Source organism: Giraffa tippelskirchi, chromosome 2, assembly GCF_054371585.1.
Source record: "Giraffa tippelskirchi isolate mGirTip1 chromosome 2, T2T-mGirTip1v1.2.pri, whole genome shotgun sequence".
Classification (NCBI taxonomy): domain Eukaryota; kingdom Metazoa; phylum Chordata; class Mammalia; order Artiodactyla; family Giraffidae; genus Giraffa; species Giraffa tippelskirchi.
The window spans coordinates 78,760,216-79,044,283 of record NC_137276.1 but is presented as its reverse complement, the minus strand read 5'-3'; the positions used below and the strand labels follow the sequence as shown (position 1 = coordinate 79,044,283).

The following is a 284,068-nucleotide window of genomic DNA, read 5'->3' as shown; positions in this document are numbered from 1 at the left end:
TGACTCTTTGCGACCCCATGGACTGTAGCCCACCAGGCTCCTCTGTCCATGAGATTTCCCAGGCAAGAATACTGGAGTGAGTTGCCATTTCCTTCTCCAGGGGAACTAGTACTATAGAAAAAGATAAAATAATTTTTTTTTGATTAACAGAAATTCAGATTGAGATGTAGTAATTGAAGCAGAAGATGTAAATACCCTCCACACCATCATCATTCTTTCAGCTCAAATGACCTAACATAGTACTGGCAGAGTATTTTCTGATTCCAAAGTTGTAATCACAATTTCAAGTGCCAAGATAAAGTCCACTGCAACAACAAAAATAATAGCTTCACTTATGATTGCAGAGATTATCAGTGTTTTAATAGCCTCATTTTTTTTTCAGCATAGCCATGGGTGCAAGAAATTACAATGTAGAAAATACATATTTCCCCTTGCTTCTACACTGCTTTTGATGGAGGTGATACAAATACAAATTTTGGTGGATGTTTACATAAAGGTGAAGACATGTTTACATAAAGGTGAAGACCCAAGACGGATGGGTCATGGTGGAGAGGTCTGACAGATTGTGGCCCACTGGAGAAGGGCATGGCAAACCACTTCAGTATTCTTGCCTTGAGAACCCCATGAACAGTATGAAAAGGCAAAAGGATAGGACACTGAAAGATGAACTCCCCAGGTCAGTAGGTGCCCAATATGCTAATGGAGATCAGCGGAGAAATAACTCCAGAAAGAATGATGGGATGGAGCCAAAGCAAGAACGATACCCAACTGTGGATGTGACTGGTGATAGACGCAGAGTCCGATGCTGTAAAGAGCAATATTGCATAGGAACCTGGAATGTTAGGTCTATGAATCAAGGCAAACTGGAAGTGGTCAAACAGGAGATGGCAAGAGTGAACGTTGACATTCTAGGAATCAGCGAACTAAGATGGACTGGAATGGGTGAATTTAACTCAGATGACCATTATATCTACTACTGTGGGCAAGAATCCCTTAGAAGAAATGGAGTAGCCATCATGGTCAACAAAAGAGTCCGAAATGCAGTACTTGGATGCAATCTCAAAAATGACAGAATGATCTCTGTTCGCTTCCAAGGCAAACCATTCAATATCACGGTAATCCAAGTCTATGCCCCGACCAGTAACGCCGAAGAAGCTGAAGTTGAACGATTCTATGAAGACCTACAAGACCTTCTAGAACTAACACCCAAAAAAGATGTCCTTTTCATTATAGGGGACTGGAATGCAAAAGTAGGAAGTCAAGAAACACCTGGCGTAACAGGCAGGTTTGGCCTTGGAGTACAGAATGAAGCAGGGCAAAGGCTAATAGAGTTTTGCCACGAGAACGCACTGGTAATAGCAAACACCCTATTCCAACAACACAAGAGAAGACTCTACACGTGGACATCACCAGATGGTCAACACCGAAATCAGATTGATTATATACTTTGCAGCCAAAGATGGAGAAGCTCTATACAGTCAGCAAAAACAAGACCGGGAGCAGACTGTGGCTCAGATCATGAACTGCTTATTGCCAAATTCAGACTTAAATTGAAGAAAGTAGGGAAAACCACTAGACCATTCAGGTATGACCTACATCAAATCCCTTATGAGTATACAGTGGAAGTGACAAATAGATTTAAGGGACTAGACCTGATAGACAGAATGCCTGATGAACTATGGACAGAGGTTCGTGACATTGTACAGGAGACAGGGATCAAGAAAATCCCCATGGAAAAGAAATGCAAAAAAGCAAAATGGCTGTCTGAGGAGGCCTTACAGATAGCTGGGAAGAGAGAGAAGTGAAAAGCAAAGGAGAAAAGGAAAGATATTCTCATCTGAATGCAGAGTTCCAAAGAATAGCAAGGAGAGATAAGAAAGCCTTCCTCAGTGATCAGTGCAAACAAATGGAGGAAAACAACAGATTGGGAAAGACTAGAGACCTCTTCAAGAAAATTAGAGGTACCAAAGGAACATTTCATGCAAAGATAGGCTCGATAAAGGACAGAAATGGTATGGACCTAACAGAAGCAGAAGATATTAAGAAGAGGTGGCAAGAATACACAGAAGAACTGTACAAAAAAGATCTTCACGACACAGATAATCACGATAGTGTGATCACTCACCTAGAGCCAGACATCCTGGAATGTGAAGTCAAGTGGGCCTTAGAAAGCATCACTACGAACAAAGCTAGTGGAGGTGATGGAATTCCAGTTGAGCTATTTCAAATCCTCAAAGGTGATGCTGTGAAAGTGCTGCACTCGATATGCCAGCAAATTTGGAAAACTCAGCAGTGGCCACAGGACTGGAAGAGGTCAGTCTTCGTTCCAATCCCAAAGAAAGGCAATGCCAAAGAATGCTCAAACTACCGCACAATTGCACTCATCTCACATGCTAGCAAAGTAATGCTCAAAATTCTACAAGCCAGGCTTCAGCAATACGTGAACCGTGAACTTCCAGATGTTCAAGCTGGTTTTAGAAAAGGCAGAGGAACCAGAGATCAAATTGCCAATATCCGCTGGATCATCGAAAAAGCAAGAGAGTTCCAGAAAAACATCTATTTCTGCTTTATTGACGATGCCAAAGCCTTTGACTGTGTGGATCACAATAAACTGTGGAAAATTCTGAGAGAGATGGGGATACCAGACCATCTGACCTGTCTCTTGAGAAACCTGTATGCAGGTCAGGAAGCAACAGTTCAAACTGGACATGGAACAACAGACTGGTTCCAAATAGGAAAAGGAGTACGTCAAGGCTGTATATTGTCACCCTGCTTATTTAACTTATATGCAGAGTACATCATGAGAAACGCTGGGCTGGAAGAAACACAAGCTGGAATCAAGATTGCCGGGAGAAATATCAATAACCTCAGATATGCGGATGACACCACCCTTATGGCAGAAAGTGAAGAAGAACTAAAGAGCCTCTTGATGAAGGTGAAGGAGGAGAGTGAAAAAGTTGGCTTAAAGCTCAACGTTCAGAAAACTAAGATCATGGCATCTGGTCCCATCACTCCATGGGAAATAGATGGGGAAACAGTGGAAACAGTGTCAGACTTTACTTTTTTGGGCTCCAGAATCACTGCTGATGGTGACTGCAGCCATGAAATTAAAAGACGCTTACTCCTTGGAAGGAAGGTTATGGCCAACCTAGATAGCATGTTTAAAAGCAGAGACATTACTTTGCCAACAAAAGTCCGTCTAGTCAAGACTATGGTTTTTCCAGTGGTCATGTATGGATGTGAGAGTTGGACGGTGAAGAAAGCTGAGCGCCGCAGAATTGATGCTTTTGAACTGTGGTGTTGGAGAAGACTCTTGAGAGTTTCTTGGACTGCAAGGAGATCCAATCAATCCATCCTAAAAGAGATCAATCCTGGGTGTTCATTGGAAGGTCTGATGTTGAAGCTGAAGCTCCAATACTTTGGCCACCTCATGTGAAGGGTTGTCTCATTGGAAAAGACCCTAATGCTGGGTAGGATTGGGGGCGGGAGGAGAAGGGGATGACAGAGGATGAGATGGTTGGATGGCATCACCGACTCGATGAACATGGGTTTGGGTAGACTCCGGGAGTTGGTGATGGACAGAGAGGCCTGGCGTGCTGCAATTCATGGGGTCGCAGAGAGTCGGACACGACTGAGCGACTGAACTGAACTGAACTGAAGACATGTTTATTCCAAGGATAAACAAAGCATGAAAGACTATGTGGAAGGTGTTGACTGTCCGGCCACATTCTTCATAATACTTGCTCTTCAAATAGAGATATTTTTTCTATTGATGTTGAAGTAATTGACATGAAGTTGTTCTCTTACTTCAGCATTTACAGTATTAACATTTGAATTGAGTGATTAAAGGACTTTTGTGATTTTTGTTGGCAGTCAGTATTCTTCATTTCTCTTGCATTCAGAAACTCACTGACACTCTTTAACAAATACAGCTGGAAGAGTTCTCAGTTTTAATATGTAAAGCACCAAAATATTTTAATTCTCCAGAAAAGGCCCCAAATTCTTATTTAACCTTTTAAATATTCCATTAAATGAAGCTAATTTGCTTATTTCTTGGTCGTAGTTTTCAGTATCTCTAACAATAGAATTATGGAAATTGAGAGAAGAGCAATTTCTCCTCTTTCAATAATGATTTTAAAATGATTATGTGGATAATCATTATTGTACTTGGTATGACTGTATTTTGAAATGAGTTTCATCTCTTAAACAATTTGATTTTTTTACATGGATGTTACTGCTTTTCTAGCATAAGGACAAGTGAAAGTATCATTTATAGTGTTAAAAGGGGAAAGGAAAAAACTGACAAAAAGTTTTTTGTTAGTGGACATGTTAAAAAATTATTAATCAAAGAGATCCAACATGATCCTGAAGAGTGGAAAAGGCAAGTTGTGCCATGAATGATGGTCTTATGTGTTTAACAAATCAAATTTGAAGAGCAGTTCCCAGAGTTGTTAACTTTATGCCATTATAACTTTATGCCATATATAACTTTATGTTCATAAAGCTAAATGTGTTTTCTCATTAACGAATGTCCAAAGGATGAAATAAGTGAGATACAACTATGAAATAAGTAACATATAATGAAAATGGAACCATGTAAATGGACAGTCTCTGGAATAAATTATGTAACTCAGTTCTTCAAGGACTCATTAAGGAGAGCCAATATATCAGAGAAATTTAATTGATGAGAGATACATAATTTAGATACTTAAAATTTATTTCAGATGAACAACAAATAAAGAGTGTCTCATGACTTGTACTTTATTTGCTAAATCTGGCAGTTCTACCCAATGTACCCAAAATTGCAGAGCCTTTGTTTTAAACTGAAGTATAGTTGATTTACAGTGTTACTTTTAAGTGTATCGCATATTGATCCAGTTACATATGTAACTATATATATACATGAGCTTCCCTGGTGGCTCAGTCGTTAATTAATTTGCCTGCAATGTGGGAGACCTGGGTTTGATCCCTGGGTTGGGGGAAGATCCCCTGGAGGAGGGCATAGCAACCCACTCCAGTATTCTTGCCTGGAGAATCCCCGTGCACAGAGGAGCCTGGCAGCCTGCAGTCCATAGGGTCGCAAAGAGTTGGACACAACTGAGTGACTAAGCACTCCCACATATATATATATTTTTCCGATTTTTTCCATTTTAGGTTATTACAAGATACTAAATATAATTCCCTGTGCTATACAGTAGGTCATTGTTTATTTTATATGTAGTTTATTTATTTTATATATTTTATATATATGTATTTTATATATATAGTAATCCCAAATTCCTAATTTATCCCTTCCCCCCTTTCCTCTTGAGTAACCACAAGTTTGTTTCTATCGCAGACCCTATCCTAATTAAGATGGGAGAAATATCAACAACCTCAGATATGCAGAAAGTGAAGAGGAACTACAGAGCCTTTTGATGAGGGTGAAAGAGGAAAGTGACAACCTGGTTTGAAGATCAGTATTCAAAAAACGAAGATCATGGCATCCAATCCCATCACTTCATGGCAAATAGAATGAGAAAAAGTGGAAGCAGTGACAGATTTTATTTTCTTGGGCTCCAAAATCCCTGGGGACAGTGACTGCAGTTAAAAGACACTTGTTCCTTGGAAGGAAAGCCATGACAAACCTAGACAGAGTATTAAAAAGCAGAGACAACACTACCAACAAAGGCCCATACAGTCAAAAACGGGTTTTTCCAGTAGTCATGTACAGATGTGAGAGTTGGACCATAAAGAAGGCTAAACTAGGAAGAACTGATGCTTTCCAATTGTGATGCTGGAGAAGACTCTTGAGATTCCTTTGGACTGCAAGGAGATCAAAGCAGTCAATCCTAAAGGAAATCAAGCTGAATATTCATTGGAAAGACTGTTGCTGAAGCTGAAGCTCCAATACTTTGGCCACCTGATTGGAAGAGCCTGCTCATTGGAAAAGACCCTGGTGCTGGGAAAGGTTGAAGGCAAAACGGAGAAGGGGGCGGAAGAGTATCACCGACTCAACGAGACATGCATTTGAGCAAACTATAAGAGATAGTGAAGGACAGGGAAGCCTGGAGTGTTCCAGTTCATGGAGTCGCAAAGAGTCAGACACGAGTTTACCGACTGAAAGATAACAGGCTTTCAAGAAATGTACTGTGCCTTTTCTGGTACAGGACGCGGCGGTCGCTATGGCCTTCTGCGCATGTGCGCTCCCTCCTCCCCTTCCTCTTCCTGTTAGCAGGCAGGTTCCGGTCTGCAGCTGTAGTCTCGCGAGGAGATGATTCCGGAGCTTTGGGCGTTTGGATCCGACCGCTGAGGAGCAGGACGCTTCGGTGGAGACCTGGAGTTGAGACAGGCGATTGGGGGGCAGGCGAAGGAGGGAACGGCTTTGTCTCCAGACTCGGTGTGACTCTGGCTCCGTTTTTATGCTCCTGGTGAGGACCTGCACGTCCCAGCGCTTGTTACCAGGTGAAGCTTGTTTTTCTCATTTCCAAGATGCAGAAACTGGCTTTCGGGCTCCCAGTAGATGCGCACTTTGCTTCTCAGCGGAGAAACTTGGTTTTTTTTTTCCACTCAGGCCCTCGCTGAGGGCCTCGGTTAACCTCCTGTGGTAAGCTTTGCCTGTGCCCTCAGTAGCCCTAGTTGGCTTTTACAGGAGGTCCCGCTTAAATTCCAGGAGCTTTAGATCTTGGACAAATATTCTGACCCTCTTAGGTCCACCTTTCTTGCAACAAAACAGCTTTTTGTGGAGTAGAAAGGGTGATTCCGGGAGCAGGAGTCGCTAGTGGGACAGTCACTTCGCTTGGGACCTCAGAGGAGCAGACCCTGGTCCTCCTGCTGGACCGGGTGGTAGTGATGGTGGAAACCTTGGGCCAACTCTCTGGACAAAAGGAACAGAAGGTACTACTTCCTGGGAGGTTGTGAAGGCATCCTGTGGAAGGAAGAGCTGACCAGCCACAGGGGAGGGAATTTACCTTCTTGCTCCCTTCACTCTTTGCTCCACTTGCTGTTTTCTGAGCTGCTCCTGCACTCAGCACAACTAGAGACATACCTGATGTCCCTCTGTCCTGAGCTTGCCGAATGAGACATGGTGCTGCAAGACAGGTCGTTAAGACTTGGACTTAAGACAGGTCTATTTATGTTTTACTTAAAGCATGGAGTTGGATTGGGGTGGGCAGGAAGTGGGTAAAAAAGTGGTTAGTTTACAATCCTACATTTTATTATAGCAGAATCAAGGACAGCCATGGAGTCTCTTGATGGTCCAGGGAGGTCTTTTCTGCCTTAAGAACACAGAAGTCAAAACCAGTTTATTGTTTTTAATTAAAAAATACTGTTGAGACCGGAAACCAAGTTAATAGTAAACTATTTTTTTTCCCCTTCCAAAAATACCCATCCTTTTTTTCAGAGCATTGCTGAGATTTTCTGTTTTGTAATGAACATTATAAATTTTTGTGCTGAATATTTTTGCTCAGCATCAGTTTTAATGTTCTATTCTTTGGCTTTTCCTAATTGGCTTAATTAGTTTAATGTGTTGTTCACATATTCTCTATGTTAGAGCATACACTGTTAACAAATGAGCAGGAAACAAATGCTTTTACATTTGAAAACTAGCTTGTCCAAGTATTACATAATCATACCAGAGTCATGCATGGACATGGAGTGCTCCCTCCCTTACTGTTATCCTTTCTGCCCCTTCTCAAGGCATCTCCCATTCTAAGATGTTATGCCAGCTACTAGGGTGGAGCTTTTTAGCCAGGTGATATCACTCATGACCTTTCCTTCTTTCTCAGGTGTACTCTTTCAGCTCTCTACATTCCTCCAGAAGCAACAGAAAATGATCACATCACAGGTGAATTGTTTAATTTATGCACAGTTTTGCTAACAGTGATTATTTGAAGTTTATACCATGTCTATACATTCATTTGAAATAGTAGAGATAAATGTTAACATCAGGGAAAATATAGAGCACAAGTCAGCAAATTACAGCCCATGGGCCAAATGAGACATGCTGCCTAGTTTTTTATTGCCCACACACTAAGAATTTTTAGATGATTGAGAAACAAATCAAGAGTAATAATCTGTGATGTGAAAACTGTGTGAAATTCAAATCTCAGTGTCTGTAAAACTTTTACTGAGACACAGCTATGCTCTTTCATTTATGGCTGTTGACTGCTTTCAGATTACAAGGGCAGAGTTGAGTGATTGTGACAGAGACAGCTCACAGACCTGAAATACTTACTATGAACATTTACTGAAAATGTTTGCTGACCTTTGATACAGAAGAGCAGATCAGTAGTAGGACAAAGATGCCATGTAGGTAAATGCAGATCCTATGATCTTATTGAGCTGTGAAACTGAGCCATAAAAAAAAATTTTTGATAGACTTCATTATGTGATGTTGTGAACCTTCTTGTGGCTGTCTTGCAGTTGCATAAAGAAATGATTGAAATAAAGGGAATGATTCTTGTCTATCCCACAGGAAAAGTTAAGGGATGTCAAAAGAAAATGCATGATAAATAATTCAAGTGAATTAGAGCCAGCATTAGGACTCATGATTTTTCAAAGAAGAGACAATCTGGATATAGACCAGGTGACCTAGGTTGTTTAGTAGGAGGAGGCAGGCTTTGTGACAGTCCTGAGGGCTGGGCAAAATCTCAATCTTTGTAGAGTCTGGCAGGGGATTCCTCTTTTTTAATTTTGGTAAAATACACATAGCATAAAATTCACATTTCAATTGTAAAATGTAGAATTTAGTGACATTTTGTATATTAATGATGTTGTGCAACCATAACCACCACCTACTTCAACAATATTTCATCATACCAAAAGGAGACCCCATACTGTTGTTTAGTCTCCAAGTCCTGTCTGACTCTGCAACCCCATGTACTGCAGCCCACCAGGCTCCTCTGTCCATGGGATTTTTCCAAGCAAGAATACTGGAGTGTGTTGCTATTTCCTACTCCAGGGGATTTTCCCAACCCAGAGATCGAACCTGAGTCTTCTTCATTGGCAGGTGGATTCTTTACCACTGAGCTACCAGCAAATCCTAATAAGCAGTACCATCACTCAATAAACAGCTACTCCCCATTCCCTCCACCCCCTAGCTACTGTTAATCTATTTTCTTCTAAAGGATTTGCCTATTCTGGATAACTCATATAAATGGAATCATGTAGCCTTCTGTGTGTGACTTTTTTCACTTAGTGTGTTTTCAGGACCCTTCCATGTTGCAGTTTGTATAGTTAGTTCATCGCTTTTATGACCAAACAAATATTCCATTGTCTATAGTACCTTTTGTTTTTCTATCATTTGATGGGCATTTGGGGGTGACTCCATGTTTGGTTATTGAGAACAGTGCTGTGAGCATTCATGTACAAGTTTTTGTTTGATGACCTAATTTCAGTTCTTTCCTAGGAGTGAAATTGATGGATCATGTGATAATTCTATGTTTAACTTATTTTGAAACTGGCAAACTGTGTTCCACAGCAAGGTCCCTTGCCAAGTCCATATGAATTTTATGTTAGCTTGTCTGTTTCCACACAAAAAGGCTGTTGCGATTTTGGTAAGGATTGCATTGAATCTATAGACCGCTTTGGGAAATATTGCCACTTTAAGAATATTAAGTCATAGTATCTATGAATGTGAGATGTTTTTTCAATAAGTTAGATTTTCTATTTTGTAGTTTTCAGAGTACAGATCTTACATGTTTGCTTATAGATGATATTGTAAATGGAAGTCTTTTCTTAATTCCCTTTTTGATTGCTTATTTATGGTATGTAGAAATACAACTGATTTTTTGAGTGTTGAGCTTATACCCTGTTTTGCTGAATTTGTTCACAAGTTCTAATAGTTGCTTTGTAGATTCTTTAGAATTGTCTGTATATGCAGTCATATCATCTGCAAATAGCATAGTTTCACTTCTTCCATCCAGTTTGAATACCTTTTATTTATCTATTTTTTGCCTAATTGCTCTGGCTAGAATTTCTAGTGCAGAGTTGAATATAAGTAGCCAAAGCAGGCATCCTTGTTTTTCTTTTGTTTTACCATCTTAATGTTCGTAAGTGTATAGTTCAGTAGTGTTATGTTTGTTCATGTTATGGTATAATCAAACCTCCAAAATATTTTCATCTTACAAAACAGAAACTCTGCACCCATGAAACAAAAACTCCCCATTCTTCTCTGCTCCCTGACCAGTGAAAGCCTCTATTCTACTTTCTGTTTCTATGAGTTTGATTACTCTTTGATACTTCATGGGAGTGAAATCATACAGGACTTGTCTTTTTGTGACTGGCTTCTTTTACTTAGCATAGTGTTCTCAGGGTTTATCCATGTTGTATGTGTCAGAATTTCCTTCATAATATTCCATTGTGTGTATATATATCACATCTTTGTTTATTCATTCATCTGTTGATGGACATTTCCTTCTGCCTTTTGGCTGCTGTGCATAATGCCTTTATGAACATGGATGTACAAACATGTCTTGAGATTCTACTTTCAGTTCTTTTGAATAAACATCAAGAAGTGGTATTGCTGGGTCACATGGTAATTCAAATTTTTTTTTTTTAAGAACACCATACTGTTGCTCACAGCAGCTGCACCCTTTTATATTCCCACAAACAGTGCACAAGGGTTCTAATTTCTACATACTCTCACCACCGCTTATTATTTTCAGGTTTTTTAAATAGCAGCCCTCATAATTGGTGTAGGTAATATTTGATAGTGGTTTTGATTAGCATTTCCAGAATAACTGGTGATTTTGAGCATATTTTCATAAGCTAGCTGGCTAGTTGTATATTTTCTTTGGAGAAGCATCTGTTCAAGTCCACTATCTATTTAAAAATTTTGTTGCTGTTATTGAGTTGTAGGCATTCTCCTCAAACAGCCCCCAAACAAATCAAAACACAGTTCTTTGAAAATAAGGTACATATAGGCATATCTTATTGTCCTTTGCAGATTTTTTTAAATAAATTGAAATTTTGTGGCAATTCTACATTAAGAAAGTCTATTGTGATATTTTTGTAAGACCATTTGCTTACTTCTTAATAACACTCAACAACATTTCAAACTTTCTCATTATTATTGGGTTGGCCAAAAAGTTCATTCAGGTTTTTCCATTACCTCTTATGGAAAAACCCGAATGAACTTAGGGGTTAACCCAATACTATATTTGTTAAGGTGATCTGTGATCAGTGACCTCTGATGTTATGACTGCAAAAAGATCATGACTTGCTGAAGGCTCCAATAATGGTTCAGTTCAGTTCAGTCGCTCAGTTGTGTCCAACTTTTTGCAACCCCATGGACTGCAGCACACCAGCCTTCCCTGTCCATCAACAACTCTCAGAGTTTGCTCAAACTAATGTCCATTGAGTCGGTGATGCCATCCAACCATCTCACCCTCTGTTGTCCCCTTCTCCTCCTGCCTTCAATCTTTCCCAGCATCAGAGTCTTCTCCAGTGAATCAGTTCTTCGCATCAGGTGGCCAAAGTATTGGAGCTTCAGCATCAGTCCTTCCAATGAATATTCAGGACTGATTTTTCTTAGGATTGACTGGTTGGATCTCCTTGCAGTTCAAAGGACTCTAAAGAGTCTTCTCCAACACCACAGTTCAAAAGCATCAATTCTTTGGCTCTCCGCTTTCTTTATAGTCCCAACTCACATCCATACATGACTATAGGAAAAACCATAGCTTTGACTAGATGGATCTTTGTTGACAAAGTAATGTCTCTGCTTTTAATATGCTGTCTATGTTGGTCATAACTTTTCTCCCAAGGAGCAAGCGTCTTAATTTCATGGCTGCAGTCAGGATCTGCAGTGATTTTGGAGCTCAAAAAAATAAAGTCTCTCACTGTTTCCATTGTTTCCCCATCTATTTGCCATGAAGTGATGGGACTGGAAAAGGTGAGTTTTCATTCCAATCCCAAAGAAAGGTAATGCCAAAGAAATGTTCAAACTACCGCACAATGCACTGATCTCACACACTAGCAAAGTAATGCTTCAAGTTCTCCAAGCCAAGCTTCAACAGTATGTGAACTGTGAACTTCCAGATGTTCAAGCTGGATTTAGAAAAGGCAGAGGAGCCAGAGATCACATTGCCAACATCCATTGGATCATCAAAAAAGCAAGAGAGTTCCAGAAAAACATCTATTTCTGCTTTATTGACTATGCCAAAGCCTTTGACTGTGTGGATCACAACAAACTGTGGAAAATTCTTCCAGAGACGGAAATACCAGACCACCTTACCTGCCTCCTGAGAAATCTGTATGCAGGTCAAGAAGCAATAGTTAGAACCGGACATGGAACAACAGACGGGTTCCAAATCGGGAAAGGAGTACATCGAGGCTGTATATTGTCACCCTGCTTCTTTAACTTATATGCAGAGTACATCATGCGAAATGCCAGGCTGGATGAAGCACAAGCTGGAATCAAGATTTCCAGGAGAAATATCAGTAACCTCAGATATGCAGATGACACTACCCTCATGGCAGAAAGTGAAGAACTAAAGAACCTCTTGGTGAAAGTGAAATAGGAGAGTGAAAAAGTTGGCTTAAATTAGGGATGTTGAGCATCTTTTTATGTGGTTTTTGGCCTTCTGTATGTCTTTAGAGAAATATCTATTTAGATATTTTACCAATTTTTTCGTTCTTTTTTTGTTTGTTTCTATACATAGAGCTGCATGAGCTGTTTGTATATTTTGAGTATTAATCCTTTGTCAGTTGCATCATTTTCAAATACTTTCTCCCATTCTGTGTTTTTGTTTTTGTTTTTTCATTTTGCTGATGGTTTCCTTTGCTGTGCAGAAACTTTTAAGTTTAATTAGGTCACATATTTATTTTTGTTTTTATTTCCATTATGTTAGGATGATTTAAAAAAATACTGCTGCAATTTATGTGAGAGAGTGTTCTTCCTATGTTTTCCTCTGAGAGTTTTGTAGTATCCATCTGGTCTTACATTTAGGTCTTTAAAATCCATTTTGAGTTTATTTTTGTGTATAGGCTAAAGAATATTCTAAGTTAATTGTTTTACATGTAGCTGTCCAGTTTTCCCAGTACTACTTATTGAAGAGACTTCTTTCTCCATTGTACAGTCTTGCTCCTTTGTTGCAGATTAATGTCTTTTGTCACTTACATGTGATTTACAATTTCAGTTTCCAAAGGTCCTTTCCAGAATATGACCTTCCACCTCCACCAACCCAAAGGGCTGTAATGCTCAAATTTTCAGAAGACAGTCTTTCCTGGAAAGTTTAAAACAAAATGTATTATATACTAATTCTAGTTTTGTCATACGGAGAAGGAAATGGCAACACACTCCAGTACTCTTGCCTGGAAAATCCCATGGACGGAGGAGCCTGGTGGGCTGCAGTCCATGGGGTCGAGAAGAGTCGGACACGACTGAGCGACTTCACTCACTAGTACATTATTAGTACATTACTAGTACAAAGAGCAGAGAAGGCGATGGCACCCCACTCCAGTACTCTTGCCTGGAAAATCCCATGGACAGAGGAGCCTGGTAGGCTACAGTCCATGGGGTTGCTAAGAGTCAGACACGACTGAGCGACTTCACTTTCACTTTTCTCTTTCATGCACTGGAGAAGGAAATGGCAACCCACTCCAATATTCTTGCCTGGAGAATCCCAGGGACGGCAGAGCCTGGTGGGCTGCCGTCTATGGGGTCGCACAGAGTCGGACACGACTGAAGCGACTTAGCAGCAGTTTTGTCATACACTGGCAACCTCTATAACATCTGGAAAGACTAAATGTAAAATAGGACTTGTTTGTCCATTACATACACTAAATACACAGTAAAAGTGAAAAAAATGCACAAAGACAATGGTTAATCTTGCCTCAGTATAAACACACTGGCACAGAGCTCTTTTCACTTCCATCTCCTTCCCCTCAGTGCACAAACACAATGCATACTGTTCAGAGAGGTAGTTTGGCCAGTCCCTCTGAAATTAACACTATTTCATATGAATTTTAACAAAAAGATATTTACAAAATGCCTCTTTACTACCTCTACTTTTAACATATATCAGGCACTTCAGAGCATCTAGAATGACTAGATATTTCCCAAAAAGTACTTGTTGTCAACTATACACACACACACACACACACACACACACACACACACACACACACACACACACACACACACACACACACACACACACACACACACACACACACACACAGTTGCTGTTCAGTAGCTAAGTCATGTCCAACTCTTTGCGACCCCATGTACTGCAGCATGCCAGATTCCTCTGTCCTACACTATCTCCCAGAATTTGTTCAAATGCATGTCCATTGAGTCAGTGATGCTACCTAACTATCTCATCCTCTGCCATCCTCTTCTCCTTTTGCCTTCAATCTTTCCCAGCATTAGGGTCTTTTCCAGTGAGTCAGTCTTCACATCAGGTGGCCAAAGTATTGGAGCTTCAGCATCAGTCTTTCCAATGAATATTCAGGGTTGATTTCCTTTAGGATTGACTGGTTTGACCTCCTTGCTGTACATGGGACTCTCAAGAGTCTTCTCCAGCACCACAGTTCGAAAGCATCAATTCTTTGGTGCTCAGCCTTTTTTATGATCCAATTCTCACATCCATACACATGACTACTGAAAAAACCATAGCTTTGACTTATGGACCTTTGTCAGCAAAGTGATGTCTCTGCTTTTTAATATGCTCTCTAGGTTTCTCGTAGCTTTCCTTCCAAGGTGTAGGTGTCTTTTAATTTAAGGGCTGTAGTCACACTCCCCGGTGATTTTGGAGCCCAAGAAAATAAAATCTATCATTGCTTCCACTTTTTCCCCTTCTTTTTGCCATGAAGTGATGGGACCTGATACCATCATCTTAGCTTTTTGAATGTTGAGTTTCAAGCCAGCTTTTTCACTCTCAGGAGACTCTTTATATATAGTGTTGACTCTGATTGAGGGCACGAGAAGGGGGCAGTAGAGGATGAGATGGTTGGATGGCATCATTGACTCAGTGGACATCAGTTTGAGCAAACTCCAGGAGATAGTGAAGGACAGGGAAGCCTGGCGTGCTGCAGTCCGTGGGATCAAAAGAGTTGGACATGACTGAGCAACTGAACAACAACAATAGTACTGAAGAATAAAATGCACACACAAAACAATCATTATAGTATGGAAATGTCTTCTAAGTATGACCAGTAGGATATAGAAAACCTTTTTTTCATCTTTACAGTTTTCCATGTCCTCTAATCCACTGAACAAACGTGGACCTTTTGGTTCCTTTCTGTTGTTTTCTCCACTTCTATTTCATTTATTTCTGCTCTGATCTTGATGATTTCATTCCTTCTACTAATGTTGTGTTTTGTTTTTTTCTACTTTCCCTAGTTGCTTTAGGTATAAAGTTAGAATGTTTGAGTTTTTTTGTTTATTTGCTTCCTGAAGTAAGATTGTATTAACTTTACTCTTAGGATTGCTTTTGTTCCAGCCCATAGGTTATGGATTGTCGTGTTTTCATTGTCATTTGTTTCTAGGTATTCTTTGATTCCTCTTTGATTTCTTCAGTGATCTGTTGATTTAGTAACATTGTTCAGCCACCATGTGTTTGTATTTTTTATATATTTTTCCTGTAATTGATTTCTAATCTTATAGTGTTGTGGTCAAAAAGATGTTAGATCTGATTTCAGCTTTCCTGAATTTAATGAGGCTTGATTAGTGGCCCAGTTCAGTTCAGTCGCTCAGTCATGTCCGACTCTTTGCGACCCCAGATTAGTGGCCCGAGAAGTGATTTATCTTGGAGAATGTTCTGCGTTCACTTGAGAAGAAAGTATATTCTGCTGCTTTTGGATGGAATGTCCTACAAATACCAATTCTGTCTGGTCTAGTATTTCATTTAAGACTTGTGGTTCTGTATTGATTTTCTCTCTGGATGATGTGTTCATTGATGAAAATGGGATATTAAAGTCCCCCACAATTACTGTGTTACTGTCAATATCTCCTTTTATGGCTGATAGATTCTGCCTTAAATATTGAGGTGCTTCTTTGTTGAGTGCATATATACTTACAATTGTTTTAGCTTCTTCTTGGATTGATCCCTTGATTGTTATGTAGTGTCTTGTCTCTTGGTAAAAGTCTTTGTTTTATAGTCTAATTTTGTCTGATAGGAGTATTGCTACACTGGCTTTCTTTTTATTTCCATTTGTTGGAACATCTTTTTCCATCCAGCATCTTTCTGTATGTGTCCCTAGATCTGAAGTGGGTCTCTTGTAGACAGCAGGTATATGGGTCTTAGTTTTGTATCCATTAAGCAAATCTGTATCTTGCTTTGGGCATTTAGTCCATTGACATTTAAGCTATTTGTTGATATGTATGTGCCTGTTGCCATTTTCTGAATATTTTTGGATTTGTTTTTGTAGGTCTTTTTTTCTTTCCTTTCTCTTTGTTCTCTTGTGGTTTGATAACTATCTTTTGTGTTGTGTTAGGGTTCCTTTTTCTTTTTGTGTGTGCATCTGTTGTTTCTTGGTTTGCAGTTCCCATGTGTGTGTGTTTTTTTTAATGTGGTTTCAATATAGTAGTCTATACAAGATTGTTTTAAGTTGCTGGTCTTTCAATTTCAATTTGCAGTCCTCATTTCCTGGATTAGTATTCTCCTTATCTAACAGTTGCTAGCTTTGATATCATATTTGTGTGTGGATGATTTCCTACTTTTACTGTGTTTGCCTTTACTGGTAAGCTTTCCCACTTGTGATTTTCTTGTTTCTAGTTGTGACCTCTTTATTCTACCCTTAGAGAAGTTCCTTTAGCATTTGTTGTAAAGCTGATTTGGTGGTGCTGAATTCTCTGAGCTTTTGTTCATCTGTAAAGCTTTTGATTTCTCTGTCAAATCTGAATGGCAGAGCCTTGTTGAGTATTCTTGGCTATAGATTTTTACCTTTCATTGTTTTAAATAGATCGTGTCACTCCCTTCTGGCCTCTACAGAAGCTCTACAGCTTCTGCGGAAAAATCAGTTTATAACCTTGTGGGGAGTCCTTTGTATATTATTTGTTGCTTTCCCCTTTTTGCTTTTATGTTTTTTTTCTTTTTTTTTTTTTTTATAAATTTATTTATTTTAGTTGGGGGCTAATTACTTTACAATATTGTAATAGTTTTTGCCATACATTGACATGAATCAGCCATGGGTTTACATGTGTTCCCCTTCCTGGACCCCCCACCCACCTCCCTCCCCATCCCATCCTTCTGGATCATCCCATTGCCCCGGCCCTGAGCCCTTGTCACATGCATCGAACATGGAATGGTGTTCTGTTTCACATATGATAATATACATGTTTCAATGCTATTCTCCCAGAACGTCCCACCCTCACCTTCTCCCTCAGAGTCCATAAAATTGTTCCATGCATCTGTGTCTCTTATTCTGTCTCGCATATAGGGTTATCGTTACCATCTTTCAAATTCCATATATATGCATTAGTATACTGTATTGTTGTTTTTCTTTCTGGCTTACTTCACTCTGTATAATGGGCTCCAGTTTCATCCATCTCAGTAGAACCGATTCAAATGTATTTTTTTTAATGGCTGAGTAATATTCCATTGTGTATATGTACCACAGCTTCCTTATCCATTCGTCTGCTGATGGACATCTAGGTTGCTTCCATGTCCTGGCTATTGTAAACAGTATCATTTCACACCAGTCAGAATGGCTGCTATCCAAAAGTCTACAAGCAATAAATGCTGGAGAGGGTGTGGAGAAAAGGGAACCCTCTTACACTGTTGGTGGGAATGCAAACTAGTACAGCCACTATGGAGAACAGTGTGGAGATTCCTTAAAAAACTGGGAATAGAACTGCCATATGACCCAGCAATCCCACTGCTGGGCATATACACCGAGGAAACCAGAATTGAAAGAGACGCGTGTACCCCAATGTTCATCGCAGCACTGTTTACAATAGCCAGGACATGGAAGCAACCTAGATGTCCATCAGCAGACGAATGGATAAGGTTTTTTTCTTTGTATTTAATTTTCGTTAGCTTGATTAACATGTGTCTCAACGTTTTGTTAACGTGTGTTCCTCCTTTTGTTTATCCTGTATGGGACTCTGCTTCCTCCAGTTGGGTGACTGTTTCCTTTTCCATGTTAGGGGAAGAAGTTTTTAGCTATAATCTCTTCAAGTATTTTCTCAGGCCATTTCTTTTTTTTCCTGGGACCCCTGTAATTCAATTGTTGCCTTTAATGTTGTCCCAGAGGTCTCTGGGACTGTCCTTATTTCATTCCTTTTTCTTTATCCTGTTCTGTGGAAGTATTTCTACCACTGTCTTCCAGCTTATTTATTCATTCTTCTGCCTCAGTTATCCTGTTTATTCTTTCTAGTATATTTTTCATTGCAGTTATTATGTTATTCATCTCTGTTCTTTAAATCTTCTAGCTCTTTGTTAAACATATCTTGTATCTTCTTGGTCTGTGCCTCCATTCTTTTTCTGAGATTTTAGATCATCTTTACTATCATTACTGTGAATTATTTTTCAGGTAGATTGCCTTTCTCCTCCTCTTTTAGTTTCTCTTATAGGTCTTTAGGTTGTTCTTTCTTCTGCAGCATATTTCTCTGTCATCTCATTTTCTCTAAGTTTATATGTTTGTGGTCTCCTTTCCTCAGGTTTTAGGATTACTGTTTCTCTTGCTTCTGGTGTCTGGCCCCTGGTGAATGAGGTTGGTCTAGGGACTTGTGCAGGCTTCCTTGTCAGAGGGACTGGTGTGTGCTTTCTGTGGGGTGGAGCTGGGTGTGGTTCCTCTAGTGCACAAGGCTGTGTCAAAGGGTTTGTTTGTGAGGTGGCTGTGAGCACACTATGACTTTAGGCAGTCTGTCTGCTGGTGGGTGCGGCTCTGCTCCTATCTTGTTGGTTTGTTTAGCCTGAGACTTTACAGCACTGGAGCCTGCAGGCTGTTGGTTAGGATCAGATCTTGGTGCCAAAATGGGGACCTAGATGAGTACTCATACCACAGTTCCCTGGGGCCTCCACTACTACTGTTCTTTCCCCCATGGTGAGCTACAGCCAATCCCCACCTTCCCAGGAAACCCTCCAAAACCACTAGGTAGGTCTAGCCCAGGTTCCTGTGGAATTACTGCTTTGAGTTGGGTCACACTGCACAAGACCTTAAGTGCACCTTCCCAGAGTATAGTCTGTTGTTTCCCCCAGCCCTGTGGAGCTCCTGCAAGCCCACTTGCAGCCCCACTGGCCTTCGAGGCTACATGCTCTGGAGATCTTCCTCCCAATGTCAAACCCTCATACAGTCTTGGAAGGCTGTTTTTAACATGGGAATGTCTCCGTGTAGCTTGTGTGGGTTTTAACATTTTTTGGTTCAAGGGCTGTTTTTAGTTTGAATGTGTGCCACCTTGCTCTTCAGCTTACGCTTATCACCTTAAGAGCTGTGACTGATGTTTTGGTGACCACAGCCTCACCTGGATATTGAGTGGAGCCTCCCCTTTGCTCTGTGGTTGTCACTGCCCTCCCTAGCTGTTGGGAGTAGATCTGTTTTTCAGCTGTGTTTCTGATCTGCATTGGTACTGGAGTACTCCCACTGGGAGAGAAGCCACTGAGTATTCCTCTTGTGGAGCTATTCATCTGTGAGCATGCTCTGTTACGTCACCTTTTACCCACTGTCCATGCTCACAGATTATACTGTTGCTGGCACTGCTCACAGCCTCACCTTAACTGTAGGTGTTCTAGCAATTGGCCCTGGCTTCTCTCAGGCCAGTTGTTTTCATCAGGTCACCAGCCTGGATTCACTGAGGTCAGGTCCCAGGTTTGCAGTAATCATGCATCTGGACCCACTGGGACTGCTTATGGGGACAGCTCAGCCCGGCCCATCCCCCACATGTTAGTGCCCCCAGAGCCCACAGCTGCTATAGCTAGACCCATCTCATTTGCAAGAGCTGTTGTATATGTTTAGATGTTCTGTAGGTGCCATGTCTACAAAGTTGGTTCGGGGGAGTAAATCGTTTGTTCATGCATCCAGGCTGGAGGAGAGATTTCAGCTCTTCTTCCTTAGCTGCACAGCCCCTGGGTTTCAGGTGTGGTTTTATCTTCCCCTCTGCATGTGGGGTACCTATAGGCGTCTGCTCCCAGGGCTATCCCAGAGCACCTGAAGCCCTTGCAGGTGGGAAGGGATCAAGGGTGTGTGGGCCCGCCCAGGCAGGAGGGGGCAGAGGTAATGACTAACTGTGGCACACTTGCCCACCAAGTGGGAGGGGCCAGAGGTGGCAACCAGGGCCACACCAGCCCACTCCAGCAGGTACCCCCCTAGTGCCCACAGTGGAAGCAACCAGCATGTGGGGACAGAGGCTACAGTGGTGACTCCTCTCTCTGCATGTCCTTGAACAATGCTGCTTTACTTCTGTGGCAGCCCAGGCTTCTTCCATGAGCATTCCCAGTTATGGAGCGCCTCACGCCCATTCTCAGGCTGCCTCCTTGCAGGCAATACCAGTCCTGTTTCTGGGTCTGCTCTCCAAACACCCTGCTCAGCATCCAGCTGCCATCACACTGGCAGACACATGTCTCCGCCTGGGGCATGCAAAGCTGTGGCACAGACCACCTGTATAGATCTCACTCTGTCCTGCCTGCCACAGAAGAGTGCTATACTTTCCTCCAAACCCCTGAAGCCCCCTTTTTTATTCCAACTGATTCCCCTACCCCCGGTGAGGGAGCTTCCTTGGGTGTGGGAACCTCCTCTCCTGCCTAGGGGCATAGGTCCCCTCCATTTCCACTTTTCATTTTCTTTCTTTGGTCCTACCTGGTTATCTGAGGATTAATCTTGTCCTTACAGGTGTCTGAGGATCTCTGTTAGTGTTCAGCAGGTGCTCTGGGAGAATTGTTCCACTTGTAGATATATTCCTGATGTATTTGTGGGGAGAGATGAACTCCATGTCCTGCTCTGCCATCTTGACTTCTACTTCTCTTTTAGCTTTTTGAGTAAAGTCTTTGTCTAGGAAGTTCAATGTCTGGTCTTCCTCAGGAACATTTCTGTGAGTTTACATTTTTCCTTTGATTGGGCCATACTTTTTTGTTCCTTTGTATGCTTTGTGATTTTGTCATTGAAACATAATGTTGTAATTTTAGAAATTACTTTCTTGCTCTTCTCCAGATTTTTCTGTTTTTGATTGTTGAAGGCTATAGTTACCCATATGACTTTCAGACTGCTTTTGTTTTTGCAAGGTATTTGTCATCATCTGTTGTCACTGAATTCTCTGTTTTTAGCTTGTGTTCAGTTAGTGTTTTGATAGACTGTTCCTCGAAGGCTGGGATGAAAAAAAAAAAAAACTTCCCAAGCAACCACCTTTCCCAGTCTTTGCAAATTGACACAGTGCTGGAGTTATTCTTTAGGACTTAGCACGTCCATGTTCAGCTGCCCTAGCCTTTGTATCCTGCTTCCACTGCATGTAGAGATCAACTAGAGGTACAAGCTTAGATCTTCTGAGGTTTTCCCTAGGAATGCATCCTAACCTGGGTATGACTTTTTAAATTCCCTAGTGTACACAAGTATTTTTGGTTATCTTTATCTCCCAAAAAAGAAACTATCCCCAACATTCTTCCCCAGGCTTTAGGTAACCTATTGTATGTCTCTAGTAGCCTTTTGCCCAGGTAGCTATGGGTTTTTCTTTGGTCTTAAAATGTTTTTGAACAATGCCTACTGGTTTTCTGCCTGGACTGAATTCTTTCTGATTTGCAATATTAATTTCAGACATATAACATAATTTGGTATTTGTATATATTTCAAAATTCTAAACAAGATGTGATTTTTTTTTTAGCAGGTTTTACTCTCTCCCCCTCTCATATCCCATGTTTTATAGAGATCATTTTAATGGTTTCTTTACATGTTGAATATTAACATTTTTTCTATTCTTAAAAAATGGAATGCTAATAAGTTAGACTTGCTTGAAGTATTCAGGTTATTTTGTTGTTGCAATATCAAAAGTAATTTGTGAGAACAGTTCTTGACCTGTAGAAGAACTGTAATTGAAGAATGACCATGTGTGAGGCCCTGCAGGTACTATCCCTTTATTAGCTCATATAATTCCAGTGCTTTTTTATATCATTTTAGAGGTGATGAATGGTAGTCAACAAAAGGTTATATGTGGAAGGTAGATGGAGTGATTTATTCAAAGGAACACTGAAAATGGTTGAGACTTTTTACCTGGGTTTGAGCCCACTGCAATAAAGGACAGTGTTCTTGTTTTGTCTTTTATTGCAGATTTTATCATCTCATTTTAGGTTGCCTAAATTTCAGCACTTCTCTTTATATAAATACTTTGTTTATTGGTGGAACAATGCCACTTCTCTTGTTTTGGGGCAGCTCAGCCTGAGTCCTCAGCCTGCGGCATTGTCCATGGTCATTATGGAGGGATGCTTTGGGTACATGTACTTCTCACAAAGTTGACAGTCTTATGCCACCTGTTCAGTAAACAGAACCACTTCCCTTCCATTTATAACCCTGATAACTGTCTTCTCTGGCTTTACTGGAAACTAGTTAATGCTGATCTCTTACATTCTCACTTATTTCTTGTCATGTATTTCTCATTCTTGGATTCTGCTGTTTTGATAGAGTATATTCTGGAATAATTTTGTAAAACAGGCTCAGGGATGTATGGTTTAAATTTTATCATATACTTGTTTTTCTTTGTTGTATGAATGGCTTTTTGGCTGGATATATAATTCTGGGCAGGAAAAAAAAAAGTAATTGTCTTCAGAAAATTGTAAGCATCTCTCTTCCTTTCCTTTGTTACTGATTTTTGCTGAGGATGAATCAGGTATCAGTTTGATTCTCATTTCTTTGCAGTCAGTCATTACTTGTTTACTTTCATAGAAGTTTAAGGATTTTTAACTGGATTTCAGAAATTTCATCAGGTGGAGCTACATACACATTTTAATTTTTTTCCAGAAGCCCTCCTTTGTATTCAGTGTCTTTTAAGTCTGAAGATTCGTCTGTCTCTTTGGGCGTATGTGCTGTTATTTCTTTTTTTCTTTCCTCTATCCTATGTGGTCTGTCCTAAGATTTCTTTTAGAGTGGTATTTATCTCTGGATTCATTCACATTTTATAAACTCTTCATTATTTTTCTGATTTTTATTTTGAGAGACAATTTTGTATTCTTTGTCAAGTTCATTTTCTAGTAGCCTTTTGAGAGCATTTATCTTACGGTTCCACAATTTAAGCAAATATGAACATTTTCAAGTACTCTCTTTTCTCTCTGATGGATTCTTATAGACAGCTGTTCTCATTTTATGTGGAAGCAATATTCTTTTGAGTATCTTCGAGTATCCTTTTTTTGGCCATGCCACACAGCTTGTGGGACAGTAGTTCTCTAACCAGGGATTGAACTCAGCCACGGCAGTGAAAGCACTGAGTCCTAACCACTGGATCACCAGAGAAGTCCCTCTTTGAGGATTCTGTTTAGAATATTTCACTGCTTACCCTTATTTTTGTACTTCCCCCTCCCTTACTCTTCAATCATTCTGTTCATTCTGATGGCTTACTTTTAATGCTTTGGTTCTCCCTACTTGTTTGATAAGTCTTCATTTTCTTTTCATACTTCTCTATGAAGATCTAGTTTGATTAGCATTGGTAACTATGGCAAAGTGAATGGTTAGTTAAGGATGTAGATGTGGATGTTTCTTACCACAAGGTTCTGTGGGTAATGACTAGGGATAGACACAGAGGACTTTCCTTCAGGCCAGGCAGGCAAGCAGGAGGTCCCCCTTCAGTTCCTGAAATGGAGGGTGATGTGTCCTGAAATTAGAGCACTAAGGTCTGTTGGTTTGTTCTTTTTAATGACTCTGATTCTGTCTGGTTATATCTGTTCATATATTTGTTTGGATTCGTGATATAAGTGAAATCATACGTTATTTGTCTTTCTCTGTATTATTTATCTCACTTGGCACAGCACCCACTTGGTACATCCATGTCCTTCTCTCTCTCACTTGTTTCACTTAGCATGGTACTCTCTAGGTACATCCATGATACCATTCTAATGACAGAAAGGGAAGAGGAACTAAAGAGCCTCTCAATGAGGGTGGTCTGTAGAGGAGAGTTAAAAAGCTGGCTTGAAACTCAACATTCAAAAAACTAAGATCATGGCATCCAGTCCCATCACTTCATGGCAAATAGAAGAGGAAAAAGTGGAAGCAGTAACAGATTTTATTTTCTTGGGCTCCAAAATCACTGTGGACAGTGACTATAGCCACGGAATTAAAAAACCATGTACTTCTTGGAAGGAAAGCTATGAGAAACCTAGACAGCATATTAAAAAGCAGAGATATCACTTTTCTGACAAAGATCCATATAGTCAAAGCTATGGTTTTTCCAGTGGTCATATATGGATGTGAGATGTGGACCATAAAGAAGGCTGAGGGATGAAGAATTGATGCTTTTGAACTGTGGTGTTGGAGAAGACTCTTGAGAGTCCCTTGGACTGCAAGGAGATCCAACCAGTCCATCCTAAAGGAGATCAACTCTGAATATTCATTGGAAGGACTGTTGCTGAAGCTCCAATACTTTGGCCACCTGATGCAAACCCCCAACTCACTGAAAAAGACCCTGATGCTGGGCAAGATTGAAGGCAAGGTGGGGGTGGGAGCACAGGGTGATATGGTTGAATGGCATCACTGACTCAATGGACATGAATTTGAGCAAACTCCAGGACAGGGGACCCTGGCGTGCTGCAGTCCACAGGGTCAGAAAGAGTCAGACATGACTTAGCAACTGAACCACAACATTATGGTGGACTGAAGTTTGAAGAGTTGTATTTCTTAGTTAACTTGACTTTGGGCAGAATTGTCCATATTGTCCATATACACTCATCCCTTGGTATCTGCTGGGGGTTGGTTCTAGATACCTCCCAAAGATATAAAAATCTGCAGATGCACAAGTTCCATACATAAAATGGTGTAATATTTGCATATAACCTACTACATCATGCCATGTACTTATAAATTTTTCCCAGTTTTACATGCCATGTACTTATAAATTTTTCCCAGTTTTACTGAGACGTGATAGACATATAGCACGTATGTTTAAGGTATACAATATAATGATTTGACTTACATCATGAAATGATTACCACATTAGGCTAAGTGAATCTCCATCATCTCATGGGTATAACACTAAAGGAATAAAAAAAAAAGTTTTTTTCCTTTTGATGAGAACTCAGGATTGTCTGCTCTCAATTTTCATTTAATAACATATAGCAGTGTAAATTATCTTTATCAGCTGTACTTAATCCGTAGTGCTTATTTTATAACTGAAAGTTTTTACATTTTATCTACCTTCATCTAATTCCTCCCTCCCCAACTGCTGCCTCTTGGTAGCCAGAAACTGTTTTATGTTTCTACTGGCCATCTGTATGTTTTCTTTAGAAAAATGTCTGTTCAAGTCCCTGCCCATTTTTAACTGCTGTTTTTTTTTTGTTTTTTTTTTTATGTCAAGCTGTATGAGTTCTTTATACATGTTGGATATTAACCCCTTATTGGATATATTATTTACAAATGTCTTTTCCCATTCATTAGGCCGCTTTTTCATTTTGTTGATAGTTGTCTTCAATGTACAAATGCTTTTTAGTCTGACCTAGTCCATATCTGGTAGTTTTTGCTTTTGTTTCCCTTGTTTGAGTATAATGTCCAAAACATTGCTAAGACTAATGTTAAAGAGAAGGTACTGCCTATAGGTCTTGAGGGGGCAGGGGTTATTAGCTTTATTTTTTGGGGGGGGGGGGACATGGCTTGCAGAATCTTAGCTCCCTGACTGGGGTTTGAACCCGGGCCCCCTGCCATGGAAGCACACAGTCATAACCACTGGAATGCCAAGGAAATCCCCTGCCTATGTTTTCTAGAAGTTTCATGGTTTCAGGTTTTACATTTAAGTCTTTAATCCATTTTGAGTTTTACTTTTTATGGTGTGAGCATGTAGTCCAGTTTTCCCAGCATGATTTATTGAAGCTGTCATTCCCCCATTATATATTCTTGCCTCCTTTGTGACAGGTCCTCTCATATACTTTAAATTGTTTCTAGATTACTTACAATACCAAATACGATGTAAGTACTATTTAAATAGTATGTAGTTGTAAGTAGTTGCTGGTGTGTGACAAATTCAGTTTTGCCTTTTGGAACTTTCTAGTTTTTTTCCCCCAAATATTTTCAGTTCGTGGTTGGTTTAATCTGTGGATGTGGACCCTGTTCATATGGAGGGCCAACTATATAGAGAGCTTTTTTTTTAAGTGTCCCAACTTCATAGAATGGCTGCTCTTCAACTTTGCTCTTCATTAACTGCTGGATCTCCACAGAATAAGGGAGACACTAAAATGCCCTAGCAGTCAGCTGTCAGTTATTTTGCCATTAGTCTTACCACCTACACTGACCCCTAGCCCTGGATGGAGGGCTTAGAGCTTGATGGTCACTGGCTGTGGTTGGAAGCTCCCACGTCTGTGCTTATATAACTTGTAGGTACCATGCTTGTAGTTTCTCTCTGTCTTACTATCTGCTCATATCATCTAGAAGTTGAGTAAAATTGCCTTCCAGTATATTCTGTTATTTGCACATTTATCTTTATTGTTTCTTCCACTTATATTGCTGGAGGCATCAGAGGCTTCAGAAGTAGATGTGTTTTAAGTCTGCCATCTTTAATTGGAAGTGTCAGTTATTTGTGAAACTGTGTTACTTGTGAAACTGTTACTTATTATTTCCTACTATTCTCCTGTCATTTGGTTCTGTTCTTACATTTCAAAAAATTTCCTCTTGGCTTTCATAGCCTATTTTTCTTTTTTCTAGCCCTATTTTTTTTTTTTCTATCAGCCACTCAAATATTGGTATTCCTTCATATTCTGTGCTGGCATTTCTTTCTTTCCTTATTTCCTCTGTGACCATCTGATTCACTCTGGTGACCCCAGTGACATGGAGTTGCCATTTTCACCCAAGTTTTTTTTTCATACTAGAGCTCTTTCCTCTTTTCCAGAATCATCTGTCCAACCTTCCAGTTGATATTCTACTTCCACGTTCTGTTTGTTTGGTGTACTGTATGTCTAGCATCTGTTTCATTTCACTGTGCGTCTACCCTGCTCTTCCTTTTGTTTCCCCAGACTTGAGGAGGCTTCCAGAACCTCTAACAAAGATCATGCAGACCCTCTGAGAGTAACTCTTTCTCTCTCCCTTTGTTCACCAAATTGTCTGTTTAGCCTCTCTGCTGCTGCTGCCCCCTTACTATAGGTGATCCAGCTCCAACAGTGCTCTCCAGCACAGTCTCCACACCACTTTGGGATCATTGCTTCCTCAGCAACAGTTAGTTTAAGTGGGACTGAATTGTGTGTTTCCATTTCACCATTCCTGCTATTCACAGCAATGACCTGGGGTGAGTAGAGGTTGGGGGGAGAGGGAGGCTGTGCCCCAAGGGAGTGTGCAAGATAACTGTGTGTTGTCACATACTGTCTATCCTTTAGGACACAGGAAGAAAATATTAGCTTATTTCGATTTTTATCTGGAAAATAAGAACAGAATTAAGTTCTTGTATGTGAATTGATAATATTTAATTTATAGAGAAATAAAATAGTGGTTGCTCAAGAATTTTATGGATTAGGTTGAGTGATGAAATATCTGGAGATCACCAACAGAATTTAAGCCAAATATATTCCCTGGTTTCCTTCCCCTAAACCTTCTCCCCCTGCCTCTGCAGCCTTCATCTCATCACAGCTTCAGACTTGCTCTCCTGTCCTGTTGTGCAGTCCATTGGCTTGCTACACATTTTCTTTTTTAGCAGTTTTGCCATGTATTTGCAAAGAAACTATTATTTCTATTTAAGCACTGGCAGTTTTATCTGCTCAGTGAAATCCAGAGTTGCTGACACTCTCACATGAACTTGCATAGCATCCCTTTATGATCTGTCTGCATTGCATGTATTTGTGATATGAATCCTTTAAGTTATGGTAGGTATGTCTTGATATGTTTGCTTATGAGAGTAAGTTCTTTGAGACTAGGAAGACTAAATTATTCAACTTGGAATTCTCAAAAACTAGGACAGTTTCAGTCACCTAAAGGCATGCGGGTATTTTTCCATGAAGTAATAAACCAATTTGCCAATGGTATCTCTCCCATGGTTTCTTTTGTTTAATCACAAAGTGTAATACTATATACACTTTAACACCAAAGTGTAAGCTACATAGTGAAGATCCTTTGTTAACATTTTTACAGGAAAATGGTAAGAATTAGTCTTTAAACTCTTTTTCTTCCCCCACATCAATCACCTGATTCTCACCCCTGGAGACTGAGCCGAAGTGTGGTTTTCTAGGGATCGTTGTCATTCAGGGATGTGACTGTGGGCTTCACTCAGGAGGAGTGGCAGCACCTGGACCCAGCTCAGAGGATGCTGTACAGGGACGTGATGCTGGAGAACTACAGCCACCTCATCTCAGTGGGTAGGTAACACTTGTCTCCCATGTAGACTACCAGTGTACCTGTCCTTTCCTACTTATAGAAACTTGTGGGATTTCTGTAGACTAAAATAATACTTAGGTTTGGGATTTAGAGACCAAAGACAGTTTATCCCTTTTGAGTACCAGAAACAATATGCTGTCCTCTGCCTATGCAGAGTCGTGTCCAACTCTTTGTGACCCCATGGACTATAGCCCTCCAGGCTCCTCTGTCCATGGAATTCTCCAGATAGGAACACTGGAATGGGTTGCCATTCCCTTCTCCAGGGGATCATCCCAATCCAGGGATCAAACCCCAGTCTCCCACATTGCAGGCTGATTCTTTATTTTCTGAGCCACCAGGGAAGCCACCTCTGCCCCATAGTAGGATTAAATGAGCTTTCTTTAATTGTATATTCTTTGAAATACACTGTCCTGCTCCTTCAAAGGCCCTGACACTTATTTGTTTCAAGTCATATAATCCTCATTCACAGGGTACTGTATCCCTAAGCCAGAAGTTATCCTCAAATTGGAGCAAGGAGAGGAGCCATGGATATTAGAGGAAGAGTGCTCAAGTCAGAGTGTCCCAGGTGAGTGAGTCAGTGGGAGTATAAGCCACATGGTGTTTAGAAGAAAATAATCTCTGAACTAACGCTTTGTGATCTTAAGACCACTGAAAGGGTCTTCAGGAATCGTGTTTTTGTGGCTGTGGACCTTTGGAATGCACATTAACATGGCTCAAATATCCAGTGTCATTGAATCATATGTATCTTCCCAGTGTCAAAATGGTGGTATCTCTTTTAAGGTATAAATTATATAATGAGTTAAATGCAGATGTTTAAGCATTCAAGTAAATAAAATATTCTATACAGAGATGCCCGTATATCAATCATGATGAACATATGGAACAATTTTTTAAGCACCCCAGGAGGCCACCTGGTGTTGTCCTCCCAGTAAGTAACACTGCCCCCTTCTATTAGCATAGATCATGTTTGCCTGTTTTTAACTTCAGATAACTATAGTCATACAGTATGTACTGTATGTAAATGTATGTGCACTATGTATATATTATATAATGTGTCTGCCTTCTTTGGATCAGCACTGTTTGTCATACACGTCGTGTATCAGTAATTTATTGCTTTGCAGTGTTCCATTGTGACTATTCCAGAACTCATCCCTCCATTCTATTACTGAAACGTAATTGGGGTAATATATTTGAAACACTTGTTTTTAAACATTTATTCTGAATTTTGCAGTATTTGAAAAGTAGTATTATTTATACTTTTTAATTAGTTGATTACAGTATTAGTTTCAGGTGAACAACATAGTGATTCAATATTTTTGCAAATTATACTCCATTATAAGTTATTGCAAGACAATGCATAAATTTCTCTGTGCTATCCAGTATATCCTTGTTGCTTATCTGTTTTATACATAACAGTTTATTAAATCAGACCCCTAATTTGTCCCTCCACCCTTCAGTCTCCCCTTAAGTAACTGTAAGTTTGTTTTCTGTTTTGCATATACACTCATTTTTGTAAGATGAGTCAAAAGAGCATTATTTCATGATGATTTTTATAATATTTCTTAAATACCAAAGTGGTTCAGTTTGGACCACTGAAGCCTTTTGGGTCTGAAGTTATTGTTGTGGAGGTTTTCAGAGTGTTAAATTGTATATATTTATTTTTGTCAATATCATAAATACAGTACATATAGATTCTACAAACTACTAACTATGTGGTCTGACATACCTACTCTCTTGGTGCAATTGAGAGAGAAGCCAGGAGTCCTACACAGACACACAAAGTTGGTATTGCAGGTGAAGAACACTAACAATGAATCTGAGCATGGTTCTGTAGAAGGGAGAGGTAGCTCTCCCTCTCCTCTTTTAAGAGAAGAGAGAGAAGATTTGGAGTCTTTCTCTTAACTTTTTGGTATACAGATTTCTTCAGGGGAAAGGAAAAAAAACACTGTCTCCAGCCTTATACCAAAGATTGCATCAGGGTCCCAGGTTTCAGCACCCCCACTGAAATGTAGATCTCTCAAGCATTCTATCCGTATGTAATAAATTACTCTCCAAAATTTAGGTTCTAACTGTGCAGCAAAGTAAAATTATATTTTGTAGAATCCTACAGTGCCACTCATTTTACTTCTCCATAGGTGACTTCTGGCCAGTTTTTCTATATAATGTGCCATTCCTCGTTTTGTTTTAGCCTTTAACAGTGAAGGTTTTACCTGGCCTAGCTGTACCCAGGTGAAGCAGGATACATTAGTATTTTGCCCACACTGTGCCTTGAACTGCAATAAAGAAGTCAGTGGCACATTTTGCTGTCTGTACAACTCTGGCCAGTCATGAAGCTGGTTTAAATGGCTTCTAGGCTGAGGCAGGCTCATGAATCTCTTCAGCTAAATTCAAGAACAAATTTTACACCTCTAATGGAGTAACCACACTATAGGAAACCTGCTTACAGACTGCATATCTGAAGTTTCTTTCACTATCAGGGGCTTGCACAAATACTTGAATATTTCTGATAACTATCCCTGTTATCAGAGGGCTCACACTCAAAGGAAATATTAATGCCAAACTTTCACACACATAAGCATAATCCCAGATTATGCTTGTCTTTTTCTTTCTTTTTTTTTTTTCACAGGATGTCTGGTAGATTCCAAGTGACCAACCAAAAGTAGGTGCAATAGGATAGAGACCCACTGTCAGCTTCTAATGGGTCAGGCAACAGATTTTAACAGGAACTCATTAGCAAACTCAGCATTACTTTCCCAAAAGGCATCTCCCAAAGTAGCTCCATCTGAAGACCACCTTGGTCATGTGGTCTCCTTTGTATACTACCTTCCCTGAGAATCTAAGCCTCTTAATGCCCCCACAGGCAAAAACTATCCATCACGGGAACTTGTTCCATCTCTGGTAGTGTAAGATTCTAGGCATGAGTTCCATCTCTGGTAGTGTAAGATTCTAGGCATGAACACTAAATTTTCACCCACAAAAACTTCTTTCCCGGATTGGGATGACTTTCTCTAGAGTTTAGGCCAAATTGATTTCTACCATATAGTCTCATGTAGTATCCACAAAACAACACAAAGCTGTTTTTAAAAATTACCCTTTTGAGTGATGTCACCATCATAATAGTTGAGATATTTGTTTCGTTATTTGCCTTCAACCTACAAGCAGTTATACATCTGTGAACCACCAAATCCCTCTGCCCAACACACCAGAAAGTTCCACACCTCTATACATCTAAAGGTGGGTGTGCTGGAACACACAGAGAAGGCAGAAGTAGGGGGACAGTGAGGAGTGGATGACAGTACATGAAAAAGCAATTTATGGGGGATAAACAGCTGGGCTTACCTAGAGAAAAATATATTCATTCTACATTTGTAAAATGATGGCTAAAAAACTGTTTCAGTGATACTTAAACCCTTCAGAATAAAAATTATTTTCCAAAAACATCTCACACAACTCAACAAAATATTGGCAGAAGAGCTAAATAGATATCTCTCCAAAAAATATATCCAGATGGAGAACAGGCACATGAAAAGATGCTCAACATTGCTAATTATTAGAGAAATACAAATCAAAACTATAATGAGGTATTACCTCACACCAGTAAGAATGGCTACCATCAAAAAGTCTACAAACAATAAATGCTGGAGAGGGTTTGGAGAAAAGGGAACCCTCCTACCTACACTATTGGTGTGACTATAAATTGATACAGTCTCTATGGGGAACAGTATGGAGGTTCCTTAAAAAATAGAACTACCCTATGATCCAGCAATCCCACTCCTGGGTATGTATTCAGAGAAAACTAATTCAAAAAGAAACAGGTACCCCAGTGTTCACTGCAGCAATATTTATAATAGTCAAGACATGGAAGTAACCTGAATGTCCACTGACAAAGAAATGGATAAAGATGTGATACATATATACAATGAAAAATATTTCATATTTTTCAGCCATAAAAAAGAAGGAAAAATACCATTTTTAGGAATATGGATTGACCTAGGGATTATCATACTAAGTAAGTCAGGAAGACAAATACCATATGATATCACTTTTGTGCAGAATCTAAAATACGACACAAATGAGCTTATCTATGAAACAAACACAGAGAACATACTTGTGACTGCCAAAGAGAGAGAGGGATGGGGAAGGGATGCAATGGAAGTTTTGAATTAGCAGATAGAAACTATTATATGTAGAATAAATACCAAGGCCCTAATTCAGTATGGTGTAATAAACTACAATGGAAATGAATATGAAAATATGTATTAAAAGCAGCAAGGGAAAAACAACAAATAACACACAAGGGGATCCCCATAAGGATAACAGCTGATCTTTCAATAGAAACCCTTCAGGCTAGAAGGGAATGGCAGGACATACTTAAGAGTAATGAAAGAGAATAATCTACAACACAGATTACTGTACCCAGCAAGGATCTCATTCAGATATGAAGGAGAATTCAAAAGCTTTACAGACAAGCAAGAGCTGAGGGAATTCAGCACCACCAAACCAGTTCTCCAACAAATGCTAAAGGATCTTCTCTAAACAGGAAACACAGAAAGGATGTTTCAACACGAACTCAAAACAACAAAGTAAATGGCAACGGGATCATACTTATCAATAATTACCTTAAATGTAAATGGGTTGAATGCCCCAACCAAAAGACAAAGGCTGGCTGAATGGATACAAAAACAAGACCCCTATATATGCTGTCTACAAGAGACCCACCTCAAAACTAGGGACACACACAGGCTGAAAGTGAAGGGATGGAAAAACATATTTCATGCAAACGGAGACCAAAAGAAAGCAGGAGTCGCAATACTCATTTCAGATAAAATAGACTTTAAAATAAAGGCTGTGAAAAGGGACAAAGAAGGACACTACATAAAGATCAAAGGATCAATCCAAGAAGAAGTAACAATCATAAATACATATGCACCCAACATAGGAGCACCACAATATATAAGGCAAATACTAACAAGTATGAAAGGGGAAATTAACAATAACACAATAATAGTGGGAGACTTTAATACTCCACTCACACATATGGATAGATCAACTAAACAGAAAATTAACAAGGAAACACAAACTTTAAATGATACAATAGCCAAATTAGATTTAATTGATATTTACAGGACTTTCCACCCCAAAACAATCAATTTCACCTTTTTCTCAAGTGCACATGGGACTTTCTCCAGGATAGATCACATCCTGGGCCATAAATCTAGCCTTGGTAAATTCCAAAAAATTGAAATCCTCCCAGCCATCTTCTCTGACCACAATGCAGAAAGATTAGACCTCAATTACAGGAAAAAAACTATTAAAAATTCCAACATATGGAGGCTAAACAACACGCTTCTGAATAACCAACATGCTTCTGAATAACCAACAAATCACGGAAGAAATCAAAAAAGAAATCAAATTATGCATAGAAACGAATGAAAATGAAAACACGACAACCCAAAACCTATTGGACACTGTAAAAGCAATGCTAAGGGGAAGGTTCATAGCAATACAGGCGTACCTCAAGAAACAAGAAAAAAATCAAATAAATCAACTAACTCTACACCTAAAGCAACTAGAGAAGGAAGAAATGAAGAACCCCAGGGTCAGTAGAAGGAAAGAAATCTTAAAAATTAGGGCAGAAATAAATGCAAAAGAAACAAAAGAGACCATAGCAAAAATCAACAAAACTAAAAGCTGGTTTTTCAAGAAGATAAACAAAATTGACAAGCCATTAGCCAGACTCATCAAGAAACAAAGGAAGAAGAATCAGATCAACAAAATCAGAAATGAAAATGGAGAGATCACAACAGACTCCACAGAAATACAAAGGACCATAAGAGACTACTACCAACAGCTATATGCCAATAAAATGGACAGCTTGGAAGAAATGGACAAATTCTTAGAAAAGTATAACTTTCCAAAACTGAACCAGGAAGAAATAGAAGATCTTAACAGACCCATCACAAGCATGGAAATCGAAACTGTAATCAGAAATCTTCCAGCAAACAAAAGCCCAGGACCAGACGGCTTCACAGCGGAATTCTACCAAAAATTTAGAGAAGAGCTAACACCTATCCTACTCAAACTCTTCCAGAAAATTGCAGAAGATGGTAAACTTCCAAACTCATTCTATGAGGCCACCATCACCCTAATTCCAAAACCAGACAAAGATGTCACAAAAAAGGAAAACTACAGGCCAATATCACTGATGAACATAGATGCAAAAATCCTTAATAAAATTCTAGCAAACAGAATCCAACATCATATTAAAAAGATCATACATCATGACCAAGTGGGCTTTATCCCAGGAATGCAAGGTTTTTTTAACATCCGCAAATCAATCAATGTAATACACCACATTAACAAATTGAAAGATAAAAACCATATGGTTATCTCAATAGATGCAGAAAAAGCCTTTGACAAAATTCAGCATCCATTTATGATAAAAACCCTCCAGAAAGCAGGAATAGAAGGAACATACCTCAACATAATAAAAGCTATATATGACAAACCCACAGCAAATATTATCCTCAATGGTGAAAAATTGAAAACATTTCCCCTCAAGTCAGGAACAAGGCAAGGATGCCCACTTTCACCACTACTATTCAACATAGTTTTGGAAGTTTTGGCCACAGCAATCAGAGCAGAAAAAGAAATAATAGGAATCCAGATAGGAAAAGAAGAAGTAAAACTCTCACTGTTTGCAGATGAGTAAAACTCTCACTGTTTCCTCTGCAGATGAGTAAAACTCTCACTGTTTACTCTACATAGAAAACCCTAAAGACTCTACTAGAAAATTACTAGAGCTAATCAATGAATATAGTAAAGTTGCAGGATATAAAATTAACACACAGAAATCCCTTGCATTCCTATACTCCAATAATGAGAAAACAGAAAGAGAAATTAAGGAAACAATACCATTCACCATTGCAACAAAAAGAATAAAATACTTAGGAATATATCTACCTAAAGAAACAAAAGACCTATATATAGAAAACTATAAAACACTGATGAAAGAAATCAAAGAGGACACAAACAGATGGAGAAATATACCGTGTTCATGGATTGAAAGAATTAATATAGTGAAAATGAGTATACTACCCAAAGCAATCTATAGATTCAATGCAATCCCTATCAAGCTACCAATGTTATTTTTCACAGAACTAGAACAAATCATCTCACAATTTGTATGGAAATATAAGAAACCTCGAATAGCCAAAGCAATCTTGAGGAAGAAGAATGGAACTGGAGGAATCAACCTGCCTGACTTCAGGCTCTACTACAAAACCACAGTCATCAAGACAGTATGGTACTGGCACAAAGATAGAAATATAGATCAATGGAACAAAATAGAAAGCCCAGAGATAAACCCACGCACCTGTGGACACCTTATCTTCGACAAAGGAGGCAAGAATATACAATGGAGAAAAGACAATCTCTTTAACAAGTGGTGCTGGGAAAACTGGTCAACCACTTGCAAAAGAATGAAACTAGAACACTTTCTAACACCATACACAAAAATAAACTCAAAATGGATTAAAGATCTAAACGTAAGACCAGAAACTATAAAACTCCTAAAGGAAAACATAGGCAAAACACTCTCCGACATAAATCACAGCAGGATCCTCCATGACCCACCTCCCAGAATATTGGAAATAAAAGCAAAAATAAACAAATGGGACCTAATTAAAATTAAAAGCTTTTGCACAACAAAGGAAACTATAAGCAAGGTGAAAAGACAGCCTTCAGAATGGGAGAAAATAATAGCAAACGAAGCAACAGACAAACAATCTCAAAAATATACAAGCAACTTCTGCAGCTGAATTCCAGAAAAATAAACGACCCAATCAAAAAATGGGCCAAAGAACTAAACAGACATTTCTACAAAGAAGACATACAGATGGCTAACAAACACATGAAAAGATGCTCAACATCACTCATTATTAGAGAAATGCAAATCAAAACCACAATGAGGTATCATTTCACACCAGTCAGAATGGCTGCTATCCAAAAGTCTACAAGCAATAAATGCTGGAGAGGGTGTGGAGAAAAGGGAACCCTCTTACACTGTTGGTGGGAATGCAAACTAGTACAGCCACTATGGAGAACAGTGTGGAGATTCCTTAAAAAACTGGGAATAGAACTGCCATATGACCCAGCAATCCCACTGCTGGGCATACACACTGAGGAAACCAGAATTGAAAGAGACGCGTGTACCCCAATGTTCATCGCAGCACTGTTTACAATAGCCAGGACATGGAAGCAACCTAGATGTCCATCAGCAGACGAATGGATAAGGAAGCTGTGGTACATATACACAATGGAATATTACTCAGCCATTAAAAAAATACATTTGAATCGGTTCTACTGAGATGGATGAAACTGGAGCCCATTATACAGAGTGAAGTAAGCCAGAAAGAAAAACACCAATACAGTATACTAATGCATATATATGGAATTTGAAAGATGGTAACGATAACCCTATATGCGAGACAGAATAAGAGACACAGATGCATAGAACAGTCTTATGGACTCTGAGGGAGAAGGTGAGGGTGGGACGTTCTGGGAGAATAGCATTGAAACATGTATATTATCATATGTGAAACATAACACCATTCCATGTTCGATGCATGAGACTAATGCTCAGGGCCGGGGCAATGGGATGACCCAGAGGGATGGGATGGGGAGGGAGGTGGGTGGGGGGTCCAGGAAGGGGAACACATGTAAACCCATGGCTGATTCATGTCAATGTATGGCAAAAACTATTACAATATTGTAAAGTAATTAGCCCCCAACTAAAATAAATAAATTTATAAAAAAGAAAAAGAAAATATGTGTAACTGAGACACTTTCCTGTATAACAGAAACTAACACAGCACTGTAAATTGGCTATATTACAATAAAGTAAAATTTTAAATATATATTGTCACTAAGGACATTAAACTCAAGGATATAGAGGATTATTGGAGAAGGAAATGGCAATCCACTCCAGTAATCTTGCCTGGAGAATTCCATGGACAGAGGAACCTGGCAGGCTACAGTCCATGGGGTTGCAGAGTCAGGCATGACTGAGCAACTATCACTCACTCATAGAGGATTATAGATAGAAGAGGAGTAAAAACAGGTACACATAACCAAAAAAATCATAAGGTTAAAGGTAAATGAAATTTTTAGGACCAGGTTTAGAATTTTATGGTTTTCATGGTATACAGAGATGTTGAAACATGTATGTGAAAGCAGGACTGAGATTTATTTGGGGGGGAAGCCAGAAGGGATTGAAATAGGGTTTGATGGTCAGGAGAGGTCCCCTGATGAGTAACTCTGATGTATTACAATGAAGAGAACATAAAGATTCCCTGGCGGAGGAAATGGCAACCTGCTCCAATATTCTTGCAGAAAATTCCATGGACAGAGGAGCCTGGTAGGCTACAGTCCATGGGGTCGCAAAGAGCTGGACATGACTGAGCGTGCACATGAGCACGCACACACACACAATATAACTAGAATAGAGCTGTGAGTCTGATCCTGTGGCAAGAATGGCTCACTGACATGCTCTTTTGTTGCATATTTTTATTCATCATGAATCAGAGCTAGAGACAGAATTGGAGCTTGGGTTTTAGTACTGTTCCTTTATGAATTAGGGCTTTTAGAATATGGGTTTGTTGCTCCTGGGTAGAATTGAAAAAGAGATGAGATTGGATTCATACACTGTTGTCATACTCTATGCATGAAGAGATTAGGACCTAAACTGATCAACTCCCCAAAATCTAATACTATTTCCTCTAAATATCCTTGTGAACTAATCTTTCTTTTCCTTCTATTTCAGAATTAATTAACAGCAGCATAAACTATTCAAGAAAGAAGTTTGAGTTTAACAAAGGTAGAAAATGGTTCCATGATGACAAGCATGAAAGAATTCATTATGGAGAGAAGTCTTATGACTATAATAAAAATGAGAATGACCTCTGTCTTAATGAAGACTCTGTTCAGCATCAAAAAATTCAAATTTTGGAGCAATCTTTTGAGTACAATGAATGTAGGAAAGCTTTCCATGCGAATTCACTCTTTGTTAAACGTAAGAAACCTTACACAGGACAGAACACCTGTGAATACACTGAATACAGAAAAACCTGTGATATGTTACCTCTCATTGCTCAAAGAACACATCCAAAAGAGAATCACTACGAATTTAATGAATGTGGAGAAAATTTCTTTGAGGACTCCATTCTCTTTGTTAACGCTTTGAGCCACAAGTCAGACCTGACTCCAATTCAAAGGACCCATTCAATTGACAATATAATTGAATATAATGAATGTGGAACATTTTTCAATGAAAACTTGGTCTTGGGTGCACAACAGAGCATGCACACAGGAGAAAAACCCTATGAATGTCATGAATGTGGAAAAACATTTAACCAGAAGTCAGCCCATACAAGACATCAGAGAACCCACACAGGGGAGAAATCCTATGAATGTCATGAATGTGGGAAAAGTTTCTACAAGAATTCAGACCTCATTAAACATCAGAGAATTCATACAGGGGAGAAACCTTATGAATGTCAAGAATGTGGGAAATCCTTCAGTGAAAAGTCAACCCTCACCCAACACCATAGAACACACACAGGGGAGAAACCATATGAATGTCATGAATGTGGGAAGGCCTTCTCATTTAAGTCAGTCCTTACAGTACATCAGAAGACACACACAGGGGAGAAGCCCAATGAATGTTACGAATGTGCAAAGGCCTTCCTGAGAAAATCAGACCTCATTAAACATCAAAGAACTCACACAGGAGAAAAACCTTATGAATGTACTGAATGTGGGAAATCTTTCTCTGAGAAGTCAACTCTCACTAAACATTTGAGAACTCATACAGGTGAGAAGCCTTATGAATGTACTGAATGTGGAAAATTTTTCTGCTATTACTCAGGTTTCACAGAACATCAGAGGAGACACACAGGAGAGAAACCTTTTAGATGTAATGAATGTGGGAAAAATTTCCGTCAGAAGTCAGCCCTAATTGTTCATCAGAGAACTCATGTAAGACAGAAACCCTATGAATGTAATCAATGTGGAAAATCATTCTGTGTGAAGTCAAAACTCATTGCACATCACAGAACACACACAGGGGAGAAACCCTATGAATGTAATGTTTGCAGAAAATCATTCTATGTGAAGTCAAAACTTACTGTACATCAGAGAACACATTTGGGGAGAAACCCTATAGGTATAATAAATGAGGGAAATCACTCTGGGTGAAGTCAACAGTTTATAGAACAAAGAACATCAAGTGGGGAAAAAAATCTATTAAGATTTTGAAACACCTTTGGTCTAAAGTCAGTTCTTAAAATACAGCAGAGAACTACAGAGGGGAGAAAATAATATAAAGATATTCAGGACATAGAAAAATCAGAAGATTTTCTACTGGAATTAAGCTCAGAATAGAGAAGAGCTATTGGTGAATGAATACCGGGAACCTTCTGCCCAAAACCACACCTCACTAAATATCAGAGAAATCAAGGTAAACCCTCTATCAGTATCTGTAGAAAAGACTTCATCCACAGGCCAGAGAAAATGCACAAACTATAGGCAATTATAGCAAAGCATTTACTTTGAGGTGATAATTTTATTGGAGTTATGTGAAATGTTTGAAGTAGCATCTCAGTGGACATCAGACAGTAATTACCAGAAAAATATTTCTGTTTTAAATGGGCAGAAGCTCTAGGTTAAACCTAATCATAATCAGTGAAATGTTAAAGAATGTCTGCATTTAGACACAGCATTTATACACTGTGGCCCAATGCTCTGTGTGCTGTTCCTTCCAAGTTAAGGTATTAGTTGTGAACTGGAATCAGTGGTTGTAAGGAATTCAAATGTCTTCTGGTCCTCCTACAGGCCTCCCCATAGGTCTGCCATGGGGGATGAGAAAGGTGTTCTGTCCACCTGCATCAAGTGTGCTGAGTGCCGGTGAAAAAGACAGAATGGCTGATGTGTTGGTAACATTGGGCAGATAAGTAAATGTGTGGAGGACGTTGAAAGTCAAATTTCTCACTGTTGGAAAAGGTATCTGTTAAAATGGAAACAGGAGAAGCTAGAAAATGTCTTGGAGGGTTGGACTGGACTGTAACTCATTTTAAATACACAGAAATAGTTACATTAGTGGTCATGTGTGTGTGTGTGTGTTTGTTTTATGGATCTGTCAGCTGAGAGGGCCTGAACATAATGACACCTCAGTAGGACTGAGCACACCAAGTACCAAGTTATTAATCACTAAATACTACCCTACCATCAAAAATGGACCACATCTCGAGTAATGCCTTATTCTAAGTCAGTCATGGGGAGAAATACAGGATGGTCTTATCTATTAAACAATAAGAAAATGTTCAAAGAATTATGCAGACATGTAAAAAGGACAAAAGAATCACCTTGGACAGGTTTCCTTGGCCAAATCTGAGACAGTTTGAACATTAAAACAAGTAACAGTAACATTCATTCATACTGATATAAGTAAATAAATACATAGAGGAAGGGGAAAAAAAGCTTTTCTTTATACAATGCTAACTAATAAATGTAGGAAGAATGGCAATAGATAAAAACACCACTGGCAGCCACCATACAGGTGGTTCATTCAGTAAGTCTACTTACGTACATAGTCTACTACTTTGTATGTAGAAGCTTAATGAAGGACAGAATACTGGCATAATCTCTTAAGTATTTCCCCACAAAATACTAATCAGGTATACAAACTGGCAGAAAGGATGCAAAAATAGACCTGTATATATGCCACCTACAAGAGACCCTCGATAGACTTAGGGACACATACAGACTGAAAATCAGAGGATGGAAAAAAATATTCCATTCAAACGCAAATCAAAAAGAAAGCTGGCATAGCAATACTCATTATCAGATAAAACAGACTTTAAAGAATGTTACAAGAGATAAGTAAGTACACTACACAATGATCAAGGGAGCAATCCATGAAAAATGTAACAATTAGGAACATCTCAATACATAAAGTAAATGCTAACAGCCATAAAAGGGCAAATTGGCAGGAACACAATAATAGTGGGAGACTTTAACACCCCACTTACACCAATGGACAGATCATCCAGACAAGAAATAAACAGTTTTAAATGACACAACAGACCAGATAGATTTAATTTATATTTACAGGACACTCCACTTGAAAGTGGCAGAGTACACTTTCTTCTCAAGTGCACATGAAACATTCTCCAGAATAAAATCACATCTTCGGTCCCAAATCAAGCCCCAGAAAATTTAAGAAAATTGAAATTTTATCAAGCAACTTTTCCAACCACAATGCTATGAGATTAGAAATCAAGTTACAGGAAAACTGTAAAAAACACAAACATGGAGGCTGAACACTGCACTGCTAAATAACCAAGAGATTACTTAGGAAATCAAAGAGGAAATAAAAAATACACAGAAATAAATTATAATAAAACCTCGATGATACAAAACCTAAGTGATGGAGTAAAAAAAAGTTCTAAGAAGTTTATAATAATTCCATCTCACTTCAAGAAACAAAAATCTCAATCTAACTTCGTACCTAGAGCAACTAGAGAAAGAAGAACAAAACGGAAAGTCAGTAGAAGGGAAGAAATCAAAGTCCAGAGCAGAAATGAAATAGAAATGAAGAAAACAATAGCAAAGATCAATAAAAGTTGATTCTTTGAGAAGATAAATAAAACTGATAAACCTTTAGCCATACTGATAAGAAAAAAAAGGGAGGAGAGGATTCAAATCAAGAAAATTAAGAAATGAAAAAGGATAAATTACTACTGACACTGCCGAAATGCAAAGGATCATAAGAGACTGTTACAAGCAACTATATGCCAATAAAATCAACAATCTGGAAGAAATGGACAAATTCTTGGAAAGGTATAACCTTTTATGACTGAACCAGGTTAGGATTTTCCCAGATTGAGAAACAGACCAATCACAAGTAATGAAATTGAAAATATAGTTAAAAAGTCTTCCAACACAACGAAAGTCAAGTAAGAGATGGTTTCACAGGCAAATTCTACCAAACATTTAGAGAAGAGTTAACACTAATTCTCAAAGTCTTTCCAAAAATTGCAGAGGGAGGCACACGACCAAGTTCATTCTACAAGGCTGACGTCACTCTGATACGAAAACTAGGCAAAGATATCACACAAAAAAGAAAATGACATCAATGTCACTGATGAACATAGATACAAAAATATCACTGATGAACATGGATAAAAAAATACTCAGCAAAATACTAGCAAACAGAATCCAATAACACATTCAAAGGATCATACACCATGATCAAGTGGGATTTATTTCAGGAATGCAAGGATTTTTCACAACACAAATCAATGTGCTACACTATATTAAAAAATTAAATAGATGAAGTAAAAGCTTTTGACAAAATTTAACAGCATTTATGATTTTAAAAAAAGCTCTCCAGAAAGTGGGCAAAGAGGGAAGCTACCTCAGCATAGTAAAGGCCATAAGACCAAACCAACCTACAGCAAACATCATTCTCAATGGTGAGATACTGAAAATATTTCCTCTAATATCAGGAAGACGATAAGGATGTAAGGATGTCCACTCTCATCACTCTTATTCAACATCGTTTTAGAAGTCCTAGCCAAAGCAATCAAGTGAAATAAATGGAATCCAAATTGGGAAAGAAGCTCACTTTTTCCAAATGGCATACTATATGTAGAAAATATTCAACATGCTACCAGAAGATTACCAGAGCTAATCAATGAGTTTGGTAAAGTTGCAGGGTACAAAATTAATGCAAAGAAATCTCCTGCTTTCCTATACAATGAGAATGAAAGATCAGAAAGCAAAATTATGGAAATAATCCAATTTATCATCCCCAGAAAAGAATAAAATATGTAGGAATACAGCTAAGTAATCAAAAGGTGGCTCAGATGGTAAAGCATCTGCCTGCAATGCAGATGACCTGGGTTCAATTGCTAGGTCAGGAAGATCCCCTGGAGAAGGAAATGGCAACCCACTCCAGTACTCTGCCTACAGAGTCAGATGCAACTGAGCGACTTCACTCACTCACTCACAAGGAAACAAAAGACCTGGACTCAGAAAACCATAAAGAAATGTGATGAAAGAAATCAAAGATGACACAAATAGATGAAGAGATGAAGAGATTATACCATATTCTTGGATTGGAAGAATCAGTATTGTCAAAATGACTATACTACCCAAAGCAATCTAAAGATTCAACGCAATCCCTATCAAATTACCACTTGAAGTTTTCACAGAACTAGAACAACAAATTTTAAAATTTGTACAGAAATGCAAAAGACCTCAAATAGCCAAAGCAACCTTAAGAAAACTGGAGCTGGAGAAATGAGGCTCTCTCACTTCAGACTATACTACAGAGCGATAGTAATCAAGACCATATTGGGATTATCACAGAACAAATATAAATGAAACAGGATTGAAAGCCCAGAGATAAACCTATGCACTTTTGGTCACCGAATTAAGGATAGAGGAGGTAGGAACATTCAATGGAGAAAAGACAATTTCTTAAATGCTAAAAAAAACTAGATAGATATATGTAAAAGAATGAACTCCGTAACACCACATACAAAAGTAAACTCAAAATGGATTAAAGGCCTAAATGTAATGTTAGGTGTTATAAAACTCTTAGAGGAAAACATAGGTAAAACAGTTTCTGACATAAACCACATCAAGATCTTTTTTGACCAACTTCCTAGCGTAATGAAAGTAAAAACAAAACACAAGTGTGACCAAATTAAACTTTATGGAAATTATAAACAAGAAAAAAAAGATAACCCTCAGAGTGGGAGAAAATATTTGCAAATGAAGGAACTGACAAGGGATTCATCTCCAAAATATATGAACAGCTCATGCAGCTCAGTATAAAACAAATAACCTAGTCAAAACATGGGTGGAGGACCTAAATAGACTTTTCTCCAAAGAAGACACGGGCTTCCACAAAAGTGGTGCAATGGTAAGGAATCTGCCTCCCAATGCAAGAGATACGGGTTCAGTCCCTGGGTCATGAAGCTCCCCTGGAGGAAGAAATGGCAACCCACTTCAGTATGCTTGTCTGGAAAATTCCATGGATAGAGAAGCCTGTGGGCTGTAATCCATGGGGTTGCACAGTTGGACACGACTGAACACACACATGTACCAAAGAAGTCATACAGATGGCCAAGAGGCACATGAAATGATGCTCAACATCAGTAATTATTAGAGAAAGGCAAATCAAAACTGCAGTGAAGTATCACCTCATATGGGTCAGAATGACTATTATCATAAAGTCTACAAATAGGTCTGGAGGAAACAGAACCCTCTTGCAGTTTTGGTAGGAATGTAAACTGATACCGCCACTATGGAGAACAGTATGGAGGTTTTTTAAAAAAGTAAAAGTAGAACTATCATTTGACCCAGCAGTCCCACTACAGGGCATAAACCCTTAGAAAACCATAATTCAGAAAGACACAGTGTTCACTGCAGTACTATGTACAATACTCAGAACACAGCAATAACCTAAGTGTCCATCAACAGATGAAAGAGTATGTGGTACAATGGAATATTACTCAGCCATAAAAAGAAACAGGATTGAGTCATCTGGAGAGATGTGGCTGGACCTAGAGTCTGTCATAGATAGTGATGTTAAGTCAGAAAAAAACTAATGTCACATATTAAGGTATGTAGATGGAATCCAGAAAAATTGTACAGATGAACCTAGTTCTAGGGCAAAAATAAAGACATAGACATGGAGAATGATGTATGGACACAGGCAGGTAATTGGATAGTGGGATGAATTGGAAAATTAGGTCTGACATAAATACATTTATGTAGAAAAATACATAGCTAGTGAGACCTGCACATTATAGCACAGGGAGCTCAGCTCATTGCTCTGTGATGACCAGGATGGGGGAGGTCCAAGAGTAAGGGTATATATGTATACATATAGCTGATTCACTTCGTTGTACATCAGAAAATAACACAACATTGTAAAACAAGTATACTTCAATTTTCTTAAGGTAAAAACAGAATAGTTGGAGAAATTTAAAAATTAAGAGTGTAGACGAGATGGACAGTAGTGTTTATTTTCACACTTGGGTCTGTAGGTAAGTGTTTTGTTTGGGGGACATACACATTCAGGTGTATAGGGGAAATGAAGTTTCATGTGCAGGTTATTTTCAAATGCGTTAGAAAGGAAAAAGTAATCTGTGTATAGAGAGAGAGTTCAAGCAAGCATAAGGGGTAGATGGTGGAAATGCAATTCAGAGTTGGGAACTGTGAGTTTTTTGTACTATGCTTGTGACTTTTTTGTAAGTTTAAAATCATTTTCAAGCAAATATGTGAAAGTTTTAAGTTAACTGACCTAGAGCCTACCACATTACAGAAAAAGACATGAAGCCATATTAGTGTCTCAGATACAGAAAAATATGATAAAACTTTACACACATTCGTGATTTCAAAATAGAAGTAGGTAAAGACAAAAAAAAAAAAAAAAGAAGTAGGAGACTTCACTAGAAACAAAAAGCTAAAATACAACAGACATCATACTAAACAGATAAATACTGGAATGTTTCTTCTTTATATTAATCATCAGATATGAATGCTTGTTACCACCACTTCTATTTAACACTGGACTGAAAGCTTTAGCTAGGTCATTAAGGCCAAATAAAAATAAAGCATAAAAAACTGCAATTATTTGCAGGTGATACCATTGTATACATTAAAAACGTCTATGGGAAAAGTATTAGAAGTGAATTAGCAAACTGGCTATATAAAAATCATTTTTATGTATAGATAACAAATAGAAAATTTAAATAATACCAGGAGAAATGTATCCTTCCTGGATAGGGTGACACACACCAGATTTATTCTACCTGACAAAATTGGGTAAAGAAAAATAAAGGAAATAATTATTTTCAAGTCACTAGACATACAGCAGCCCTAAAACAGTTTCAGAAATAATTAAAAAACAGCGTATCACAAAATTGAGACATTTAAAGACAAAATGAAAGAGTGTTAAAGATGGAGGAGCAGAATGACATGAACTCACCCCTTCTTACAGAAACACCAACATCAAAAGTAACTGCTGAACAACACTGACAAAAAAAAAAAAAAAACCCCCACTGGAACCAAAAAAAAAAAAAAGATACCCTACATCCAAAGACAAAGAAGAAGCCACAACAAGATAGTAGGAAGGGTGCAATCACGATAAAATCAAATCCCATACATGCCAGATGGGTGACCCACAAACTAGAAAACATACCACAGGAGTAAAACTTCTGAGCCTCACGTCTGGCTCCCCAGCCTGGGTTTCTCGCATTGGGAGGAATAGTCCCCAGAGAATCTAGTTTTGACAGCTAGCAGGGTTTGATCACAGAAATTACACAGTACTGGGGGAACAAACTGCACTCCCAGAGGACACACACACGGTCTTTATACACAGCAGGACTTGGGAAATGCAGTGACCTCATAAGGGACTGTGCCAGACTTAACCGCTAGTATTGGAGGGTCTCCTGCTGAGGCAGGGCGTGGCTGTGGCTCATTGCAGGGACAAGGACACTGGTAGCAGCAGTTCTGGTGAATACTCATTGGTGAAACTGGAGGTTTCTATTTTTCACCAAGAAAACAACCTGCAGGTTCCAGTGCTAGGATCCCTTAGGTGAAACTACCAACAAGGTGGGAACACATCCCCACCTATCAGCAGACAGGCTGCTTAAAGCCTTCCTGAATAAAGAGCTATCCAACTGACACTGCCCTTTCCACCAGAGAGACAAGACCTAGCTTCATCCATCAGTAGGCAGTTACCAATACCTTCCCCCTAGAGAGCCTACATAAGTCTCTTGGCCTCATCCATCAGGGAGGAGAGAGCAAAAGCCAGAAAAACTACAATCCTGCAGCCTGTGGAATGGAAACCACAGTGTCAGAAAATCAGACAGCAGAAGAAATATGTCCCAGATGAAGGAACAAGATAAAGCTTCAGAAAAACAACTAAGTGAAGTGGAGATCGACAACCTACCTGAAAAAGAATTCAGAGTAACAATAGTAAAGATGATCCAAGATCTCGGAAAAAGAATGGAGGTACAGAGACAGCAGATACAAGAAATGTTTATCAAAGATGTAGAAGAACTAAGGAAAAAAGATGAATAATAGAAGAACTGAAATGAAAAATACACTAGAAATAATCAATATAAAAACAGGCAGAACAGATCAGTGATCTGGAAAACAGAACACTAGAAATCACTGCCATGGAACAGAATAAAGACAAAGGAATTAAAAGGAATGAGGACAGGTCTTAGAGATCTCTGGAACATTAAATGTACAAACATTCACATTGTAGGGGTCCAGAGAAAGAGAAAGAATCTGAGGAAATACTCAAATAATAACTGAAAACTTCCTCAGCATGGGAAAAAAAGAAAAAACAGTCACCCAAGTCCAGGAAGCAGGGTCTCAGGCAGGATGAACCCAAGGAGAAATATGCCAAGACACACAGTAATCGAACTGACAAAAATTAAAGATAAAAAATATTAAAAGCAACAAGGAACATACAGAGCAACTCCCATACAGTCATCAGCTGGTTTCTCAGCAAAAACTGTGCAAGCCAGAAGGGAGTGGCACAATGTATTTAAAGTTATGAAAGGGAACTATCTACGAACAAGAATATACACCAGGGCTTTCTTTCAGATTCAGCAAAGAAATCAAAAGCTTTACTGGCAAGGAAAAGCTAAGAGAATTCAGTACCACCAGACCAGCTTTGCAGCAAATGCTAAAGGAACTTCTCCAGGTGGGGAAGGAAAAAACTCCACAACTAGAAATAAGAAAATTATGAATGGAGAAGCTCACCAGTAAAGGGAAACACAGTAAAGGTAGGAAATCATTTACACACAAATATGATATAAAAATGTATAACTGTGAAAAGACCAGAGCACAAATGCAAGATATTGGAAATGAATCTGAAATTAAAAGATCAGCAACTTAAAACAATCTTGTTTATAGACAGTCTGATATATCAAAACCTCATTATAACTGCAAATCAAAAATCCACAACAGATACATTAAAAAAGGAATCTAAGCACAACACTAAAGTTAGTCATCAAATCACAAGAAATAACAAAAGAAAAAGGGGGAGAAAGACACCTGCAAAAACAAATCCAAAACAGCAAAAATAAAAGATTTACTTAGTGTTGATTTGAAAACTGACTTCTCCCTAAACTGAATGGCTAATGCAGTACAACACTAATCACCAATCAACAGCAGGTTTGTTGTTGGAAATTAACAAGTCTGAATCTAAAATGTATGTGCAGATACAGTGACCAAAGGCAATAGCTGAAGTAGCAAAATAAAGCTACAGGACTTAGACTTCAAGGTAAACCTTACATGGTGACTGCAGGTGAGGAATCAGAAAGCTTCTTGGCAGGAAAGCTATAACAAACCTAGACAGTGTGTTGAAAAGCAGAGACAGGGGGGCGGTCCTAAGATGGCGGAGGAATAGGACAGGGAGACCACTTTCTCCCCCCACAAAGTCATCGAAAGATCATTTGAACACTGAGCAAATACCACAAAACAACTGGCAGAAGGCTGTTCTGAACGCTGGCAGAGGACACCAGGCACCCAGAAAGGCAGCCCATTGTCTTTGAAAGGAGGTAGGACAAAATATAAAAGATAAAAGAGAGACAAAAGAGTTAGGGACAGTGACCTGTCCTGGGGAGGGAGTCTTAAAAGAGAAGTTTCCAAACACCAGGAGACCCTCTCAATGGCGGGTCTGTGGGGAGTTTTGGAATCTCAGAGGGCAACATAACCGGGAGGAAGAAATAAATAAAACCCACAGATTACAGGTCTAACTACAACTCCCAGAGGAGAAATAGCCCAGATGCTCGTATCCGCCACTAGCAAGCACGGGCTGCACTACTTAGGGTAAGGACCAGGCCTGAATGCCCTGAGGGCAATCTGAGGGAGCTAACGTGAGATAGCAACCCAAACTATGGGATAGCCAAAGAGAGGAAAAAAAATAGGAAAAAGAGGGAGCACTTTCCCACGAAAAGCTCTAAACTAAGGCACTGCCGGGCCGCACACAGAACAAAGGACTGAGCAAATACCAGAGGAGAGCTAGCCGGCTGCAGACCAGCCCATCCCCTGATGGAGTCAGGAAGGCAGGCGGGTGCCAGCCAGAGCTGGAAGGAAAGGGGCATCCTCTACCAAACTGCAAGCAGGTTCTCAGTTGCTAACCAAGTCTTCCTGGGATCCTGGACGGTTGACATATGTCAGGAGGGTTGCACCCAGATATCAGCTCCCCAGAAGAGACACACAGAACATCTAAGATGCAGCTGCACACCCAGGAAACCGAGCGGCTGGGACCGGGGAGGTGATAAGATGCACCACACCTGGGGAGTGTGTGCTCGCCAAGCACCTGGTCGCCTGAGCTGCTCAGACCTGGGAAGGGCACAAAACGTAGGCGCAACCGAGTCTGCACCTTAGTGGAATACGCGAGAACCTGCACCTGAGTGGCCTAGATCTGGGAAGTGCATGCAACCCAGGGCCCGCCCCAGAAAGTTCCCCGGCAGAGCCACCTGGAGCCTAAGCAGTGTAGACGGGGAAAGCACACACGCCATGAGCAAGGGCAAACCCCGTGTGACCCAGACACTGCGAGCACTTCCCACACCTGCCAGTGATTCTTGTTTGCAGTGTTCCTCCCCCCCTGCAGCACAACTGAACAAGTGAGCCTAAATAAGTGACCACCTTCGCCCCCTTGTGTCAGGGCAGAAGTTAGATATTGAAGAGACTTTCAAACAGAGGAAGCCAAAATAAACCAAGAAGAGGGAACAGCTCTGGAAGTGACAGGTGCAACAGATTAAAACCCTATAGTTAGCACCAGCTACATTGGAAGGGGTCTATAGACTTTGAGAAGAAGTACAAGGTGGAACAAAGAACTATCTGAAACTGAACTGACCCCACACTGCCCTCAACAGCTCCAGAGAAATTCCTAGATATATTTCACTATTATCATTTTTAAATTTCTTTTTAACTTTATTTAAGTTCTTCAATAATCCTCTAATTTTCATTTTGAAAACCTACTATTACCTTGAAAAAAAAAAAGACCCTATTTTTAAAGCAAATTTCGTCTTTTTTATATAACTTTTACGATTTTGTTTTTTAATATTGTATTTTTGAGAGTCTAACCTCTACTCTACATTTTTAATCTTTGCTTTTTGGTAATTGTTATCAATTTTGTACCTTTAAGAAGCCAATCTTCAGTACCCATTTTTACTTAGAAGTGTGATTACTGGCTTGATTGCTCTCTCCATTTTTGACTCTCCTTTCTCTACCCCAGGTCACCTCTATCTCCTCCCTCCCCCTTCTCTTCTCTACTTAACTCTGTGAATCTCTTTGGGTGTTCCAGGCTGTGGAGAAAACTTAAGGAACTGATTGTGATCAGCTAGACTGGTCTCTCTCCTTTTGACTCCCCCTCCTCTCCTCCTGATCACCTCTATCTCCTTCCCCTCTTTTCTCTTCTCTATGGAAATCTGTGAACCTCTCTGAGTGTTCCAGACTGTGGAGAGCAAATAGGGAATTGATTATTGGCTAGACTGCGCTCACCCTCTTTGATTCCCCCTCTTCTCTTTCTGGTCACCTATATCTCTCCTCCCTCTTCTTTTCGTCATGTAACTCTGTGAACCTCTCTGGGTGTCCCTCACTGTGGAGAATCTTTTCACTATTAACCTAAATGTTTTGTCATCGGTGCTGTATGGATGGAGAAGTCTTGAGGCTACTACAAGAATAAGACTGAAAGCCAGAGGCAGGAGGCCTAAATCCAAAACTTGAGATCACCAGAAATCTCCTGATTCCAGGGACCATTAATTGACAAAAGCTCGTCCAAAAGCCTCCATACCTACACTGAAACCAGCTCCACTGAAGAGCCAACAAGTTTCAGAGCAAGACTACCAAGCTAATTCTCCAACAAAGCAGAAACATAACCCCAAGCACAAAAATACAGGCAGCCAAAAGTCACACCAAACCCATAGACACCTCAAAACTCACTACTGGACACTTCATTGCACTCCAGAGAGAAGAGATCCAGCTCCACCCACCAGAACACCGATGCAAGCTTCCCTAACCAGGAAACCTTGACAAGCCACTGGTCCAACCCCACCCACAGGGAGGAACCTCCACAATAAAGAGGAACCACAGACTTCCAGCACACAGAAAGGCAACCCCAAACACAGCAACCTAAACAAGATGAAATGGCAGAGAAATATTCAGCAGGTAAAGGAACATGATAAAAGCCCACCAAACCAAACAAAAGAGGAGGAGACAGGGAGTCTAACTGAAAAAAGAATTCAGAATAATGATAGTAAAAATGATCCAAAATTTTGAAAACAAAATGGAGTTACAGATAAATAGTGTGGAGACAAGGATTGAGAAGATGCAAGAAAAGTTTAACAAGGAGCTAGAAGAAGTAAAAAAGAACCAACCCATAATGAATAATGCAACAGCTAAGATCAAAAGCACTCTAGAGGGAACCAATAGTAGAATAACTGAGGCAGAAGATAGGATAAGTGAGGTGGAAGATAGAATGGTGGAAATAAATGAAGCAGAGAGGAAAAAAGAAAAAAGGATTAAAAGAAATGAGGACAACCTCAGAGACCTCTGGGATAATGTCAAACGCCCCAATATTTGAATCACAGGAGTCCCAGAAGAAGAAGACAAAAAAGAAAGGCCATGAGAAAATACTTGAGGAGATAATAGTTGAAAACTTCCGTAAAATGGGGAAGGAAATAGCCACCCAAGTCCAAGAAACCCAGAGAGTGCCAAACAGGATAAACCCAAGGCGAAACACCCCAAGACACATATTAATCAAATTAATGAAGATCAAACACAAAGAACAAATATTAAAAGCAGCAAGGGAAAAACAACCCACCAGGGGATCCCCATAAGGATACCAGCTGATCTTTCAATAGAAACTCTTCAAGCCAGAAGGGAATGGCAGGACATACTTAAAGTGTTGAAAGAGAAAAAACTACAACCCAGATTACTGTACCCAGCAAGGATCTCATTCAAATATGAAGGAGAAATCAAAAACTTTACAGACAAGCAAAAGCTCAGAGAATTCAGCACCACCAAACCAGCTCTTCAACAAATGCTAAAGGATCTTCTCTAGACAGGAAACACAGAAAAGGTTTATAAACCCAAACCCAAAACAACAAAGTAAATGGTAACGGGATCATACTTATCAATAATTACATTGAATATAAATGGGTTAAATGCCCCAACCAAAAGACAAAGACTGGCTGAATGGATACAAAAACAAGACCCCTATATAATGCTGTCTACAAGAGACACACCTCAAACCTAGGGACACAAACAGACTGAAAGTGACGGATTGGAAAAAGATATTTCACGCAAATGGAGACCAAAAGAAAGCAGGAGTAGCAATACTCATATCAGATAAAATAGACTTTGAAATAAAGGCCATGAAAAGAGACAAAGGATACTACATAATTATCAAAGGATCAATCCAAGAAGAATATATAACAATTATAAATATATATGCACCCAATATAGGAGCACTGCAATAAGGAAGGCAAATGCTAACAAATATGAAAGGAGAAATTAACAGTAACACAATAATAGTGGGAGACTTTAATACCCTACTCACACCTAGGGATAGATCAACTAAACAGAAAATTAGCAAAGAAACAAACTTTAATGATGCAATGGGCCAGTTAGACCTAATTGATATCTATAGGACATTTCCCCCTAAAACAATGAATATCACCTTTTTCTCAAGTGCACATAGAACCTTCTCCAGGATAGATCACATTCTGGGCCATAAATCTAGCCTTGGTAAATTGAAAAAAACTGAAATCATCTCAAACATCTTTGACGCAGGAGCGGCGAGCGGCAGAGAGGAGATACTCCACGTCCAAGGTAAGAGAAACCCAAGTAAGACGGTAGGGGCTGAGAGAGGGCACGGCGACTGAGCAGTGAGCAGCAGCTGCAGCGCAGGGGCAGCTAGTGGCGCTTGGGCGGCACAGGAGCGGTGAGCAGCAGAGAGGAGATATCCTACATCCAAGGTCAGGGGTGGCAGCTAGGAGGAGCTACCCCACGTGCAAGGTAAGAGAAACCCAAGTAAGATGGTAGGTGCTGAGAGAGGGCACGGTTACTGAGGGGTGAGCAGCGGCTACAGCTCAGGAGCAGCTAGTGGTGGTTGGGGGACACAGGATTGGCGAGCGGAGGAGAGGAGATATCCCACGTCCAAGGCCAGGGGTGGCGGCCAAGAGGAGCTATCCCACGTGTAAGGTAAGAGAAACCCAAGTAAGACGGTACGTGCTGAGAGAGGGCATGGTGGCGGCTGCAGCGCAGGAGCAGCGAGCAGTAGAGAGAAGTTCTCCCACGTCCAAGGTCCGGGGCAGCAGCCAGGAGGTACCCCACGTGCAAGGTAAGAGAAACCCAAGAAAGATGGTAGGTGCTGAGAGAGGGCACGGCGACTAAGTAGCGAGTGGCGGCTGCAGCGCAGGAGCAGCTAGTGGTAGTTGGGTGGCACAAGAGTGCCGAGCAAAAAAAAAAAAAAAAAAAAGAGTGCCGAGCAGCAGAGAGGAGATATCCCACGTCCAAGGTCAGGGGCAGCAGCTGAGAGGAGCTACCCCACGTGCAAGGTAAGAGAAACCCAAGTAAGACGGTAGGTGCTGAGAGAGGGCACGTTGGCAGCTGCAGCACAGGAGCAGCGAGCAGCGGCCACGCGGTGCAGGAGCAGTGAGCGGCAGCTGCGCGGCACAGAAGCGGTGAGCGGCAGAGAGGAGATACGCCACATCCAAGGTAAGAGAAACCCAAGTAAGATGGTAGGTGCTGAGACAGGGCACGGCGACTGAGCGGCAAGTGGCAGCTGCAGCGCAGGAGCGGCTAGTGGTAGTTGGGTGGCACAGGAGCGCCGAGCAGCAGAGAGGATATATTCCACATTCAAGGTCAAAGGCAGCGGCCGAGAGGAGCTACCCCACGTGCAAGGTAAGAGAAACCCACGTAAGACGGTTGATGCTGAGAGAGGGCATGGCGGCAGCTGCGGTGCAGGAGCGGCGAGCGGCAGCCATGTGGCGCAGGAGCGGCGAGCAGGAGAGAAGAGTTATCCCACGTCCAAGGCCAGGGGCAGCAGCCGGGAGGAGCTACCCCACGTGCAAGGTAAGAGAAACCCAAGTAAGACGGTAGGTGCTCAGCGAGGGCACGGCAGCAGCTGCAGCACAGGAGCAGTGAGCAGCGGCCTCATGGTGCAGGAGCAGTGAGCGGCAGTTGCGTGGCACAGGAGCAGCGAGCAGTCGAGAGAAGATACTCCACATCCAAGGTAAGAGAAACCCAAGTAAGCCAGTAGGTGCTGAGAGAGGGCACGGCGACTGAGAGGCAAGTGGAGGATGCAGCACAGGAGCAGCTAGTGGTGGTTGGGGGGCACAGGAGGAGCGAGCAGCAGAGAGGAGTTATCCCATGTCGAAGGTCAGGGGCGGCAGCTGGGAGGAGCTACCCCACGTGCAAGGTAAGAGAAACCCAAGATGGTAGGTGCTGAGAGAGGGCATGGCGACTGAGCAGCGAGGGGCAGCCGCAGCACAGAAGCAGCTAGTGGCATTTGGGTGGCACAAGAGTGCCGAGCAGCAGAGAGGAGATATCCCATGTCCAAGGTCAGGGGCAGCGGCTGAGAGGAGCTACCCCACGTGCAAGGTAACAGAAACCCAAGTAAGACGGGAGGTGCTCAGAGAGGGCATGGCGGCAACTGCAGCGCAGGAGCAGTGAGCAGCGGCCATGCAGCGCAGGAGCAGCGAGCGGTGGCTGCGCGGCGCAGGAGCGGCGAGTGGCAGAGAGGAGATACTCCACATCCAAGGTAAGAGAAACCCAAGTAAGACGATAGGTGCCAAGAGAGGGCACGGCGGCACCTGCAGTGCAGGAGCGGCGAGCGGCAGCTGCGGTGCAGGAGTGGCTAGCAGCAGTTGGGTGGTGCAGGAGCGGCGAGCAGCAGAGAGGAGATAACCACGTCCAAGGTCAGGAGCCGTGGCTGTGAGGACATACCCCACGTCTGAGGTAAGGAGCAGCGAATTCACTTTCCTGGAGCAGTCATGAAGAGATACCCCACGTCCAAGGTGAGAAAAACCCAAGTAAGATGGTAGGCACTCAGAGACGGCATCAGAGGGCAGACAGACTGAAACGACAATCACAGACAACTAGCCAATCTGATCACATGGACCACAGCCTCGTCTAACTCAGTGAAACTAGGCCATACAGTGTAGGACCACCCAAGATAGACCGGTCATGGTGGAGAGGTCTAACAGAATGTGGTCCACTGGAGAAGGGAATGGCAAACCACTTCAGTATTCTTGCCTTGAGAACCCCATGAACAGTATGAAAAGGCAAAAAGATACAACACTAAAAGATGAAATCCCCAGGTCGGTAGGTGCCCAATATGATACTGGAGATCAGTGGAGAAATAACTTAAGAAAGAATGAAGGAATGGAGCCAAAGCAAAAACAATACCTGGTTGTGGATGTGACTGGTGATAGAAGCAAGGTCCGATGCTGTAAAGAGCAATATTGCATAGGAACCTGGAATGTTAGGACCATGAATCAAGGCAAATTGGAAGTGGTCAAACAGGAGATGGCAAGAGCGAACGTCGACATTCTAGGAATCAGTGAACTAAAATGGAAGGGAATGGGTGAATTTAACTCACATGGCCATTTTATCTACTATTCTGGGCAGGAATCCCTTAGAAGAAATGGAGTAGCCATCATAGTCAACAAAAGAGTCCAAAATGCAGTACTTGGATGCAATCTCAAAAATGACAGAATGATCTCTGTTCGCTTCCAAGGCAAACCATTCAATATCACGGTAATCCAAGTCTATGCCCCAACCAGTAACGCTGAAGAAGCTGAAGTTGAACAGTTCTATGAAGACCTACAAGACCTTTTAAAAGAACTAACACCCAAAAAAGATGTCCTTTTCATTATAGGGGACTGGAATGCAAAAGTAGGAAGTGAGGAAACACCTGGAGTAACAGGCAAATTTGGCCTTGGAGTACAGAACGAAGCAGGGCAAAGGGTAATAGAGTTTTGCCAAGAGAACACTCTTGTCATAGCAAACACCGTCTTCCAACAACATAGGAGAAGACTCCACATATGGACATCACCAGATGGTCAACACCGAAATCAGCTTGATTATATCCTTTGCAGCCAAAGATGGAGAAGATCTATACAGTCAGCAAAAACAAGACCGGGAGCTGACTGTGGCTCAAATCATGAACTGCTTATTGCCAAATTCAGACTGAAATTGAAGAAAGTGGGGAAAACCACTAGACCATTCAGGTATATCCTAAATCCAATCCCTTATGACTATACAGTGGAAGTGAGAAATAGATTTAAGAAGCTAGATCTGATAGACAGAGTGCCTGATGAACTATGGATGGAGGTTCATGACATTGTACAGGAGACAGGGAGCAAGACCATCGCCAAGAAAAAGAAATGCAAAAGAGCAAAATGGCTGTCTGAGGAGGCCTTACAAATAGCTGTGAAAAGAAGAGAAGTGAAAGGCAAAGGAGAAAAGGAAAGATACACCCATTTGAACGCAAAGTTCCAAAGAATAGCAAGGAGAGATAAGAAAGCCTTTCTCAGTGATCAGTGCAAAGAGATAGAGGAAAATAATAGAATGAGAAAGACTAGAGATCTCTTCAAGAAAATTAGAGATACCAAGGGAACATTTCATGCAAAGATGGGCTCAATGAACGACAGAAATGGTATGGACCTAACATAGCAGAGAAGAAGGAAGTGGCAACCCCACTCCAGTATTCTTGCCTGGAGAATCCCATGGACAGAGGAACCTGGCAGGCTACCGTCCATGAGCTCACAAGAGTTGGACACGACTTAGTGACTAAACCTAACATAACAGAAGAAGCAGAAGCAGCAGCAGCAGAAGATATTAAGAGGAGGTGGCAACAATACACAGAAGAACTATACAAAAAAGATCTTTATGACCCAGATAATGGTGTGATGATGGTGTGATCACTCACCTAGAGCCAGACATCCTGGAATGTGAAGTCAAGTGGGCCTTAGGAAGCATCACTACGAACAAAGCTAGTGGAGGTGATCGAATTCCAGTTGAGCTATTTCAAATCCTGAAAGGTGACGCTATGAAAGTGCTGCACTCAATATGCCAGCAAATATGGAAAACTCAGCAGTGGCCACTGGACTGGAAAAGGTCAGTTTTCATTCCAATCCCAAAGAAAGACAATGCCACAGAATGCTCAAACTACGGCACAACTGCACTCATCTCACACGCTAGCAAAGTAATGCTCAAAATTCTCCAAGCCAGGCTTCAACAGTTAAGTGAACTGTGAACTCCCAGATGTTCAAGCTGGATTTAGAAAAGGCAGAGGAACTAGAGATCAAATTGCCAATGTCCCATGGATCATCGAAAAAGCAAGAGAGTTCCAGAAAAACATCTATTTCTGCTTTATTGACCATGCCAAAGCCTTTGACTGTGTGGATCACAATAAACTGTGGAAAATTCTGAAAGAGATGGGCATACCAGACCACCTGACCTGCCTCTTGAGAAACCTGTATGCAGGTCAGGAAGCAACAGTTAGACATGGACATGGAACAACAGACTGGTTCCAAATAGGAAAAGGAGTACGTCGAAGCTGTATATTGTCACCCTGCTTATTTAACTTATATGCAGAGTACATCATGAGAAACGCTGGGCTGGATGAAGCACAAACTGGAATCAAGATTGCTGGGAGAAATATCAATAACCTCATACACGCAGATGTCACCACCCTTATGGCAGAAAGTGAAGAACTAAATAGCCTCTTGATGAAAGTAAAGAGGAGAGTGAAAAAGTTGGCTTAAAGCTCAACATTCAGAAAACTAACATCATGGCCTCCGATCCCATCACTTCATGGCAAACAGCTGGGGAAACAGTGGCTGACTTTATTTTTTATTAATTTATTTTAGTTGGGGGCTAACTACTTTACAATATTGTAGTGTTTTTTGCCATACATTGACATGAATCAGCCATGGGTTTACATGTGTTCCCCATCCTGAACCTCCCTCCCCATCCCATCCCTCTGGGTCATTCCATTGCCCCAGCCCAGAGCACTTGTCTCATTCATCGAACCTGGAATGGCATTCTGTTTCACATATGCTAATATACATGTTTCAATGCTATTCTCTCAGAATGTCCCACCCTCACTTTCTCCCTCAGAGTGCATAAGACTGTTCTATGCATCTGTGTCTCTAATTCTGTCTCGCATATAGGGTTATCGTTACCATCTTTCAAATTCCATATATATGCATTAGTATACTGTATTGGTGTTTTTCTTTCTGGCTTACTTAACTCTGTACAATGGGCTCCAGTTTCATCCATCTCAGTAGAAATGATTCAAATGTATTCTTTTTAATGGCTGAGTAATATTCCATTGTGTATATGTACCACAGCTTCCTTATCCATTCGTCTGATGATGGACATCTAGGTTGCTTCCATGTCCTGGCTATTATCAACAGTTCTGGGATGAACATTGGCGTACACCTGTCTCTTTCAATTCTGGTTTCCTCGGTGTGTATGCCCAGCAGTGGTATTGCTGGGTCATATGGCAGTTCTATTCCCAGTGGGCTTTAAAATCACTGCAGATGGTGACTGCCTCCATGAAATTAAAAGACGCTTACTCCTTGGAAGGAGAGTTATGACCAACCTAGACAGCATATTAAAAATCAGAGACATTACTTTGCCAACAAATGTCTGTCTAGTCAAGGCTATAGTTTTTCCAGTAGTCATGTATGGATGTGAGAGTTGGACTGTTAAGAAAGCTGAGTGCCGCAGAATTGATGCTTTTGAACTGTGGTGTTGGAGGAGACTCTTGAGAGTCTCTTGGACTGCAAGGAGAACCAACAAGTCCATCCTAAAGGAGATCAGTCCTGGGTGTTCACTGGAAGGACTGATGTTGAAGCTGAAACTCCAAAACTTCGGCCACCTGATGCGAATAGCTGACTCACTGGAAAAGACCCTGATGCTGAGAAAGATTGAGGGCAAGAGGACAAGGGGATGACAGAGGATGAGATGGTTGGAAGGGATCACCAACTCAGTGGACATGAATTTGGGTAAACTCCGGGAGTTGGTGATGGACAGGGAGGCCTGGCATTCTGCAGTTCTTGGGGTTGCAAAGAGTCGGACATGACTGAGTGATTGACCTGAACCTACCCTGCACAAAAATCACTTTCATACAGACTGTATATCTAAATATGAAAGGCAAACAAGAACACTGTTAGAAGAAAATACAGGTGAAAACCATGACCTTAGGTAAGACAGCTTACACAAAAACAATGTAGACAACTTTGCATTGGAATTAAATGTTGTTTTTGTTTTTTTTTTTTTTCCAAAAAAAAAGTTAAAAGCCAGTGGCAGATTGGGAGAAGACAACTGCAGTGTATGTTTCTAACCAAAGACTCTTACACAAAATATATAAAGAGCTCCTATGAATCAAAAAAGAGTAGGAGAAGGGGGTAGAAGGGGGTGACAGAGGATGAGATGATTGGATGACATTATCGACTCAATGAACATGAGTTAGAGCAAACTCTGGGAGATGGAGAAAGACTGGGAAGCCTAGTGTGCTACAGTCCATGGAGTCACAAAGAGTTAGACATGACTTAGTGACTGAACAACAACAAACGTGATAAGTTGCTCACCTTCAGTAGACATCAAGGAAAGGTACTTTGTAACAAAAATTTAGTGCACCCACACACTAGAATGGCTAAAATTATTTTTAAAAAATTGATGAAGATACGAAGCAACTGGGACTCAGAGAAGTTTGTTGGAAATCTAAACAGTACCCTTTGGGAAATAGGTTTTTTCTATTAAAGCCAAGCAAGCATGTATATTTGTTGATTTTCTTGTTTTTTATTTTGTTATTTTTGGCTGCAGTGATCAGCATATGAGATCTTAGTTCCCTTACCAGGGATCAAACCTGTACCCCCTGTAATGGAATTGCAGAGTCCTAACCACTGGACACCAGAGGAGTCCCCTAAATTCTGGATGTGTAATTGCACTTCTAGGCATAGATCTTCAACAGATAAACACAAATACTTTTCCAGAGAATATTCACAGCAGTAGTAATATCAACAGCCCAGATGCAGAAACAGCACAAATATCCACCGACTCTAGAAAGGGTATATAACTTGTGCTCTATCCACTCAGTGATACACTCTGCAGCAGTTGCAATGTTGAACCACAATTACATGCATACAAAAGAAACAGAACAAAAGAGGACATTTTCACTCAAAAAGGCAAATTTAATTTGTGGTGTTGGTGGCTAGGATGGTAGTTGCCTAGAAGGTGGTAGGTTGCAGGTTTCCCTGCAACTTGAAGGGGCTCATCTGGTGCTAAGTGTTCTAGTTTTTGATGTGTGTATCAATTATAGGTGTAGTCACTTTGCAAAAACTTGTGAATATTTATATATACTCATAGTTTAGTGTAAATGTTCCTTAATATAAAGCAGAAAGTCTGAAATGTTGGCTCTCTGCAATCCCTCCAGTAGTTTCCCAGTTCTTAAAGTGTAAAAAACACACAACACAAATAAGATGATTCATTACTATAACAGCAGTAAGCATGTATGTGAAGAATCCCTGTGTAATGTGCTAGTATATGCATACTACATAGTTTGTTCCCTCAGCTATGTGACAAAGATTTTTCATATTAACTACTAACAAATTTCTCTTAATAAACATTTTAAGGGAAATAATATTTCACAATTGTCAAGTTTACCATACCTAGTATATACAGTTTCCTGGCATATATAAGTGGATATGGCTACTCTCTCCTATTAACTCTTTAGTAAAGAATTTAGACATTGTGTTTACTAAGTTTTCATATGCCTTGGGGTCTATCAGTGAGTATAATGAAAATACTAATTAAACAAAATAATCATTATCAAGTTAAAAGAAAACAGATTTGAACTATTTCAGTACAATATTGCTTTTGATTATATGAAGAAACTACCCTGTTAAGATGTTCAGATGAGACATCTACATGTGAGTTGTGTAATCCAAGCTAAGCAGGAAATATTTACATTTGTATTATTATGTTCTGTATATATTCCCAATAAAGGGTGGAGCTGTAGAATTAGGTATCAAATTGCTTGAGTTTATACGCTGTCTGGCTTTGTTTCTTAATAGATTTGTGACAAATTAACTGTACTAAAGACCCTCGTCCATAAAATGGGGACATCAGTAGTGCCTGTATCACAGGGGTGCTCAGAATAATTTGTAAACTATGAGCTACATAATATAAGCTATGCATGCCTTAGGTATTATTTCTTTCTTTAAAAATATGTTTCTTTATTTTAATTGGAGGCTAATTACTTTACAATATTGTAGTGGTTTTGCCATACATTGACATGAATCCACCACGGGTGTGCATGAGACAGGGTGCTTGGGGCAGGTATTATTTCTTGAATTAGCTTTCAAATAATTGATTTTTACAGACTGTTCATGCTTTACACTCATTTGTTTCCTTGGTAGCATAGCCTTGATTTGTATTTTTTACCTTAGCCTTGGAATGCTCAGAGTAAACCTTGATCAGATTAAATCTGTCGTGGAAAATGTTCTCCTCAGGGATTTGTTTGGGATTGGCACATGTGCTAATTCTATCAGAGCTGTATGCATAAGTGTTCTGAAAACTTCTGGGAAAAGTTTCTTTTTTGTGCAGCTGAATTTTGTTCATGTCTGTACTTGACAGTTATGTCCACATCTCTGAAAAGTAGGTGATGGACTGAGGGTGGTAAAGCAGAGAGTGAACAGATTTGGATTCATGAGGATGTCACTGAGCTCTTTAACTATTCTCCAGAGGTTGTACTCAGCAGTGCTTCCTTGCCCAAGAGGGCCACAGAACAGGCCCCAACAGTGGCAAGATGCTTATTTGGGGAGCTTATGATGAAGCACTGTGTCCCAAGATCCTTGGCCAGACATGATCAGTGTCCTGGTCCTGCAGATGTGCAGTGCTGCTGTCTGTGCTCTCTGTTGAAATGTTGTTGGATTAGTCAGTTTTCCAAGTGCTCAAGTCAGGCTTCTTGGTAGGGCTGGAGCTATGTATTAGCTCCTCTGCCTGGGTGGAGTAGGGGAAACAGCTCCAAGCCCTGCAAAGCAGGTGAACACATGCACATGTGTGTGTGTCTGTCTGTGTGTCTATGTGTGTGTGGTCTTAATTCAATCCAGTGCTGTGGTCCTGCCTGGGTAGTGAAGCTACTCCATAGCTCTACCCATTGCTGAATACAACCTCCAATGCTACCAAAGAGGAAACCTAGCCAGAATTCCTGGGAATCTCAGTAGCTCATCCTGCAGTCCTGATTACAGTGGCACTTGAGTAGAGAGCTTGGCCAGCAGCTCTGTATCTGCAGAACCAAGACAGTGGCCCCATCTGTCCAGAGAGCTTAGCACAGTTCCGTCTCACTTGATCCCCAAATGAAGAGCCTTGTCAGCTTTGGGGCCTGATCTGCACCCCCCAACTGGGCAGGGAGGCTAGTTTATAGCCACACCCAAAGTGAATACAGCTTCTAGCCTGGCTTGACCAGGAAACCTACTCACAGCCCTAGGGAATCTGTGTAGCTGATCCTGCAACTAACTCTGATTACAGCAGCACTGGAGAGGAGAGCCTGTTCAGTGGCCCTATTCACTTGCAGAGCTAGGACAGTGCTGTCAGGTCAGGGAACAGAACTTGGTGCATAGTTCTGCCTAATTTGATCCTCAAACAAGAGACTTGCCATGCTTGGGGCCTTTACAGGGGCCTACCATGATAGGAAACTAATTTGTAGCCTCTTACATTGCTGAATAGAGCCTTCAGCCCATCCAATTAGGGAACCAACCCAGAGCACAACAGAAGCTGCATAGCCCAGCCAACACCCCTGCTTACAGTGGCACCTGAACAGACAGCAAAGCCCTTGGGTTTCCTTGTTTGCAGGACAAAATTAGCCAGGGAATTTGATGTACAGTCTTGCCTTATTTCAGTCCCCAAACAATGAGCTGTGCAGACCCTGGGACTATTCTTCATCCAACTAGGAAACAGAACCTCATTCATAGCTCCATCTAACTGCTGAGTATAGCACCTAGTCCTAACTGTCCAGGAAGCCTGACCAGAGAACCCAGGCAATAGCACAGTCCATCCTACAGCCTAATTTGAGCAGGAAACCAAGTCAGCAATTTCTACTCAAATATTTTCAGTCAGAGGTAGTCCCTCCTGACCTGAGTTTGGACAGTGGCCTTCCCCAAAATAGACCAAGAACAAGCCCCAAATGCCCAAAGTTGACATGTCCAGAAACCCAAACTGAGTTGACTGGTGAAGAACTGACTTTACCAAAGTTAACCTGTGAAGTCTGGAACAGGAGACCGATTGCTCAAATGCAGACACCAACATATGTAATCAAAGATTGTGAAAAATTAACTAAACATGGCACCACAAAAGGAAACTAATAAAGCTCCGATAACACTCTGAAGAAATGAGATCCATGAACAGTCAAAGTAATCCTCTTAAATAAGATTAATAAACCATAAGAACACACCGATAACTGAAGGACACTAGGAAAACAATGCATGAACAAAATGAGAAGTTCAACAAAGACATACTCCCCCCTCCAAAAAAACTGAGAGCTGAAAAATACAGCTGCACTGAAGAATTTTGTAGTGTCCCAACAGCAGACTAAACCACGCAGCAAAAAGGATCAGAGACCTAGAAGACAAGAGTTTTGAAATTATCCAGAGAAACAAAAAGAATAGAATGAAAAGGGTGAAGACTACAGGACTTGTGGGGCACCATCAAATGCAACAATAACCACATTATAGGAATTCTAGTAGCAAGAAAGGACAAATAGCATATTTTTATCAAGAATGGCTGACAGCTTCCCAAATATGGGGAGAGAAATGGATATCCATGGATATCCAGGTCCATGAGGCCCAAAGGATCCCACGTATGTTAAATCTGAAGAGGGCTATATTGAGACACATTATAATTAAAGTGTCAACAATCAAAGACAAAGAATTTTCAAAGCAGGAAGAGAATGGAGACAAGTTACATGCTGGGGACCTTCCTCCATAAGACTATGATGGATTTATCAATAGAAACTTTTCAGGCCAGGAGAAAAAAGAATGACAAGTTCAAAATTTTTAAAGGGAAATATAAAAATCCTTGTCATCAAGAATTCTATATACAGCCAAACTGTCCTTCAGAAATGAAAGCAAGATAAAGAATTTCCTGAACAAACAACAGCTGAGAGAGTTCATTACCATTAGATCTGGCATAAGAAATGCTAAAGAAGCTCTTTCAGTGGAAGAAAGAGTACACTAATTACTTAATCATAAAAACGTAAGAAACTAGGACAAACTCAACTGGTAATGGTAAGTATATAGCCAACATTATATTCTGCAATATGGTAATGATGGTACACAATTCCCTAACAACTCTAATTTAAAACTTTTAAAAACTTAGTAAAAATATTCATAACTAAAACAATGTTACTAGATACACAATATGAAAAATATATAGGCTGTAACATCAATAATGTGGAATTTTATACCAAGGTCACAGGCCTTGCACCAAGGCCACAGTTGAAGAGTCCCACACCAAAGTCATCTTGGAACTAACTGAGCCCCATAGCAATTGTAGCTTTGAGTCTCTATGACCTAACCTAAACCAGTCAGCTCCTTGACCCTGTATTAAGTAAAAATGTCTACCTAATATGACTATCGGAGAAGGCAATGGCACCCCACTCCAATAGTCTTGTCTGGGAAATCCCATGGATGGAGGAGCCTGGTAGCTTAAGTAAAAATGCCTACCTAATATGACTATCGGAGAAGGCAATGGCACCCCACTCCAATAGTCTTGTCTGGGAAATCCCATGGATGGAGGAGCCTGGTAGGCTACAGTCCATGGGGTCGCTAAGAGTCAGACACAACTGAGCGACTTCACTTTCACTTTTCCCTTTCATGCACTGGAGAAGGAAATGGCAACCCACTCCAGTATTCTTGCCTGGAGAATCCCAGGGACAGCGGAGCCTGGTGGGCTGCCATCTATGGGGTTGCACAGAGTCAGACACGACTGAAGCGACTTAGCATTAGCAATATGACTACAGCACCCTAGTCAATCACCTAGCACCATCCCTTTCAACAGGAATTCTCTTTCTCTTGAGGTTATAAAAATTGGCTACTAATCCACAAAAAGCATTAGCTCTCCCTTGAGTTGACCCACTGTATTTACAGCTCCCCTCACTATCTCTGCTCTTTGTTCTTAATAAAAGGAGTGAGTACTCCTTTTGGAAATACTGTCTGGAAATTCTCTTCCAACCCATGCATAAACCACTACCGATAACTTAAAAATGTGAGGGGGAGAAGAGGTAAAAGTGTAAAGTTTAGGAATACTACTGAAGTTTTGTTATCAGTTTAAAACAGGGTGTTGATATTTTTTGTAAGCTTCATGGCAGCCACAACAGAAAAACCCATAGTATTCACATACAAAAAAAATCAATAATGAAGTCAAAGCACACTGATTCCAAAACACATCAAACACAAACACAATAGGATAAGAAGCAAGAAACAATGCATCTACAAAACAACTGAAAAGCAATTAAAAAATGGCAATAGTAAGTTCCTACCTGTCAATAACTGCTTTAAACATAACTCCAATCAAAAGACAATGATGGCTAAGTGGATAAAACACTAAGATTCAATTATATGCTGCCTACAAGAGATTCACCTTAGCCTCACATACACAGACTGAAGACATATACAGACTGAAAGTGAGAGAATGGAAAAAAGTATCTACTGCAAATGGTAACCAAACATACTAGAGGTAACTATACTTGTATCAGACAAAATCAACTTTATAAACTAACACTGGTAAAAAAGAGAAAAGTTACGTATTTTCGAGAAGATTGAAATCATACAAGGGATCTCCTCACACCACAATTACATGAAACTAAAAAACCTACAGGAAGATAACTAGAAAAAGCATGAATACACTGAAGTTAACAGCACACTCTTGAATAACCAATGTCTCAAAAAAATTCAACAGGAAAAGAAAAAGAATCTTCAGACAAAAATGGAAAGATATCATATCAAAATTTATGTGATGCAGCAAAAGCAATTCTAAAAGGGACCCTCAGGGCAGTAAATGCCTACATTAAGTAACTGAAACCATGCCCCACAGGGCTTAGAAAAAAAAAAATCTTAAAACCATGCCCCATAGAAAAAACAGAAACTGAGTTTGTATTACAACTTGCTAAAAATCCCTCTGCTTGTAGCCTGCCTTCACTGAGAAAACTTGCCCTAATCATTTTATTGCAAACAGTATACCCCTCAAGCTTCATGTGGCCTAAACAATAAAATGTTTGACCAAGTTGTTTCCCAGGAAATTGGAGTCAGACGTGTCTAGTTTAAGCTGAGCTCAGTTTGGTAAACAATCCACCTGCAATGCAGGAGACCCTGGTTCGATTCCTGGGTCGGGAAGATCCCCTGGAGAAGGGAAAAGCTACCCACTCCAGTATTCTGGGCTGGAGAGTTCCAAGGACTGTATAGTGCATGGGGTCGCAAAGAGTTGGACACGACTGAGAGACTTTCACTTCACTTCAATTAAGACTGGTTGGGACCACTAATCCTAAAGCTAGGCCTGCACAAGTGTTCAATAAATGACCTTTTGACGTCAGAGTGCCCCAAACTACACCGTCATATCATGTAAACACCTCAATTTTTGAATATACACTCCATGAAGAAATATATAACTCAGATACACCTGCACAGAACACAGATTACCTCACCTCTTCCTTACCTCCGATCACATTTCCCCATACCTAAGTCTGCCCTGCATCTTTATCCTGTAAACGTGCCAAGGACCTTTCCATGAGGGAAGCAGATTTGAGACTTGTTCTCCCATCTCTTCCCTTCTCTTTGCTACAAACCTCAGTATCTCAGCATTTGGCTTGCTGAAAATCTGCTTTGGTAATAAGAAATATTCCTCACTTTATGCCTCAATGAAATTGAAAGTGAACAAAATGAGCCCAAAGAAGGAAAGAAATAATGAAGATTAGAACACAAATAAATGAAAGAGAATAAGGAAACAATGGGGTCGCTAAGAGTCAGACACGACTGAGCGACTTCGCTCTCACTTTTCTGTTTCATGCACTGGAGAAGGAAATGGCAACCCACTCCAGTATTCTTGCCTGGAGAATCCCAGGGACGGCGGAGCCTGGTGGGCTGTTGTCTGTGGGGTCGCACAGAGTCAGACACGACTGAAGCGACTTAGCAGCAGCAGGACAAAATTAATAAAAAGAGTTGGGAGGGCAGAGCCAAGATGTCAGAGAGGGAAGACATGGAGTCTGTGTCTACCCACAACTAGGATACTTACCAAGTGCTGGTGGGAGGGACACTGGAGTGGCTGGGCAGGATGTGGGTGGGGAGCAAAGTGGGGAGAAGAAGTGGAGGCTGGACTGGACCAGTGCACCTGAGGGGAGGCTTGGGAAGGGGAGGGAGTGGTTCACCTTCCCACAGAAGCACGTTTGCCTATAGGGGATCAGCAGGGAAAATGGGGAACTCTTGGGGATCAGAAGATAGAGGGAACCCACTTGGCGTTCCCCTGCCCACTCGGCCCCAGGGAGCCTCCTGACGCTCAGGGTCTGGTCCTCCACCTTCCAGGGCCCACTCCCCTGTGTAGGTCCCACACAAGTGAGACAAAGGAGGGGGGCAAAAGTCAGGCCAACTTGAGGAGGGTCCCTCGGGGGTTGAAGGATTGGGGAAGCCTATCTGGTGTTTCCTGGCCCACTAGGCCCCAGGAAGCCTCCTGGGACATGGAGCCTGATCCTCCACACCTTCAAGGTGGAGGTGCTCCACTGGTCCCTCTGGGCTGGTTGAGCCTGGGCCCTACCACCCACCCCCACCCAGGGCCTTTTCTGGCAGGATGGGTCCTCAACTTGGACCCTGTCCCCACCTAAACTATACCTATGCCTAAACACGACAACTAAACAAGAACAAGAAACTCACTTCAGACCTAGGGACACATACAGACATAAAGTGAGGGGATGCTACTCCCGCTTTCTTTTGATATCTATTTGCATGGATATAGACAATATAGACTTTAAAATAAAAAACTATTACAAGGGATTAAGGAATCGATCCAAGGAGAAGACATAACAATTATAAATATTTATGCACCCAACATAGGAGCATCTCAATACATAATGCAAATGCTAACAACCACACAGGGAAAGATTGACAGTAACACAATAATAGTGGTGGACTTTAACACCCACTTATACCAATGGACCTGGAGAAGGAAATGGCAACCCACTCTAGTATTCTTACCTGGAGAATCCCATGGACAGAGAAGCCTGGCGGGCTACAGTCTATGAGGTCGCAAAGAGTTGGACATGACTGAGTGACTAGCACTACACCAAAGGACAGATCAGGCAGACAGAAAAGCAGGGGCAAAAAAGCTTTGAATGACACAAAAGACCAGATAGGTTAAACTGTATTTATAGGACTTTCCACTTCAAAGCAGAATACACTTTCTTAAGTGCACATGAAACATTCTCCAGGACAGACCACATGTTGGGTCACAACTCAAGCCTCAGAAAATTTAAGAAAATTGGAATTGTTTCAAGCATCTTTTCCAATCACAGTGCTATGAGCTTAGAAATCAATTACTGGGAAAAAAAACTGTAAAAAGCACAACACGAGGAGGCTAAACACGTGGTGCTAAATAACCAAGTGATCACTGAAGAAATTAAAGAGGAAATAAAATACAGAGAGACAAATTACAATGAAAATACGACGACTCAAGATCTGTGGGATGCAGCAAAAGCAGTTCTAAGATGGAAGTTTATAGCAATTCAATCTCACCCCAGAGGGAAAGATTGAGGGAAGGAGGAGATGGGGGCAACAGAGGATGAGATGGTTGGATGATATCACTGACTCAATGAGTTTGAGCAAACTCCAGGAGATAGTGGACAGGAATCCTGGTGTACTGCAGTCCACAGAGTTGCAAAGAGTTGGACACAACTTGGCAACTGAACAACAACAATGAAAAATCTCACCCAAAGAAACAAGAAAAATCTCAATCTAACTGTACACCTAAAGCAACTAGATAAAGAAGAAAACTCAAGTCAGTAGAAGGAGAGAAATTGTAAAGATCAGAGCAGAAATAATTGAAATAGAAACAAAGAAAACAACAGAAAAGATCAATGAAAGTAAGAGTTGGTTCTTTGAGAAAATAAATAAAATTGATAAAAATTTTTTCAGACTCCTAAAGAATATAAGGGAAAGGACTCAATAAGATTAGAAATGAAAAAGGAGAAATCACAACTGACACCTTAGAAATACAAAGGATCATAAGAGACTACTACAATAATTTGATGATAAAACAGACAACCTGGAAGAAATGGACAAATTCTCAGAAAGATACAACTTTCCAAGACTGAACCAGAAAGAATCATAAAATATAAACAGATGAACACTTTCAGCCTGTATGTGTCCCTAGGTCTGAAGTGAGTTTCTTGTTCATTACCACAAGTAATGAAATTGTAACTCCAATTAAAAATCTTCCAACAAACAAAATTCCAGGACCAGATGGCTTCACAGGCGAATTATACCAAACATTTACAGAAAAGCTTAACACCTATCCTTCTCAAACTCTTTCAAAAAACTGCAAAGGGAGGGACACTCCCAAATTCATTCTATGAGGTCATCATAACCCTGATACCAAAGCCAGGCAAAGTTTTCACAAAAAAAGAATGGTGCAGACCAATATCACTGATGAACATAGACACAAAAACACTCAACAAAATACTGGCAAACAATCCAACAACACAATAAAAACAATCATACACCATAATCAAGTGGGATTTATCTGAGGGATGCAGAGATTCTTCAATATGCACAAATCAATGTGATACGCCATGTTAACTGAATATTAAAAACTATGTGAATATATCAATAGATGCAGAAAAAGCTTTTAGTATACAAAAAAAAACCTCTCTAGAAAGTGGGCACAGAGGGAATGGACCTCAACATAATAAATGCCATATACCACAGACTCACAGTGAACATCATTCTCAATGGTGAAAAACTGAAAGCAGTTCATCTAAGATCAGGAACAAAACAAGGATGTTACAAAATTAATACACAGAAATCTGTTACATTTCTATACACTAACAATGAAAAGATCAGGAAGAGAAATTAAGGAAACAATCCCATTTATCATCACATCAAAAAATAAAAAACCCTAGGAATAAATCTACCTAAGGAGGCAAAATACCTGTACTAAGGAAACCACAAGATGCTGATGAATCAAAGATAACCCAAACAGATGGAGAGATATATCATATTCATGGGCTGGAAGAATCAATATTGTCAAAATGGCTATGTCACCCAAGGTAATCTACATTTCCAATGCAATCCCTATCAAATTACTAATGGCATTTTCCACAGAATTAGAACAAAAAATTTTACAATTTCTATGGAACACAAAAGATCCTGAATGGCCAAAGCAATCTCAAGACAGAAAATGGAGCCAGAGGAATCAGGCTCCATGACTTCAGACTATACTTACATAGTTACAGTAATCAAACCAGTAGCGTACTGGCACAAAAGCAGAAATACAGATCAATGGAACAGGGTAGAAAGCCCAGAGATAAACCCAAGCACCTGTGGTCATCTAATCTGTGACACAGGAGACAAGAATATACAGTGAAGAAAAGACAGCCAATTCAATAAACGGTGCTGGGAAAGCCGGATAAGCTACATGTAAAGAGTGAAATTAGAATACTCCCAAACACTCTTAAACACAAAATATATTCAAAATGGGTTACAGACCTAAATGTAAGGCCAGATACTATAAATTCTTAAGGAAAAACACAGGTAGAATATTCTCTGACATAAATCTCACCAGGACTTTTTTGATCCACCTCCTAGAGTAATGAAAATAAAAACAAAAATAAACAAATGGGACCTACTTAAACTTAAACTTTTTGCACAGCAAACGAAACCCAAAACAAAATAAAAGACAACACTCAGAATGAGGGAAAATGCTGTGCCTGTGCTAAGTCGCTTCAGTCATGTCCAACTCTTTGCGACCCAATGGGAGAGAAATTAAGGAAACAATTCCATTCACCATTGCAACAAAAAGAATAAAATACTTAGGAATATATCTACCTAAAGAAACAAAAGACCTATATATAGAAAACTATAAAACACTGGTGAAACAAATCAAAGAGGACACAAACAGATGGAGAAATATACTGTGTTCATGGATCGGTAGAATTAATATAGTGAAAATGAGTATACTACCCAAAGCAATCTATAGATTCAGTGCAATCCCTATCAAGCTTCCAATGGTATTTTTCAGAGAACTAGAACAAATAATTTCACAATTTGTATGGAAATACAAGAAGTCTCGAATAGCCAAAGCAATCTTGAGAAAGAAGAATGGAACTGGAGGAATCAACCTGCCTGACTTCAGGCTCTACTACAAAGCCACAGTCATCAAGACAGTATGGCACTGGCACAAGGACAGAACTATAGATCAATGGAACAAAACAGAAAGCCCAGAGATAAATCCACACACCTATGGACACCTTATCTTTGACAAAGGAGGCAAGAATATACAACGGAGAAAAGACAATCTCTTTAACAAGTGGTGCTGGGAAAACTGGTCAACCACTTGTAAAAGAATGAAACTAGAACACTTTCTAACATTTTCTAACACCATACACAAAAATAAACTCAAAATGGATTAGAGATCTAAATGTAAGACCAGAAACTATAAAACTCCTAGAGGAAAACATAGGCAAAACACTCTCTGACATAAACCACAGCAGGATCCTCTATGACCCACCTCCCAGAATATTGGAAATAAAAGCAAAAATAAACAAATGGGACCTAATTAAAATTAAAAGCTTTTGCACAACAAAGGAAACTATAAGCAAGGTGAAAAGACAGCCTTCAGAATGAGAGACAATAATAGCAAATGAAGCAATGGACAAAGAATTAATCTCAAAAATATACAAGCAATTCCTGCAGCTCAATTCCAGAAAAATAAATGACCCAATCAAAAAGTGGGCCAAAGAACCACACATACATTTCTCCAAAGAAGACATACAGATGGCTAACAAACACATGAAAAGATGCTCAATATCACTCATTATCAGTTCAGTTCAGTTCAGTCGCTCAGTCGTGTCCGACTCTCTGCGACCCCATGAATTGCAGCACGCCAGGCCTCTCTGTCCATCACCAACTCCCGGAGTCTACCCAAACCCATGTTCATCGAGTCGGTGATGCCATCCAACCATCACTCATTATCAGAGAAATGCAGATCAAAACCACAATGAGGTACCATTTCACTCCCGTCAGAATGGCTGCTATCCAAAAGTCTACAAGCAATAAATGCTGGAGAGGGTGTGGAGAAAAGGGAACCCTCTTACACTGTTGGTGGGAATGCAAACTAGTACAGCTACTATGGAGAACAGTGTGGAGATTCCTCAAAAAACTGGAAATAGAACTGCCATATGACCCAGCAATCCCACTGCTAGGCATACACACTGAGGAAACCAGAATGGAAAGAGACACGTGTACCCCAATGTTCATCGCAGCACTGCTTATAATAGCCAGGACATGGAAGCAGCCTAGATGCCCATCAGCAGACAAATGGATAAGGAAGCTGTGGTACATACACACAATGGACTATTACTCAGCCATTAAAAAGAATACATTCAAATCAGTTCTAATGAGGTGGATGAAACTGGAGCCTATTATACAGAGTGAAGTAAGCCAGAAAGAAAAACACCAATACCGTATACTAACACATATATATGGAATTTAGTAAATCGGTAAAGATAACCCTGTATGCAAGACAGCAAAAGAGATACAGATATATAGAACAGTATTATGGACTCCATGGGAGAGGGTGAGGGCGGGATGATATGGGAGAATGCCACTGAAGCATGTAAATTATCATATGTGAAACCAATCGCCAGTCCAGGTTCGATGCATGATACAGAGTGCTCTGGGCTGGTGCACCGGGATGACCCAGAGGGATGGGATGGGGACGGAGGTGGGAAGGGGGTTCTGGAAGGGGAACACCTGTACACCCATGGTGGATTCATGTCAATGTATGGCAAAATAAATACAATATTGTAAAGTTAAAAAAAAGAAAGAACTCAAACATACCTGGCTCAGACCTGGCACACCAAGCCTGACTTCTCTGGCCACAACCTGAGCACCTGGAGCCACTGAGGCAGAGGGGGATAGTGAGGAGGACTCAGGGTGGGTGATGGGGGCAAATGGGGAGAGCAAGGGCCTGGGCCACACAGAGCACAGCCTCCCAAGGCTGGAACTGGGCCAGGAGCAATGAGGAGGCTCAGATCACTCTTCCCCTGGACTGTAGTCTGGGAGGACTGCCTGGTGGTGGATTGCATCTTGGACTGAAACTTCAATTACTGGCAGTGAGAAGTTTCCTGAGACATGTGGAAAGCAGTCCTATTGATGATATTTTCTCTTCTTGGAGCTACAGCACCAACTCCAGAACAAGCTCTGAAACATCTCGAGACCTAGAGTCTCTACTGCCCACTATAGCACCAGAGTAAGCTCAAGCCACAGCTCCCACTCAGGTTCAAGAGCCAGAACATGCAACACTGCCAGTTCCTCCACTAAAACTAGAGAACGGCTATGCCCTAGCTCTCATTTAAGCTACAGCTTATCAAGCTTACCAATTTCCAAGATCTATTGCAGTGATCTACAACAGAACAAGCCAGGAAACTAGTGAAAACCCAGAATGGCCTATCTGCCCCCAATGGAAATATTAATGATTCAAAGATCTAAGATCTATATTATATCCATAGATACTTATAATATGTACTTTATATAACTATTCAAAGAATACTTTCATCTTTGAATAAGAGAACAGAATTTCAGAAAATACACAATCTGCATCAATGAAAATAATCATTTTTTCTTTAGTCTTTTTCTTGGTATCCAAGGTCAAGACCCGTGACGGTGGAGACAATGTGTGCTTTCCCACAGTCAGAATGAGTTTGCTAGCACACCCTCTCTCTCTTGATTTCTCTTACCATCAAACCAACCAGCTGCTGTATCAGACTTTGTCTCTATCTCTACTCCTTCTTTCTACCTGTCTCTGTTTTTCTCTCTTTCAGCTTCAGTCTCAATTTCTCTCTCTTATTCTTACTTGTTCTGTTTTGGTTTTTTGCCTCACTTATGCCTGAATAATGTTTCTCTGTCTCTCTTCAGTGACCTCAGGCAGTACTGTTTCATAACACACAATATATTGGGGCAAGTGCCTCTGTCAAAAATTCACTAAACCCAGATAACAATAATTAAAACCCCATGCTGCCTGGGAAATATTCATTTACAGTTAGTTACATCTTAGTGGATGCAGGCCACAGTCCCTTCTAGGTCAGGACACTCTTATGTACCCAATCCCCATCTTTGAAATGTGTGCCACTGACTTCAACAGTGAAACAATATCCTTGCTTCCTCACTACCGAAGACCAAAGAACAACGTATGTTCGTTTTTCCAGTCATTTCTGAATGTTGTGTGTGGATAATTTGATAAACCAAGAAAAAATTTCTGGGGGAAATTTTTGTCTTTCTGGGGAAATTTTTGTCTTTATGGGGAATGACAGTCAATCTTTGTTGATATGTTGTAACATCCCAGGCCTTGTGCTCAAATGCTCTTTTCTTTAATTACTCCTTTCTTACCTGACCAGAGAGGAAGTCTTCAGCACAGGCAGTTCTTTGAAGGCAAGCAATAAAGGGCCAAACTCCATGGCACAACCAAGCCTCGTGTTTCATCATTTCATGGACTTTTCTTTCTCACCATCCTCTGGAATGGGCCTATAGCCACTCAGCTCACTCTGGCCATGTTTTCCCAAGGGATGAACAACCATTGCCAAGACTGGAGTCACTGTTGTCTCAAGCACCTGAAGAGAAGCACCTCTCTCTAGCACGCCCGCAGAACTGAAGTCCCTGTAGCAGACTGCATATTGGGCATTCAACCTATGAGAAAACGTTCATCTTAGACTCTTTTTCTAGTATGTCACTTTCACATGTTGGTTGTTTTTACTTAATTCTTTACATTGCATGACACCATCAGGCTAACACTTATAAGCAAATTTCCAGACCTAAAAGATTGACTCCAGATTTCTTAGTTCCAGACTGCTTCTGGATGTGGACAGAGAATGAATAAAAACATTCAAGTTTACCTGAATTCTGCTTTCTAGAATGCCAAGTTCTCAGGCCAATTGTTCTCGGGTAGTTTTACCAGGGTAGGGGTTCTTTTGAAGCACTGCTTACAGAATACACTTTTGATATGGCTTCCACACAAGCTTCCTTCTTCACAGTCCTCCTGGGAGTCAGCCTGCTGAACAGAAAAGGGGAAAAGTCTTGGGGGTGTGGATTCCATATAGATGCAAAACAATGGTGCCAGCCTAGCTGCTGTCTTTATGTCATGTGGAAAACTTGTAAGTCCAGAGACTACATTCCATTTTTAACTGAATGGGACACTGGGAGCTTGACATATGCCTATCAGAAAAAATAAGAGTCAACACTGTTGGGATCTACCAACCATTAACAAACAATCCACAGAATTACATGCAGATGAAATGCAAAGCCATAGAGAAACAGGATATCATTAAATTGATGGAAGAATTTTTCATATATTGATTCATGTTAGTTGCTCAATCACGTCCAAGTCTCTGCAGACCCCGTGGACCGTAGACCACCAGGCTCCTCTCTCCACGGGATTCTCCAGGCAAGAACACTGGAGTGAGCTTCCATTTCCTTCTCCAACTGACACATGGGAAAGTTATTATACTTGGTGCTAATCAGAAAAACCTCTCTTATGGCCTGTCATATGTACCTTGCACATCTGCTTGAACTATTAAAAAAACACAGACTGCCTTTATTAGATTATTTTCAATACCCACTTTCAAGATAAGGACAAACGTCCCCCTTCTGATGATGCCCAGGCTGGTACTCCTTGGAGGATGAGTTTCCCTTTAAAGATAGCGAGGTCATGCTGACTAACTGTGCGCATGCTAATCTTTCTCATTTCAAACTTTGAAGTGACATACTCATCATATTCATACTCATCATATTTGATGTTTGTTCTTTGTTATGAAAAAGTATAGAACTGTGTTTCAGGCATTCCAACTGCAACCAGATGGCCATGATGGTTGTAGTTCCAGACATGTTCCTGCATCACTGAGATCCTGAATTTCCCGAACTGTATCAAACTCCAAGACACCACCAGCCCTTTAAAAAAAAGAAGAAGAAAACTGTTAGCAGCTCCAGCTGCAAACTTACGGTCTCAAGGTCTTCCCCTGTTGAGTAGGAAGGGTTTCAGACTTCAACCAATACTTACTTACAGTACTTACACCACCCTTACTTCTTGCCAGCTCCAATAGTAACTCTTTAGAAATAACTCATGGAACTAACTGCAGATTTTGCCTTTATAAGCGTCCTCCATTTTTTAATCCAGGGGAAGACAATTCTAGTGAATCTGGAACCTATGTCTTCTGGGGTCTAGTTTTCAGTTTGGCAAAAATAAACTCTCTTTTATTCTTACTGTGAATTGTTTCTTAATTATTTCCATCAACACAACAGAAATTAACCACTTAAAACTGAAAAAAACAACAAAAAGGAACCAAACCAATTCAAAATTCCAAACTTGGTCTACTGGAAAACATATATTTTTATCAACTAAATTAAAAATATTTGAAAATTTATGTGTCATTCTGTACATCTACAGTGCCAACTTTAATTAAGACTTTTGGTAGAGAACCATTTGATGGGCAATGGGGCTACCAACTTCATTTTCCATCTCAAGAAAATGCCCAAGCCACTCTCAATCTTTTTACCCAATTTATTCCAGAAATACAGCCCAATTAAACCTGTCACTGCAATCTTAGTGGTCACTTACACTTTGCATCAAGTCATTTGGATGATCCAACAACAAAGCCCAGATGCTGATGCAAACTTATCACTTGAAAAGCTGATAAATCCATGTTGGGGGAACCACCTGGATCACACAGAAACTGCTGGCCAATTGTTCAGTTTCTGGAAGCACAAGATGCTCCACTCCTGTCTATTTCAACCACTTCCTACCATAAACCCTCATTCAAAATTTGTGACCTTGAAGGAATCCTGTGAGGCAAGTGGAAATTAAATGAAAAACAAGTTCAGAGGCCTTAAGTACCAGAAGGACCAGATACTTCTGAAGTTGCCATCATGCTTCCACCTAAATTTTGTTTCAGGACTCTCTAATTTTCACATACTCAGTTTGATTTCAGTTGCAATCTGTGATTCTGGGTTCCTCGGGATTAGGTTCAGGTATGTTCTTTCCAAAATGAACACCCTAACTTCCCTATGTACACTATACACCTCCCTTGGCATCTTCAGAAACCCACTGCATTCCATTTCTAAATCATTTCATTTGAGGGTGTGATCATGATACTTTGAATACTATGCGTGAATGAGTAAAGCAGGGTCTACCTAAGGATCATGCTCTTGGATCTCAACTACTCAGGAGCTTCCTGCGTGTAACGCAAAACTCACCTCGTTACTCACATGCCACAGAGACTGAAGAAAGGGGCAAATCACACTAGATAGGTGGAGCAGCCTGGTGGGCTGCAGTCCATGGGGTCGCTAAGAGTCAGACATGACTGAGAGACTTCACTTTCACTTTTCCCTTTCATGCACTGGAGAAGGAAATGGCAACCCACTTCAGTGTTCTTGCCTAGAGAATCCCAGGGACAGGGGAGCCCGGTGGGCTGCCGTCTATGGGGTCGCACAGAGTCGGACACGACTGAAGCGACTTAGCAGCAGCAGCAGGTAGGTGGCATGTTCAACAAGCAAAGGAATTTACTTCTGAGGCTCATCTCGGGCAAGCCACAAGATGATTTCCCACCTGTATGCCAGAATCTTTAAAAACATTAAATAGAAGCCTTAACAGTTCAGTCAGCTATACTGTCCAAGGGTGCCGACAACACCTTGCTATCTCAAAGGTGTGTCCTTGTTAAGCTTACCTCTTGGCAAAATCGAGCAGAATGCACATTTCAAGCACAAGGCTGGGGGTGGGTGGGTGAGGTGATTCAATTACCTAGGTTCATCTTCCAGGTCGACCTGGATCATATTCTCTCCATGAATTCCGACAACACATGCCCAACACAGCACTGAATGTGTGGCTAAGAATAGCGCATCCCATAGAAATACAACATAATCTATAAAACAATGTTCTCTGACAATATCCCCCAAAAGGGAAATAAGATATAATTGTTTAATAGCTGAAGGAAAGAAAAATTCACCATCTGTAGCTGGTTACTCCTCTCTGGTCTGGGAGTATCAGAAAACCACAAGTGCAGAAAAGAAGGGCATGACTCAACAACTTGTGAGAAGAAAGACAATTCAAATAAGGTGGGAAGTACAAAGATACCCCCACAGCATCCAAGACAGACCTCGTTATACCTAATATGAAAACAAAATACAGACCTGAAGTGTAAACTAATATTTTTTAAACTGTGTGTTTAAATAAAAAAAGGGATGCAGCAACTCAGATGATTGATGACACAGCTGTGTTTGAAAGGAATGACTTGGATGAAAAATACTACCATGCCAACATTTCAATTCAGTTTGAACTCCTGGCGATTCAAAAATTAAAACACATACATATGACCAACTTTAGTATATTCTTTTGCCACTCAGGATTATGAAACTCAGAAATATGGACTAAGATGAAGACAATTAAGACTATTTAGAATTTGGAATGCAAATAATTGCACTGGCTCTTAATTAATTAGGTTAAAATAATGCTGATTTGAGTGTGCTTGTTTTGATGTACATCTGGAAGAATGTGGCTCCTACATAAGCAAAACACCATTATTTCAACTAAACATATGTTTTGTGGAAGCACATGACTCTTTCCAAACAGCAGTTTGCTCTCCACCCTCAAATGCATCTAGGACTTATTTACTTACAGCACAAGGAGTTACTTGAGTAGAACGCTTCAAGCATGAGCACAATAACCTTCTTGGCAGAAGGAGGGCCTCAACGATAGCATTTGTGAAAGCATAAAACCCCCAACCTGGTCCAGGATCTATGTCTTAATCATGGCTCCAGAGGCCAAATGGCCATTCTGGCTGCTATATTTTTGTGTGTGTTTGATTTTCTGCCCACTCTAAAGATGGTCATCAGGTGGTACCTGTGGATGGCTGCCAACAGGACCACAAACTGTCTTCAAGTCTTAGGAGAATGTCTTGAAGACATCCGGATTCTAGTCCTTTGTCCTCAGGTGCCAGAGATGGGGAGGCGATGAGACCATCTTGTGGATTAGGACAGTCTTGCTTCAAGAAGGTGGATGTTTTTGCTGATAAACTTTCCTGAAACTTCTGATTAGATTGCTTCTCTTGCCAAAGCATTGGCTGCCAGACCTCCACCACCTCCCAACTGGACAACTCAAGTGGTAGGTTGCTTGTCAGAGCAGAGGCTTTTATATTTTGGCTTCACCATGCAGCTCATGGGATCTTAGTTCCCCAACCAGGGATCAAACCCAGGCTCCCTGCAGTGGAAGCATGGAGTCCCAACCACAGGACCACCAGGGAAGTCCCAGAGCAGAGGCTTCGATATGCACAGCATCCAGGGTATCCCAAGAGCATGCAGATGTACTTCTGCACAGGCCATCAGATGACTATGTGGGCTCCACTGCCCATCCTTGGGCTCCTCTGTGGTGGGTGTCATTGGACCCCAAAGGGGTTAAACGATAACCCTTTGCTCTATCTACAGCCTGCAGAAGTCCTGCCAACAAAGGACCTGAGTGTTTCTAGCCACCCTTGATGTAGTCTTCCTCCCGCTATATTGAAATACACAATCCTTTCCAAAAGGAGTCCCATTCCAAATCTCAAGCCCCATTTGTCAAGAGGCTACCACATTCAGACTCTTTTCCAGAGGCACTATCCCACCATGTGTGGCCACTCTAACAATCTTCCTGTCAAATGAAAATAGAGGTAGATGTATATGTATATACAGATAAGGAGAACTGGAAAGATGGGACAGAGTAGTATGAATGAACCAAACCACAACAAAGAAGTCACAGTGAATTCAAAGAGACACTTGTTGAATCAATGGAATGTCACATACAACTTGAAAATCCCATGTATCCTTTTCAAAGGAAGGGAGCAGGTTCTGTGGAAGACCACGAAGAGTCAGAATGCAGACTTTTTTTTTTTAAATCCATAATGAAAAATTCTAGGTACATATACAGGCCCATACATACAAACATGCTAAAATGATAGAAAGTGAGGTTCCTAGACTTTCCAGAGTAATGGGTTGGGGATGTTACTGTACCTTCTCCTGCCATTTTTTTTTTTACATTGCAAATGCTCCAAGGGAAAATAATATGCGAAGTCTCCAGTATATTAAGGACTGAAGCTCTGAAGCACTCATTACTTCTTAGAGATTTAAGTTGCTTCCAGTTGCCAGATCTGACATTCACAGCCATGAAAAGAGCTCATCAAGCCACATCACATTCCCTCCTCTTCTATACAACAACCACACTTCAGGTGTGCCTTACCATCTTGCCAGGAAAGTAACATATGTGAACAAGTCCTTCTTATATCTAATCTTCTTGTTCTGGTTCCAGTTCAGGGATGGTGCAGACAGATGAGTTGGGCCACATTTGTCATTACAATGTGAGATTTCACTAAAACTTCAGGAAGGGTGCCTCTCCTAGTGTCCAAGCTTCCTCAGAGTCCAGGTGGAGCTGGGAAACCCTCAAAGAGGCAACAGGACAGAGGGTTTTCAAGCCCTTCAGCCTTTCAAGTCAAGGATGGGTCTTCTTGCCTATGTGTGTTTCCCAAACACTAAGTGTTGCTTGTTCCTTTTTTCTATCAAGATGGTCCTGGATCCCAAGAAGGAAGACCTGAAAGGGGATCAGGAGAAAGTTTCTTTCTTCCTCCTAATCGGAGACCGTGCTCAGCCTGGCAGCATGTCAATAAGAGACTGAAATTTTTCTTTGCTGAGGGCTGCTTCTGGAGATTCTGGTGGCTTCTGTTCCCATGAATCCACATTCAGGAAGGGTTGTACCTTTTCTTGAATGTCTTTGGCTGACAAAGAGTGCATCTAAGAGGCTTGATAAGCTTCTGAGTGCTGAGTGCTGGTGTTGGTCCACCAAAGGGGACGTCTCTTCACTTGAGAGTGCCTGCTACTGCCAGGCATGAGGCTCAGCATGTGCAGGCTGCAGAATCTTTCCTTCCTGGGATGCCCATCTGGAGATTACAACTTGGGTCCCCAGCTCCGTGGCTTGGGATAAGAATGGCCAAGCCAAATCCTGCAAGTGTGGCTGAGGACTGTCAAGGTCAGGCTGAGGGGAGTCTTGGAGGGGGAGTGCTCTCAAGCCAGCCTGCAAGTTGCTCTCCTGGTATGTTCCTTGGGATGGAGGCCAGAGAGCTGTGTGAGTAGGTGGAGACCCACTCCCAGATTTGTTCCTGCTGAGGAGTGACTTGGAACTGTTCCCAGAGGTTTAGAGTTCTTTCTTCCCTGCAGAGCTTGGGTAGGCTGTACCACCATGGACTTCAATGACCAGCCCACAGAGGGCACACAAGGAACAAAGAACATGGGGAAGAAAAAAGGAGCTGCTGTGGCAAAAGACTGGACGCTCTAAAGCAAACTGGAAGGAGGCAAATGATGAGAGCTACTGTGGGCAGAGGACAGGTGGCTTTGTTCCCACCAACAGTCAGATCTAGCCTGGCATTGGGGGCCTTCTGCCAAGAACTCTGGGCTTCTCAGGTGGCTCAGTGGTAAAGAATCCACCTGTCCGTGCAGGAGACACAGGAGACTTGAGTTTGATCGCTGGGATGAAGAGATACCCTGGAGCGGGAAATGGCAACCCACTCCAGTATTCCCACCTGAAAAATCCCATGGACTGAGGAGCTGGGCGGGCTGTAGTCCATGGGGTCACAAGAGTTGGACACAGCTGAGCACGCATGCATGTGCCAGGACCTTCACAGGCCCACCTCTGCTCTGCTCCAGGTGCCTAGCTCTTTAGTTCCAAAACCACATCTAGGGAAGAAGGGAGGCAAGCACATCAGAAGTAAGACATTCCAAATCAATTGGACCCGATCTGTCAGGCAGAGGGCATTTTTGGTTAGGCCTAATCAGGGGAATTTGATCTAGATCTGCAAACTGGTCCTTGGAAATGACGGGCACATCAGGTCAAAACCAGACACCTGGCTTCCAGCAGATCCCTCACTGACTGGCCAGAATGTCAGGCCCTTCACACACTTCCCAGCACCTCTATTGCCCTCTCTTCTTCTGAAAATGGATGCCTTCAGATCAGCCCCCAGTCCTCTAGGGAATAGCCACCATTACTTTCTTATGGACTAGGCTCGAGGCCCTCAGCATTGCTCCAAATGTTCCTGCGTTTCTCAGTGCCTAGGGTCCAAATGAAAAATCACCATTCCTTGATCCCATGCTTTTTCTGGATTAGGCACAAGTTAAAATACATGGTTCCAGTCCCCATGTCCACTGAGTATGTCCACCAGCCCATTTCGTATGGACAGAGGTCCAGGACACAGCAGGCACCAAGTCCAGATGAAAATCACCTGGGTCTAGATTCAGCCCCCAACTTTCTAGACTAAATCAATAAAGAGGCTCTGCTGATTGGGTTGAGGTTCCTCCCAATCCATGGTGAACAGATGTAAGCCACTTGAAGCACAGATATAGGTCCTGATTCAAATGTGAGTCTTCCAGAGACTGTCTCCATATGCCCATGGACCTGCTTCCCAACTCTGATTCTCAAAAACACTATGTCAATAATGTACAGAGTACAACAGTTCACATCTAGGGGCAATAGTCCCTCCCTCCAACTGAGGATGATAGGAAAGACTCCAAATCATTAACGTATCCCTTGAAGAACTACTATACAAAAGAGATCTTAAAACCCAGATAACCATGATGGTGTGATCACTCACTTAGAGCCAGATATCCTGGAATGTGAAGTCAAGTAAGCCTTGTTCACTATGAACAAAGCTAGTGGAGGTGATGGAATTCCAATTGAGCTGTTCGAAATCCTAAAAGATGATGCTGGGAAAGTGCTGCACTCGTTCAGTTCAGTCATTCAGTCGTGTCCGACTCATTGCAACCCCATGAACCACAGCACACCAGGCCTCCCTGTCCATCATCAGCTCCCTCAGTCCACCCAAACCCATGTCCATTGAGTCGATGATGCCATCGAACCATCTCATCCTCTGTCATCCCCTTCTCCTCCTGCCCTCAATCTTTCCTAGCATCAGGGTCTTTTCAAATGAGTCAGCTCTTTGCATCAGGTGGCCAAAGTATTGGAGTTTCAGCTTCAGCATCAATCCTTCCAATGAACACCCAGGACTAATCTCCTTTACAATGGACTGGTTGGATCTCCTTGCAGTCCAAGGGACTCTCAAGAGTCTTCTCCAACACCACGGTTCAAGAGCACAAATTCTTTGGTGCTCAGGTTTCTTAAGGGTCCAACTCTCACATCCATACATGACTAATGGAAAAACCATTGCTTTGACAAAACGGAACTTTGTTGGCAAGGTAGTCTCTGCTTTTTAATATGCTATCTAGGTTGGTCATAGCTTTTCTTCCATAGAGTAAGCGTCTTTTAATCTCTTGGCTATAGTCACCTTCTGCAGTGATTCTGGAGCCAAAAAAAATAAAGTCTGTCACTGTTTCCATTGTTTCCCCAACTATTTGCCATGAAGTGATGAGACCATATGGTATGATTTTTGTTTTCTGAATGCTGAGTTTTAACCTAACTTTTTCACTCTCCTCTTTCACTTAAGTCAAGCAGCTCTTTAGTTCTTCTTCACTTTCTGCCATAAGGGTGTGTCATCTGCGTATCTAAGGATATTGGTACTTCTCCCAGCAATCTTGATTCCACCTTGTGCTTCATCCAGCCTGGCACTTCCCATGATATACTCTGCATATAAGTTAAATAAGCAGGGTGACAATATACAGCCTTGACACACTCCTTTCCCGATTTGGAACCAGTCTGCTGTTCCATGTCCAATTCTAACTGTTGCTTCTTGACCTGCATTCAGATTTCTCAGGAGGCAGGGAAGGTGGTCTGGTATTCCCATCTTTTGAAGAATTTTCCACAGTTTGTTGTGATCCACACAGTCAAAGGCTTTGGCTAGTCAATAAAGTAGAAGTAGATGTTTTTCTGGGACTCTCTTGCTTTTTCAATGATCCAATCGATGCTGGCAATTTGATCTCTGGTTCCTCTGCCTGCCTTTTCTAAATCCAGCTTGAATGTCTGGAAGTTCATGGTTCACGTACTGTTGAAGCCTTGCGGGCAGAATTGTGATTATATATGATAGCGTGTGAGATGAGTGCAATTGTGCAGTAGTCTGAACATTCTCTGGCATTGCCTTCCTTTGGGATTGGAATGAAAACTGACCTTTTCCAGTCCTGTGGCCACTGCTGAGTTTTCCAAATTTGCTGGCATATTGAGTGCAGTACTTTCACAGCATTATCTTTTAGGATTTGAAATAGCTCAACTGGAATTCCATCTTCTCCACTAGCTTTGTTCGTATTGATGCTTCCTAAGGCCCACTTGACTTCGCATTCCAGGATATCTGGCTCTAGGTGAGTGACCACACCACTGTGGTTATCTGGGTCATGAAGATGTTTTTTGTATAGTTCTTCTGCGTATTCTTGCCACCTCTCCTTAATATCTTCTGCTTCTGTTAGGTCCATACCATTTCTGTCCTTTACTGTGCCCATCTTTGCATGAAATGTTCCCTTGGTATCTCTAGTTTCCTTGAAGAGATCTCTAGTCTTTCCTGTCCTGTTATTTTCCTCTGTTGTTTTTTTTTTGCATTGATCACCGAGCAAGGCTTTCTTATCTCTCCCTGCTATTCTTTGAAACTCTGCATTCAAATGGGTATATCTTTCCTTTTCTCCTTTGCCTTTAGCTTCTCTTCTTTTCTCAGCTATTTGTAAGGCCTCCTCAGACAACCATTTTGCCTTTTTGTATTTCTTTTTCTCGGGGATGGTCTTGAGCACTGCCTCCTATACAATGTCATGACCTCTGTCCATAGTTTTCAGGCACTCAGTCTATCAGATATAATCCTTTGAATTTGTCACTTCCACTGTGTAATCCAGTAGTAATTCTGCAATTCTCACAGAAAAAGATGAGCAAACATTCTTGTTTGTTACTTCCACTGTCACTTCCACATGTATGAGTTAGGTCATACCTGAATGGTCTAGTAGTTTTCCCTATTTTCCTAAATTTTAGTCTGAATTTTGCAATAAGGAGTTCCTGATATGAGCCACAGGCAGTTCCTGGTCTTGTTTTTGCTGACTATATAGAGCTTCTCCACCTAAAGCTCCAAAGAATATATTCAATCTGATTTCCATATCGACCATTTGATGATGTCCATGTGTAGAGTCGTGTCTTGTGTTGTTGGAAGAGAGGGTTTTAGATGACTGGTGCATTCTCTTGGCAAAACTCTGTTGGCCTTTGCCCTGCTTTATTTTGTAATCCAAGGCTAAACTTGCTTGTTACTCCAGGTATCTCTTGACTTCCTACTTTAGCATTCCAGTTCCCTATAATGAAAAGGATATCTTTTTTGGTGTTATTTCTAGAAGGTCTTGTAGGTCTTCATAGAACCATTCAACATCAGCTTCTTCAGCATTACTGGTTGGGGCATAGACTTGGATTACTGTGATATTGAATGGTTTGCCTTGGAAACGAACAGAGATCATTTTGTCATTTTTGAAATTGCACCCAAGTATTGCATTTTGGACTCTCTTGTTGACTATGAGGGCTACTCCATTTCTTCTAAGGGATTCTTGCCCACAGTAGTAGATATAATGATCATCTGAGTTAAATTCGCCCATTCCAGTCCATTTTAGTTCACTGATTCCTAAAATGTTGATGTTCACTCTTGTCATCTCCTGTGGTATCTCTGGCAGCTCTATAGTGGGGTTAATGGTGACCTCCTCCAAGAGGGCTTATGCTATACCCAGGTCTGCTGCACCCAGATCCCTGCCCCTGCGGCAGGCCACTGCTGACGCGTACCTCCACAGGAGACACTCAAACACTCAAAGGCAGGTCTGGCTCAGTCTCATTGGGGTCCATCTCCTGGTGTGCACAAGGTTTTGTTTGAGCCCTCCGAGCATCCCTGGTGGGTATGGGGCTTGATTCTAAATGTGATTTTGCCCCTCCTACCATCTTACTGGGGCTTCTGCTTTGCCCGTGGACATGGGGTATCTTTTTTAGGTGGGATCCAACATTCTCCTGTTGATGGTTGTTCAGCAGCAAGTAGTAATTTTGGAGTTCTCACAGGAGAAGATAAGCACACATCCTTCTACTCTGCCATCTTCTAAAAGTCTGAGCCAAAATGGGTTAAAGACCTAAATTTAAGACTGATACTTAAAACTCCTAAGGAACATAGGCAGAACACTCTGACATAAGTAACAGCAACATTTTTTGGATCCATTTCCTAGAGGAATGGCAATAAAAACAAAATAAACAAATGGAACCTAATCACACTTGAAAGTTTTTGCACAACAAAGGAAACCATAAACCAAAGAATCTACAGAATGGGAGAAAATATTTTTAAATGATTTGACCAATAAGGGATTAATTTCCATAATACAGAAAGCTCATACAGCTCAACAATCAAAAAACAAACAACCCAATCGAAAAACGGGCAAAGACCTCCATAGACTTTTCTCCAAAGATGACATCCAATGGCCAACAGGAACATGAAAAGATGCTCCACAGGCATAATTATTAAAGAAACGCAAATCAATACCACAATGAACATCTCAAAAACAACAGAATGATCACGGTTCATTTTCCAGGGAAACTATTCAACATCACAGTAATCCAAGTCTATGCCCCAAGCACTAATCCCGAAGAAGCTGAAGGAGAACCCTTCATAGGGTGGTTCTGTGTGACTGGTTCTATGAAGACCTGTAACACCTTCTACACCTAACACCAAAAAAGACGTCCTTTTCATCATAGGGGATTGGAATGAAAAAGTAGGAAGTCAAGAGATACCTGGAATAACAGGACAAGTTTGGCCCTGGAGTACAAAATGAAACAGCGCAAAAGCTAACAGAGTTTAATCAAGAGAACACACTGGTCATAGCAAACATCTTTTCTCAACAACCCAAGAGACAACTCTACACATGGATATTACCAGATGGTCAATACTGAAATCAGATTGATTATGTTCTTTGCACCAAAAGATAGAGAAGCTTTATACAGTTACCAAAAACAAAAAAAAACAAAAAAAAAAAACCTGGAGCTGACTGTGGCCAAATGACGAACTCCTTCTTGCAAAATTCAGACTTAAATTGAAGAAAGTAGGGAAAACCACTAGGCCATTCAGGTATGACCTAAATAAAATTTATAATTATACAGTGGAAATGATGACTAGATTCAAGGGATTAGATCTTATAGACAGAATGCCTGAAGAACTATGGATGGAGGTTCATAACACTGTACAGGAGGCAGTGACCAAAACCATCCCAAAGAAAAAGAAATGCAAGAAGGCAAAGTGGTTGTCTGAGTAGGCTTTACAAATAGCTGGAGAAAGAAGAGAGGTGAAAGACAAGAGGGAAAGGGAAAGATAAACCCAACTGAATGCAGAGTTTCAGAGAATAGCAAGGAGAGATAATAAAGCCTTCTTAAGTGAACAATGCAAAGAAATAGAGGAAAACAATAGACTCAACAGAAGCATAAGAGATTAAGAGAAAGTGGCAAGAATACACAGAAGAACTACACAAAAAAGGTCTTAATGACCCAAATAACCACAATGATGTGATCACTCACTTGGACCTGGACATCCTGAAGTGTGAAGTCAAGTGGGCCTTAGGAAGCATTACTATGAACAAAGCTAGAGGAGGTGACAGAATCCCAGTTGAGCTATTTAAAATCCTAAAAGATGATGCTGTTAAAGTGCTACACTCACTATGCCAGGAAATTTGGAAAACTCAACAGTGGATACAGAACTTGAAAAGGTCAGTTTTCATTCCAATCCCAAAGAAAGGCAATGCCAAGGAATGCTCAAGCTTCCATACAACTGTGCTCATTTCACATGCTAATAAGGCTATGCTCAAAATCCTTCAAGCCAGGCTTCAGCAGTATGTGAACCAAGAACTTCCAGATGTACAAGCTGGGCTTTGAAAATGAAGACAAACCAGGGATCAAACTGCTAACATTCACTAGATCATGGAAAAAGCAAGGGAGTTCAGAAAAGCATCTACTTCTGCTCCATGGACTACTCAAAAGCCTTTGAGTGCGTGGGTCACAACAAACTGCGGAAAATTCTTAAAAGAGTTGAGGTACCAGACCACCTCACCTGTCTCCTAAGAGATGTATATGAGGGTCAAGAGATGACCCAGTCAGAACCAGATGGGGAACAACTAACTGGTTCAAAACTGGGAAAGGAGTACTACAAGGCTGTATTGTTATGCTGCTTACTTATTATATGCAGACTACATAATATGAAATAACAGGCTGGATGAATCGCAAGCTGGAATCAAGACTGCCAGAGAAATATCAACAACTTCAGATACACAGATGATACCACTCTAAGGGCAGAAAGTGAAGAAGAACTAAAGAGCCTCTTGATAAGGGTGATAGAGGAGTGAAAAAGCTGGCTTGAAACTCAGCATTCAAAAAGCAAAGATCATGGCATCCAGTCCCATCACTTTATGTCCAATAGAAGGGGAAAAGTGGAAGCAGTGACAGATTTTATTTTCTTGGGCCCCAAAATCACTGCAGATGGTGACTGCAATCATGAAATTAAAAAAAAAAAAATGCTTGCTCCCTGGAAAGAAAGCCATGACAAACCTAGACAGCATATTAAAAAGCAGAGACATCATTTTGCCAACAAAGATCTGTATAGACAAAGCTACAGCTTTTCCAGTAGTCATGTACGGATATGAGTACATGAGTGCCAAAGAACTGACACTCTTGAATTGTGGTGCTCACGAAGACTCTTGACAGCCCCCTGAACTGCATGAACATCAAACCAGTCAATCCTAAAGGAAATCAACCCTGAATGTTCATTGGAAGGAGTGTTGCTGAAGCTCCAAAACTTTGACCACCTGATTCAAAGAGCTGACTCACTGAAAAAGACCCTGATGCTGGGAAGACTGAAGGCAAAAGAAGGGGGTGGCAGAGGATGAGATAGTTAGGTAGCATCACTGACTCAATGAACATGAATTTGAGCAAACTCTGAGAGAGAGTGGAGGACAGAGGAGCCTGACGTGCTACCATCCACGGGGTCACAAAGAGTCGGACATGACTTAGCAACTGAACAACCAGTACTATGAAGTATCACTTCACACTGGTCAGAATGGCCATCATCAAAAAGTCTACAGATAATAACTGCTGGATAGAGTATGGAGAAAATGGAATCCTTCTATACTGTTGGTAGGAATGTAAATTGAGGTAGCCACTACAGAGAAGAGTCTAGATGTTCCTTAAAAAAGTGGAGTTAGTTACCATATGATCCAGCAATCCCACTACTGGGCATATATCTGGAAAAGATGGAAACTCTTAACTTGAAAAGATACATGCACCCTAATGTTCACAGAAGCTGTATTCACAACAACCAAGACATGGAAGCAACCTAAATGTTCATCATCAACAGATGACTAAAGATGTGATTGTTATTTAGTCACTGCTGCTGCTGCTGCTAAGTCGCTTCAGTCGTGTCCGACTCTGTGTGACCCCATAGACGGCAGCCTACCAGGCTCCCCAGTCCCTGGGATTCTCCAGGCAAGAACACTGGAGTGGGTTGCCATTTCCTTCTCCAATGCGTGAAAGTGAAATCACTAAGTCATGTCTAATTCTTTTGCAATCCCATGCTCTGTAGCCCGGCAGGCTCCCCTGTCCATGGGATTTCTCAGGCAAGAATACTGAAGTTGGTTGCCATTTCCTTCTCTAGGGGTCAAACCCACATCTTCTGCATTGGCAGGTGCATTCTTTACCACAGAGCCACCAGGGAAACCCTACAATGGAATACTACTCAGCTGTAAAAAGAATGAAATATCGCCATCTGCACCAACATGGATACACCCAGAGATTATCATATTAAGTGAAGTAAGTCACACAGAAAGACCAGGATTTACTACTTATATTTGGAATCTAAAAAATAATACAAGTGAAAGTAGCTCAGTCGTGTCCAATTCCTTATGATCCCATAGACTATATAGTCCATGGAATTTTCCATGCCAGAATGCTTGAGTGGGTAGCCATTCCCCTCTCTAGGGGATCTTCCCAACCTAGGGATTGAACCCAGGTCTCCCACATTACAGGCAGATTCTTTACCAGCTGAGCCACCAGGAAAGCCCAAGAATACTGGAATGTGTAGTCTATCCCTTCTCCAGCACACCTTCAAGACCCAGGAATCAAAACCAGGTCTCCTGCATTGCAGGCAGGTTCTTTACCAGCTGAGCTACCAGGGAAGTCTAACTTACTGACAAAATAGAAACAGACTTGCAGACATAGAAAACATATGGTTAAAAGGAGAAATGGGGGAGGTGGGGAAGAAGGGGTAAATTAGGAGTATGGGATTAAAGACACACACTATTACATATAAAATATTTAGATAAACAACACAATTTACTGTATAGCACAGAAAACTATATTCAGTATCTTGTACTTTTGCTTTCAGGACTTGCTGATGAGTTGCTCTTGCATATCCAGCCTTTTAAAGTCTCTGATCCATGAAACTGCACCCATCCATAAACATGTCTATATCTGGATATCCTAAAGGTTGATCGATCCAGTCAAATCTACAAGAACAGACTTCTTCAATTATTTGTATGACACGGAACACCTAATGGCAAGCTGCAGCCCAGCTTAATGGGTCAATGTCATTTCCTTTAGGAGCCTCACATAGATGTCTGGCCATGAGTCTAAAGTTAGGAAGCGAAATAAGACAAAACCCAGTCATGCCTTACGGTCCTCTCAGTTGCCTTCTGGTGATGGGTACAGTAACCCAAACTAATAACTCCCTTCAATCGAGCAATAAGTTTCTTTGTCCTTTTGCTAACTCAAGCCCTAGATACTTCACAGTAGGTTGAGAAATTTACTTTTTTCTTGGAGATTTTATATCCCTGGTCTGCCAGAAAGCTTAAAGAGAGGAGTGTAATTTTTACTTTTGTAGTTTTATGAGCAATTAGTGTATCATAGTAAGACTTTCTCATTTATTTGGAAATTCCTTAAGTCCTTGGCTAAGGATTCCCCAAAGATGGCGGGGACATTCTTAAATTCTTGTGGAAGTACCATCCAATAATATTTCTGTTTCTATACTAGTACCTGGGTAATCCCATTAAAGGCAAACAATTCCTGGGACTTGGAACTTAGGAATATGTAGCAAAAAACATCTTAAGTCCAGAACTGTAACTAGCAAAATTCTCTAGATAAAGTTGTAAGCAGAGTGTAAGTACACACCACTGGTTGTACTACAATTTGGTTGCTGCTGCTGCTGCTGCTAAGTCACTTCAGTCGTGTCCAACTCTGTGCGACCCCAAAGATGGCAGCCCACCAGGCTCTGCCGTCCCTGAGATTCTCCAAGCAAGAATACTGGAGTGGGTTGCCATTTCCTTCTCCAGTGCATGAAAGGGAAAAGTGAAAGCAAAGTCGCTCAGTCGTGTCCGACTCTTAGCGACCCCATGGACTGCAGCCCACCAGGCTCCTCCGTCCATGGGATTTTCCAGGCAAGAGTACTGGAGTGGGGTGCCATTGCCTTCTCCTACTGCCTCTCAAATCCTGTACAGAACAATAACCTCTGGTCTCCAGTATTTGTACCACCAAGACTGGAGTGTTACATGGGAATTGGCAATGTCTGACTAGTTGGAATTTGAGAAAAGTGGTTATCAGTGGCTTTATACCTTTCTTAACATGCCTCTTTATAAAGAAGCATTTAGCTCCTCTAAACTGGGAGCCTTGGCACATGAACAGAGTTTTACTATCAGGTCAGCTGTCTTGTTTCTTCCTGGCCTTCATCAGTACAAATATTCACTCTTACCTTTACCAGAATTTCTTCAGGTACTTTTGTTGAGGCTGACCTACCAACTGTAATAGTGCAACTTGGCAGGAATAGGCTTGATCTGGGAATATTTTAATATCTACTTTTTCTAGTAAAATTCATTTAATTTTGTTAGTAGATCCTGCCCCAGCAAGAGAACAGGACATTCAGGCACGTACAAAAAGCTGTACCTTAAAATCTTTCCCAGTTATATAGGTCAGGGATAAATGGGGAGTTCACACATATAAATCCCCTCGGTTGACCTTGGTCATCCAGACCTGCAGGAACCTGTCTCAGAGGATATTGCCCTGACTGAAGCAGAGTACCCCCGGGCTGAACTGAGTAACCTGGCAGGTACATGGAGAAGAGACCAATCCCTTTTGACTACCTAGTAAGGAAGGGGCTAAGGTTAGACCCATGGCTCTAGAAGCATTGTTGGAGGAAGTCTTCACAAGGTTGGCAGAGATTCCCCCTTCAAACAGTGAGGAAACTGCAGGAGACACCAGAGTAAAGTAAAGTAAAGTGAAGTCACTCAGTCGTGTCCAACTCTTTGCAACCCCATGGACTGTAGCCCACCACGCTCCTCCGTCCAAGAGATTTTTCAGGCAAGAGTACTGGAGTGGGTTTCCATTTCCTTCTCCAGAGGATCTTCCTGACCCAGGGATTAAACCTGGGTCTCCTGCATTGTAGGCAGATGCTTTACCGTCTGAACCAACACCAGAGGAGGAGCCAAATATAGTGGAGAGCATTAGACTCTGACTGAGTAAGACAGGTTTTGTCTGAGGATCTCTCCTTGTCGCTGCTGAACAGTGTACAAAATAACTAGAGAAGTCAAGTCGAGATCAAATGTTGTGAGCCCACTCCTTGTACCTAACTACTCTTTACTGAGGAAAGTTGATAACCACAGTGCAAGGCAGAGCTGATGGGAGGACAGCTAAGAGTTTGCCATCTAGGAGACCCTCCTCTGAGGAAAAACAAGTCCTTGGTGAAGTCAGTGCTCTGCAGTTGGCTGTACAGACCCCCTCCATAGCTGTGCTCTCAACAATTTATTTCTCAGCCAACAAGAACACGGATGAGCCTAGAACAAGTGCCTTTAGCAAAGGCCAGCCACCTATTTCAAGCCTTCATGGTTTGGGCCCAAAATCAACTAGCAGTCTTACAAGAAACTTAAGGGCTATGTGATGCAGCAATGTTGGCTGCACCTGGAAAATCCTTCAGTTCATGAAACATGAAGAAAGGCACCATGGTTTGCCAATCAGTGGTTCAGAACACACTTTGCTTTATAGAAAACACCAGGACACACTAGAAGCTTGCCCCCTCTCAACTATTTTTGACCTTGTTGCTGGTTCTGAGGGGTTAACTGGCTTCTCTGAGAATGGGAAGAGAGACAGGGAGAAAGATGGGAAGAGAAATGGGGGGAGAAAACATACAAGCAAGTAACTTCTAAGTCAAAGGCTTAATTAGGATCCCAGGTTTAAAACTCAAGAGCTGAGAACAGTCTATGGACTGCAAAACTCTAGAAAATATCCCACCTTCCCACCCAAAAAAAAAAGTATATGGAACTCAAACAACCTCAAGAGGCATGAGAGAGCAAGAGCCTGAGGATTTAGGAAACCAATTCTGTCTCCTACTTTGGCTTCTGGAAAGGAGCAAGCAAACGTACAGCAACTCTATACAACCTAACTGTAAGAATTCCCTGGAGAAGCCACTTCAGAAGATGGACATTTCAACGATGAGCATTTCGGATGTGAAGGGTTACTTAGGGAACACTGAGAAGCTTTCTATTAGAGATGATTGTCAAGCACTGTACCCTGAAAGTCTCGCATGCTACCTAGTTACCAAGGAATCTGTCCAAACAGTTCCAAGGCTGTAGCAAATTTTGTCAGAGGTTCCTATTAATTTCCCCCACCCCATGTGCTAAAGGCAAGCTTGCCTATTATAGAGAAACCTATGAAGTTCAGGCTCTGTGTCCCTCATGACCCTGAAAAACATACTGGGTGAGGAGGGTGATGGAAGAGGTGACTGTATCACCTTGAAGAAATCCAAGTGAGAAGGCTGTCTTAGACACATCTGAGCTGAATTTGAGGAGGAATTCAAGAGTATACAAGGTGACATACTGAAGCCCTCACTTCCTTTTTGAGCATGTACTGGTATAATCTTCCTGGTAGATGACCAAAACATTTTACCTCCCCAGCAGGATCATAGACCAGATGTGCTATGATCTAGATGTCTGGGCCACTTCCACAAAGAACTATTCATGAGGCTTCCATATGGCCCATGGCCTTTAGGGTCATCATTTTGTTTTTCCTCCTGATAAATTTATGTTACACACACACACACACACACACACACACACACACACACACACACACTTAAAAGCATTTCAATACTAACTCCCTGCAAGTTGGACTCATACAAAAGAATATTAAAATTCTCAGCGAAGAAAAACCAAAATGTATAAAATTCCTTTAATCCAGGCACTGGGTATGCTCTTCTGGGGTAGACACTTTTCCTGCTTTACACTCCATCATTTCTCCTCTCACCTCTCCCACCACCCTCTTCACCCAGTCCAGTATGTTTTTCGGGGTGGTGAGTGACACAGAGCCTGGGCTTCACAGGCTTCTCTGTAATGGGCAATTTTCCAGCTTCACACTCCTTCATTTCTCCTAGAGAAAATATCTCTAGATATTTTCCAGAGATTTATAATCCACAGACCATTCTCAGCTCTTGGGTTTTAAACCTGGAATACTGATTAAGCCTTTTACTTAGGAGTTACTTGCTCAGGAGTTACCTCTCACCCCAACAAGATAACCAGGGCTGCTTCCATGAAGAATGTACACCTGTATCAATACTGCCAGGAAATTATACTTGGCACAGGTGAAAAACCCTTACACTTCCTTTAGGTAATGTTCCTAGTCAGGGGGTAATGTGATCTCCTGAGGCAGAGAACTTTCATTAATATCAGGTTTAATAAAATTTTGATGCAGTCACCTAAGAACCAACCCCTATGAGCCAATTCTAACAAAACAGTCAGACATAGAAAAAACATGGACAAAAAAATCCAGAACAATAGGACTTCAACCCAGGGTTCAGGAGTCTAACCCAATCTTTTGAGAATCTCACTGGTTGTAACCTTTAATCTTGTCTCCACAGAGTGAGACTCCAACCCTAGTCTCAGAACTATAACCTGACAAAAATCTTCCCCGTGTAATACTCTAACCCACAGTCCTAGCGAGGTTATTAGACAATCTAGGCACAAAGCATTCTAAGTACATCACTCACTCCAAAGGCCTCTGGTCCAGAAGCCGTGTTCTTTCTAAAAAGTGAAAGCAGCACTCAGGACCTGAAGAGGCATGCTGGGAAGCAGAAACCCCACAGCTGACACTCTAGACAAACGTGGTTTAGGCGGCCACTCAGGGCAGTGGCAAGAGTGCATGCACACTCTACCAGGAACTGCAGTGCCTCAAGCAAGTGGTCACAAGACCTAGAAAACTTTGTGTTCCCCAAATTGTTACCTAGCAAGGGCTCCCTACTAGACACACATAGAAGGCAACACTATGGCACTGGCTTTTGAGAAAAAAGAGAGCTTTAAGGCAAGGTTAACTGGCAAGGCTGTCAAATTTGTCTCCCCAATTCCAGGTCAGAGCAAAAGGGAAAGAGTGAGGGGAATTTCAAAGTTGGAAATCCTCTGGCTAGTTTGAGTCAGTCCATATAAGCTACTCATGCTGCTGGAAGCCAGATTTTCCTTTTGAAGGGCTTCACACTTAAAGGAGCTCAGGTGGCCACACTTCTATTCTTTGAGTTCCTGGCTCTAGGGTAATACTAGAGATATGGGATTCCCATTTTACATACGTACAGTGCTGTTTCTACAAAATGACAGCAAGGTTTGAATAATCAACAATCTATTTAAGGAGACAAAATCAGTTTAAGCCAGTACTGTTTCAATTTAATCAAAAATCTAAAGAGAAAAAACCAGTTTAAATCTAACCAAGTTTTTACTTGCTGTTTCATAACAATTGAAAACCCAGAATTGGCTGATGCCCCCCTGTGGAATTATTTAAGGTTTCAAAGGTACTCTATTATACAAAGAAATCCTTGTTGCTTATCTGTTTTATGTATAGTAGTTTGTATGTTAATCCCATACTCCCAATTCATTCCTCTTTCCATCTTCCCTTCAGTAAGCATATGTTTTCAATGTCTGTGAACAATAAATTTATATTATTTTTGGATTACACATAAAAGTGAAAATCAAATATCAAATAGTATTTGTCATTCTCTGACTTACTTCACAAAGTATAATATTCTCTAGGTCCATGCATGCTGGGGCAAATGACAATATTTCAATCTTGTTAACAGCTGAATAATATTCCACTATTTATATACATATATCTATATTTTATATATACATATATATGTATATGTGTGTGTGTGTGTAGACCCACATCTCAAGCCAGTCATCTGTTTACGGGCACTTGGGTTGTTTCATGTCTTGGCTATTGTAAAGTGTGCTGCAATGAACTCTGGAGAGCATGTATCTTTTCAAATTAGAGATTTCATTTTTCCAGATAAATACCCTGGAGAGGGATTGCTGGGTCATAAAGTAACTCTTAATTTTTTAAGGAACCTCCATATGGTTTTCCATAATGGATTCACCAATTTACATTCCCACAGACTTTTTGGTGATGACCCACTTCGACCACTGTGAGGTGATACTTCATAGTGGTGTTGATTTTCAATTAATAACTAGTCATGTGGAGCATCTTTTCATGTGCCTGTTGGACATCTGGATGTCTTCTTTGGAAAAATGTCTATTTAGGACTTCTTCACAGTTTTCCATTTGGTTGTTTGCTTTTTCCAAATTAAGTTGTATGAGCTGTTTTCATATTTTGGATATTAACCTCTTGTCAGTCGCATGGTTCGCAAATACTTTCTCCTATTCTATAACTTCAAACTATATTACCAACCTAGAGTAACCAAAACAGCATAGTACTCGCATCAAAGGACACAGGACAGAAAGCCCAGAACATCAGTACGTGTATGGTCAATTAATTTATGACAAACCAGCCAAGAATATACAATGGGGAAAGGACAGTATGTTCAGTAGCTGGGGTTTGGAAAACTAGGAAGCAACACGCAAAAGAAGCAATGTGGACCACAATCTTACGCCACCTGTAAATTCAATCTTACGAAGATGAACTCAAACCCCCGCCCCCACCAGGCTTGGAGGGCGGCACAATGGCGGCGCCTGAGCCTTGGCCCGTCACCCACCTGACACGGACGGCCTCCTCCTGGGTGGGTAGCTTGCGGCTTCCCCCTCCAAAGGCTGTTGAGGAGTGTGGGGCACAGGGAAGGCCGGGCAGTGTGCGGGACATCCGGGCGAGCGACGACGGGGAAACTGCAGCCACGTCAGGCTGATTACAAGCGGCTGAGAGCTAAGGCATCGACTGGCCTATAAGTACTTACTTCCGGCGGCTGCGCCGCGTGTGCGGACGCCGTGCACGTACGCAGTGCGCATGGAGGGGAGGTGCGTGAGGGCTCGGTGCTCCGAGAGGAGCCGAAAGTTTCCGTCCAGCCTATGGGAGCGTGGGCGCTGCGCACGGAGCCCGGCCTCTGTTTCCCAGTCTGCACCGACCTCCAGGATCCCTACCGGCTTGCCCCGAGGTGCACGCACCTTGCCAGTGGCATCCCATAGGGCATCCTATTCTCCACCCACCGATTTAGGGTATTTCCCAATGTCTGGAGGCGTTTCAGGTGACCTAGCTGCAGCTTGGGAGTCACTGGCATCCTGGGGAAACGGCCAGGGATGCTGCTGGACCTCCCACAATGCACAGGACTGCCCCACGTCACTGCAAATGCTCCAGACCCAAGTATCTGTAGTATTAGTGGAGGTGGTGGTCGAGCACTAGCGGTCTGGCTCGGACATCACCTGGGAACTGCTTTGCAGTGCAGAGCCTGGTCCTCACTCCAAAGCTGCCCAATCAGAATCTGCATTTTCACCCCAGTGCTGGAAAATTAGAGATGCACGCCACGCTATGGATTTGAGCAGTTAACAATCCTTAAGTGTGTGCTAAACAGTCCCGTTGTCTATGGTGGTAGGCGTGAACTTCACCAAACAAGACAAATTCAAGTAGAATTCAAAGAAAACACTCAGTTAATAACTCAAGAGAAAACTGCCCTGAGCACTACCTAAAACAGACATATGGCTCATGACACCAGGAGCTGTTGTGAAACGTGTGACCTACTGACCCTCAGAGAGGTAGTTACTTGCCCAAGGTTGCACAGCTAGTAAGGAACAAAGCTGAGAAATTATTCCAGCTTGATCTGATTCTATATATGTGATGTTGTTCTCATCTTACAAAGTGTGACCTTGCCCTCAATGATATTATGGCTTACTGGTTTAGTAATGAGACTGATTTTTTAAAGGACCACAAAAGTCTCTTCTTTTTATGGACCTAGAGATATAAACTAATACATTCCTAAGGGGAAAAATAAATTCCCTGAGAGGTCCATAATTAATGACTCCATTTCAAAAATCCTATGGTAATCATAAGTATAGTTCGCAGACAGTCAAATGAGTTCCTTACTCTCTTAAAAAAATGAACTCAAAACACTTTAAAGATTTGAATGGAACACCTGAAACCATAAAACTCCTAGAAGAAAAAAATAATATATATAGGCAGTAAACTCTTAGAAACCAGTTTTGGTGATGGTTTTTTGGAACTGACTTCAAAAGCAAAGGAAAGTAAAAACAAACAAGAGGGGAATACATCAACTAAAAAGGTTTTGCACAGCAAAGGAAACCATCAACAAAATGAAAAGGCAACCTGCTCAGAGGGAGAAAATATTTGCAAATCCTATATATGAAGAGAGATTAATATCCAAAATATATAAAGAACTCATACAGTGCAAAAACAAAACAAAAAACTCCAAACAATCTGATTTTAAAATAGGTAGAAGATCTGAGCAGACATTTTCACAAAGAACACATAAAGATGGTCAATAGACCCATGAAAAGATGCTCAACATCACTAAGCATCAGGGAAATACAAATAAAAATCACAATAGGATATCACCTCACACCTGTTAAAATGACTTAAGTAAATAAATAACAAATTTGGTGAGAATGTGGATAAAAAGTTTCTTTTGTCCACCTTTGGTGGAAATGAAAATTGGTACAGTGACTACTGAAAACAGTATGGAGTTTCCTCAAAAAAGTAAAAATAGAACTACCATATGACTCAGAAATTCCCCTTCAGGGTATCTGAAGAAAAATTAGAACACAAACTGGAAAAGATACATGCACCTCCATGTTCATTATTTGCAATAGCCAAGATACAAAAACAACCTAAGTGCCCATTGATGGATGAACAGATAAATAAGTTATATATATAAACATACATATACATACATTATTTACCCTTAAAAAGGAATGAAATCTTGCATTATGCTAAGTGAAATAAGTCATACAGAGAAGACAAATACTGTTATGATTTTACATATATGTGGAATCTTAAAAACAAGCTAAAAAAACTCTGACACCCAACATTTATGTATACAGAGAACAGACTGGTGGTTGCAAAGAAAGGAGCTTGAGGCTTGCTGGTGGTGGTTTAGTTACTAAGTCGTGTCTGACTCTTACAACCCCACAGACTGTAGCCTGCCAGTCTCCTCTGTCCATGGGATTCTCCAGGCAAGAATACTGAAGTGTGTTGCCATTTCCTTCTCCATCAGGATTGGTGGAATGGGTTAAAGTAAAAAAAAAAAAAAATTACCAGTTATAAAGTAAGTCATGGGGATATAATGTACAGAATGGCAACGATAGCAATACTGTACTGCATATTTGAAAGTTGCTAAGAGAATAGATCTTAAAAGTTCTTATTACAGAATAAAACATGTAACTATGTATGGAGACAGATTTTAGCTTTAGACTTATTGTGGTGATCATTTCCCAATACATATAAATATACCTTCTTCATGTTGAATACATGAAACATAATATTATGTCAATTATGATTCAAAAATAAGGTAACTACTATATCCCAGGGGAAAATTGCCAGAACTAGTTATGACTTTCTGAAAATGGTTAAAATTTTTTTACAGATTTCAATTACCTTTTCTCCATACCCCCAATTTTTTGATTGTACCATATTTACATTCCCAGAAAATAAAGCCACTATATACTGTAATTGTCGGGAGCCGCGATAGGCATTACTGACAAAATGGAGGCACGGCCCCGACCCCCTCTCCTCATCCCGCAGGCACGGTCCTGGGATGAAGGAGTTAGGTCTTGTGATTCTGACTTGTCCTTTGCTTCCTCCGGTTGAGTTGACTGGAAAGAATGTTATAATCCATAAAGTTAACTATTGACATTTGTTCAAGGATCTTTACAAAGAATGTTCCAGGATGAGCACATAGGCTGCAGCTTGAGACCATGGGAAACATTGTTATCTGAAACCTGCCTGTAAGGGGAATGTTTATGGCAAAAGAAGTTTGCTGAGTTAGGGGTTAGGAATAATTAAGAATAGTTAGAAGCTAACAGTTTAAGGTATGTTGTAGTGTTGGCATATTTTACTATAGCTTATAGAAACTAGGAATTTTAGAGATACTAATAGCTAAAAGCCTTTTTAGGAGATGATGAGCTTAAGTTACTAGGGGATAACAGGATTTAAAGAGATAAGAAATAAACTGAGGAATGTAATATACAGCCCGGAGACAAACTTGAGTTACAATGTTATCACAAGGACACTTAAGAGGGAACTCTGAAGAACAACAATGATTTATGGAGACAGTAAATATGGGTGAGGGGAAACTGAAGATGTCATACCTCTGACTTAATGCTTTTGTAAAAGTATAAAAGAAAACCTGATGCTTAAAAATGCATGCAGCCCAGTGCTTTGAGCGAGAGACAGCATCATTTTCTCCACCGACGCTGTCCATCCTGAGGGAACCCCTGGACCAGCTGGAGCAGGACTCCGGCATGTAATCTCTTTTTAACCCTCATTTAATCTTACTTATACAAGTAACTATATATTTACCTGTATAATTAAGATGTGGGCTTCCCACATGGCGCTAGCATAAAAAACCTGCCTTCCAATACAGAAGATATAAGACACCTGGGTTCGATCTCTGAGTTGGAAAGATCCCCTGGAGGAGGGCACTGGCAACCCACTCCACTATTCTTGCATGGAGAATCCCCATGGACAGAGGGGCCTGGTGGGCTACAGTCCATAGAGTTGCAAAGAGACAAGAATGAAGCGACTTAGCAAACGTGCAACTATATACTAACCACCCACACTAATCCTTACTATAATATCTCCTTAGTTATTTTGGTTTCCGAAGCTGGCTCTTTAGTACATTCCTCAAGGAGGGCTTCTGGAAGTCTACTGAAACACTGTAATTAGACAGGATCAGTATTAGTGATTTTCTCTTTTGCTCAGTATGACTCAGCATGCAACTGTTAATGATTCTATACTTTAAAGTTTGATGTTTTGTTCGTCAAAGACTTGCTAGCATTAAATTTGCTTTTTGAAAAATTACTGCATTAAATCGCATTTATCTTGATTTTTTTTTTGATGGCCCTTGAAATTTTGTGCCTGTGATCAGTGCCTTTCATGCCTCACCTGGCTCTAATCCTGAGTTGGAGCTCTCCTTTTTCTTTACTGTTCCCAACCTATTTAATTTTCATTTCACTCCCAACAGTTGATGTCCTCTATGGGGTCCTGTCACATGGAGTTCTGGGGGCTCAGTGTGAGAATTCCAAGACTTACATGCCTTACCTTAGACCTCTGCCTCACTCCCTGTGTAATGAACCAAGTCCTTACCAGTCTCAAGCTCTGGGTCAGTATCCTGCACCATACAAGCTCGAAGCTCTGCCCTGGGGCCTCCTTTGGCTCCTGCGACGCACATCCCGGGGTTCTGCCGGGAAAGAAGCTGTGGCAGGCTCATCTGCTCCTCTACTGAGCATGAGAAAGGCCCTCCTAACTCTATGGTTACATTGTTGCTGCCTTCTGCTGTCCGCACATTCATGGTGATGTTGAGGAAGTCTCAGGACCATTGTGTTCCCACTTGTATTTTGTACTGACAAATACCTTGTCAGCTAATCTAGTAAAAATTCTCCATAGGTTTGATTTTAATATTGTATTGCTGTGTTTATATAGCGATTCTGAAAGACACGAGACCATGCTTCCACCACCACTGCCATCTTCAGAACTCCCTACTTTATTGTTAAAGCATTCTTAAAAAAAAAACAGTGGAGAGCCAGAACGATTTTGTCACATACAGACAGCATTAAGAAAACAAAAGCTACATAAAAGAAAACAGACACTACCATCTGCTCAAGGCATACACATATTCTCATTGCTAACAAGGCAGATCACAACTGCTAGAGACATGACAGCTCCTGGTCCAGGAAGGATGTAGAGCAGACAGTGCAATATCCTTGCGCTACAAACACTCAGACCTCTGATGGCCTGGCCTAGCTCAAAAGAAGGGAGGGGAAAGGCTGCAGGAGAGGAGAGAGGAAAGACAACCAGATATGACTTTGGGTCTAATGTTCCCACTCTCAGAGTGGGGATCCTGCTATTGTTTCATGAGGTCGGGTGAGGGACTGAGTTTCACTGCCTTGTGACAGTAGAGGTGGCAAAAGATCAGGGATGGACACACACACACCTAAATCTAGGTCTGTTGATGGATTCTGTCCTTAACAGAAGGCTGACTGGAAAATATTCTACTCACTAAGGAAGCTTTCTTGTCTGGGCTCTGGGTGAGAGAGACAAACACCACCCTAAGAGCAGACAATTGTAAGCCTGTGCTACAGACTGAATTTAAGTATGTTTCTACCAAATTTATATATTGAAATCTTAGCCCTAAGATGATGTTGTTGGGAGGTGGGGTCTATGGGAGGTCATTAGGTCATCCCATGAATGGGGCAAATATCTTATTAAAGAGGCCTGAAAAATCCCCTTTCCTTCTGAGGACACAGAGGATGGACATTGATGAATGCAAAGCAGACCCTCGTGTGTGCATGCTAAGTCACTTCAATCATGTCTGACTCTTGGTGACCCTACGGACCGTAAGCCCATCAGGATCCTCTGTCCATGGGATCCTCCAGGCAAAAATACTGGAGTGGGTTGCCATGCCCTCCTCCAGGAGATGTTCCCGACCCAGGGATCAAACCCACATTTCTTATGTCTCCTGCATTGGCAGGCAGGTTCTTTAACACTAGAGCCACCTGGGATCCTCATCAGACCCTAAATCTGCATGAAACTCGATCTGGGACTTCCAAGTCTCTGAACAGGTCATAAATAAATTTATGTTATTCATATGCTACCCAATCTATGGTATTTTATTAGAGTAGCCCAAATGGAATTATAACCTGTGTTTGAAACGGTCAGAGTCTGATGATGTATAAGTAAATATCAATCAAACAGTAAAAGGTGTTTGGGTACAGAGTGGATAATAACTGATAAGTAAACTCTTTGTGTCAGGAGAAATGTGAAGGAAATTACCCTTAAGAAGAATTCAATGTGTTCATCTACATAGGGCCTGAAAATGTGTTTGAGAAATTCTTTTCTGATTAAAAACCAAAAGAAATACTTAACAAAATGGCAATAGAAAAAAATGTTACATACACACATATATATACCACAAATCAGACAGAGATCCACTATCACAAAAGCATGCTCTGATTGCACCATGAACAAGAGTCAGCAGATGCTATACACGAGGATTAAAATCTCAAGGACTACTGGGCTTCCCTGGTAGCTCAGATGGTAAAGCGTCTGCCTACAATGCGGGAGACCCGGGTTCGATCCCTGGGTCAGGAAGATCCCCTGGAGAACGCAATGGCAACCCACTCCAATACTCTTGCCTGGAAAATCCCATGGACCAAGGAGCCTGGTAGGCTACAGTCCATGGGGTCACAAACAGTCGGACATGACTGAGCGACTTCACTTCACTTCACTTCTTTCTGGAAATAGAACAATCTGATAAAACCATAAAATAATTTCCTCTAGATGGGCTAAAAGATCAAATGCAAACACTAAGTGAATAAGATATTGTGGAAAAAAATAACAGGAAAATGAGCAAAACAAGATTTAAAAATTTTCTTGAACTAAAACAACACTGCCATGGCAATTAGAACTCCATTGGATGGATTAGGTAGCAGGTTAACCAGGGTTGAAGACAGATTTGGTGAAACAGAATGCTGCAGACAAATAAGGTGATGGAACATAAAGAGAGCAGGTACAGTGAGATATGTGAGGTATATATAGACTCTAATGTACATGAGGTTTTAGGATGAGAAATAGAAGGAGTGGTAAAGAATCAGATTTGAAGTTTCTAGTTTTGTATTTTTATTTTTAACATTTTATTGGCCCCACCACAGGGCATGCAAACTCTTAGTTCCCTGACCAGGGACTGAAGCCTTGCTCCTGCAATGGAAGCACAGAGTCCTAATGACTGGACCACAAGGGAATTCCCTGAAGTTTTTAGAATTAGTGGAAGATATAGTTCTGCAGGCTCCAGTCCTGAGCTGGAAAAATAAAAGCAAACTCAAACCTCACCTTACAGTAATAGACTATTAAAGACACTTGGAGAGTTTATTACAGAGCAGGGAAGGCAGACCAAGAAGTCAGCAGTCACAGTTCAGGGGGAAACACAAAGGAAGGATGGCTTTAGATGCCAAAGGAAACATCACAGAAATGGTCTATATATTTTTCACTCTAAATTATCACTCAAAAATAAAAGCAAAATAAGAAGATGTTCGGATAAAAAGACTACAAGAGTTTGATGCCCTAACACTTTCACTGAGAAGAAGGAAGGATGTATTTAAGGAAGAAGTGAGTGAATCGCAGAAGAAAGGACTGGAGTGTGAGACACAGGGAGGCAGGAAATGGGTGGATGCAGGTTTGAGTCAGACGGTCATTAACTGTGTGAAGCAACACTCATGGATCAGTAGTAACAATAATCATGACTAATTAGAAGCATAAACTTCTGTGGTTCAGTGATGTCCTGGTCATCACCTGCTACTCTACCATGATTCAAGAAGCATGAGCTGAGGTTGGAAGAATATCTTTATATAATAATCTTTATATATTGATATATATTTTTATATATAGATAATGTTATATAATAATCCTTTATATCTATCAATATAATTGGTTCAAATGTTTAAAAATTCATAATTATTATAAAAAGATATATATCTCATTGTATAATAATCATTTATATCTATGTAATAAGAATTATACACCATGAACAATTGGGATTTTTCCTGGAATGCAACAATGTTTCAACCTAGGAAGATACATTGGTTTAATGCACCACACTGATGGAATGCAGGGGAAAAAACCATGATCATCTCAATCAATGCAGGAAAAGCAACTGAAAAAATTCAACACCCTCTCATGATTAAAAAAAAAAAAAAAACAACCCACTCTCTACAAACTAGGTTTGAAGGAAATTACCAAAACAGAATTCAAGCCATATATGTAAATGCCACAGCCAACATCGCACTCAGTGGTGAAAGACTTCTGATAACTTTTCCTCTGAGATCAGGAAGCATGAAAGAATGCTGGGTTCTACCATTTCTATGCAACATGGCACTGGTAGTTTCAGCCATAGCCATTACTAAAGACAGATAAATTTAAAAATTTATGAAAAAGTCACTGACATCCAGTGATTTGAAATGAATAAGTAGAATTATCTCTGTTCCCAAACTACATGATCTCATGTGCAAAAATCCTAAGGATGTCCCCAAAATAAGTGCAAACTAATACATTCAGCAGTGTCAGGACACGAAGTCGACATTAAAAATTCTGTGCAGGTCTGTACACTAACATGATGAATCTGTAAAGAAATTAAGAAAACAGTTTTATTTAAAACTGTGTCAGAAAGAATAAGACAACCCACTCCAGTATTCCTGCCTGAAGAATCTCAGGGACAGAGGAGCCTGGTAGGCTGCCGTCTATGGGGTCACACAGAGTCGGACATGACTGAAGCGACTTAGCAGCAGCAGCAGCAGAAAGAATAAACTACTTAGTAATTAACCAAGAAGGTGAAGACTTGTACAAGGACAACTGTCAAACTTTGCAAAGAGATTAAATGACACAAATCCCATTTTCATGGATTGGAAGACTTACCACCACTAAGATCTACATACGATTGACTGATGTCAATTTACACTTCCAATGCAATCTGCATAAAAACCCCATCCTAAAATTCACTTTACACTAAATAGACCCCCAAAGAGCCAACAATTTTGAGGAAGAAAAACAATGTGGGAGGATGCACATTTCCTGATTTCAAATCATACTGCAAAACTGTAAGAATCATAACAGCGTGGAACTGGCAAAAGGATAGAATTAGAGATCAATGGTATTGAATTCAGAGCCCAGAAACAAAACCTCACGTGTATTGTCAAATGATTTTTGATAAGGGTGGCAGAATCAGTCAAGGGGGAAAGACAATCTTGTCCACACAGGGTGCTGGAAGAACCCTTTGATATGAACGTGCAGAAAAAGGCTGGGATCTGTTTATAAAAGCTAACTGAAAAATCAGAGACATAAAGGTAAGAACTGAAATCCTGAAACGTCTAGAAGCAAACGTGGGATGAATTTCACAGACATATATACATCCATACAGACACAGATTTCACAGTTTCCTTGCTTGAGTTTAAAAACGCCTCCTTCCTTTATTTTTAACCTCTTTCAGTTTTTAACCCCTTTAAGTTATACTAATTGAGCCAAGGCTGTAGTCTCATGTGTTATAGGCTGTGTTTACAAGTAAGAGTTAAAATGGCAAGCTTTCTCTTAGGACTACTTTTTCTCTCAGGGTCAGAATTTTTTTTTAAATTAGTTTATTTATCTATTTTTTAACTTTACAATATTGTATTTGTTTTGCCATACATTGGCATGAATCCACCATGGGTGTACATGTTTTCCTCTTCCAGAACCCTCCTCTCACCTCCCTCCTCATCCCATCCCTCTGGGTCATCCCTGTGCACCAGCCCCGAGCACCCTGTATCATGCACTGAACCTGAACTGGCGATTCATTTCACATATGATAATATACATGCTTCAATGCCATTCTGCCATATCATCCCACCCTCGCCCTGTCCCACAGAGTCCATAATACTGTTCTATATATCTGTGTCTCTTTTGCTATCTTGCATACAGGGTTATCTTTACCGATTTACTAAATTCCATATGTATGTGTTAGTATACGGTATTGGTGTTTTTCTTTCTGGCTTACTTCACTCTGTATAATAGGCTCCAGTTTCATCCACCTCATTAGAACTGATTCGAATGTATTCTTTTTAATGGCTGAGTAATATTCCATTGTGCATATGTACAACAGCTTCCTTATCCATTCATCTGCTGATGGGCATCTAGGCTGCTTCCATGTCCTGGCTATTATAAGCAGTGCTGCGATGAACATTGGGGTACACGTGTCTCTTTCCATTCTGGTTTCCTCAGTGTGTATGCCTAGCAGTGGGATTGCTGGGTCATATGGCAGTTCTATTTCCAGTTTTTTGAGGAATCTCCACACTGTTCTCCATAGTAGCTGTACTAGTTTGCATTCCCACCAACAGTGTAAGAGGGTTCCCTTTTCTCCACACCCTCTCCAGTGTTTATTGCTTGTAGACTTTTGGATAGCACCCATTCTGACAGGTGTGAAATGGTGCCTCATTGTGGTTTTGATTTGCATTTCTCTGATAATGAGTGATGTTGAGCATCTTTTCATGTGTTAGCCATCTGTATGTCTTCTTTGGAGAAGTGTCTGTTTAGTTCTTTGGCGCACTTTTTGATTGGGTCATTTATTTTTCTGGAATTGAGCTGCAGGAGTTGCTTGTATATTTTTGAGATTAATTATTTGTCTGTTGCTTTGTTTGCTATTATTTTCTCCCATTCTGAAAGCTGTCTTTTCACCTTGCTTACAGTTTCCTTTGTTGTGCAAAAGCTTTTAACTTTAATTAGATCCCATTTGTTTATTTTTGCTTTTATTTCCAATATTTTGGGAGGTGGGTCATAGAGGATCCTGCTGTGGTTTATGTCGGAGAGTGTTTTGCCTATGTTTTCCTCTAGGAGTTTTATAGTTTCTGGTCTTACATTTAGATCTCTAATCCATTTTGAGTTTATTTTTGTGTATGATGTTAAAAAGTGTTCTAGTTTCATTCTTTTACAAGTGGTTGATCAGTTTTCCCAGCACCACTTGTTAAAGACATTATCTTTTCTCCATTGTATATTCTTGCCTCCTTTGTCAAAGATAAGATGTCCATAGGTGCGTGGATTTATCTCTGGGCTTTCTATTTTGTTCTGCTGATCTGTATTTCTGTCCTTGTGCCAGTACCATACTGTCTTGTTGACTGTGGCTTTGTAGTAGAGCCTGAAGTCAGGCAGGTTGATTCCTCCAGTTCCATTCTTCTTTCTCAAGATTGCTTTGGCTATTCGAGGCTTTTTGTATTTCCATACAAATTGTGAAATTATTTGTTCTAGTTCTCTGAAAAATACCATTGGTAGCTTGATAGGGATTGCACTGAATCTATAGATTGCCTTGCGTAGTATACTCATTTTCACTATATTGATTCTTCCAATCCATGAACACAGTATATTTCTCCATCTATATTTGTCCTCTTTGATTTTCACCAGTGTTTTATAGTTTTCTATATATAGGTCTTTTGTTTCTTTAGGTAGATATATTCCTAAGTATTTTATTCTTTTCATTGCAACGGTGAATGGAATTGTTTCCTTAATTTCTCTTTCTGTTTCCTCATTGTTAGTGTATAGGAATGCAAGGGATTTCTGTGTGTTAATTTTATATCCTGCAACCTTACTTGAAACTATGTTTTCTCAAGCCGGCTTTCTCTACAGTTTTAGCATGTCAAAAGAGTGCCATCCTGGCTCTTTAAGAGTTAAGATAAGTGCTCATAAGCTCTGCCTTTGTTCTAGTTCTACAGGAAGTCAGCCTGAGTTTCAGTGCATAGCTGTCTGACAAGGGAGCTGTTTGACTTTGGAGGCATGGTTTCTCATTATTAATTTGGTACCTAAAACAGATATGATCTGATAAACCTTCTGAGGCAAAGTGATGGATCAGTTTGATTCTGAAAATGAATCTAGCTCCCTAAGGAGTTACTCTTGGGTCTTTCCACTCTGTTGTCTCAGTTTCCCTGTGTGGCAGGAAAACTGCTGTGGGTGCTCAGAACACCTGGAGATCAGCCCTATCCTGTCCCTGGGTGAGCAGAATTTGCTTAATTGTTACAGTTAAAACCCCTGTAGGATCCATAAGTGTCAAGAGATTAACCATCAGATACTTCCACTATGCTCACAGTTCTGTGCAAACAGCCAGTTGCCTGAAGAAGCAAACCTTTCTTTCCTTCAGAGCTAAGCAGGCTCAGTGTCTTCTTTCACTAGCAAACATTGTGTTCAGACATATATACACAATCTTTCCAATTTAAGCCAAATTTCACTTTACTTCAAGCAGTTCACTCCAAATTCACTCTCTAGGTGCCTGCCTAATAATTTCCCCCTGAATCTCTGGCTACGAAATGTACCAGCACCCTCTTAAGGCCCTAAGTTAAAGAGAAAAACAGCCTGAGTAAAATTCAGAATATCATTTAAAGGAATGCTGTCCAGCTACCAGGAGAATTCAACGAAGCACCTAGGAATACTGAAAAGCACATGGGGTTTGCAGGACACAAACTACTACCAACCTCCTGTCAGCCAGGCAGTTCAGTAGCTCAGTCCTCTCCAACATTTTGTGATCCCATGGACTGCAGGATGCCAGGTTTCCCTGTCCATCACCAACACCCAGAGCTTCCTCATACTCATGTCCATTGAGTTGGTGATACCATCCAACCATTTCATCCTCTATCGTCCCATCTCCACCTTTCACTCTTTCCAGCATCAGGGTCTTTTCCAATGAGTCAGTTCTTCGCATCAGGTGGCCAAAGTATTGGGACTTCAGCTTCAGAATCAGTCCTTCTAATGAGTATTCAGGACTGATTGCCTTTAGAATTGACTGCTGTGATCTCCTTGCAGCCCAAGGACTCTCAAGAGTCTTCTCCAACACCATACATCAAAAGCATCAATTCTTCAGCACTCAGCTTTCTTTACACTTCAAGTCTCCAAACATGACTACTGGAAAAAACATAGCTTGTACTGCACATATTTGCTGTCAAAGTAATGTCTCTGCTCTTCCATATGCTGTCTAGGTTGGTCATAACTTTTCTTCCAAGTAGCAAAAGCATCTTTTAATTTCATGGCTGCTGTCACCACCTGCAGTCATTTTGGAGCCCAAAAAGATAAAGTCTGTCACTGTTTCCACTGTTTCCCCATCTATTTGCCATGAAGTTTTGGGACCAGATGCCATGATACTACTTTTTTGAATGTTGAGTTTTAAGCCAACTTTTTCAATCTCCTCTTTCACTTTGATCAAGAGGCTTTTTGGTGCTTCTTCCATTTCTGACATAAGGGTGGCATCATCTACATATCTGAGGTGATTGATGTTTCTCCCAGCAATCTTGATTCCAGCTTGTGCTTCATCCAGTCCAGCATTTCTCATGATGTCCTCTACATATAAGTTAAAGAACGAGAGTGACAATATACAACCTTGATGTACTCCTTTCCCAATTTGAAACCAGTCTCTTGCTCCATCTCCAATTCAAACTAGGGCTTCTCAACCTGCATACAGATTTCTCAAGAGGCAGGTCAGGTGGGCTGATATACCCATCTCTTGAAGAATTTTCCACAGTTTGTTGTGATCCACACAGGCAAAGGCTTTGGCATAGTCAGTAAAGGAGATGTTTTTCTGGAACTCTCTTGCTTTTTTTGAGGATCAAACAGATGTTGGCAATCTGATTTCTGGTTCCTCTGGCTTTTCTAAATCCAGCTTGAACATCTGGAAGCACACCATTCACGTACTGTTGAAGCTTGGGTTGGAGAATTTGGAACATTACTTTCCTAGTGTGTGAGATGAGAGCAATTGTGCAGTAGTTTTAGGAGGCTTTGGCATTGCCTTTCTTTGAGAATGGAACAAAAACTGACCTTTTCCAGTACTGTGGCCACTGCTAAGTTTTCCAAGTTTGCTGGCATATTGAGTACAGCACTTTCACAGCCTCGTCTTTTAGGATTTGAGATAGCTCCACTGGAATTCGATCACCTCTGCTAGCTTTGTTCGTAGTGATGTTTCCTAAGGCCCACTTGACTTCGCATTCCAAGATGTCTGGCTCTACGTGAGTGATCACACCATTGCTCTAGGTGACTGATCACATCATCTGCCATCAGGGCGGTGTTATCTGCATATCTGAGCTTACTGATCTTTCTCCAGGCAATCTTGATTCCAGCTTGTGCTTCCTCCAGCCCAGCATTTCGCATGATGTACTGTGCCTAGAAGTTAAATAAGCAGGGTGATGATATACAGCCTTGATGTTCTCCTTTCCTAGATTTGACCCAGTTTGTTGTTCCGTGTCTGGTTCTAACTGTTGCTTCTTGACCTGTATACAGTATTTGCAGGTGGAAGGTAAGGTTTTCTGCTACTCCCATCTCTTGAAGAATTTTCCACAATTTCTTATGATCCACAGAGTCCAAGGCTTTGTTTTGTGTAGTCAATGAAGCAGACGTAGATGTTTCTCTGGAATTACCTGCTTTTCTCCGATCCAACGGAAGTTGGCAATTTGATCTCTTGTTCCTCTGCCTGTTCAAAATCCAGCTTGTTCATCTAGAATTTCTTGCTTCATTTACTGTTGACCTAGCTTGAAGACTTTTGAGTGTTAACTTGCTAGCCTGTGAAATGAGCACGGTTATGCGGTCATTTGAAGATATTTTGCACTGCCTTTTGTGGGACTGAAATGAAAACTGAACTTTTCCAGCCCTGTGTCTACTGCTGAGTTTTCCAAATTTGCTGGCATATCGGACACGACTGAGCGACTTCACTTTCTCTTATCACTTTCATGCATTGGAGAAGGAAATGGCAACCCACTCCAGTGTTCTTGCCTGGAGAATCCCAGGGACGGGGGAGCCTGGTGGGCTGCCGTCTATGGGGTCGCACAGAGTCGGACACGACTGAAGCGACTTAGCAGCAGCAGCAGCAGCTGGCTTATTGAGTACAGCACTTTAACAGCATCATCTTAAATATGTCAGTGGAGGGATCTCTCCCCTCCACAAGCTTTAGCTGTAGTAATGCTTCCTAAGACCCACTTGACTTCATACTCAAGGATGTCTGGCTCTAGGTGAGTGACCACCCCATCGTAGTTGTCCAGGTCATTAATACCTTTTTCTTTGTATGATTCTGCTGTGTGTTCTTGCCTCTTCTTAATATCTTCTCCTTCTGTGAGGTCCAAACCACATCTGTCCTGTATTGTGCCTATCTTTGCATGAAATGTTCCCTTAGTATCTCTAATATCTTGAAGAGATCTCAGGTCTTTCCCACGCTATTGTTTTCCTTGATTTCTTTGCATTTTTCACGTAAAGTTTCTTATCTCTCTCTGCAATTTTTTGGAACTCTGATTTAAGATGGGTATATCTTTCCTGTTCTCATTTGTGTTTTGTTTCTCTTCATTTCTGAGGTATTTGTAAGGCCTTCTCAGAAAAATCAGAACTTACACCCATTTTTCAATGAGATTACTTTTGTGTGCTGCTTTGCTTTTGAATTGTGTGCGTTTTTTTTTTTTAATATATTTTGGATATGAACCCTTATTAGACATGAGAATTGCCAATATTTTCTCCATTTCATACTTCACTTCTCACTTTATTGATGGTTGCCCATGCAGAGGCTTTTGGTCTCACTTGTTCATTTTTCCTTTCACTTCTTTTGCTTCTGGAAATACATCCACTTCATTGCCAAGGCTGATGTACAGGAACACGGTACCACTTTCATTTTAGGAGCTTTGTGGCTTCAGTTCTTCTATTCAAGGTTTTAACCCATTAGAAATTAGAAAGCCTTAGATCTTAGAAATCTCTTACCATCCCTCCCTATTTGGGGGCAGTGTTCCTCTGGCCTCTAGGGAGTGAGCACAGGTACACACACACACACACACACACACACACACACACACACACACACTCACAGACCCCCAAGCACAGCGATTATGAAAAGGACTATGGGGTGGGATCACAAGCGGGACAGATATGAGGAAGGTACTAAGAACAATATACAGGGGTTGGAGGCACTGCCTGCCTGAGACACGGACTGCCACATGTTCCAGGTCTTTCCCCACCTATGTCTGAGGACATCCCTAAAAGTCCATGCGGGCATCATCCCTGTATGCAGGTGGGGACACGGACAGGCCTTGAGAGACACAAGGACTCATCCAGGATGGAGAAGAGGTAGGAATCGGGAGGCGAGTCTGGACCCAGGTCTGTCTACCCAGAGCTGCACACAGACCCTGCCCAGGAGCTGTGTGGAGGGCTGTGTGGTGCAACTGTGTGAGACCCGGGGCTGCGTGGATGAGGGGTGAGCGGTCAGTATCCCGAGGGCTATAAGTACAGGTGTCAACTGTCAGTTCAAGGAAGGGACCCCCGGGTGGTGAAGTCACTTTCTTGTCGGCAGACCCTAACAGAACTCGGAACCCTGTAACCAGGCAGCCACGTTCTAGCAACAGCGCCACAGCCAGTTGGGGCTCACTTGGCTGGAGAGACTTCATCCAGAAGGATGTTCTCCCGCTGTGTCTCGACTGACCAGGGCTTCTGCTTCAGGAAACCCTGGAAGGAGAGGTTTTTCAGATGTTTCAGGCGATTCAGCGCTCAACCTGGATACCTCTGGTCCTTTAGCAGGAGGTCCCCAAAGGTAACACCAGGCAACCTAGAGCTGGCCACCCCAGGCCTGGCCGCCACCGGGAGCCCTCCCTGGGCAGCGCCAGCTGCCCTCATCTCCAGGTGTGGGGAAGTGGGACTTGAGGGGAGGTTCTCACTCTGGGCAGGAACAGGTTGGTGGGCACGTGGTGACCTGGTGGTCCCATCACGTTCACACCTGAGGACAGGCTGGCAGTGGGGAAACAGGATCCCTGAGGTGCTCTTCTCTGTGCCAGTGTGGATCCAAGGCCCTCAGGCGGTCGGGTGTCTGCTTCCTCGGTGGAGGTCTGTGCAGAGACTGGTGGGCATGTGTCTGGAGGGGAGATGCCTGAGGGTCCGAGAAGCACCACAGACAGCTGGCTGGTGGCCTGAGACTTTCTGCCTGGCTGGTGGGCACTGTGGTCACAGGGCTCCTCCCGGGACTGCGGACAGGCACCAGTCCACGGAGCCCCCTGCTCCATCTCCCCGCACGAGGGGCAGGAGCCCCACAGCAGCAACAGAGCCCAGGGCGGGCACAGGGTGAGTGCCAGCCGGGAGGAGACCCTCCACCCAGGAAGTTCCGGGTCCCAGAGCCACCCTGGCGCTCCCCTGGGTCCCTCCTAGAGGCGTGCTCCCAAAGGAACCTGGGAGTGTCAGGTGTGCGAAGCACCCTCACGGCCCAGGCCCTGACGTGTCCAGATGCAAAATCACTGTTCACATCCATGTGGGAATCTCAGAAGGAGATTGTGATAGGATTTCACTCCATGTTCCTCAGGGAGACGTCCCGCATGTTTCTACAGTGAATCCTATATTAACTCCATCCCCAGGTATCCATGTGGGCCTGAGAATCCTGATGCCTCTCACCCAGGATCAGTCCCTGTCACCCCAGTTCTCACCTCCAGAATGGGATGTTTTGGTCACCACCACAGGGATGACGCAGTTAACACATGGGGAGCTGTCCGATACAAACTGCCCCGAGACGCTAACACATGTAACCATGGCCCTTTGCCAGTTAACTCGTGATGCCAGGACGTTTATTCTGTGGATGTTTATTCTCCTGCCCCTCCTCCTGCCATGAGTCCCGGAGGCTTGGGGCCTCAGTCTGAGCTCCAGCCCCTGCCTTCCTGGAGTCTTTGGTGCCGCCTCTGACTCGTGTCTCTGCTGTGTTCCACCCCAGGGGGAAAATGTGTCCCCAGGGGACAGGAATGAGCCCTGCAGGGTGTGGAGCGTGCAGAGACGCAGACTGGAGACGTTGGTGGGCAACCTGGTGCCTGCCTTCCTGGGCGGTGACCCCTCCTACCTCCCCACATTCCTGGGCACCTACAGGGCTTTTGGCAGCCCCCAGCAGCTGCTGGACCTTCTCTTCATGAGGTGAGCACTTCCCCTCCCCAATTGGGGACTCAGGGGGACCCGGCCCCCTTCCAGCTGTGAGTCGTGGGAATGGCTCTCCACCTCTCTGAGCCCCAGTGGCCCCCTCTGCACACAGAGGGTAAAGGGAGGAGCAGCCCCCAGGGTGACTGTGGGGACTACGTGGGTGCGTCCTGGAAAGGGCTTTCTGGGCGCCTGGACCCCTGGTAAGGGTGGGGTTGTGCTGAGTCATTGCGTTCCTCCTCCCCTCGAGGAAGCCTCCGTCTCGGTGGTCTCTGAGCCTTTGACTTTGTCCCAAAGCGTTTTCCCAATTGCAAGGTGAGGTGTGAGAGGTGCCCTGTCCTGGGGGAGTGAGAGCAGGGGTCCCTGGGAGTGATGAGTGGCGCCCCAGGCACTCGGATGGGGCTGGTTGGGCTCATTCGTTCTTGAAATATAGAGGAAGGCGCACGGGGTGCAGGCACTTTTCTGGGCACAAGCGTCATGTAATGCATGGAGCAGACAGCAGTCCTGCCCCCCAGGGCATCAGTTCTCCCGGTGAGGAGGGGAAGCCTGTCACCCTAGCCATCACATGCGGGGCGTGTCTCGAGTACTGTCCATGTGACGCCTCCCTGGCCTCCTGTAGGTACGGATGCATCCTCCCTTACTGCGATGAGGATGGTGGACCCCTGCACCAGCTGAAAATGTGAGTGGATTTTGATTCAAGAGGGACTGATTCCCTTCCCCAGAGAACTGCCTGGAGTCTTGGGGTTGCTGGTTGGGCAGGGCTGCCAGAATCCTGGATCCCACATAGCTTCTGGTTCCCACTGGGGGCCGAGGTCTGGGGGGCTTCTCCTGCAAAAGAGGAAAGGAGGCAAAGAGAGCTGTGGAGGGGTCTGGCGTGCTGTGAGCAGCATCTGGGAGGTCAGAGGTCAGAGTCCGCCCCATGAGAGTCTACAACGGTGCCCTGTCCATCCCAGTCCTACCTCTAACCCCGATCCTGGGACCCAGAACACAGTGTGGAGAGCATCCTGCTGACCGTGTGCTGGAACCTCAGCGGGTGCTCAGGGGACCCATGACACTCAGGGGACAGCTGAGCCCTCGCTGGTGAAGAATGAGTGTCAGTGGCGGCAGGAGATGCAGGCGCGTCCCTAGCGGACGAGGCAGCCTGTAGATGGAGGAGGTAAATCTGAGGTGTTAGGAGGCCCGCAGGAAGCCTGGGCAGATGACAAGAGTCTGTGTGTACCCTCCTGGGCCAGATCCTCCTGGGACCCCTACGTGTTCCCGAGATGCAGTGACCAGAGTAGACGCCCTGCCTGCCCTCGCAGTGGTGACAGCGGCGGGGTTGGGGGGGGTTGGGCAGGGAGGGGGACAGTGCGCTGAGCCAGGCTGCCCTCAGGAAGCGGACAGATGGTCACACCGTGGATTAAGGGCTGGCACTTGAGCAGGCTCGGTGGCGGGCCCGCCCCTGTGTCCAGGCCTCCTCTGCCTGGTCTGCCGGGTGAGATGGGCCATGGAGGAGAACTGACCTCTGCATGGGCAGGGGCAGAAGGCGCAGAAGCCCAGGTCCCCGCAGGGCAGCCCTGGAGTGCAGTGTGGCGGGAAGGCCAGGTCTCTGACTCTGCTGCCCACGTGACTCCCCGCAGGGCCATGTCCTCCATCCTGAGCACCTGGCTGCACCTTTACCCTGAGGATTTCCAGCAACCCCCAGAATTTCCCTGCCTCAAGATGCTCATTGCGTACATAGAGCTCAACATGCCTGCCTCGGACCTGGAGCAGCGAGCCCGCCATCTCCTGGCGCAGCTGGAGACCCTGGAGCCCACTGAGGCAGAGGGGCATGGTGAGGAGGACTCGGGGTGGGTGTGAGGAGGATGGGGGCGAATAAGGAAGGGAGGGGGCTGGGCCACACAGAGCAGAGCTTTCTGAGGCTGGAACCAGGCCAGGAGCATTGAGGAGGCTCCTCAGATCACTATTCCCCTGGACTGCAGCCTGGGAGGACTTCCTGGGGGTAGGTGGCATCTTGGATTGAGATTTCAGGGCTAAGTAGCCAGTAGGTTCCTGTCTTTGGGATCCATGGAAAAGCAGTCTTACTGACAGTGCTTTCTCTTCTGGGAGATACAGCACCTGCTGGAGAAGCAGCTCTGGAAACATCACCAGACCTAGAGCCAACAGCACCCCTACTAATGGCCACAGCTCCACAGTCAGAGCAAGCTCAAGCCCAGCTCCCACTCAAGGTCAAGGTCTGCATCATGTAACCATGCCAGCTCCTAACCCAGAGCCGCAGCATACTCATGCCGTGGCTTTCACTTAAGCGAGGAAGCGAGGAAAAGGCCCTCCAGGCTCCACTTCTAGATGCAGAGAACGTGCAAGAAACAGCTCTCTTCCTCCTTCAGAGCCTGAATCACCCGCAGGGGAGGAGCTGGCTCCAGCACCTCAGCTGCTAGAAGAGCTGGGTCTGTTGGGGTCTCTAGAACCACAGGTGGATAACACCGGAGCCACAGCTGACTGCAAAGCACGAAGGAGCTCCAGAGCCAAGGCAGTGCCCTGGCCGACGATGGCTTAAGCCTGGGGACTGAGGCTGCAGAAGCAGCACAGGCACAGGATTTGTGGGTGATTGAAGATCGGAAGGAGGAAGAGGGCTGTTTCTTGCACGTTCTCTGCATCTAGAAGTGGAGCCTGGAGGTGCTTTTCCTCACTTCCTCGCTTCATTGAGAGCCACAGCATGAGTATGCTGCGGCTCTGGGTTTGCAGCTGGCATGGTTACATGAGGTAGAGCTTGACCTTGAGTAGGAGCTGGGCTTTCAGTCTGGTGCTCTACCTGTGGAGCTGTGGCAGTTACTAGGGGTGCTGCTGGCTCTAGGTTTGGTGATGTTTCCAGAGCTGCTTCTCCAGCGGGGGCTGTATCTCCCAGAAGAGAAAGCACTGTCAGTAAGACTGCTTGTCCATGCATCCCAAAGACAGGAACCTACTCGCTGCTTAGCCCTGAAATCTCAATCCAAGATGCCCCCTAACCCCAGGAAGTCTTCCCAGGCTGCAGTCCAGGGGAATAGTCATCTGAGGAGCTTCCTCAATGCTCCTGGCCTAGTTCCAGCCTCAGAAGGCTCTGCTCTGTGTGGCCCAGCCCCCTCCCTTCCTTATTCGGCCCCGTCCTCCTCACCCAGCCCGAGTCCTCCTCACCATGCCCCTCTGCCTCAGTGGGCTCCAGGGTCTCCAGCTGTGCCAGGAGATGGCGGGCTCGCTGCTCCAGGTCCGAGGCAGGCATGTTGAGCTCTATGTAAGCCAGGAGCATCTTGAGGCAGGGAAATTCTGGGGGCTGCTGGAAATCCTCAGGGTAAAGGTGCAGCCAGGTGCTCAGGATGGAGGACATGGCCCTGGGGGGGGAGTCACGGGGGTAGCAGTCAGAGACCTGGCCTTCCCGGCACACTGCACTCCAGGGCTGCCCTGTGGGGACCTGGGCCTCTGCGCCTTCTGCCTCTGCCCATCCAGAGGTCAGTTCTCCTCCACGGCTCATCTCACCTGGCAGAACAGGCAGAGGAGGCCTGGACACAGGGGCGGGGCCGCCAACCAGCCTGCTCAAGTGCCAGCCCTTGATCCACGGTGTCACCATCTGTCCGCTTCTTCAGGGCAGCCTGGCTCAGCGTACTGTCCCTTGCCCTGCCCCTCCCCCTGCTGTCACCACTGCGAGGGCAGGCAGGGCATCTACTCTGGTCGCTGCATCTCGGGAACACGTAGGGGTCCCAGGAGGATCTGGCCCAGGAGGGTACACACAGACTCTGTCATCTACCCAGGCTTCCTGCGGGCCTCATAGCACCTCAGATTTACCTCCTACATCTACAGGCTGCCTCGTCCGCTAGGGACGCGCCTGCGTCTCCTGCCACCACTGACACTCATCCTTCACCAGCGAGGACTCAGCTGTCCCGAGTGTCATGGGTCCCCTGAGCACCCGCTGAGGTTCCAGCACACGGTCAGCAGGATGCTCTCCACACTTTGTGTTCTGGGTCCCAGGATCGGGGGTAGAGGCAGGACTGGGATGGACAGGCGAGGGTTGGAAACTCTCATGGGGCAGACTCTGAACTCTGACCTCCCAGAGGCTGCTTACAGCACGCCAGACACCTCCACAGCTCTCTTGGCCTCCTTTCCTGTTTTGCACGAGAAGCCCCCTAGACCTTGGCCCCCAGGGGGTACCAGAAGCTATGTGGGATCCAGGATTCTGCCAGCCCTGCCCATTCAGAAACCCCAAGACTCCGGGCAGTTCTCTGGGGAAGGGAGTCAGTCCCTCTTGAATCAAAATCCACTCACATTTTCAGCTGCTGCAGGGGTCCACCATCCGCATCGCAGTACGGGAGGATGCATCCGTACCTACAGGAGGCCAGGGAGGCGTCACATGGTCAGTACTGGAGACACGCCCCACACGTGATGGCTAGTGTGACAGGCTTCCCCCCCTCACCGAGAGAACTGATGCCCTGGGGGGCAGGACTGCTGTCTGCTCCACGCATTACATGATGGTTTTCCCAGAAAAGTGCCTGCATCTCATGCGCCTGCCTTTATATTTCAAGAGCGAATGAGCCCAACCGGCCCCATCCAAGTGCCTGGGGCGCCACTCATCACTCCCAGGGAGCCCTGTTCTCAATGCCCCAGGGCAGGGCACCTCTCACACCTCACCTTGCAATTGGGAAAACGCTTTGGGACAAAGTCAAAGGCTCAGAGACCACCGAGACACAGGCTTCCTCGAAGGGAGGAGGAACGAGATGACTCAGCACAACCACAGCCTTAACAGGGCTCCAGGCGCCCAGAAAGCCCTTTCCAGGACGCACCCACGTAGTCCCCACAGACACCCTGGGGGCGGCTCCTCCCTTTACCCTCTGGGTGCAGAGGGGGCCACTGGGGCTCAGAGAGGTGGAGAGCCATTCCCACCACTCACTGCTGGAAGGGGACCGGGTCCCCCCGAGTCCCCAGTGGGGGAGGGGAAGTGCTCACCTCATGAAGAGAAGGTCCAGCACCTGCTGAGGGCTGCCAAAAGCCCTGTAGGTACCCAGGAATCTAGGGAGGTAGGAGGGGTCACCGCCCAGGAAGGCAGGCACCAGGTTGCCCACCAACGTCTCCAGTCTGCGTCTCTGCACGCTCCACACCCTGCAGCTCTCATTCCTGTCCCCTGGGGACACATTTTCCCCCTGGGGTGGAACAAGGAAGAGACAAGAGTCAGAGGCCGCACCAAGGACTACAGGAAGGCAGGGGCTGGAGCTCAGACTGAGGCCCCAAGCCTCGGGAATCATGGCAAGGGGAGGGCCAGGAGTGCCCTCCACAGAATAAACGTCTTGGCATCACGAGTGAACTGGCAAAGGGCCACGGTTACGTGTGTTAGCGTCTCGGGGCAGTTTGTACTGGACAGCTCCCCGTGTGTTAACTGCGTCCCCTGTGGCGGTGACCAACACATCCCATTTTGGGGGTGAGAACTGGGGTGACAGGGGCTGATCCTGGGGTGAGAGGCATCAGGGTTCTCAGGCCCACATGGATACGTGGGGATGGAGTTAATACAGGATACACTGTAGAAACATGTGGAAAGGCTCCTTGGGGAACATCAAGTGAAATCCTTTCACAATCTCCTTCCGAGATTCCCACATGGACGTAAAGAGTGATTTTGCATCTGGACACCTCAGGGCCTAGGCCGCAAGGGCGTGTCGCACACCTGACACTCCCAGGTTCCTTTGGGAGCAGGCCTCTAGGAGGGACCCAGGGGAGCGCCAGGGTGGCTCTGGGACCCGGAACTTCCTGGCTGGAGGGTCTCCTCCAGGCTGGCACTCACCCTCTGCCCGCCCTGGGCTCTGTTGCTGCTCTGGGCCTCCTGTTCCTCGTGCGGGGAGATGGAGCAGGGGGCTCCGTAGACCGGCGCCTGTCCGCAGTCTCGGGAGGAGCCCTGTGAACACAGTGCCCGCCAGCCAGGCAGAAAGTCTCAGGCCACCGGCCAGCTGTCTCTGGTGCTTCTTGGACCCCCAGACCTCTCCCCTCCAGACACATGCCCACCACTCTCTGCACAGACCTCCACCGAGGAAGAAGACACCCGACCGCCTGAGGGCCTTGGATCCACACTGGCACAGAGAAGAGCACCTCAGGGATCCTCTTTCCCCACTGCCAGCCTGTCCTCAGGTGGGATGGTGATCGGACCACCAGGTCACAATGTGCCCACCAACCTGTTCCTGCCCAGAGGGAGAACCTCCTCTCAAGTCCCACTTCCCCACACCTGGAGATGAGGGCAGCTGGCGCTGCCCAGGGAGGGCTCCCGGTGGCGGCCAGGCCTGGTGGGGCCACCTCTAGGTTGCCTGCTGTTACCTTTGGGGACCTCCTGCTAAAGGACCAGAGGCATCCAGGTTGAGCACTGAACCGCCTGAAACATCTGAGAAACCTCTCCCTCCAGGGTTTCCTGAAGCAGAAGCCCTGGTCAGTCGAGACACAGCGGGAGAACATCCTTCTGGATGAAGTCTCTCCAGCCAAGTGAGCCCCAACTGGCTGTGGCGCTGTTGCTAGAACGTGGCTGCCTGGTCACAGGGTTCCGAGTTCTGTTAGGGTCTGCCGACAAGGAAGTGACTTCACCACCCGGGGGTCTCTTCCTTGAACTGACAGTTGACACCTGTACATATAGCCCTCGGGATACTGACCGCTCACCCCTCATCCACGCAGCCCCGGTTCTCACACAGTTGCAGCACACAGCCCTCCACACAGCTCCTGGGCAGGGTCTATGTGCAGCTCTGGGTAGACAGACCTGGGTCCAGGCTCGCCTCCTCATTCCTACCTCTTCTCCATCCTGGATGAGTCCTTGTGTCTCTCAAGGCCTGTCCGTGTCCTCACGTGCACACGAGGATTATGCCCACGTGGATATCTAGGGATGTCCTGAGACAGAGGTGGGAAAAACCCTGGAACATGTGGGAGCTGTGTCCCATGCAGGCAGTGCCTCCGGTCTCTTTTCTTGTCCTCCAATTACCTCTCCCACGTTTGTTCCTCTTCTGTTCTCATCCCACTCCCGCTGCTGCTGCTATGTCGCTTCAGTCGTATCCGACTCTGTGTGACCCCACACACGGCAGCCCACCAAGCTCCCAGATCCCTGGAATTCTTCAGGCAAGAACACTGGAGTGGGTTGCCATTTCCTTCTCCAATGAATGAAAGTGAAAAGTGAAAGTGAAGTCGCACCGTCATGTCTGACTCTTTGCGACCCCATGGACTATAGCCTACCAGGCTCCTCCATCCATGGGATTTTCCAGGCAAGAGTACTGGAGTGGGTTGCCATTGCCTTCTCCGGATCTCATCCCACAGTGCTTATTAAATGTCAATGTGAGTGAGCGTGTGTGTGTGGAACCCAGGGCTCACTCTGGTAGGCCAGAAGAAAACTGCCGTGTAAGGCGGGATAAGCAACAGCTTCCTAAGGTCTGAGAGTTTCTCATTTCCACAGCAAACCTGATGAGAAGGGTTTCACCTTTGGCCAAGGAGGTCAAGACCCTGTGACACAAGGCCTTAAAGGTGGCAGGGGCTGCAGCTGGGATGACAGACTCACATAGTCTGGCCCCACTGTCCACACCCATTACCACACAGCAGGTCGTGATGACACAGCTGCCTTCACGGGGCTCACAGCCCAGCAGGCTCAGCATCTCAGACTGGACACACAGAGGCCCAGGGACGAACTGGTGCTCGCAGCCTGTCATCTGCAACACAGACTTGACCGTCTCATCTGTTGTGGCTTTATGTTCCTGTCCTTAAATAACTCGGTCAGTTTTGAGATTGCACCCAAGTACAGCATTTCAGACCCTTTGGTTGACTATGAGGACTACTCCATTTCTTCCAAGGGATTCTTGCCCACAGTAGCAGATGTAATGTTCATTTGAATTAAATTCACCCATTCCAGTCCATTTGAGTTCACTGATTCCTAAAATGTCGACGTCCACTCTTGCCATCTCCTGTTTGGCCACTTCCAATTTACCTTCATTTATGGACCTCACATTCCAGGTTCTCATGCAATATTGTTCTTCATCACATCGGGATTTACTTGCCTCACCAGCCACATCCAGAACAGGGCGTCGTTTTCGCTTTGGCTCCATCTCTTCATTCTCTCTGGAGTTATTTCTCCATTCTTCTCCAGTGGCATACTGAGCACTTACCTACCTTGGAGTTCATCTTTCCGTATCATATCTTTTTGCCTTTCATACTGTTCATGGGATTCTCAAGGCAAGAACACTCAAGCGGTTTGCCATTCCCTTCTCTACCAACAAACAAGCCAAAAATATAAAAGGTAGGTAAGGACAGGCTCTGCAATCAATGATGCTGGCAAAACTGGACACTTATGTGCAAAGCCATCAAACTGGACCACTCTCTTCCAATATACAGAGAACTCAACGCAAAATGCATTCAGCCTTGAGTAGAAGACCTGAAACCACAGAACTAGAAAAAAAATCAGGTAGAAAGCTCTTGACCAGCCATCTCAGAAATGATTTTTGGATCTGATCCTAAAAACAAAAGAAAGCAAAAAGTAACAAGTGGAATTACAGCAGAGGTCAACAAAATAAAACAGAGAAATGAAATGAAATGAAATGAAATGGGAGAAAATATTTGCAATTCATATATTTTCTAAGGGGTTAATATCTAAAATATATCAAGAATTCATACCACTGAATGGCAAACAAAAAACTAACTTCATTTAAAAACGGCCCAAACTCTCAATAGCCATTTTGTCCAAAGAAGACATACAGATGGCAAAGAGGCACAGGAAAGATGCTCTACATTTGTAATCATCAAAGAAATGCAAATCCACACCAACAGAAGTTACCCCCTTACATCTCCCAAAATAGCCATCATCAAGAAGAACACAAATCAGTGTTGGCGAGGATGTGAAGAAAAAGAAACACTTGACACTGTTGGTGGGAATGTAAATTGGTGTAGCCAGTATGGAAAACAGTATGAAGGCTCTTCAAAAAATAAGACTACCTCATGATCCAGCAACCTCACTCCTGGACATATATTGGGAGAAAGCTGTACATTGAGAAGATAATGCACTACTAGTTACAATGCCTAAGATGTGGAAGCAACCTAAACGTCCACTGCCAAATGGACAAAGAAGATGTGGTACATAGACACAGTAGGATACTACTTCGCCATGAGAAGAATGAATAATGCCATTTGCAGCAGCTTGGATGCACTTGGAGATGATCACAGAAGTAAAGTCAGTCGACAGAGAAAGACAATTATCATATGATATTGCTAATATGTAGAATCTAAAAAAGCGATACAGATGAACTGATTCACAAAATAGAAACGGACACACAAATTTTAAAAACAAACTTACGATGACCAAATGGGACAGGTGGAGGGAGGGAGAAATTAGGAGGTTGAGATTAACACAGAGACGCTAGTATACACAAAATAATCAACAAAGACTTACTGTATAGCACAAGGAACTCTCCACAGTATTTTGTACTAATCTATAAGGGAAAAGAATCTGAAAAAGAGTGGATATATGTATATATATAACTCAATCACTTTGTTGTATACCAGAAACAAATACAAGATTGTAAATCAACTATTCTCCAGTATAAAATAAAAATTAAATTAAAAAAGAACTTATACAACTCAATAGCAAACAAAACAAATCTCATTTTTAAAAGGGCAGAACATCTAAATAGACATTTTTCCAAAGAAGATATACAAATGGTCAACAGGCACAGGAAAAGATGCTCAACATTATAAATCTCTAGAGAAACGCAAATCCAAACTGTAATGCAGTTATCACTGACCACACGCTATCATCATAAAGGTGAGAAATAACATGCTGGGGAGTATGCAGAGGAAAAGGAACCTTCACGCGCTGTTGGTGGGAATGTAAAATGGTACAGCCAGTAGGCAAAACATTATGGAGGTTCTTCAAAAAACAAAAACTAAAATTACCTCAAGATCCAGCACTTTCACTCCTAGGTATACATATCTGAAGAAAATAAATACACTAATTCAAAAAGATACATGAACTCCAATGTTTATACCACATTATTTACAATAGCCAAGATGTAGAAGCAATCTACATGTTCAGCAGCATATGAGTTGATTAAAATCAATTACATACACATACACAATGGAATACTACTTAGCTATAGAAAAGAGGGAAAAGTTGCCATTTGTAAAACATGGATACATCTGGAGACTATTATGCTTAGTGAAATAAATCAGAAAAATACAAATACTGTATGTTATCATTTATTTCTGGATGCTAGAAACCAAAACAGTAAAATCCCAAGTTATCTAGTGGTTAGGACTCCATACAGCCACTGCAGGGGGCCTGGGTTGGATCCCTGCTTGGGGAACTAGAATCCTGCAAGCTACGTGGCAGGGCCTAAAGAAATAAATAAATATAAATAAAAATGGAAACACTAAGTAATAAAACAGAAACATACTTACAGATATGAGGGACAAACAAGTAGTTGCTAGAGGTGAGAAGGAACTACAGGGACAAGACGGGTTAAAGGATGAAGAGACACAAACTTCTATGTATAAAATAAATAAGCTCTGTGTTGTCAGGAGTTTTCACATGTACGTTTTAAACTTAAGGCACAGTTCTAAAAATGAGGATTTTTGATTGATGCTAAGGCAAGGGTAAAAGTACCTTTATAAAATAATAGCAACGTTTTCCAACGGTTCAAAGGAAACAGTTCCTCAGGCCATCCCTAAATGAATCTGTGACCCACTGTTAAAACAATTTTACGAAAGTGGTCGGTTTTGAAGTTTCTGTCTACTCTAGATTGAAATTTGGTAATTTTTGTTGTTCAGACATTATTCATGGAGCCTAACATGTCAAGTATATAGGTATGAAATCTTTACATAATTCTGTTTTATACAGTTTTTCTCGTTTTATCCATAATACACTAATTTTTTTATTGGCTTCACAGGGTTCATTTATTTCCCTATAGAAAAATAATACTTTTCTTCGCTAAAACCCAGCATTTAGTTCTAACTATGAAGCACAGTATGTACTTTCCAATTGGTTAGTTTAGGTGTTCCATGTTTAATTCATCCTTCATTTCCAATGTGTAAACTTTTTGCTTCTATTCCTAGGTTGAATGATTGCTCTGTGGAACTTCAATCTTGCTAAATAAATAAAAAATTCAAGTTTTTATTGGGAAAACAAAGTGAAGCACAGCCGCCATAAAGAAAAAAGGAAACCAATCAGGTGACAGTGACAGATGTGAGAATAGATTTTCAACATATGAAGACAGATAAAAATCAATGACATATATAAAAGTACCTCAAATAGCAGTGGGTCCTCATTTAGCCCCTGCACCGCGCTTTCCCCATACTCATGGTGATGTTGGGGGAATCTCGTGTTCTTTTCCACCCAGTCGTACTTTGTGATAACAGGGGGGGATACCTTGTTGTCTAATCTTGTTGTGAATATTGCTCACGCATTTTTATTTTAACATCTTATTGTTCTGTCTGTCTTACTGTGGGGATTCTGAAACACAAGACCTATGCTTGTCTTCTATGCAAGATTCTATGCTTCCAAGACCACTGCCACCTTCCCTGGATTCTTTTTTTAAAAGCATATGGTAAAGAAAAACAATGGTGGGGCATAATTATTTTTTACGTGGTGTGCGTGCTAGGTTGCTTCAGTCATGTCCAACTCTGGAGGACGCTATGGATTGTAGCCTGCCAGGCTCCTCTGTCCATCGGGTTCTCCAGGTAAGAATACTGGAGTGGGTTGCTGTGCCCTCCTCCAGGGAATCTTCCCAACCCAGGGACTGAACCTGCGTCTCCTACCCCTACCTGCATTGGCAGGAGGGTTCTTTACCACTCGTGCCACTGGGGAAGTCCATTTTTTATGTATAGAAAGCATTTGTTTCTTAACTACATAAAAAAAGAAAAAAACACAAAAGACTCTTGTCTGCTTAGGGTCTAGGTACCTTCTCATTGTTGACAAGGGAGATGGCAGCCACTAGGAATGTGATAGCTCCTGGTCCAGGCAAGATGCTGACCACAAAGTCCAAACACCCTTGTGCTAAAACACCCAACGGCCTGGCCCAGTTCAGAAGAGAGAACGGGAAAGGCTCCAGGAGTGAAAACCAAGTGCAAGCTTGGGATCCAGGGTTTCAGCTGCCAGGGTGGGGTCCTGCAATTGGCCCATGGAGCCAGGTGAGGGACTGAGTTTCACTGCCTTTTGGTGGCAGAGGGAGCCAAGATTAGGGATGGAGACATAAAAACATAAAGCCAGGTGTATTGGTGGACTGTGCCCCTGATAGACAGTTGACTAAAAATATTCTACTCGCTGAGGAAGCTTCATTGTCTGGGATCGGAATGATGAAGAGACTCCTATGAGTGGAAAAAAATACTGGGCCTGCACTGTGGATTGAATATTTCTGTCCACCAAATTCATATGCTGACATCTTAACCTCTAAGGTGATGGTATTAGGAGGTGGGGCCTGTGGTTGTGATTAAGTCAGAAGGCAGAGCCCTCATGGATGAAGAGTGCGCTTGTAAAACAGGCCTGCGAGAGCCCCTCACCCCTCTGACAGGTGAGAGTGCACTGAAAACAATCCTCCTACAAACCAGAAAGTGGTTCCTCACTACTCATGGAATCTGCATTCACCTTGATCTTGGACTTCTCAGCATCTACAACTGTTAAGAAGTCAATTACTGCTGTTCATATGCTACTCAATATACGGCATTTCTTACAGCAGCTCAGATGCAATAAAACAGCCTCTGATTCAGGCAGCCAGTGTCTGATTATAATTGCTACGGATATACCTAAGCAAACGAAGAGGGTGAAGGCAAGGAGTGGGGGACGTTTTATTTTAACTGGAGTGATAAGTGATGTCTTTGTGTTGGGAGGAACATGAAGGAAATGATACTTAAGAAGAATTCTAAATGTTCATCTCCATAGGCCCTGGAATGCATTTGAGAAAATTCGAAATCCTTTCCTGATTAAAAACCAAAAGAACACTTCACAAAAATGGCAACAGGTACAAATGTTTAGGTCCATAAAATGAGCAAAAACAACAACAACAAAACATATTTGTATACATATCAAACCCTACAAACCAGCAAGGATCCACTATCAGCAAAACATGCCCTGATGGCACCATGAACGACGGTCCGCAGAGACTACAATGGGAGGATTAGACCTCAACTGCTTCATGAAATAGAATAATCTGACAATCTCGTAAAAGAAATTCCTGTACATCTGTTAAAGTCCTACAAGACACTATTGCAACCATCAATGAATAAGACACTATGAAACACACCCATAATGGAGAACAGTATGGAGGTTCCTCAAACCTCACCCTGCAGTAATGGACTGTGGAATAGTAAAGACAATGGGAGACCTGATCACAGGGCGGGGAAGGCAGCCCAAGGGAGACCCAACAGGAGACCAGTCACCACTCACAACCGATGGGGGGACACAAGGGAAAAACAGCTTCAGATGCCAAGGCAAACACCACAGAAATGGTCTGTAGATTGTTCACTCGGAACTATCACTCAAGAATAAAGCAAGATAAGAACATTTTCAGACTATGAGCGTTTGCCTCTCTCAGGCTCTGAGAGTGAGGAAGGATGTAGTTTCAGCGAGTCCCAGAAGGAGGGAGTGCAGTGTGAGACACGGAGGCAGGAGATGGGCAGATGCAGGTCTAAGTCAGATAGTCATTGACTGTGTGAAACAACACCCATGGATCAGTAGTAAGAGTAACCAGGAGTAATTAGAAGCATAAACTGCTGTGGTCCAGTGCTGTGCCCTGGCCACCTGCCACCTGACCCGGGGTTAGGAAGCCAGAGCTGAAGTTGTGAGCATATATATGCATATATAAAATCATTTATATCTATTCATATAATCAGAATTATACACCATGCACAAGTGGGATTTTTCCTGGAATGCAAGAATGCTTCATCATAGTAAAAGGCATTGGTGTAATGCACCACATTGGAGAAGGAAATGGCAACCAACTCCAGTGTTCATGCCTAGAGAATCCCGTGGACAGAGGAGCCTGGTGGGCTGCTGTCCATGGGGTCGCACAGAGTCGGACACGACTGAAGTGCCGTAGCAAGCAAGCGAGCAAGCAATGCACCACATTCACATAATGCAGGGAAAAACCATGAACATCTCAATTAATGCAGAAAAAGCAATTTGAAAACTTCAACACCTTTTCATGATTTAGAAAAAACAAAACACTTGACAAATAAAATTTGAAGGAAACTACCACCATAAAGTTAAAGTCCCCGATGGGTCAGCAGTAAAGTATGTGCCTGCAAAGGAGGAGATGCACGAGACACAGGTCTGATCCCTGGGTCAGGAAGATCCCCTAGAGGACGAAATAGCAACCCACTCCAGTATTCTTGCCTAGAGGGTTCCATGGACAGAGGAGCCTCGTGGGCTACAGTACAAAAGGTCGTGAAGAGTTGGACACAACTGACTACACACACACATGGAAAACTCAGAGCTAACATCACGGTCAGTGATGAAGACTGAAAATTTTTCCTTTCAGTTCAGGAAACACAGAAGAATGCTAGGTTTTGCCACTCGTATGCAACACAGCACTGAGAGTCTTAACCATAGCAGTCAGGAAAGATAGACATACAGACAGATAGATAAATCAGTGACATTTAAATCTGAAGAGGGAGAAATCTCTCTGTCCACTCACGACATGATCTCATATGTAGAAAAAAATAATGCCACAAGAAAATAATGGTATCAATAATAAATTAATTCAGCAAAGTAACAAGGCACAAAGTCAATGCTGAAAATCAGTGGTATTTCTGTACATTGATGATCAAAGTGAAACGGAAATTTAGAAAATAATTTTGTTTACAACTGTTTCAGAAAAAATAAATTACTTACTGATTCACTTAACAAAAAAAGTGAAGTGTCAAACTTTGTGAAGATATTAAATGACACAAATCCTGTTTTCATGGATTGGAAGACTTATTGCTAAGATCTCAAAACTAACCATTGCAATTGACAATTCCAATGCAATCCTGATCAAAACTCCACCCTAAACCAAAATGCCTATCTTAAACTACTTTACAACTAATATACCCTGAAATAGACAAACAATTATGAGAAGAAAAAGGAATACGGGACAACACTGTTACTGAGTTCAAAACTTACTGCAAAGCTATAGTAATCAACACAGTTTGCTACTGGCATGGATCACAGCCTCGTAGTTACAAAGGGGTTTTCATAACTCAGTGAAGCCGTGAGCCTTGGGTATGCAGCATCACCCAAGATGGATGGGTCATAATGAAGAGTGCTGACAAAACATGGTCAACTAGGGGACGAAATGGCAACCAACTTCAGTATTCTTGTCTGGAGAACACCAGAAACAGTAAGAAAAGGCAAAAAGATACAACACTGCGAGATGAGCCCCTCAGGTCAGAAGGCATTCAGTATGCTAAACTGGGGAAGAGTGGAGGGCAACTACTAATAGCTCCAGAGAGAAAGAAGTGGCTGGGCCAAAGCAGAACTCATGCTCAGCTGTGGATGTGTCTGGTGGTGAAAGTCAAGTCCCATGCATTAAAGAACAATAGTGCATAGGAAACTGAAATTTTAGGTCTATGAATCAAGGTAAATTGGATGTAGTCAAGCAGGAGATGGCAAGAGTGAACATCGACATCTCAGGGATCAGTGAACTAAAATGGACTGGAATCGGTGAATTGAATTCAGATGACCATTATATCTACTACTGTGGGCAAGAATCCCTTAGAAGAAATGGAGTAGCCCTTGCAGTCAACAAAAGAGTCCAAAATGTAGTACTTGGGTGCAGTGTCAAAAACGTCAGAATGATCTTGCTTCATTTCCAAGGGAAACCATTCCATATCACAGTAATCCAAGTCTATGCCCCAAACACTAATGCCAAAGAGGCTGAAGTTGACTGGTTCTATGAAGACCTACAAGACCTCCTAGAAGTAACAACACCAAAAAAAAAAGAAAAGGTGTCCTTTTCATCATAGAGGATTGGAATGCAAAAGGACAAAGTCAAGAGATACCCAGAATAACAGGCAAGTTTGGCCTTGTAGTAAAAAATGAAGCAGGGCCAAGACTAACAGAGTTTTGTCAAGAGAACATGCTGGTCATAGAAAACACCCTTTAACAACAACACAAGTGATGACTCTACCCGCGGACATCACCAGGTGGTCAACACGAAAATCAGATTGATTATATTCTTTGCAGCCGAAGATGGAGAAGCACTATATAGTCAGCAAAAACAAGACTGGGAGCTGACTGTGGCTCACATCATGAGCTCCTTATTGCAAAATTCAGGCTTAAATTGAAGAAAGAAGAGAAAACCATTACACCATTCAGATATGACCTACAATCAAACCCTTCCGATTTTACAGTGGAAGTGACAAATAGATTCAAGGCATTAGATCTCACAGACAGAGTGCCACCCAAAGATTCACATCAGAAAGAAGGGGCACCATGATTGAACAATATCTCTAACACATTACATAGATTGCGAAAACATATTTTATACAGACAGATGTTTACAGATGGACGAAGAATGGAGGGGATAGAGGAGGACAGAGATGCGGGGTTTAGACACAGACTTTAAATACTTGTAATGTGTCACAAAGGAAAACTTTCAGTCAGTGGCTCACCTTGTATTTTCACTTGTGCTGGATTTTGACATTCTCTGAAAATTATTTAACTTATATGCAGAGTACATCATGAGACACGCTGGGCTGGAAGAAACACAAGGTGGAACCAAGATTGCCGGGAGAAATATCAATAACCTCACATACGTAGATGACACCACCCTTATGGCAGAAAGTGACGAAGAAACTAAAAAGCCTCTTGATGATAGTGAAAGAGGAGAGTGAAAAAGTTGGCTTAAAGCTCAACGTTCAGAAAACTAAGCTCATGGCATCTGTTTCCATCGCTTCATGGGAAATATATGGGGAAACAGTGGAACCAGTGTCAGACATGATTTTTGGGCTCCAAAATCACTGCTGATGGTGATTGCAGCTATGAAATTAAAAGACGCTTACTCCTTGGAAGGAACGTTATGAGCAACCTAGATAGCATATTGAAAAGCAAGGACATTACTTTGCCAACAAAGGTCCATCTAGTCAAGACTATGGTTTTTCCAGTGGTCATGTCTGGATGTGAGAGGTGGACGGGGAAGAAAGCTGAGTGCCGAAGAATTGATGCTTTGGAACTGTGGTGTTGGAAAAGACTCTTGAGAGTCCCTTGGACTGCAAGGAGATCCAACCAGCCCATCCTAAAGGATATCAGTCCTGGGTGTTCATTGGAAGGACTGATGTTGAAGCTGAAACTCCAGTAACGTGGCCACCTGATGCGAAGAATTGCCTCACTGGAAAAGACCCTCATGCTGGGAAGGACTGGGGGCAGGAGGAGAAGGGGACGACAGAGGATGAGATGGTTGGATGGCATCACCGACTCGATGGACATGGGTTTGGGTAAGCTCTGGGAGTTGATGATGGACCGGGAGGTCTGGCGTGCTGCGATTCATGGGGTCGCAAAGAGTCGGACATGACTGAGCGACTGAACTGAACTGAAAACATGTTCTCTGTGTGTGTGTTAGTTGCTCAGTCGTGTCCGACTCTTTGCGACTCCATGGACTGTTGCCCACCACGCTCCTCTGTCCATGGAATTCTCCGGGCATGAATGCTGGAGTGGATTGCCATTTCCTGATGAAGGCTAACTTGGAGAGGGCCACTTGTAAGTGGGGCCGTGTGTTTGTCATAAGCAGCTACACAGTGCCCTCCGGTGGCCATATAAGAAACGGCAGGAGTTCCTTATGCAGAAACAGTCGAATTTTTAATTCTAACGGAGAAGCCAAAGGCAACCCACTCCAGTCCTCTTGCCTGGAAAATCCCATGGACGGAGGAGCCTGCTGGGCTGCCGTCTCTGGGGTCGCACAGAGGCGGACACGACTGAAGCGGATTAGCAGCAGCAATGCAGGAGACCCAGCTTTAATCCCTGGGTTGGGAAGATCCTCTGGAGAAGGAAATGGCAACCCCCTGGAGAATTCCATGGCCAGAGGAGCCTGCTGGGCTACAGTCCATGAGGTCACAAAGAGTCAGGCATGACTAAGCTACTAACAAACTATCACTCAGGAATAAAAACAAAATAAAAACATTTTCAGATGAAAACGACTACAAGTGTTTACCTCTCTCAGGCTCTCACTGAGAATGAGGAAGGGTGTATTTAAGGAAGTCTCAGAAGGAGTGAGTCTCAGAAGGAAGGAGTAGAGGCTGAGAAACACAGAGGCAGGAGATGGGTTGATGCAGGTCTAAGTCAGACAGTCACTGGCTGTGTGAACCAACACTCATGGATCAGTAGTATCAATCATCAATGACTAATCAGAAGCATCAATCTCTCTGGTCCTGGCCATCACCTGCCGCCCTCCCAGGATTCTGGAATCTTGAACTGACGTTGGAATTGCATATATTATCTCTTTATATAATAATCATTTATAGCTATCTATATAATAAGAATTATACACCATGAACAAGTGGGATTTATTTTTGGAATGCAAGAATGCTTCAACCTAAGAAAATGCATCAGTATAGCACACACATTAACAGAATCAAGGGGAAAAAACATGTTCATCTCAGTTAACAGAACAAACAGTTGAAAAAATGCAACACCCTTTCATGCTAAAAACACTTGACAAATTACATTTGAAGGAAATTATCATGACACAATAATGCCATACATGTAAAACCCATAGCTAACATCCCAGGCAGTGGTGAAACATGGAACATTTTTCCTTTGACTTCAGAAAGCATGTAAAAATGCTGGGTTTTACCACTTCTAAGCAATAGTACTTGTAGTTTTAGACACGGGTGTCAGCAAAGACATATAACAAAATAAGTGAATCAATGCATAAATCACCAACATTCAAATATGAAAAATGGAAGCAGAATTATCTGTGTTCACATGTGACATGATTTCATAAGTAGAAATCCTAAGGGTGCCACAAAAATGGTATAAACAATAAATGAATTCAGCAAAGTAACAGGGTACAAAAATTAACACGGAAAATCACTCGCATTTCTGGAGAGTAATAGGATCAACTTGGAAAGGAAATTAAGAAAACAACTGCATTTACAAATACATCAGAAAGAATAAATTACCGGGTCTCCCTGGGGGTTCAGATGGTAAAGACTCTGTCTGCAATGCAGGAGACCTGAGTTCGGTCCCTGGGCTGGGAAGATCCCCTGGAGGAGGGCATGGCCACCCACTCCAGTATTCTTGCCTGGAGACTCCCCATGGACAGAGGAGCCTGGCGGGCTGCAGTCCATGGGGTCGCAAAGAGTTGGACGGGACTGAGCGACTAAGCACGGCACTGAGTGGTTAACTAAGGAGGTGAAGATCTGCACAGTATGACACAAATTCCATTTTCATGGATTAGAAGACTTACCATTGTTAAGTATCAATATCAGCCTCTGTAATTTACACTTGTAATCCAATCCCTATCAAAACCCACAGAAATTAAAAAAAAAAACCCATTCAAAATAAAATACCTATCCTAAAATTCACTTCTTAACTAATTAAAATTCACTAATTAATACCTAATTAATGCCCAAACTGCCAACCAATTTTGAGCAAGAAAAACAATGTGGGAGGACACACATTCCCTGATTTCAACAGTAACACAAAGTTACAGTAATCACAACAGTCTGGTACTGTCATAAAGATAAAATTATAGATCGATAGAAAAGAACTGAGAGCACAGCAAAACCTTCACACATATGGTCAAATGAACTTTGACAAGAGTGGCAAGATCATTCAATGGGGGAAAGACAGTATTCCTTCCCCAAAACGTGGCTGGGAGAACTTGACATCCATATGCCAAGGAATGAGGCTCAGTTCAGTTCAGTCACTCAGTCGTGTCTGACTCTTTGCAACTCTGTGGACTGCAGCACGCCAGGCCTCCCTGTGTATCACCAAGTCCCGGAGGTTACTCAAACTCATGTCCATTGAGTCGGTGATGCCACCCAAGCATCTCATCCTCTGTTGGCCCTTTCTCCTCCCGCCTTCAATCATTCCCAGCAGCAGGGTCTTTGCCAATGAGACAGTTCTTCGCATCAGGTAGCCAAAGTATTGGAGTTTCAGCTTCGGCATCAGTCCTTCCAACGAATATTCAGGACTCATTTCCTTTAGGATGGACTGGTTGGATCCCATTGCAGTCCGAGGGACCCTAAAAAGTCTTCTCCAACACCACAGTTCAAAAGCATCAATTCTCCAGTGCCCAGCTTTCTTTATAGTCCAACTCTCACATCCATACATCACTACTGGAAAAACCATAGCTTTCGGACCTTTGTTGGCAAAGTAACGTCTCCGCTTTTTAATGTGCCGTTTAGATTGGTCATAACTTTTCTTCCAGGGAGCAAGCATCTTTTAATTTCATGGCTGCAGTCACCATCTACAGTGATTTTGGAGCCCCCCAAAATAAACGGTGTCACTGGTTCCCCATCTATTTGCCATGCAGTGATGGGACCAGATGTCATGATCTTAGTTTCCTCAATGTTGAGTTTTAAGCCAACTTTTTCACTCTCCTCTTTTACTTTCATCAATAGGCTCTTTAGTTCTTCACTTTCTGCCATAAGGGTGGTGTCATCTGCATATCTCAGGTGATTGATATTGCTCCCAGCAATCTTGATTCCAGCTTGTGCTTCATCCAGCCTGGCATTTCTCATGATGTGGCTGGAATCATGTAAACAAGATTTATAAAGGTTAACCGGAAAATGAATCAAGAGACATATCCAGAGACAAACCTACACAGCTATTTTCACCTTATCTATGACAAAATAAGCAACAGCTCATGCAGCTCAATAAAAAAAGAAAAAAATCCTTTCTGCTAGGACAGCAGGCCCTTCAAACCATGTCTCCTCTCCTTTATGAGCTCCTCCCAGACCAAGAGGCTGCTCAGTCGATTCTCACGTTGCTGTATGCACAGTGCACATTGTATGGTAAATATTCAATAGAGAGTTGAAACACAATAGGTCTAAATGAGTTACTTGTTATTACTGATGTCATCCTAAAATTATAAATTAATCCCAGAAAACAATCAGTATTACCTGAAGCAAAAGGACAGGGTACTGTCCGCAAGGTTTGCAAACTGGGGACACACAATTCTTGCCTGTAACTGAAAGCACATTCCCGGGGCTGAAGGGAGGGAAGAACTTGATAAAGCAAAAGCCCCAGAGTGCTCAGCTGGGAGACTGGTAAGGGGGATAAATGGACCCGTGTGGCCTGAGCACAAGTCCTTGCAGCTGGACCGCAGTCTGCCATGACTGGCTGTCAAGGGAGCTTCTCCTTCCGAGTGTTCATAGGTAGGACCCTTAGCAGAATCAGAACTCTTCAGAGCTTTCGTTTGTGGTTTTCTAAGAATTCAGGGAACGTTACTTCATCTCAGGTCTGTTATGACCGCATGACTCTGTTTTATTTTGGGTCTCTGTTAGCTAGAATGGGTCCATTCTCCATGGTCTCTTAAGGAATTTCTCTCATTTTTACGTTTCCTTGGGGGTTACTAGTTTCTTTTTTACATGGCCAAAGTTCATTTTCCATGAAAATTCACTCCCCTTCCTGGGGCACACCACTGGCAGACTCCCCAGCCTCTTCTGTGGCCACAAGACCACATCATGGCCAATGAAGTAGGAGAGAAACTGATGTGGCATCCTGGCCTATCATAACCTCCCACGGGCATTTTTCCAAAATGCTAAACGAGCCACCAAAAAGGGAAAAACCATTCCTACAGATTTCTGGCCTTTAAGGGCTCCTATTGAAACTATGATTCTGCCACTTCAAGGTACTCCTGGCCCTCCTGATACTCAACAACAGGCAAAACACTCACTACAGAAACAGAAACTAAATGATAAAACCTTACAAAAGGCCCAGTTGGAACAACATAATATATTTACTAACCCTCCCTCGGTTGTTTCAAGAGCTCCCCATCTGTCAACAGATGCAAATTTAACAGCAGCTCCTTTGCTAAAACCTAATGATTCTAGCAAGGACTCATCTAGTACACCTTTTGACATTAAAATTAACACCTTGCTAAATAACAATGATGAGTTTTTACCAGGTACTCTTAATTGTAAACATTTGCTACCTGCCCACTCTCCTTCAGGACAGAGGCTTTCTAAATTGCTGACTTGACAATCACAAGTCTCTGAAGCCGATGTTTTTTCCGCTTTTCCAGTTTTAAGAAATCCTGACGCTGAAGGGCATGTAATACCTCAGTATAAGGCTATTCACTTTTATCATATGCAACAAATAAAAAAGACTATAACTACGTACGGCCCACAGGCTCGAGTACAGTGCCCTCCTTTGTTGCATGAACAAATACAAACAGTGGCCCTTAAGGCTTGGGAGCAAATTACTCCTCAAGGGGAGCCTACAGGGAGCTACACTAATATATCGCAGGGACCTAATAAAACATATGCTGATGTTTTAGCTAGACTACAAGCTGCTATTTCCTGTACTCTAATGGAAAAAAAGCTAAAAGACAACTAGAGAAACTACTTGCTTATGAAAATACAAATCAGAAATGCCAAAAAGCCATAGCTCCTATTCGGGAGGCAGAGACTATTATAGATGACTTAAAGACTTGTTACAATCTAGGATCAGAAACTCAAAAGATGCAAATGCTAGCTAAAACAATGGTTGCTGCCCTTAAAAGGAAAAATGAAAGATGTTTTACATGTAGAGATAAAAGCCATTGAAAAAGGGATCGCTCTAAAAAGGTTAATAATAACCCCCCCAAAATCTGCCCTCGCTGCCATAGAGGAATGCATTGGGCCAAAGATTGTAAATCTAGATTTGACATTGAAGAAAAACCTATTCCGAAAAACTCCCAGCAGGGGACCCCGCAGGTCGCCTCCAACAATAACCAGGGACAAATTCCATCTTCTCTCTCAAACCCTCAAACAGTCCCCTCTCCAATACATACCAGACTGTTTGAAGCCCTGCCCCCACAAACTTTCGCTCTTTTACTTGGCCGCTCTAGTTTGACTTCTAAAAGAATTACTGTTCATCCTGGAGTAATTGATTCAGACTATAGAGGAAAAATTCAAGTTGTGATGTCATCCCAGATTTTACGGCAATTCCAAAAGGGGGACAAAATGCTCAATTACTTCTTTGACCTTACATTTCTATTAACTCTCCTAAAGATGTACGGACGGGCAGATCCGGCAGTACAGATGAGAAACAATCCTTGTGGACTTCGTTAATATCTGAATTTGCCCAACCGAATATTAATATCAAAATTAATGGTAAAAAATTTTCTGGTCTCCTTGACACTGGATCTGATATTACTATCATTTCCAAACATTTATGGCCCAAATCTTGGCCTATACAACAAATTTCTCGCCAAATTGCAAGAATTTCTCAAACTAAAGTACAAGAGGTTTATCAAAGTACTCACATACATCCATGTGAGGGACCAAAAGGCCAACCTGCAACACTAAAACCTTATGTGATAGATGCCCCTATTAATTTAATAGGGAGAGACTTACTTATGCAATGGCAAACTCAAACTCATAGTCCACATTTTCCCTAGGGGCCACTGCTCATTTAACAAACAATGCATGTATTAAAATAACTTGAAAAAATGACAAACCTGTTTGGACAAAACAATGGCCCCTCACAAAAAAGAAATTACAGGCAGCTAAAAAATGTATAGATACACAACTAGAATTCAAACAGATTAAAAAAAATCTTGTTGCACCTGTCAATACTACATAGCTAAAGCCCTTAGGTGATATAAACTAGATTAGACCTTCTTTAGGCATTACTAATTACCAATTAAATAACCTATTTAATACTTTAAAAGGAGATCCTGATTTAAACAGCCCTCGTTCGCTTTCTCAAAAGGCACGAAAAAAACTCGCTTTAGTACAAAATAAATGACAACAACAATTTCTTACTCACATTGTTGTAGCCACGCGTTCTGGGAAACAAACTCACTCAGAAAGACAATGCAGATAGCGGAGTGCAGTTTATTGCACCGGTGGGCCCAAGGCCGAGTCTTCTCTTAGCCAAAGACCCCGACTAGCATTTGTAAAAATCGTTGATACCCCATGTGTACGTGTCCAAACTCACCACTCCAAATTCCTTGAGACTTACATAAACTAGGAAGGGTAAATGCAATCACAGGAATCCCATCATTCGTGTGTTGTCTGTTCAAACAGTTAAACAATTGGCCAACAATCAATAAGCCCGAGGTTACACTCCAGAGGTACCAAAAAATGTATGGCCTGTCTGGAGACAGGGGTGATTAATATGTTTTCGAAAAATTAAAAAAGGGGGAATACACAGGAACAGTACTGTCTCCCCTATCTAAAGCAGACTTTACTACAACACAGCTTTATTTGCTTTAAAGTTTTACAATCTACCACAGAGAGATATTTTCACTAGAGCAGAAAAACATTTTGAGGAATTGAAGGACACTTCTCTTCCTCTGCCCATTTGGTACCAAGACGGGTTAACAATACAGTGGAAATCTGGGAAACTAATCTTACAGGGAAAGGGGTATTCTTGTGTCTCCCGAGAAGGCTCCAACGAACTCACATAGCTTCCTCTTCAGAAAATTGGACTCAAGGGGGCCCCCCAGCCTTCAAAACAGAGACGAAACAACAAAAACCCCAGGAGAAAGAAATCCCAATATGGGCCACGGCGGCTCTAAAGATCTCCAGGAAGCGCCACCCTCGGCAACATCAACCTTATAACCTCCCCACTTGGGGACAAATAAAAACTCGTACTAATCGAGCTGAAAATTTGTTCTCTCAACAGGGAATGCCGCAGAATCCAGAAAACAGTTTCCTAGTCAAGCTTAGGTTGGTCGCTTGTGCCACCCCCTAGCCCGAGGCAAATTAATCATTCATACCCAACCCCCTTTCTTACTACAGGTGATATAATGGACGGAGAGAAGATCAATTGTTTCTACTAACGACTCTCTACGTAGGCCTTCTTCCTAGAGCATTAAAGGGCCCTCACACCCTGAAGTAGAAGAAAACACTAATTAGCATTTCTCTAGGTTATGAACTCCTTCCTTTGTGCATGGGACCAACAGAATTCCGACAAACCTGGGCTTTCGCCCTGCCTCCCCAAATAGACTTTCGGACGGGACCGACATTGCTTAAATTGTAAACCATGGTTACACTACAAAAACCTTAGGGAAAGAATTAAGGAAAGAATTCACTACCATGACAAAGGACTTCTTGAGTGACTTGACAGAAAAACTCCCCACCTCGCCTTCAAATCAATTAACAGACTGGGCCTCAACTACGAGACACATGGAAACCTGTTGCGAGTACCTAAAAACCTGAAGCTTGGAACGGACATTGTACAAGGACATGCTAATAAGACTTTACCTTCTGTAACCTGTATTAATTGCTAACTAGATACTTGATAAAAAATGATTCCCTTTTGATTGTGATTGAGATTCTACTCAATGCTGTCTTACTCCTGGTCATTCTAATTATAATACCTACAACTGGGTACAAATCAAAATTCATTGATGAAACATAAATAATGCCTCACTGTAAGTACAAAAAGAACTCCTTGTTAAAACGTCTGCCTTCTTCCACTAATCTAGAGACTTTAGCTGAGCAACTAGCAGTTTAATTATCTGGGCTATACCCACGAGGTTGATTTCAAAATATTATTCACAGCATCAGGTCTGAAACTGTAACTCTGGTGTTTGTCTTGGTGACTTGATTTGTTGTTTACCGTTGCCTTTCTCTAGGATTGGTTTATACTAAACAAACTCATATGGTCAGGACGTTTTTTGACAAATATAAAACACGGGGAGTTGTCAGGATACATTTAACAGGAGGCTTCCTGTGTGCTGTTTTCAGTCTTGCATGAAATCTATGTTCCTTAACAGCACCTGAATACAGGTGCCAGAGCTGGCAAGCCAGCTTTCGGGGATAATAGAAATTCATGTATCTCATTCCTATGGAAATTCCATATGGTGAACAGCAGCTATTTGCAAGTCTCCTCCTTTCTGATACGTAAAGTAACTGTTCCAACCCCCTCTCTAGAGAATAATTCTAAATTCTAGCCTCCGGCTTTCTAGATGACTTGTTAGATCTTTGATCCCTATCTCTGCTAAAAAGGGCTATCTGGTAAGAGAGTATATATATGCCCACAATATGTTGAATAAATGCCTTTGTTCCACCAGAGCACTGGTCCCCGTGTCTTTCCTCATTTTCTCTCTCCCTCTCTCTCCCTCTCTCCATTTCAGGCTGCGTCCACGGAGCACAGGTGTCCATCATGTCTACTTATTTGCCCAGGCTTTCAAGACCTCTTTGAGAGGGCGCCCTGAGCCTACGGAGACGGTGCTAGCTCTTTGCCCTAGTGTTATCGTGGCATACTGCGTAAACCAGGGAATATCAGCCTCTTTTCTTCCCTCTTTTACTTTCTTGTCGGTCGACTCTGTACCCCCAGGTACCGGTCCATTAAAGGACCACAACAGAGGAGGCCAACGACAGGAGAAGTCTGGGTTCCTGAATGACCACGTGAGGAAGCGCAGTCTCCCCAGGGTGAACACCCACTCAGCACTGTCACGTGGGAAACAGAATGATGTGCTTTCGAAATTTTGAGTTATTTGATATTTCCGCATACATATTATACCCACAAAAATGTTAATCATAGGATGAACTTAAATAGCCACCAAACTAGTACATTTAAATACAAGTAAATTGTGTGCTAGTAATAGTTTTAACATCCAGTTTAACCCTGTTAATTCTGACTCAGTCATCTGAACTCAGAGAACTTCAATTCCTCAACAGTTTAAATTCTGAACCTCATAAAAACTGCAACAGGAATTACACTAAGATTTGAAACACAGTGTTGAGAAAGTATTTTCAAGAGAAAACTTCACTAGGAGATTTTAGTTCCTTGACCTTGCTTTGAAAACATAGCACAGCAAACTATTTGTGGTGTGTCCATGTTTATTTCTAACTGAAAATATTTTAGTTGGGATTCGCTTTTTTAAAAAAAATAAATGACAGCTTTCTTAACCACATCACAGCTGAATGACTATAAATTCCCTTTTGGGGAGATTCTTTAGTAATCGTTCCTTGTACGTGGTTGACTGACTTGGGTCAAATATCAGGTATCAGAAAGTTTCAAAATGTTCTTTTCCGTTCATCAATTTTCAGTCAATAATACATTTGATCTCATGGACTTCTATATGGTGTGGAATACTTCTACTACTACTGATTTCCCTGATGTTGCAAGAGACCTTAAGATCAAAGTTCTGGCATCCAGTCTATTTCTTCGAAGACAGTGATTAAGTTTTGCTCCAGCTTTTGGAACATTTGCCCCCCAAGGCTCCACCACCCTCCCTTTCTGCCTAACTCAAGAGAGAAGAGGATGCTCTCAGAGCTACTTACAAGGTTCAGGGAGATGAAAGCTACACAGTGGATCTCACCACCGGCCTAGGAATTGAAAGGATCTTTCCCATTCAAATATCTGGGTAAGGAACCACACTTCTATAATTTCTTTGGGAGTTAAGAAACACCAAGGAAAGAAAGTCTGTGGTTGGTAAATGAACAAACGGCCAATCCATCTGAGAATCACTCCACCTCCTCCCCTTCCTCTGGGTGTCTGGCGTACGGAAAGAGCCGTGGTCATCACCAGCTGGTTTTCGTCCTTTTTCCCTTAGAAGAGAAATTCAGTTTTATTGAGGACACCAAGGCACCGAACTCAGTACTCAAATTTCTCTTGTGTACCTGTTGCCCATCTTTGAAATGTCTGCCGTTATCTTCAACAGTGAAACAACGTACTTCCTAATCACAGGAGTCGGAACTGCAGGGTTTTAACAAGTCATCCCTGACTGTTTCAAGTGGAAAATTTGCTAACTCAAGAAACAATTTCGATAGAGAAACACAACCTATCTCTGTGTTACAAAGCATAGTACCTTAGATTGTTTTGAAGCCTCCTAAGTAGGTACCAACAAACAGCACAGAAAAAACCACAGGACAAAACCCAAACTATTCTCAAACAAAATATACATCTTCTGGAAACAATCTGAAAATTACCCTGAATTAGATATTGAAAATTGCAAAAGGGTGCACCATAATTTCATCAAATGAACATTTCTCTGGATTCCAAAGTCTTCCCTTCAAGCAAAACTTACCAAACCAACAAACAACCGAGCTCTTTTAGGCCGCTAGAATTCGCAAATACTTGAGCATCTATGATTACTGTGCAGAAATAAAATTTTAAATGCTCATTCAACTTAGAGTAATGCCGTTTCTCAATGGTCTGTTGCTGGAAAAGAGGAACAGAAACACAAATAAACTGTTCAAAAAGCCCTCCATACGCAAAAAACATAAAAAGGCGGAGACTGCTTTACTGCAAACTTTGCTTAGGTGTTAGTATGTCACAAATTGCCCTCCAGGAAGCTCTCTGTGAGCTAGTTCGAGTCAGTCAATAAAGCCTGAAAACACTGAAAGCGAAAGGGAACTTAGACGACTAGGCTTTAGCCGACCAGGCTCCTCCATCCCTGGCATTTTCCAGGCAAGAGTACTGGAGTGGGTTGCTAATTCCTTCTCCAGAGGATCTTCCCGACCCAGGGATCGAACAGAGGTCTCCCACATTGCAGGCAGATGCTTTGCCGTCTGAGCCACCAGGGAAGCCTGTAGGAAAGAGCACGGAGTCCCTTCTGAACAGCCGCTGCCGGCGGCCAGGACGGGATCCCCGAGCTGTGCGCCCCCATCACCCGCGCGCATCCCGGGAGCAGAGATCTCTCACAGCTGCGGACCCACCGCGCCCGACACGCGCGCCCCGCGGCCCCAGCTTCGGGCTCCTCGGCGGCACCTCCCCGGCCCGGAACCGCGAGCCCGTGGCGACCGGGCCCAGGCGGCGTCCGCAGACCCAGAGGCCGCCCCCCGCGGTCGTGGGGGCAGCCCCGCCGCGAGGAGACTCGAGGGGCGCCGAGCAGGGAGGGCTGCGAGCGCGCGGGGCGCCCACCGCTCAACGGCCGCCTTGGGGCGCCGGCCCGGCGTCCTCACCCTGCGGCCGATGGCGGCCACCCCGGAGCCGAGGACCGAGGGAGGCTCGCGCTCCTCGGGGCTGCAGGAGTCGGGGGCCGCTGGCCGCTGGGCAGGCGGGGGCGCGCGGTGAGGGGCTGCGGTCGAGCTGCACTTACTCGTGTCTGCGCTGCTCCCTGGTGCGGGGCGTCCCGCAGTGGGGACCGACTCAGTCTCCAACTTCCCTTCCGTCAGGACGGGTCCTGGGGGCTCAGGCGCCTCTGCGCCTCCGCCCTCCACCTGCAGCCGCTCACGCCTGCGCACTCGCTCCGGGGCCGGTGGGGGCGGGGAGGGGCGCCTGTCAGCCTGGGCACTCCTGGCTGGAATATCCTTCTTTTAAATGCAAAGTGTTGGACTTGATATCAATTTCTAAAAAAAATAAACGTCAAGTTTTCTTTATCCTAATCACAATTTCGTGACTATAGATTCTGTCTTTGGAAGATTTCTTTAAGAATAATTTGTACTTGGTCAACTGAGTCAGATAATAGGTTCAAAATTATATATTGCTTGTATAAATTTTCAGCCAATAATACGTTTTACCCTGTGGAGTTGTATTTAGTGTGTGTGGGGGGGGGGGGGTTGTTTTTTGTTTTTTTACTACTAATCAGCCTTGGCAGGGGCAGAGTCTTGAGATGAAGGGAGAGTTAGGATCCCCTAGGCTAGGGCTGCCTCCCTGCCACATGGTTTGCCGTGGGAATTGGAGGTCCTAGGACCCCAGAATATTCTGGCAATGGGGAATAGATTCTCTGGGTGTGAGCACAAGTATACACTGACACACATCAGAGGAAGGGACCATAGGGACTGGGGTCAGGGGAGGGGTGGACCTTGGGGCAGTGACAGTGACAGAAACATACATCAATTTCCCCTGGACTGAGGCAAAGACCACCTTGTTGGGCCTCATGTGGAATCCAGGTCAGAACAGCTGCACTGGCTGTGATGAGGAGTCCTCATAAGGCAACTAGACACCCCACGGCTGAAGAGGAGGTTGAGGGTCCTCTTCAAGGTCCCTCTCAAAGCCCCTGGTTCCTATGGATCCTGTCACATTCCCTCCTGGGGCCCAATGAATGCTGAGGTCCTGAAGTCTCTCAGAGCTATGGTGTGTGCTGCGGTTTCCCTGCTTGGTGTGTAGTATGAGTGGTTCCCCTTAAAGGGGTGATGTGTCCAGTACTGGGGTGAGAAGAGTGTCCCTTGCACTCCTACACATTCCCCTGCCCCTGAGCTGGCCCATACCTCCTCCTATCAGCATCCCAGCTTCTCAGTGGAGGAATGGAGCCTCTTATCTATTCATTGACCAGCTGTGCCCTGAGCACTCAGTGGGGGTGGTGAGAGAAAGAACCACCAGGGCCACAGTTTGGAGCGGGAAATGGAGAAACCCAGAAAGAAAAGACAGAAAGGAGCAAGTTCTGTGTTGAAAAACAGTAAGGTGCCACAATGGGGTCATGGAAAGTCTGCACTGAGGGGACATGTCTGTCCCCAGCAGTGGAATGAGAAGGCGCCAGCCATTCACACATCTGGGGATGATTATCCCAGAAGGAGGCACAAGTGTATGGACACACAGAATGTGTTTGTCCAGAGATGAAGCCAGGGCTAGTGTGGCTGGTGGGAGCTTGGCAGGACAGTAGGGGGACAGTGGGGAGGCAGGAGACAGGGCCTGATGCTTGATGGCTGTGTGAGTGGTCCATTCTGTGTGACAACATTAGCCAGTCTTGAGTGACTTAAGCAACAAACATTTCTTATCTCACACTATCTGTGGACCAGGAATCGGCCATGCTTCAACTGGAGGCCTCTGCCAGTGTCTCCCAGGGGTCTGGGGCTGTGGACTCATTGATTCAGGACCCAAGAGCTCCTCTGTCTGATGGTCTCAATGTTAAGCCACAGATGCCTCTTCATATAGCAACTTGTAATATACAGGCTTGTTTCCTAGAGTGAGGGACCAGGAAGAGAGAAAGACAGAGAGGAAACTGCAATACAAATGAATAAGTAGAGGTTCTACACCTCAACTCTGGGGGATTGTCAAATAGTACAACCACTGTATATAACACCTTCAGCAGTTTCTAAAAAGGACAAGCCTACAGTTTTCAGTCAATCCCAAAGTTCCCCTCCTACATCAATACCCAAACGCATGTGAACACAGATATTCACACGCCTTTACACAAGTATTTCAGAGCACCGTTGTTCAGAAGAACCCAAAGGTGAAAACCCTAATGTCCATCAACAGGTGAAAGCCAAATGTGCTGTTTCCAAAATGGAATGTTGTGTAGCAATGAAAAGAGTGCAAATGTTCTCAAATAGACATTTAATGGGGTTATGTAACATTGTCAATGAACGTACTGCAATTTACAGGTACAATCTAAGATAATCAAACTATTAAATTCTATTTTAAGTGGACTTTATACCATAGAATAAACACGTTAGTATACATTTTAAAAAGTACCAAAGATGGACTTGCTCTAACTCTGGAGCTCTGGTGGGCAGTAGAGGTGTAGTTGGCTCCAGGCCTGGAGATGTTTCCAGAGCTTGTTCTGGAGCTGCTGCTGTAGTTCCAAGAAGAGAAAACATCATCCATAGGACTGCTTCTCCACATGTCTCCCAAAAATAGAAAAGAAAGCTTCTCACTGCCACTCAATGATCTCTCAAACATGCCAGCCCCAGAAAGTCTTCCCAGACTGCAGTCCAGGGCAATAGGGATCTGAGCCTCCTCATTGCTCCTGGTCCAGCTCCAGCCACAGAAGGCTCTGCTCTGTGTGGTCCATGCGGATGGCTCCCTGCCATCCTCATTTGCCCCCATCACCCACCTCAAGTCCTCCTCACATCCCCCTCGGCCTCAGTGGGCTCCAGGGTCTCCAGCTGTTCCAGAAGATAGCGGACTCCGTGCTCCAGGTCTGAGTCACTCATGCTGGGCTCTATTTAAGCCAGTAGCATCCTCAGGCAGGGAAATTCTGGGGGCTGGTGGAAATCCTCATGGTAATGGTACAGCTAAATGCCCAGGATGGTGGACATGACCCTGGGGGGAGTCACGTGGGCAGCAGAGTCAGAGACCTGGCCTTCCCGCCACACTGCACTCCAGGGCCGCCCTGTGGGGACCTGGGCCTCTGCGCCTTTTGCCCCTGCCTCTCCAGAGATCAGTTCTCCTCCACGGCCCATCTCACCTGGACGACCGGGCAGAGGAGTCCTGGACACAGGGGCAGGGTCGCCAACCATCCTGCTCAAGTGCCAACTCTTGATCCACGGTGTCACCATCTGTCCGTTTCCTGAGGGCAGCCTGGCCCAGCACACTGTCCCCCTCCCTCTCTCTCCCCCGGCTGGCAGGGCGTCTACTCTGGTCACTGCATCTCGGGAACACATAGGGGTCCCAGGAGTATCTGGCCCAGGAGGGTACACACAGACTCTGTCATCTGCCCGGGCTTCCTGCGGGCCTCCTAACACCTCAGATTTACCTCCTCCATCTACAGGCTGCCTCGTCCACTAGGGACGTGCCTGCGTCTCCTGCTGCCACTGACACTCATCCTTCACCAGCGAGGGCTCAGCTGTCCCCTGAGTGTCATGGGACCCCTGAGCACCAGCTGAGCACCCCCGCTGAGGTTCCAGCACACGGTGAGCAGGATGCTCTCCACACTTTGTGTTCTGGGTCCCAGGATCGGGGGAAGAGGCAGGACTGGGATGGACAGGCGATGGCTGGAGACTCTCATGGGGGGGACTCTGACCTCTGACCTCCCATATGCGCATCCCAATATTCATAGCAGCATTGCTTTCAATGGCCAAGACATAAAAACAATCTATGTGTCCAGCAGTAGATGAATGGAAATATGGCCATACAGTACATATATAGAGATATGTACATATCCTTTCAAAATTGAATTTTGATGATGTCTTTTTTCCAGAAATTTACTCATATAGCCTAACATGTTAAGCATACAGGGAGGAAATTTCACATTCTCTTTTATATAATTCTTTTCGGAAAAGTATTTATCTTACTCATAATAGGCTCATTTTAATTGGCTTGAAAGAGTCCATCTAATTTCCAGATAGAAAGACTACACTTTCCTGTTCCCAAACCAAAATTTACTTGATTCCATCAAACATACTGTTTCTACTCTGATTATATTATTATTGTTTACTATTTCCATATTAAATCCCTCCTCCATTTCCACTGTTTAAAATTTTCTCTTCATTCTCAGGTACAAAAATGTGGTGTGTAACTTCAGTTTTGAAATTTAAGGAAAAACTTTCCAGTTTTACTAAAAAAAAAAAAATACAGCTCCATAAAAGAAAAAAAAAAAAAACACAGCAGAAATGAGGTGAGAGTACGTGATGGATAGAAGCATGTGTTTTCAACCATATAAGACAACGAGTTCAAAGCAACCACATACAAAGAATATAAAAGCTTTTTAAAGTAAAATAGAAACAGAGACAGTGTTCGAAAAACTCCCATCGGAGGAAGTGCCACGCTCAGTAAATCTCAAAACACACCCCTGACCTTACCGAATCCGAAGACAAAGAGCGTTTTCAATGACTTTCAACCCTTGCTATTACAGAAAGGTTTTTCAATGGCAGCATGCCTTACGTGGTAGGAAAGGCACCTTTTTAACCAGGAGCTAGGGCCTTGATGGGTTAATTGCAGTAACATGAATCACCTGGAGGAGCCATCTTACCCATCCACTTAGCTTTTTCCCAATTAATCCAATGATCTAAGATGCTGGGGGCTGAGAAGGCTCCTTCACGGAGAAACTTGTGATAAACCCATGGTACATAGTAGTTACCCTTCATGGACTCGTAGGAAACACTTGAAAAATCCAAGACTTCACCTGATGATGGTTTGGTCAAGAGGAGAGAAAGCTCCTTCTCAGCTACCACCCATTTCATACGAGGGTTTGCCATTTCCAGAGCCTGAGAATTCCTGGCACCCTTGCGCGAAGGACAATTCCCCTGGGGGTCTAGCGGACACCCGGCATGGGGGACCAGGGGTATGGACTTTCCATAGCACCAGGGGCCTCACCTCTCAGCACCGACTGGGGAAATCTATGCTTCATATCCTTCCCTCTGTGCTGCTTTATTCACAGCTTCATGGATGTACAGATGAGGTTTCAAACAACACAAAAACCCACATGCCTAAAGTGTACAGTTCAGTAAGTTTGGACACGTGTATATACCCAGAAAAGCTTTAGCTGAATTAAGATCAAGACATACAGACGGCTGCCCAAGCTTGCTTCATGCCCCTTGTCAGCCACGCCTCCCACCCATCCCCAAGCAATCTCTGACCTGTTTTCTTCAGAAATGAAATAGTTCTGTATCTGGCTGCTTTTCCTCGGCATGAATGTTTGCAAGTAAACTAACTATGAGGGGAGCTCCGCTGAGTTCCTTCATGTAGGCCAGTGGCAGCAGGTTGCCCAGCAGGGGGACCCCGTGCAGGCATTGCATATGGGGATGGATGGCTTGGTAAGGGATCCTCAGAAGAGGCAGAGGCTGAGATAGCCGCCTTCCCTACTAGGAATCAGACTCCCCCACAACAGAATCACACTGGGATTCGAACATGGCTAAAGGAAGATGCGATCAGAGTCACTTTGTCAGGACTCCAGCGAGTGCGCTCTAAGACGTTAAACGATGCCAAGTGGGCAAACACAGGACAGGGAGAGAAGGAAGCTCCTGGTAAATACCTAGATAGACTACAGGAGCCTTTCGCAGATTCACTGAGATGGATCCCGAAAGTGCAGAGGGAGGAATGATCTCAAAAGATAGATTTCTCACTCGGTGGGCTCCAGATATCCGCAGGAAGCTACTACAACAGGCGTATGGACCAAATCAGTCTTAGATAACCTGTTGCGACAGGTTCAGACACTTTATAATGGCAGGGAGGTAGAGGACAAGAGTCAGGAAAAGACCAGGAAAGACGGAAGTGCCAGCAATGGCTCTCACCTCCACTCTGAACCAGCCGGAGAAAAACGCCCACAGGGATCCAGGCGGAAAGGAACAGACTTGCTGTTACCGTAGAAAGCGGGGACACCTGCGAGAATTGCTCTCAGGCATCGAAGCCGCCACTGGCTTCAGGCCCAGCCTGCAGACGTCCACACTGCAGAAGGCTGCCCTCCGAGGCATAGGCCCCAGGGATTGGACTTACAAGGCAGTCAGGACTGAAGGTGTTTGGGGCTCCCCGCACAAGCTCCTGGGGTAATTACACCTGAGGAACCCTGGGTCATGAAAACTGAGGGGGCCAATCAGTCGATTTCCTCTTAGACCACAGGGCAACTTAGTCTGTGTTTACTGAGGCCCCTGGACCACACTTGGCCCGATCCGCTTCCGTGATGATACTGATCTGCATGAGCCAAACATTATTATTTCAGTTGTCCTCTAAACTACAATATGTAATATCAAGGAATAGATTACTTCTGTTAAAACACCGTGTGAACTGTAACGTGACAATCCCCGTTTCGGAGACATCTCCTCGCGTAAGTACCATGAGTAAAGATTGCCCGTCTATTCTGCACATCACATTCTTGCACGTGGTCCACGTCAAAGTCATCTTCCATCAGTCACAGTGCCTCAGCCGTTCTTGGGGAAACGCTCCTTATCCTTCAGTGCACAAAGTTAAGTGAGTCTGAACCCTCTCCCTCGCCGCAGCAAAGAGAGGCCCACAGAGCCATTGAGGGGTGCCTTCCAACTACTAGGGAGGCCTAGGATTGCTTCTGTCACCCAGCCGTAAAGCACCCAGAGCTGTGGGAGGCTGGGCAGACGGTGTGCAGGCTTTGAGCGCCCCTTGCTTAACGGGTCACTGTACATTTGGAAAACTGAAGCCCAGATAGGAGTGGGGAAACCCCGGGCCCGGAGCAGGGGCAGAGTCTCAGGCCACCCTAGGCTAGGGCTGCACCACACACCCTGGCTTGGCTTTGGGAATTAGAGAGCCAAGAACCCCAGAACATCCCCACTCATCTGGATCAGATGTCTCTGGGCGTCCACACAAATATACACGACACTCGCACTAACGTCAGAAGAAGTGAGACTAGGGCATGGGGGTCAGAGGGGGAGTGGGTCTGGGGTGGTGACAGATCCAGCAGAAGCAAGGCGATGACCACAGGCTGGATGTCACACTGTCGTTGGTGCAGGAACGGACCACGACTCAGCCGCAGGCCTCTGCCAGTGTCTCCCAGGGGTTTGAGGCTGTGGACTCAGCTGAGACACGAGCCGCTTCATTCAGGGGAGGGCCACAAGGCCTCCTCAGAGGCGGCTTCCCAGAATGAGGGACCAGGCGGGGGAAATGTGTGGCAGAGAGGAAACTGCAACACTGATGAAGAAGCGGAAATGGAAACACTAATGGAACACTCCTGCCACAGGGCCTCCAAAAGTTGACTACATGGTATTCAGTCGACACCCACATTCCACTCCTACGACAATACCCGGAAGTAGCACACACAGAAAGTCACAAGCCTGCACACAAGGGTTCAGAGCAGCACTAGGCACAAGAGCCCAAAGGGGAACATAGTCCCCATGTCCATCAACAGATGAGGGGAGAGTCGCATGCACTGCTCTCCCAGACTGCAGGATTATTCGTCGTCAAATAGGACGCAGATGCTGTGCAATAGAGAACAGACGTGTTCATGGATCGTCGTGAATGGTCTCCATGCCGCTCACACACACAATTGAAAAAGTCAAAGAATTCAATTTCTATCTAAGTTTATTTCATAGAAAAAGTAAGTTTATACATGTACTAAAAAAACCAAAACACAGGTTAAGAGAGGGAATTATAGGGGTGAAGAGACAGGCTCCAGGGCTGGTGCAGGCATTGGGGCAGCACACCATCTGCCTTTCCCAGGCGAGGCTTGCTGACGATCTGGGAGCAGCTCCAGGGATATTAGGGGAGGAGCTGGCTCCAGCGCCTCAGCTGCTAGAAGAGCTGGGTCTGTTGGGGTCTCTAGAACCACAGGTGGATAACACCGGAGCCACAGCTGACTGCAAAGCACGAAGGAGCTCCAGAGCCAAGGCAGTGCCCTGGCCGACGATGGCTTAAGCCTGGGGACTGAGGCTGCAGAAGCAGCGCAGGCACAGGATTTGTGGGTGATTGAAGATCGGAAGGAGGAAGAGGGCTGTTTCTTGCACGTTCTCTGCATCTAGAAGTCGAGCCTGGAGGTGCTTTTCCTCACTTCCTCGCTTCATTGAGAGCCACAGCATGAGTATGCTGCGGCTCTGGGTTTGGAGCTGGCATGGTTACATGATGTAGAGCTTGACCTTCAGTAGGAGCTGGGCTTTCAGTCTGCTCTAACTGTGGAGCTGTGGCAGTTACTAGGGGTGCTGCTGGCTCTAGGTTTGGTGATGTTTCCAGAGCTGCTTCTCCAGCGGGGGCTGTATCTCCCAGAAGAGAAAGCGCTGTCAGTAAGACTGCTTGTGCATGCATCCCAAAGACAGGAACCTACTCGCTGCTTAGCCCTGAAATCTCAATCCAAGATGCCCCCTAACCCCAGGAAGCCTTCCCAGGCTGCAGTCCAGGGGAATAGTCATCTGAGGAGCTTCCTCAATGCTCCTGGCCTAGTTCCAGCCTCAGAAGGCTCTGCTCTGTGTGGCCCAGCCCCCTCCCTTCCTTATTCGGCCCCGTCCTCCTCACCCAGCCCGAGTCCTCCTCACCATGCCCCTCTGCCTCAGTGGGCTCCAGGGTCTCCAGCTGTGCCAGGAGATGGCGGGCTCGCTGCTCCAGGTCCGAGGCAGGCATGTTGAGCTCTATGTAAGCCAGGAGCATCTTGAGGCAGGGAAATTCTGGGGGCTGCTGGAAATCTTCAGGGTAAAGGTGCAGCCAGGTGCTCAGGATGGAGGACATGGCCCTGGGGGGAGTCACGTGGGTAGCAGTCAGAGACCTGGCCTTCCCGCCACACTGCACTCCAGGGCTGCCCTGTGGGGACCTGGGCCTCTGCGCCTTCTGCCTCTGCCCATCCAGAGGTCAGTTCTCCTCCACGGCTCATCTCACCTGGCAGAACAGGCAGAGGAGGCCTGGACACAGGGGCGGGGCCGCCAACCAGCCTGCTCAAGTGCCAGCCCTTGATCCACGGTGTCACCATCTGTCCGCTTCTTCACGGCAGCCTGGCTCAGCGTACTGTCCCTTGCCCTGCCCCTCCCCCTGCTGTCACCACTGCGAGGGCAGGCAGGGCATCTACTCTGGTCTCTGCATCTCGGGAACACGTAGGGGTCCCAGGAGGATCTGGCCCAGGAGGGTACACACAGACTCTGTCATCTACCCAGGCTTCCTGCGGGCCTCATAGCACCTCAGATTTACCTCCTACATCTACAGGCTGCCTCGTCCGCTAGGGACGCGCCTGCATCTCCTGCCACCACTGACACTCATCCTTCACCAGCGAGGACTCAGCTGTCCCGAGTGTCACGGGTCCCCTGAGCACCCGCTGAGGTTCCAGCACACGGTCAGCAGGATGCTCTCCACACTTTGCGTTCTGGGTCCCAGGATCGGGGGTAGAGGCAGGACTGGGATGGACAGGCGAGGGTTGTAGACTCTCATGGGGCAGACTCTGAACTCTGACCTCCCAGAGGCTGCTTACAGCACGCCAGACACCTCCACAGCTCTCTTGGCCTCCTTTCCTGTTTTGCACGAGAAGCCCCCTAGACCTCGGCCCCCAGGGGGAACCAGAAGCTATGTGGGATCCAGGATTCTGCCAGCCCTGCCCATTCAGAAACCCCAAGACTCCGGGCAGTTCTCTGGGGAAGGGAGTCAGTCCCTCTTGAATCAAAATCCACTCACATTTTCAGCTGGTGCAGGGCTCCACCATCCGCATCGCAGTACGGGAGGATGCATCCGTACCTACAGGAGGCCAGGGAGGCGTCACATGGTCAGTACTGGAGACACGCCCCACATGTGATGGCTAGTGTGACAGGCTTCTCCCCCTCACCGAGAGAACTGATGCCCTGGGGGGCAGGACTGCTGTCTGCTCCATGCATTACATGATGGTTTTCCCAGAAAAGTGCCTGCATCTCATGCGCCTTCCTTTATATTTCAAGAGCGAATGAGCCCAACCGGCCCCATCCAAGTGCCTGGGGCGCCACTCATCACTCCCAGGGAGCCCTGTTCTCAATGCCCCAGGGCAGGGCACCTCTCACACCTCACCTTGCAATTGGGAAAACGCTTTGGGACAAAGTCAAAGGCTCAGAGACCACCGAGACACAGGCTTCCTCGAAGGGAGGAGGAACGAGATGACTCAGCACAACCACAGCCTTAACAGGGCTCCAGGCGCCCAGAAAGCCCTTTCCAGGACGCACCCACGTAGTCCCCACAGACACCCTGGGGGCGGCTCCTCCCTTTACCCTCTGGGTGCAGAGGGGGCCACTGGGGCTCAGAGAGGTGGAGAGCCATTCCCACCACTCACAGCTGGAAGGGGACCGGGTCCCCCCGAGTCCCCAGTGGGGGAGGGGAAGTGCTCACCTCATGAAGAGAAGGTCCAGCACCTGCTGAGGGCTGCCAAAAGCCCTGTAGGTACCCAGGAATCTGGGGAGGTAGGAGGGGTCACCGCCCAGGAAGGCAGGCACCAGGTTGCCCACCAACGTCTCCAGTCTGCGTCTCTGCACGCTCCACACCCTGCAGGGCTCATTCCTGTCCCCTGGGGACACATTTTCCCCCTGGGGTGGAACGAGGAAGAGACAAGAGTCAGAGGCCGCACCAAGGACTACAGGAAGGCAGGGGCTGGAGCTCAGACTGAGGCCCCAAGCCTCGGGAATCATGGCAAGGGGAGGGCCAGGAGTGCCCTCCACAGAATAAACGTCTTGGCATCACGAGTGAACTGGCAAAGGGCCACGGTTACGTGTGTTAGCGTCTCGGGGCAGTTTGTACTGGACAGCTCCCCGCGTGTTAACTGCGTCCCCTGTGGCGGTGACCAACACATCCCATTTTGGGGGTGAGAACTGGGGTGACAGGGGCTGATCCTGGGGTGAGAGGCATCAGGGTTCTCAGGCCCACATGGATACGTGGGGATGGAGTTAATACAGGATACACTGTAGAAACATGTGGAAAGGCTCCTTGGGGAACATCAAGTGAAATCCTTTCACAATCTCCTTCCGAGATTCCCACATGGACGTAAACAGTGATTTTGCATCTGGACACCTCAGGGCCTAGGCCGCGAGGGCGTGTCGCACACCTGACACTCCCAGGTTCCTTTGGGAGCAGGCCTCTAGGAGGGACCCAGGGGAGCGCCAGGGTGGCTCTGGGACCCGGAACTTCCTGGCTGGAGGGTCTCCTCCCGGCTGGCACTCACCCTCTGCCCGCCCTGGGCTCTGTTGCTGCTCTGGGCCTCCCGTTCCTCGTGCGGGGAGATGGAGCAGGGGGCTCCGTAGACCGGCGCCTGTCCGCAGTCTCGGGAGGAGCCCTGTGAACACAGTGCCCGCCAGCCAGGCAGAAAGTCTCAGGCCACCGGCCAGCTGTCTCTGGTGCTTCTTGGACCCCCAGACCTCTCCCCTCCAGACACATGCCCACCACTCTCTGCACAGACCTCCACCGAGGAAGAAGACACCCGACCGCCTGAGGGCCTTGGATCCACACTGGCACAGAGAAGAGCACCTCAGGGATCCTCTTTCCCCACTGCCAGCCTGTCCTCAGGTGTGATGGTGATCGGACCACCAGGTCACGATGTGCCCACCAACCTGTTCCTGCCCAGAGGGAGAACCTCCCCTCAAGTCCCACTTCCCCACACCTGGAGATGAGGGCAGCTGGCGCTGCCCAGGGAGGGCTCCCGGTGGCGGCCAGGCCTGGTGGGGCCACCTCTAGGTTGCCTGCTGTTACCTTTGGGGACCTCCTGCTAAAGGACCAGAGGCATCCAGGTTGAGCGCTGAACCGCCTGAAACATCTGAAAAACCTCTCCCTCCAGGGTTTCCTGAAGCAGAAGCCCTGGTCAGTCGAGACACAGCGGGAGAACATCCTTCTGGATCAAGTCTCTCCAGCCAAGTGAGCCCCAACTGGCTGTGGCGCTGTTACTAGAACGTGGCTGCCTGGTTACAGGGTTCCGAGTTCTGTTAGGGTCTGCCGACAAGGAAGTGACTTCACCACCCGGGGGTCCCCTCCTTGAACTGACAGTTGACACCTGTACATATAGCCCTCGGGATACTGACCGCTCACCCCTCATCCACGCAGCCCCGGTTCTCACACAGTTGCACCACACAGCCCTCCACACAGCTCCCGGGCAGGGTCTATGTGCAGCTCTGGGTAGGCAGACCAGGCTCGCCTCCTCATTCCTACCTCTTCTCCATCCTGGATGAGTCCTTGTGTCTCTCAAGGCCTGTCCGTGTCCTCACGTGCACACGAGGATTATGCCCACGTGGATATCTAGGGATGTCCTGAGACAGAGGTGGGAAAAACCCTGGAACATGTGGGAGCTGTGTCCCATGCAGGCAGTGCCTCCAGTCTCTTTTCTTGTCCCCCAATTACCTCTCCCATGTTTGTTCCTCTTCTGTTCTCATCCCACTGCCGCTGCTGTGCTATGTCGGTTCAGTCGTATCCGACTCTGTGTGACCCCACACACGGCAGCCCACCAAGCTCCCAGGTCCCTGGAATTCTTCAGGCAAGAACACTGGAGTGGGTTGCCATTTCCTTCTCCAATGAATGAAAGTGAAAAGTGAAAGTGAAGTCGCACCGTCATGTCTGACTCTTTGCGACCCCATGGACTATAGCCTACCAGGCTCCTCCATCCATGGGATTTTCCAGGCAAGAGTACTGGAGTGGGTTGCCATTGCCTTCTCCGGATCTCGTCCCACAGTGCTTATTAAATGTCAGTGTGAGTGAGCGTGTGTGTGTGGAACCCAGGGCTCACTCTGGTAGGCCAGAAGAAAACTGCCGTGTAAGGCGGGATAAGCAACAGCTTCCTAAGATCTGAGAGTTTCTCATTTCCACAGCAAACCTGATGAGAAGGGTTTCACCTTTGGCCAAGGAGGTCAAGACCCTGTGACACAAGGCCTTAAAGGTGGCAGGGGCTGCAGCTGGGATGACAGACTCACATAGTCTGGCCCCACTGTCCACACCCATCACCATAGTGCAGGCCGTGATGACACAGCTGCCTTCACGGGGCTCACAGCCCAGCAGGCTCAGCATCTCAGACTGGACACACAGAGGCCCAGGGACAAACTGGTGCTCGCAGCCTGTCATCTGCCACACAGACTTGACCGTCTCATCTGTTGTGGCTTTATGTTCCTGTCCTTAAATAACTCGGTCAGTTTTGAGATTGCACCCAAGTACAGCATTTCAGACCCTTTGGTTGACTATGAGGGCTACTCCATTTCTTCCAAGGGATTCTTGCCCACAGTAGCAGATGTAATGTTCATTTGAATTAAATTCACCCATTCCAGTCCATTGTAGTTCACTGATTCCTAAAATGTCGACGTCCACTCTTGCCATCTCCTGTTTGGCCACTTCCAATTTACCTTGATTCATGGACCTAACATTCCAGGTTCTCATGCAATATTGTTCTTCATAACATCGGGATTTACTTGCATCACCAGCCACATCCAGAACCGGGCGTCGTTTTCGCTTTGGCTCCATCTCTTCTTTCTCTCTGGAGTTATTTTTCCATTCTTCTCCAGTGGCATACTGAGCACTTACCTACCCTGGAGTTCATCTTTCCGTATCATATCTTTTTGCCTTTCATACTGTTCATGGGATTCTCAAGGCAAGAACACTCAAGCGGTTTGCCATTCCCTTCTCCACCAACAAACAAGCCAAAAATATAAAAGGCAGGTAAGGACAGGCTCTGCAATCAATGATGCTGGCAAAACTGGACACTTATGTGCAAAGCCGTCAAACTGGACCACTCTCTTCCAATATACAGAGAACTCAACGCAAAATGCATTCAGCCTTGAGTAGAAGACCTGAAACCACAGAACTAGAAAAAAAATCAGGTAGAAAGCTCTTGACCAGCCATCTCAGAAATGATTTTTGGATCTGATCCTAAAAACAAAAGAAAGCAAAAAGTAACAAGTGGAATTACAGCAGAGGTCAACAAAATAAAACAGAGAAATGAAACGAAATGAAATGAAATGAAATGGGAGAAAATATTTGCAATTCATATATTTTCTAAGGGGTTAATATCTAAAATATATCAAGAATTCATACCACTGAATGGCAAACAAAAAACTAACTTCATTTAAAAACGGCCCAAACTCTCAATAGCCATTTTTTCCAAAGAAGACATACAGATGGCAAAGAGGCACAGGAAAGATGCTCTACATTTGTAATCATCAAAGAAATGCAAATCCACACCAACAGAAGTTACCCCCTTACATCTCCCAAAATAGCCATCATCAAGAAGAACACAAATCAGTGTTGGCGAGGATGTGAAGAAAAAGAAACACTTGACACTGTTGGTGGGAATGTAAATTGGTGTAGCCAGTATGGAAAACAGTATGAAGGCTCTTCAAAAAATAAGACTACCTCATGATCCAGCAACCCCACTCCTGGACATATATTGGGAGAAAGCTGTACATTGAGAAGATAATGCACTACTAGTTACAATGCCTAAGATGTGGAAGCAACCTAAACGTCCACTGCCAAATGGATAAAGATGTGGTACATAGTCACAATAGGATACTACTTCGACATGAGAAGAACATTTCTCTGGATTCCAAAGTCTTCCCTTCAAGCAAAACTTACCAAACCAACAAACAACCGAGCTCTTTTAGGCCGCTAGAATTCGCAAATACTTGAGCATCTATGATTACTGTGCAGAAATAAAATTTTAAATGCTCATTCAACTTCGAGTAATGCCGTTTCTCAATGGTCTGTTGCTGGAAAAGAGGAACAGAAACACAAATAAACTGTTCAAAAAGCCCTCCATACGCAAAAAACATAAAAAGGCGGAGACTGCTTTACTGCAAACTTTGCTTAGGTGTTAGTATGTCACAAATTGCCCTCCAGGAAGCTCTCTGTGAGCTAGTTCGAGTCAGTCAATGAAGCCTGAAAACACTGAAAGCGAAAGGGAACTTAGACGACTAGGCTTTAGCCGACCAGGCTCCTCCATCCCTGGCATTTTCCAGGCAAGAGTACTGGAGTGGGTTGCTAATTCCTTCTCCAGAGGATCTTCCCGACCCAGGGATCGAACAGAGGTCTCCCACATTGCAGGCAGATGCTTTACTGTCTGAGCCACCAGGGAAGCCTGTAGGAAAGAGCACGGAGTCCCTTCTGAACAGCCGCTGCCGGCGGCCAGGACGGGATCCCCGAGCTGTGCGCCCCCATCACCCGCGCGCATCCCGGGAGCAGAGATCTCTCACAGCTGCGGACCCACCGCGCCCGACACGCGCGCCCCGCGGCCCCAGCTTCGGGCTCCTCGGCGGCACCTCCCCGGCCCGGAACCGCGAGCCCGTGGCGACCGGGCCCAGGCGGCGTCCGCAGACCCAGAGGCCGCCCCCCGCGGTCGTGGGGGCAGCCCCGCCGCGAGGAGACTCGAGGGGCGCCGAGCAGGGAGGGCTGCGAGCGCGCGGGGCGCCCACCGCTCAACGGCCGCCTTGGGGCGCCGGCCCGGCGTCCTCACCCTGCGGCCGATGGCGGCCACCCCGGAGCCGAGGACCGAGGGAGGCTCGCGCTCCTCGGGGCTGCAGGAGTCGGGGGCCGCTGGCCGCTGGGCAGGCGGGGGCGCGCGGTGAGGGGCTGCGGTCGAGCTGCACTTACTCGTGTCTGCGCTGCTCCCTGGTGCGGGGCGTCCCGCAGTGGGGACCGACTCAGTCTCCAACTTCCCTTCCGTCAGGACGGGTCCTGGGGGCTCAGGCGCCTCTGCGCCTCCGCCCTCCACCTGCAGCCGCTCACGCCTGCGCACTCGCTCCGGGGCCGGTGGGGGCGGGGAGGGGCGCCTGTCAGCCTGGGCACTCCTGGCTGGAATATCCTTCTTTTAAATGCAAAGTGTTGGACTTGATATCAATTTCTAAAAAAATAAACGTCAAGTTTTCTTTATCCTAATCACAATTTCGTGACTATAGATTCTGTCTTTGGAAGATTTCTTTAAGAATAATTTGTACTTGGTCAACTGAGTCAGATAATAGGTTCAAAATTATATATTGCTTGTATAAATTTTCAGCCAATAATACGTTTTACCCTGTGGAGTTGTATTTAGTGTGTGTGTGTGGGGGGGGTTGTTTTTTGTTTTTTTACTACTAATCAGCCTTGGCAGGGGCAGAGTCTTGAGATGAAGGGAGAGTTAGGATCCCCTAGGCTAGGGCTGCCTCCCTGCCACATGGTTTGCCGTGGGAATTGGAGGTCCTAGGACCCCAGAATATTCTGGCAATGGGGAATAGATTCTCTGGGTGTGAGCACAAGTATACACTGACACACATCAGAGGAAGGGACCATAGGGACTGGGGTCAGGGGAGGGGTGGACCTTGGGGCAGTGACAGTGACAGAAACATACATCAATTTCCCCTGGACTGAGGCAAAGACCACCTTGTTGGGCCTCATGTGGAATCCAGGTCAGAACAGCTGCACTGGCTGTGATGAGGAGTCCTCATAAGGCAACTAGACACCCCACGGCTGAAGAGGAGGTTGAGGGTCCTCTTCAAGGTCCCTCTCAAAGCCCCTGGTTCCTATGGATCCTGTCACATTCCCTCCTGGGGCCCAATGAATGCTGAGGTCCTGAAGTCTCTCAGAGCTATGGTGTGTGCTGCGGTTTCCCTGCTTGGTGTGTAGTATGAGTGGTTCCCCTTAAAGGGGTGATGTGTCCAGTACTGGGGTGAGAAGAGTGTCCCTTGCACTCCTACACATTCCCCTGCCCCTGAGCTGGCCCATACCTCCTCCTATCAGCATCCCAGCTTCTCAGTGGAGGAATGGAGCCTCTTATCTATTCATTGACCAGCTGTGCCCTGAGCACTCAGTGGGGGTGGTGAGAGAAAGAACCACCAGGGCCACAGTTTGGAGCGGGAAATGGAGAAACCCAGAAAGAAAAGACAGAAAGGAGCAAGTTCTGTGTTGAAAAACAGTAAGGTGCCACAATGGGGTCATGGAAAGTCTGCACTGAGGGGACATGTCTGTCCCCAGCAGTGGAATGAGAAGGCGCCAGCCATTCACACATCTGGGGATGATTATCCCAGAAGGAGGCACAAGTGTATGGACACACAGAATGTGTTTGTCCAGAGATGAAGCCAGGGCTAGTGTGGCTGGTGGGAGCTTGGCAGGACAGTAGGGGGACAGTGGGGAGGCAGGAGACAGGGCCTGATGCTTGATGGCTGTGTGAGTGGTCCATTCTGTGTGACAACATTAGCCAGTCTTGAGTGACTTAAGCAACAAACATTTCTTATCTCACACTATCTGTGGACCAGGAATCGGCCATGCTTCAACTGGAGGCCTCTGCCAGTGTCTCCCAGGGGTCTGGGGCTGTGGACTCATTGATTCAGGACCCAAGAGCTCCTCTGTCTGATGGTCTCAATGTTAAGCCACAGATGCCTCTTCATATAGCAACTTGTAATATACAGGCTTGTTTCCTAGAGTGAGGGACCAGGAAGAGAGAAAGACAGAGAGGAAACTGCAATACAAATGAATAAGTAGAGGTTCTACACCTCAACTCTGGGGGATTGTCAAATAGTACAACCACTGTATATAACACCTTCAGCAGTTTCTAAAAAGGACAAGCCTACAGTTTTCAGTCAATCCCAAAGTTCCCCTCCTACATCAATACCCAAACGCATGTGAACACAGATATTCACACGCCTTTACACAAGTATTTCAGAGCACCGTTGTTCAGAAGAACCCAAAGGTGAAAACCCTAATGTCCATCAACAGGTGAAAGCCAAATGTGCTGTTTCCAAAATGGAATGTTGTGTAGCAATGAAAAGAGTGCAAATGTTCTCAAATAGACATTTAATGGGGTTATGTAACATTGTCAATGAACGTACTGCAATTTACAGGTACAATCTAAGATAATCAAACTATTAAATTCTATTTTAAGTGGACTTTATACCATAGAATAAACACGTTAGTATACATTTTAAAAAGTACCAAAGATGGACTTGCTCTAACTCTGGAGCTCTGGTGGGCAGTAGAGGTGTAGTTGGCTCCAGGCCTGGAGATGTTTCCAGAGCTTGTTCTGGAGCTGCTGCTGTAGTTCCAAGAAGAGAAAACATCATCCATAGGACTGCTTCTCCACATGTCTCCCAAAAATAGAAAAGAAAGCTTCTCACTGCCACTCAATGATCTCTCAAACATGCCAGCCCCAGAAAGTCTTCCCAGACTGCAGTCCAGGGCAATAGGGATCTGAGCCTCCTCATTGCTCCTGGTCCAGCTCCAGCCACAGAAGGCTCTGCTCTGTGTGGTCCATGCGGATGGCTCCCTGCCATCCTCATTTGCCCCCATCACCCACCTCAAGTCCTCCTCACATCCCCCTCGGCCTCAGTGGGCTCCAGGGTCTCCAGCTGTTCCAGAAGATAGCGGACTCCGTGCTCCAGGTCTGAGTCACTCATGCTGGGCTCTATTTAAGCCAGTAGCATCCTCAGGCAGGGAAATTCTGGGGGCTGGTGGAAATCCTCATGGTAATGGTACAGCTAAATGCCCAGGATGGTGGACATGACCCTGGGGGGAGTCACGTGGGCAGCAGAGTCAGAGACCTGGCCTTCCCGCCACACTGCACTCCAGGGCCGCCCTGTGGGGACCTGGGCCTCTGCGCCTTTTGCCCCTGCCTCTCCAGAGATCAGTTCTCCTCCACGGCCCATCTCACCTGGACGACCGGGCAGAGGAGTCCTGGACACAGGGGCAGGGTCGCCAACCAGCCTGCTCAAGTGCCAACTCTTGATCCACGGTGTCACCATCTGTCCGTTTCCTGAGGGCAGCCTGGCCCAGCACACTGTCCCCCTCCCTCTCTCTCCCCCGGCTGGCAGGGCGTCTACTCTGGTCACTGCATCTCGGGAACACATAGGGGTCCCAGGAGTATCTGGCCCAGGAGGGTACACACAGACTCTGTCATCTGCCCGGGCTTCCTGCGGGCCTCCTAACACCTCAGATTTACCTCCTCCATCTACAGGCTGCCTCGTCCACTAGGGACGTGCCTGCGTCTCCTGCTGCCACTGACACTCATCCTTCACCAGCGAGGGCTCAGCTGTCCCCTGAGTGTCATGGGACCCCTGAGCACCAGCTGAGCACCCCCGCTGAGGTTCCAGCACACGGTGAGCAGGATGCTCTCCACACTTTGTGTTCTGGGTCCCAGGATCGGGGGAAGAGGCAGGACTGGGATGGACAGGCGATGGCTGGAGACTCTCATGGGGGGGACTCTGACCTCTGACCTCCCATATGCGCATCCCAATATTCATAGCAGCATTGCTTTCAATGGCCAAGACATAAAAACAATCTATGTGTCCAGCAGTAGATGAATGGAAATATGGCCATACAGTACATATATAGAGATATGTACATATCCTTTCAAAATTGAATTTTGATGATGTCTTTTTTCCAGAAATTTACTCATATAGCCTAACATGTTAAGCATACAGGGAGGAAATTTCACATTCTCTTTTATATAATTCTTTTCGGAAAAGTATTTATCTTACTCATAATAGGCTCATTTTAATTGGCTTGAAAGAGTCCATCTAATTTCCAGATAGAAAGACTACACTTTCCTGTTCCCAAACCAAAATTTACTTGATTCCATCAAACATACTGTTTCTACTCCGATTATATTATTATTGTTTACTATTTCCATATTAAATCCCTCCTCCATTTCCACTGTTTAAAATTTTCTCTTCATTCTCAGGTACAAAAATGTGGTGTGTAACTTCAGTTTTGAAATTTAAGGAAAAACTTTCCAGTTTTACTAAAAAAAAAAAAATACAGCTCCATAAAAGAAAAAAAAAAAAAACACAGCAGAAATGAGGTGAGAGTACGTGATGGATAGAAGCATGTGTTTTCAACCATATAAGACAACGAGTTCAAAGCAACCACATACAAAGAATATAAAAGCTTTTTAAAGTAAAATAGAAACAGAGACAGTGTTCGAAAAACTCCCATCGGAGGAAGTGCCACGCTCAGTAAATCTCAAAACACACCCCTGACCTTACCGAATCCGAAGACAAAGAGCGTTTTCAATGACTTTCAACCCTTGCTATTACAGAAAGGTTTTTCAATGGCAGCATGCCTTACGTGGTAGGAAAGGCACCTTTTTAACCAGGAGCTAGGGCCTTGATGGGTTAATTGCAGTAACATGAATCACCTGGAGGAGCCATCTTACCCATCCACTTAGCTTTTTCCCAATTAATCCAATGATCTAAGATGCTGGGGGCTGAGAAGGCTCCTTCACGGAGAAACTTGTGATAAACCCATGGTACATAGTAGTTACCCTTCATGGACTCGTAGGAAACACTTGAAAAATCCAAGACTTCACCTGATGATGGTTTGGTCAAGAGGAGAGAAAGCTCCTTCTCAGCTACCACCCATTTCATACGAGGGTTTGCCATTTCCAGAGCCTGAGAATTCCTGGCACCCTTGCGCGAAGGACAATTCCCCTGGGGGTCCAGCGGACACCCGGCATGGGGGACCAGGGGTATGGACTTTCCATAGCACCAGGGGCCTCACCTCTCAGCACCGACTGGGGAAATCTATGCTTCATATCCTTCCCTCTGTGCTGCTTTATTCACAGCTTCATGGATGTACAGATGAGGTTTCAAACAACACAAAAACCCACATGCCTAAAGTGTACAGTTCAGTAAGTTTGGACACGTGTATATACCCAGAAAAGCTTTAGCTGAATTAAGATCAAGACATACAGACGGCTGCCCAAGCTTGCTTCATGCCCCTTGTCAGCCACGCCTCCCACCCATCCCCAAGCAATCTCTGACCTGTTTTCTTCAGAAATGAAATAGTTCTGTATCTGGCTGCTTTTCCTCGGCATGAATGTTTGCAAGTAAACTAACTATGAGGGGAGCTCCGCTGAGTTCCTTCATGTAGGCCAGTGGCAGCAGGTTGCCCAGCAGGGGGACCCCGTGCAGGCATTGCATATGGGGATGGATGGCTTGGTAAGGGATCCTCAGAAGAGGCAGAGGCTGAGATAGCCGCCTTCCCTACTAGGAATCAGACTCCCCCACAACAGAATCACACTGGGATTCGAACATGGCTAAAGGAAGATGCGATCAGAGTCACTTTGTCAGGACTCCAGCGAGTGCGCTCTAAGACGTTAAACGATGCCAAGTGGGCAAACACAGGACAGGGAGAGAAGGAAGCTCCTGGTAAATACCTAGATAGACTACAGGAGCCTTTCGCAGATTCACTGAGATGGATCCCGAAAGTGCAGAGGGAGGAATGATCTCAAAAGATAGATTTCTCACTCGGTGGGCTCCAGATATCCGCAGGAAGCTACTACAACAGGCGTATGGACCAAATCAGTCTTAGATAACCTGTTGCGACAGGTTCAGACACTTTATAATGGCAGGGAGGTAGAGGACAAGAGTCAGGAAAAGACCAGGAAAGACGGAAGTGCCAGCAATGGCTCTCACCTCCACTCTGAACCAGCCGGAGAAAAACGCCCACAGGGATCCAGGCGGAAAGGAACAGACTTGCTGTTACCGTAGAAAGCGGGGACACCTGCGAGAATTGCTCTCAGGCATCGAAGCCGCCACTGGCTTCAGGCCCAGCCTGCAGACGTCCACACTGCAGAAGGCTGCCCTCCGAGGCATAGGCCCCAGGGATTGGACTTACAAGGCAGTCAGGACTGAAGGTGTTTGGGGCTCCCCGCACAAGCTCCTGGGGTAATTACACCTGAGGAACCCTGGGTCATGAAAACTGAGGGGGCCAATCAGTCGATTTCCTCTTAGACCACAGGGCAACTTAGTCTGTGTTTACTGAGGCCCCTGGACCACACTTGGCCCGATCCGCTTCCGTGATGATACTGATCTGCATGAGCCAAACATTATTATTTCAGTTGTCCTCTAAACTACAATATGTAATATCAAGGAATAGATTACTTCTGTTAAAACACCGTGTGAACTGTAACGTGACAATCCCCGTTTCGGAGACATCTCCTCGCGTAAGTACCATGAGTAAAGATTGCCCGTCTATTCTGCACATCACATTCTTGCACGTGGTCCACGTCAAAGTCATCTTCCATCAGTCACAGTGCCTCAGCCGTTCTTGGGGAAACGCTCCTTATCCTTCAGTGCACAAAGTTAAGTGAGTCTGAACCCTCTCCCTCGCCGCAGCAAAGAGAGGCCCACAGAGCCATTGAGGGGTGCCTTCCAACTACTAGGGAGGCCTAGGATTGCTTCTGTCACCCAGCCGTAAAGCACCCAGAGCTGTGGGAGGCTGGGCAGACGGTGTGCAGGCTTTGAGCGCCCCTTGCTTAACGGGTCACTGTACATTTGGAAAACTGAAGCCCAGATAGGAGTGGGGAAACCCCGGGCCCGGAGCAGGGGCAGAGTCTCAGGCCACCCTAGGCTAGGGCTGCACCACACACCCTGGCTTGGCTTTGGGAATTAGAGAGCCAAGAACCCCAGAACATCCCCACTCATCTGGATCAGATGTCTCTGGGCGTCCACACAAATATACACGACACTCGCACTAACGTCAGAAGAAGTGAGACTAGGGCATGGGGGTCAGAGGGGGAGTGGGTCTGGGGTGGTGACAGATCCAGCAGAAGCAAGGCGATGACCACAGGCTGGATGTCACACTGTCGTTGGTGCAGGAACGGACCACGACTCAGCCGCAGGCCTCTGCCAGTGTCTCCCAGGGGTTTGAGGCTGTGGACTCAGCTGAGACACGAGCCGCTTCATTCAGGGGAGGGCCACAAGGCCTCCTCAGAGGCGGCTTCCCAGAATGAGGGACCAGGCGGGGGAAATGTGTGGCAGAGAGGAAACTGCAACACTGATGAAGAAGCGGAAATGGAAACACTAATGGAACACTCCTGCCACAGGGCCTCCAAAAGTTGACTACATGGTATTCAGTCGACACCCACATTCCACTCCTACGACAATACCCGGAAGTAGCACACACAGAAAGTCACAAGCCTGCACACAAGGGTTCAGAGCAGCACTAGGCACAAGAGCCCAAAGGGGAACATAGTCCCCATGTCCATCAACAGATGAGGGGAGAGTCGCATGCACTGCTCTCCCAGACTGCAGGATTATTCGTCGTCAAATAGGACGCAGATGCTGTGCAATAGAGAACAGACGTGTTCATGGATCGTCGTGAATGGTCTCCATGCCGCTCACACACACAATTGAAAAAGTCAAAGAATTCAATTTCTATCTAAGTTTATTTCATAGAAAAAGTAAGTTTATACATGTACTAAAAAAACCAAAACACAGGTTAAGAGAGGGAATTATAGGGGTGAAGAGACAGGCTCCAGGGCTGGTGCAGGCATTGGGGCAGCACACCATCTGCCTTTCCCAGGCGAGGCTTGCTGACGATCTGGGAGCAGCTCCAGGGATATTAGGGGAGGAGCTGGCTCCAGCGCCTCAGCTGCTAGAAGAGCTGGGTCTGTTGGGGTCTCTAGAACCACAGGTGGATAACACCGGAGCCACAGCTGACTGCAAAGCACGAAGGAGCTCCAGAGCCAAGGCAGTGCCCTGGCCGACGATGGCTTAAGCCTGGGGACTGAGGCTGCAGAAGCAGCGCAGGCACAGGATTTGTGGGTGATTGAAGATCGGAAGGAGGAAGAGGGCTGTTTCTTGCACGTTCTCTGCATCTAGAAGTCGAGCCTGGAGGTGCTTTTCCTCACTTCCTCGCTTCATTGAGAGCCACAGCATGAGTATGCTGCGGCTCTGGGTTTGGAGCTGGCATGGTTACATGATGTAGAGCTTGACCTTCAGTAGGAGCTGGGCTTTCAGTCTGCTCTAACTGTGGAGCTGTGGCAGTTACTAGGGGTGCTGCTGGCTCTAGGTTTGGTGATGTTTCCAGAGCTGCTTCTCCAGCGGGGGCTGTATCTCCCAGAAGAGAAAGCGCTGTCAGTAAGACTGCTTGTGCATGCATCCCAAAGACAGGAACCTACTCGCTGCTTAGCCCTGAAATCTCAATCCAAGATGCCCCCTAACCCCAGGAAGCCTTCCCAGGCTGCAGTCCAGGGGAATAGTCATCTGAGGAGCTTCCTCAATGCTCCTGGCCTAGTTCCAGCCTCAGAAGGCTCTGCTCTGTGTGGCCCAGCCCCCTCCCTTCCTTATTCGGCCCCGTCCTCCTCACCCAGCCCGAGTCCTCCTCACCATGCCCCTCTGCCTCAGTGGGCTCCAGGGTCTCCAGCTGTGCCAGGAGATGGCGGGCTCGCTGCTCCAGGTCCGAGGCAGGCATGTTGAGCTCTATGTAAGCCAGGAGCATCTTGAGGCAGGGAAATTCTGGGGGCTGCTGGAAATCTTCAGGGTAAAGGTGCAGCCAGGTGCTCAGGATGGAGGACATGGCCCTGGGGGGAGTCACGTGGGTAGCAGTCAGAGACCTGGCCTTCCCGCCACACTGCACTCCAGGGCTGCCCTGTGGGGACCTGGGCCTCTGCGCCTTCTGCCTCTGCCCATCCAGAGGTCAGTTCTCCTCCACGGCTCATCTCACCTGGCAGAACAGGCAGAGGAGGCCTGGACACAGGGGCGGGGCCGCCAACCAGCCTGCTCAAGTGCCAGCCCTTGATCCACGGTGTCACCATCTGTCCGCTTCTTCACGGCAGCCTGGCTCAGCGTACTGTCCCTTGCCCTGCCCCTCCCCCTGCTGTCACCACTGCGAGGGCAGGCAGGGCATCTACTCTGGTCTCTGCATCTCGGGAACACGTAGGGGTCCCAGGAGGATCTGGCCCAGGAGGGTACACACAGACTCTGTCATCTACCCAGGCTTCCTGCGGGCCTCATAGCACCTCAGATTTACCTCCTACATCTACAGGCTGCCTCGTCCGCTAGGGACGCGCCTGCATCTCCTGCCACCACTGACACTCATCCTTCACCAGCGAGGACTCAGCTGTCCCGAGTGTCACGGGTCCCCTGAGCACCCGCTGAGGTTCCAGCACACGGTCAGCAGGATGCTCTCCACACTTTGCGTTCTGGGTCCCAGGATCGGGGGTAGAGGCAGGACTGGGATGGACAGGCGAGGGTTGTAGACTCTCATGGGGCAGACTCTGAACTCTGACCTCCCAGAGGCTGCTTACAGCACGCCAGACACCTCCACAGCTCTCTTGGCCTCCTTTCCTGTTTTGCACGAGAAGCCCCCTAGACCTCGGCCCCCAGGGGGAACCAGAAGCTATGTGGGATCCAGGATTCTGCCAGCCCTGCCCATTCAGAAACCCCAAGACTCCGGGCAGTTCTCTGGGGAAGGGAGTCAGTCCCTCTTGAATCAAAATCCACTCACATTTTCAGCTGGTGCAGGGCTCCACCATCCGCATCGCAGTACGGGAGGATGCATCCGTACCTACAGGAGGCCAGGGAGGCGTCACATGGTCAGTACTGGAGACACGCCCCACATGTGATGGCTAGTGTGACAGGCTTCTCCCCCTCACCGAGAGAACTGATGCCCTGGGGGGCAGGACTGCTGTCTGCTCCATGCATTACATGATGGTTTTCCCAGAAAAGTGCCTGCATCTCATGCGCCTTCCTTTATATTTCAAGAGCGAATGAGCCCAACCGGCCCCATCCAAGTGCCTGGGGCGCCACTCATCACTCCCAGGGAGCCCTGTTCTCAATGCCCCAGGGCAGGGCACCTCTCACACCTCACCTTGCAATTGGGAAAACGCTTTGGGACAAAGTCAAAGGCTCAGAGACCACCGAGACACAGGCTTCCTCGAAGGGAGGAGGAACGAGATGACTCAGCACAACCACAGCCTTAACAGGGCTCCAGGCGCCCAGAAAGCCCTTTCCAGGACGCACCCACGTAGTCCCCACAGACACCCTGGGGGCGGCTCCTCCCTTTACCCTCTGGGTGCAGAGGGGGCCACTGGGGCTCAGAGAGGTGGAGAGCCATTCCCACCACTCACAGCTGGAAGGGGACCGGGTCCCCCCGAGTCCCCAGTGGGGGAGGGGAAGTGCTCACCTCATGAAGAGAAGGTCCAGCACCTGCTGAGGGCTGCCAAAAGCCCTGTAGGTACCCAGGAATCTGGGGAGGTAGGAGGGGTCACCGCCCAGGAAGGCAGGCACCAGGTTGCCCACCAACGTCTCCAGTCTGCGTCTCTGCACGCTCCACACCCTGCAGGGCTCATTCCTGTCCCCTGGGGACACATTTTCCCCCTGGGGTGGAACGAGGAAGAGACAAGAGTCAGAGGCCGCACCAAGGACTACAGGAAGGCAGGGGCTGGAGCTCAGACTGAGTCCCCAAGCCTCGGGAATCATGGCAAGGGGAGGGCCAGGAGTGCCCTCCACAGAATAAACGTCTTGGCATCACGAGTGAACTGGCAAAGGGCCACGGTTACGTGTGTTAGCGTCTCGGGGCAGTTTGTACTGGACAGCTCCCCGCGTGTTAACTGCGTCCCCTGTGGCGGTGACCAACACATCCCATTTTGGGGGTGAGAACTGGGGTGACAGGGGCTGATCCTGGGGTGAGAGGCATCAGGGTTCTCAGGCCCACATGGATACGTGGGGATGGAGTTAATACAGGATACACTGTAGAAACATGTGGAAAGGCTCCTTGGGGAACATCAAGTGAAATCCTTTCACAATCTCCTTCCGAGATTCCCACATGGACGTAAACAGTGATTTTGCATCTGGACACCTCAGGGCCTAGGCCGCGAGGGCGTGTCGCACACCTGACACTCCCAGGTTCCTTTGGGAGCAGGCCTCTAGGAGGGACCCAGGGGAGCGCCAGGGTGGCTCTGGGACCCGGAACTTCCTGGCTGGAGGGTCTCCTCCCGGCTGGCACTCACCCTCTGCCCGCCCTGGGCTCTGTTGCTGCTCTGGGCCTCCCGTTCCTCGTGCGGGGAGATGGAGCAGGGGGCTCCGTAGACCGGCGCCTGTCCGCAGTCTCGGGAGGAGCCCTGTGAACACAGTGCCCGCCAGCCAGGCAGAAAGTCTCAGGCCACCGGCCAGCTGTCTCTGGTGCTTCTTGGACCCCCAGACCTCTCCCCTCCAGACACATGCCCACCACTCTCTGCACAGACCTCCACCGAGGAAGAAGACACCCGACCGCCTGAGGGCCTTGGATCCACACTGGCACAGAGAAGAGCACCTCAGGGATCCTCTTTCCCCACTGCCAGCCTGTCCTCAGGTGTGATGGTGATCGGACCACCAGGTCACGATGTGCCCACCAACCTGTTCCTGCCCAGAGGGAGAACCTCCCCTCAAGTCCCACTTCCCCACACCTGGAGATGAGGGCAGCTGGCGCTGCCCAGGGAGGGCTCCCGGTGGCGGCCAGGCCTGGTGGGGCCACCTCTAGGTTGCCTGCTGTTACCTTTGGGGACCTCCTGCTAAAGGACCAGAGGCATCCAGGTTGAGCGCTGAACCGCCTGAAACATCTGAAAAACCTCTCCCTCCAGGGTTTCCTGAAGCAGAAGCCCTGGTCAGTCGAGACACAGCGGGAGAACATCCTTCTGGATCAAGTCTCTCCAGCCAAGTGAGCCCCAACTGGCTGTGGCGCTGTTACTAGAACGTGGCTGCCTGGTTACAGGGTTCCGAGTTCTGTTAGGGTCTGCCGACAAGGAAGTGACTTCACCACCCGGGGGTCCCCTCCTTGAACTGACAGTTGACACCTGTACATATAGCCCTCGGGATACTGACCGCTCACCCCTCATCCACGCAGCCCCGGTTCTCACACAGTTGCACCACACAGCCCTCCACACAGCTCCCGGGCAGGGTCTATGTGCAGCTCTGGGTAGGCAGACCTGGGTCCAGGCTCGCCTCCTCATTCCTACCTCTTCTCCATCCTGGATGAGTCCTTGTGTCTCTCAAGGCCTGTCCGTGTCCTCACGTGCACACGAGGATTATGCCCACGTGGATATCTAGGGATGTCCTGAGACAGAGGTGGGAAAAACCCTGGAACATGTGGGAGCTGTGTCCCATGCAGGCAGTGCCTCCAGTCTCTTTTCTTGTCCCCCAATTACCTCTCCCATGTTTGTTCCTCTTCTGTTCTCATCCCACTGCCGCTGCTGTGCTATGTCGGTTCAGTCGTATCCGACTCTGTGTGACCCCACACACGGCAGCCCACCAAGCTCCCAGGTCCCTGGAATTCTTCAGGCAAGAACACTGGAGTGGGTTGCCATTTCCTTCTCCAATGAATGAAAGTGAAAAGTGAAAGTGAAGTCGCACCGTCATGTCTGACTCTTTGCGACCCCATGGACTATAGCCTACCAGGCTCCTCCATCCATGGGATTTTCCAGGCAAGAGTACTGGAGTGGGTTGCCATTGCCTTCTCCGGATCTCGTCCCACAGTGCTTATTAAATGTCAGTGTGAGTGAGCGTGTGTGTGTGGAACCCAGGGCTCACTCTGGTAGGCCAGAAGAAAACTGCCGTGTAAGGCGGGATAAGCAACAGCTTCCTAAGATCTGAGAGTTTCTCATTTCCACAGCAAACCTGATGAGAAGGGTTTCACCTTTGGCCAAGGAGGTCAAGACCCTGTGACACAAGGCCTTAAAGGTGGCAGGGGCTGCAGCTGGGATGACAGACTCACATAGTCTGGCCCCACTGTCCACACCCATCACCATAGTGCAGGCCGTGATGACACAGCTGCCTTCACGGGGCTCACAGCCCAGCAGGCTCAGCATCTCAGACTGGACACACAGAGGCCCAGGGACAAACTGGTGCTCGCAGCCTGTCATCTGCCACACAGACTTGACCGTCTCATCTGTTGTGGCTTTATGTTCCTGTCCTTAAATAACTCGGTCAGTTTTGAGATTGCACCCAAGTACAGCATTTCAGACCCTTTGGTTGACTATGAGGGCTACTCCATTTCTTCCAAGGGATTCTTGCCCACAGTAGCAGATGTAATGTTCATTTGAATTAAATTCACCCATTCCAGTCCATTGTAGTTCACTGATTCCTAAAATGTCGACGTCCACTCTTGCCATCTCCTGTTTGGCCACTTCCAATTTACCTTGATTCATGGACCTAACATTCCAGGTTCTCATGCAATATTGTTCTTCATAACATCGGGATTTACTTGCATCACCAGCCACATCCAGAACCGGGCGTCGTTTTCGCTTTGGCTCCATCTCTTCTTTCTCTCTGGAGTTATTTTTCCATTCTTCTCCAGTGGCATACTGAGCACTTACCTACCCTGGAGTTCATCTTTCCGTATCATATCTTTTTGCCTTTCATACTGTTCATGGGATTCTCAAGGCAAGAACACTCAAGCGGTTTGCCATTCCCTTCTCCACCAACAAACAAGCCAAAAATATAAAAGGCAGGTAAGGACAGGCTCTGCAATCAATGATGCTGGCAAAACTGGACACTTATGTGCAAAGCCGTCAAACTGGACCACTCTCTTCCAATATACAGAGAACTCAACGCAAAATGCATTCAGCCTTGAGTAGAAGACCTGAAACCACAGAACTAGAAAAAAAATCAGGTAGAAAGCTCTTGACCAGCCATCTCAGAAATGATTTTTGGATCTGATCCTAAAAACAAAAGAAAGCAAAAAGTAACAAGTGGAATTACAGCAGAGGTCAACAAAATAAAACAGAGAAATGAAACGAAATGAAATGAAATGAAATGGGAGAAAATATTTGCAATTCATATATTTTCTAAGGGGTTAATATCTAAAATATATCAAGAATTCATACCACTGAATGGCAAACAAAAAACTAACTTCATTTAAAAACGGCCCAAACTCTCAATAGCCATTTTGTCCAAAGAAGACATACAGATGGCAAAGAGGCACAGGAAAGATGCTCTACATTTGTAATCATCAAAGAAATGCAAATCCACACCAACAGAAGTTACCCCCTTACATCTCCCAAAATAGCCATCATCAAGAAGAACACAAATCAGTGTTGGCGAGGATGTGAAGAAAAAGAAACACTTGACACTGTTGGTGGGAATGTAAATTGGTGTAGCCAGTATGGAAAACAGTATGAAGGCTCTTCAAAAAATAAGACTACCTCATGATCCAGCAACCCCACTCCTGGACATATATTGGGAGAAAGCTGTACATTGAGAAGATAATGCACTACTAGTTACAATGCCTAAGATGTGGAAGCAACCTAAACGTCCACTGCCAAATGGATAAAGATGTGGTACATAGTCACAATAGGATACTACTTCGACATGAGAAGAACATTTCTCTGGATTCCAAAGTCTTCCCTTCAAGCAAAACTTACCAAACCAACAAACAACCGAGCTCTTTTAGGCCGCTAGAATTCGCAAATACTTGAGCATCTATGATTACTGTGCAGAAATAAAATTTTAAATGCTCATTCAACTTCGAGTAATGCCGTTTCTCAATGGTCTGTTGCTGGAAAAGAGGAACAGAAACACAAATAAACTGTTCAAAAAGCCCTCCATACGCAAAAAACATAAAAAGGCGGAGACTGCTTTACTGCAAACTTTGCTTAGGTGTTAGTATGTCACAAATTGCCCTCCAGGAAGCTCTCTGTGAGCTAGTTCGAGTCAGTCAATAAAGCCTGAAAACACTGAAAGCGAAAGGGAACTTAGACGACTAGGCTTTAGCCGACCAGGCTCCTCCATCCCTGGCATTTTCCAGGCAAGAGTACTGGAGTGGGTTGCTAATTCCTTCTCCAGAGGATCTTCCCGACCCAGGGATCGAACAGAGGTCTCCCACATTGCAGGCAGATGCTTTGCCGTCTGAGCCACCAGGGAAGCCTGTAGGAAAGAGCACGGAGTCCCTTCTGAACAGCCGCTGCCGGCGGCCAGGACGGGATCCCCGAGCTGTGCGCCCCCATCACCCGCGCGCATCCCGGGAGCAGAGATCTCTCACAGCTGCGGACCCACCGCGCCCGACACGCGCGCCCCGCGGCCCCAGCTTCGGGCTCCTCGGCGGCACCTCCCCGGCCCGGAACCGCGAGCCCGTGGCGACCGGGCCCAGGCGGCGTCCGCAGACCCAGAGGCCGCCCCCCGCGGTCGTGGGGGCAGCCCCGCCGCGAGGAGACTCGAGGGGCGCCGAGCAGGGAGGGCTGCGAGCGCGCGGGGCGCCCACCGCTCAACGGCCGCCTTGGGGCGCCGGCCCGGCGTCCTCACCCTGCGGCCGATGGCGGCCACCCCGGAGCCGAGGACCGAGGGAGGCTCGCGCTCCTCGGGGCTGCAGGAGTCGGGGGCCGCTGGCCGGTGGCCGCTGGGCAGGCGGGGGCGCGCGGTGAGGGGCTGCGGTCGAGCTGCACTTACTCTTGTCTGCGCTGCTCCCTGGTGCGGGGCGTCCCGCAGTGGGGACCGACTCAGTCTCCAACTTCCCTTCCGTCAGGACGGGTCCTGGGGGCTCAGGCGCCTCTGCGCCTCCGCCCTCCACCTGCAGCCGCTCACGCCTGCGCACTCGCTCCGGGGCCGGTGGGGGCGGGGAGGGGCGCCTGTCAGCCTGGGCACTCCTGGCTGGAATATCCTTCTTTTAAATGCAAAGTGTTGGACTTGATATCAATTTCTAAAAAAAATAAACGTCAAGTTTTCTTTATCCTAATCACAATTTCGTGACTATAGATTCTGTCTTTGGAAGATTTCTTTAAGAATAATTTGTACTTGGTCAACTGAGTCAGATAATAGGTTCAAAATTATATATTGCTTGTATAAATTTTCAGCCAATAATACGTTTTACCCTGTGGAGTTGTATTTAGTGTGTGTGTGGGGGGGGTTGTTTTTTGTTTTTTTACTACTAATCAGCCTTGGCAGGGGCAGAGTCTTGAGATGAAGGGAGAGTTAGGATCCCCTAGGCTAGGGCTGCCTCCCTGCCACATGGTTTGCCGTGGGAATTGGAGGTCCTAGGACCCCAGAATATTCTGGCAATGGGGAATAGATTCTCTGGGTGTGAGCACAAGTATACACTGACACACATCAGAGGAAGGGACCATAGGGACTGGGGTCAGGGGAGGGGTGGACCTTGGGGCAGTGACAGTGACAGAAACATACATCAATTTCCCCTGGACTGAGGCAAAGACCACCTTGTTGGGCCTCATGTGGAATCCAGGTCAGAACAGCTGCACTGGCTGTGATGAGGAGTCCTCATAAGGCAACTAGACACCCCACGGCTGAAGAGGAGGTTGAGGGTCCTCTTCAAGGTCCCTCTCAAAGCCCCTGGTTCCTATGGATCCTGTCACATTCCCTCCTGGGGCCCAATGAATGCTGAGGTCCTGAAGTCTCTCAGAGCTATGGTGTGTGCTGCGGTTTCCCTGCTTGGTGTGTAGTATGAGTGGTTCCCCTTAAAGGGGTGATGTGTCCAGTACTGGGGTGAGAAGAGTGTCCCTTGCACTCCTACACATTCCCCTGCCCCTGAGCTGGCCCATACCTCCTCCTATCAGCATCCCAGCTTCTCAGTGGAGGAATGGAGCCTCTTATCTATTCATTGACCAGCTGTGCCCTGAGCACTCAGTGGGGGTGGTGAGAGAAAGAACCACCAGGGCCACAGTTTGGAGCGGGAAATGGAGAAACCCAGAAAGAAAAGACAGAAAGGAGCAAGTTCTGTGTTGAAAAACAGTAAGGTGCCACAATGGGGTCATGGAAAGTCTGCACTGAGGGGACATGTCTGTCCCCAGCAGTGGAATGAGAAGGCGCCAGCCATTCACACATCTGGGGATGATTATCCCAGAAGGAGGCACAAGTGTATGGACACACAGAATGTGTTTGTCCAGAGATGAAGCCAGGGCTAGTGTGGCTGGTGGGAGCTTGGCAGGACAGTAGGGGGACAGTGGGGAGGCAGGAGACAGGGCCTGATGCTTGATGGCTGTGTGAGTGGTCCATTCTGTGTGACAACATTAGCCAGTCTTGAGTGACTTAAGCAACAAACATTTCTTATCTCACACTATCTGTGGACCAGGAATCGGCCATGCTTCAACTGGAGGCCTCTGCCAGTGTCTCCCAGGGGTCTGGGGCTGTGGACTCATTGATTCAGGACCCAAGAGCTCCTCTGTCTGATGGTCTCAATGTTAAGCCACAGATGCCTCTTCATATAGCAACTTGTAATATACAGGCTTGTTTCCTAGAGTGAGGGACCAGGAAGAGAGAAAGACAGAGAGGAAACTGCAATACAAATGAATAAGTAGAGGTTCTACACCTCAACTCTGGGGGATTGTCAAATAGTACAACCACTGTATATAACACCTTCAGCAGTTTCTAAAAAGGACAAGCCTACAGTTTTCAGTCAATCCCAAAGTTCCCCTCCTACATCAATACCCAAACGCATGTGAACACAGATATTCACACGCCTTTACACAAGTATTTCAGAGCACCGTTGTTCAGAAGAACCCAAAGGTGAAAACCCTAATGTCCATCAACAGGTGAAAGCCAAATGTGCTGTTTCCAAAATGGAATGTTGTGTAGCAATGAAAAGAGTGCAAATGTTCTCAAATAGACATTTAATGGGGTTATGTAACATTGTCAATGAACGTACTGCAATTTACAGGTACAATCTAAGATAATCAAACTATTAAATTCTATTTTAAGTGGACTTTATACCATAGAATAAACACGTTAGTATACATTTTAAAAAGTACCAAAGATGGACTTGCTCTAACTCTGGAGCTCTGGTGGGCAGTAGAGGTGTAGTTGGCTCCAGGCCTGGAGATGTTTCCAGAGCTTGTTCTGGAGCTGCTGCTGTAGTTCCAAGAAGAGAAAACATCATCCATAGGACTGCTTCTCCACATGTCTCCCAAAAATAGAAAAGAAAGCTTCTCACTGCCACTCAATGATCTCTCAAACATGCCAGCCCCAGAAAGTCTTCCCAGACTGCAGTCCAGGGCAATAGGGATCTGAGCCTCCTCATTGCTCCTGGTCCAGCTCCAGCCACAGAAGGCTCTGCTCTGTGTGGTCCATGCGGATGGCTCCCTGCCATCCTCATTTGCCCCCATCACCCACCTCAAGTCCTCCTCACATCCCCCTCTGCCTCAGTGGGCTCCAGGGTCTCCAGCTGTTCCAGAAGATAGCGGACTCCGTGCTCCAGGTCTGAGTCACTCATGCTGGGCTCTATTTAAGCCAGTAGCATCCTCAGGCAGGGAAATTCTGGGGGCTGGTGGAAATCCTCATGGTAATGGTACAGCTAAATGCCCAGGATGGTGGACATGACCCTGGGGGGAGTCACGTGGGCAGCAGAGTCAGAGACCTGGCCTTCCCGCCACACTGCACTCCAGGGCCGCCCTGTGGGGACCTGGGCCTCTGCGCCTTTTGCCCCTGCCTCTCCAGAGATCAGTTCTCCTCCACGGCCCATCTCACCTGGACGACCGGGCAGAGGAGTCCTGGACACAGGGGCAGGGTCGCCAACCAGCCTGCTCAAGTGCCAACTCTTGATCCACGCTGTCACCATCTGTCCGTTTCCTGAGGGCAGCCTGGCCCAGCACACTGTCCCCCTCCCTCTCTCTCCCCCGGCTGGCAGGGCGTCTACTCTGGTCACTGCATCTCGGGAACACATAGGGGTCCCAGGAGTATCTGGCCCAGGAGGGTACACACAGACTCTGTCATCTGCCCGGGCTTCCTGCGGGCCTCCTAACACCTCAGATTTACCTCCTCCATCTACAGGCTGCCTCGTCCACTAGGGACGTGCCTGCGTCTCCTGCTGCCACTGACACTCATCCTTCACCAGCGAGGGCTCAGCTGTCCCCTGAGTGTCATGGGACCCCTGAGCACCAGCTGAGCACCCCCGCTGAGGTTCCAGCACACGGTGAGCAGGATGCTCTCCACACTTTGTGTTCTGGGTCCCAGGATCGGGGGAAGAGGCAGGACTGGGAGGGACAGGCGATGGCTGGAGACTCTCATGGGGGGGACTCTGACCTCTGACCTCCCATATGCGCATCCCAATATTCATAGCAGCATTGCTTTCAATGGCCAAGACATAAAAACAATCTATGTGTCCAGCAGTAGATGAATGGAAATATGGCCATACAGTACATATATAGAGATATGTACATATCCTTTCAAAATTGAATTTTGATGATGTCTTTTTTCCAGAAATTTACTCATATAGCCTAACATGTTAAGCATACAGGGAGGAAATTTCACATTCTCTTTTATATAATTCTTTTCGGAAAAGTATTTATCTTACTCATAATAGGCTCATTTTAATTGGCTTGAAAGAGTCCATCTAATTTCCAGATAGAAAGACTACACTTTCCTGTTCCCAAACCAAAATTTACTTGATTCCATCAAACATACTGTTTCTACTCTGATTATATTATTATTGTTTACTATTTCCATATTAAATCCCTCCTCCATTTCCACTGTTTAAAATTTTCTCTTCATTCTCAGGTACAAAAATGTGGTGTGTAACTTCAGTTTTGAAATTTAAGGAAAAACTTTCCAGTTTTACTAAAAAAAAAAAAATACAGCTCCATAAAAGAAAAAAAAAAAAACACAGCAGAAATGAGGTGAGAGTACGTGATGGATAGAAGCATGTGTTTTCAACCATATAAGACAACGAGTTCAAAGCAACCACATACAAAGAATATAAAAGCTTTTTAAAGTAAAATAGAAACAGAGACAGTGTTCGAAAAACTCCCATCGGAGGAAGTGCCACGCTCAGTAAATCTCAAAACACACCCCTGACCTTACCGAATCCGAAGACAAAGAGCGTTTTCAATGACTTTCAACCCTTGCTATTACAGAAAGGTTTTTCAATGGCAGCATGCCTTACGTGGTAGGAAAGGCACCTTTTTAACCAGGAGCTAGGGCCTTGATGGGTTAATTGCAGTAACATGAATCACCTGGAGGAGCCATCTTACCCATCCACTTAGCTTTTTCCCAATTAATCCAATGATCTAAGATGCTGGGGGCTGAGAAGGCTCCTTCACGGAGAAACTTGTGATAAACCCATGGTACATAGTAGTTACCCTTCATGGACTCGTAGGAAACACTTGAAAAATCCAAGACTTCACCTGATGATGGTTTGGTCAAGAGGAGAGAAAGCTCCTTCTCAGCTACCACCCATTTCATACGAGGGTTTGCCATTTCCAGAGCCTGAGAATTCCTGGCACCCTTGCGCGAAGGACAATTCCCCTGGGGGTCCAGCGGACACCCGGCATGGGGGACCAGGGGTATGGACTTTCCATAGCACCAGGGGCCTCACCTCTCAGCACCGACTGGGGAAATCTATGCTTCATATCCTTCCCTCTGTGCTGCTTTATTCACAGCTTCATGGATGTACAGATGAGGTTTCAAACAACACAAAAACCCACATGCCTAAAGTGTACAGTTCAGTAAGTTTGGACACGTGTATATACCCAGAAAAGCTTTAGCTGAATTAAGATCAAGACATACAGACGGCTGCCCAAGCTTGCTTCATGCCCCTTGTCAGCCACGCCTCCCACCCATCCCCAAGCAATCTCTGACCTGTTTTCTTCAGAAATGAAATAGTTCTGTATCTGGCTGCTTTTCCTCGGCATGAATGTTTGCAAGTAAACTAACTATGAGGGGAGCTCCGCTGAGTTCCTTCATGTAGGCCAGTGGCAGCAGGTTGCCCAGCAGGGGGACCCCGTGCAGGCATTGCATATGGGGATGGATGGCTTGGTAAGGGATCCTCAGAAGAGGCAGAGGCTGAGATAGCCGCCTTCCCTACTAGGAATCAGACTCCCCCACAACAGAATCACACTGGGATTCGAACATGGCTAAAGGAAGATGCGATCAGAGTCACTTTGTCAGGACTCCAGCGAGTGCGCTCTAAGACGTTAAACGATGCCAAGTGGGCAAACACAGGACAGGGAGAGAAGGAAGCTCCTGGTAAATACCTAGATAGACTACAGGAGCCTTTCGCAGATTCACTGAGATGGATCCCGAAAGTGCAGAGGGAGGAATGATCTCAAAAGATAGATTTCTCACTCGGTGGGCTCCAGATATCCGCAGGAAGCTACTACAACAGGCGTATGGACCAAATCAGTCTTAGATAACCTGTTGCGACAGGTTCAGACACTTTATAATGGCAGGGAGGTAGAGGACAAGAGTCAGGAAAAGACCAGGAAAGACGGAAGTGCCAGCAATGGCTCTCACCTCCACTCTGAACCAGCCGGAGAAAAACGCCCACAGGGATCCAGGCGGAAAGGAACAGACTTGCTGTTACCGTAGAAAGCGGGGACACCTGCGAGAATTGCTCTCAGGCATCGAAGCCGCCACTGGCTTCAGGCCCAGCCTGCAGACGTCCACACTGCAGAAGGCTGCCCTCCGAGGCATAGGCCCCAGGGATTGGACTTACAAGGCAGTCAGGACTGAAGGTGTTTGGGGCTCCCCGCACAAGCTCCTGGGGTAATTACACCTGAGGAACCCTGGGTCATGAAAACTGAGGGGGCCAATCAGTCGATTTCCTCTTAGACCACAGGGCAACTTAGTCTGTGTTTACTGAGGCCCCTGGACCACACTTGGCCCGATCCGCTTCCGTGATGATACTGATCTGCATGAGCCAAACATTATTATTTCAGTTGTCCTCTAAACTACAATATGTAATATCAAGGAATAGATTACTTCTGTTAAAACACCGTGTGAACTGTAACGTGACAATCCCCGTTTCGGAGACATCTCCTCGCGTAAGTACCATGAGTAAAGATTGCCCGTCTATTCTGCACATCACATTCTTGCACGTGGTCCACGTCAAAGTCATCTTCCATCAGTCACAGTGCCTCAGCCGTTCTTGGGGAAACGCTCCTTATCCTTCAGTGCACAAAGTTAAGTGAGTCTGAACCCTCTCCCTCGCCGCAGCAAAGAGAGGCCCACAGAGCCATTGAGGGGTGCCTTCCAACTACTAGGGAGGCCTAGGATTGCTTCTGTCACCCAGCCGTAAAGCACCCAGAGCTGTGGGAGGCTGGGCAGACGGTGTGCAGGCTTTGAGCGCCCCTTGCTTAACGGGTCACTGTACATTTGGAAAACTGAAGCCCAGATAGGAGTGGGGAAACCCCGGGCCCGGAGCAGGGGCAGAGTCTCAGGCCACCCTAGGCTAGGGCTGCACCACACACCCTGGCTTGGCTTTGGGAATTAGAGAGCCAAGGACCCCAGAACATCCCCACTCATCTGGATCAGATGTCTCTGGGCGTCCACACAAATATACACGACACTCGCACTAACGTCAGAAGAAGTGAGACTAGGGCATGGGGGCCAGAGGGGGAGTGGGTCTGGGGTGGTGACAGATCCAGCAGAAGCAAGGCGATGACCACAGGCTGGATGTCACACTGTCGTTGGTGCAGGAACGGACCACGACTCAGCCGCAGGCCTCTGCCAGTGTCTCCCAGGGGTTTGAGGCTGTGGACTCAGCTGAGACACGAGCCGCTTCATTCAGGGGAGGGCCACAAGGCCTCCTCAGAGGCGGCTTCCCAGAATGAGGGACCAGGCGGGGGAAATGTGTGGCAGAGAGGAAACTGCAACACTGATGAAGAAGCGGAAATGGAAACACTAATGGAACACTCCTGCCACAGGGCCTCCAAAAGTTGACTACATGGTATTCAGTCGACACCCACATTCCACTCCTACGACAATACCCGGAAGTAGCACACACACAAAGTCACAAGCCTGCACACAAGGGTTCAGAGCAGCACTAGGCACAAGAGCCCAAAGGGGAAAATAGTCCCCATGTCCATCAACAGATGAGGGGAGAGTCGCATGCACTGCTCTCCCAGACTGCAGGATTATTCGTCGTCAAATAGGACGCAGATGCTGTGCAATAGAGAACAGACGTGTTCATGGATCGTCGTGAATGGTCTCCATGCCGCTCACACACACAATTGAAAAAGTCAAAGAATTCAATTTCTATCTAAGTTTATTTCATAGAAAAAGTAAGTTTATACATGTACTAAAAAAACCAAAACACAGGTTAAGAGAGGGAATTATAGGGGTGAAGAGACAGGCTCCAGGGCTGGTGCAGGCATTGGGGCAGCACACCATCTGCCTTTCCCAGGCGAGGCTTGCTGACGATCTGGGAGCAGCTCCAGGGATATTAGGGGAGGAGCTGGCTCCAGCGCCTCAGCTGCTAGAAGAGCTGGGTCTGTTGGGGTCTCTAGAACCACAGGTGGATAACACCGGAGCCACAGCTGACTGCAAAGCACGAAGGAGCTCCAGAGCCAAGGCAGTGCCCTGGCCGACGATGGCTTAAGCCTGGGGACTGAGGCTGCAGAAGCAGCACAGGCACAGGATTTGTGGGTGATTGAAGATCGGAAGGAGGAAGAGGGCTGTTTCTTGCACGTTCTCTGCATCTAGAAGTCGAGCCTGGAGGTGCTTTTCCTCACTTCCTCGCTTCATTGAGAGCCACAGCATGAGTATGCTGCGGCTCTGGGTTTGGAGCTGGCATGGTTACATGATGTAGAGCTTGACCTTCAGTAGGAGCTGGGCTTTCAGTCTGCTCTAACTGTGGAGCTGTGGCAGTTACTAGGGGTGCTGCTGGCTCTAGGTTTGGTGATGTTTCCAGAGCTGCTTCTCCAGCGGGGGCTGTATCTCCCAGAAGAGAAAGCGCTGTCAGTAAGACTGCTTGTGCATGCATCCCAAAGACAGGAACCTACTCGCTGCTTAGCCCTGAAATCTCAATCCAAGATGCCCCCTAACCCCAGGAAGCCTTCCCAGGCTGCAGTCCAGGGGAATAGTCATCTGAGGAGCTTCCTCAATGCTCCTGGCCTAGTTCCAGCCTCAGAAGGCTCTGCTCTGTGTGGCCCAGCCCCCTCCCTTCCTTATTCGGCCCCGTCCTCCTCACCCAGCCCGAGTCCTCCTCACCATGCCCCTCTGCCTCAGTGGGCTCCAGGGTCTCCAGCTGTGCCAGGAGATGGCGGGCTCGCTGCTCCAGGTCCGAGGCAGGCATGTTGAGCTCTATGTAAGCCAGGAGCATCTTGAGGCAGGGAAATTCTGGGGGCTGCTGGAAATCTTCAGGGTAAAGGTGCAGCCAGGTGCTCAGGATGGAGGACATGGCCCTGGGGGGAGTCACGTGGGTAGCAGTCAGAGACCTGGCCTTCCCGCCACACTGCACTCCAGGGCTGCCCTGTGGGGACCTGGGCCTCTGCGCCTTCTGCCTCTGCCCATCCAGAGGTCAGTTCTCCTCCACGGCTCATCTCACCTGGCAGAACAGGCAGAGGAGGCCTGGACACAGGGGCGGGGCCGCCAACCAGCCTGCTCAAGTGCCAGCCCTTGATCCACGGTGTCACCATCTGTCCGCTTCTTCACGGCAGCCTGGCTCAGCGTACTGTCCCTTGCCCTGCCCCTCCCCCTGCTGTCACCACTGCGAGGGCAGGCAGGGCATCTACTCTGGTCTCTGCATCTCGGGAACACGTAGGGGTCCCAGGAGGATCTGGCCCAGGAGGGTACACACAGACTCTGTCATCTACCCAGGCTTCCTGCGGGCCTCATAGCACCTCAGATTTACCTCCTACATCTACAGGCTGCCTCGTCCGCTAGGGACGCGCCTGCATCTCCTGCCACCACTGACACTCATCCTTCACCAGCGAGGACTCAGCTGTCCCGAGTGTCACGGGTCCCCTGAGCACCCGCTGAGGTTCCAGCACACGGTCAGCAGGATGCTCTCCACACTTTGCGTTCTGGGTCCCAGGATCGGGGGTAGAGGCAGGACTGGGATGGACAGGCGAGGGTTGTAGACTCTCATGGGGCAGACTCTGAACTCTGACCTCCCAGAGGCTGCTTACAGCACGCCAGACACCTCCACAGCTCTCTTGGCCTCCTTTCCTGTTTTGCACGAGAAGCCCCCTAGACCTCGGCCCCCAGGGGGAACCAGAAGCTATGTGGGATCCAGGATTCTGCCAGCCCTGCCCATTCAGAAACCCCAAGACTCCGGGCAGTTCTCTGGGGAAGGGAGTCAGTCCCTCTTGAATCAAAATCCACTCACATTTTCAGCTGGTGCAGGGCTCCACCATCCGCATCGCAGTACGGGAGGATGCATCCGTACCTACAGGAGGCCAGGGAGGCGTCACATGGTCAGTACTGGAGACACGCCCCACATGTGATGGCTAGTGTGACAGGCTTCTCCCCCTCACCGAGAGAACTGATGCCCTGGGGGGCAGGACTGCTGTCTGCTCCACGCATTACATGATGGTTTTCCCAGAAAAGTGCCTGCATCTCATGCGCCTTCCTTTATATTTCAAGAGCGAATGAGCCCAACCGGCCCCATCCAAGTGCCTGGGGCGCCACTCATCACTCCCAGGGAGCCCTGTTCTCAATGCCCCAGGGCAGGGCACCTCTCACACCTCACCTTGCAATTGGGAAAACGCTTTGGGACAAAGTCAAAGGCTCAGAGACCACCGAGACACAGGCTTCCTCGAAGGGAGGAGGAACGAGATGACTCAGCACAACCACAGCCTTAACAGGGCTCCAGGCGCCCAGAAAGCCCTTTCCAGGACGCACCCACGTAGTCCCCACAGACACCCTGGGGGCGGCTCCTCCCTTTACCCTCTGGGTGCAGAGGGGGCCACTGGGGCTCAGAGAGGTGGAGAGCCATTCCCACCACTCACAGCTGGAAGGGGACCGGGTCCCCCCGAGTCCCCAGTGGGGGAGGGGAAGTGCTCACCTCATGAAGAGAAGGTCCAGCACCTGCTGAGGGCTGCCAAAAGCCCTGTAGGTACCCAGGAATCTGGGGAGGTAGGAGGGGTCACCGCCCAGGAAGGCAGGCACCAGGTTGCCCACCAACGTCTCCAGTCTGCGTCTCTGCACGCTCCACACCCTGCAGGGCTCATTCCTGTCCCCTGGGGACACATTTTCCCCCTGGGGTGGAACGAGGAAGAGACAAGAGTCAGAGGCCGCACCAAGGACTACAGGAAGGCAGGGGCTGGAGCTCAGACTGAGGCCCCAAGCCTCGGGAATCATGGCAAGGGGAGGGCCAGGAGTGCCCTCCACAGAATAAACGTCTTGGCATCACGAGTGAACTGGCAAAGGGCCACGGTTACGTGTGTTAGCGTCTCGGGGCAGTTTGTACTGGACAGCTCCCCGCGTGTTAACTGCGTCCCCTGTGGCGGTGACCAACACATCCCATTTTGGGGGTGAGAACTGGGGTGACAGGGGCTGATCCTGGGGTGAGAGGCATCAGGGTTCTCAGGCCCACATGGATACGTGGGGATGGAGTTAATACAGGATACACTGTAGAAACATGTGGAAAGGCTCCTTGGGGAACATCAAGTGAAATCCTTTCACAATCTCCTTCCGAGATTCCCACATGGACGTAAAGAGTGATTTTGCATCTGGACACCTCAGGGCCTAGGCCGCGAGGGCGTGTCGCACACCTGACACTCCCAGGTTCCTTTGGGAGCAGGCCTCTAGGAGGGACCCAGGGGAGCGCCAGGGTGGCTCTGGGACCCGGAACATCCTGGCTGGAGGGTCTCCTCCCGGCTGGCACTCACCCTCTGCCCGCCCTGGGCTCTGTTGCTGCTCTGGGCCTCCCCTTCCTCGTGCGGGGAGATGGAGCAGGGGGCTCCGTAGACCGGCGCCTGTCCGCAGTCTCGGGAGGAGCCCTGTGAACACAGTGCCCGCCAGCCAGGCAGAAAGTCTCAGGCCACCGGCCAGCTGTCTCTGGTGCTTCTTGGACCCCCAGACCTCTCCCCTCCAGACACATGCCCACCACTCTCTGCACAGACCTCCACCGAGGAAGAAGACACCCGACCGCCTGAGGGCCTTGGATCCACACTGGCACAGAGAAGAGCACCTCAGGGATCCTCTTTCCCCACTGCCAGCCTGTCCTCAGGTGTGATGGTGATCGGACCACCAGGTCACGATGTGCCCACCAACCTGTTCCTGCCCAGAGGGAGAACCTCCCCTCAAGTCCCACTTCCCCACACCTGGAGATGAGGGCAGCTGGCGCTGCCCAGGGAGGGCTCCCGGTGGCGGCCAGGCCTGGTGGGGCCACCTCTAGGTTGCCTGCTGTTACCTTTGGGGACCTCCTGCTAAAGGACCAGAGGCATCCAGGTTGAGCGCTGAACCGCCTGAAACATCTGAAAAACCTCTCCCTCCAGGGTTTCCTGAAGCAGAAGCCCTGGTCAGTCGAGACACAGCGGGAGAACATCCTTCTGGATCAAGTCTCTCCAGCCAAGTGAGCCCCAACTGGCTGTGGCGCTGTTACTAGAACGTGGCTGCCTGGTTACAGGGTTCCGAGTTCTGTTAGGCTCTGCCGACAAGGAAGTGACTTCACCACCCGGGGGTCCCTTCCTTGAACTGACAGTTGACACCTGTACATATAGCCCTCGGGATACTGACCGCTCACCCCTCATCCACGCAGCCCCGGTTCTCACACAGTTGCAGCACACAGCCCTCCACACAGCTCCTGGGCAGGGTCTATGTGCAGCTCTGGGTAGACAGACCTGGGTCCAGGCTCCCCTCCTCATTCCTACCTCTTCTCCATCCTGGATGAGTCCTTGTGTCTCTCAAGGCCTGTCCGTGTCCTCACGTGCACACGAGGATTATGCCCACGTGGATATCTAGGGATGTCCTGAGACAGAGGTGGGAAAAACCCTGGAACATGTGGGAGCTGTGTCCCATGCAGGAAGTGCCTCCAGTCTCTTTTCTTGTCCCCCAATTACCTCTCCCATGTTTGTTCCTCTTCTGTTCTCATCCCACTCCCGCTGCTGCTTCTATGTCGGTTCAGTCGTATCCGACTCTGTGTGACCCCACACACGGCAGCCCACCAAGCTCCCAGGTCCCTGGAATTCTTCAGGCATGAATGCTGGAGTGGGTTGCCATTTCCTGATGAAGGCTAACTTGGAGAGGGCCACTTGTAAGTGGGGCCGTGTGTTTGTCATAAGCAGCTACACAGTGCCCTCCGGTGGCCATATAAGAAACGGCAGGAGTTCCTTATGCAGAAACAGTCGAATTTTTAATTCTAACGGAGAAGCCAAAGGCAAACCACTCCAGTCCTCTTGCCTGGAAAATCCCATGGACGGAGGAGCCTGCTGGGCTGCCGTCTCTGGGGTCGCACAGAGGCGGACACGACTGAAGCGGATTAGCAGCAGCAATGCAGGAGACCCAGCTTTAATCCCTGGGTTGGGAAGATCCTCTGGAGAAGGAAATGGCAACCCCCTGGAGAATTCCATGGCCAGAGGAGCCTGCTGGGCTACAGTCCATGAGGTCGCAAAGAGTCAGACGTGACTAAGCTACTAACAAACTATCACTCAGGAATAAAAACAAAATAAAAACATTTTCAGATGAAAACGACTACAAGTGTTTACCTCTCTCAGGCTCTCACTGAGAATGAGGAAGGGTGTATTTAAGGAAGTCTCAGAAGGAGTGAGTCTCAGAACGAAGGAGTAGAGGCTGAGAAACACAGAGGCAGGAGATGGGTTGATGCAGGTCTACGTCAGACAGTCACTGGCTGTGTGAACCAACACTCATGGATCAGTAGTATCAATCATCAATGACTAATCAGAAGCATCAATCTCTCTGGTCCTGGCCATCACCTGCCGCCCTCCCAGGATTCTGGAATCTTGAACTGACGTTGGAATTGCATATATTATCTCTTTATATAATAATCATTTATAGCTATCTATATAATAAGAATTATACACCATGAACAAGTGGGATTTATTTTTGGAACGCAAGAATGCTTCAACCTAAGAAAATGCATCAGTATAGCACACACATTAACAGAATCAAGGGGAAAAAACATGTTCATCTCAGTTAACAGAAAAAACAGTTGAAAAAATGCAACACCCTTTCATGCTAAAAACACTTGACAAATTACATTTGAAGGAAATTATCATGACACAATAATGCCATACATGTAAAACCCATAGCTAACATCCCAGGCAGTGGTGAAACATGGAACATTTTTCCTTTGACTTCAGAAAGCATGTAAAAATGCTGGGTTTTACCACTTCTAAGCAATAGTACTTGTAGTTTTAGACACGGGTGTCAGCAAAGACATATAACAAAATAAGTGAATCAATGCATAAATCACCAACATTCAAATATGAAAAATGGAAGCAGAATTATCTGTGTTCACATGTGACATGATTTCATAAGTAGAAATCCTAAGGGTGCCACAAAAAAGGTATAAACAATAAATGAATTCAGCAAAGTAACAGGGTACAAAAATTAACACGGAAAATCACTCGCATTTCTGGACAGTAATAGGATCAATTTGGAAAGGAAATTAAGAAAACAACTGCATTTACAAATACATCAGAAAGAATAAATTACCGGGTCTCCCTGGGGGTTCAGATGGTAAAGACTCTGTCTGCAATGCAGGAGACTTGAGTTCGGTCCCTGGGCTGGGAAGATCCCCTGGAGGAGGGCACGGCCACCCGCTCCAGTATTCTTGCCTGGAGACTCCCCATGGACAGAGGAGCCTGGCGGGCTGCAGTCCATGGGGTCGCAAAGAGTTGGACGTGACTGAGCGACTAAGCACGGCACTGAGTGGTTAACTAAGGAGGTGAAGATCTGCACAGTATGACACAAATTCCATTTTCATGGATTAGAAGACTTACCATTGTTAAGTATCAATATCAGCCTCTGTAATTTACACTTGTAATCCAATCCCTATCAAAACCCACAGAAATTAAAAAAAAAACCCATTCAAAATAAAATACCTATCCTAAAATTCACTTCTTAACTAATTAAAATTCACTAATTAATACCTAATTAATGCCCAAACTGCCAACCAATTTTGAGCAAGAAAAACAATGTGGGAGGACACACATTCCCTGATTTCAACAGTAACACAAAGTTACAGTAATCACAACAGTCTGGTACTGTCATAAAGATAAAATTATAGATCGATAGAAAAGAATTGAGAGCCCAGCAAAACCTTCACACATATGGTCAAATGAACTTTGACAAGAGTGGCAAGATCATTCAATGGGGGAAAGACAGTATTCCTTCCCCAAAACTTTGCTGGGAGAACTTGACATCCATATGCCAAGGAATGAGGCTCAGTTCAGTTCAGTCACTCAGTCGTGTCTGTCTCTTTGCAACTCTGTGGACTGCAGCACGCCAGGCCTCCCTGTGTATCACCAAGTCCCGGAGGTTACTCAAACTCATGTCCATTGAATCGGTGATGCCACCCAAGCATCTCATCCTCTGTTGGCCTTTTTTCCTCCCGCCTTCAATCATTCCCAGCAGCAGGGTCTTTGCCAATGAGACAGTTCTTCGCATCAGGTAGCCAAAGTATTGGAGTTTCAGCTTCGGCATCAGTCCTTCCAACGAATATTCAGGACTCATTTCCTTTAGGATGGACTGGTTGGATCCCATTGCAGTCCGAGGGACCCTAAAACGTCTTCTCCAACACCACAGTTCAAAAGCATCAATTCTCCAGTGCCCAGCTTTCTTTATAGTCCAACTCTCACATCCATACATCACTACTGGAAAAACCATAGCTTTCGGACCTTTGTTGGCAAAGTAACGTCTCCTCTTTTTAATATGCCGTTTAGATTGGTCATAACTTTTCTTCCAGGGAGCAAGCATCTTTTAATTTCATGGCTGCAGTCACCATCTACAGTGATTTTGGAGCCCCCCAAAATAAACGGTGTCACTGGTTCCCCATCTATTTGCCATGCAGTGATGGGACCAGATGTCATGATCTTAGTTTCCTCAATGTTGAGTTTTGAGCCAACTTTTTCACTCTCCTCTTTTACTTTCATCAATAGGCTCTTTAGTTCTTCACTTTCTGCCATAAGGGTGGTGTCATCTGCATATCTCAGGTGATTGATATTGCTCCCAGCAATCTTGATTCCAGCTTGTGCTTCATCCAGCCTGGCATTTCTCATGATGTGGCTGGAATCATGTAAACAAGATTTATAAAGGTTAACTGGAAAATGAATCAAGAGACATATCCAGGGACAAACCTACACAGCTATTTTCACCTTATCTATGACAAAATAAGCAACAGCTCATGCAGCTCAATAAAAAAAGAAAAAAAATCCTTTCTGCTGGGACAGCAGGCCCTTCAAACCATGTCTCCTCTCCTTTATGAGCTCCTCCCAGACCAAGACGCTGCTCAGTCGATTCTCACGTTGCTGTATGCACAGTGCACATTGTATGGTAAATATTCAATAGAGAGTTGAAACACAATAGGTCTAAATGAGTTACTTGTTATTACTGATGTCATCCTAAAATTATAAATTAATCCCAGAAAACAATCAGTATTACCTGAAGCAAAAGGACAGGGTACTGTCCGCAAGGTTTGCAAACTGGGGACACACAATTCTTGCCTGTAACTGAAAGCACATTCCCGGGGCTGAAGGGAGGGAAGAAGTTGATAAAGCAAAAGCCCCAGAGTGCTCAGCTGGGAGACTGGTAAGGGGGATAAATGGACCCGTGTGGCCTGAGCACAAGTCCTTGCAGCTGGACCGCAGTCTGCCATGACTGGCTGTCAAGGGAGCTTCTCCTTCCGAGTGTTCATAGGTAGGACCCTTAGCAGAATCAGAACTCTTCAGAGCTTTCGTTTGTGGTTTTCTAAGAATTCAGGGAACGTTACTTCATCTCAGGTCTGTTATGACCGCATGACTCTGTTTTATTTTGGGTCTCTGTTAGCTAGAATGGGTCCATTCTCCATGGTCTCTTAAGGAATTTCTCTCATTTTTACGTTTCCTTGGGGGTTACTAGTTTCTTTTTACATGGCCAAAGTTCATTTTCCATGAAAATTCACTCCCCTTCCTGGGGCACACCACTGGCAGACTCCCCAGCCTCTTCTGTGGCCACAAGACCACATCATGGCCAATGAAGTAGGAGAGAAACTGATGTGGCATCCTGGCCTATCATAACCTCCCACGGGCATTTTTCCAAAATGCTAAACGAGCCACCAAAAAGGGAAAAACCATTCCTACAGATTTCTGGCCTTTAAGGGCTCCTATTGAAACTATGATTCTGCCGCTTCAAGGTACTCCTGGCCCTCCTGATGTTCAACAACAGGCAAAACACTTACTACAGAAACAGAAACTAAATGATAAAACCTTACAAAAGGCCCAGTTGGAACAACATAATATATTTACTAACCCTCCCTCGGTTGTTTCAAGAGCTCCCCATCTGTCAACAGATGCAAATTTAACAGCAGCTCCTTTGCTAAAACCTAATGATTCTAGCAAGGACTCATCTAGTACACCTTTTGACATTAAAATTAACACCTTGCTAAATAACAATGATGAGTTTTTACCAGGTACTCTTAATTGTAAACATTTGCTACCTGCCCACTCTCCTTCAGGACAGAGGCTTTCTAAATTGCTGACTTGACAATCACAAGTCTCTGAAGCCGATGTTTTCTCCGCTTTTCCAGTTTTAAGAAATCCTGACGCTGAAGGGCATGTAATACCTCAGTATAAGGCTATTCACTTTTATCATATGCAACAAATAAAAAAGACTATAACTACGTACGGCCCACATGCTCGAGTACAGTGCCCTCCTTTGTTGCATGAACAAATACAAACAGTGGCCCTTAAGGCTTGGGAGCAAATTACTCCTCAAGGGGAGCCTACAGGGAGCTACACTAATATATCGCAGGGACCTAATAAAACATATGCTGATGTTTTAGCTAGACTACAAGCTGCTATTTCCTGTACTCTAATGGAAAAAAAGCTAAAAGACAACTAGAGAAACTACTTGCTTATGAAAATACAAATCAGAAATGCCAAAAAGCCATAGCTCCTATTCGGGAGGCAGAGACTATTATAGATGATTTAAAGACTTGTTACAATCTAGGATCAGAAACTCAAAAGATGCAAATGCTAGCTAAAACAATGGTTGCTGCCCTTAAAAGGAAAAATGAAAGATGTTTTACACGTAGAGATAAAAGCCATTGAAAAAGGGATCGCTCTAAAAAGGTTAATAATAACCCCCCCAAAATCTGCCCTCGCTGCCATAGAGGAATGCATTGGGCCAAAGATTGTAAATCTAGATTTGACATTGAAGAAAAACCTATTCCGAAAAACTCCCAGCAGGGGACCCCGCAGGTCGCCTCCAACAATAACCAGGGACAAATTCCATCTTCTCTCTCAAACCCTCAAACAGTCCCCTCTCCAATACATACCAGACTGTTTCAAGCCCTGCCCCCACAAACTTTCGCTCTTTTACTTGGCCGCTCTAGTTTGACTTCTAAAAGAATTACTGTTCATCCTGGAGTAATTGATTCAGACTATAGAGGAAAAATTCAAGTTGTGATGTCATCCCAGATTTTACGGCAATTCCAAAAGGGGGACAAAATGCTCAATTACTTCTTTGACCTTACATTTCTATTAACTCTCCTAAAGATGTACGGACGGGCAGATCCGGCAGTACAGATGAGAAACAATCCTTGTGGACTTCGTTAATATCTGAATTTGCCCAACCGAATATTAATATCAAAATTAATGGTAAAAAATTTTCTGGTCTCCTTGACACTGGATCTGATATTACTATCATTTCCAAACATTTATGGCCCAAATCTTGGCCTCTACAACAAATTTCTCGCCAAATTGCAAGAATTTCTCAAACTAAAGTACAAGAGGTTTATCAAAGTACTCACATACATCCATGTGAGGGACCAAAAGGCCAACCTGCAACACTAAAACCTTATGTGATAGATGCCCCTATTAATTTAATAGGGAGAGACTTACTTATGCAATGGCAAACTCAAACTCATAGTCCACATTTTCCCTAGGGGCCACTGCTCATTTAACAAACAATGCATGTATTAAAATAACTTGAAAAAATGACAAACCTGTTTGGACAAAACAATGGCCCCTCACAAAAAAGAAATTACAGGCAGCTAAAAAATGTATAGATACACAACTAGAATTCAAACAGATTAAAAAAAATCTTGTTGCACCTGTCAATACTACATAGCTCAAGCGCTTAGGTGATATAAACTAGATTAGACCTTCTTTAGGCATTACTAATTACCAATTAAATAACCTATTTAATACTTTAAAAGGAGATCCTGATTTAAACAGCCCTCGTTCGCTTTCTCAAAAGGCACGAAAAAAACTCGCTTTAGTACAAAATAGATGACAACAACAATTTCTTACTCACATTGTTGTAGCCACGCGTTCTGGGAAACAAACTCACTCAGAAAGACAATGCAGATAGCGGAGTGCAGTTTATTGCACCGGTGGGCCCAAGGCCGAGTCTTCTCTTAGCCAAAGACCCCGACTAGCATTTGTAAAAATCGTTGATACCCCATGTGTACGTGTCCAAACTCACCACTCCAAATTCCTTGAGACTTACATAAACTAGGAAGGGTAAATGCAATCACAGGAATCCCATCATTCGTGTGTTGTCTGTTCAAACAGTTAAACAATTGGCCAACAATCAATAAGCCCGAGGTTACACTCCAGAGGTACCAAAAAATGTATGGCCTGTCTGGAGACAGGGGTGATTAATATGTTTTCGAAAAATTAAAAAAGGGGGAATACACAGGAACAGTACTGTCTCCCCTATCTAAAGCAGACTTTACTACAACACAGCTTTATTTGCTTTAAAGTTTTACAATCTACCACAGAGAGATATTTTCACTAGAGCAGAAAAACATTTTGAGGAATTGAAGGACACTTCTCTTCCTCTGCCCATTTGGTACCAAGACGGGTTAACAATACAGTGGAAATCTGGGAAACTAATCTTACAGGGAAAGGGGTATTCTTGTGTCTCCCGAGAAGGCTCCAACGAACTCACATAGCTTCCTCTTCAGAAAATTGGACTCAAGGGGGCCCCCCAGCCTTCAAAACAGAGACGAAACAACAAAAACCCCAGGAGAAAGAAATCCCAATATGGGCCACGGCGGCTCTAAAGATCTCCAGGAAGCGCCACCCTCGGCAACATCAACCTTATAACCTCCCCACTTGGGGACACATAAAAACTCTTACTAATCGAGCTGAAAATTTGTTCTCTCAACAGGGAATGCCGCAGAATCCAGAAAACAGTTTCCTAGTCAAGCTTAGGTTGGTCGCTTGTGCCACCCCCTAGCCCGAGGCAAATTAATCATTCATACCCAACCCCCTTTCTTACTACAGGTGATATAACGGACGGAGAGAAGATCAATTGTTTCTACTAACGACTCTCTACGTAGGCCTTCTTCCTAGAGCATTAAAGGGCCCTCACACCCTGAAGTAGAAGAAAACACTACTTAGCATTTCTCTAGGTTATGAACTCCTTCCTTTGTGCATGGGACCAACAGAATTCCGACAAACTTGGGCTTTCGCCCTGCCTCCCCAAATAGACTTTCGGACGGACGTTGCTTAAATTGTAAACCATGGTTACACTACAAAAACCTTAGGGAAAGAATTAAGGAAAGAATTCACTACCATGACAAAGGACTTCTTGAGTGACTTGACAGAAAAACTCCCCACCTCGCCTTCAAATCAATTAACAGACTGGGCCTCAACTACGAGACACATGGAAACCTGTTGCGAGTACCTAAAAACCTGAAGCTCGGAACGGACATTGTACAAGGACATGCTAATAAGACTTTACCTTCTGTAACCTGTATTAATTGCTAACTAGATACTTGATAAAAAATGATTCCCTTTTGATTGTGATTGAGATTCTACTCAATGCTGTCTTACTCCTGGTCATTCTAATTATAATACCTACAACTGGGTACAAATCAAAATTCATTGATGAAACATAAATAATGCCTCACTGTATGTACAAAAAGAACTCCTTGTTAAAACGTCTGCCTTCTTCCACTAATCTAGAGACTTTAGCTGAGCAACTAGCAGTTTAATTATCTGGGCTATACCCACGAGGTTGATTTCAAAATATTATTCACAGCATCAGGTCTGAAACTGTAACTCTGGTGTTTGTCTTGGTGACTTGATTTGTTGTTTACCGTTGCCTTTCTATAGGATTGGTTTATACTAAACAAACTCATATGGTCAGGACGTGTTTTTACAAATATAAAACACGGGGAGTTGTCAGGATACATTTAACAGGAGGCTTCCTGTGTGCTGTTTTCAGTCTTGCATGAAATCTATGTTCCTTAACAGCACCTGAATACAGGTGCCAGAGCTGGCAAGCCAGCTTTCGGGGATAATAGAAATTCATGTATCTCACTCCTATGGAAATTCCATATGGTGAACAGCAGCTATTTGCAAGTCTCCTCCTTTCTGATATGTAAAGTAACTGTTCCAACCCCCTCTCTAGAGAATAATTCTAAATTCTAGCCTCCGGCTTTCTAGATGACTTGTTAGATCTTTGATCCCTATCTCTGCTAAAAAGGGCTATCTGGTAAGAGAGTATATATATGCCCACAATATGTTGAATAAATGCCTTTGTTCCACCAGAGCACTGGCCCCCATGTCTTTCCTCATTTTCTCTCTCCCTCTCTCTCGCTCTCACTCTCTCCCACTCTCTCTCTCCCTCTCTCCATTTCAGGCTGCTTCCACGGAGCACAGGTGTCCATCATGTCTACTTATTTGCCCAGGCTTTCACGACCTCTTTGAGAGGGCGCCCTGAGCCTACGGAGACGGTGCTAGCTCTTTGCCCTAGTGTTATCGTGGCATACTGTGTAAACCAGGGAATATCAGCCTCTTTTCTTCCCTCTTTTACTTTCTTGTCGGTCGACTCTGTACCCCCAAGTACCGGTCCATTAAAGGACCACAACAGAGGAGGCCAACGATAGGAGCAGTCTGGGTTCCTGAATGACCACGTGAGGAAGCGCAGTCTCCCCAGGGTGAACACCCACTCAGCACTGTCACGTGGGAAACAGAATGATGTGCTTTCGAAATTTTGAGTTATTTGATATTCCCGCATACATATTATACCCACAAAAATGTTAATCATAGGATGAACTTAAATAGCCACCAAACTAGTACATTTAAATACAAGTAAATTGTGTACTAGTAATAGTTTTAACATCCAGTTTAACCCTGTTAATTCTGACTCAGTCATCTGAACTCAGAGAACTTCAATTCCTCAACAGTTTAAATTCTGAACCTCATAAAAACTGCAACAGGAATTATACTAAGATTTGAAACACAGTGTTGAGAAAGTATTTTCAAGAGAAAACTTCACTAGGAGACTTTAGTTCCTTGACCTTCCTTTGAAAACATAGCACAGCAAACTATTTGTGGTGTGTCCATGTTTATTTCTAACTGAAAATATTTTAGTTGGGATTCGCTTTTTTAAAAAAAATAAATGACAGGTTTCTTAACCACATCACAGCTGAATGACTATAAATTCCCTTTTGGGGAGATTCTTTAGTAATCGTTCCTTGTACGTGGTTGACTGACTTGGGTCAAATATCAGACATCAGAAAGTTTCAAAATGTTCTTTTCCGTTCATCAATTTTCAGTCAATAATACATTTGATCTCATGGACTTTTATATGGTGTGGAATACTTCTACTACTACTGATTTCCCTGATGTTGCAAGAGACCTTAAGATCAAAGTTCTGGCATCCAGTCTATTTCTTCGAAGACAGTGATTAAGTTTTGCTCCAGCTTTTGGAACATTTGCCCCCCAAGGCTCCACCACCCTCCCTTTCTGCCTAACTCAAGAGAGAGGAGGATGCTCTCAGAGCTACTTACAAGGTTCAGGGAGATGAAAGCTACACAGTGGATCTCACCACCGGCCTAGGAACTGAAAGGATCTTTCCCATTCAAATATCCGGGTAAGGAACCACACTTCTATAATTTCTTTGGGAGTTAAGAAACACCAAGGAAAGAAAGTCTGTGGTTGGTAAAGGAACAAACGGCCAATCCATCTGAGAATCACTCCACCTCCTCCCCTTCCTCTGGGTGTCTGGCGTACGGAAAGAGCCGTGGTCATCACCAGCTGGTTTTCGTCCTTTTTCCCTTAGAAGAGAAATTCAGTTTTATTGAGGACACCAAGGCACCGAACTCAGTACTCAAATTTCTCTTGTGTACCTGTTGCCCATCTTTGAAATGTCTGCCATTATCTTCAACAGTGAAACAACGTACTTCCTAATCACAGGAGTCGGAACTGCAGGGTTTTAACAAGTCATCCCTGACTGTTTCAAGTGGAAAATTTGCTAACTCAAGAAACAATTTCGATAGAGAAACACAACCTATCTCTGTGTTACAAAGCATAGCACCTTAGATTGTTTTGAAGCCTCCTAAGTAGGTACCAACAAACAGCACAGAAAAAACCACAGGACAAAACCCAAACTATTCTCAAACAAAATATACATCTTCTGGAAACAATCTGAAAATTACCCTGGATTAGATATTGAAAATTGCAAAAGGGTGCACCATAATTTCACCAAATGAACATTTCTCTGGATTCCAAAGTCTTCCCTTCAAGCAAAACTTACCAAACCAACAAACAACCGAGCTCTTTTAGGCCGCTAGAATTTGCAAATACTTGAGCATCTATGATTACTGTGCAGAAATAAAATTTTAAATGCTCATTCAACTTCGAGTAATGCCGTTTCTCAATGGTCTGTTGCTGGAAAAGAGGAACAGAAACACAAATAAACTGTTCAAAAAGCCCTCCATACGCAAAAAACATAAAAAGGCGGAGACTGCTTTACTGCAAACTTTGCTTAGGTGTTAGTATGTCACAAATTGCCCTCCAGGAAGCTCTCTGTGAGCTAGTTCGAGTCAGTCAATAAAGCCTGAAAACACTGAAAGCGAAAGGGAACTTAGACGACTAGGCTTTAGCCGACCAGGCTCCTCCATCCCTGGCATTTTCCAGGCAAGAGTACTGGAGTGGGTTGCTAATTCCTTCTCCAGAGGATCTTCCCGACCCAGGGATCGAACAGAGGTCTCCCACATTGCAGGCAGATGCTTTGCCGTCTGAGCCACCAGGGAAGCCTGTAGGAAAGAGCACGGAGTCCCTTCTGAACAGCCGCTGCCGGCGGCCAGGACGGGATCCCCGAGCTGTGCGCCCCCATCACCCGCGCGCATCCCGGGAGCAGAGATCTCTCACAGCTGCGGACCCACCGCGCCCGACACGCGCGCCCCGCGGCCCCAACTTCGGGCTCCTCGGCGGCACCTCCCCGGCCCGGAACCGCGAGCCCGTGGCGACCGGGCCCAGGCGGCGTCCGCAGACCCAGAGGCCGCCCCCCGCGGTCGTGGGGGCAGCCCCGCCGCGAGGAGACTCGAGGGGCGCCGAGCAGGGAGGGCTGCGAGCGCGCGGGGCGCCCACCGCTCAACGGCCGCCTTGGGGCGCCGGCCCGGCGTCCTCACCCTGCGGCCGATGGCGGCCACCCCGGAGCCGAGGACCGAGGGAGGCTCGCGCTCCTCGGGGCTGCAGGAGTCGGGGGCCGCTGGCCGCTGGGCAGGCGGGGGCGCGCGGTGAGGGGCTGCGGTCGAGCTGCACTTACTCGTGTCTGCGCTGCTCCCTGGTGCGGGGCGTCCCGCAGTGGGGACCGACTCAGTCTCCAACTTCCCTTCCGTCAGGACGGGTCCTGGGGGCTCAGGCGCCTCTGCGCCTCCGCCCTCCACCTGCAGCCGCTCACGCCTGCGCACTCGCTCCGGGGCCGGTGGGGGCGGGGAGGGGCGCCTGTCAGCCTGGGCACTCCTGGCTGGAATATCCTTCTTTTAAATGCAAAGTGTTGGACTCGATATCAATTTCTAAAAAAATAAACGTCAAGTTTTCTTTATCCTAATCACAATTTCGTGACTATAGATTCTGTCTTTGGAAGATTTCTTTAAGAATAATTTGTACTTGGTCAACTGAGTCAGATAATAGGTTCAAAATTATATATTGCTTGTATAAATTTTCAGCCAATAATACGTTTTACCCTGTGGAGTTGTATTTAGTGTGTGTGTGGGAGGGGGTTGTTTTTTGTTTTTTTACTACTAATCAGCCTTGGCAGGGGCAGAGTCTTGAGATGAAGGGAGAGTTAGGATCCCCTAGGCTAGGGCTGCCTCCCTGCCACATGGTTTGCCGTGGGAATTGGAGGTCCTAGGACCCCAGAATATTCTGGCAATGGGGAATAGATTCTCTGGGTGTGAGCACAAGTATACACTGACACACATCAGAGGAAGGGACCATAGGGACTGGGGTCAGGGGAGGGGTGGACCTTGGGGCAGTGACAGTGACAGAAACATACATCAATTTCCCCTGGACTAAGGCAAAGACCACCTTGTTGGGCCTCATGTGGAATCCAGGTCAGAACAGCTGCACTGGCTGTGATGAGGAGTCCTCATAAGGCAACTAGACACCCCACGGCTGAAGAGGAGGTTGAGGGTCCTCTTCAAGGTCCCTCTCAAAGCCCCTGGTTCCTATGGATCCTGTCACATTCCCTCCTGGGGCCCAATGAATGCTGAGGTCCTGAAGTCTCTCAGAGCTATGGTGTGTGCTGCGGTTTCCCTGCTTGGTGTGTAGTATGAGTGGTTCCCCTTAAAGGGGTGATGTGTCCAGTACTGGGGTGAGAAGAGTGTCCCTTGCACTCCTACACATTCCCCTGCCCCTGAGCTGGCCCATACCTCCTCCTATCAGCATCCGAGCTTCTCAGTGGAGGAATGGAGCCTCTTATCTATTCATTGACCAGCTGTGCCCTGAGCACTCAGTGGGGGTGGTGAGAGAAAGAACCACCAGGGCCACAGTTTGGAGCGGGAAATGGAGAAACCCAGAAAGAAAAGACAGAAAGGAGCAAGTTCTGTGTTGAAAAACAGTAAGGTGCCACAATGGGGTCATGGAAAGTCTGCACTGAGGGGACATGTCTGTCCCCAGCAGTGGAATGAAAAGGCGCCAGCCATTCACACATCTGGGGATGATTATCCCAGAAGGAGGCACAAGTGTATGGACACACAGAATGTGTTTGTCCAGAGATGAAGCCAGGGCTAGTGTGGCTGGTGGGAGCTTGGCAGGACAGTAGGGGGACAGTGGGGAGGCAGGAGACAGGGCCTGATGCTTGATGGCTGTGTGAGTGGTCCATTCTGTGTGACAACATTAGCCAGTCTTGAGTGACTTCAGCAACAAACATTTCTTATCTCACACTATCTGTGGACCAGGAATCGGCCATGCTTCAACTGGAGGCCTCTGCCAGTGTCTCCCAGGGGTCTGGGGCTGTGGACTCATTGATTCAGGACCCAAGAGCTCCTCTGTCTGATGGTCTCAATGTTAAGCCACAGATGCCTCTTCATATAGCAACTTGTAATATACAGGCTTGTTTCCTAGAGTGAGGGACCAGGAAGAGAGAAAGACAGAGAGGAAACTGCAATACAAATGAATAAGTAGAGGTTCTACACCTCAACTCTGGGGGATTGTCAAATAGTACAACCACTGTATATAACACCTTCAGCAGTTTCTAAAAAGGACAAGCCTACAGTTTTCAGTCAATCCCAAAGTTCCCCTCCTACATCAATACCCAAACGCATGTGAACACAGATATTCACACGCCTTTACACAAGTATTTCAGAGCACCGTTGTTCAGAAGAACCCAAAGGTGAAAACTCTAATGTCCATCAACAGGTGAAAGCCAAATGTGCTGTTTCCAAAATGGAATGTTGTGTAGCAATGAAAAGAGTGCAAATGTTCTCAAATAGACATTTAATAGGGTTATGTAACATTGTCAATGAACGTACTGCAATTTACAGGTACAATCTAAGATAATCAAACTATTAAATTCTATTTTAAGTGGACTTTATACCATAGAATAAACACGTTAGTATACATTTTAAAAAGTACCAAAGATGGACTTGCTCTAACTCTGGAGCTCTGGTGGGCAGTAGAGGTGTAGTTGGCTCCAGGCCTGGAGATGTTTCCAGAGCTTGTTCTGGAGCTGCTGCTGTAGTTCCAAGAAGAGAAAACATCATCCATAGGACTGCTTCTCCACATGTCTCCCAAAAATAGAAAAGAAAGCTTCTCACTGCCACTCAATGATCTCTCAAACATGCCAGCCCCAGAAAGTCTTCCCAGACTGCAGTCCAGGGCAATAGGGATCTGAGCCTCCTCATTGCTCCTGGTCCAGCTCCAGCCACAGAAGGCTCTGCTCTGTGTGGTCCATGCGGATGGCTCCCTGCCAGCCTCATTTGCCCCCATCACCCACCTCAAGTCCTCCTCACATCCCCCTCTGCCTCAGTGGGCTCCAGGGTCTCCAGCTGTTCCAGAAGATAGCGGACTCCGTGCTCCAGGTCTGAGTCACTCATGCTGGGCTCTATTTAAGCCAGTAGCATCCTCAGGCAGGGAAATTCTGGGGGCTGGTGGAAATCCTCATGGTAATGGTACAGCTAAATGCCCAGGATGGTGGACATGACCCTGGGGGGAGTCACGTGGGCAGCAGAGTCAGAGACCTGGCCTTCCCGCCACACTGCACTCCAGGGCCGCCCTGTGGGGACCTGGGCCTCTGCGCCTTTTGCCCCTGCCTCTCCAGAGATCAGTTCTCCTCCACGGCCCATCTCACCTGGACGACCGGGCAGAGGAGTCCTGGACACAGGGGCAGGGTCGCCAACCAGCCTGCTCAAGTGCCAACTCTTGATCCACGCTGTCACCATCTGTCCGTTTCCTGAGGGCAGCCTGGCCCAGCACACTGTCCCCCTCCCTCTCTCTCCCCCGGCTGTCACCACCCCGAGGGCAGGCAGGGCGTCTACTCTGGTCACTGCATCTCGGGAACACATAGGGGTCCCAGGAGTATCTGGCCCAGGAGGGTACACACAGACTCTGTCATCTGCCCGGGCTTCCTGCGGGCCTCCTAACACCTCAGATTTACCTCCTCCATCTACAGGCTGCCTCGTCCACTAGGGACGTGCCTGCGTCTCCTGCTGCCACTGACACTCATCCTTCACCAGCGAGGGCTCAGCTGTCCCCTGAGTGTCATGGGACCCCTGAGCACCAGCTGAGCACCCCCGCTGAGGTTCCAGCACACGGTGAGCAGGATGCTCTCCACACTTTGTGTTCTGGGTCCCAGGATCGGGGGAAGAGGCAGGACTGGGAGGGACAGGCGATGGCTGGAGACTCTCATGGGGGGGACTCTGACCTCTGACCTCCCATATGCGCATCCCAATATTCATAGCAGCATTGCTTTCAATGGCCAAGACATAAAAACAATCTATGTGTCCAGCAGTAGATGAATGGAAATATGGCCATACAGTACATATATAGAGATATGTACATATCCTTTCAAAATTGAATTTTGATGATGTCTTTTTTCCAGAAATTTACTCATATAGCCTAACATGTTAAGCATACAGGGAGGAAATTTCACATTCTCTTTTATATAATTCTTTTCGGAAAAGTATTTATCTTACTCATAATAGGCTCATTTTAATTGGCTTGAAAGAGTCCATCTAATTTCCAGATAGAAAGACTACACTTTCCTGTTCCCAAACCAAAATTTACTTGATTCCATCAAACATACTGTTTCTATTCCGATTATATTATTATTGTTTACTATTTCCATATTAAATCCCTCCACCATTTCCACTGTTTAAAAATTTCTCTTCATTCTCAGGTACAAAAATGTGGTGTGTAACTTCAGTTTTGAAATTTAAGGAAAAACTTTCCAGTTTTACTAAAAAAAAAAAATACAGCTCCCATAAAAGAAAAAAAAAAACAGCAGAAATGAGGTGAGAGTACGTGATGGATAGAAGCATGTGTTTTCAACCATATAAGACAACGAGTTCAAAGCAACCACATACAAAGAATATAAAAGCTTTTTAAAGTAAAATAGAAACAGAGACAGTGTTCGAAAAACTCCCATCGGAGGAAGTGCCATGCTCAGTAAATCTCAAAACACACCCCTGACCTTACCGAATCCGAAGACAAAGAGCGTTTTCAATGACTTTCAACCCTTGCTATTACAGAAAGGTTTTTCAATGGCAGCATGCCTTACGTGGTAGGAAAGGCACCTTTTTAACCAGGAGCTAGGGCCTTGATGGGTTAATTGCAGTAACATGAATCACCTGGAGGAGCCATCTTACCCATCCACTTAGCTTTTTCCCAATTAATCCAATGATCTAAGATGCTGGGGGCTGAGAAGGCTCCTTCACGGAGAAACTTGTGATAAACCCATGGTACATAGTAGTTACCCCTCACGGACTCGTAGGAAACACTTGAAAAATCCAAGACTTCACCTGATGATGGTTTGGTCAAGAGGAGAGAAAGCTCCTTCTCAGCTACCACCCATTTCATACGAGGGTTTGCCATTTCCAGAGCCTGAGAATTCCTGGCACCCTTGCGGGAAGGACAATTCCCCTGGGGGTCTAGCGGACACCCGGCATGGGGGACCAGGGGTATGGACTTTCCATAGCACCAGGGGCCTCACCTCTCAGCACCGACTGGGGAAATCTATGCTTCATATCCTTCCCTCTGTGCTGCTTTATTCACAGCTTCACGGAGGTACAGATGAGGTTTCAAGCAACACAAAAACCCACAGGCCTAAAGTGCACAGTTCAGTAAGTTTGGACACGTGTATATACCCAGAAAAGCTTTAGCTGAATTAAGATCAAGACATACAGACGGCTGCCCAAGCTTGCTTCATGCCCCTTGTCAGCCACGCCTCCCACCCATCCCCAAGCAATCTCTGACCTGTTTTCTTCAGAAATGAAATAGTTCTGTATCTGGCTGCTTTTCCTCGGCATGAATGTTTGCAAGTAAACTAACTATGAGGGGAGCTCCGCTGAGTTCCTTCATGTAGGCCAGTGGCAGCAGGTTGCCCAGCAGGGGGACCCCGTGCAGGGATTGCATATGGGGATGGATGGCTTGGTAAGGGATCCTCAGAAGAGGCAGAGGCTGAGATAGCCGCCTTCCCTACTAGGAATCAGACTCCCCCACAACAGAATCACACTGGGATTCGAACATGGCTAAAGGAAGATGCGATCAGAGTCACTTTGTCAGGACTCCAGCGAGTGCGCTCTAAGACGTTAAACGATGCCAAGTGGGCAAACACAGGACAGGGAGAGAAGGAAGCTCCTGGTAAATACCTAGATAGACTACAGGAGCCTTTCGCAGATTCACTGAGATGGATCCCGAAAGTGCAGAGGGAGGAATGATCTCAAAAGATAGATTTCTCACTCGGTGGGCTCCAGATATCCGCAGGAAGCTACTACAACAGGCGTATGGACCAAATCAGTCTTAGATAACCTGTTGCGACAGGTTCAGACACTTTATAATGGCAGGGAGGTAGAGGACAAGAGTCAGGAAAAGACCAGGAAAGACGGAAGTGCCAGCAATGGCTCTCACCTCCACTCTGAACCAGCCGGAGAAAAATGCCCACAGGGATCCAGGCGGAAAGGAACAGACTTGCTGTTACCGTAGAAAGCGGGGACACCTGCGAGAATTGCTCTCGGGCATCGAAGCCGCCACTGGCTTCAGGCCCAGCCTGCAGACGTCCACACTGCAGAAGGCTGCCCTCCGAGGCATAGGCCCCAGGGATTGGACTTACAAGGCAGTCAGGACTGAAGGTGTTTGGGGCTCCCCGCACAAGCTCCTGGGGTAATTACACCTGAGGAACCCTGGGTCATGAAAACTGAGGGGGCCAATCAGTCGATTTCCTCTTAGACCACAGGGCAACTTAGTCTGTGTTTACTGAGGCCCCTGGACCACACTTGGCCCGATCCGCTTCCGTGATGATACTGATCTGCATGAGCCAAACATTATTATTTCAGTTGTCCTCTAAACTACAATATGTAATATCAAGGAATAGATTACTTCTGTTAAAACACCGTGTGAACTGTAACGTGACAATCCCCGTTTCGGAGAGATCTCCTCGCCTAAGTACCATGAGTAAAGATCGCCCGTCTATTCTGCACATCACATTCTTGCACGTGGTCCACGTCAAAGTCATCTTCCATCAGTCACAGTGCCTCAGCCGTTCTTGGGGAAACGCTCCTTATCCTTCAGTGCATAAAGTTAAGTGAGTCTGAACCCTCTCCCTCACCGCAGCAAAGAGAGGCCCACAGAGCCATTGAGGGGTGCCTTCCAACTACTAGGGAGGCCTAGGATTGCTTCTGTCACCCAGCCGTAAAGCACCCAGAGCTGTGGGAGGCTGGGCAGACGGTGTGCAGGCTTTGAGCGCCCCTTGCTTAACGGGTCACTGTACATTTGGAAAACTGAAGCCCAGATAGGAGTGGGGAAACCCCGGGCCCGGAGCAAGGGCAGAGTCTCAGGCCACCCTAGGCTAGGGCTGCACCACACACCCTGGCTCGGCTTTGGGAATTAGAGAGCCAAGAACCCCAGAACATCCCCACTCATCTGGATCAGATGTCTCTGGGCGTCCACACAAATACACACGACACTCGCACTAACGTCAGAAGAAGTGAGACTAGGGCATGGGGGTCAGAGGGGGAGTGGGTCTGGGGTGGTGACAGATCCAGCAGAAGCAAGGCGATGACCACAGGCTGGATGTCACACTGTCGTTGGTGCAGGAACGGACCACGACTCAGCCGCAGGCCTCTGCCAGTGTCTCCCAGGGGTTTGAGGCTGTGGACTCAGCTGAGACACGAGCCGCTTCATTCAGGGGAGGGCCACAAGGCCTCCTCAGAGGCGGCTTCCCAGAATGAGGGACCAGGCGGGGGAAATGTGTGGCAGAGAGGAAACTGCAACACTGATGAAGAAGCGGAAATGCAAACACTAATGGAACACTCCTGCCACAGGGCCTCCAAAAGTTGACTACATGGTATTCAGTCGACACCCACATTCCACTCCTACGACAATACCCGGAAGTAGCACACACACAAAGTCACAAGCCTGCACACAAGGGTTCAGAGCAGCACTAGGCACAAGAGCCCAAAGGGAAACATAGTCCCCATGTCCATCAACAGATGAGGGGAGAGTCGCATGCACTGCTCTCCCAGACTGCAGGATTATTCGTCGTCAAATAGGACGCAGATGCTGTGCAATAGAGAACAGACGTGTTCATGGATCGTCGTGAATGGTCTCCATGCCGCTCACACACACAATTGAAAAAGTCAAAGAATTCAATTTCTATCTAAGTTTATTTCATAGAAAAAGTAAGTTTATACATGTACTAAAAAATCCAAAACACAGGTTAAGAGAGGGAATTATAGGGGTGAAGAGACAGGCTCCAGGGCTGGTGCAGGCATTGGGGCAGCACACCATCTGCCTTTCCCAGGCGAGGCTTGCTGACGATCTGGGAGCAGCTCCAGGGATATTAGGGGAGGAGCTGGCTCCAGCGCCTCAGCTGCTAGAAGAGCTGGGTCTGTTGGGGTCTCTAGAACCACAGGTGGATAACACCGGAGCCACAGCTGACTGCAAAGCACGAAGCAGCTCCAGAGCCAAGGCAGTGCCCTGGCCGACGATGGCTTAAGCCTGGGGACTGAGGCTGCAGAAGCAGCGCAGGCACAGGATTTGTGGGTGATTGAAGATCGGAAGGAGGAAGAGGGCTGTTTCTTGCACGTTCTCTGCATCTAGAAGTCGAGCCTGGAGGTGCTTTTCCTCACTTCCTCGCTTCATTGAGATGGCTCTGGGTTTGGAGCTGGCATGGTTACATGATGTAGAGCTTGACCTTGAGTAGGAGCTGGGCTTTCAGTTTGCTCTAACTGTGGAGCTGTGGCAGTTACTAGGGGTGCTGCTGGCTCTAGGTTTGGTGATGTTTCCAGAGCTGCTTCTCCAGCGGGGGCTGTATCTCCCAGAAGAGAAAGCACTGTCAGTAAGACTGCTTGTCCATGCATCCCAAAGACAGGAACCTACTTGCTGCTTAGCCCTGAAATCTCAATCCAAGATGCCCCCTAACCCCAGGAAGTCTTCCCAGGCTGCAGTCCAGGGGAATAGTGGTCTGAGGAGCTTCCTCAATGCTCCTGGCCTAGTTCCAGCCTCAGAAGGCTCTGCTCTGTGTGGCCCAGCCCCCTCCCTTCCTTATTCGGCCCCGTCCTCCTCACCCAGCCCGAGTCCTCCTCACCATGCCCCTCTGCCTCAGTGGGCTCCAGGGTCTCCAGCTGTGCCAGGAGATGGCGGGCTCGCTGCTCCAGGTCCGAGGCAGGCATGTTGAGCTCTATGTAAGCCAGAAGCATCTTGAGGCAGGGAAATTCTGGGGGCTGCTGGAAATCCTCAGGGTAAAGGTGCAGCCAGGTGCTCAGGATGGAGGACATGGCCCTGGGGGGAGTCACGTGGGTAGCAGTCAGAGACCTGGCCTTCCCGCCACACTGCACTCCAGGGCTGCCCTGTGGGGACCTGGGCCTCTGCGCCTTCTGCCTCTGCCCATCCAGAGGTCAGTTCTCCTCCACGGCTCATCTCACCTGGCAGAACAGGCAGAGGAGGCCTGGACACAGGGGCGGGGCCGCCAAAAAGCCTGCTCAAGTGCCAGCCCTTGATCCACGGTGTCACCATCTGTCCGCTTCTTCAGGGCAGCCTGGCTCAGCGTACTGTCCCTTGCCCCGCCCCTCCCCCTGCTGTCACCACTGCGAGGGCAGGCAGGGCATCTACTCTGGTCGCTGCATCTCGGGAACACGTAGGGGTCCCAGGAGGATCTGGCCCAGGAGGCTACACACAGACTCTGTCATCTACCCAGGCTTCCTGCAGGCCTCATAGCACCTCAGATTTACCTCCTACATCTACAGGCAGCCTCGTCCGCTAGGGACGCGCCTGCGTCTCCTGCCACCACTGACACTCATCCTTCACCAGCGAGGACTCAGCTGTCCCGAGTGTCACGGGTCCCCTGAGCACCCGCTGAGGTTCCAGCACACGGTCAGCAGGATGCTCTCCACACTTTGCGTTCTGGGTCCCAGGATCGGGGGTAGAGGCAGGACTGGGATGGACAGGCGAGGGTTGTAGACTCTCATGGGGCAGACTCTGAACTCTGACCTCCCAGAGGCTGCTTACAGCACGCCAGACACCTCCACAGCTCTCTTGGCCTCCTTTCCTGTTTTGCACGAGAAGCCCCCTAGACCTCGGCCCCCAGGGGGAACCAGAAGCTATGTGGGATCCAGGATTCTGCCAGCCCTGCCCATTCAGAAACCCCAAGACTCCGGGCAGTTCTCTGGGGAAGGGAGTCAGTCCCTCTTGAATCAAAATCCACTCACATTTTCAGCTGGTGCAGGGCTCCACCATCCGCATCGCAGTACGGGAGGATGCATCCGTACCTACAGGAGGCCAGGGAGGCGTCACATGGTCAGTACTGGAGACACGCCCCACATGTGATGGCTAGTGTGACAGGCTTCCCCCCCTCACCGAGAGAACTGATGCCCTGGGGGGCAGGACTGCTGTCTGCTCCACACATTACATGATGGTTTTCCCAGAAAAGTGCCTGCATCTCATGCGCCTGCCTTTATATTTCAAGAGCGAATGAGCCCAACCGGCCCCATCCAAGTGCCTGGGGCGCCACTCATCACTCCCAGGGAGCCCTGGTCTCAATGCCCCAGGGCAGGGCACCTCTCACACCTCACCTTGCAATTGGGAAAACGCTTTGGGACAAAGTCAAAGGCTCAGAGACCACCGAGACACAGGCTTCCTCGAAGGGAGGAGGAACGAGATGACTCAGCACAACCACAGCCTTAACAGGGCTCCAGGCGCCCAGAAAGCCCTTTCCAGGACGCACCCACGTAGTCCCCACAGACACCCTGGGGGCGGCTCCTCCCTTTACCCTCTGGGTGCAGAGGGGGCCACTGGGGCTCAGAGAGGTGGAGAGCCATTCCCACCACTCACAGCTGGAAGGGGACCGGGTCCCCCCGAGTCCCCAGTGGGGGAGGGGAAGTGCTCACCTCATGAAGAGAAGGTCCAGCACCTGCTGAGGGCTGCCAAAAGCCCTGTAGGTACCCAGGAATCTGGGGAGGTAGGAGGGGTCACCGCCCAGGAAGGCAGGCACCAGGTTGCCCACCAACGTCTCCAGTCTGCGTCTCTGCACGCTCCACACCCTGCAGGGCTCATTCCTGTCCCCTGGGGACACATTTTCCCCCTGGGGTGGAACGAGGAAGAGACAAGAGTCAGAGGCCGCACCAAGGACTACAGGAAGGCAGGGGCTGGAGCTCAGACTGAGGCCCCAAGCCTCGGGAATCATGGCAAGGGGAGGGCCAGGAGTGCCCTCCACAGAATAAACGTCTTGGCATCACGAGTGAACTGGCAAAGGGCCACGGTTACGTGTGTTAGCGTCTCGGGGCAGTTTGTACTGGACAGCTCCCCGCGTGTTAACTGCGTCCCCTGTGGCGGTGACCAACACATCCCATTTTGGGGGTGAGAACTGGGGTGACAGGGGCTGATCCTGGGGTGAGAGGCATCAGGGTTCTCAGGCCCACATGGATACGTGGGGATGGAGTTAATACAGGATACACTGTAGAAACATGTGGAAAGGCTCCTTGGGGAACATCAAGTGAAATCCTTTCACAATCTCCTTCCGAGATTCCCACATGGACGTAAAGAGTGATTTTGCATCTGGACACCTCAGGGCCTAGGCCGCGAGGGCGTGTCGCACACCTGACACTCCCAGGTTCCTTTGGGAGCAGGCCTCTAGGAGGGACCCAGGGGAGCGCCAGGGTGGCTCTGGGACCCGGAACTTCCTGGCTGGAGGGTCTCCTCCCGGCTGGCACTCACCCTCTGCCCGCCCTGGGCTCTGTTGCTGCTCTGGGCCTCCCGTTCCTCGTGCGGGGATATGGAGCAGGGGGCTCCGTAGACCGGCGCCTGTCTGCAGTCTCGGGAGGAGCCCTGTGAACACAGTGCCCGCCAGCCAGGCAGAAAGTCTCAGGCCACCGGCCAGCTGTCTCTGGTGCTTCTTGGACCCCTAGACCTCTCCCCTCCAGACACATGCCCACCACTCTCTGCACAGACCTCCACCGAGGAAGAAGACACCCGACCGCCTGAGGGCCTTGGATCCGCACTGGCACAGAGAAGAGCACCTCAGGGATCCTCTTTCCCCACTGCCAGCCTGTCCTCAGGTGTGATGGTGATCGGACCACCAGGTCACGATGTGCCCACCAACCTGTTCCTGCCCAGAGGGAGAACCTCCCCTCAAGTCCCACTTCCCCACACCTGGAGATGAGGGCAGCTGGCGCTGCCCAGGGAGGGCTCCCGGTGGCGGCCAGGCCTGGTGGGGCCACCTCTAGGTTGCCTGCTGTTACCTTTGGGGACCTCCTGCTAAAGGACCAGAGGCATCCAGGTTGAGCGCTGAACCCCCTGAAACATCTGAAAAACCTCTCCCTCCAGGGTTTCCTGAAGCAGAAGCCCTGGTCAGTCGAGACACAGCGGGAGAACATCCTTCTGGATCAAGTCTCTCCAGCCAAGTGAGCCCCAACTGGCTGTGGCGCTGTTGCTAGAACGTGGCTGCCTGGTTACAGGGTTCCGAGTTCTGTTAGGCTCTGCCGACAAGGAAGTGACTTCACCACCCGGGGGTCCCTTCCTTGAACTGACAGTTGACACCTGTACATATAGCCCTCGGGATACTGACCGCTCACCCCTCATCCACGCAGCCCCGGTTCTCACACAGTTGCAGCACACAGCCCTCCACACAGCTCCTGGGCAGGGTCTATGTGCAGCTCTGGGTAGACAGACCTGGGTCCAGGCTCCCCTCCTCATTCCTACCTCTTCTCCATCCTGGATGAGTCCTTGTGTCTCTCAAGGCCTGTCCGTGTCCTCACGTGCACACGAGGATTATGCCCACGTGGATATCTAGGGATGTCCTGAGACAGAGGTGGGAAAAACCCGGGAACATGTGGGAGCTGTGTCCCATGCAGGAAGTGCCTCCAGTCTCTTTTCTTGTCCCCCAATTACCTCTCCCATGTTTGTTCCTCTTCTGTTCTCATCCCACTCCCGCTGCTGCTTCTATGTCGGTTCAGTCGTATCCGACTCTGTGTGACCCCACACACGGCAGCCCACCAAGCTCCCAGGTCCCTGGAATTCTCCGGGCATGAATGCTGGAGTGGATTGCCATTTCCTGATGAAGGCTCACTTGGAGAGGGCCACTTGTAAGTGGGGCAGTGTGTTTGTCATAAGCAGCTACACAGTGCCCTCCGGTGGCCGTATAAGAAACGGCAGGAGTTCCTTATGCAGAAACAGTCGAATTTTTAATTCTAACGGAGAAGCCAAAGGCAACCCACTCCAGTACTCTTGCCTGGAAAATCCCATGGACGGAGGAGCCTGCTGGGCTGCCGTCTCTGGGGTCGCACAGAGGCGGACACGACTGAAGCGGATTAGCAGCAGCAATGCAGGAGACCCAGCTTTAATCCCTGGGTTGGGAAGATCCTCTGGAGAAGGAAATGGCAACCCCCTGGAGAATTCCATGGCCAGAGGAGCCTGCTGGGCTACAGTCCATGAGGTCTCAAAGAGTCAGGCGTGACTAAGCTACTAACAAACTATCACTCAGGAATAAAAACAAAATAAAAACATTTTCAGATGAAAACGACTACAAGTGTTTACCACTCTCAGGCTCTCACTGAGAATGAGGAAGGGTGTATTTAAGGAAGTCTCAGAAGGAGTGAGTCTCAGAAGGAAGGAGTGAGTAGAGGGTGAGAAACACAGAGGCAGGAGATGGTTTGATGCAGGACTAAGTCAGACAGTCACTGGCTGTGTGAACCAACACTCATGGATCAGTAGTATCAATCATCAATGACTAATCAGAAGCATCAATCTCTCTGGTCCTGGCCATCACCTGCCGCCCTCCCAGGATTCTGGAATCTTGAACTGACGTTGGAATTGCAGATATTATCTCTTTATATAATAATCATTTATAGCTATCTATATAATAAGAATTATACACCATGAACAAGTGGGATTTATTTTTGGAACGCAAGAATGCTTCAACCTAAGAAAATGCATCAGTATAGCACACACATTAACAGAATCAAGGGGAAAAAACATGTTCATCTCAGTTAACAGAAAAAACAGTTGAAAAAATGCAACACCCTTTCATGCTAAAAACACTTGACAAATTACATTTGAAGGAAATTATCATGACACAATAATGCCATACATGTAAAACCCATAGCTAACATCCCAGGCAGTGGTGAAACATGGAACATTTTTCCTTTGACTTCAGAAAGCATGTAAAAATGCTGGGTTTTACCACTTCTCAGCAATAGTACTTGTAGTTTTAGACACGGGTGTCAGCAAAGACATATAACAAAATAAGTGAATCAATGCATAAATCACCAACATTCAAATATGAAAAATGGAAGCAGAATTATCTGTGTTCACATGTGACATGATTTCATAAGTAGAAATCCTAAGGGTGCCAAAGAAATGGTATAAACAATAAATGAATTCAGCAAAGTAACAGGGTACAAAAATTAACACGGAAAATCACTCGCATTTCTGGACAGTAATAGGATCAATTTGGAAAGGAAATTAAGAAAACAACTGCATTTACAAATACATCAGAAAGAATAAATTACCGGGTCTCCCTGGGGGTTCAGATGGTAAAGACTCTGTCTGCAATGCAGGAGACTTGAGTTCGGTCCCTGGGCTGGGAAGATCCCCTGGAGGAGGGCATGGCCACCCACTCCAGTATTCTTGCCTGGAGACTCCCCATGGGCAGAGGAGCCGGGCGGGCTGCAGTCCATGGGGTCGCAAAGAGTTGGACGTGACTGAGCGACTAAGCACGGCACTGAGTGGTTAACTAAGGAGGTGAAGATCTGCACAGTATGACACAAATTCCATTTTCATGGATTAGAAGACTTACCATTGTTAAGTATCAATATCAGCCTCTGTAATTTACACTTGTAATTCAATCCCTATCAAAACCCACAGAAATTAAAAAAAAAAACCCATCCAAAATAAAATACCTATCCTAAAATTCACTTCTTAACTAATTAAAATTCACTAATTAATACCTAATTAATGCCCAAACTGCCAACCAATTTTGAGCAAGAAAAACAATGTGGGAGGACACACATTCCCTGATTTCAACAGTAACACAAAGTTACAGTAATCACAACAGTCTGGTACTGTCATAAAGATAAAATTATAGATCGATAGAAAAGAACTGAGAGCACAGCAAAACCTTCACACATATGGTCAAATGAACTTTGACAAGAGTGGCAAGATCATTCAATGGGGGAAAGACAGTATTCCTTCCCCAAAACGTGGCTGGGAGAACTTGACATCCATATGCCAAGGAATGAGGCTCAGTTCAGTTCAGTCACTCAGTCGTGTCTGACTCTTTGCAACTCTGTGGACTGCAGCACGCCAGGCCTCCCTGTGTATCACCAAGTCCCGGAGGTTACTCAAACTCATGTCCATTGAGTCGGTGATGCCACCCAAGCATCTCATCCTCTGTTGGCCCTTTCTCCTCCCGCCTTCAGTCATTCCCAGCAGCAGGGTCTTTGCCAATGAGACAGTTCTTCGCATCAGGTAGCCAAAGTATTGGAGTTTCAGCTTCGGCATCAGTCCTTCCAACGAATATTCAGGACTCATTTCCTTTAGGATGGACTGGTTGGATCCCATTGCAGTCCGAGGGACCCTAAAAAGTCTTCTCCAACACCACAGTTCAAAAGCATCAATTCTCCAGTGCCCAGCTTTCTTTATAGTCCAACTCTCACATCCATACATCACTACTGGAAAAACCATAGCTTTCGGACCTTTGTTGGCAAAGTAACGTCTCCGCTTTTTAATGTGCCGTTTAGATTGGTCATAACTTTTCTTCCAGGGAGCAAGCATCTTTTAATTTCATGGCTGCAGTCACCATCTACAGTGATTTTGGAGCCCCCCAAAATAAACGGTGTCACTGGTTCCCCATCTATTTGCCATGCAGTGATGGGACCAGATGTCATGATCTTAGTTTCCTCAATGTTGAGTTTTAAGCCAACTTTTTCACTCTCCTCTTTTACTTTCATCAATAGGCTCTTTAGTTCTTCACTTTCTGCCATAAGGGTGGTGTCATCTGCATATCTCAGGTGATTGATATTGCTCCCAGCAATCTTGATTCCAGCTTGTGCTTCATCCAGCCTGGCATTTCTCATGATGTGGCTGGAATCATGTAAACAAGATTTATAAAGGTTAACCGGAAAATGAATCAAGAGACATATCCAGAGACAAACCTACACAGCTATTTTCACCTTATCTATGACAAAATAAGCAACAGCTCATGCAGCTCAATAAAAAAAAAAAAAAATCCTTTCTGCTAGGACAGCAGGCCCTTCAAACCATGTCTCCTCTCCTTTATGAGCTCCTCCCAGACCAAGAGGCTGCTCAGTCGATTCTCACGTTGCTGTATGCACAGTGCACATTGTATGGTAAATATTCAATAGAGAGTTGAAACACAATAGGTCTAAATGAGTTACTTGTTATTACTGATGTCATCCTAAAATTATAAATTAATCCCAGAAAACAATCAGTATTACCTGAAGCAAAAGGACAGGGTACTGTCCGCAAGGTTTGCAAACTGGGGACACACAATTCTTGCCTGTAACTGAAAGCACATTCCCGGGGCTGAAGGGAGGGAAGAACTTGATAAAGCAAAAGCCCCAGAGTGCTCAGCTGGGAGACTGGTAAGGGGGATAAATGGACCCGTGTGGCCTGAGCACAAGTCCTTGCAGCTGGACCGCAGTCTGCCATGACTGGCTGTCAAGGGAGCTTCTCCTTCCGAGTGTTCATAGGCAGGACCCTTAGCAGAATCAGAACTCTTCAGAGCTTTCGTTTGTGGTTTTCTAAGAATTCAGGGAACGTTACTTCATCTCAGGTCTGTTATGACCGCATGACTCTGTTTTATTTTGGGTCTCTGTTAGCTAGAATGGGTCCATTCTCCATGGTCTCTTAAGGAATTTCTCTCATTTTTACTTTTCCTTGGGGGTTACTAGTTTCTTTTTTACATGGTCAAAGTTCATTTTCCATGAAAATTCACTCCCCTTCCTGGGGCACACCACTGGCAGACTCCCCAGCCTCTTCTGTGGCCACAAGACCACATCATGGCCAATGAAGTAGGAGAGAAACTGATGTGGCATCCTGGCCTATCATAACCTCCCACGGGCATTTTTCCAAAATGCTAAACGAGCCACCAAAAAGGGAAAAACCATTCCTACAGATTTCTGGCCTTTAAGGGCTCCTATTGAAACTATGATTCTGCCACTTCAAGGTACTCCTGGCCCTCCTGATACTCAACAACAGGCAAAACACTCACTACAGAAACAGAAACTAAATGATAAAACCTTACAAAAGGCCCAGTTGGAACAACATAATATATTTACTAACCCTCCCTTGGTTGTTTCAAGAGCTCCCCATCTGTCAACAGATGCAAATTTAACAGCAGCTCCTTTGCTAAAACCTAATGATTCTAGCAAGGACTCATCTAGTACACCTTTTGACATTAAAATTAACACCTTGCTAAATAACAATGATGAGTTTTTACCAGGTACTCTTAATTGTAAACATTTGCTACCTGCCCACTCTCCTTCAGGACAGAGGCTTTCTAAATTGCTGACTTGACAATCACAAGTCTCTGAAGCCGATGTTTTTTCCGCTTTTCCAGTTTTAAGAAATCCTGACGCTGAAGGGCATGTAATACCTCAGTATAAGGCTATTCACTTTTATCATATGCAACAAATAAAAAAGACTATAACTACGTACGGCCCACATGCTCGAGTACAGTGCCCTCCTTTGTTGCATGAACAAATACAAACAGTGGCCCTTAAGGCTTGGGAGCAAATTACTCCTCAAGGGGAGCCTACAGGGAGCTACACTAATATATCGCAGGGACCTAATAAAACATATGCTGATGTTTTAGCTAGACTACAAGCTGCTATTTCCTGTACTCTAATGGAAAAAAAGCTAAAAGACAACTAGAGAAACTACTTGCTTATGAAAATACAAATCAGAAATGCCAAAAAGCCATAGCTCCTATTCGGGAGGCAGAGACTATTATAGATGATTTAAAGACTTGTTACAATCTAGGATCAGAAACTCAAAAGATGCAAATGCTAGCTAAAACAATGGTTGCTGCCCTTAAAAGGAAAAATGAAAGATGTTTTACATGTAGAGATAAAAGCCATTGAAAAAGGGATCGCTCTAAAAAGGTTAATAATAACCCCCCCAAAATCTGCCCTCGCTGCCATAGAGGAATGCATTGGGCCAAAAAGATTGTAAATCTAGATTTGACATTGAAGAAAAACCTATTCCGAAAAACTCCCAGCAGGGGACCCCGCAGGTCGCCTCCAACAATAACCAGGGACAAATTCCATCTTCTCTCTCAAACCCTCAAACAGTCCCCTCTCCAATACATACCAGACTGTTCGAAGCCCTGCCCCCACAAACTTTCGCTCTTTTACTTGGCCGCTCTAGTTTGACTTCTAAAAGAATTACTGTTCATCCTGGAGTAATTGATTCAGACTATAGAGGAAAAATTCAAGTTGTGATGTCATCCCAGATTTTACGGCAATTCCAAAAGGGGGACAAAATGCTCAATTACTTCTTTGACCTTACATTTCTATTAACTCTCCTAAAGATGTACGGACGGGCAGATCCGGCAGTACAGATGAGAAACAATCCTTGTGGACTTCGTTAATATCTGAATTTGCCCAACCGAATATTAATATCAAAATTAATGGTAAAAAATTTTCTGGTCTCCTTGACACTGGATCTGATATTACTATCATTTCCAAACATTTATGGCCCAAATCTTGGCCTATACAACAAATTTCTCGCCAAATTGCAAGAATTTCTCAAACTAAAGTACAAGAGGTTTATCAAAGTACTCACATACATCCATGTGAGGGACCAAAAGGCCAACCTGCAACACTAAAACCTTATGTGATAGATGCCCCTATTAATTTAATAGGGAGAGACTTACTTATGCAATGGCAAACTCAAACTCATAGTCCACATTTTCCCTAGGGGCCACTGCTCATTTAACAAACAATGCATGTATTAAAATAACTTGAAAAAATGACAAACCTGTTTGGACAAAACAATGGCCCCTCACAAAAAAGAAATTACAGGCAGCTAAAAAATGTATAGATACACAACTAGAATTCAAACAGATTAAAAAAAATCTTGTTGCACCTGTCAATACTACATAGCTCAAGCGCTTAGGTGATATAAACTAGATTAGACCTTCTTTAGGCATTACTAATTACCAATTAAATAACCTATTTAATACTTTAAAAGGAGATCCTGATTTAAACAGCCCTCGTTCGCTTTCTCAAAAGGCACGAAAAAAACTCGCTTTAGTACAAAATAAATGACAACAACAATTTCTTACTCACATTGTTGTAGCCACGCGTTCTGGGAAACAAACTCACTCAGAAAGACAATGCAGATAGCGGAGTGCAGTTTATTGCACCGGTGGGCCCAAGGCCGAGTCTTCTCTTAGCCAAAGACCCCGACTAGCATTTGTAAAAATCGTTGATACCCCATGTGTACGTGTCCAAACTCACCACTCCAAATTCCTTGAGACTTACATAAACTAGGAAGGGTAAATGCAATCACAGGAATCCCATCATTCGTGTGTTGTCTGTTCAAACAGTTAAACAATTGGCCAACAATCAATAAGCCCGAGGTTACACTCCAGAGGTACCAAAAAATGTATGGCCTGTCTGGAGACAGGGGTGATTAATATGTTTTCGAAAAATTAAAAAAGGGGGAATACACAGGAACAGTACTGTCTCCCCTATCTAAAGCAGACTTTACTACAACACAGCTTTATTTGCTTTAAAGTTTTACAATCTACCACAGAGAGATATTTTCACTAGAGCAGAAAAACATTTTGAGGAATTGAAGGACACTTCTCTTCCTCTGCCCATTTGGTACCAAGACGGGTTAACAATACAGTGGAAATCTGGGAAACTAATCTTACAGGGAAAGGGGTATTCTTGTGTCTCCCGAGAAGGCTCCAACGAACTCACATAGCTTCCTCTTCAGAAAAGTGGACTCAAGGGGGCCCCCCAGCCTTCAAAACAGAGACGAAACAACAAAAACCCCAGGAGAAAGAAATCCCAATATGGGCCACGGCGGCTCTAAAGATCTCCAGGAAGCGCCACCCTCGGCAACATCAACCTTATAACCTCCCCACTTGGGGACACATAAAAACTCGTACTAATCGAGCTGAAAATTTGTTCTCTCAACAGGGAATGCCGCAGAATCCAGAAAACAGTTTCCTAGTCAAGCTTAGGTTGGTCGCTTGTGCCACCCCCTAGCCCGAGGCAAATTAATCATTCATACCCAACCCCCTTTCTTACTACAGGTGATATAACGGACGGAGAGAAGATCAATTGTTTCTACTAACGACTCTCTACGTAGGCCTTCTTCCTAGAGCATTAAAGGGCCCTCACACCCTGAAGTAGAAGAAAACACTACTTAGCATTTCTCTAGGTTATGAACTCCTTCCTTTGTGCATGGGACCAACAGAATTCCGACAAACTTGGGCTTTCGCCCTGCCTCCCCAAATAGACTTTCGGACGGGAGGGACATTGCTTAAATTGTAAACCGTGGTTACACTACAAAAACCTTAGGGAAAGAATTAAGGAAAGAATTCACTACCATGACAAAGGACTTCTTGAGTGACTTGACAGAAAAACTCCCCACCTCGCCTTCAAATCAATTAACAGACTGGGCCTCAACTACGAGACACATGGAAACCTGTTGCGAGTACCTAAAAACCTGAAGCTTGGAACGGACATTGTACAAGGACATGCTAATAAGACTTTACCTTCTGTAACCTGTATTAATTGCTAACTAGATACTTGATAAAAAATGATTCCCTTTTGATTGTGATTGAGATTCTACTCAATGCTGTCTTACTCCTGGTCATTCTAATTATAATACCTACAACTGGGTACAAATCAAAATTCATTGATGAAACATAAATAATGCCTCACTGTATGTACAAAAAGAACTCCTTGTTAAAACGTCTGCCTTCTTCCACTAATCTAGAGACTTTAGCTGAGCAACTAGCAGTTTAATTATCTGGGCTATACCCACGAGGTTGATTTCAAAATATTATTCACAGCATCAGGTCTGAAACTGTAACTCTGGTGTTTGTCTTGGTGACTTGATTTGTTGTTTACCGTTGCCTTTCTCTAGGATTGGTTTATACTAAACAAACTCATATGGTCAGGACGGTTTTTGACAAATATAAAACACGGGGAGTTGTCAGGATACATTTAACAGGAGGCTTCCTGTGTGCTGTTTTCAGTCTTCCCTGAAATCTATGTTCCTTAACAGCACCTGAATACAGGTGCCAGAGGTGGCAAGCCAGCTTTCGGGGATAATAGAAATTCATGTATCTCATTCCTATGGAAATTCCATATGGTGAACAGCAGCTATTTGCAAGTCTCCTCCTTTCTGATACGTAAAGTAACTGTTCCAACCCCCTCTCTAGAGAATAATTCTAAATTCTAGCCTCCGGCTTTCTAGATGACTTGTTAGATCTTTGATCCCTATCTCTGCTAAAAAGGGCTATCTGGTAAGAGAGTATATATATGCCCACAATATGTTGAATAAATGCCTTTGTTCCACCAGAGCACTGGTCCCCGGGTCTTTCCTCACTTTCTCTCTCCCTCTCTCTCTCGCTCTCACTCTCTCCCACTCTCTCTCTCCCTCTCTCCATTTCAGGCTGCGTCCACGGAGCACAGGTGTCCATCATGTCTACTTATTTGCCCAGGCTTTCAAGACCTCTTTGAGAGGGCGCCCTGAGCCTACGGAGACGGTGCTAGCTCTTTGCCCTAGTGTTATCGTGGCATACTGCGTAAACCAGGGAATATCAGCCTCTTTTCTTCCCTCTTTTACTTTCTTGTCGGTCGACTCTGTACCCCCAGGTACCGGTCCATTAAAGGACCACAACAGAGGAGGCCAACGACAGGAGAACTCTGGGTTCCTGAATGACCACGTGAGGAAGCGCAGTCTCCCCAGGGTGAACACCCACTCAGCACTGTCACGTGGGAAACAGAATGATGTGCTTTCGAAATTTTGAGTTATTTGATATTTCCGCATACATATTATACCCACAAAAATGTTAATCATAGGATGAACTTAAATAGCCACCAAACTAGTACATTTAAATACAAGTAAATTGTGTGCTAGTAATAGTTTTAACATCCACTTTAACCCTGTTAATTCTGACTCAGTCATCTGAACTCAGAGAACTTCAATTCCTCAACAGTTTAAATTCTGAACCTCATAAAAACTGCAACAGGAATTACACTAAGATTTGAAACACAGTGTTGAGAAAGTATTTTCAAGAGAAAACTTCACTAGGAGATTTTAGTTCCTTGACCTTGCTTTGAAAACATAGCACAGCAAACTATTTGTGGTGTGTCCATGTTTATTTCTAACTGAAAATATTTTAGTTGGGATTCGCTTTTTTAAAAAAAATAAATGACAGCTTTCTTAACCACATCACAGCTGAATGACTATAAATTCCCTTTTGGGGAGATTCTTTAGTAATCGTTCCTTGTACGTGGTTGACTGACTTGGGTCAAATATCAGGTATCAGAAAGTTTCAAAATGTTCTTTTCCGTTCATCAATTTTCAGTCAATAATACATTTGATCTCATGGACTTCTATATGGTGTGGAATACTTCTACTACTACTGATTTCCCTGATGTTGCAAGAGACCTTAAGATCAAAGTTCTGGCATCCAGTCTATTTCTTCGAAGACAGTGATTAAGTTTTGCTCCAGCTTTTGGAACATTTGCCCCCCAAGGCTCCACCACCCTCCCTTTCTGCCTAACTCAAGAGAGAAGAGGATGCTCTCAGAGCTACTTACAAGGTTCAGGGAGATGAAAGCTACACAGTGGATCTCACCACCGGCCTAGGAATTGAAAGGATCTTTCCCATTCAAATATCTGGGTAAGGAACCACACTTCTATAATTTCTTTGGGAGTTAAGAAACACCAAGGAAAGAAAGTCTGTGGTTGGTAAAGGAACAAACGGCCAATCCATCTGAGAATCACTCCACCTCCTCCCCTTCCTCTGGGTGTCTGGCGTACGGAAAGAGCCGTGGTCATCACCAGCTGGTTTTCGTCCTTTTTCCCTTAGAAGAGAAATTCAGTTTTATTGAGGACACCAAGGCACCGAACTCAGTACTCAAATTTCTCTTGTGTACCTGTTGCCCATCTTTGAAATGTCTGCCGTTATCTTCAACAGTGAAACAACGTACTTCCTAATCACAGGAGTCGGAAGTGCAGGGTTTTAACAAGTCATCCCTGACTGTTTCAAGTGGAAAATTTGCTAACTCAAGAAACAATTTCGATAGAGAAACACAACCTATCTCTGTGTTACAAAGCATAGTACCTTAGATTGTTTTGAAGCCTCCTAAGTAGGTACCAACAAACAGCACAGAAAAAACCACAGGACAAAACCCAAACTATTCTCAAACAAAATATACATCTTCTGGAAACAATCTGAAAATTACCCTGAATTAGATATTGAAAATTGCAAAAGGGTGCACCATAATTTCATCAAATGAACATTTCTCTGGATTCCAAAGTCTTCCCTTCAAGCAAAACTTACCAAACCAACAAACAACCGAGCTCTTTTAGGCCGCTAGAATTTGCAAATACTTGAGCATCTATGATTACTGTGCAGAAATAAAATTTTAAATGCTCATTCAACTTAGAGTAATGCCGTTTCTCAATGGTCTGTTGCTGGAAAAGAGGAACAGAAACACAAATAAACTGTTCAAAAAGCCCTCCATACGCAAAAAACATAAAAAGGCGGAGACTGCTTTACTGCAAACTTTGCTTAGGTGTTAGTATGTCACAAATTGCCCTCCAGGAAGCTCTCTGTGAGCTACTTCGAGTCAGTCAATAAAGCCTGAAAACACTGAAAGCGAAAGGGAACTTAGACGACTAGGCTTTAGCCGACCAGGCTCCTCCATCCCTGGCATTTTCCAGGCAAGAGTACTGGAGTGGGTTGCTAATTCCTTCTCCAGAGGATCTTCCCGACCCAGGGATCGAACAGAGATCTGCCACATTGCAGGCAGATGCTTTACTGTCTGAGCCACCAGGGAAGCCTGTAGGAAAGAGCACGGAGTCCCTTCTGAACAGCCGCTGCCGGCGGCCAGGACGGGATCCCCGAGCTGTGCGCCCCCATCACCCGCGCGCATCCCGGGAGCAGAGATCTCTCACAGCTGCGGACCCACCGCGCCCGACACGCGCGCCCGCGGCCCCAGCTTCGGGCTCCTCGGCGGCACCTCCCCGGCCCGGAACCACGAGCCCGTGGCGACCGGGCCCAGGCGGCGTCCGCAGACCCAGAGGCCGCCCCCCGCGGTCGTGGGGGCAGCCCCGCCGCGAGGAGACTCGAGGGGCGCCGAGCAGGGAGGGCTGCGAGCGCGCGGGGCGCCCACCGCTCAACGGCCGCCTTGGGGCGCCGGCCCGGCGTCCTCACCCTGCGGCCGATGGCGGCCACCCCGGAGCCGAGGACCGAGGGAGGCTCGCGCTCCTCGGGGCTGCAGGAGTCGGGGGCCGCTGGCCGCTGGGCAGGCGGGGGCGCGCGGTGAGGGGCTGCGGTCGAGCTGCACTTACTCGTGTCTGCGCTGCTCCCTGGTGCGGGGCGTCCCGCAGTGGGGACCGACTCAGTCTCCAACTTCCCTTCCGTCAGGACGGGTCCTGGGGGCTCAGGCGCCTCTGCGCCTCCGCCCTCCACCTGCAGCCGCTCACGCCTGCGCACTCGCTCCGGGGCCGGTGGGGGCGGGGAGGGGCGCCTGTCAGCCTGGGCACTCCTGGCTGGAATATCCTTCTTTTAAATGCAAAGTGTTGGACTTGATATCAATTTCTAAAAAAATAAACGTCAAGTTTTCTTTATCCTAATCACAATTTCGTGACTATAGATTCTGTCTTTGGAAGATTTCTTTAAGAATAATTTGTACTTGGTCAACTGAGTCAGATAATAGGTTCAAAATTATATATTGCTTGTATAAATTTTCAGCCAATAATACGTTTTACCCTGTGGAGTTGTATTTAGTGTGTGTGTGTGGGGGGGGGCTTGTTTTTTGTTTTTTTACTACTAATCAGCCTTGGCAGGGGCAGAGTCTTGAGATGAAGGGAGAGTTAGGATCCCCTAGGCTAGGGCTGCCTCCCTGCCACATGGTTTGCCGTGGGAATTGGAGGTCCTAGGACCCCAGAATATTCTGGCAATGGGGAATAGATTCTCTGGGTGTGAGCACAAGTATACACTGACACACATCAGAGGAAGGGACCATAGGGACTGGGGTCAGGGGAGGGGTGGACCTTGGGGCAGTGACAGTGACAGAAACATACATCAATTTCCCCTGGACTGAGGCAAAGACCACCTTGTTGGGCCTCATGTGGAATCCAGGTCAGAACAGCTGCACTGGCTGTGATGAGGAGTCCTCATAAGGCAACTAGACACCCCACGGCTGAAGAGGAGGTTGAGGGTCCTCTTCAAGGTCCCTCTCAAAGCCCCTGGTTCCTATGGATCCTGTCACATTCCCTCCTGGGGCCCAATGAATGCTGAGGTCCTGAAGTCTCTCAGAGCTATGGTGTGTGCTGCGGTTTCCCTGCTTGGTGTGTAGTATGAGTGGTTCCCCTTAAAGGGGTGATGTGTCCAGTACTGGGGTGAGAAGAGTGTCCCTTGCACTCCTACACATTCCCCTGCCCCTGAGCTGGCCCATACCTCCTCCTATCAGCATCCGAGCTTCTCAGTGGAGGAATGGAGCCTCTTATCTATTCATTGACCAGCTGTGCCCTGAGCACTCAGTGGGGGTGGTGAGAGAAAGAACCACCAGGGCCACAGTTTGGAGCGGGAAATGGAGAAACCCAGAAAGAAAAGACAGAAAGGAGCAAGTTCTGTGTTGAAAAACAGTAGGTGCCACAATGGGGTCATGGAAAGTCTGCACTGAGGGGACATGTCTGTCCCCAGCAGTGGAATGAGAAGGCGCCAGCCATTCACACATCTGGGGATGATTATCCCAGAAGGAGGCACAAGTGTATGGACACACAGAATGTGTTTGTCCAGAGATGAAGCCAGCGCTAGTGTGGCTGGTGGGAGCTTGGCAGGACAGTAGGGGGACAGTGGGGAGGCAGGAGACAGGGCCTGATGCTTGATGGCTGTGTGAGTGGTCCATTCTGTGTGACAACATTAGCCAGTCTTGAGTGACTTAAGCAACAAACATTTCTTATCTCACACTATCTGTGGACCAGGAATCGGCCATGCTTCAACTGGAGGCCTCTGCCAGTGTCTCCCAGGGGTCTGGGGCTGTGGACTCATTGATTCAGGACCCAAGAGCTCCTCTGTCTGATGGTCTCAATGTTAAGCCACAGATGCCTCTTCATATAGCAACTTGTAATATACAGGCTTGTTTCCTAGAGTGAGGGACCAGGAAGAGAGAAAGACAGAGAGGAAACTGCAATACAAATGAATAAGTAGACGTTCTACACCTCAACTCTGGGGGATTGTCAAACAGTACAACCACTGTATATAACACCTTCAGCAGTTTCTAAAAAGGACAAGCCTACAGTTTTCAGTCAATCCCAAAGTTCCCCTCCTACATCAATACCCAAACGCATGTGAACACAGATATTCACACGCCTTTACACAAGTATTTCAGAGCACCGTTGTTCAGAAGAACCCAAAGGTGAAAACCCTAATGTCCATCAACAGGTGAAAGCCAAATGTGCTGTTTCCAAAATGGAATGTTGTATAGCAATGAAAAGAGTGCAAATGTTCTCCAATAGACATTTAATGGGGTTATGTAACATTGTCAATGAACGAACTGCAATTTACAGGTACAATCTAAGATAATCAAACTATTAAATTCTATTTTAAGTGGACTTTATATCATAGAATAAACACGTTAGTATACATTTTGAAAAGTACCAAAAATGGACTTGCTCTCACTCTGGAGCTCTGGTGGGCAGTAGAGGTGTAGTTGGCTCCAGGCCTGGAGATGTTTCCAGAGCTTGTTCTGGAGCTGCTGCTGTAGTTCCAAGAAGAGAAAACATCATCCATAGGACTGCTTCTCCACATGTCTCCCAAAAATAGAAAAGAAAGCTTCTCACTGCCACTCAATGATCTCTCAAACATGCCAGCCCCAGAAAGTCTTCCCAGACTGCAGTCCAGGGCAATAGGGATCTGAGCCTCCTCATTGCTCCTGGTCCAGCTCCAGCCACAGAAGGCTCTGCTCTGTGTGGTCCATGCGGATGGCTCCCTGCCATCCTCATTTGCCCCCATCACCCACCTCAAGTCCTCCTCACATCCCCCTCTGCCTCAGTGGGCTCCAGGGTCTCCAGCTGTTCCAGAAGATAGCGGACTCCGTGCTCCAGGTCTGAGTCACTCATGCTGGGCTCTATTTAAGCCAGTAGCATCCTCAGGCAGGGAAATTCTGGGGGCTGGTGGAAATCCTCATGGTAATGGTACAGCTAAATGCCCAGGATGGTGGACATGACCCTGGGGGGAGTCACGTGGGCAGCAGAGTCAGAGACCTGGCCTTCCCGCCACACTGCACTCCAGGGCCGCCCTGTGGGGACCTGGGCCTCTGCGCCTTTTGCCCCTGCCTCTCCAGAGATCAGTTCTCCTCCACGGCCCATCTCACCTGGACGACCGGGCAGAGGAGTCCTGGACACAGGGGCAGGGTCGCCAACCAGCCTGCTCAAGTGCCAACTCTTGATCCACGGTGTCACCATCTGTCCGTTTCCTGAGGGCAGCCTGGCCCAGCACACTGTCCCCCTCCCTCTCTCTCCCCCGGCTGGCAGGGCGTCTACTCTGGTCACTGCATCTCGGGAACACATAGGGGTCCCAGGAGTATCTGGCCCAGGAGGGTACACACAGACTCTGTCATCTGCCCGGGCTTCCTGCGGGCCTCCTAACACCTCAGATTTACCTCCTCCATCTACAGGCTGCCTCGTCCACTAGGGACGTGCCTGCGTCTCCTGCTGCCACTGACACTCATCCTTCACCAGCGAGGGCTCAGCTGTCCCCTGAGTGTCATGGGACCCCTGAGCACCAGCTGAGCACCCCCGCTGAGGTTCCAGCACACGGTGAGCAGGATGCTCTCCACACTTTGTGTTCTGGGTCCCAGGATCGGGGGAAGAGGCAGGACTGGGATGGACAGGCGATGGCTGGAGACTCTCATGGGGGGGACTCTGACCTCTGACCTCCCATATGCGCATCCCAATATTCATAGCAGCATTGCTTTCAATGGCCAAGACATAAAAACAATCTATGTGTCCAGCAGTAGATGAATGGAAATATGGCCATACAGTACATATATAGAGATATGTACATATCCTTTCAAAATTGAATTTTGATGATGTCTTTTTTCCAGAAATTTACTCATATAGCCTAACATGTTAAGCATACAGGGAGGAAATTTCACATTCTCTTTTATATAATTCTTTTCGGAAAAGTATTTATCTTACTCATAATAGGCTCATTTTAATTGGCTTGAAAGAGTCCATCTAATTTCCAGATAGAAAGACTACACTTTCCTGTTCCCAAACCAAAATTTACTTGATTCCATCAAACATACTGTTTCTACTCCGATTATATTATTATTGTTTACTATTTCCATATTAAATCCCTCCTCCATTTCCACTGTTTAAAATTTTCTCTTCATTCTCAGGTACAAAAATGTGGTGTGTAACTTCAGTTTTGAAATTTAAGGAAAAACTTTCCAGTTTTACTAAAAAAAAAAAAATACAGCTCCATAAAAGAAAAAAAAAAAAACACAGCAGAAATGAGGTGAGAGTACGTGATGGATAGAAGCATGTGTTTTCAACCATATAAGACAACGAGTTCAAAGCAACCACATACAAAGAATATAAAAGCTTTTTAAAGTAAAATAGAAACAGAGACAGTGTTCGAAAAACTCCCATCGGAGGAAGTGCCACGCTCAGTAAATCTCAAAACACACCCCTGACCTTACCGAATCCGAAGACAAAGAGCGTTTTCAATGACTTTCAACCCTTGCTATTACAGAAAGGTTTTTCAATGGCAGCATGCCTTACGTGGTAGGAAAGGCACCTTTTTAACCAGGAGCTAGGGCCTTGATGGGTTAATTGCAGTAACATGAATCACCTGGAGGAGCCATCTTACCCATCCACTTAGCTTTTTCCCAATTAATCCAATGATCTAAGATGCTGGGGGCTGAGAAGGCTCCTTCACGGAGAAACTTGTGATAAACCCATGGTACATAGTAGTTACCCTTCATGGACTCGTAGGAAACACTTGAAAAATCCAAGACTTCACCTGATGATGGTTTGGTCAAGAGGAGAGAAAGCTCCTTCTCAGCTACCACCCATTTCATACGAGGGTTTGCCATTTCCAGAGCCTGAGAATTCCTGGCACCCTTGCGCGAAGGACAATTCCCCTGGGGGTCCAGCGGACACCCGGCATGGGGGACCAGGGGTATGGACTTTCCATAGCACCAGGGGCCTCACCTCTCAGCACCGACTGGGGAAATCTATGCTTCATATCCTTCCCTCTGTGCTGCTTTATTCACAGCTTCATGGATGTACAGATGAGGTTTCAAACAACACAAAAACCCACATGCCTAAAGTGTACAGTTCAGTAAGTTTGGACACGTGTATATACCCAGAAAAGCTTTAGCTGAATTAAGATCAAGACATACAGACGGCTGCCCAAGCTTGCTTCATGCCCCTTGTCAGCCACGCCTCCCACCCATCCCCAAGCAATCTCTGACCTGTTTTCTTCAGAAATGAAATAGTTCTGTATCTGGCTGCTTTTCCTCGGCATGAATGTTTGCAAGTAAACTAACTATGAGGGGAGCTCCGCTGAGTTCCTTCATGTAGGCCAGTGGCAGCAGGTTGCCCAGCAGGGGGACCCCGTGCAGGCATTGCATATGGGGATGGATGGCTTGGTAAGGGATCCTCAGAAGAGGCAGAGGCTGAGATAGCCGCCTTCCCTACTAGGAATCAGACTCCCCCACAACAGAATCACACTGGGATTCGAACATGGCTAAAGGAAGATGCGATCAGAGTCACTTTGTCAGGACTCCAGCGAGTGCGCTCTAAGACGTTAAACGATGCCAAGTGGGCAAACACAGGACAGGGAGAGAAGGAAGCTCCTGGTAAATACCTAGATAGACTACAGGAGCCTTTCGCAGATTCACTGAGATGGATCCCGAAAGTGCAGAGGGAGGAATGATCTCAAAAGATAGATTTCTCACTCGGTGGGCTCCAGATATCCGCAGGAAGCTACTACAACAGGCGTATGGACCAAATCAGTCTTAGATAACCTGTTGCGACAGGTTCAGACACTTTATAATGGCAGGGAGGTAGAGGACAAGAGTCAGGAAAAGACCAGGAAAGATGGAAGTGCCAGCAATGGCTCTCACCTCCACTCTGAACCAGCCGGAGAAAAACGCCCACAGGGATCCAGGCGGAAAGGAACAGACTTGCTGTTACCGTAGAAAGCGGGGACACCTGCGAGAATTGCTCTCAGGCATCGAAGCCGCCACTGGCTTCAGGCCCAGCCTGCAGACGTCCACACTGCAGAAGGCTGCCCTCCGAGGCATAGGCCCCAGGGATTGGACTTACAAGGCAGTCAGGACTGAAGGTGTTTGGGGCTCCCCGCACAAGCTCCTGGGGTAATTACACCTGAGGAACCCTGGGTCATGAAAACTGAGGGGGCCAATCAGTCGATTTCCTCTTAGACCACAGGGCAACTTAGTCTGTGTTTACTGAGGCCCCTGGACCACACTTGGCCCGATCCGCTTCCGTGATGATACTGATCTGCATGAGCCAAACATTATTATTTCAGTTGTCCTCTAAACTACAATATGTAATATCAAGGAATAGATTACTTCTGTTAAAACACCGTGTGAACTGTAACGTGACAATCCCCGTTTCGGAGACATCTCCTCGCGTAAGTACCATGAGTAAAGATTGCCCGTCTATTCTGCACATCACATTCTTGCACGTGGTCCACGTCAAAGTCATCTTCCATCAGTCACAGTGCCTCAGCCGTTCTTGGGGAAACGCTCCTTATCCTTCAGTGCACAAAGTTAAGTGAGTCTGAACCCTCTCCCTCGCCGCAGCAAAGAGAGGCCCACAGAGCCATTGAGGGGTGCCTTCCAACTACTAGGGAGGCCTAGGATTGCTTCTGTCACCCAGCCGTAAAGCACCCAGAGCTCTGGGAGGCTGGGCAGACGGTGTGCAGGCTTTGAGCGCCCCTTGCTTAACGGGTCACTGTACATTTGGAAAACTGAAGCCCAGATAGGAGTGGGGAAACCCCGGGCCCGGAGCAGGGGCAGAGTCTCAGGCCACCCTAGGCTAGGGCTGCACCACACACCCTGGCTTGGCTTTGGGAATTAGAGAGCCAAGAACCCCAGAACATCCCCACTCATCTGGATCAGATGTCTCTGGGCGTCCACACAAATATACACGACACTCGCACTAACGTCAGAAGAAGTGAGACTAGGGCATGGGGGTCAGAGGGGGAGTGGGTCTGGGGTGGTGACAGATCCAGCAGAAGCAAGGCGATGACCACAGGCTGGATGTCACACTGTCGTTGGTGCAGGAACGGACCACGACTCAGCCGCAGGCCTCTGCCAGTGTCTCCCAGGGGTTTGAGGCTGTGGACTCAGCTGAGACACGAGCCGCTTCATTCAGGGGAGGGCCACAAGGCCTCCTCAGAGGCGGCTTCCCAGAATGAGGGACCAGGCGGGGGAAATGTGTGGCAGAGAGGAAACTGCAACACTGATGAAGAAGCGGAAATGGAAACACTAATGGAACACTCCTGCCACAGGGCCTCCAAAAGTTGACTACATGGTATTCAGTCGACACCCACATTCCACTCCTACGACAATACCCGGAAGTAGCACACACACAAAGTCACAAGCCTGCACACAAGGGTTCAGAGCAGCACTAGGCACAAGAGCCCAAAGGGGAACATAGTCCCCATGTCCATCAACAGATGAGGGGAGAGTCGCATGCACTGCTCTCCCAGACTGCAGGATTATTCGTCGTCAAATAGGACGCAGATGCTGTGCAATAGAGAACAGACGTGTTCATGGATCGTCGTGAATGGTCTCCATGCCGCTCACACACACAATTGAAAAAGTCAAAGAATTCAATTTCTATCTAAGTTTATTTCATAGAAAAAGTAAGTTTATACATGTACTAAAAAAACCAAAACACAGGTTAAGAGAGGGAATTATAGGGGTGAAGAGACAGGCTCCAGGGCTGGTGCAGGCATTGGGGCAGCACACCATCTGCCTTTCCCAGGCGAGGCTTGCTGACGATCTGGGAGCAGCTCCAGGGATATTAGGGGAGGAGCTGGCTCCAGCGCCTCAGCTGCCAGAAGAGCTGGGTCTGTTGGGGTCTCTAGAACCACAGGTGGATAACACCGGAGCCACAGCTGACTGCAAAGCACGAAGGAGCTCCAGAGCCAAGGCAGTGCCCTGGCCGACGATGGCTTAAGCCTGGGGACTGAGGCTGCAGAAGCAGCGCGGGCACAGGATTTGTGGGTGATTGAAGATCGGAATGAGGAAGAGGGCTGCTTCTTGCACGTTCTCTGCATCTAGAAGTCGAGCCTGGAGGTGCTTTTCCTCACTTCCTCGCTTCATTGAGAGCCACAGCATGAGTATGCTGCGGCTCTGGGTTTGGAGCTGGCATGGTTACATGATGTAGAGCTTGACCTTCAGTAGGAGCTGGGCTTTCAGTCTGCTCTAACTGTGGAGCTGTGGCAGTTACTAGGGGTGCTGCTGGCTCTAGGTTTGGTGATGTTTCCAGAGCTGCTTCTCCAGCGGGGGCTGTATCTCCCAGAAGAGAAAGCGCTGTCAGTAAGACTGCTTGTGCATGCATCCCAAAGACAGGAACCTACTCGCTGCTTAGCCCTGAAATCTCAATCCAAGATGCCCCCTAACCCCAGGAAGCCTTCCCAGGCTGCAGTCCAGGGGAATAGTCATCTGAGGAGCTTCCTCAATGCTCCTGGCCTAGTTCCAGCCTCAGAAGGCTCTGCTCTGTGTGGCCCAGCCCCCTCCCTTCCTTATTCGGCCCCGTCCTCCTCACCCAGCCCGAGTCCTCCTCACCATGCCCCTCTGCCTCAGTGGGCTCCAGGGTCTCCAGCTGTGCCAGGAGATGGCGGGCTCGCTGCTCCAGGTCCGAGGCAGGCATGTTGAGCTCTATGTAAGCCAGGAGCATCTTGAGGCAGGGAAATTCTGGGGGCTGCTGGAAATCTTCAGGGTAAAGGTGCAGCCAGGTGCTCAGGATGGAGGACATGGCCCTGGGGGGAGTCACGTGGGTAGCAGTCAGAGACCTGGCCTTCCCGGCACACTGCACTCCAGGGCTGCCCTGTGGGGACCTGGGCCTCTGCGCCTTCTGCCTCTGCCCATCCAGAGGTCAGTTCTCCTCCACGGCTCATCTCACCTGGCAGAACAGGCAGAGGAGGCCTGGACACAGGGGCGGGGCCGCCAACCAGCCTGCTCAAGTGCCAGCCCTTGATCCACGGTGTCACCATCTGTCCGCTTCTTCACGGCAGCCTGGCTCAGCGTACTGTCCCTTGCCCCGCCCCTCCCCCTGCTGTCACCACTGCGAGGGCAGGCAGGGCATCTACTCTGGTCTCTGCATCTCGGGAACACGTAGGGGTCCCAGGAGGATCTGGCCCAGGAGGGTACACACAGACTCTGTCATCTACCCAGGCTTCCTGCGGGCCTCATAGCACCTCAGATTTACCTCCTACATCTACAGGCTGCCTCGTCCGCTAGGGACGCGCCTGCGTCTCCTGCCACCACTGACACTCATCCTTCACCAGCGAGGACTCAGCTGTCCCGAGTGTCACGGGTCCCCTGAGCACCCGCTGAGGTTCCAGCACACGGTCAGCAGGATGCTCTCCACACTTTGCGTTCTGGGTCCCAGGATCGGGGGTAGAGGCAGGACTGGGATGGACAGGCGAGGGTTGTAGACTCTCATGGGGCAGACTCTGAACTCTGACCTCCCAGAGGCTGCTTACAGCACGCCAGACACCTCCACAGCTCTCTTGGCCTCCTTTCCTGTTTTGCACGAGAAGCCCCCTAGACCTCGGCCCCCAGGGGGAACCAGAAGCTATGTGGGATCCAGGATTCTGCCAGCCCTGCCCATTCAGAAACCCCAAGACTCCGGGCAGTTCTCTGGGGAAGGGAGTCAGTCCCTCTTGAATCAAAATCCACTCACATTTTCAGCTGCTGCAGGGCTCCACCATCCGCATCGCAGTACGGGAGGATGCATCCGTACCTACAGGAGGCCAGGGAGGCGTCACATGGTCAGTACTGGAGACACGCCCCACATGTGATGGCTAGTGTGACAGGCTTCTCCCCCTCACCGAGAGAACTGATGCCCTGGGGGGCAGGACTGCTGTCTGCTCCATGCATTACATGATGGTTTTCCCAGAAAAGTGCCTGCATCTCATGCGCCTTCCTTTATATTTCAAGAGCGAATGAGCCCAACCGGCCCCATCCAAGTGCCTGGGGCGCCACTCATCACTCCCAGGGAGCCCTGGTCTCAATGCCCCAGGGCAGGGCACCTCTCACACCTCACCTTGCAATTGGGAAAACGCTTTGGGACAAAGTCAAAGGCTCAGAGACCACCGAGACATAGGCTTCCTCGAAGGGAGGAGGAACGAGATGACTCAGCACAACCACAGCCTTAACAGGGCTCCAGGCGCCCAGAAAGCCCTTTCCAGGACGCACCCACGTAGTCCCCACAGACACCCTGGGGGCGGCTCCTCCCTTTACCCTCTGGGTGCAGAGGGGGCCACTGGGGCTCAGAGAGGTGGAGAGCCATTCCCACCACTCACAGCTGGAAGGGGACCGGGTCCCCCCGAGTCCCCAGTGGGGGAGGGGAAGTGCTCACCTCATGAAGAGAAGGTCCAGCACCTGCTAAGGGCTGCCAAAAGCCCTGTAGGTACCCAGGAATCTGGGGAGGTAGGAGGGGTCACCGCCCAGGAAGGCAGGCACCAGGTTGCCCACCAACGTCTCCAGTCTGCGTCTCTGCACGCTCCACACCCTGCAGGGCTCATTCCTGTCCCCTGGGGACACATTTTCCCCCTGGGGTGGAACGAGGAAGAGACAAGAGTCAGAGGCCGCACCAAGGACTACAGGAAGGCCGGGGCTGGAGCTCAGACTGAGGCCCCAAGCCTCGGGAATCATGGCAAGGGGAGGGCCAGGAGTGCCCTCCACAGAATAAACGTCTTGGCATCACGAGTGAACTGGCAAAGGGCCACGGTTACGTGTGTTAGCGTCTCGGGGCAGTTTGTACTGGACAGCTCCCCGCGTGTTAACTGCGTCCCCTGTGGTGGTGACCAACACATCCCATTTTGGGGGTGAGAACTGGGGTGACAGGGGCTGATCCTGGGGTGAGAGGCATCAGGGTTCTCAGGCCCACATGGATACGTGGGGATGGAGTTAATACAGGATACACTGTAGAAACATGTGGAAAGGCTCCTTGGGGAACATCAAGTGAAATCCTTTCACAATCTCCTTCCGAGATTCCCACATGGACGTAAACAGTGATTTTGCATCTGGACACCTCAGGGCCTAGGCCGCGAGGGCGTGTCGCACACCTGACACTCCCAGGTTCCTTTGGGAGCAGGCCTCTAGGAGGGACCCAGGGGAGCGCCAGGGTGGCTCTGGGACCCGGAACTTCCTGGCTGGAGGGTCTCCTCCCGGCTGGCACTCACCCTCTGCCCGCCCTGGGCTCTGTTGCTGCTCTGGGCCTCCCGTTCCTCGTGCGGGGAGATGGAGCAGGGGGCTCCGTAGACCGGCGCCTGTCCGCAGTCTCGGGAGGAGCCCTGTGAACACAGTGCCCGCCAGCCAGGCAGAAAGTCTCAGGCCACCGGCCAGCTGTCTCTGGTGCTTCTTGGACCCGCAGACCTCTCCCCTCCAGACACATGCCCACCACTCTCTGCACAGACCTCCACCGAGGAAGAAGACACCCGACCGCCTGAGGGCCTTGGATCCACACTGGCACAGAGAAGAGCACCTCAGGGATCCTCTTTCCCCACTGCCAGCCTGTCCTCAGGTGTGATGGTGATCGGACCACCAGGTCACGATGTGCCCACCAACCTGTTCCTGCCCAGAGGGAGAACCTCCCCTCAAGTCCCACTTCCCCACACCTGGAGATGAGGGCAGCTGGCGCTGCCCAGGGAGGGCTCCCGGTGGCGGCCAGGCCTGGTGGGGCCACCTCTAGGTTGCCTGCTGTTACCTTTGGGGACCTCCTGCTAAAGGACCAGAGGCATCCAGGTTGAGCGCTGAACCGCCTGAAACATCTGAAAAACCTCTCCCTCCAGGGTTTCCTGAAGCAGAAGCCCTGGTCAGTCGAGACACAGCGGGAGAACATCCTTCTGGATCAAGTCTCTCCAGCCAAGTGAGCCCCAACTGGCTGTGGCGCTGTTACTAGAACGTGGCTGCCTGGTTACAGGGTTCCGAGTTCTGTTAGGGTCTGCCGACAAGGAAGTGACTTCACCACCCGGGGGTCCCCTCCTTGAACTGACAGTTGACACCTGTACATATAGCCCTCGGGATACTGACCGCTCACCCCTCATCCACGCAGCCCCGGTTCTCACACAGTTGCACCACACAGCCCTCCACACAGCTCCCGGGCAGGGTCTATGTGCAGCTCTGGGTAGGCAGACCTGGGTCCAGGCTCGCCTCCTCATTCCTACCTCTTCTCCATCCTGGATGAGTCCTTGTGTCTCTCAAGGCCTGTCCGTGTCCTCACGTGCACACGAGGATTATGCCCACGTGGATATCTAGGGATGTCCTGAGACAGAGGTGGGAAAAACCCTGGAACATGTGGGAGCTGTGTCCCATGCAGGCAGTGCCTCCAGTCTCTTTTCTTGTCCCCCAATTACCTCTCCCATGTTTGTTCCTCTTCTGTTCTCATCCCACTGCCGCTGCTGTGCTATGTCGGTTCAGTCGTATCCGACTCTGTGTGACCCCACACACGGCAGCCCACCAAGCTCCCAGGTCCCTGGAATTCTTCAGGCAAGAACACTGGAGTGGGTTGCCATTTCCTTCTCCAATGAATGAAAGTGAAAAGTGAAAGTGAAGTCGCACCGTCATGTCTGACTCTTTGCGACCCCATGGACTATAGCCTACCAGGCTCCTCCATCCATGGGATTTTCCAGGCAAGAGTACTGGAGTGGGTTGCCATTGCCTTCTCCGGATCTCGTCCCACAGTGCTTATTAAATGTCAGTGTGAGTGAGCGTGTGTGTGTGGAACCCAGGGCTCACTCTGGTAGGCCAGAAGAAAACTGCCGTGTAAGGCGGGATAAGCAACAGCTTCCTAAGATCTGAGAGTTTCTCATTTCCACAGCAAACCTGATGAGAAGGGTTTCACCTTTGGCCAAGGAGGTCAAGACCCTGTGACACAAGGCCTTAAAGGTGGCAGGGGCTGCAGCTGGGATGACAGACTCACATAGTCTGGCCCCACTGTCCACACCCATCACCATAGTGCAGGCCGTGATGACACAGCTGCCTTCACGGGGCTCACAGCCCAGCAGGCTCAGCATCTCAGACTGGACACACAGAGGCCCAGGGACAAACTGGTGCTCGCAGCCTGTCATCTGCCACACAGACTTGACCGTCTCATCTGTTGTGGCTTTATGTTCCTGTCCTTAAATAACTCGGTCAGTTTTGAGATTGCACCCAAGTACAGCATTTCAGACCCTTTGGTTGACTATGAGGGCTACTCCATTTCTTCCAAGGGATTCTTGCCCACAGTAGCAGATGTAATGTTCATTTGAATTAAATTCACCCATTCCAGTCCATTGTAGTTCACTGATTCCTAAAATGTCGACGTCCACTCTTGCCATCTCCTGTTTGGCCACTTCCAATTTACCTTGATTCATGGACCTAACATTCCAGGTTCTCATGCAATATTGTTCTTCATAACATCGGGATTTACTTGCATCACCAGCCACATCCAGAACCGGGCGTCGTTTTCGCTTTCGCTCCATCTCTTCTTTCTCTCTGGAGTTATTTTTCCATTCTTCTCCAGTGGCATACTGAGCACTTACCTACCCTGGAGTTCATCTTTCCGTATCATATCTTTTTGCCTTTCATACTGTTCATGGGATTCTCAAGGCAAGAACACTCAAGCGGTTTGCCATTCCCTTCTCCACCAACAAACAAGCCAAAAATATAAAAGGCAGGTAAGGACAGGCTCTGCAATCAATGATGCTGGCAAAACTGGACACTTATGTGCAAAGCCGTCAAACTGGACCACTCTCTTCCAATATACAGAGAACTCAACGCAAAATGCATTCAGCCTTGAGTAGAAGACCTGAAACCACAGAACTAGAAAAAAAATCAGGTAGAAAGCTCTTGACCAGCCATCTCAGAAATGATTTTTGGATCTGATCCTAAAAACAAAAGAAAGCAAAAAGTAACAAGTGGAATTACAGCAGAGGTCAACAAAATAAAACAGAGAAATGAAATGAAATGAAATGAAATGAAATGGGAGAAAATATTTGCAATTCATATATTTTCTAAGGGGTTAATATCTAAAATATATCAAGAATTCATACCACTGAATGGCAAACAAAAAACTAACTTCATTTAAAAACGGCCCAAACTCTCAATAGCCATTTTTTCCAAAGAAGACATACAGATGGCAAAGAGGCACAGGAAAGATGCTCTACATTTGTAATCATCAAAGAAATGCAAATCCACACCAACAGAAGTTACCCCCTTACATCTCCCAAAATAGCCATCATCAAGAAGAACACAAATCAGTGTTGGCGAGGATGTGAAGAAAAAGAAACACTTGACACTGTTGGTGGGAATGTAAATTGGTGTAGCCAGTATGGAAAACAGTATGAAGGCTCTTCAAAAAATAAGACTACCTCATGATCCAGCAACCCCACTCCTGGACATATATTGGGAGAAAGCTGTACATTGAGAAGATAATGCACTACTAGTTACAATGCCTAAGATGTGGAAGCAACCTAAACGTCCACTGCCAAATGGATAAAGATGTGGTACATAGTCACAATAGGATACTACTTCGACATGAGAAGAACATTTCTCTGGATTCCAAAGTCTTCCCTTCAAGCAAAACTTACCAAACCAACAAACAACCGAGCTCTTTTAGGCCGCTAGAATTCGCAAATACTTGAGCATCTATGATTACTGTGCAGAAATAAAATTTTAAATGCTCATTCAACTTCGAGTAATGCCGTTTCTCAATGGTCTGTTGCTGGAAAAGAGGAACAGAAACACAAATAAACTGTTCAAAAAGCCCTCCATACGCAAAAAACATAAAAAGGCGGAGACTGCTTTACTGCAAACTTTGCTTAGGTGTTAGTATGTCACAAATTGCCCTCCAGGGAGCTCTCTGTGAGCTAGTTCGAGTCAGTCAATAAAGCCTGAAAACACTGAAAGCGAAAGGGAACTTAGACGACTAGGCTTTAGCCGACCAGGCTCCTCCATCCCTGGCATTTTCCAGGCAAGAGTACTGGAGTGGGTTGCTAATTCCTTCTCCAGAGGATCTTCCCGACCCAGGGATCGAACAGAGGTCTCCCACATTGCAGGCAGATGCTTTGCCCTCTGAGCCACCAGGGAAGCCTGTAGGAAAGAGCACGGAGTCCCTTCTGAACAGCCGCTGCCGGCGGCCAGGACGGGATCCCCGAGCTGTGCGCCCCCATCACCCGCGCGCATCCCGGGAGCAGAGATCTCTCACAGCTGCGGACCCACCGCGCCCGACACGCGCGCCCCGCGGCCCCAACTTCGGGCTCCTCGGCGGCACCTCCCCGGCCCGGAACCGCGAGCCCGTGGCGACCGGGCCCAGGCGGCGTCCGCAGACCCAGAGGCCGCCCCCCGCGGTCGTGGGGGCAGCCCCGCCGCGAGGAGACTCGAGGGGCGCCGAGCAGGGAGGGCTGCGAGCGCGCGGGGCGCCCACCGCTCAACGGCCGCCTTGGGGCGCCGGCCCGGCGTCCTCACCCTGCGGCCGATGGCGGCCACCCCGGAGCCGAGGACCGAGGGAGGCTCGCGCTCCTCGGGGCTGCAGGAGTCGGGGGCCGCTGGCCGCTGGGCAGGCGGGGGCGCGCGGTGAGGGGCTGCGGTCGAGCTGCACTTACTCGTGTCTGCGCTGCTCCCTGGTGCGGGGCGTCCCGCAGTGGGGACCGACTCAGTCTCCAACTTCCCTTCCGTCAGGACGGGTCCTGGGGGCTCAGGCGCCTCTGCGCCTCCGCCCTCCACCTGCAGCCGCTCACGCCTGCGCACTCGCTCCGGGGCCGGTGGGGGCGGGGAGGGGCGCCTGTCAGCCTGGGCACTCCTGGCTGGAATATCCTTCTTTTAAATGCAAAGTGTTGGACTTGATATCAATTTCTAAAAAAATAAACGTCAAGTTTTCTTTATCCTAATCACAATTTCGTGACTATAGATTCTGTCTTTGGAAGATTTCTTTAAGAATAATTTGTACTTGGTCAACTGAGTCAGATAATAGGTTCAAAATTATATATTGCTTGTATAAATTTTCAGCCAATAATACGTTTTACCCTGTGGAGTTGTATTTAGTGTGTGTGTGGGGGGGGTTGTTTTTTGTTTTTTTACTACTAATCAGCCTTGGCAGGGGCAGAGTCTTGAGATGAAGGGAGAGTTAGGATCCCCTAGGCTAGGGCTGCCTCCCTGCCACATGGTTTGCCGTGGGAATTGGAGGTCCTAGGACCCCAGAATATTCTGGCAATGGGGAATAGATTCTCTGGGTGTGAGCACAAGTATACACTGACACACATCAGAGGAAGGGACCATAGGGACTGGGGTCAGGGGAGGGGTGGACCTTGGGGCAGTGACAGTGACAGAAACATACATCAATTTCCCCTGGACTAAGGCAAAGACCACCTTGTTGGGCCTCATGTGGAATCCAGGTCAGAACAGCTGCACTGGCTGTGATGAGGAGTCCTCATAAGGCAACTAGACACCCCACGGCTGAAGAGGAGGTTGAGGGTCCTCTTCAAGGTCCCTCTCAAAGCCCCTGGTTCCTATGGATCCTGTCACATTCCCTCCTGGGGCCCAATGAATGCTGAGGTCCTGAAGTCTCTCAGAGCTATGGTGTGTGCTGCGGTTTCCCTGCTTGGTGTGTAGTATGAGTGGTTCCCCTTAAAGGGGTGATGTGTCCAGTACTGGGGTGAGAAGAGTGTCCCTTGCACTCCTACACATTCCCCTGCCCCTGAGCTGGGCCATACCTCCTCCTATCAGCATCCGAGCTTCTCAGTGGAGGAATGGAGCCTCTTATCTATTCATTGACCAGCTGTGCCCTGAGCACTCAGTGGGGGTGGTGAGAGAAAGAACCACCAGGGCCACAGTTTGGAGCGGGAAATGGAGAAACCCAGAAAGAAAAGACAGAAAGGAGCAAGTTCTGTGTTGAAAAACAGTAGGTGCCACAATGGGGTCATGGAAAGTCTGCACTGAGGGGACATGTCTGTCCCCAGCAGTGGAATGAAAAGGCGCCAGCCATTCACACATCTGGGGATGATTATCCCAGAAGGAGGCACAAGTGTATGGACACACAGAATGTGTTTGTCCAGAGATGAAGCCAGGGCTAGTGTGGCTGGTGGGAGCTTGGCAGGACAGTAGGGGGACAGTGGGGAGGCAGGAGACAGGGCCTGATGCTTGATGGCTGTGTGAGTGGTCCATTCTGTGTGACAACATTAGCCAGTCTTGAGTGACTTAAGCAACAAACATTTCTTATCTCACACTATCTGTGGACCAGGAATCGGCCATGCTTCAACTGGAGGCCTCTGCCAGTGTCTCCCAGGGGTCTGGGGCTGTGGACTCATTGATTCAGGACCCAAGAGCTCCTCTGTCTGATGGTCTCAATGTTAAGCCACAGATGCCTCTTCATATAGCAACTTGTAATATACAGGCTTGTTTCCTAGAGTGAGGGACGAGGAAGAGAGAAAGACAGAGAGGAAACTGCAATACAAATGAATAAGTAGAGGTTCTACACCTCAACTCTGGGGGATTGTCAAATAGTACAACCACTGTATATAACACCTTCAGCAGTTTCTAAAAAGGACAAGCCTACAGTTTTCAGTCAATCCCAAAGTTCCCCTCCTACATCAATACCCAAACGCATGTGAACACAGATATTCACACGCCTTTACACAAGTATTTCAGAGCACCGTTGTTCAGAAGAACCCAAAGGTGAAAACCCTAATGTCCATCAACAGGTGAAAGCCAAATGTGCTGTTTCCAAAATGGAATGTTGTGTAGCAATGAAAAGAGTGCAAATGTTCTCAAATAGACATTTAATAGGGTTATGTAACATTGTCAATGAACGTACTGCAATTTACAGGTACAATCTAAGATAATCAAACTATTAAATTCTATTTTAAGTGGACTTTATACCATAGAATAAACACGTTAGTATACATTTTAAAAAGTACCAAAGATGGACTTGCTCTCACTCTGGAGCTCTGGTGGGCAGTAGAGGTGTAGTTGGCTCCAGGCCTGGAGATGTTTCCAGAGCTTGTTCTGGAGCTGCTGCTGTAGTTCCAAGAAGAGAAAACATCATCCATAGGACTGCTTCTCCACATGTCTCCCAAAAATAGAAAAGAAAGCTTCTCACTGCCACTCAATGATCTCTCAAACATGCCAGCCCCAGAAAGTCTTCCCAGACTGCAGTCCAGGGCAATAGGGATCTGAGCCTCCTCATTGCTCCTGGTCCAGCTCCAGCCACAGAAGGCTCTGCTCTGTGTGGTCCATGCGGATGGCTCCCTGCCATCCTCATTTGCCCCCATCACCCACCTCAAGTCCTCCTCACATCCCCCTCTGCCTCAGTGGGCTCCAGGGTCTCCAGCTGTTCCAGAAGATAGCGGACTCCGTGCTCCAGGTCTGAGTCACTCATGCTGGGCTCTATTTAAGCCAGTAGCATCCTCAGGCAGGGAAATTCTGGGGGCTGGTGGAAATCCTCATGGTAATGGTACAGCTAAATGCCCAGGATGGTGGACATGACCCTGGGGGGAGTCACGTGGGCAGCAGAGTCAGAGACCTGGCCTTCCCGCCACACTGCACTCCAGGGCCGCCCTGTGGGGACCTGGGCCTCTGCGCCTTTTGCCCCTGCCTCTCCAGAGATCAGTTCTCCTCCACGGCCCATCTCACCTGGACGACCGGGCAGAGGAGTCCTGGACACAGGGGCAGGGTCGCCAACCAGCCTGCTCAAGTGCCAACTCTTGATCCACGGTGTCACCATCTGTCCGTTTCCTGAGGGCAGCCTGGCCCAGCACACTGTCCCCCTCCCTCCCTCTCCCCCGGCTGTCACCACCCCGAGGGCAGGCAGGGCGTCTACTCTGGTCACTGCATCTCGGGAACACATAGGGGTCCCAGGAGTATCTGGCCCAGGAGGGTACACACAGACTCTGTCATCTGCCCGGGCTTCCTGCGGGCCTCCTAACACCTCAGATTTACCTCCTCCATCTACAGGCTGCCTCGTCCACTAGGGACGTGCCTGCGCCTCCTGCTGCCACTGACACTCATCCTTCACCAGCGAGGGCTCAGCTGTCCCCTGAGTGTCATGGGACCCCTGAGCACCAGCTGAGCACCCCCGCTGAGGTTCCAGCACACGGTGAGCAGGATGCTCTCCACACTTTGTGTTCTGGGTCCCAGGATCGGGGGAAGAGGCAGGACTGGGAGGGACAGGCGATGGCTGGAGACTCTCATGGGGGGGACTCTGACCTCTGACCTCCCATATGCGCATCCCAATATTCATAGCAGCATTGCTTTCAATGGCCAAGACATAAAAACAATCTATGTGTCCAGCAGTAGATGAATGGAAATATGGCCATACAGTACATATATAGAGATATGTACATATCCTTTCAAAATTGAATTTTGATGATGTCTTTTTTCCAGAAATTTACTCATATAGCCTAACATGTTAAGCATACAGGGAGGAAATTTCACATTCTCTTTTATATAATTCTTTTCGGAAAAGTATTTATCTTACTCATAATAGGCTCATTTTAATTGGCTTGAAAGAGTCCATCTAATTTCCAGATAGAAAGACTACACTTTCCTGTTCCCAAACCAAAATTTACTTGATTCCATCAAACATACTGTTTCTATTCCGATTATATTATTATTGTTTACTATTTCCATATTAAATCCCTCCTCCATTTCCACTGTTTAAAATTTTCTCTTCATTCTCAGGTACAAAAATGTGGTGTGTAACTTCAGTTTTGAAATTTAAGGAAAAACTTTCCAGTTTTACTAAAAAAAAAAAAATACAGCTCCATAAAAGAAAAAAAAAAAAACACAGCAGAAATGAGGTGAGAGTACGTGATGGATAGAAGCATGTGTTTTCAACCATATAAGACAACGAGTTCAAAGCAACCACATACAAAGAATATAAAAGCTTTTTAAAGTAAAATAGAAACAGAGACAGTGTTCGAAAAACTCCCATCGGAGGAAGTGCCACGCTCAGTAAATCTCAAAACACACCCCTGACCTTACCGAATCCGAAGACAAAGAGCGTTTTCAATGACTTTCAACCCTTGCTATTACAGAAAGGTTTTTCAATGGCAGCATGCCTTACGTGGTAGGAAAGGCACCTTTTTAACCAGGAGCTAGGGCCTTGATGGGTTAATTGCAGTAACATGAATCACCTGGAGGAGCCATCTTACCCATCCACTTAGCTTTTTCCCAATTAATCCAATGATCTAAGATGCTGGGGGCTGAGAAGGCTCCTTCACGGAGAAACTTGTGATAAACCCATGGTACATAGTAGTTACCCTTCATGGACTCGTAGGAAACACTTGAAAAATCCAAGACTTCACCTGATGATGGTTTGGTCAAGAGGAGAGAAAGCTCCTTCTCAGCTACCACCCATTTCATACGAGGGTTTGCCATTTCCAGAGCCTGAGAATTCCTGGCACCCTTGCGCGAAGGACAATTCCCCTGGGGGTCCAGCGGACACCCGGCATGGGGGACCAGGGGTATGGACTTTCCATAGCACCAGGGGCCTCACCTCTCAGCACCGACTGGGGAAATCTATGCTTCATATCCTTCCCTCTGTGCTGCTTTATTCACAGCTTCATGGATGTACAGATGAGGTTTCAAACAACACAAAAACCCACATGCCTAAAGTGTACAGTTCAGTAAGTTTGGACACGTGTATATACCCAGAAAAGCTTTAGCTGAATTAAGATCAAGACATACAGACGGCTGCCCAAGCTTGCTTCATGCCCCTTGTCAGCCACGCCTCCCACCCATCCCCAAGCAATCTCTGACCTGTTTTCTTCAGAAATGAAATAGTTCTGTATCTGGCTGCTTTTCCTCGGCATGAATGTTTGCAAGTAAACTAACTATGAGGGGAGCTCCGCTGAGTTCCTTCATGTAGGCCAGTGGCAGCAGGTTGCCCAGCAGGGGGACCCCGTGCAGGCATTGCATATGGGGATGGATGGCTTGGTAAGGGATCCTCAGAAGAGGCAGAGGCTGAGATAGCCGCCTTCCCTACTAGGAATCAGACTCCCCCACAACAGAATCACACTGGGATTCGAACATGGCTAAAGGAAGATGCGATCAGAGTCACTTTGTCAGGACTCCAGCGAGTGCGCTCTAAGACGTTAAACGATGCCAAGTGGGCAAACACAGGACAGGGAGAGAAGGAAGCTCCTGGTAAATACCTAGATAGACTACAGGAGCCTTTCGCAGATTCACTGAGATGGATCCCGAAAGTGCAGAGGGAGGAATGATCTCAAAAGATAGATTTCTCACTCGGTGGGCTCCAGATATCCGCAGGAAGCTACTACAACAGGCGTATGGACCAAATCAGTCTTAGATAACCTGTTGCGACAGGTTCAGACACTTTATAATGGCAGGGAGGTAGAGGACAAGAGTCAGGAAAAGACCAGGAAAGACGGAAGTGCCAGCAATGGCTCTCACCTCCACTCTGAACCAGCCGGAGAAAAACGCCCACAGGGATCCAGGCGGAAAGGAACAGACTTGCTGTTACCGTAGAAAGCGGGGACACCTGCGAGAATTGCTCTCAGGCATCGAAGCCGCCACTGGCTTCAGGCCCAGCCTGCAGACGTCCACACTGCAGAAGGCTGCCCTCCGAGGCATAGGCCCCAGGGATTGGACTTACAAGGCAGTCAGGACTGAAGGTGTTTGGGGCTCCCCGCACAAGCTCCTGGGGTAATTACACCTGAGGAACCCTGGGTCATGAAAACTGAGGGGGCCAATCAGTCGATTTCCTCTTAGACCACAGGGCAACTTAGTCTGTGTTTACTGAGGCCCCTGGACCACACTTGGCCCGATCCGCTTCCGTGATGATACTGATCTGCATGAGCCAAACATTATTATTTCAGTTGTCCTCTAAACTACAATATGTAATATCAAGGAATAGATTACTTCTGTTAAAACACCGTGTGAACTGTAACGTGACAATCCCCGTTTCGGAGACATCTCCTCGCGTAAGTACCATGAGTAAAGATTGCCCGTCTATTCTGCACATCACATTCTTGCACGTGGTCCACGTCAAAGTCATCTTCCATCAGTCACAGTGCCTCAGCCGTTCTTGGGGAAACGCTCCTTATCCTTCAGTGCACAAAGTTAAGTGAGTCTGAACCCTCTCCCTCGCCGCAGCAAAGAGAGGCCCACAGAGCCATTGAGGGGTGCCTTCCAACTACTAGGGAGGCCTAGGATTGCTTCTGTCACCCAGCCGTAAAGCACCCAGAGCTCTGGGAGGCTGGGCAGACGGTGTGCAGGCTTTGAGCGCCCCTTGCTTAACGGGTCACTGTACATTTGGAAAACTGAAGCCCAGATAGGAGTGGGGAAACCCCGGGCCCGGAGCAGGGGCAGAGTCTCAGGCCACCCTAGGCTAGGGCTGCACCACACACCCTGGCTTGGCTTTGGGAATTAGAGAGCCAAGAACCCCAGAACATCCCCACTCATCTGGATCAGATGTCTCTGGGCGTCCACACAAATATACACGACACTCGCACTAACGTCAGAAGAAGTGAGACTAGGGCATGGGGGTCAGAGGGGGAGTGGGTCTGGGGTGGTGACAGATCCAGCAGAAGCAAGGCGATGACCACAGGCTGGATGTCACACTGTCGTTGGTGCAGGAACGGACCACGACTCAGCCGCAGGCCTCTGCCAGTGTCTCCCAGGGGTTTGAGGCTGTGGACTCAGCTGAGACACGAGCCGCTTCATTCAGGGGAGGGCCACAAGGCCTCCTCAGAGGCGGCTTCCCAGAATGAGGGACCAGGCGGGGGAAATGTGTGGCAGAGAGGAAACTGCAACACTGATGAAGAAGCGGAAATGGAAACACTAATGGAACACTCCTGCCACAGGGCCTCCAAAAGTTGACTACATGGTATTCAGTCGACACCCACATTCCACTCCTACGACAATACCCGGAAGTAGCACACACACAAAGTCACAAGCCTGCACACAAGGGTTCAGAGCAGCACTAGGCACAAGAGCCCAAAGGGGAACATAGTCCCCATGTCCATCAACAGATGAGGGGAGAGTCGCATGCACTGCTCTCCCAGACTGCAGGATTATTCGTCGTCAAATAGGACGCAGATGCTGTGCAATAGAGAACAGACGTGTTCATGGATCGTCGTGAATGGTCTCCATGCCGCTCACACACACAATTGAAAAAGTCAAAGAATTCAATTTCTATCTAAGTTTATTTCATAGAAAAAGTAAGTTTATACATGTACTAAAAAAACCAAAACACAGGTTAAGAGAGGGAATTATAGGGGTGAAGAGACAGGCTCCAGGGCTGGTGCAGGCATTGGGGCAGCACACCATCTGCCTTTCCCAGGCGAGGCTTGCTGACGATCTGGGAGCAGCTCCAGGGATATTAGGGGAGGAGCTGGCTCCAGCGCCTCAGCTGCCAGAAGAGCTGGGTCTGTTGGGGTCTCTAGAACCACAGGTGGATAACACCGGAGCCACAGCTGACTGCAAAGCACGAAGGAGCTCCAGAGCCAAGGCAGTGCCCTGGCCGACGATGGCTTAAGCCTGGGGACTGAGGCTGCAGAAGCAGCGCGGGCACAGGATTTGTGGGTGATTGAAGATCGGAATGAGGAAGAGGGCTGCTTCTTGCACGTTCTCTGCATCTAGAAGTCGAGCCTGGAGGTGCTTTTCCTCACTTCCTCGCTTCATTGAGAGCCACAGCATGAGTATGCTGCGGCTCTGGGTTTGGAGCTGGCATGGTTACATGATGTAGAGCTTGACCTTCAGTAGGAGCTGGGCTTTCAGTCTGCTCTAACTGTGGAGCTGTGGCAGTTACTAGGGGTGCTGCTGGCTCTAGGTTTGGTGATGTTTCCAGAGCTGCTTCTCCAGCGGGGGCTGTATCTCCCAGAAGAGAAAGCGCTGTCAGTAAGACTGCTTGTGCATGCATCCCAAAGACAGGAACCTACTCGCTGCTTAGCCCTGAAATCTCAATCCAAGATGCCCCCTAACCCCAGGAAGCCTTCCCAGGCTGCAGTCCAGGGGAATAGTCATCTGAGGAGCTTCCTCAATGCTCCTGGCCTAGTTCCAGCCTCAGAAGGCTCTGCTCTGTGTGGCCCAGCCCCCTCCCTTCCTTATTCGGCCCCGTCCTCCTCACCCAGCCCGAGTCCTCCTCACCATGCCCCTCTGCCTCAGTGGGCTCCAGGGTCTCCAGCTGTGCCAGGAGATGGCGGGCTCGCTGCTCCAGGTCCGAGGCAGGCATGTTGAGCTCTATGTAAGCCAGGAGCATCTTGAGGCAGGGAAATTCTGGGGGCTGCTGGAAATCTTCAGGGTAAAGGTGCAGCCAGGTGCTCAGGATGGAGGACATGGCCCTGGGGGGAGTCACGTGGGTAGCAGTCAGAGACCTGGCCTTCCCGGCACACTGCACTCCAGGGCTGCCCTGTGGGGACCTGGGCCTCTGCGCCTTCTGCCTCTGCCCATCCAGAGGTCAGTTCTCCTCCACGGCTCATCTCACCTGGCAGAACAGGCAGAGGAGGCCTGGACACAGGGGCGGGGCCGCCAACCAGCCTGCTCAAGTGCCAGCCCTTGATCCACGGTGTCACCATCTGTCCGCTTCTTCACGGCAGCCTGGCTCAGCGTACTGTCCCTTGCCCCGCCCCTCCCCCTGCTGTCACCACTGCGAGGGCAGGCAGGGCATCTACTCTGGTCTCTGCATCTCGGGAACACGTAGGGGTCCCAGGAGGATCTGGCCCAGGAGGGTACACACAGACTCTGTCATCTACCCAGGCTTCCTGCGGGCCTCATAGCACCTCAGATTTACCTCCTACATCTACAGGCTGCCTCGTCCGCTAGGGACGCGCCTGCGTCTCCTGCCACCACTGACACTCATCCTTCACCAGCGAGGACTCAGCTGTCCCGAGTGTCACGGGTCCCCTGAGCACCCGCTGAGGTTCCAGCACACGGTCAGCAGGATGCTCTCCACACTTTGCGTTCTGGGTCCCAGGATCGGGGGTAGAGGCAGGACTGGGATGGACAGGCGAGGGTTGTAGACTCTCATGGGGCAGACTCTGAACTCTGACCTCCCAGAGGCTGCTTACAGCACGCCAGACACCTCCACAGCTCTCTTGGCCTCCTTTCCTGTTTTGCACGAGAAGCCCCCTAGACCTCGGCCCCCAGGGGGAACCAGAAGCTATGTGGGATCCAGGATTCTGCCAGCCCTGCCCATTCAGAAACCCCAAGACTCCGGGCAGTTCTCTGGGGAAGGGAGTCAGTCCCTCTTGAATCAAAATCCACTCACATTTTCAGCTGCTGCAGGGCTCCACCATCCGCATCGCAGTACGGGAGGATGCATCCGTACCTACAGGAGGCCAGGGAGGCGTCACATGGTCAGTACTGGAGACACGCCCCACATGTGATGGCTAGTGTGACAGGCTTCTCCCCCTCACCGAGAGAACTGATGCCCTGGGGGGCAGGACTGCTGTCTGCTCCATGCATTACATGATGGTTTTCCCAGAAAAGTGCCTGCATCTCATGCGCCTTCCTTTATATTTCAAGAGCGAATGAGCCCAACCGGCCCCATCCAAGTGCCTGGGGCGCCACTCATCACTCCCAGGGAGCCCTGGTCTCAATGCCCCAGGGCAGGGCACCTCTCACACCTCACCTTGCAATTGGGAAAACGCTTTGGGACAAAGTCAAAGGCTCAGAGACCACCGAGACATAGGCTTCCTCGAAGGGAGGAGGAACGAGATGACTCAGCACAACCACAGCCTTAACAGGGCTCCAGGCGCCCAGAAAGCCCTTTCCAGGACGCACCCACGTAGTCCCCACAGACACCCTGGGGGCGGCTCCTCCCTTTACCCTCTGGGTGCAGAGGGGGCCACTGGGGCTCAGAGAGGTGGAGAGCCATTCCCACCACTCACAGCTGGAAGGGGACCGGGTCCCCCCGAGTCCCCAGTGGGGGAGGGGAAGTGCTCACCTCATGAAGAGAAGGTCCAGCACCTGCTAAGGGCTGCCAAAAGCCCTGTAGGTACCCAGGAATCTGGGGAGGTAGGAGGGGTCACCGCCCAGGAAGGCAGGCACCAGGTTGCCCACCAACGTCTCCAGTCTGCGTCTCTGCACGCTCCACACCCTGCAGGGCTCATTCCTGTCCCCTGGGGACACATTTTCCCCCTGGGGTGGAACGAGGAAGAGACAAGAGTCAGAGGCCGCACCAAGGACTACAGGAAGGCCGGGGCTGGAGCTCAGACTGAGGCCCCAAGCCTCGGGAATCATGGCAAGGGGAGGGCCAGGAGTGCCCTCCACAGAATAAACGTCTTGGCATCACGAGTGAACTGGCAAAGGGCCACGGTTACGTGTGTTAGCGTCTCGGGGCAGTTTGTACTGGACAGCTCCCCGCGTGTTAACTGCGTCCCCTGTGGTGGTGACCAACACATCCCATTTTGGGGGTGAGAACTGGGGTGACAGGGGCTGATCCTGGGGTGAGAGGCATCAGGGTTCTCAGGCCCACATGGATACGTGGGGATGGAGTTAATACAGGATACACTGTAGAAACATGTGGAAAGGCTCCTTGGGGAACATCAAGTGAAATCCTTTCACAATCTCCTTCCGAGATTCCCACATGGACGTAAACAGTGATTTTGCATCTGGACACCTCAGGGCCTAGGCCGCGAGGGCGTGTCGCACACCTGACACTCCCAGGTTCCTTTGGGAGCAGGCCTCTAGGAGGGACCCAGGGGAGCGCCAGGGTGGCTCTGGGACCCGGAACTTCCTGGCTGGAGGGTCTCCTCCCGGCTGGCACTCACCCTCTGCCCGCCCTGGGCTCTGTTGCTGCTCTGGGCCTCCCGTTCCTCGTGCGGGGAGATGGAGCAGGGGGCTCCGTAGACCGGCGCCTGTCCGCAGTCTCGGGAGGAGCCCTGTGAACACAGTGCCCGCCAGCCAGGCAGAAAGTCTCAGGCCACCGGCCAGCTGTCTCTGGTGCTTCTTGGACCCGCAGACCTCTCCCCTCCAGACACATGCCCACCACTCTCTGCACAGACCTCCACCGAGGAAGAAGACACCCGACCGCCTGAGGGCCTTGGATCCACACTGGCACAGAGAAGAGCACCTCAGGGATCCTCTTTCCCCACTGCCAGCCTGTCCTCAGGTGTGATGGTGATCGGACCACCAGGTCACGATGTGCCCACCAACCTGTTCCTGCCCAGAGGGAGAACCTCCCCTCAAGTCCCACTTCCCCACACCTGGAGATGAGGGCAGCTGGCGCTGCCCAGGGAGGGCTCCCGGTGGCGGCCAGGCCTGGTGGGGCCACCTCTAGGTTGCCTGCTGTTACCTTTGGGGACCTCCTGCTAAAGGACCAGAGGCATCCAGGTTGAGCGCTGAACCGCCTGAAACATCTGAAAAACCTCTCCCTCCAGGGTTTCCTGAAGCAGAAGCCCTGGTCAGTCGAGACACAGCGGGAGAACATCCTTCTGGATCAAGTCTCTCCAGCCAAGTGAGCCCCAACTGGCTGTGGCGCTGTTACTAGAACGTGGCTGCCTGGTTACAGGGTTCCGAGTTCTGTTAGGGTCTGCCGACAAGGAAGTGACTTCACCACCCGGGGGTCCCCTCCTTGAACTGACAGTTGACACCTGTACATATAGCCCTCGGGATACTGACCGCTCACCCCTCATCCACGCAGCCCCGGTTCTCACACAGTTGCACCACACAGCCCTCCACACAGCTCCCGGGCAGGGTCTATGTGCAGCTCTGGGTAGGCAGACCTGGGTCCAGGCTCGCCTCCTCATTCCTACCTCTTCTCCATCCTGGATGAGTCCTTGTGTCTCTCAAGGCCTGTCCGTGTCCTCACGTGCACACGAGGATTATGCCCACGTGGATATCTAGGGATGTCCTGAGACAGAGGTGGGAAAAACCCTGGAACATGTGGGAGCTGTGTCCCATGCAGGCAGTGCCTCCAGTCTCTTTTCTTGTCCCCCAATTACCTCTCCCATGTTTGTTCCTCTTCTGTTCTCATCCCACTGCCGCTGCTGTGCTATGTCGGTTCAGTCGTATCCGACTCTGTGTGACCCCACACACGGCAGCCCACCAAGCTCCCAGGTCCCTGGAATTCTTCAGGCAAGAACACTGGAGTGGGTTGCCATTTCCTTCTCCAATGAATGAAAGTGAAAAGTGAAAGTGAAGTCGCACCGTCATGTCTGACTCTTTGCGACCCCATGGACTATAGCCTACCAGGCTCCTCCATCCATGGGATTTTCCAGGCAAGAGTACTGGAGTGGGTTGCCATTGCCTTCTCCGGATCTCGTCCCACAGTGCTTATTAAATGTCAGTGTGAGTGAGCGTGTGTGTGTGGAACCCAGGGCTCACTCTGGTAGGCCAGAAGAAAACTGCCGTGTAAGGCGGGATAAGCAACAGCTTCCTAAGATCTGAGAGTTTCTCATTTCCACAGCAAACCTGATGAGAAGGGTTTCACCTTTGGCCAAGGAGGTCAAGACCCTGTGACACAAGGCCTTAAAGGTGGCAGGGGCTGCAGCTGGGATGACAGACTCACATAGTCTGGCCCCACTGTCCACACCCATCACCATAGTGCAGGCCGTGATGACACAGCTGCCTTCACGGGGCTCACAGCCCAGCAGGCTCAGCATCTCAGACTGGACACACAGAGGCCCAGGGACAAACTGGTGCTCGCAGCCTGTCATCTGCCACACAGACTTGACCGTCTCATCTGTTGTGGCTTTATGTTCCTGTCCTTAAATAACTCGGTCAGTTTTGAGATTGCACCCAAGTACAGCATTTCAGACCCTTTGGTTGACTATGAGGGCTACTCCATTTCTTCCAAGGGATTCTTGCCCACAGTAGCAGATGTAATGTTCATTTGAATTAAATTCACCCATTCCAGTCCATTGTAGTTCACTGATTCCTAAAATGTCGACGTCCACTCTTGCCATCTCCTGTTTGGCCACTTCCAATTTACCTTGATTCATGGACCTAACATTCCAGGTTCTCATGCAATATTGTTCTTCATAACATCGGGATTTACTTGCATCACCAGCCACATCCAGAACCGGGCGTCGTTTTCGCTTTCGCTCCATCTCTTCTTTCTCTCTGGAGTTATTTTTCCATTCTTCTCCAGTGGCATACTGAGCACTTACCTACCCTGGAGTTCATCTTTCCGTATCATATCTTTTTGCCTTTCATACTGTTCATGGGATTCTCAAGGCAAGAACACTCAAGCGGTTTGCCATTCCCTTCTCCACCAACAAACAAGCCAAAAATATAAAAGGCAGGTAAGGACAGGCTCTGCAATCAATGATGCTGGCAAAACTGGACACTTATGTGCAAAGCCGTCAAACTGGACCACTCTCTTCCAATATACAGAGAACTCAACGCAAAATGCATTCAGCCTTGAGTAGAAGACCTGAAACCACAGAACTAGAAAAAAAATCAGGTAGAAAGCTCTTGACCAGCCATCTCAGAAATGATTTTTGGATCTGATCCTAAAAACAAAAGAAAGCAAAAAGTAACAAGTGGAATTACAGCAGAGGTCAACAAAATAAAACAGAGAAATGAAATGAAATGAAATGAAATGAAATGGGAGAAAATATTTGCAATTCATATATTTTCTAAGGGGTTAATATCTAAAATATATCAAGAATTCATACCACTGAATGGCAAACAAAAAACTAACTTCATTTAAAAACGGCCCAAACTCTCAATAGCCATTTTTTCCAAAGAAGACATACAGATGGCAAAGAGGCACAGGAAAGATGCTCTACATTTGTAATCATCAAAGAAATGCAAATCCACACCAACAGAAGTTACCCCCTTACATCTCCCAAAATAGCCATCATCAAGAAGAACACAAATCAGTGTTGGCGAGGATGTGAAGAAAAAGAAACACTTGACACTGTTGGTGGGAATGTAAATTGGTGTAGCCAGTATGGAAAACAGTATGAAGGCTCTTCAAAAAATAAGACTACCTCATGATCCAGCAACCCCACTCCTGGACATATATTGGGAGAAAGCTGTACATTGAGAAGATAATGCACTACTAGTTACAATGCCTAAGATGTGGAAGCAACCTAAACGTCCACTGCCAAATGGATAAAGATGTGGTACATAGTCACAATAGGATACTACTTCGACATGAGAAGAACATTTCTCTGGATTCCAAAGTCTTCCCTTCAAGCAAAACTTACCAAACCAACAAACAACCGAGCTCTTTTAGGCCGCTAGAATTCGCAAATACTTGAGCATCTATGATTACTGTGCAGAAATAAAGTTTTAAATGCTCATTCAACTTCGAGTAATGCCGTTTCTCAATGGTCTGTTGCTGGAAAAGAGGAACAGAAACACAAATAAACTGTTCAAAAAGCCCTCCATACGCAAAAAACATAAAAAGGCGGAGACTGCTTTACTGCAAACTTTGCTTAGGTGTTAGTATGTCACAAATTGCCCTCCAGGGAGCTCTCTGTGAGCTAGTTCGAGTCAGTCAATAAAGCCTGAAAACACTGAAAGCGAAAGGGAACTTAGACGACTAGGCTTTAGCCGACCAGGCTCCTCCATCCCTGGCATTTTCCAGGCAAGAGTACTGGAGTGGGTTGCTAATTCCTTCTCCAGAGGATCTTCCCGACCCAGGGATCGAACAGAGGTCTCCCACATTGCAGGCAGATGCTTTGCCCTCTGAGCCACCAGGGAAGCCTGTAGGAAAGAGCACGGAGTCCCTTCTGAACAGCCGCTGCCGGCGGCCAGGACGGGATCCCCGAGCTGTGCGCCCCCATCACCCGCGCGCATCCCGGGAGCAGAGATCTCTCACAGCTGCGGACCCACCGCGCCCGACACGCGCGCCCCGCGGCCCCAACTTCGGGCTCCTCGGCGGCACCTCCCCGGCCCGGAACCGCGAGCCCGTGGCGACCGGGCCCAGGCGGCGTCCGCAGACCCAGAGGCCGCCCCCCGCGGTCGTGGGGGCAGCCCCGCCGCGAGGAGACTCGAGGGGCGCCGAGCAGGGAGGGCTGCGAGCGCGCGGGGCGCCCACCGCTCAACGGCCGCCTTGGGGCGCCGGCCCGGCGTCCTCACCCTGCGGCCGATGGCGGCCACCCCGGAGCCGAGGACCGAGGGAGGCTCGCGCTCCTCGGGGCTGCAGGAGTCGGGGGCCGCTGGCCGCTGGGCAGGCGGGGGCGCGCGGTGAGGGGCTGCGGTCGAGCTGCACTTACTCGTGTCTGCGCTGCTCCCTGGTGCGGGGCGTCCCGCAGTGGGGACCGACTCAGTCTCCAACTTCCCTTCCGTCAGGACGGGTCCTGGGGGCTCAGGCGCCTCTGCGCCTCCGCCCTCCACCTGCAGCCGCTCACGCCTGCGCACTCGCTCCGGGGCCGGTGGGGGCGGGGAGGGGCGCCTGTCAGCCTGGGCACTCCTGGCTGGAATATCCTTCTTTTAAATGCAAAGTGTTGGACTTGATATCAATTTCTAAAAAAATAAACGTCAAGTTTTCTTTATCCTAATCACAATTTCGTGACTATAGATTCTGTCTTTGGAAGATTTCTTTAAGAATAATTTGTACTTGGTCAACTGAGTCAGATAATAGGTTCAAAATTATATATTGCTTGTATAAATTTTCAGCCAATAATACGTTTTACCCTGTGGAGTTGTATTTAGTGTGTGTGTGGGGGGGGTTGTTTTTTGTTTTTTTACTACTAATCAGCCTTGGCAGGGGCAGAGTCTTGAGATGAAGGGAGAGTTAGGATCCCCTAGGCTAGGGCTGCCTCCCTGCCACATGGTTTGCCGTGGGAATTGGAGGTCCTAGGACCCCAGAATATTCTGGCAATGGGGAATAGATTCTCTGGGTGTGAGCACAAGTATACACTGACACACATCAGAGGAAGGGACCATAGGGACTGGGGTCAGGGGAGGGGTGGACCTTGGGGCAGTGACAGTGACAGAAACATACATCAATTTCCCCTGGACTAAGGCAAAGACCACCTTGTTGGGCCTCATGTGGAATCCAGGTCAGAACAGCTGCACTGGCTGTGATGAGGAGTCCTCATAAGGCAACTAGACACCCCACGGCTGAAGAGGAGGTTGAGGGTCCTCTTCAAGGTCCCTCTCAAAGCCCCTGGTTCCTATGGATCCTGTCACATTCCCTCCTGGGGCCCAATGAATGCTGAGGTCCTGAAGTCTCTCAGAGCTATGGTGTGTGCTGCGGTTTCCCTGCTTGGTGTGTAGTATGAGTGGTTCCCCTTAAAGGGGTGATGTGTCCAGTACTGGGGTGAGAAGAGTGTCCCTTGCACTCCTACACATTCCCCTGCCCCTGAGCTGGGCCATACCTCCTCCTATCAGCATCCGAGCTTCTCAGTGGAGGAATGGAGCCTCTTATCTATTCATTGACCAGCTGTGCCCTGAGCACTCAGTGGGGGTGGTGAGAGAAAGAACCACCAGGGCCACAGTTTGGAGCGGGAAATGGAGAAACCCAGAAAGAAAAGACAGAAAGGAGCAAGTTCTGTGTTGAAAAACAGTAGGTGCCACAATGGGGTCATGGAAAGTCTGCACTGAGGGGACATGTCTGTCCCCAGCAGTGGAATGAAAAGGCGCCAGCCATTCACACATCTGGGGATGATTATCCCAGAAGGAGGCACAAGTGTATGGACACACAGAATGTGTTTGTCCAGAGATGAAGCCAGGGCTAGTGTGGCTGGTGGGAGCTTGGCAGGACAGTAGGGGGACAGTGGGGAGGCAGGAGACAGGGCCTGATGCTTGATGGCTGTGTGAGTGGTCCATTCTGTGTGACAACATTAGCCAGTCTTGAGTGACTTAAGCAACAAACATTTCTTATCTCACACTATCTGTGGACCAGGAATCGGCCATGCTTCAACTGGAGGCCTCTGCCAGTGTCTCCCAGGGGTCTGGGGCTGTGGACTCATTGATTCAGGACCCAAGAGCTCCTCTGTCTGATGGTCTCAATGTTAAGCCACAGATGCCTCTTCATATAGCAACTTGTAATATACAGGCTTGTTTCCTAGAGTGAGGGACGAGGAAGAGAGAAAGACAGAGAGGAAACTGCAATACAAATGAATAAGTAGAGGTTCTACACCTCAACTCTGGGGGATTGTCAAATAGTACAACCACTGTATATAACACCTTCAGCAGTTTCTAAAAAGGACAAGCCTACAGTTTTCAGTCAATCCCAAAGTTCCCCTCCTACATCAATACCCAAACGCATGTGAACACAGATATTCACACGCCTTTACACAAGTATTTCAGAGCACCGTTGTTCAGAAGAACCCAAAGGTGAAAACCCTAATGTCCATCAACAGGTGAAAGCCAAATGTGCTGTTTCCAAAATGGAATGTTGTGTAGCAATGAAAAGAGTGCAAATGTTCTCAAATAGACATTTAATAGGGTTATGTAACATTGTCAATGAACGTACTGCAATTTACAGGTACAATCTAAGATAATCAAACTATTAAATTCTATTTTAAGTGGACTTTATACCATAGAATAAACACGTTAGTATACATTTTAAAAAGTACCAAAGATGGACTTGCTCTCACTCTGGAGCTCTGGTGGGCAGTAGAGGTGTAGTTGGCTCCAGGCCTGGAGATGTTTCCAGAGCTTGTTCTGGAGCTGCTGCTGTAGTTCCAAGAAGAGAAAACATCATCCATAGGACTGCTTCTCCACATGTCTCCCAAAAATAGAAAAGAAAGCTTCTCACTGCCACTCAATGATCTCTCAAACATGCCAGCCCCAGAAAGTCTTCCCAGACTGCAGTCCAGGGCAATAGGGATCTGAGCCTCCTCATTGCTCCTGGTCCAGCTCCAGCCACAGAAGGCTCTGCTCTGTGTGGTCCATGCGGATGGCTCCCTGCCATCCTCATTTGCCCCCATCACCCACCTCAAGTCCTCCTCACATCCCCCTCTGCCTCAGTGGGCTCCAGGGTCTCCAGCTGTTCCAGAAGATAGCGGACTCCGTGCTCCAGGTCTGAGTCACTCATGCTGGGCTCTATTTAAGCCAGTAGCATCCTCAGGCAGGGAAATTCTGGGGGCTGGTGGAAATCCTCATGGTAATGGTACAGCTAAATGCCCAGGATGGTGGACATGACCCTGGGGGGAGTCACGTGGGCAGCAGAGTCAGAGACCTGGCCTTCCCGCCACACTGCACTCCAGGGCCGCCCTGTGGGGACCTGGGCCTCTGCGCCTTTTGCCCCTGCCTCTCCAGAGATCAGTTCTCCTCCACGGCCCATCTCACCTGGACGACCGGGCAGAGGAGTCCTGGACACAGGGGCAGGGTCGCCAACCAGCCTGCTCAAGTGCCAACTCTTGATCCACGGTGTCACCATCTGTCCGTTTCCTGAGGGCAGCCTGGCCCAGCACACTGTCCCCCTCCCTCCCTCTCCCCCGGCTGTCACCACCCCGAGGGCAGGCAGGGCGTCTACTCTGGTCACTGCATCTCGGGAACACATAGGGGTCCCAGGAGTATCTGGCCCAGGAGGGTACACACAGACTCTGTCATCTGCCCGGGCTTCCTGCGGGCCTCCTAACACCTCAGATTTACCTCCTCCATCTACAGGCTGCCTCGTCCACTAGGGACGTGCCTGCGCCTCCTGCTGCCACTGACACTCATCCTTCACCAGCGAGGGCTCAGCTGTCCCCTGAGTGTCATGGGACCCCTGAGCACCAGCTGAGCACCCCCGCTGAGGTTCCAGCACACGGTGAGCAGGATGCTCTCCACACTTTGTGTTCTGGGTCCCAGGATCGGGGGAAGAGGCAGGACTGGGAGGGACAGGCGATGGCTGGAGACTCTCATGGGGGGGACTCTGACCTCTGACCTCCCATATGCGCATCCCAATATTCATAGCAGCATTGCTTTCAATGGCCAAGACATAAAAACAATCTATGTGTCCAGCAGTAGATGAATGGAAATATGGCCATACAGTACATATATAGAGATATGTACATATCCTTTCAAAATTGAATTTTGATGATGTCTTTTTTCCAGAAATTTACTCATATAGCCTAACATGTTAAGCATACAGGGAGGAAATTTCACATTCTCTTTTATATAATTCTTTTCGGAAAAGTATTTATCTTACTCATAATAGGCTCATTTTAATTGGCTTGAAAGAGTCCATCTAATTTCCAGATAGAAAGACTACACTTTCCTGTTCCCAAACCAAAATTTACTTGATTCCATCAAACATACTGTTTCTATTCCGATTATATTATTATTGTTTACTATTTCCATATTAAATCCCTCCTCCATTTCCACTGTTTAAAATTTTCTCTTCATTCTCAGGTACAAAAATGTGGTGTGTAACTTCAGTTTTGAAATTTAAGGAAAAACTTTCCAGTTTTACTAAAAAAAAAAAAATACAGCTCCATAAAAGAAAAAAAAAAAAACACAGCAGAAATGAGGTGAGAGTACGTGATGGATAGAAGCATGTGTTTTCAACCATATAAGACAACGAGTTCAAAGCAACCACATACAAAGAATATAAAAGCTTTTTAAAGTAAAATAGAAACAGAGACAGTGTTCGAAAAACTCCCATCGGAGGAAGTGCCACGCTCAGTAAATCTCAAAACACACCCCTGACCTTACCGAATCCGAAGACAAAGAGCGTTTTCAATGACTTTCAACCCTTGCTATTACAGAAAGGTTTTTCAATGGCAGCATGCCTTACGTGGTAGGAAAGGCACCTTTTTAACCAGGAGCTAGGGCCTTGATGGGTTAATTGCAGTAACATGAATCACCTGGAGGAGCCATCTTACCCATCCACTTAGCTTTTTCCCAATTAATCCAATGATCTAAGATGCTGGGGGCTGAGAAGGCTCCTTCACGGAGAAACTTGTGATAAACCCATGGTACATAGTAGTTACCCTTCATGGACTCGTAGGAAACACTTGAAAAATCCAAGACTTCACCTGATGATGGTTTGGTCAAGAGGAGAGAAAGCTCCTTCTCAGCTACCACCCATTTCATACGAGGGTTTGCCATTTCCAGAGCCTGAGAATTCCTGGCACCCTTGCGCGAAGGACAATTCCCCTGGGGGTCCAGCGGACACCCGGCATGGGGGACCAGGGGTATGGACTTTCCATAGCACCAGGGGCCTCACCTCTCAGCACCGACTGGGGAAATCTATGCTTCATATCCTTCCCTCTGTGCTGCTTTATTCACAGCTTCATGGATGTACAGATGAGGTTTCAAACAACACAAAAACCCACATGCCTAAAGTGTACAGTTCAGTAAGTTTGGACACGTGTATATACCCAGAAAAGCTTTAGCTGAATTAAGATCAAGACATACAGACGGCTGCCCAAGCTTGCTTCATGCCCCTTGTCAGCCACGCCTCCCACCCATCCCCAAGCAATCTCTGACCTGTTTTCTTCAGAAATGAAATAGTTCTGTATCTGGCTGCTTTTCCTCGGCATGAATGTTTGCAAGTAAACTAACTATGAGGGGAGCTCCGCTGAGTTCCTTCATGTAGGCCAGTGGCAGCAGGTTGCCCAGCAGGGGGACCCCGTGCAGGCATTGCATATGGGGATGGATGGCTTGGTAAGGGATCCTCAGAAGAGGCAGAGGCTGAGATAGCCGCCTTCCCTACTAGGAATCAGACTCCCCCACAACAGAATCACACTGGGATTCGAACATGGCTAAAGGAAGATGCGATCAGAGTCACTTTGTCAGGACTCCAGCGAGTGCGCTCTAAGACGTTAAACGATGCCAAGTGGGCAAACACAGGACAGGGAGAGAAGGAAGCTCCTGGTAAATACCTAGATAGACTACAGGAGCCTTTCGCAGATTCACTGAGATGGATCCCGAAAGTGCAGAGGGAGGAATGATCTCAAAAGATAGATTTCTCACTCGGTGGGCTCCAGATATCCGCAGGAAGCTACTACAACAGGCGTATGGACCAAATCAGTCTTAGATAACCTGTTGCGACAGGTTCAGACACTTTATAATGGCAGGGAGGTAGAGGACAAGAGTCAGGAAAAGACCAGGAAAGACGGAAGTGCCAGCAATGGCTCTCACCTCCACTCTGAACCAGCCGGAGAAAAACGCCCACAGGGATCCAGGCGGAAAGGAACAGACTTGCTGTTACCGTAGAAAGCGGGGACACCTGCGAGAATTGCTCTCAGGCATCGAAGCCGCCACTGGCTTCAGGCCCAGCCTGCAGACGTCCACACTGCAGAAGGCTGCCCTCCGAGGCATAGGCCCCAGGGATTGGACTTACAAGGCAGTCAGGACTGAAGGTGTTTGGGGCTCCCCGCACAAGCTCCTGGGGTAATTACACCTGAGGAACCCTGGGTCATGAAAACTGAGGGGGCCAATCAGTCGATTTCCTCTTAGACCACAGGGCAACTTAGTCTGTGTTTACTGAGGCCCCTGGACCACACTTGGCCCGATCCGCTTCCGTGATGATACTGATCTGCATGAGCCAAACATTATTATTTCAGTTGTCCTCTAAACTACAATATGTAATATCAAGGAATAGATTACTTCTGTTAAAACACCGTGTGAACTGTAACGTGACAATCCCCGTTTCGGAGACATCTCCTCGCGTAAGTACCATGAGTAAAGATTGCCCGTCTATTCTGCACATCACATTCTTGCACGTGGTCCACGTCAAAGTCATCTTCCATCAGTCACAGTGCCTCAGCCGTTCTTGGGGAAACGCTCCTTATCCTTCAGTGCACAAAGTTAAGTGAGTCTGAACCCTCTCCCTCGCCGCAGCAAAGAGAGGCCCACAGAGCCATTGAGGGGTGCCTTCCAACTACTAGGGAGGCCTAGGATTGCTTCTGTCACCCAGCCGTAAAGCACCCAGAGCTCTGGGAGGCTGGGCAGACGGTGTGCAGGCTTTGAGCGCCCCTTGCTTAACGGGTCACTGTACATTTGGAAAACTGAAGCCCAGATAGGAGTGGGGAAACCCCGGGCCCGGAGCAGGGGCAGAGTCTCAGGCCACCCTAGGCTAGGGCTGCACCACACACCCTGGCTTGGCTTTGGGAATTAGAGAGCCAAGAACCCCAGAACATCCCCACTCATCTGGATCAGATGTCTCTGGGCGTCCACACAAATATACACGACACTCGCACTAACGTCAGAAGAAGTGAGACTAGGGCATGGGGGTCAGAGGGGGAGTGGGTCTGGGGTGGTGACAGATCCAGCAGAAGCAAGGCGATGACCACAGGCTGGATGTCACACTGTCGTTGGTGCAGGAACGGACCACGACTCAGCCGCAGGCCTCTGCCAGTGTCTCCCAGGGGTTTGAGGCTGTGGACTCAGCTGAGACACGAGCCGCTTCATTCAGGGGAGGGCCACAAGGCCTCCTCAGAGGCGGCTTCCCAGAATGAGGGACCAGGCGGGGGAAATGTGTGGCAGAGAGGAAACTGCAACACTGATGAAGAAGCGGAAATGGAAACACTAATGGAACACTCCTGCCACAGGGCCTCCAAAAGTTGACTACATGGTATTCAGTCGACACCCACATTCCACTCCTACGACAATACCCGGAAGTAGCACACACACAAAGTCACAAGCCTGCACACAAGGGTTCAGAGCAGCACTAGGCACAAGAGCCCAAAGGGGAACATAGTCCCCATGTCCATCAACAGATGAGGGGAGAGTCGCATGCACTGCTCTCCCAGACTGCAGGATTATTCGTCGTCAAATAGGACGCAGATGCTGTGCAATAGAGAACAGACGTGTTCATGGATCGTCGTGAATGGTCTCCATGCCGCTCACACACACAATTGAAAAAGTCAAAGAATTCAATTTCTATCTAAGTTTATTTCATAGAAAAAGTAAGTTTATACATGTACTAAAAAAACCAAAACACAGGTTAAGAGAGGGAATTATAGGGGTGAAGAGACAGGCTCCAGGGCTGGTGCAGGCATTGGGGCAGCACACCATCTGCCTTTCCCAGGCGAGGCTTGCTGACGATCTGGGAGCAGCTCCAGGGATATTAGGGGAGGAGCTGGCTCCAGCGCCTCAGCTGCCAGAAGAGCTGGGTCTGTTGGGGTCTCTAGAACCACAGGTGGATAACACCGGAGCCACAGCTGACTGCAAAGCACGAAGGAGCTCCAGAGCCAAGGCAGTGCCCTGGCCGACGATGGCTTAAGCCTGGGGACTGAGGCTGCAGAAGCAGCGCGGGCACAGGATTTGTGGGTGATTGAAGATCGGAATGAGGAAGAGGGCTGTTTCTTGCACGTTCTCTGCATCTAGAAGTCGAGCCTGGAGGTGCTTTTCCTCACTTCCTCGCTTCATTGAGAGCCACAGCATGAGTATGCTGCGGCTCTGGGTTTGGAGCTGGCATGGTTACATGATGTAGAGCTTGACCTTCAGTAGGAGCTGGGCTTTCAGTCTGCTCTAACTGTGGAGCTGTGGCAGTTACTAGGGGTGCTGCTGGCTCTAGGTTTGGTGATGTTTCCAGAGCTGCTTCTCCAGCGGGGGCTGTATCTCCCAGAAGAGAAAGCGCTGTCAGTAAGACTGCTTGTGCATGCATCCCAAAGACAGGAACCTACTCGCTGCTTAGCCCTGAAATCTCAATCCAAGATGCCCCCTAACCCCAGGAAGCCTTCCCAGGCTGCAGTCCAGGGGAATAGTCATCTGAGGAGCTTCCTCAATGCTCCTGGCCTAGTTCCAGCCTCAGAAGGCTCTGCTCTGTGTGGCCCAGCCCCCTCCCTTCCTTATTCGGCCCCGTCCTCCTCACCCAGCCCGAGTCCTCCTCACCATGCCCCTCTGCCTCAGTGGGCTCCAGGGTCTCCAGCTGTGCCAGGAGATGGCGGGCTCGCTGCTCCAGGTCCGAGGCAGGCATGTTGAGCTCTATGTAAGCCAGGAGCATCTTGAGGCAGGGAAATTCTGGGGGCTGCTGGAAATCTTCAGGGTAAAGGTGCAGCCAGGTGCTCAGGATGGAGGACATGGCCCTGGGGGGAGTCACGTGGGTAGCAGTCAGAGACCTGGCCTTCCCGCCACACTGCACTCCAGGGCTGCCCTGTGGGGACCTGGGCCTCTGCGCCTTCTGCCTCTGCCCATCCAGAGGTCAGTTCTCCTCCACGGCTCATCTCACCTGGCAGAACAGGCAGAGGAGGCCTGGACACAGGGGCGGGGCCGCCAACCAGCCTGCTCAAGTGCCAGCCCTTGATCCACGGTGTCACCATCTGTCCGCTTCTTCACGGCAGCCTGGCTCAGCGTACTGTCCCTTGCCCTGCCCCTCCCCCTGCTGTCACCACTGCGAGGGCAGGCAGGGCATCTACTCTGGTCTCTGCATCTCGGGAACACGTAGGGGTCCCAGGAGGATCTGGCCCAGGAGGGTACACACAGACTCTGTCATCTACCCAGGCTTCCTGCGGGCCTCATAGCACCTCAGATTTACCTCCTACATCTACAGGCTGCCTCGTCCGCTAGGGACGCGCCTGCGTCTCCTGCCACCACTGACACTCATCCTTCACCAGCGAGGACTCAGCTGTCCCGAGTGTCACGGGTCCCCTGAGCACCCGCTGAGGTTCCAGCACACGGTCAGCAGGATGCTCTCCACACTTTGCGTTCTGGGTCCCAGGATCGGGGGTAGAGGCAGGACTGGGATGGACAGGCGAGGGTTGTAGACTCTCATGGGGCAGACTCTGAACTCTGACCTCCCAGAGGCTGCTTACAGCACGCCAGACACCTCCACAGCTCTCTTGGCCTCCTTTCCTGTTTTGCACGAGAAGCCCCCTAGACCTCGGCCCCCAGGGGGAACCAGAAGCTATGTGGGATCCAGGATTCTGCCAGCCCTGCCCATTCAGAAACCCCAAGACTCCGGGCAGTTCTCTGGGGAAGGGAGTCAGTCCCTCTTGAATCAAAATCCACTCACATTTTCAGCTGCTGCAGGGCTCCACCATCCGCATCGCAGTACGGGAGGATGCATCCGTACCTACAGGAGGCCAGGGAGGCGTCACATGGTCAGTACTGGAGACACGCCCCACATGTGATGGCTAGTGTGACAGGCTTCTCCCCCTCACCGAGAGAACTGATGCCCTGGGGGGCAGGACTGCTGTCTGCTCCATGCATTACATGATGGTTTTCCCAGAAAAGTGCCTGCATCTCATGCGCCTGCCTTTATATTTCAAGAGCGAATGAGCCCAACCGGCCCCATCCAAGTGCCTGGGGCGCCACTCATCACTCCCAGGGAGCCCTGTTCTCAATGCCCCAGGGCAGGGCACCTCTCACACCTCACCTTGCAATTGGGAAAACGCTTTGGGACAAAGTCAAAGGCTCAGAGACCACCGAGACATAGGCTTCCTCGAAGGGAGGAGGAACGAGATGACTCAGCACAACCACAGCCTTAACAGGGCTCCAGGCGCCCAGAAAGCCCTTTCCAGGACGCACCCACGTAGTCCCCACAGACACCCTGGGGGCGGCTCCTCCCTTTACCCTCTGGGTGCAGAGGGGGCCACTGGGGCTCAGAGAGGTGGAGAGCCATTCCCACCACTCACAGCTGGAAGGGGACCGGGTCCCCCCGAGTCCCCAGTGGGGGAGGGGAAGTGCTCACCTCATGAAGAGAAGGTCCAGCACCTGCTGAGGGCTGCCAAAAGCCCTGTAGGTACCCAGGAATCTGGGGAGGTAGGAGGGGTCACCGCCCAGGAAGGCAGGCACCAGGTTGCCCACCAACGTCTCCAGTCTGCGTCTCTGCACGCTCCACACCCTGCAGGGCTCATTCCTGTCCCCTGGGGACACATTTTCCCCCTGGGGTGGAACGAGGAAGAGACAAGAGTCAGAGGCCGCACCAAGGACTACAGGAAGGCCGGGGCTGGAGCTCAGACTGAGGCCCCAAGCCTCGGGAATCATGGCAAGGGGAGGGCCAGGAGTGCCCTCCACAGAATAAACGTCTTGGCATCACGAGTGAACTGGCAAAGGGCCACGGTTACGTGTGTTAGCGTCTCGGGGCAGTTTGTACTGGACAGCTCCCCGCGTGTTAACTGCGTCCCCTGTGGTGGTGACCAACACATCCCATTTTGGGGGTGAGAACTGGGGTGACAGGGGCTGATCCTGGGGTGAGAGGCATCAGGGTTCTCAGGCCCACATGGATACGTGGGGATGGAGTTAATACAGGATACACTGTAGAAACATGTGGAAAGGCTCCTTGGGGAACATCAAGTGAAATCCTTTCACAATCTCCTTCCGAGATTCCCACATGGACGTAAAGAGTGATTTTGCATCTGGACACCTCAGGGCCTAGGCCGCGAGGGCGTGTCGCACACCTGACACTCCCAGGTTCCTTTGGGAGCAGGCCTCTAGGAGGGACCCAGGGGAGCGCCAGGGTGGCTCTGGGACCCGGAACTTCCTGGCTGGAGGGTCTCCTCCCGGCTGGCACTCACCCTCTGCCCGCCCTGGGCTCTGTTGCTGCTCTGGGCCTCCTGTTCCTCGTGCAGGGAGATGGCGCAGGGGGCTCCGTAGACCGGCGCCTGTCCGCAGTCTCGGGAGGAGCCCTGTGAACACAGTGCCCGCCAGCCAGGCAGAAAGTCTCAGGCCACCGGCCAGCTGTCTCTGGTGCTTCTTGGACCCCCAGACCTCTCCCCTCCAGACACATGCCCACCACTCTCTGCACAGACCTCCACCGAGGAAGAAGACACCCGACCGCCTGAGGGCCTTGGATCCACACTGGCACAGAGAAGAGCACCTCAGGGATCCTCTTTCCCCACTGCCAGCCTGTCCTCAGGTGTGATGGTGATCGGACCACCAGGTCACGATGTGCCCACCAACCTGTTCCTGCCCAGAGGGAGAACCTCCCCTCAAGTCCCACTTCCCCACACCTGGAGATGAGGGCAGCTGGCGCTGCCCAGGGAGGGCTCCCGGTGGCGGCCAGGCCTGGTGGGGCCACCTCTAGGTTGCCTGCTGTTACCTTTGGGGACCTCCTGCTAAAGGACCAGAGGCATCCAGGTTGAGCGCTGAACCGCCTGAAACATCTGAAAAACCTCTCCCTCCAGGGTTTCCTGAAGCAGAAGCCCTGGGCAGTCGAGACACAGCGGGAGAACATCCTTCTGGATCAAGTCTCTCCAGCCAAGTGAGCCCCAACTGGCTGTGGCGCTGTTACTAGAACGTGGCTGCCTGGTTACAGGGTTCCGAGTTCTGTTAGGGTCTGCCGACAAGGAAGTGACTTCACCACCCGGGGGTCCCCTCCTTGAACTGACAGTTGACACCTGTACATATAGCCCTCGGGATACTGACCGCTCACCCCTCATCCACGCAGCCCCAGTTCTCACACAGTTGCACCACACAGCCCTCCACACAGCTCCCGGGCAGGGTCTATGTGCAGCTCTGGGTAGGCAGACCTGGGTCCAGGCTCGCCTCCTCATTCCTACCTCTTCTCCATCCTGGATGAGTCCTTGTGTCTCTCAAGGCCTGTCCGTGTCCTCACGTGCACACGAGGATTATGCCCACGTGGATATCTAGGGATGTCCTGAGACAGAGGTGGGAAAAACCCTGGAACATGTGGGAGCTGTGTCCCATGCAGGCAGTGCCTCCAGTCTCTTTTCTTGTCCCCCAATTACCTCTCCCATGTTTGTTCCTCTTCTGTTCTCATCCCACTGCCGCTGCTGTGCTATGTCGGTTCAGTCGTATCCGACTCTGTGTGACCCCACACACGGCAGCCCACCAAGCTCCCAGGTCCCTGGAATTCTTCAGGCAAGAACACTGGAGTGGGTTGCCATTTCCTTCTCCAATGAATGAAAGTGAAAAGTGAAAGTGAAGTCGCACCGTCATGTCTGACTCTTTGCGACCCCATGGACTATAGCCTACCAGGCTCCTCCATCCATGGGATTTTCCAGGCAAGAGTACTGGAGTGGGTTGCCATTGCCTTCTCCGGATCTCGTCCCACAGTGCTTATTAAATGTCAGTGTGAGTGAGCGTGTGTGTGTGGAACCCAGGGCTCACTCTGGTAGGCCAGAAGAAAACTGCCGTGTAAGGCGGGATAAGCAACAGCTTCCTAAGATCTGAGAGTTTCTCATTTCCACAGCAAACCTGATGAGAAGGGTTTCACCTTTGGCCAAGGAGGTCAAGACCCTGTGACACAAGGCCTTAAAGGTGGCAGGGGCTGCAGCTGGGATGACAGACTCACATAGTCTGGCCCCACTGTCCACACCCATCACCATAGTGCAGGCCGTGATGACACAGCTGCCTTCACGGGGCTCACAGCCCAGCAGGCTCAGCATCTCAGACTGGACACACAGAGGCCCAGGGACAAACTGGTGCTCGCAGCCTGTCATCTGCCACACAGACTTGACCGTCTCATCTGTTGTGGCTTTATGTTCCTGTCCTTAAATAACTCGGTCAGTTTTGAGATTGCACCCAAGTACAGCATTTCAGACCCTTTGGTTGACTATGAGGGCTACTCCATTTCTTCCAAGGGATTCTTGCCCACAGTAGCAGATGTAATGTTCATTTGAATTAAATTCACCCATTCCAGTCCATTGTAGTTCACTGATTCCTAAAATGTCGACGTCCACTCTTGCCATCTCCTGTTTGGCCACTTCCAATTTACCTTGATTCATGGACCTAACATTCCAGGTTCTCATGCAATATTGTTCTTCATAACATCGGGATTTACTTGCATCACCAGCCACATCCAGAACCGGGCGTCGTTTTCGCTTTGGCTCCATCTCTTCATTCTCTCTGGAGTTATTTTTCCATTCTTCTCCAGTGGCATACTGAGCACTTACCTACCCTGGAGTTCATCTTTCCGTATCATATCTTTTTGCCTTTCATACTGTTCATGGGATTCTCAAGGCAAGAACACTCAAGCGGTTTGCCATTCCCTTCTCCACCAACAAACAAGCCAAAAATATAAAAGGCAGGTAAGGACAGGCTCTGCAATCAATGATGCTGGCAAAACTGGACACTTATGTGCAAAGCCGTCAAACTGGACCACTCTCTTCCAATATACAGAGAACTCAACGCAAAATGCATTCAGCCTTGAGTAGAAGACCTGAAACCACAGAACTAGAAAAAAAATCAGGTAGAAAGCTCTTGACCAGCCATCTCAGAAATGATTTTTGGATCTGATCCTAAAAACAAAAGAAAGCAAAAAGTAACAAGTGGAATTACAGCAGAGGTCAACAAAATAAAACAGAGAAATGAAATGAAATGAAATGAAATGAAATGGGAGAAAATATTTGCAATTCATATATTTTCTAAGGGGTTAATATCTAAAATATATCAAGAATTCATACCACTGAATGGCAAACAAAAAACTAACTTCATTTAAAAACGGCCCAAACTCTCAATAGCCATTTTGTCCAAAGAAGACATACAGATGGCAAAGAGGCACAGGAAAGATGCTCTACATTTGTAATCATCAAAGAAATGCAAATCCACACCAACAGAAGTTACCCCCTTACATCTCCCAAAATAGCCATCATCAAGAAGAACACAAATCAGTGTTGGCGAGGATGTGAAGAAAAAGAAACACTTGACACTGTTGGTGGGAATGTAAATTGGTGTAGCCAGTATGGAAAACAGTATGAAGGCTCTTCAAAAAATAAGACTACCTCATGATCCAGCAACCCCACTCCTGGACATATATTGGGAGAAAGCTGTACATTGAGAAGATAATGCACTACTAGTTACAATGCCTAAGATGTGGAAGCAACCTAAACGTCCACTGCCAAATGGATAAAGATGTGGTACATAGTCACAATAGGATACTACTTCGACATGAGAAGAACATTTCTCTGGATTCCAAAGTCTTCCCTTCAAGCAAAACTTACCAAACCAACAAACAACCGAGCTCTTTTAGGCCGCTAGAATTCGCAAATACTTGAGCATCTATGATTACTGTGCAGAAATAAAATTTTAAATGCTCATTCAACTTCGAGTAATGCCGTTTCTCAATGGTCTGTTGCTGGAAAAGAGGAACAGAAACACAAATAAACTGTTCAAAAAGCCCTCCATACGCAAAAAACATAAAAAGGCGGAGACTGCTTTACTGCAAACTTTGCTTAGGTGTTAGTATGTCACAAATTGCCCTCCAGGGAGCTCTCTGTGAGCTAGTTCGAGTCAGTCAATAAAGCCTGAAAACACTGAAAGCGAAAGGGAACTTAGACGACTAGGCTTTAGCCGACCAGGCTCCTCCATCCCTGGCATTTTCCAGGCAAGAGTACTGGAGTGGGTTGCTAATTCCTTCTCCAGAGGATCTTCCCGACCCAGGGATCGAACAGAGGTCTCCCACATTGCAGGCAGATGCTTTGCCCTCTGAGCCACCAGGGAAGCCTGTAGGAAAGAGCACGGAGTCCCTTCTGAACAGCCGCTGCCGGCGGCCAGGACGGGATCCCCGAGCTGTGCGCCCCCATCACCCGCGCGCATCCCGGGAGCAGAGATCTCTCACAGCTGCGGACCCACCGCGCCCGACACGCGCGCCCCGCGGCCCCAACTTCGGGCTCCTCGGCGGCACCTCCCCGGCCCGGAACCGCGAGCCCGTGGCGACCGGGCCCAGGCGGCGTCCGCAGACCCAGAGGCCGCCCCCCGCGGTCGTGGGGGCAGCCCCGCCGCGAGGAGACTCGAGGGGCGCCGAGCAGGGAGGGCTGCGAGCGCGCGGGGCGCCCACCGCTCAACGGCCGCCTTGGGGCGCCGGCCCGGCGTCCTCACCCTGCGGCCGATGGCGGCCACCCCGGAGCCGAGGACCGAGGGAGGCTCGCGCTCCTCGGGGCTGCAGGAGTCGGGGGCCGCTGGCCGCTGGGCAGGCGGGGGCGCGCGGTGAGGGGCTGCGGTCGAGCTGCACTTACTCGTGTCTGCGCTGCTCCCTGGTGCGGGGCGTCCCGCAGTGGGGACCGACTCAGTCTCCAACTTCCCTTCCGTCAGGACGGGTCCTGGGGGCTCAGGCGCCTCTGCGCCTCCGCCCTCCACCTGCAGCCGCTCACGCCTGCGCACTCGCTCCGGGGCCGGTGGGGGCGGGGAGGGGCGCCTGTCAGCCTGGGCACTCCTGGCTGGAATATCCTTCTTTTAAATGCAAAGTGTTGGACTTGATATCAATTTCTAAAAAAATAAACGTCAAGTTTTCTTTATCCTAATCACAATTTCGTGACTATAGATTCTGTCTTTGGAAGATTTCTTTAAGAATAATTTGTACTTGGTCAACTGAGTCAGATAATAGGTTCAAAATTATATATTGCTTGTATAAATTTTCAGCCAATAATACGTTTTACCCTGTGGAGTTGTATTTAGTGTGTGTGTGGGGGGGGTTGTTTTTTGTTTTTTTACTACTAATCAGCCTTGGCAGGGGCAGAGTCTTGAGATGAAGGGAGAGTTAGGATCCCCTAGGCTAGGGCTGCCTCCCTGCCACATGGTTTGCCGTGGGAATTGGAGGTCCTAGGACCCCAGAATATTCTGGCAATGGGGAATAGATTCTCTGGGTGTGAGCACAAGTATACACTGACACACATCAGAGGAAGGGACCATAGGGACTGGGGTCAGGGGAGGGGTGGACCTTGGGGCAGTGACAGTGACAGAAACATACATCAATTTCCCCTGGACTAAGGCAAAGACCACCTTGTTGGGCCTCATGTGGAATCCAGGTCAGAACAGCTGCACTGGCTGTGATGAGGAGTCCTCATAAGGCAACTAGACACCCCACGGCTGAAGAGGAGGTTGAGGGTCCTCTTCAAGGTCCCTCTCAAAGCCCCTGGTTCCTATGGATCCTGTCACATTCCCTCCTGGGGCCCAATGAATGCTGAGGTCCTGAAGTCTCTCAGAGCTATGGTGTGTGCTGCGGTTTCCCTGCTTGGTGTGTAGTATGACTGGTTCCCCTTAAAGGGGTGATGTGTCCAGTACTGGGGTGAGAAGAGTGTCCCTTGCACTCCTACACATTCCCCTGCCCCTGAGCTGGCCCATACCTCCTCCTATCAGCATCCGAGCTTCTCAGTGGAGGAATGGAGCCTCTTATCTATTCATTGACCAGCTGTGCCCTGAGCACTCAGTGGGGGTGGTGAGAGAAAGAACCACCAGGGCCACAGTTTGGAGCGGGAAATGGAGAAACCCAGAAAGAAAAGACAGAAAGGAGCAAGTTCTGTGTTGAAAAACAGTAGGTGCCACAATGGGGTCATGGAAAGTCTGCACTGAGGGGACATGTCTGTCCCCAGCAGTGGAATGAAAAGGCGCCAGCCATTCACACATCTGGGGATGATTATCCCAGAAGGAGGCACAAGTGTATGGACACACAGAATGTGTTTGTCCAGAGATGAAGCCAGGGCTAGTGTGGCTGGTGGGAGCTTGGCAGGACAGTAGGGGGACAGTGGGGAGGCAGGAGACAGGGCCTGATGCTTGATGGCTGTGTGAGTGGTCCATTCTGTGTGACAACATTAGCCAGTCTTGAGTGACTTAAGCAACAAACATTTCTTATCTCACACTATCTGTGGACCAGGAATCGGCCATGCTTCAACTGGAGGCCTCTGCCAGTGTCTCCCAGGGGTCTGGGGCTGTGGACTCATTGATTCAGGACCCAAGAGCTCCTCTGTCTGATGGTCTCAATGTTAAGCCACAGATGCCTCTTCATATAGCAACTTGTAATATACAGGCTTGTTTCCTAGAGTGAGGGACCAGGAAGAGAGAAAGACAGAGAGGAAACTGCAATACAAATGAATAAGTAGAGGTTCTACACCTCAACTCTGGGGGATTGTCAAATAGTACAACCACTGTATATAACACCTTCAGCAGTTTCTAAAAAGGACAAGCCTACAGTTTTCAGTCAATCCCAAAGTTCCCCTCCTACATCAATACCCAAACGCATGTGAACACAGATATTCACACGCCTTTACACAAGTATTTCAGAGCACCGTTGTTCAGAAGAACCCAAAGGTGAAAACCCTAATGTCCATCAACAGGTGAAAGCCAAATGTGCTGTTTCCAAAATGGAATGTTGTGTAGCAATGAAAAGAGTGCAAATGTTCTCAAATAGACATTTAATAGGGTTATGTAACATTGTCAATGAACGTACTGCAATTTACAGGTACAATCTAAGATAATCAAACTATTAAATTCTATTTTAAGTGGACTTTATACCATAGAATAAACACGTTAGTATACATTTTAAAAAGTACCAAAGATGGACTTGCTCTCACTCTGGAGCTCTGGTGGGCAGTAGAGGTGTAGTTGGCTCCAGGCCTGGAGATGTTTCCAGAGCTTGTTCTGGAGCTGCTGCTGTAGTTCCAAGAAGAGAAAACATCATCCATAGGACTGCTTCTCCACATGTCTCCCAAAAATAGAAAAGAAAGCTTCTCACTGCCACTCAATGATCTCTCAAACATGCCAGCCCCAGAAAGTCTTCCCAGACTGCAGTCCAGGGCAATAGGGATCTGAGCCTCCTCATTGCTCCTGGTCCAGCTCCAGCCACAGAAGGCTCTGCTCTGTGTGGTCCATGCGGATGGCTCCCTGCCATCCTCATTTGCCCCCATCACCCACCTCAAGTCCTCCTCACATCCCCCTCTGCCTCAGTGGGCTCCAGGGTCTCCAGCTGTTCCAGAAGATAGCGGACTCCGTGCTCCAGGTCTGAGTCACTCATGCTGGGCTCTATTTAAGCCAGTAGCATCCTCAGGCAGGGAAATTCTGGGGGCTGGTGGAAATCCTCATGGTAATGGTACAGCTAAATGCCCAGGATGGTGGACATGACCCTGGGGGGAGTCACGTAGGCAGCAGAGTCAGAGACCTGGCCTTCCCGCCACACTGCACTCCAGGGCCGCCCTGTGGGGACCTGGGCCTCTGCGCCTTTTGCCCCTGCCTCTCCAGAGATCAGTTCTCCTCCACGGCCCATCTCACCTGGACGACCGGGCAGAGGAGTCCTGGACACAGGGGCAGGGTCGCCAACCAGCCTGCTCAAGTGCCAACTCTTGATCCACGGTGTCACCATCTGTCCGTTTCCTGAGGGCAGCCTGGCCCAGCACACTGTCCCCCTCCCTCTCTCTCCCCCGGCTGTCACCACCCCGAGGGCAGGCAGGGCGTCTACTCTGGTCACTGCATCTCGGGAACACATAGGGGTCCCAGGAGTATCTGGCCCAGGAGGGTACACACAGACTCTGTCATCTGCCCGGGCTTCCTGCGGGCCTCCTAACACCTCAGATTTACCTCCTCCATCTACAGGCTGCCTCGTCCACTAGGGACGTGCCTGCGCCTCCTGCTGCCACTGACACTCATCCTTCACCAGCGAGGGCTCAGCTGTCCCCTGAGTGTCATGGGACCCCTGAGCACCAGCTGAGCACCCCCGCTGAGGTTCCAGCACACGGTGAGCAGGATGCTCTCCACACTTTGTGTTCTGGGTCCCAGGATCGGGGGAAGAGGCAGGACTGGGAGGGACAGGCGATGGCTGGAGACTCTCATGGGGGGGACTCTGACCTCTGACCTCCCATATGCGCATCCCAATATTCATAGCAGCATTGCTTTCAATGGCCAAGACATAAAAACAATCTATGTGTCCAGCAGTAGATGAATGGAAATATGGCCATACAGTACATATATAGAGATATGTACATATCCTTTCAAAATTGAATTTTGATGATGTCTTTTTTCCAGAAATTTACTCATATAGCCTAACATGTTAAGCATACAGGGAGGAAATTTCACATTCTCTTTTATATAATTCTTTTCGGAAAAGTATTTATCTTACTCATAATAGGCTCATTTTAATTGGCTTGAAAGAGTCCATCTAATTTCCAGATAGAAAGACTACACTTTCCTGTTCCCAAACCAAAATTTACTTGATTCCATCAAACATACTGTTTCTATTCCGATTATATTATTATTGTTTACTATTTCCATATTAAATCCCTCCTCCATTTCCACTGTTTAAAATTTTCTCTTCATTCTCAGGTACAAAAATGTGGTGTGTAACTTCAGTTTTGAAATTTAAGGAAAAACTTTCCAGTTTTACTAAAAAAAAAAAAATACAGCTCCCATAAAAGAAAAAAAAAAAAACACAGCAGAAATGAGGCGAGAGTACGTGATGGATAGAAGCATGTGTTTTCAACCATATAAGACAACGAGTTCAAAGCAACCACATACAAAGAATATAAAAGCTTTTTAAAGTAAAATAGAAACAGAGACAGTGTTCGAAAAACTCCCATCGGAGGAAGTGCCACGCTCAGTAAATCTCAAAACACACCCCTGACCTTACCGAATCCGAAGACAAAGAGCGTTTTCAATGACTTTCAACCCTTGCTATTACAGAAAGGTTTTTCAATGGCAGCATGCCTTACGTGGTAGGAAAGACACCTTTTTAACCAGGAGCTAGGGCCTTGATGGGTTAATTGCAGTAACATGAATCACCTGGAGGAGCCATCTTACCCATCCACTTAGCTTTTTCCCGATTAATCCAATGATCTAAGATGCTGGGGGCTGAGAAGGCTCCTTCACGGAGAAACTTGTGATAAACCCATGGTACATAGTAGTTACCCCTCATGGACTCGTAGGAAACACTTGAAAAATCCAAGACTTCACCTGATGATGGTTTGGTCAAGAGGAGAGAAAGCTCCTTCTCAGCTACCACCCATTTCATACGAGGGTTTGCCATTTCCAGAGCCTGAGAATTCCTGGCACCCTTGCGCGAAGGACAATTCCCCTGGGGGCCCAGCGGACACCCGGCATGGGGGACCAGGGGTATGGACTTTCCATAGCACCAGGGGCCTCACCTCTCAGCACCGACTGGGGAAACCTATGCTTCATATCCTTCCCTCTGTGCTGCTTTATTCACAGCTTCATGGATGTACAGATGAGGTTTCAAACAACACAAAAACCCACATGCCTAAAGTGTACAGTTCAGTAAGTTTGGACACGTGTATATACCCAGAAAAGCTTTAGCTGAATTAAGATCAAGACATACAGACGGCTGCCCAAGCTTGCTTCATGCCCCTTGTCAGCCACGCCTCCCACCCATCCCCAAGCAATCTCTGACCTGTTTTCTTCAGAAATGAAATAGTTCTGTATCTGGCTGCTTTTCCTCGGCATGAATGTTTGCAAGTAAACTAACTATGAGGGGAGCTCCGCTGAGTTCCTTCATGTAGGCCAGTGGCAGCAGGTTGCCCAGCAGGGAGACCCCGTGCAGGCATTGCATATGGGGATGGATGGCTTGGTAAGGGATCCTCAGAAGAGGCAGAGGCTGAGATAGCCGCCTTCCCTACTAGGAATCAGACTCCCCCACAACAGAATCACACTGGGATTCGAACATGGCTAAAGGAAGATGCGATCAGAGTCACTTTGTCAGGACTCCAGCGAGTGCGCTCTAAGACGTTAAACGATGCCAAGTGGGCAAACACAGGACAGGGAGAGAAGGAAGCTCCTGGTAAATACCTAGATAGACTACAGGAGCCTTTCGCAGATTCACTGAGATGGATCCCGAAGTTGCAGAGGGAGGAATGATCTCAAAAGTTAGATTTCTCACTCGGTGGGCTCCAGATATCCGCAGGAAGCTACTACAACAGGCGTATGGACCAAATCAGTCTTAGATAACCTGTTGCGACAGGTTCAGACACTTTATAATGGCAGGGAGGTAGAGGACAAGAGTCAGGAAAAGACCAGGAAAGACGGAAGTGCCAGCAATGGCTCTCACCTCCACTCTGAACCAGCCGGAGAAAAACGCCCACAGGGATCCAGGCGGAAAGGAACAGACTTGCTGTTACCGTAGAAAGCGGGGACACCTGCGAGAATTGCTCTCAGGCATCGAAGCCGCCACTGGCTTCAGGCCCAGCCTGCAGACGTCCACACTGCAGAAGGCTGCCCTCCGAGGCATAGGCCCCAGGGATTGGACTTACAAGGCAGTCAGGACTGAAGGTGTTTGGGGCTCCCCGCACAAGCTCCTGGGGTAATTACACCTGAGGAACCCTGGGTCATGAAAACTGAGGGGGCCAATCAGTCGATTTCCTCTTAGACCACAGGGCAACTTAGTCTGTGTTTACTGAGGCCCCTGGACCACACTTGGCCCGATCCGCTTCCGTGATGATACTGGTCTGCATGAGCCAAACATTATTATTTCAGTTGTCCTCTAAACTACAATATGTAATATCAAGGAATAGATTACTTCTGTTAAAACACCGTGTGAACTGTAACGTGACAATCCCCGTTTCGGAGACATCTCCTCGCGTAAGTACCATGAGTAAAGATTGCCCGTCTATTCTGCACATCACATTCTTGCACGTGGTCCACGTCAAAGTCATCTTCCATCAGTCACAGTGCCTCAGCCGTTCTTGGGGAAACGCTCCTTATCCTTCAGTGCACAAAGTTAAGTGAGTCTGAACCCTCTCCCTCGCCGCAGCAAAGAGAGGCCCACAGAGCCATTGAGGGGTGCCTTCCAACTACTAGGGAGGCCTAGGATTGCTTCTGTCACCCAGCCGTAAAGCACCCAGAGCTGTGGGAGGCTGGGCAGACGGTGTGCAGGCTTTGAGCGCCCCTTGCTTAACGGGTCACTGTACATTTGGAAAACTGAAGCCCAGATAGGAGTGGGGAAACCCCGGGCCCGGAGCAGGGGCAGAGTCTCAGGCCACCCTAGGCTAGGGCTGCACCACACACCCTGGCTCGGCTTTGGGAATTAGAGAGCCAAGAACCCCAGAACATCCCCACTCATCTGGATCAGATGTCTCTGGGCGTCCACACAAATATACACGACACTCGCACTAACGTCAGAAGAAGTGAGACTAGGGCATGGGGGTCAGAGGGGGAGTGGGTCTGGGGTGGTGACAGATCCAGCAGAAGCAAGGCGATGACCACAGGCTGGATGTCACACTGTCGTTGGTGCAGGAACGGACCACGACTCAGCCGCAGGCCTCTGCCAGTGTCTCCCAGGGGTTTGAGGCTGTGGACTCAGCTGAGACACGAGCCGCTTCATTCAGGGGAGGGCCACAAGGCCTCCTCAGAGGCGGCTTCCCAGAATGAGGGACCAGGTGGGGGAAATGTGTGGCAGAGAGGAAACTGCAACACTGATGAAGAAGCGGAAATGCAAACACTAATGGAACACTCCTGCCACAGGGCCTCCAAAAGTTGACTACATGGTATTCAGTCGACACCCACATTCCACTCCTACGACAATACCCGGAAGTAGCACACACACAAAGTCACAAGCCTGCACACAAGGGTTCAGAGCAGCACTAGGCACAAGAGCCCAAAGGGGAACATAGTCCCCATGTCCATCAACAGATGAGGGGAGAGTCGCATGCACTGCTCTCCCAGACTGCAGGATTATTCGTCGTCAAATAGGACGCAGATGCTGTGCAATAGAGAACAGACGTGTTCATGGATCGTCGTGAATGGTCTCCATGCCGCTCACACACACAATTGAAAAAGTCAAAGAATTCAATTTCTATCTAAGTTTATTTCATAGAAAAAGTAAGTTTATACATGTACTAAAAAAACCAAAACACAGGTTAAGAGAGGGAATTATAGGGGTGAAGAGACAGGCTCCAGGGCTGGTGCAGGCATTGGGGCAGCACACCATCTGCCTTTCCCAGGCGAGGCTTGCTGACGATCTGGGAGCAGCTCCAGGGATATTAGGGGAGGAGCTGGCTCCAGCGCCTCAGCTGCTAGAAGAGCTGGGTCTGTTGGGGTCTCTAGAACCACAGGTGGATAACACCGGAGCCACAGCTGACTGCAAAGCACGAAGGAGCTCCAGAGCCAAGGCAGTGCCCTGGCCGACGATGGCTTAAGCCTGGGGACTGAGGCTGCAGAAGCAGCGCGGGCACAGGATTTGTGGGTGATTGAAGATCGGAATGAGGAAGAGGGCTGTTTCTTGCACGTTCTCTGCATCTAGAAGTCGAGCCTGGAGGTGCTTTTCCTCACTTCCTCGCTTCATTGAGAGCCACAGCATGAGTATGCTGCGGCTCTGGGTTTGGAGCTGGCATGGTTACATGATGTAGAGCTTGACCTTCAGTAGGAGCTGGGCGTTCAGTCTGCTCTAACTGTGGAGCTGTGGCAGTTACTAGGGGTGCTGCTGGCTCTAGGTTTGGTGATGTTTCCAGAGCTGCTTCTCCAGCGGGGGCTGTATCTCCCAGAAGAGAAAGCGCTGTCAGTAAGACTGCTTGTGCATGCATCCCAAAGACAGGAACCTACTCGCTGCTTAGCCCTGAAATCTCAATCCAAGATGCCCCCTAACCCCAGGAAGCCTTCCCAGGCTGCAGTCCAGGGGAATAGTCATCTGAGGAGCTTCCTCAATGCTCCTGGCCTAGTTCCAGCCTCAGAAGGCTCTGCTCTGTGTGGCCCAGCCCCCTCCCTTCCTTATTCGGCCCCGTCCTCCTCACCCAGCCCGAGTCCTCCTCACCATGCCCCTCTGCCTCAGTGGGCTCCAGGGTCTCCAGCTGTGCCAGGAGATGGCGGGCTCGCTGCTCCAGGTCCGAGGCAGGCATGTTGAGCTCTATGTAAGCCAGGAGCATCTTGAGGCAGGGAAATTCTGGGGGCTGCTGGAAATCTTCAGGGTAAAGGTGCAGCCAGGTGCTCAGGATGGAGGACATGGCCCTGGGGGGAGTCACGTGGGTAGCAGTCAGAGACCTGGCCTTCCCGGCACACTGCACTCCAGGGCTGCCCTGTGGGGACCTGGGCCTCTGCGCCTTCTGCCTCTGCCCATCCAGAGGTCAGTTCTCCTCCACGGCTCATCTCACCTGGCAGAACAGGCAGAGGAGGCCTGGACACAGGGGCGGGGCCGCCAACCAGCCTGCTCAAGTGCCAGCCCTTGATCCACGGTGTCACCATCTGTCCGCTTCTTCACGGCAGCCTGGCTCAGCGTACTGTCCCTTGCCCTGCCCCTCCCCCTGCTGTCACCACTGCGAGGGCAGGCAGGGCATCTACTCTGGTCTCTGCATCTCGGGAACATGTAGGGGTCCCAGGAGGATCTGGCCCAGGAGGGTACACACAGACTCTGTCATCTACCCAGGCTTCCTGCGGGCCTCATAGCACCTCAGATTTACCTCCTACATCTACAGGCTGCCTCGTCCGCTAGGGACGCGCCTGCGTCTCCTGCCACCACTGACACTCATCCTTCACCAGCGAGGACTCAGCTGTCCCGAGTGTCACGGGTCCCCTGAGCACCCGCTGAGGTTCCAGCACACGGTCAGCAGGATGCTCTCCACACTTTGCGTTCTGGGTCCCAGGATCGGGGGTAGAGGCAGGACTGGGATGGACAGGCGAGGGTTGTAGACTCTCATGGGGCAGACTCTGAACTCTGACCTCCCAGAGGCTGCTTACAGCACGCCAGACACCTCCACAGCTCTCTTGGCCTCCTTTCCTGTTTTGCACGAGAAGCCCCCTAGACCTCGGCCCCCAGGGGGAACCAGAAGCTATGTGGGATCCAGGATTCTGCCAGCCCTGCCCATTCAGAAACCCCAAGACTCCGGGCAGTTCTCTGGGGAAGGGAGTCAGTCCCTCTTGAATCAAAATCCACTCACATTTTCAGCTGCTGCAGGGCTCCACCATCCGCATCGCAGTACGGGAGGATGCATCCGTACCTACAGGAGGCCAGGGAGGCGTCACATGGTCAGTACTGGAGACACGCCCCACATGTGATGGCTAGTGTGACAGGCTTCTCCCCCTCACCGAGAGAACTGATGCCCTGGGGGGCAGGACTGCTGTCTGCTCCATGCATTACATGATGGTTTTCCCAGAAAAGTGCCTGCATCTCATGCGCCTGCCTTTATATTTCAAGAGCGAATGAGCCCAACCGGCCCCATCCAAGTGCCTGGGGCGCCACTCATCACTCCCAGGGAGCCCTGGTCTCAATGCCCCAGGGCAGGGCACCTCTCACACCTCACCTTGCAATTGGGAAAACGCTTTGGGACAAAGTCAAAGGCTCAGAGACCACCGAGACACAGGCTTCCTCGAAGGGAGGAGGAACGAGATGACTCAGCACAACCACAGCCTTAACAGGGCTCCAGGCGCCCAGAAAGCCCTTTCCAGGACGCACCCACGTAGTCCCCACAGACACCCTGGGGGCGGCTCCTCCCTTTACCCTCTGGGTGCAGAGGGGGCCACTGGGGCTCAGAGAGGTGGAGAGCCATTCCCACCACTCACAGCTGGAAGGGGACCGGGTCCCCCCGAGTCCCCAGTGGGGGAGGGGAAGTGCTCACCTCATGAAGAGAAGGTCCAGCACCTGCTGAGGGCTGCCAAAAGCCCTGTAGGTACCCAGGAATCTGGGGAGGTAGGAGGGGTCACCGCCCAGGAAGGCAGGCACCAGGTTGCCCACCAACGTCTCCAGTCTGCGTCTCTGCACGCTCCACACCCTGCAGGGCTCATTCCTGTCCCCTGGGGACACATTTTCCCCCTGGGGTGGAACGAGGAAGAGACAAGAGTCAGAGGCCGCACCAAGGACTACAGGAAGGCAGGGGCTGGAGCTCAGACTGAGGCCCCAAGCCTCGGGAATCATGGCAAGGGGAGGGCCAGGAGTGCCCTCCACAGAATAAACGTCTTGGCATCACGAGTGAACTGGCAAAGGGCCACGGTTACGTGTGTTAGCGTCTCGGGGCAGTTTGTACTGGGCAGCTCCCCGCGTGTTAACTGCGTCCCCTGTGGCGGTGACCAACACATCCCATTTTGGGGGTGAGAACTGGGGTGACAGGGGCTGATCCTGGGGTGAGAGGCATCAGGGTTCTCAGGCCCACATGGATACGTGGGGATGGAGTTAATACAGGATACACTGTAGAAACATGTGGAAAGGCTCCTTGGGGAACATCAAGTGAAATCCTTTCACAATCTCCTTCCGAGATTCCCACATGGACGTAAACAGTGATTTTGCATCTGGACACCTCAGGGCCTAGGCCGCGAGGGCGTGTCGCACACCTGACACTCCCAGGTTCCTTTGGGAGCAGGCCTCTAGGAGGGACCCAGGGGAGCGCCAGGGTGGCTCTGGGACCCGGAACTTCCTGGCTGGAGGGTCTCCTCCCGGCTGGCACTCACCCTCTGCCCGCCCTGGGCTCTGTTGCTGCTCTGGGCCTCCTGTTCCTCGTGCGGGGAGATGGAGCAGGGGGCTCCGTAGACCGGCGCCTGTCCGCAGTCTCGGGAGGAGCCCTGTGAACACAGTGCCCGCCAGCCAGGCAGAAAGTCTCAGGCCACCGGCCAGCTGTCTCTGGTGCTTCTTGGACCCCCAGACCTCTCCCCTCCAGACACATGCCCACCACTCTCTGCACAGACCTCCACCGAGGAAGAAGACACCCGACCGCCTGAGGGCCTTGGATCCACACTGGCACAGAGAAGAGCACCTCAGGGATCCTCTTTCCCCACTGCCAGCCTGTCCTCAGGTGTGATGGTGATCGGACCACCAGGTCACGATGTGCCCACCAACCTGTTCCTGCCCAGAGGGAGAACCTCCCCTCAAGTCCCACTTCCCCACACCTGGAGATGAGGGCAGCTGGCGCTGCCCAGGGAGGGCTCCCGGTGGCGGCCAGGCCTGGTGGGGCCACCTCTAGGTTGCCTGCTGTTACCTTTGGGGACCTCCTGCTAAAGGACCAGAGGCATCCAGGTTGAGCGCTGAACCGCCTGAAACATCTGAAAAACCTCTCCCTCCAGGGTTTCCTGAAGCAGAAGCCCTGGTCAGTCGAGACACAGCGGGAGAACATCCTTCTGGATCAAGTCTCTCCAGCCAAGTGAGCCCCAACTGGCTGTGGCGCTGTTACTAGAACGTGGCTGCCTGGTTACAGGGTTCCGAGTTCTGTTAGGGTCTGCCGACAAGGAAGTGACTTCACCACCCGGGGGTCCCCTCCTTGAACTGACAGTTGACACCTGTACATATAGCCCTCGGGATACTGACCGCTCACCCCTCATCCACGCAGCCCCGGTTCTCACACAGTTGCACCACACAGCCCTCCACACAGCTCCCGGGCAGGGTCTATGTGCAGCTCTGGGTAGGCAGACCTGGGTCCAGGCTCGCCTCCTCATTCCTACCTCTTCTCCATCCTGGATGAGTCCTTGTGTCTCTCAAGGCCTGTCCGTGTCCTCACGTGCACACGAGGATTATGCCCACGTGGATATCTAGGGATGTCCTGAGACAGAGGTGGGAAAAACCCTGGAACATGTGGGAGCTGTGTCCCATGCAGGCAGTACCTCCAGTCTCTTTTCTTGTCCCCCAATTACCTCTCCCATGTTTGTTCCTCTTCTGTTCTCATCCCACTGCCGCTGCTGTGCTATGTCGGTTCAGTCGTATCCGACTCTGTGTGACCCCACACACGGCAGCCCACCAAGCTCCCAGGTCCCTGGAATTCTTCAGGCAAGAACACTGGAGTGGGTTGCCATTTCCTTCTCCAATGAATGAAAGTGAAAAGTGAAAGTGAAGTCGCACCGTCATGTCTGACTCTTTGCGACCCCATGGACTATAGCCTACCAGGCTCCTCCATCCATGGGATTTTCCAGGCAAGAGTACTGGAGTGGGTTGCCATTGCCTTCTCCGGATCTCGTCCCACAGTGCTTATTAAATGTCAGTGTGAGTGAGCGTGTGTGTGTGGAACCCAGGGCTCACTCTGGTAGGCCAGAAGAAAACTGCCGTGTAAGGCGGGATAAGCAACAGCTTCCTAAGATCTGAGAGTTTCTCATTTCCACAGCAAACCTGATGAGAAGGGTTTCACCTTTGGCCAAGGAGGTCAAGACCCTGTGACACAAGGCCTTAAAGGTGGCAGGGGCTGCAGCTGGGATGACAGACTCACATAGTCTGGCCCCACTGTCCACACCCATCACCATAGTGCAGGCCGTGATGACACAGCTGCCTTCACGGGGCTCACAGCCCAGCAGGCTCAGCATCTCAGACTGGACACACAGAGGCCCAGGGACAAACTGGTGCTCGCAGCCTGTCATCTGCCACACAGACTTGACCGTCTCAGCTGTTGTGGCTTTATGTTCCTGTCCTTAAATAACTCGGTCAGTTTTGAGATTGCACCCAAGTACAGCATTTCAGACCCTTTGGTTGACTATGAGGGCTACTCCATTTCTTCCAAGGGATTCTTGCCCACAGTAGCAGATGTAATGTTCATTTGAATTAAATTCACCCATTCCAGTCCATTGTAGTTCACTGATTCCTAAAATGTCGACGTCCACTCTTGCCATCTCCTGTTTGGCCACTTCCAATTTACCTTGATTCATGGACCTAACATTCCAGGTTCTCATGCAATATTGTTCTTCATAACATCGGGATTTACTTGCATCACCAGCCACATCCAGAACCGGGCGTCGTTTTCGCTTTGGCTCCATCTCTTCATTCTCTCTGGAGTTATTTTTCCATTCTTCTCCAGTGGCATACTGAGCACTTACCTACCCTGGAGTTCATCTTTCCGTATCATATCTTTTTGCCTTTCATACTGTTCATGGGATTCTCAAGGCAAGAACACTCAAGCGGTTTGCCATTCCCTTCTCCACCAACAAACAAGCCAAAAATATAAAAGGCAGGTAAGGACAGGCTCTGCAATCAATGATGCTGGCAAAACTGGACACTTATGTGCAAAGCCGTCAAACTGGACCACTCTCTTCCAATATACAGAGAACTCAACGCAAAATGCATTCAGCCTTGAGTAGAAGACCTGAAACCACAGAACTAGAAAAAAAATCAGGTAGAAAGCTCTTGACCAGCCATCTCAGA

General features: G+C 46.9%; 12 protein-coding genes and 2 long non-coding RNA genes across 59 annotated transcripts; 2 read left to right on the top strand and 12 right to left on the bottom strand.

Moving 5' to 3' along the window:
- Window positions 1-6,269: 6,269 nt before the first annotated feature.
- Window positions 6,270-40,557, top strand: LOC145538004 (uncharacterized). 12 transcript variants are annotated; one of them, XM_081569199.1, is made up of 7 exons: window positions 6,270-6,444; window positions 7,767-7,825; window positions 24,291-24,542; window positions 27,150-27,322; window positions 28,256-28,382; window positions 28,871-28,966; window positions 38,225-40,557. In XM_081569199.1, the coding sequence occupies exons 5-7, from the start codon at window positions 28,331-28,333 to the stop codon at window positions 39,655-39,657; spliced, it is 1,581 nt and encodes a 526-aa protein (XP_081425325.1). In that variant the 5' UTR covers window positions 6,270-6,444; window positions 7,767-7,825; window positions 24,291-24,542; window positions 27,150-27,322; window positions 28,256-28,330; the 3' UTR covers window positions 39,658-40,557. The 12 variants fall into 12 exon arrangements, with proteins under 12 accessions (XP_081425325.1, XP_081425324.1, XP_081425327.1 ...); XM_081569198.1 differs by lacking the exon at window positions 24,291-24,542; XM_081569201.1 differs by lacking the exon at window positions 24,291-24,542 and having other exon boundaries at window positions 6,270-6,876.
- A 6,428-nt stretch (window positions 40,558-46,985) lies between these two features.
- Window positions 46,986-56,970, top strand: LOC145538027 (uncharacterized). The gene is made up of 2 exons (XR_014076589.1): window positions 46,986-47,091; window positions 53,299-56,970. It is a non-coding gene; the product is annotated as an uncharacterized LOC145538027 (long non-coding RNA).
- A 17,415-nt stretch (window positions 56,971-74,385) lies between these two features.
- LOC145539551 (uncharacterized) lies at window positions 74,386-147,540 on the bottom strand. The gene is made up of 5 exons (XM_081573628.1): window positions 147,457-147,540; window positions 144,378-144,975; window positions 76,559-76,724; window positions 75,674-75,828; window positions 74,386-75,467 (listed from the first exon to the last, which is right to left on the bottom strand). The coding sequence occupies exons 1-3, from the start codon at window positions 147,538-147,540 to the stop codon at window positions 76,585-76,587; spliced, it is 822 nt and encodes a 273-aa protein (XP_081429754.1). The 3' UTR covers window positions 74,386-75,467; window positions 75,674-75,828; window positions 76,559-76,584.
- LOC145538021 (ral guanine nucleotide dissociation stimulator-like) lies at window positions 118,024-122,495 on the bottom strand. The gene is made up of 7 exons (XM_081569275.1): window positions 122,402-122,495; window positions 121,942-122,032; window positions 121,418-121,528; window positions 120,592-120,785; window positions 119,914-119,973; window positions 118,792-118,985; window positions 118,024-118,512 (listed from the first exon to the last, which is right to left on the bottom strand). Exons 1-7 carry the CDS (start codon window positions 122,410-122,412, stop codon window positions 118,307-118,309), a joined length of 867 nt encoding a protein of 288 aa, XP_081425401.1. The 5' UTR covers window positions 122,413-122,495; the 3' UTR covers window positions 118,024-118,306.
- A 4,753-nt stretch (window positions 147,541-152,293) lies between the features above and the next one.
- Window positions 152,294-157,358, bottom strand: LOC145538013 (ral guanine nucleotide dissociation stimulator-like). Of its 6 annotated transcripts, none has more exons than XM_081569240.1 (8): window positions 157,046-157,358; window positions 156,857-156,954; window positions 156,404-156,640; window positions 155,880-155,990; window positions 155,054-155,247; window positions 154,376-154,435; window positions 153,256-153,449; window positions 152,294-152,982 (listed from the first exon to the last, which is right to left on the bottom strand). In XM_081569240.1, exons 3-8 carry the CDS (start codon window positions 156,536-156,538, stop codon window positions 152,774-152,776), a joined length of 903 nt encoding a protein of 300 aa, XP_081425366.1. In that variant the 5' UTR covers window positions 156,539-156,640; window positions 156,857-156,954; window positions 157,046-157,358; the 3' UTR covers window positions 152,294-152,773. The 6 variants fall into 6 exon arrangements, with proteins under 6 accessions (XP_081425366.1, XP_081425369.1, XP_081425367.1 ...); XM_081569243.1 differs by having other exon boundaries at window positions 152,294-152,976; XM_081569241.1 differs by having other exon boundaries at window positions 156,404-156,609.
- An 827-nt stretch (window positions 157,359-158,185) lies between these two features.
- LOC145539550 (uncharacterized) lies at window positions 158,186-163,047 on the bottom strand. Its single transcript, XM_081573627.1, has 4 exons — window positions 162,964-163,047; window positions 159,891-160,487; window positions 159,260-159,393; window positions 158,186-158,557 (listed from the first exon to the last, which is right to left on the bottom strand). The coding sequence occupies exons 1-4, from the start codon at window positions 163,045-163,047 to the stop codon at window positions 158,533-158,535; spliced, it is 840 nt and encodes a 279-aa protein (XP_081429753.1). The 3' UTR covers window positions 158,186-158,532.
- Window positions 163,048-167,800: 4,753 nt separating this feature from the next.
- LOC145538010 (ral guanine nucleotide dissociation stimulator-like) lies at window positions 167,801-172,872 on the bottom strand. 6 transcript variants are annotated; one of them, XM_081569229.1, is made up of 8 exons: window positions 172,560-172,872; window positions 172,371-172,468; window positions 171,911-172,147; window positions 171,387-171,497; window positions 170,561-170,754; window positions 169,883-169,942; window positions 168,763-168,956; window positions 167,801-168,489 (listed from the first exon to the last, which is right to left on the bottom strand). In XM_081569229.1, the coding sequence occupies exons 3-8, from the start codon at window positions 172,043-172,045 to the stop codon at window positions 168,281-168,283; spliced, it is 903 nt and encodes a 300-aa protein (XP_081425355.1). In that variant the 5' UTR covers window positions 172,046-172,147; window positions 172,371-172,468; window positions 172,560-172,872; the 3' UTR covers window positions 167,801-168,280. The 6 variants fall into 6 exon arrangements, with proteins under 6 accessions (XP_081425355.1, XP_081425357.1, XP_081425354.1 ...); XM_081569231.1 differs by having other exon boundaries at window positions 167,801-168,483; XM_081569228.1 differs by having other exon boundaries at window positions 171,911-172,116.
- A 10,447-nt stretch (window positions 172,873-183,319) lies between these two features.
- Window positions 183,320-202,519, bottom strand: LOC145539549 (uncharacterized). Its single transcript, XM_081573626.1, has 9 exons — window positions 202,436-202,519; window positions 199,610-199,894; window positions 187,890-187,987; window positions 187,430-187,520; window positions 186,906-187,016; window positions 186,080-186,273; window positions 185,402-185,461; window positions 184,282-184,475; window positions 183,320-184,008 (listed from the first exon to the last, which is right to left on the bottom strand). Exons 1-9 carry the CDS (start codon window positions 202,517-202,519, stop codon window positions 183,800-183,802), a joined length of 1,326 nt encoding a protein of 441 aa, XP_081429752.1. The 3' UTR covers window positions 183,320-183,799.
- Window positions 189,057-199,514, bottom strand: LOC145538026 (uncharacterized). 2 transcript variants are annotated; one of them, XR_014076588.1, is made up of 4 exons: window positions 198,733-199,514; window positions 198,210-198,253; window positions 197,987-198,094; window positions 189,057-191,265 (listed from the first exon to the last, which is right to left on the bottom strand). It is a non-coding gene; the product is annotated as an uncharacterized LOC145538026 (long non-coding RNA). The 2 variants fall into 2 exon arrangements; XR_014076587.1 differs by having other exon boundaries at window positions 198,326-199,495.
- Window positions 202,520-207,285: 4,766 nt separating the features above from the next.
- On the bottom strand, window positions 207,286-223,830 carry LOC145538018 (ral guanine nucleotide dissociation stimulator-like). Of its 6 annotated transcripts, none has more exons than XM_081569261.1 (8): window positions 223,706-223,830; window positions 211,836-211,933; window positions 211,376-211,612; window positions 210,852-210,962; window positions 210,026-210,219; window positions 209,348-209,407; window positions 208,228-208,421; window positions 207,286-207,954 (listed from the first exon to the last, which is right to left on the bottom strand). In XM_081569261.1, the coding sequence occupies exons 3-8, from the start codon at window positions 211,508-211,510 to the stop codon at window positions 207,779-207,781; spliced, it is 870 nt and encodes a 289-aa protein (XP_081425387.1). In that variant the 5' UTR covers window positions 211,511-211,612; window positions 211,836-211,933; window positions 223,706-223,830; the 3' UTR covers window positions 207,286-207,778. The 6 variants fall into 6 exon arrangements, 5 of the variants coding, with proteins under 5 accessions (XP_081425387.1, XP_081425388.1, XP_081425389.1 ...); XM_081569262.1 differs by having other exon boundaries at window positions 207,286-207,948; XM_081569263.1 differs by having other exon boundaries at window positions 207,286-207,948; window positions 211,376-211,581.
- A 7,402-nt stretch (window positions 223,831-231,232) lies between these two features.
- LOC145538022 (ral guanine nucleotide dissociation stimulator-like) lies at window positions 231,233-236,304 on the bottom strand. 4 transcript variants are annotated; one of them, XM_081569280.1, is made up of 8 exons: window positions 235,992-236,304; window positions 235,803-235,900; window positions 235,343-235,579; window positions 234,819-234,929; window positions 233,993-234,186; window positions 233,315-233,374; window positions 232,195-232,388; window positions 231,233-231,915 (listed from the first exon to the last, which is right to left on the bottom strand). In XM_081569280.1, the coding sequence occupies exons 5-8, from the start codon at window positions 233,995-233,997 to the stop codon at window positions 231,713-231,715; spliced, it is 462 nt and encodes a 153-aa protein (XP_081425406.1). In that variant the 5' UTR covers window positions 233,998-234,186; window positions 234,819-234,929; window positions 235,343-235,579; window positions 235,803-235,900; window positions 235,992-236,304; the 3' UTR covers window positions 231,233-231,712. The 4 variants fall into 4 exon arrangements, with proteins under 4 accessions (XP_081425406.1, XP_081425405.1, XP_081425402.1 ...); XM_081569279.1 differs by having other exon boundaries at window positions 235,343-235,548; XM_081569276.1 differs by having other exon boundaries at window positions 235,343-235,433.
- A 10,456-nt stretch (window positions 236,305-246,760) lies between these two features.
- LOC145538023 (ral guanine nucleotide dissociation stimulator-like) lies at window positions 246,761-251,832 on the bottom strand. Of its 6 annotated transcripts, none has more exons than XM_081569286.1 (8): window positions 251,520-251,832; window positions 251,331-251,428; window positions 250,871-251,107; window positions 250,347-250,629; window positions 249,521-249,714; window positions 248,843-248,902; window positions 247,723-247,916; window positions 246,761-247,443 (listed from the first exon to the last, which is right to left on the bottom strand). In XM_081569286.1, the coding sequence occupies exons 5-8, from the start codon at window positions 249,523-249,525 to the stop codon at window positions 247,241-247,243; spliced, it is 462 nt and encodes a 153-aa protein (XP_081425412.1). In that variant the 5' UTR covers window positions 249,526-249,714; window positions 250,347-250,629; window positions 250,871-251,107; window positions 251,331-251,428; window positions 251,520-251,832; the 3' UTR covers window positions 246,761-247,240. The 6 variants fall into 6 exon arrangements, with proteins under 6 accessions (XP_081425412.1, XP_081425410.1, XP_081425411.1 ...); XM_081569284.1 differs by having other exon boundaries at window positions 250,347-250,457; XM_081569285.1 differs by having other exon boundaries at window positions 250,871-251,076.
- Window positions 251,833-262,288: 10,456 nt separating this feature from the next.
- LOC145538016 (ral guanine nucleotide dissociation stimulator-like) lies at window positions 262,289-267,360 on the bottom strand. Of its 6 annotated transcripts, none has more exons than XM_081569246.1 (8): window positions 267,048-267,360; window positions 266,859-266,956; window positions 266,399-266,635; window positions 265,875-265,985; window positions 265,049-265,242; window positions 264,371-264,430; window positions 263,251-263,444; window positions 262,289-262,977 (listed from the first exon to the last, which is right to left on the bottom strand). In XM_081569246.1, exons 3-8 carry the CDS (start codon window positions 266,531-266,533, stop codon window positions 262,769-262,771), a joined length of 903 nt encoding a protein of 300 aa, XP_081425372.1. In that variant the 5' UTR covers window positions 266,534-266,635; window positions 266,859-266,956; window positions 267,048-267,360; the 3' UTR covers window positions 262,289-262,768. The 6 variants fall into 6 exon arrangements, with proteins under 6 accessions (XP_081425372.1, XP_081425376.1, XP_081425373.1 ...); XM_081569250.1 differs by having other exon boundaries at window positions 262,289-262,971; XM_081569247.1 differs by having other exon boundaries at window positions 266,399-266,604.
- Window positions 267,361-277,817: 10,457 nt separating this feature from the next.
- Window positions 277,818-282,889, bottom strand: LOC145538011 (ral guanine nucleotide dissociation stimulator-like). 6 transcript variants are annotated; one of them, XM_081569234.1, is made up of 8 exons: window positions 282,577-282,889; window positions 282,388-282,485; window positions 281,928-282,164; window positions 281,404-281,514; window positions 280,578-280,771; window positions 279,900-279,959; window positions 278,780-278,973; window positions 277,818-278,506 (listed from the first exon to the last, which is right to left on the bottom strand). In XM_081569234.1, exons 3-8 carry the CDS (start codon window positions 282,060-282,062, stop codon window positions 278,298-278,300), a joined length of 903 nt encoding a protein of 300 aa, XP_081425360.1. In that variant the 5' UTR covers window positions 282,063-282,164; window positions 282,388-282,485; window positions 282,577-282,889; the 3' UTR covers window positions 277,818-278,297. The 6 variants fall into 6 exon arrangements, with proteins under 6 accessions (XP_081425360.1, XP_081425363.1, XP_081425361.1 ...); XM_081569237.1 differs by having other exon boundaries at window positions 277,818-278,500; XM_081569235.1 differs by having other exon boundaries at window positions 281,928-282,133.
- Between the last annotated feature and the right edge of the window lie 1,179 nt (window positions 282,890-284,068).

Excerpts from the sequence above, each read along its gene's own strand:
- LOC145538022 (XM_081569276.1), bottom strand. Across the intron at positions 234,930-235,342 it reads TTAGCAGGAGGTCCCCAAAG|GGCTCCTCCCGAGACTGCGG; the intron begins GTAACAGCAGGC and ends CTGTGTTCACAG. Across the intron at positions 234,187-234,818 it reads GAGCCCAGGGCGGGCAGAGG|GGGGAAAATGTGTCCCCAGG; the intron begins GTGAGTGCCAGC and ends GTTCCACCCCAG.
- LOC145539551 (XM_081573628.1), bottom strand. The coding sequence starts at position 147,540 with ATGAGTGACTCAGACCTGGAGCACGGAGTCCGCTATCTTCTGGAACAG. Across the intron at positions 144,976-147,456 it reads CCACTGAGGCCGAGGGGGAT|GATATTCCAGCCAGGAGTGC; the intron begins GTGAGGAGGACT and ends ATTTAAAAGAAG. Across the intron at positions 76,725-144,377 it reads GCGCGTGTCGGGCGCGGTGG|GGCTGGTGGTGTCTTGGAGT; the intron begins GTCCGCAGCTGT and ends TTTTTTTTAAAG.
- LOC145538021 (XM_081569275.1), bottom strand. Across the intron at positions 120,786-121,417 it reads GAGCCCAGGGCGGGCAGAGG|GGGGAAAATGTGTCCCCAGG; the intron begins GTGAGTGCCAGC and ends GTTCCACCCCAG. Across the intron at positions 118,986-119,913 it reads CCCCTGCAGCAGCTGAAAAT|GGCCATGTCCTCCATCCTGA; the intron begins GTGAGTGGATTT and ends CTCCCCCCCCAG.
- LOC145539550 (XM_081573627.1), bottom strand. The coding sequence starts at position 163,047 with ATGAGTGACTCAGACCTGGAGCACGGAGTCCGCTATCTTCTGGAACAG. Across the intron at positions 159,394-159,890 it reads GGGCGCGCGTGTCGGGCGCG|CAACAGACCATTGAGAAACG; the intron begins GTGGGTCCGCAG and ends CCTCTTTTCCAG. Across the intron at positions 158,558-159,259 it reads CTCGGTTGTTTGTTGGTTTG|GATCAGATCCAAAAATCATT; the intron begins GTAAGTTTTGCT and ends TTTTGTTTTTAG.
- LOC145538010 (XM_081569226.1), bottom strand. Across the intron at positions 172,002-172,370 it reads TCATCCAGGATGGAGAAGAG|GAAACCCTGGAGGGAGAGGT; the intron begins GTAGGAATGAGG and ends CTTCTGCTTCAG. Across the intron at positions 170,755-171,386 it reads GAGCCCAGGGCGGGCAGAGG|GGGGAAAATGTGTCCCCAGG; the intron begins GTGAGTGCCAGC and ends GTTCCACCCCAG.
- LOC145538016 (XM_081569244.1), bottom strand. Across the intron at positions 266,490-266,858 it reads TCATCCAGGATGGAGAAGAG|GAAACCCTGGAGGGAGAGGT; the intron begins GTAGGAATGAGG and ends CTTCTGCTTCAG. Across the intron at positions 265,986-266,398 it reads TTAGCAGGAGGTCCCCAAAG|GGCTCCTCCCGAGACTGCGG; the intron begins GTAACAGCAGGC and ends CTGTGTTCACAG.
- LOC145538013 (XM_081569238.1), bottom strand. Across the intron at positions 156,495-156,856 it reads TCATCCAGGATGGAGAAGAG|GAAACCCTGGAGGGAGAGGT; the intron begins GTAGGAATGAGG and ends CTTCTGCTTCAG. Across the intron at positions 154,436-155,053 it reads CTGGACCTTCTCTTCATGAG|GTACGGATGCATCCTCCCGT; the intron begins GTGAGCACTTCC and ends GGCCTCCTGTAG.
- LOC145538023 (XM_081569281.1), bottom strand. Across the intron at positions 250,962-251,330 it reads TCATCCAGGATGGAGAAGAG|GAAACCCTGGAGGGAGAGGT; the intron begins GTAGGAATGAGG and ends CTTCTGCTTCAG. Across the intron at positions 249,715-250,346 it reads GAGCCCAGGGCGGGCAGAGG|GGGGAAAATGTGTCCCCAGG; the intron begins GTGAGTGCCAGC and ends GTTCCACCCCAG.
- LOC145538018 (XM_081569260.1), bottom strand. Across the intron at positions 211,467-211,835 it reads TCATCCAGGATGGAGAAGAG|GAAACCCTGGAGGGAGAGGT; the intron begins GTAGGAATGAGG and ends CTTCTGCTTCAG. Across the intron at positions 207,949-208,227 it reads CACTGAGGCAGAGGGGCATG|CCCCCGCTGGAGAAGCAGCT; the intron begins GTGAGGAGGACT and ends TGGGAGATACAG.
- LOC145539549 (XM_081573626.1), bottom strand. The coding sequence starts at position 202,519 with ATGAGTGACTCAGACCTGGAGCACGGAGTCCGCTATCTTCTGGAACAG. Across the intron at positions 187,521-187,889 it reads TCATCCAGGATGGAGAAGAG|GAAACCCTGGAGGGAGAGGT; the intron begins GTAGGAATGAGG and ends CTTCTGCTTCAG. Across the intron at positions 184,009-184,281 it reads CACTGAGGCAGAGGGGCATG|ATACAGCCCCCGCTGGAGAA; the intron begins GTGAGGAGGACT and ends CTCTTCTGGGAG.
- LOC145538011 (XM_081569232.1), bottom strand. Across the intron at positions 281,515-281,927 it reads TTAGCAGGAGGTCCCCAAAG|GGCTCCTCCCGAGACTGCGG; the intron begins GTAACAGCAGGC and ends CTGTGTTCACAG. Across the intron at positions 278,974-279,899 it reads GCCCTGCAGCAGCTGAAAAT|GGCCATGTCCTCCATCCTGA; the intron begins GTGAGTGGATTT and ends GACTCCCCCCAG.
- LOC145538004 (XM_081569193.1), top strand. The coding sequence starts at position 6,402 with ATGCTCCTGGTGAGGACCTGCACGTCCCAGCGCTTGTTACCAG. Across the intron at positions 28,383-28,870 it reads CAGCCACCTCATCTCAGTGG|GGTACTGTATCCCTAAGCCA; the intron begins GTAGGTAACACT and ends CCTCATTCACAG. Across the intron at positions 28,967-38,224 it reads CTCAAGTCAGAGTGTCCCAG|AATTAATTAACAGCAGCATA; the intron begins GTGAGTGAGTCA and ends CTTCTATTTCAG.